The sequence below is a fragment of the Scatophagus argus genome, chromosome 19, assembly GCF_020382885.2.
Source record: "Scatophagus argus isolate fScaArg1 chromosome 19, fScaArg1.pri, whole genome shotgun sequence".
NCBI lineage: Eukaryota > Metazoa > Chordata > Actinopteri > Scatophagidae > Scatophagus > Scatophagus argus.
In genome coordinates this window covers 18,687,570-18,907,403 of record NC_058511.1, presented here as the reverse complement: position 1 = coordinate 18,907,403, position 219,834 = coordinate 18,687,570, and the positions used below count along the sequence as shown (strand labels likewise).

The 219,834-nt window shown below is 40.0% G+C and overlaps 5 protein-coding genes across 5 annotated transcripts; 3 read left to right on the top strand and 2 right to left on the bottom strand.

Moving 5' to 3' along the window:
- Positions 1-7,502: 7,502 nt before the first annotated feature.
- On the top strand, positions 7,503-18,944 carry frk (fyn-related Src family tyrosine kinase). Its single transcript, XM_046372980.1, has 8 exons — positions 7,503-8,251; positions 10,312-10,433; positions 12,701-12,864; positions 12,999-13,167; positions 14,146-14,304; positions 15,555-15,736; positions 16,745-16,910; positions 17,033-18,944. Exons 1-8 carry the CDS (start codon positions 7,857-7,859, stop codon positions 17,239-17,241), a joined length of 1,566 nt encoding a protein of 521 aa, XP_046228936.1. The 5' UTR covers positions 7,503-7,856; the 3' UTR covers positions 17,242-18,944.
- A 75,892-nt stretch (positions 18,945-94,836) lies between these two features.
- LOC124050819 (heparan sulfate glucosamine 3-O-sulfotransferase 5) lies at positions 94,837-163,705 on the top strand. The gene is made up of 4 exons (XM_046373696.1): positions 94,837-95,325; positions 134,843-134,918; positions 161,287-161,428; positions 161,812-163,705. Exons 3-4 carry the CDS (start codon positions 161,322-161,324, stop codon positions 162,740-162,742), a joined length of 1,038 nt encoding a protein of 345 aa, XP_046229652.1. The 5' UTR covers positions 94,837-95,325; positions 134,843-134,918; positions 161,287-161,321; the 3' UTR covers positions 162,743-163,705.
- A 1,748-nt stretch (positions 163,706-165,453) lies between these two features.
- Positions 165,454-176,917, top strand: LOC124050800 (histone deacetylase 2). The gene is made up of 14 exons (XM_046373646.1): positions 165,454-165,616; positions 167,009-167,121; positions 167,275-167,392; positions 167,947-168,021; positions 169,370-169,508; positions 171,342-171,483; positions 171,750-171,842; positions 172,628-172,736; positions 172,822-172,962; positions 174,408-174,516; positions 174,930-175,060; positions 175,253-175,408; positions 175,512-175,569; positions 176,514-176,917. The coding sequence occupies exons 1-14, from the start codon at positions 165,562-165,564 to the stop codon at positions 176,542-176,544; spliced, it is 1,470 nt and encodes a 489-aa protein (XP_046229602.1). The 5' UTR covers positions 165,454-165,561; the 3' UTR covers positions 176,545-176,917.
- A 9,197-nt stretch (positions 176,918-186,114) lies between these two features.
- marcksa (myristoylated alanine-rich protein kinase C substrate a) lies at positions 186,115-189,641 on the bottom strand. Its single transcript, XM_046373739.1, has 2 exons — positions 189,232-189,641; positions 186,115-188,057 (listed from the first exon to the last, which is right to left on the bottom strand). The coding sequence occupies exons 1-2, from the start codon at positions 189,325-189,327 to the stop codon at positions 187,350-187,352; spliced, it is 804 nt and encodes a 267-aa protein (XP_046229695.1). The 5' UTR covers positions 189,328-189,641; the 3' UTR covers positions 186,115-187,349.
- A 28,634-nt stretch (positions 189,642-218,275) lies between these two features.
- LOC124050542 (gamma-crystallin M2-like) lies at positions 218,276-219,338 on the bottom strand. The gene has a single exon (XM_046373210.1). The coding sequence runs from the start codon at positions 218,834-218,836 to the stop codon at positions 218,282-218,284; it is 555 nt and encodes a 184-aa protein (XP_046229166.1). The 5' UTR covers positions 218,837-219,338; the 3' UTR covers positions 218,276-218,281.
- Between the last annotated feature and the right edge of the window lie 496 nt (positions 219,339-219,834).

The following is a 219,834-nucleotide window of genomic DNA, read 5'->3' as shown; positions in this document are numbered from 1 at the left end:
GTCAATAGAAGGTGAATGCCTGTAACTCAGCTTGATTTGCTTTGGATAGGGATTTGATTTTTGATCAAAAAAGATAAAGTCCTGATGTGAACTAAAAGGAGGCTGACTTACAGAGACCCACTGCGGTCCCAGTGGTTTTATTTGAGACTTTTTTTATTTTGCAGAGGCACAGCAGGCACAAAGCTCTGTGAATACTCCAGAGAATTATAGCCTGACCTCTTGCATTTCACTTTGTGCTGATCCCAGGAAAAAAAATTTGTTTGCTCCAGCCTGTTCCTGCCCGTGTTATGTGCGGAAAGGATTGTGCTCAGCCCCTGTTGTGGTGCTTTATGGCAGATTTTATTTGGTAAAAGTGTGCTTTATGGTAGACCTCTTGTGGAGATGGTAGTTTCATACCCAGCAGAGGTGAGAAAATAGCCTCTTAAAAGATTACTAATACATGACATGTGCAATGATTCAAAACACAAATCTCTCATTTTAGCATTTTAGCTTCTTCCATTCAGCCTCTGGTGTCACGTGAGACACTATGCAGAAACCTTGTATATACATAATTCATTTTCAGTAATGGAAAGGGGACAAAGGGATGACATTAAGTCCAAATATTATTCCATCGAGATGGGTGTGAATAAATGGGAAGTTTCCAGTTGGCGCTGCCAGAAATGAAGGACAAACTCTGACGTCTTCTTCAGTGGATATCTGACACAAGCTTTAAGCCCGTTGCTAACATTTCAGATGACAGTGACAAAAAATATTGAACTTTTTCATGATATTCTAATTTTTTGAGACGTATGTTGACGATGCCTTGCAGCTGTGTGGATTTTGCACAATTCATCGTGAGTGAAACCTGTCACATACCTATTACATGCCACACACACACTGTATTGTCTGCCAGAGTGACATGACGTATTAGAAATGTCATATACGGTCTCGGGTACTTATCATGAAATGAAACAGCTTGGCATCCTGTCAAGAAATTTGGAATGTAATGATACTGTCATGTCAAGCCACATTTCTAATCGAATTGGAGAGTTATACTATCTTTGAATTGCTACGTCTACGACTTAAAACCTTATACTCAGGGCTGGTCTAGTCATGCTATAGGTTTTTAGCTGGGGGATATCCCATGATGCACTGAGCTTCTCTCTCCTCTTTTATTTCTTCTTTTCTACACACAATTGTGTAGCTCTGGAAACTGTGGCTCAAATTTATTGCTGATGGAAATTGTGCAAAATAATTCTGTGCCATATTCAAGAGCATGCAGTGTTTATTGTGAGTATATGTATGTGTATGTACTTTTCATTTTATTTACCTTTTTTCTTTCTTTCTTCCCCCTTCCCCAAAGAGAGAGACAGATGAATTTGTCCTGTGGGGTAATTTGTACTCATCATTGTATTATTTAACTGTTTGTTTGGTGTGAAATAGTTTCAGAATGTTATACTACTACCTTTCCTGTGTAGTTTGTAATGGAGCCTCTGCTTGAAACAAAATTGACGTGTTTTGCTTTAGCTAAACTCCTTCCAATGAGTAATTTCACTGGCTACAGTTTCAGCACTGCTTCCCCACCACTGCTGACTCAGTACTAGTTCTTCTGTTACTTCTTTTCATTTGGAAAGAGACAATGAATCTTTTAAAATAAAATTTTATTTCTAATTTTTGCTTACAAATAAAAATAGATATTGCCACAGAAGGGACATTCCTAACATATTTTATGACTGATTTCAGTCTCCCTTTAGGACTCCTTTATATTATCCTATAATTGCCACTTGAGACCACAGTGGCCTCTGGAAAGTCACGCTAGCAGGACAGACAATAATAAAAGAAGGACATAGGGAAAATGTACTTGGCAATTTGGTAGTGGAAGATTTGATAATAGTGTGTCTGGGTATCGAACAGTTTTTTGGCGAACCTTATACCACATCACATTAATGCACCTTCCCTAGAGCAGAGCTGTCAGCCTGTGTCAAACACTGTATTTTATCACCTAGTCATCCCAGGCTTTGTCCACTGTGTGTGATGTGTAATTATGTGGTTACTTGTTCTTGTAGCAACTCTATGTGTGTGATCCAGTGTGAATGAGACATAGAATATGATGTAGTGTGTCATAGTGGTGTCCTGTTTCTGTAGTTCCAGATAAACATTGTGTGAGGAAGTTTATTTAGGTAATTTAAAAGGTATTGTTTGATGTAATTCATTCCATTAGTAACATAACACATACACTCATATACCCCTAAACAGTGTTTTATAATGCATGTTCTTTCATCTTTCAGCTTCTGGTGTGAAAATAATCTCCATAAGCCCAGCACTTTCATAGCTCTTGCTGACAGAGAAGACTAAATGATGAACTGATTAGATCTCGGGGATCAAATTTCACTCTCTCTTTGGTTTATCTCGATTTTGGACTCCTGCCTCGCTGCCTTTCCTTGTGACTCTGCATCGGGGTTCAGCCCTCTGCATCGGGGTTCAGCCCTCTGCATCGGGGTTCAGCCCTCTGCATCTGGGTTCAGCCCTCTGCATCAGCGACACTTCCGTGACACTTAGAGGATGAGGTAGACCTTCTTTATTTTTCTTTTTGTCAGCACATCCCATGAAGAGACTCAAACTGACAATGAGTTAATCTGTCTCTTAATTCTGTTCCTTCTGTCTTGTCTCAGCCCCAAGGCCATTTATCGATACCGAACATGTAAATCTTTCAGAACTATTTGCAAATCCAGCCTCCGATCCAAAAAGTGTTTGGATGCTATGTATAAATGAACAGAATATAATCATTTCAAGCAAACTGCTGTTTACCAAAAAACATTTTTACAAAGTGTTCCTAAACACCTGTAGTAGTATTCTTTATACAATATGTATAATGTTCCAAACAGGTGTTTTTTGACCAGTATACAACCATCCCAGTCTTTTGTTGGCCCTGTCACAACTTGTTCACAACCTGTTGCTGGCATCAATTAATCATATATTTACAAAATCAATGAACTTAATGAGATTAAACTTTAAATAAATGATTGTGTTTTTTCCAACTGAGTATAGTTGTTTTGTTTTATTTCTTTAACACAGCTTTTATCTCCTCAAATTAGAGAAAATAATGCTTGTGAGTCTGAATAAACAACAGCATGCGTGTCATGAAAACGTCACTCAATGCAATAGTGAAGCTCACTGATGTGTTTTTATTAGTTTTGGGACAATGCTGGAGCTGTACGGCACAGAGGAAGAGTATGTATCAGGTTTTAATGCATACAGTACTTGTTAGCAGAGTACATTCATTGTTGGTTATTGGAAAAGGTAGAATCCTTTGCACTGCACTGAGCTCTCTCCAACCCACAGTATAAATTCTCAAGGTATAGTATCCTAATATGTTTAAGACGGACATTTCAGCAGTCTTTTAGCAGCCAAAAAGGCTTAGATGTAATGTGTAAATGTAATCTATAAGCAAACCTTTAGACGTATTGATTAAACACTTAAACAACAGTGCTGCATTGTAAAACATATGCTGTCCAAAGGTACAAAATTTGTTTCTAAACAGATTATTTTATGAGTATGTTCACTAAACCTGTATAAGCACTGAATCTTGAACAGTGAAATGTTTTATTTATTTATGGCAATGTAAATGCACATCTGTTCCAGCTGTAGCAGTAAGTCAAAGCAGTCTCGACATTTGACTTCTCCTCACCCTTCCAGCCTCACATGCATCGACATGCCTTAGAGCCGTCTTATCATAGTGTTGCTCTACACAGTAAATAGGATTGAAATGATAGACAGTAATCAGATACAATTCAAAGCACAGAACCAATCAGAGATCAGCATTGTATTTTATCACCCATGGAATAAATTAATTTTCACAGCACTTTGGTCTTTTCCTTTCTTGGATTCTGAAAGGAAAAAAATAACACTGTTTTGTCTTACACTTTGAGTGAAGGAGCCCTTCTGTGTGCAGAGCTGTAACTGAGAAGCATTATTGGCTGAGAGCCTGTGGCCTTTGGTTGACTTTGTGATTTTCAGCAACTCCTAATTCAGGTGTCATACACCACTGAGTGAAATGAATATCTTTCCATTCCTCTCCTTACAAAAATGTTGTGGGTTGTCTTGTTAAGACTGGACAGATAATGAGCTCCAGATGTGCTCCGTATGGCTTCCCTGATATAAAAAGTGTCTATTGTCATCTGGCCTGATCAGAATGCTCGGCAATGGATGGAAGTGAAAACTGATTAATTTATTTTGTCTCTCTAACAGATGAAACCTCACTGAGACAAACAGGCGGCGACTCGCATGTGTAACCAGCACTGATAAAAGAGAAACTCAGGAAGAAGCCACAATGAGGCCTGTGGGAATATGATACAAAATGCTGCCATCTGCTGGCTGTGCAACAACTCACCTTGTTTTAAACTGTAGACCACTGACTGTATTAAAAAATGGGCAACCTGGCAGCTTCCCAAAGGTGAAGCCAAAACATCTCAATAAAAACATCACTTTTGAGTAAATTCTGTTCTGTCAACTGCTGTCATCAGTAATATCTCATCATTATTAATCAAAAGGAGTAGATTCTATTAGATTTGGTTATTTAATGGCACTGACTGATCCATTCATTATAGACATTTGTTTTCTGCTTGTTGTTGGCAGTTTGTTGGTACAATGTGTATACCCTCTTAAAAACTTTTTCTTTTGTTCAGAAGCTATTGGTGTTTTTCTGTTTTATGAAGATTTTTGAAATAAATCTTTAAATTTGATAACTTTTGTTATCATCATCAGAGCCTAATACAGGTGAAAACCTGGCTCCAGTGCTTTCCTTCATCCTCCTCTTCCTCCTGTATCACCTGTGGATATTGCCCAAGTCTTTGGTGCAGTTCCCTCTGGAGTCTGCATGCTATTTAGAACTCAAGCAAGGGGTGACCTCCAACAGCTGTCCTTATTATCTCCACCGGACACTCCAACAGGTAAAATCTGTTTTCCCAGTAACTCTGCTGATCAGAGCTCTGTTTCAAAGGGATGTTATTACTGTTCCATATTTGATCTCATACTGCAAAACAACTGTGCACAGTAAAGAAGAACATCTGGAAGAAGGTCTGGCTTCTACTCAATTGAAACTTACTAATCCTTCCCTCCATCCATTTTCTATACCGCTTATCCGTCAGGGTCACGGGGAGCTGGAGCCTATCCCAGCTGACGACGGGTGAGAGGCGGGGTTCACTCTGGACTGGTCGCCAGTCAGTCGCAGGACTGATCCACAAAGACTTACTAACCATTAAAGTTAAAAAAAAAAAAAAAAAACTTTGATAAGTGTATGATAAGTGAAATCCACACTGATAGCTCAGACCTCAGACCACCCATATGCTTCATTCTGTCATGCCTTGGGGTTTGTGTTTTGATCCATGTGTCATTCATGTGTGTCTTGTTATGTGTTTCCATGTATTAGGTTCTAAATTTTTGTCATGTCCTGTTTTATTTTGAAAGCGTCACTTCCGCTGTGTTTCTCTTTTTCATGTAGCTTTGCTTTGGTTATCCTGATTGCTTTCTCCTCCCTTCATGTGTTTCACCTGTCTCTCGTTATGTTGTCTATTTAGTCCTCGTCTTCCCCATCACTGTTTGCTGGATTGTTTTTTGGTCTTCATGCCATGATTTTCTTGTCTTGTCACACTGTTATTTTTGCCTCAGCTTTTTGTTGATCCTTGTGCCACAGTGTGTGCCAGTTTGAGTTCTTTTGTTTAAAAATAAAAGAATATTATTTTGGACCTCTGCCTGCCTGCCCTTTTTGGACTCTGAATTGGGGTTCAGCCCTCTGCGCACCATTGTGACACATTCTGATTTGGAGTGAAGATATAGTTTCACAGAGCAAATAAAAAAAGGCTGAAGAAGGGAATCTTGGAATAAGAAGTCTCATTTAATTTGAGAATTAATTTACATTTCATTAATAATCCCTCTTCCCACATCATACATCGATGTCAAAGAACCCAAAACACTTTCTCTGTCTATCTGTGCTTCTGATTTCATGTTCTGAATGTAATTCTGGAGCCATTGTGTTCCATTCTTTTCAAAAACTTTTATATATTGACATCTGTTCTTGGGTGGCATGGTGGTGCAATGGTTAGCACTGTCGCCTCACAAGAGGGTTCCAGGGTCCCTGTGTCTGCGTCGGTTTTCTCCAGGTACTCCGGCTTCCTCCCACAATCCCAAAAACATGCACTGTTCCTAGGTGTGAGTGTGTGCGTGTGTGGTTGTCTGTCTTTGTGTGTCAGCCCTGCAACTGACTGACAGCCAGTCCAGGGTGTACCCCAATTCTACGCCTGTTCTACAAAACAGGGAAAACAGTCCCATAAAATGCATTCCAACACTATTTTTACTACCCACTAACAAATCTTCCAGTGGGGAGTCTGCTAATTTAGTTAGCAGGTGAAAATTGTCCATCGAAATGGTTTAGGTTAAAACACGCCATCCATTTTTCGCCAGAGAAAACGAGAAAACTTAACTGCCTGTCTCTACAGCAAAACTTGAATTAGTGTGGGTTTCTTTAACATAAAGAGGTATGATTATGACCAAAACTTACCAATCTATTATCCCAAAGACATGACACCACAGGCAATCTAATGTGTAGCTAATATCCTTTTGTGTTATGTTGGAAGCAAACATTCTATAGTAACATGATCTGCCCCAGTCTTTAGTTGGAAGTGAAACACCAGTTGTTATATGTTTTATAATGATGAAGATATTTCCTGCACCCTTAATTGTGTGGACTGAGGCTTGCATGACCCAAGAGGACTTCAGAGCTGGGTTTCACCAGAAGGTCTTGGTGATACTGAACCGGATAGACTCGATTCCATATGAGGACCCAGATTTGACATGATTAATCATGACTTCAGTGTCTTATAATTAGAGGTATTTCATAATTATAAGAAAAGTATTATTAATAATAACATAGGAGCCAGTTTCTACAAGTGAAAGATAATTAAATATAAATGAAAAGACTGGAATGATTAAAAAAAACGAGAAAAATTCAAGAAGTCAAGTCACAATGTCAACTTATTTAGCATCTATAATTATAAACAGAACTTGTTGTTGGGCAAAATGGGCAACTATGACAGGGCCCCGGGCACGTAGGGTTCCAAAAAGCCCTCGGGTTCACTGAGTGCCCTTTAGTTTTTTGTAATTTGATTAATTGCCAGTATTTACACAATGCAAGAACAACATCCAGGCATAAACATCCTGCACCGTCACGTTAGGTCGTTTCTGCCCATCATTTTGACTTTCTATTGCAGTATTTATTTGTAACTTACTTTAACTTTATTTACTGTCACATCATTTTCTCTTATTAGGCTACACCATGTTTACTGTCGCGTGTAATTGTGATGCCCCCTGATTATCTGAATTTTTCTCATTCCCTATTTGATCACATGTTTTCCTGGCACGAATCGGCTTCCACACTGAATCATTCAGAACGCACGATGAGGGTAAACAGTGCCACATGTCATCGAGTCCTGTTCCCTATGTGCGATCAGCCCATTTAGCTCACAGGTGCAGGACCTCAGTGTGGCCGCCTCAGGGCACGTGACGTAAGGTATCGCGAGCCGCTCCTCGTTCCTGAACAGGTGCAGGTGATTGTCACACCGGAGCGTGAACCTTAAACTCCCTGCCAAGTGCCGAGAAGGAAACTTCACATTGAAGAGTTACTTCCCTCAGTGTGTTTTATTAGCTGGGTGTGAGCTGAGGTTGAAGACCGCTGCTGTCCGCTCCTGGGATATTTTCTTCTTTTATAAAAATGCTTCTTTATTTCACGGAACGCAGATCATGAGCGAGGAGGAAGCCTTCCTCACGTTATTTCCGTATTCATTCCTGACACAGAATGACTGGCTGTGATTGACGACTGTACCATGGAGATCCAAAAGAGATTTTCTTTGTGTTGGCAGAGTTTTTCGGCCTGTTTTAAAAAAACGAACCAATCTGGAGGTGAGAACAGGCGCGCCGGGAAAGACATAGTCATCGAAAACAAGGGCGCTGTTAAAAACGCACAGTCGGACGTGAATCCCAGAAGGGCCTTACCATCGCTCCCTGAGGAGAAGAAGGAGGTTTATTACATCGCCCAGTATGATTACTCGGCTCGCACTGAGAACGACTTGAGCTTTAATGCTGGAGACACTTTAGAGGCTCTGGACAAAAGTTTTGGTGATTGGTGGCTGGCGAGAGCCGTGACTGGAGTCTCGGCGACCAAACGGGGGTACATCCCCTCCAACTACGTGGCGCCCGTGGAGAGCATTGACGCAGAACCGTACGTATCAGTCCATTAGCATCCCTGCAAATCCCAATTCCAGTCTGTGATTTGATGTTAACACTTAGGGCTCAGCTTTAGGAATAAAATGTTCTGGCATGCCATGTTTTTCCACTCAGTAGGTGGATAATGTCCACAGAGTGAGGTATTGGTTTACACCGGTTAATGATTGCCTGTGACCAGGAAATGTGGACCTACAGGTTAATAATTCCCATGGAAGACGGGTTTAAAAACAAAACTGTACATTATAAAAACTAAACTGCCTTTGTTGGCTTTTTGTTGAACAATATGAGTTTACTGTTTACATCACTGTAGATGGCTCCAGAAATATTTTCTTTTCAACAGCATTGCAGGGAGCCACTTCAATATCCTAAACCATGAAAGGCCTCAATATGTGCATATGCTATAGCATGTGGAACGTGTCCAGGGACTGTTTTCAATAACAAAACTATGAAAAAGGAGGATAATTTGTTTTCTTTAGTGCTGTTTGTAGCAGAATGTTTGAAAGAAGTAATGTCGGAGGAATGTCCAGTCCCTGTTGATGATGCATTCTCAGCCCGCTTGGCATCTCAGCTAAACCAGTTTCAGCTGTACTCTGGTTTTTCCCGTTTTATTTACATGGCTAAGAATAGCTTTGATTCCACTGATGAGATCATCTGTGTCATAGTTTCACTAAATCACAAACTGGAAGGACGTGATGTGAGACTGCAAAGAGTAATGTGATGAAGTCGGGTTAAACCTTTCAGAGTTTTAACATTAGGATTAACTCTTTAATTTGGCCTCTAGTGATAAATGTAACATTGATCATTGCCCCTCATTGACCTCTGAGAGATCTGATTAATTACCGTTCTCGGCCTCAGAAGCTTCTGTTTAATCAGGACCAGATTAACCTGCTATAGAGAGACTTTGGGGAAGAAAATAATTGTGGGCCCTGATTTAGCTATTTATGTATGTATTGCTTGTTTTATTAAACAGGGACATTTTTACAAAGTCACACTAAATAAGAGAGCATCAGATTAAAATAAAACTGTGGACATCATTTATGCAGAACAATAGTAAGAAGAAAATAGGCCTGTTAATGTAAGTAAAAAATGTTATTCAGGACAGCATTATAGAACATTGACGGGTACCTTTTAAAACATACAACTCAGACCTGTAAAACAGTGATAATAATGTTAATCAGGACATGTGGACTAGATAAACAATGTCGTGTTGTTCTCAAGCTTAAATAAATTCTTTAAAACCGTCTTGGGTTAGCTCGAAAATGCATCGTCACGAGGCTGGAAACAGGGCTGTGTTTTTCTGAGCTCAGGAAAGGCTGGCTTTTGAGAGTAAGCGGCTCTCACGGAACAGCCACACTACAATCATGTGATGATTTTATGAAATAAAATACCTGCAGCATATAAAATAGTTCAAACGAGCTCAATCGTTAACATCTACAGCTGCATTAAGCTGTAATAACATTGATTTATTGTCGATATAATGGTATGCTCTTGTCCAAAATAAGTACTTTTTACTTTTAACATTTGAAGTACATTTAGCTGATGATAGTTAGATACTTTTGGTTAAGTAATTGTTGAATGCAGGATTTTTGCTTGTAGTGTTGCTACTGTACTTAAGTAGGAAGTACTTCTTCCACCATAGGTTAGTAGTTTATGGTAAGCTGATTGGACATAATTTAGGATAATATATCATGTAAGATCACTAAAATAATAAAGACTTTAATGTATAGCACTGGTGTTAATTCTGTATCTTTCCAACTTCCATAGCCTGTGTGTTGCTCTCAGCCCCAAGCCCATTGGTCCCTATGTGAATATGTGAACATAAACACCTATGTACTGTAGTTTCTGACTATTGTTGCCTAAGCAAGAGAACACACTGGATTTGATGGAGAATACTTATTTGTATTTGTTTTTATTTGTGGCAGGATCGAAATTAATGACCAAAAATGTAAACGGTAAAAAATGACAGTGTCAATCTTTTCTGGCTCCTGACGGTTTCATTTAGATTATTATTTGTATTCCGGCAACTCAGATTCCTTGATTAAATTCTGATTTCAGATGGTATTTTCCTGAGACCAAGAGGCAGGAAGCAGAGAAGATGCTGTTGGCTGGAGGGAACCAAAATGGTGCCTTCCTCGTCAGAAACTGTGAGAGTCAGAAAGGGGATCTCTCCCTCTCAGGTAAGCCGACATTAGAACTTTGTTTGTTTTTTGTTTTTTTGTTATTTTTAGAAAAAGTGCATTTTGGCATTAAAGAAATATTTTTTAAATATATATATATATATATATATTTTAAATTAAAATGTCAAACCATCTGGATCATTATTATAAGGTGTGTTATATGGTCCAGCATTGTGTTTCATCTGGTCACCTGTCACTGTAACTTACCGATAAACCGCTAGAGCAGTTTATTGTGGTTATATAACAATCAGTTTGCTGACAGGAGGGGAATCGGATGGGGTATTCCTCCTATGATACATGTGGCACATTATGCAACAAAAAATGAATGTGAATCAGACAAACTATCTCAAATGGAGTCAAGTTTTAACTAAGCAATCAAGGAATGATCCAGACAAACCTCCACGTTTACCTTTAAAACATGTAGAAGTAACTTGTAACAAATGACGTGTACTTTTTCACGTTTCTTATTTTTCTTTCTGGCATTGCTGACTCTGTTCTTTTACATCATAACTCCTGTCTCTTTGCAATATTGTTTGACTATATTTTAGTGCTACAATTATCTCATAATTGTCATAGCTGTGGCTATTGGCCACTAGCAAAGGTCACCTGCATAAGCCTGTTCAAACATTAATACCAATTGAAAGATTATAAATAATCCAGTGTCAGTTTATTACCGTCTTATTTTTTTGTACAGCTAAAACAGAGCCATAGACAAACGTAGTATCAACCAACAGCATTTGTTTTACTTGCCAGATTAACTCTAAACCTCTTACTGAAGAACCTGTGTGGTGTAGTAATGTCTTAATAATATGTCATTAAAATTATTACAGGTATTATTTCACTTAGTCAGTATTACTATCTCTGGATAAAGCAGCGCTGGTTAGTTTGTTAGTTAGATGGTTGGCATTCTGCTCTCGGTGTACAAAGCACACATTGCCAAACAACCTGGGTATTATTTAGTGACAAGGTCTCTCTATCGACTCTGATTAATGTTTCAAGGTCTTCAAGTTAAATAAGTTAAGCTTTCTGCTCTCATAGAAACAGTGAGATAACTTTATCTCTCGCTGTTCTTATCATTCTTTCCACCCTGTTCAAGCTCTTTCCATTACGACTGAATTCTTTTCATTGTCATTCATTAAACTCAGTTGGTGAGATAATTTATTGCACAGTCACTATCCACAGGTTAATTCACTGATTTATACCCAAGTTAAAATATATTAAGGCCCTGTTAATTTTATTGATTTAATTAAACTCAATCAAAGGAAAAATGACATCGATATCCTTATTGATCTTACAGACTTCTCTATAGAATCTAAATAAGAACTTGGCAAAATTCTTCTAATTATTTTGATATTATATTTTTGTATATGTATTAACATCTGTAATGAACATTCATAGTCAGCTCCTTAACCAAAAATTTGTACAAATTAATATTTTCATATCAACATGGGATCAAATGACTTAAGCGTAACCTGAAATACAGTTAGGTCCATATATATATTGGGACAAGTTTAAGTTTTTTGGCATTTGGCTTCTGTATACCACCATACTGAATTTGAAATGAAACGCTCAAGATGTGACTAAAGTGAAGATTTCCAGCTTTAATTAAGAAGGTTTGACAAGTGTGGCATTAAGCATCTAAGAAGTATAGCCATTTTTATACAGCCACCCTCATTTTTGGTGAAATCTGGAACCCATTGACATGACCAAATGCTGAGTTTCTTCCTTTGAGATGTTTTGCCAGGCCTTTACTGCAGCTGCCTGTTGCTTGTTTGTTGTTCATTCTGCCTTCAGTCTTGTCTTCAGTAAGTGAACAGCCTCTTTCACTTGCATAGACATTTCTTTGGACCTCATGTTAAGTGTTCCAGTGAACAGCTATCAAGTGCAAATGTAACACTCAGAACCAGCTCCAGATCTTTATCTGCATGAACTAATGAGGGAACAGGTCATACCTGGCCATGAAACTGCATGTCAGCTATTTGTCCCATCATTTATAAGCCACCAAAAATGAGAGTGGCTGTATAAAAATGGCTGGAATTCCTAAATGGTTAATGCCACACTTTTGTCAAATCCCTTGTATTAAAATGAAAACATTTTTGTACTTTAGACCTTTTGGAATAGCTGATGCTGGTCATCTAAGCATGACATGAGAAACATGATGGCTTATTTTAGTTAAAGACTTACAAGGCCTACTGTACCATCAAAAAATGTTACTGACACAGTTCTTTCCCCCTGAGCATGTCATTGCATGTTGGTTTGTCTTTCAGTGCTGGATGATGGGAAGGTGAAGCATTACAAGCTGAAAAAAACAGATTATGGTCACTACTTTGTGACGAGGAGCAGAACATTTCAGACACTGAAAGAGTTAGTGGAATATTACTCTGAACAATCTGAAGGTCTCTGCGTGCGTCTGGGTGAACCATGCAAAAAGGTACGGCACTGTTAACTATGACATGAACTAAACATTTTATTGTTGCCTTGTTTCTAGTCGCTATGTTCACTCTACTATACAGCATAAGCTCACATTGTCATATCGGTAAACGGTGACTATTCCTGCCACTGTAGATGGAGGCTCCACAGACTCATGGTCTGTCATACAACACAGTGGACCAATGGGAGATTGACCGCAAATCCATCAAGTTGCTGAGGAAGCTGGGAGCCGGACAGTTTGGAGAAGTGTTCGAGGGTCTGTGGAATGACACCACACCGGTCGCAGTGAAGACCCTCAAACCCGGTACAATGATGTCTTCTTTGCTCTAACTAAAGGCACAGTTCACCCCAAAGTCAAAAATACATATGTTTCCTCTTCCCTGTGTTGCCGTTCATCCGTCTTTTGGTGTCAGTCACAGAGTTTTAGAGATTGCAGCATATCTTGAATATAATGGAACTAGATGGCAGGGTGCCAAAAATGCATCTAAGAAATGTTCAGCAGCCGTGTCTTTCTCCAGAAGCCATAGCCCAGTTACTCAAAGTAATTCACAGACTTGTGAGCAGTTTCACATAGGAACTTATTTTCTTTCTCACAAACTACACTGAGAAAAGGAAATGTGCATCTATTTATGGACGAGAGCCTTGTGCTTGTGACAGCGTAGAATCCTCGGCTGAACGTAACCTTAGCTGGCTTAGCGAGCCTCTCTGTCACGAGTAGATACATGATTACTATTGCGCAGTGGTAGACAAAGAAAATAGTTCCTGTGTGAAAACACAAACAGTTTAGACTTGAGTAAAACTGATTTTACTGGTCATGTCAACAGTAAATGTGATCAGTAATTCAGTATCTATTGTTGTATTGTATCTCTGCTGGCTATAGTTCAATTGCTGCAACATTCTAAACAATCTGCAGATGTGGGAGAAAGATGTTGAATTGTACTTTTCTGAACTGGAAATAACAGAATCAGACTCCTCTTTAAAGGAGATAACAAACTTTATTTTAAAAAATATTTCTGAGCTTCATAAAGCTGCATTGTAGAATTATCTTAATCTAAACCTAAACCTAAAGTCTTTGTTTCATGCAAGTTTTTATTCCATGTGGCTATCATTGGCACTTTATAATTAAGTAAAATTCCGTATAAAGAATGTTAAGCAGTTGCAATGGTAAGCTAACGTGTAACAACAAAAAATTTAATACATATTCATCAACAGAAAATCACTACAAAACAATTACATATCAAAGTGTCCCTCGTAATATTCCATCACTGAACACCTGTCACAGGTTCCATGGACCCTGAGGACTTCCTGAGAGAGGCTCAAATCATGAAGAGGCTGCGGCATACTAAGCTGATCCAGCTGTATGCCGTGTGCACCATGGAGGATCCCATCTACATCATCACAGAACTAATGAGTAATGGCAGCCTGCTGGATTACCTTCAGAGTAAGATGACCGCACTACACATGTGATTATGAGCTATTGCTACTTGAGAGAGGGTAGTTCAAAGGTCCAGTGGCTTATAAATCAATTCCCTCGTGTGCAAAATCCATATCAAGTTCAATGTCTGCTCACCTCACCTTTGAATTTGATTGTTTTTTTTTTGGGTTTTTTTTTTGGTGACTATTGTAATGGCTTCTGTCAGACTTCAGTTGGACATTCAGCACTAATGTCTTGAGGATAATCCAATATGTATCCGGGGGATATATATATCCCGTGTTAGTTGCAAGTAAACAAGGATATTTTTCAAAACAAATATTTTCTTCTGAACTTTAATGGGGACATTTCAAAACAGGAATCGATAAACCTTCCAAGCTCCACCTTCTCATCCACTTATGTTCACTTCGGAGGCATGTAACACAAAGCGAGAGTAATATGTTAGGAGGTATGTTGAGCCTAAAACCAGGGTTTCCCATATGGTCATGAACGTGGCCTTCTTTAACCTGGTCAGCATCACCATGGTGACTTATGCTGCACACCTGAACTGGTCGGTTATGTTCAGAGTTTCAGAGTAAAATGGCTGAACAGTGCTGCCCTTTCATTGTCTCTTTTCCTGATGATACTCCTAATGAGTGGTTCAGATTCTTAGCTGAAGGAATACCTTAAATATTGCAATCTTTCTTCAGTCTGTTAGCGATACCATCAAACAAAGTCATCCAATTACAGCAGGTCAGTAAACACTGTTGTACAATGGGACTGTGTTGACCCATCACAAGACAAGCAAACAACCAAACTTTAGATCACTCGGGGGCACTGTGAGTGAGACGGGGAGAGTAACAGTGTGACTACAGCTTTAACATTTTCTCACTTTTCTATATGGCCAAATATATTATATAGGTAGGTAGTTAAAATGAGACATTTCACTAGTCGTGTAGGCTGTATATATTATGTGCTATACATTGAGAGTCTACACAGGATATTACTCAGGATCGTAACTTTTCTACCTGGGTATGAGTGCGGTCTTCTGGCTGTTTACTGTGTCAAAAAGAATTGCCAACACAATACCACAAAACACTACACATGAAATAAGATTCAAAGCATTTATCACAATGTAATTTGTGATTATATATATTGGAATACAATTCTTCCAGATCAATAGGCAGTATATATACATCCCCTGTCTTTGTCTTCTACCTATGAGATGCCTCAAACACGATAGGACTGTAACTGAACGCGCCTCTTTCCCTTGACTGCAGATGACAAGGGCAACACCCTGCGTATTTCTGACCAGACTGAGATGGCTGCCCAGGTGGCAGCAGGCATGGCTTTTCTGGAGTTGCAAAACTACATCCACAGAGACCTGGCAGCCCGGAATGTCCTGGTGGGCGAGAACAACACCTGCAAGGTGGCAGACTTTGGCCTTGCCAGGGTTTTCATGGTGGGTTTGACATTTAAAACGGTACTGTATACTGTATGTAGCAGGTGTCGCTGCTTCTCACTGATCGTAAAGATATAACTGTATATACAAAAGAAACTTTGGCAAATGAACAGCTTTCTTGAAGTGAAACTAAAGCAAGCCCATATTCTTCACTAATTATACATGCTACTGTTGTTCGTGAGAATGAATCTGGACAGGATGACCTGGGACCTGTTCAATAAAGTTACAGTTTACCAACTAAGGCAGGCTTATTTTGGACTAATTTTCCACTTGATTCAGTTCCATAAAGCAAACTGAATTTTTTTCAAGACCAGTTACCATGGCAACTTATGTGGAGACTGTCGAGAGTAGGCTAACTGTCATGCTAAGCCTCAATTGTTGCTTAATCAGACACACTTAACTACTTCAACCTGTGTTGAATTAGTCGGATTGCTTGACCTTAAACTGACTTTAATAAAGCTGCTTTAACCGGACTGATTTGTAAGGTGCATTTCAGCAAGTTAAAGTGGCGGAATCCCCACTTTTCTCAGCTGGCTTTATGGAAGAGGCCCTTGGTCCTGGTGTTAGTAGCTTATAAAATGTCTGTGTCCCTCCCTGCAGGCTCCCCTCTGGTTATGTGGGAGCATTAATTCCTTCTCTTGTCCCTTTTATTTATTTTATGTTCCTTACAACATACCGTTTTTTTCCCTGATGCACACAACACACTACTGATGTCACTGATGGACACGTCCCATGTCTTTTTGTACTCCGTCATGAGCATCATTCAGTTACTTGTGTTTTAAGTGTTTTAACTTATCTTTGAAATGGTTTATGTTCCATTTTGTCATGCCTTTAACAGGCATGTTGTGACACTTTATCCAGCCTAACAAATACTGTTGACAACAGTGATGCCCCAATATACCAAATACTCCAACAAATTCCTGTTTTGTTGCCATAGTTTGGATCTTTACACCAAAGCTGACTGACTGAAAGTAAAGATTTGTGTTATGTGCCTCGTTTTGTTTCTAGAAAGAGAATGAAAATGTGTATGAGGCCAAAGAGGGAACTAAATTCCCAGTGAAGTGGACTGCTCCAGAGGCCATCCATGACAGCAGGTTCAGCATCAAATCTGACATCTGGTCCTTTGGAATTTTGCTGTATGAGATCATAACATTTGGACAGACACCTTACCCGGGTGAGCCTTTCATCAACCTTGTCATAAACCTCTTAGAAATGATATAGAGATTTACATAAAGTGATGTATTCAGAAAGTGTCATTGTCCTATGATAGTTCTGATGTTCTCGTGATTCTTTCAGGTATGTCGAACAACCAAGTGGTCCAGAAGATTCTCCAGGGGTACAGGATGCCATGCCCCCCTAACTGCCCCAAAGTCATGTATAACATTATGTTGGACTGCTGGAGGGAGAACGAACAGGAGCGGCCCACGTTTGAGACTCTGCAGTGGAAGCTGGAGGACTTCTTTGACCTGGACGTAACCTCTTATGACGATGCCGCGCGTTATTAGTGCACCAGCCAGACAAGTGGAAAGAAAGGGACAAAAAAATATTTTCTCTGCAGTGACTCAAGATCAGAATCACCTGATTCCAAATATGAGCGTTCACTGATGTTTTGATGAAGTAATTTAAAATTCCACCCATAATGACCAAATGAGAAATCTGAAGTGTTTAATCTGCATGTGATAGAAAACTGCTTGTAACTGACATGCAGTAAAGAAACTTTTATTACAGCAACAGTCGGTTGCAACAGTCCCAGCCTTGCTTTGTTTGACAACTAAATGCACTTTCAGACAGGCTCCATTACACATCTAGCTGACCTCATAGAAGAGACGGAAAACTGTTAAAGCTGACATCTCGATGAACCGGTTCTTCTTGCGCTCAGCATAGCACACATTCCTTCCTTTGGCTACCTGCCCAGCTATTACCAGGATGTACCTGAGACGATTTTTCTAGTCATGTTCACTTGCAAGTTGCAATCTGTTTTGAGACTGAGTGAGTGGTAGGTACTACCATCTGAACTCATTCGTGACTGGAACATATCGCAGTCTGAAGTAATACATGATTTAAAGGTAGGTGACAGTCTGACTCCCAACAGCCAGAAGGGCCCACTAAATGAAAACACAATAAGGTCATATCCTTGTTAAGAAACTACTGCTTCTCTTCCAACAAAACTATTTCACTGTAGAGTCAAGTCCATGCCTTCCATGACATAATCAAATTGTTTCACTTCAGGGTAGTTGCTTCTGCTGCAAATCTGCTACTAGAGAGCTAAAAACAAAAGAGCACAGTCAGGTTTGTGCAGAGGCCTGCAGGTGTCACAGAAGGAAAAAAAAAAGAAAAAACAGCAACTGTGTTCACGGATAACCCAGTTTGTCTCTGAACACTGACGATGTGATATCAACATGTATCAGATACTTGAAGTGGCGGTCATTGCTTGCTGTCAGTTAGGTGCACATAGACCACTGTGTAGCCAAGTGATAATATAGTGCAAAAGTAAACCGTGGAAGCTGTTGGGTTGTATTTGACTGTAAATGAGCCATTTGTTTAATGTAGTTTAGTTTTTATTTTTGGATGGAGGTACGTGTACATATGTGAGAACCATATAGTAGAGATAGTTTATTATGTTAAGTTGGGCTCACAAATGAAGCAATTTGAAAGCACAAATGATTATTTTGAACAAGTTTTTTCTCCTTTATACTTGCTGGGCCACACAGTTCTGGCTGTCCATGTGTTTTTTGTTTTTTTTGTTTTTTTTTTCTGAGACTCATATATACATATCATATATCTGGTCTACATCTGGTAGCCTCATTGTATCACTTTACCTACAGATCTCCACTGTACTGCTCTAGATGAATGCATCATTTTGTTAGTCTTCCCCTGTGGGACTTGCAGCATAATGGCTCACTGACTGAATAGTGTGACACTGGACTTAATCCCTCCATTTTTTAAATGTTTTTATTATAAGCTGCAGAGCTGTTCTTCTGTGGCCACAACACTTAAAAGGTGGCCTGATATACGCCTTACAGATATACTTAAGTTGTTGGACCTGCTGCATTTTCTCATACTCTGATGATTTTTGTATATTTTTAATGTGAACAAATCTTGTTAAATGTACATTTATAACCATGGCAGTGTTTATATTATCATTGCTGTATTTTGACATGATTATCATTTAAGCACAACCTAATTAAATGACTTTTATTTACCGTGATCTCGGTTGGAATATAGTTTTGGTTTGGAAGTAAACTGCTGCTGTAAAAGTCTTTAAACCAAGATCAGCATTATCAAGCAAGAAATCCATAAGACAAGTAAACGAGTGTGAGGAGTACATTAGATGAGGAGGACACAATCACATAAACTCATCCTTTCACCTTTGGGTTTCAATAGGTTGCCTATTTTCGAGACTACTCTGCACTTACACCTCTTACCATTATCCTTTCACTGGCCTGGTGTTTTGCTCTCAATGTGTAAAGCCTTGCTAACTGAAGTTCATGTCTGTCTGGCTGACGAGAAGCTCAATAACGTCCTGAAAAACACTGGAGCGCTGTGTTTGTTTGAGTCACCGAAGTTTGGCTCTCGTCAGTTCATTCCTGTTATCACATCATGTGATGTTTCATTCTCTTGTCTTTTCTTATTCTGTTTAGGTTTCCCTGTGTGTTTGTGTGTGTGTGTGTGTGTGTTTGTATGTATGTAATCTGTCTGTGTTTCCAGGTTCTGGGGTTGGTTTTGAGGTCTAGGGTGATACCAGTCCTTAGAGTCATTTGGAAGTTGTTCAGTGTCTTCTCTGATTCCCATTTTTTGTGAATGTTTGCACTTTATTCACCTAATATTAACAATAATTTACCTGTCTATTCTGTGTATACTGCATGGCTGTCCCTACAAATATGTATATATACATATATATGTATAACTTCTGTTTTTAAATTTCAACTTTCATCAAATTTATGTGAAACTTATGAGTTCTACCTTATAAATCCAAAGTTTAGCAAAACACTATAAAATGAGTGAATAAATGGATGGGAAACCTGGTATATTTGTATTTTTACAACATTTGATATTGCATTATAGCCTAAAATTAATATACGCTGCCATTAGTTTTATTTGAATTGCATTACAGTTATTTCTAAACAGCTTATATGTAATTTCCCAGGTTAGCCACACAGTGATGCTCATACCCTTCTGGTTGCACTCATCCCTCATGTCCTTTAATATTTCACTGAAGCCTACAGATTCACTTAATTTTCTCTAAAGCAAAGCCTCAAGTGACAACATAACTGTTATGTGTCTGCATTAAAACCCTGTGATTTGTTTCCCCGAGTGTGAGCAGAATGAGATCAGTTGGTAGTCTCAGGAAGCTGTGATTCTGGTGACCTCAGGGATTCTTACTATAAATATCTTGGTTGATAAATTCCAGCTGGAACCAAACTCTGAGGAACTGATGGAAGAGTTACCTAGATGTTTTACTTAAGTCAAAGTGGTAATACCACAGTGCAGAAATACTCTCGTACTTACTTCCATACTTACATGTAAAAGCCGTGCATTTAAAACTGAGCTTCAGTAACTGTACACAAGTAGGCTATTTGCATCAACATATACTTTAAGTACTGAAGCTAAAAGTATTCATTATGCAGATAAGCTAATTTTAGAATAATTGACTTGTATTGTTTTATTGGAATTATTGATGCATTAATGTGTCCATCACTTCAGAGTTGAAGCTGGTAAAGTTGGTTCAACTATTTTATATGGTTGATCTTTGGGTGTATTTTCCCTGAGGGTGAGATAATTTTTTATCTTATTAATATTAATCATCATTTGATCTATGTGTTGATTATATTTTGCATTAAATCTGAACTAAATCTGCAAAGTAATTACCATTGACAAATAAAAGTGATGGAGTAATAAGTACAATATTTGCTGCTGAATAGTAGTGAGGTCAGTATACAGTATCAGAAAATGGAAATACTCAAGTAAAGTACCATGTAAAGTATTTTGTCTTCAATTTGCAGGTAATTTCATATTGTACTGATTAATGAGAGATGCAGTATTTGTATTTGTCGTAACATTAGCCATTACAGTGCACACTTTTAAAGGGGTAAGACTGACGTGATGACAATAATTTCCACTTTAAGACAGGTACATACAATATTTACTAGGGATTTTTTACAGCTTGATTGGCCAAATTATATATCTTAAGTTACTGCTGCACTTCCCTCTTTAACATTTGTCCAGTAACACAGTAGGTCATAACTAGAGCTGCACTGTGCAATTGTAAAAGCTTATCTGAGGAGTAAAGGCCACATATGATGTTCTTGGTCCCCAGATTGGATGTTGGAAAGGCTCTGTTGTGCTGACATATGTTTGCATGTTAATAGGCAAACCTATTACTTTGTACTTTGTGCAACGTCAGCCACGGCTATCTCTCTCTTCAGAGCCAGAAGCTCTGCCTACTATTATATTGTCTATGACTGTAGCACATATCATAAAAAGAAAAACAGCATATCATTTAAGATTGTATTTAATTACATCCAATACTGAACATTACATCAACAGTTACAAAACATTACATCTACAAAACTTTAGTTGATGTGAGGCAACTCTGTTCATTTGTTTTTTGGAAACTTTTCAGGAACTTTGGTATTTGGGTAAGTACCAAGTCAGATATTTAGAGTCATAATCATAACTAGAATGTTGATATAAACGAAGTTGGAATTTAAATTACTATAACTTTGACATGACATCAGAGTTTAAGGAGATCTTGGAACTGGTCCCATCACTGGCTCATTCATCAGCTTCTTGGCTACTAGCTGACTAGTAATGTCCAATTATAATAATGCAGGTGTACAGTGTAGCCAACCTGATAACCGGACACATCTTGCTATTAGTTGCTTAACTTTTATTTATTGATTAGATCATCTTTCATGAGAAAGATTTAAGAACGAACAGATACAGCATCCTAACAGACAATAGACAATTAGTCATACAAAATAGTCTTCAAACTAACATACACAAATTAAAACAGTCACAAGCATTATTGAAACTATCAACAAGTAGAACTTCCTTCAAAGTTCTTCAGATGGATACTGTGGGTGTATGGGCACTGGAGGGTTGCTATCAGCTGCCAATCTTTACATAAGTAGTGGGTGCTGGGCTCCATTATGGTTATCCCTGATTCTGGTTGTTATTTTCATGCATAAGAACTCAAGGTGCAGCTGGGTGGAAGAGAGTGTCAAGTTTGAGGACTTCATTATTGCTTCTCTGATATTTGCAGATGATGCTATCTTGTTTGGCTTCATCAGAATGTAACCTCCAGCATGCACTGGGACCGTTTGGAGTCAATCTGCAAGTCTGAGGTGGTAGACTGCTACCTCTGGGTGTGAGCTGCTGCCCAAAGTGTAGGAGTTTGAGTTTAGTTGAGCTTAGTATTTCAGTCTGGTTCTTGAGTTAGGGTTTAACTGCATGAGCAACAAAACTGGCGTTGTACTGGACCATTGTGATGAAAAGGGGAAGAGGGCAGAAATGGAAGGTAAATCCAAGGTTTGTCGTCGGTGATGACATCTCTGACCGACACACCGTTTTCTAAAAAGTTTTCTCAAAGATACACCTGCAGAATTAAAACATGGAAACAAACCCGTATGAAAGCGATTGTGGTTGTTGCTATAGGCCTTATTATATCACAAGGACAAATACATGCAACACTGTAAGCTCACTAAATGGATAATAAAGTTGTTCAGAGAGTAGTTCAACAAACATGAGTCTTGGTGCATCTTAATTCAGTGGTGAGGCTGGGCTGGAATGTTCAAAAGCCTTTTAAAAACATTTCACAGTGATAAACCATTTGCATAATTTGGATAATGAATAAGAAGCAATGCAAAAATAATCCATCTTCCTTTTAGTGTCAAACACAGAAGGCTGTGGCCGCCTTGGAAAGCACCTGTCTGTTTCCATTAAAAAGTGTATTTTTCCCCATTTACCATAATGCTCCACAATAACAAGAATGTGCTCCAATATAGCCCAGTAAAAGCACAGCAGATCTGCCCGTGGTCATAAATTACAAGCAGACAACGGGTGATTGCTTCTCAAAGGGAAAACAAGTGGATGAGACAGGTTTAGTGAGAATTATTCAAATGAATTGCTCTTGTTTGCATAGAGAAAAAGGGATTTTGAAAAGATGGGCTGCCTAGAATGGGATGGGTAATTCCTTTTGCAGCCAACATATTTACGAGCACAGAGTTAATTCCCTCATTCACAGAGACATGTCAAAATTCTGGATGTGCTTCTCATCCTTTTCTCATGTCTGCAGGCATCTAAGTATGATTGACTATGACTAAATTCCAGTATGGAAAATGTAGTCTTATTTATTTATTTATTAACCTGGTGAATGCACTGTTTAATGCAAACAAGTGTGATTTACATGTTGCAGGTCAGTATTATGATGCCTTCATATCATAAAAGCTATGTGAGAGACAATTAAAATGTATTGAGGTTTAGATTACCTGTCATGGGGCTTTTATCCACATGACAATTTGCTTCTTTTTTGTTTGGAGATTTTAAAAGATCTGCTCTCCATTTGAACTTACACTATTTACTACTCAGTTTAGCCCTACCAAGCCTAAAACTGAGAAATGGGTCTGAGGCTTGACTCAGAAATTAAACTGTAATTATTATATTAAACTACATTTATAATATTATTTAAAAAAAAAAAATATATATATTATACTTTAACTGTTGACCAGTTGGTGGGAGGGTGGATTCAGTGGATTTGTTCATGTCTAATGTTTGGGTTGTGTGTTGGCACGTATTAAAGGACATCCACATGATTGTTGATGTGTCCTTGCAGAATATTACATTGTAAACATGGTTAATGCTATTCACTTCACCTGTCAGTGTTTTTGATGTTGTGGTGTACCCATATTGGTGTACACATATATAGAGGTTATATACACATGTATTATATATGTTTTTTTTTTTTACAGTTTTTTTAATTTACTTTTTTCAGCAATAGCAGTTTAACATTCTGTAAATACCGCTCTATCTATCTGTCTATCTATCTATTTCCAGTGGTGGAGGTGGTGGAGTCCACTAGTATCCAGTTTTATTGTTGTGATCTAATTGGAATCAGTTTCACTCTTCACCTTTCCTTCCCTGACAGACATGCTCCATACATTCCCTGCTACTGCTGTCGCATGCTAAAAGCATTTAACTGGAGAAACGCAAGGCTTTTATTGTGACACAGTCATAGGAAACACAATGCATTTGTCACCAAGGTTGTTATTGGCTTTGACCATTTATCTACAATGACGATCAGAGTTAATTATTCGTCAATGGATGAGCTGTAAATAAGTCACAGAGTAATGGAAGATCGACAGCAGCCACAGTGAGCAGTTACATAAAAAGCAGATGTCAAGCTGCACACCTCCAACCAGAGACTTGCAGAGGATGTTACACAACAATCCCCTGCTAGCACGTTGAGGAGACATCAGTGACTGGCACCCTGTAGACGAAGTGTTCTACTTCTGACACCAAATGTAGTATCTCTCAGTAAGAAGGCTTTGAGAAGTTAACCACTTACCTTAGTAAAACATCAAAACGTGTCTGCTTTAATTGTGAGTTCTTTGCACACAAACCCCCTTGCTTCCCAGCTCAAATGGAAATGCCCTGACGGTACAGGCTCAGTTCTCAGCATCTGCTGTGACGATGGAGTATTGCAGGTATTTGTGCTCATGCGCCTCCACTTCAGCTTCTTCTCACGGAACTACTAGATTGACAAGGAAGGCACATCGCTGTGACTCCTTATAATAACTTCCATTCTTCTGGGAAGGCTTTCCTCAAGAGTGTGAAGTGTTTCTGTAGAAAGTTTTTGCCCATTCATGCAGTAGAGCATTTATGAGGTTGGGCACTGATGTTGGACGAAAAGGTTTGGCTCACAATCTTCGATCTAGTTCATCCCAAATGTGTTCGATGGGGTTGAGTAGAAACAGAATTAAATTATTATTATTATTAAATTCAATTATGACTAGTAATCGCAGTAGGTTTCAGGCAGGACTCCAGCAGGAGGTCAAACCATTATCCATGGAAACCTGCAAGACGAGAAAGCACAAGAACTCCAGGGAGGAAGTTGGGCTAGTGATATGCATTAATGGGACATAAATGTGTGCAGAAGGAGAGGGAGAGGAAGAGAGAGCTCAGTGGGAGATCACCCAGCAGTATAAGCCTATAGCAGCATAACTAGGGACCAGCCTAAGCCAGCCCTAATTATAAGCTTTATCAAAAGGAAAGTTTTAAGTCTACTCCTAAACGTAGAGAGGGTGTCCGCCTCCCGGACAGAAACCAGAAGATGATTTCACAGCAGAGCAGCAGATATTTTGATCTGTTTGTCAGGGCAGGGTGTGCACAATCACAAATTTATTTATTTATTTATTAAAAAAAAAAAAAAAAAAAAAAAAAAAAGACCCAACCCAGGAAAAGGGAATTTTCTCTCTACAAGGCCAACCTGCAGCTGCTCAAGCCCCCTTTGAGCCATCTATGCATGTGCATGCCTTCATCTCCTCAGCAAAATCTTTGGATTGCAAATACAAGTCACTGTTCACCTTTTCAATATCAAAGATCACAGTATCTCCCTAACCCAAGTGTGTGGCTAACCTGTATCGCTCGAGCGTGAGTGATATTGCAGAAATACAAATGAAATATGATGACGGTAAACATGTCCATTGTGAATATTTAGCAAATTTAAGAGAGTCAGTAGAAATTGGTCCTCATTCTGTTGAGTTGTTAATTTGACACATGAACCTGAACAGGGACTTGAAGCTGTGTTTTTGCTTTATTCCCTCCATCTTCATTAGTTGTTAGCTTGCAATTCAAACTGTGCACTAAAGAGTTGTGAAAAGAGTTGGAGAGGGTGCTTGTTCTACAGAACTATTTTACCTTTTTCAGTGTTTACCTTTAAAGATATTTTCTTTTGTTCTCATCAGACTGTCACAAGGGGTCCCAGTATAAAACAAAGATACTATAGGACCTATAGTATAGGTTTCATGCTATGGCCATCAATTTCACACAGTCCAACTTCTTTTCTTAGAGAAAACAGTCCAAATTTGAACCCAGATTGCAAAAGTGACATCATTTAAACTGTAGACTGAATTCTCAGTTTTCTAAGAAGCACAGTCTTTAGCGTATGAGCTCCATGAGAGCTGCAACATAATTTTAAGCTCTGTGACTGGACGCTTGGAGCAAACTTTGGAGTTTGCATTTCAGGCTGAGACTCCATGCAACAAAATCTTGAAACGCAATACTCAATTGCAACCTGTCAGATACTGGAAGAGCACCGGGAGTCTTCCACCACTCAATTCTAAAGCAGATCTTTCACGTGAAAATCACAATCATTGTTCACAGCTGGACCAAGCTTTGAGGAAGCAAAACTTGCCCAAACACAGTGATTTACTGTTGTCAGCCAATACAGTCTCTGAAATCACTCTTCCCTATAGAACAATCAGTCACAGGCAGACAAGCAGATTTTCTTTATTGTTAAGCAAAAAGGCAGATAGGCTGGTTCTTCAAGCTCACTGTCAAAGATGTAAATTTGAACGTAAGTGCATCCTAGAAAAAAAAAAATAGATGAATCTCAAGTAATGTAATAATCCCTTTCTGACACTGTGCTCTATAGCTCTAATGCACTGAATGATGTGCTGCTTACACACAGTAACAACGTGCGTATAAATGTAGTTTGTGTTCCCTTGTTCCATCATGTTTTCCTTTCTGATAGAAGTCACAGGTGATGTTGACAGACAGCGGAAATCTATCATAATAACGTGTCACAGTCCTCAGCTGTCCTGCTGAGAGTGCTCAACAAATGTGCAGGTCAATACCTAATCTGCTGCACATGTACAGGTCCACCATTTGATTGAGTTGGAAATGGCTTTGAAAAGCCAGATGTTGATTCTCCCTGCCTTGGGAACAATTGATCAAAGAGGACCAAGCTGTTGGATGATTGCAACTGTTTTGTTTATATCAATTCAAAGCAGTGATTCCCACTGATACCACCTGTACTCAGGGGGATACTTTTGCAGTTGCGGTGAATACTTAGACAGATTGAAGAGCCAACAAATTTAATAAATACAAATTACAATTTCATTAAAATAATTCACAGTCAGTTGCAACACCTGGACCCTAGCCTATATATAAAACAATGAATATGGTTGAAATCGATAGCTACAGTAAAAGTAATGCAAAAACCTCATCAGATGGTGAACTGAAAGTCTGGATAATGGTTGAAAAAGCTAGACAAAAATAATGTATTATTATCTGAAATATTTAGCTGAACATAATAGATAAATGGTTGATGTAGAAAGAGAAAGGTATGGAAGAAACAATATAACGTTAGGTAAAAGTAGTGGATAAACCACTGACATACTTAAGCTACCTGAAAGTAATACACAAATGTTGAAATATTTAGCTAAAAATAGGTAAGTGGGTGATATAGAGAGCAGAGAGGAGCTAATTGGAAGAATGGTTAAAGCACCCAGTTTCTGCCACTACAGACAATATCAGAATGAATGTAAGAGTGACCAAACTGACCTCAACATAAAAAACATACTCTAAATGCTCTCAGTATTGACTTCTTTTTAATTAATCGTGTTGAACAGAATCCATTCATATGAACACATATGACTGATGAAGAAGTACTTTCATCTGACAGGAATGTGAGAGCACATCAGACACAAAGCTGAGGAGCCACATATAGTACAGCCAACTGTATGCAGAACATGTCAAGTGCTCAGTTCACCATCATTTGATCATGTAAAGGCAACCTGTGAACATACTCAAAGCCCTGATGACAAAGAGATGGTTTTGTTCTTCAGGTCAGTTATATTTATGGTGTGGGGTTAGGAGGTCGAGGCTGACATTGAGGTAGCCTGCTCCACTGGGGTTGCAGCGTGCTGTTGTGTGGGTGTCATGATGGATGGAGTCCTCCCCAACCGCTTTCACTGATCCCTAAAACTCTAATGGTCCACGGAAAAGAGCCAGTGTGGGAGCATCTTCTCAGAGATGAATGATCCATACCTGGTGTCCTGAGCCCTTTCTTTCCAGTCTGGACCATCACATCTTCATTGACCGGTGGTGGCGAGAAATGCCTCACTGCAGCTGATGCTACATGAGCATGGAAAACAGGGAGGGCTCCTTTGTGGCTGAATCCTGGAATTCATTAGCAAAACCACAGTAGCTTTGACCTGACATACACACCCCTTTATTTAATTATCTCCACTCTTGTAGGGGTGCAGATCATGTTTACATGGCCAGATCATGTTGCTGCATTTTGTCAAGATAAAACCAGGAACACAGGAGCAGGCAGGGCCTGGTATGATCTAAAGTACAAATGAAGACTGCTGGGTATCTGGATTCTGACATTCTGGAGTGCCTGGAAGCTCACAGAAAACACGTCATATTAAGGCAATAGAGGATCAAGCACTCTGCATTATTAGCTTTAGCTTTATCAGATTGGCCCCTTTCTGAATATTATATAATTTTATACCTATACAGTATTATATTATTATTGTGATGTGGATATGACAGATATCACAGTTCAAACACAAGGAACACAGAAACATTTTTTTGTGTTTCAGAATTAAAGGTGCAGTAGGCAATGCTGGAAATATATTTTGTTGTTGAGTCATATCCTCAAGTCATCAAATACAGAACTGATTCCAATAATAATAATAATGCTAAAAAAATGTAAAAGTATCAGTACCTCAACATTGTATTTACATGTAGAACACCAATGAAATGGACTTATGTAGTTATTTTCCGCTTCTGAACACGTGAATCCACTCCCTCTGCACTTTCATTGAACAGCTGTGGCTTTAGAGATTCATGCTGTGATTGATGAATGTAGATACTAATAAGCCTAAAATCTAATTTTGTTTTATCCACATTTACTCCCCCTCACACAGTCCTTCTCTATTTAAACATTTAGAGCATCCATTCCTTCCTCTCACATCCTCAACTGCAGATCAAAATCTTTGCATTTTAATTGGAATTAGCCCATTGTGTCATTAAAGGTTTATCTTTAATTTCAAAAAGAGGTTTCATCTTGGTGAAAATGTCCCCGGATGACACTCTGGTTGAAGGAGGGTACTCGGGGTGCTCAGAGACTGTGCTCATCAGCTCACAGAGGTTTTCACCAACATCTTCAACGTCTCCCAGGTACAGGCCACTATATAAGCATGTCTGAAAACCATCACTATCATCCTGGTGCCCGAGCAGTTAAACAGACCAGTCACACTCACATCTATCATAGCCAAGCGCTTTGAAAGACTAGTCCTGAGACATATAAGAACTACTGTCTCCCCAGCCTTAGACCAACACCAGTATGCATCCAGGGCAAACAGATCTGTGGATTAAGAACCTCCTCAGCCACCGCCCACAAACAGTGAGACTGGGTCCCCACACATCCTCAAGCCTGACCCTCAGCACCAGAGCACTACAAGACTACACATACAACTGCACAGCTTTCAGTTTTTGGGCACCCACATCAGTGAGGACCTCAGGTGGATTGTGAACTCTGCCACTTTGGTAAAAAAGGCACAACAACACACAACTCCACTTACTTAGAACCCTGAGGAAGGTCAAACTCTCTGCCAAGATGCTGGAGTCATTCTATCACTGCTCAGTTGAGAGCTCATTGATGTACTGCATCACGGCCTGGTATGGGAACTGCACAGCAGCAGACAGGGCAGTTCTTCAAAGGGTGATCAACATAGTACAAAAAAAATCACTGGACTTCCACTGCCCCCCTTGAGAACATCAGTAGGGAGCTGAAGAAACTTTCTCCAGCAAGGCAGCATGCCTTGCCAGCCCAGACCAGGTGTGCATGAGAATGCTTAAGGCCTGTGCTATGGAGCTGGGGAAGCCCCTCCAGCAGATCTTCAGCATGAGCATTCACCAGGGGAAGGTTCCAACCCTGTGGAAGACATCCTGTCTTGTCCCAGTCCCCAAGAAGCCACACCTGAGACAGTCCGACAACTTCAGACCGGTGGCCCTAAAGTCATACGTGATGAAGACACTGGAACAGCTGATGCTTCACCACGCCCACCACGCCCAGGACCCCCTGCAGTTTGCCTATCAGACAAAGGTAGGGGTGGACGACACCATCCTGTACCTACTGCACAAGGCCCACTCTTACCTCGACAATGGAAGCGGTGCTGTGAGGATCATGTTCTTTGACTTCTCCAGTGCTTTCAACACCATCCAGCCCATCCTCCTGAGAGACAAGCTGCACAACATGAGAGTGGACCCACACCTGAGTGACTGCACATCTGACACCCTGCTGAGCAGCACCGGAGCACCTCAGGGCACAGTGCTCTCCCCAGTCCTGTTCACACTCTATACATCTGATTTCCAGTACCAGTCGGAGCTCTGCCACAAGCAGAAGTACTCATACGATAATGTGATAATGGGATGCATTGAAAAGAACAGGAGGGGGAGTACAGGAGCCTGGTGTGGGACTTTGCTGAATGGTGCAGGGCTAACAAGCTGCAGCTCAACACATCCAAAACCAAGGAGCTGGTGGTTGACTTCAGGAGGAACAGACCCCATCCCACACCGGTCTCCATCGATGGCACAGAGGTGGAGGTGGTCAAGACGTACAAGTACCTGGGTCTGCAGTTGGGTGACAGACTGGACTGGTCAGTGAACATGGACACCATCCACAGGAAAACACAGAGTCGTCTATATTTCCTGAGGAGGCTGGGGTCCTTTAACATCTGCAAAAAACTGCTGCTGATGTTGTACCAGACTGTGGTGGTCAGTGTCCTCTTCTATGCTGTGGTGTGCTGGGGAGGCAGCATCAAGAAGAGGGACCCAACACGGCTGGACAGACTGGTGCGGAGGGCAGGATCTGTGGTGGGCACAGAGCTGGACTCTAGTGTCAGTAGCAGAAAAACGGGCCCTGGACAAGATCCTGTCCATACTAGACAACACCTCCCACCCTCTGCACAGGACTCTGATCAGTCAGAGGAGTGTGTTCAGCACCAGACTGCTGTCTCTGACCTGATCCACAAACAGACTCAGGAAGTTGTTTGTTCCCCTGGCCATTAGACTCTACAACACATCTCTGGGTACTCAGGGGTCACGATCCCAGTGACAGTCTGTGCCTGTCACATCAGGTGTAAAATCACATTTATTTATTGGACATTTATTCCACTATGCACCTTAAGTTATATAGTTTTGCACAGTTAGCCTGCACTTTATAACTCATTTCGAGTAGTAGTAGTAGTAATGGGATTTCTCATAACTTGGCAACCCAAGATTTGTTCTTATAGAGGCTTATAACTAATATCAAGTATCAAGTATTAATAAATGATTAAACATAAATAAAGCATTCATAAAGGATTCATGGGTTGTGAATTTATAAATGGTTTGTGATTGTTTTTTTCATTAAAGGAGCTTTATCAGAAAGTGTTACCCATCCAGAAAACATTGATCTTAATAACACAGGGTAAAGACAGACACGCTGGCATGCTGACAGATGTCCACAGTATTGTAAGACTCTGCTGGCTTTGCTGGAGGCCACAGTGCTCATCCTTGACAGCCATGTTTGTAGTGCAAGTTTGAGTTGAGCCCAGTTCTCTCACCTCTTCTGTCAAGGCTTCATTCTCATGCAGAGCGATCGTTGTGAAGGGGGCTAAATTACCCAGAATCCCACTGTGTTACCATATGCTTCACCCGCTTTGTCAGAGGCTCATGGTGAGGAGGAATCTGCTTCTAACTGTCTGAGATCAAAGGCAAAAGTCCCGCAGATAAAAGTCGATTAGTGCAGAGAGAGACAGACGATAGCTGAGCTTTGTTTTGTCAGAAGCCCAGATTGTACATTATGGAGAAAAAAATGGAGTGAAATAATTCTATTTCCTGCCCACCTTCTATTTCAAAGTCTGATTTGTCTCTCTTCCATGTGATTATTATCAAAGTAATTATTAACTTTGCTGAAACAAATGTTGGCTGAAATCTCAGAACCTGACAGAGCATTCCCACAGAGCTCTGACTGCTCCAGCTCTCTATAAAGTGCTAATGAGCTTCAACCAATTTGAAAAATGAACTTGACAACAGATGCTTGTGTTTCTCCAAGAAATTAAATGCCTGAACAACAGCCAGAAATGTCCCTTTTCACCTTTGGACAATAAACTATCTGCCTTGCCAAGTACTCTTTGACATTGGTCCAGATGTCCAAGTCTATCAAATGGCGTTCGAGGACTGCCATGACCATTGGCAGAGCTGGCCAAGAAAGCACTCGGATCTTCTAATCCGCCACGTGTCCTAGTGACTTTGAATATAAAAAGCTTGCCCTTCAGCTTGTATAGCCTCTTCTGTTTTCCTTCTGTTCGAATGAGCAGAACATGTCAGAAGCCCAGGTGATAATAATCCGTCCAACTGTTTATATCATCTTTTTGTTCTTTGATGTAAAATGAATAAACCAGTCTGTTTGTTATAAACAGTGGAGCTTTTTGCATCATGCATTCACTGTAGGGACATGAGCTGACCTGATCAAAGATAAAATCAAATCAAATATTGTGGCTTTGTTACATGCTGGGTCTTGAGTGAGATATAATACAGAATTGCCAAACTGAAAACTTGTTTATGGCAACATCCCAGGCTATATTTCTCTGTCTGCATATGAAAAGAACAACTCAGTTTAATGTAAAGTATGATTTTAAGCATAAACTATTCAACAATCTGTATTCATACTTTGTCAGAGGCTCTGCCTTGTCCTGAGAGTAGAGAGGGAAATGATTGATTATGTTATGCAGGGGACCTTTGTCTTTCTAGCTCCTAGAAATGAAGACAGGCAATCGTCCATCAGACCAGCGCCAGTGACTGCATCCCAGGGCTTGAATATATGATTACATTGCTTTGACTCCATTTATCTGCACAGCTCCTATTCAACAGTGAGGACTGGAGTATGTTACTCCACCCCAAAAAAACTAGAGTCCAGAAAATTCCTCACAAGCTGTCCCAAATCCTCTTAATGCTATCAATCCTGCTTTTGCTCATTCCACTTCATTGTCTCTTTATTTCGGCACTTTCCTGCATGGGGAAGCTTGATTGATTTGGCTTTCAAGGATGGGAGACAGGAAAGTTGGGGGGCTAGGCAAAGTGTTTGGGAGCATCGCATAAACTCTGACACAGACAAATGGTTCGGGCTGGATCGGATGAATTATTTGACTTTCGGAATATTGCATCGGTTTCCTTTCAGATGAGGGGCCTCGTCGTGCCTTTTCTCCTGCTTCATAATATGGTGACAAGCACATCTGTTTTTCTCTGGCCTGTATCACTTAGCTGGAGCGAATGATGAGTAAACCTGCAAGCATATTTTAAAATGAGTAGTGCTAATGCAAGCTCCTTGGACATCAACTAGTCAATACATTCTGCCTTTTAATAACAGATTAGTTATAATATAAATCGGTAGGAAATTTGCACTTTATTTCTTTATTGTTTATTGCATGTGTGTTTTCTTTAACAATTTACTCAATGATTCGAAAGGCAACTTTCATTAATTTTAAATGTTTTCATGGGCACAGTAATGTTGAAGCAAATATTGTGGATCACAGCTGCAACCCATCTGCAAATAATCAGAATGATTTTTATGAACCGGCCCACCTGATACATGAATTAATTGTGATTTACATATCCCTAATGCAAATATAGGTCCATGTTGTTTATATCTAAGCTTTGCACAAGGCCTGCAAGCAGGGAACAGCTTGTTGTATCTTGTTTATCTTTCTAACCGTGAGCAGCTAGCCATTAGCACAGGAGCAAATTGTCAGTGCAGTACAGAATTAGATCCATGTTGTTAGCATTAAAAAAGCATTAAGTGTTACAGCTTTTAAGTCATCCAGTCTTTCAGTACAGAGATGGGTCCATGTTGCTTTAGCTTAGCAGAGCATACAGAAAGTAAGTCAACTGCTGGATACCTCCATCAAATGTAGTGCAATATGTCCACCAAGAAAGCTAAGGCTGTCAACCATTTTTTTGTCTAATATATGCAAAATAAGATGTGATTTTAGAAGCAGTTAATTTGACCAGTAGTGATTTGCACGCTGCAACACTGTAGCTACAGGAGCTACATTTTTCTTCTTGACTGTTTGTGACCGAATAAACAAGTTTCAGGTGCTTTCATTGCTAGCTGCCTACAGCAACAATCTGTAAATTGTCTGTTTTGAGATAATAAACATGGATTTTAAAAATCCTGGACAACTGTATTGTATTGAAATGAAATTGCTATAAATCTATCTATATATAAAGAAATAGGCTACATTTCTCTACCCTTCTAAAACATGTTTTTCAGAATCTTCATTGACTTACAGACCTGTTTTTTACTTTGCAAGAGTATATTTTCTCTAACTGTGGTCCCAGAACAACACTGGATTTACTTGATTTAGCTTCCTTACTGACAAGACAACAGCTCCTTTAAGGCCACAGCAAATATGCACCAGCAGACATTCAGCCAGTGAATGAAAGAATGGAGTGAATGTAAAATCCTCTTTGCAAACAGTTACAGAGTTTGCCTTGTTATGGAAATCGCAGTGGCATTGATTAACACCATGTACAGATTAGTCAGACAGAGCTGAGAGGCAGCTGAGAGCCACACTGTGGGACAGGAACTCGAGGGCAATTAACAGCATTGACACCATTTTGTGTGTTGATCCTGAGCAGCAGGGTTTTCATAGAGAAGTCCCACCAGCGACAAGCAGCTCTCCCTCACTAATCCTCTGCAAGATTTCCATTTTTAATGAACTTCATTTATTTTTGTTACAACCGTTTAAGCATTTCAACAGGGGTTTTTTTTGTCGCCTATTGGAAGCCGCTTAACTTGATGTATTTCAAATAATTGATGGAATAGGGGCTTAGCCAAAATAAGCATTAAATCATTTCTAACCCCATCCAGAAATGAGGCAGAGAATGAATGCAGAGGCAGACAGGACTATAATGAAGACATTGCCAGCTGTACACTTTATACATAACAATGTCTGTTTCTATGGCCATACTTTTCAATGCCACCTAACCCTGCTAACCATAATAGCTGAAATGTTCAGCTTCTCCCTGATCGCATTTTAATTAAATGACCCAAGCTACATGGGGACAGGAACAGGAAGTGTGGAATGGGAGATAGAACCAGTTGCTTGAACTCATAGTGTATTGACTACTGCAAGTAAAAAGAATCTTTTCCCCACTTTCTGTTTGCTCCCCACAAATTTTGCTAAAAAACTTCCACATCCCTCTATTTTATGGTGGTACATGTTGATTGTCGCAGGTGGTGGGACTGTGGTTCACATGGGTCACATCATTAATGCTAATTGTTAGAAATATGCCTCAAGTAGAGTGGGAGGAACACTGATCACCTAAGGTGATGCTAATGGCTTTGGAAGCAATAATTGTCTAACCTCTGAATCTTGATTAACTTGGTACTTCTGCTCTTTGAGACCTTACTGACACTCTTTGAATGACTAATTGCCTGTAGTTAAATGTATACCAGTTTATTTTAAGGTAAGGTGGTGCTCATTTTTACTATATGCAAATGCACCTTTATGCAGCAGCATGTGATTGTTTTAAGACTGTACAGCCAGCCAGACTTAGTGGGGTTTCAAAAGGGATAGTACAACATTTTGAGAAGAATGGTTATTTGCTGACATTAGGATGAAAAGAGAAAATCTGTATGGTAAATAAGCAGCTGGAGCCAGCAGCCAGGCAGCTCAGCATAGTAAAAAAACCCACCAGCGAGACTGGCTCTGTTTAATATTAACAAAATGCACCTAACAGTACCTCTAAATTCCACAAATTGACACTAATAAACTGTATCTCTTTTAGTTTGTCTGCAGAAAAACTGAAGTGCAAGAGTGCCCTGGATTCTCCACTGTTTGCCTGGCCCATAGCTAGCTTTTTCTCTCTGTTTACAGTATTTATGCTAAAGTGCCCTAAAAGGTCCAACTATTCCTTTAATTAGCAGGCTCAGATGTTTTATTCTGGCTTATTCTGGCCCCTAAAGTGAAGATTGTGCCAGTATCATGTTTGCCATTACATTCCCTGTCTTTGTCTCATTTCCACCTGATTAGTTTCACCTGTCCCTGATTATCCTCCTCTGTATTTAGTCCACTAGTGCTGAATGGGCTCATTGTTGCATGTGCTGTTCATGTCTTACTTCAGCTTTCTTGCCTGTATTCCCTGTTCAGTGTTTATTTCTCCATAGTTTGTTTTGATTTGCTTCAGCCTGCTTTTCCTGATTTTGTTTCCTGGCAGTTTTTGGTGTGTGTACCAGAGTTACTCAAGTCAGAAATGTTCATATTGAGTAGCTTGTCAGCAGGGAATACACACTCATCAAAAATGAAACACTTTCATGCTTTTGAGAAATACTCATTTCTCTCATATTTTAAGCACAAATCTGTTCAAATGTGCGAGTGAGCACTTCTCTTTTGTCGAGATAATCCATCCATATGACAGGTGTGATGTATCAACATGCTGATTAAACACCAGGCATACCTTGGGCTGCTCAAAATAAAAGGACACTTAAAAATGTGCAGGTTTATGTTGGAAAAAAAAAGACAGTTAGGCACTGAACATGATGGTCGTCATCAGCTTTGTTAACTCAGACCTTCTGTCTCAGGCTCTGTGTGCGTTCCCATGAAAGAGGGCATCATGTGTTTCTTTTTCCACACATGAAAGACAGATTGAGTGCCACCCACTTCAGGCTGGAACAGCTGGTTATAACAGACAGCTATGATGAATATTAAAAAAAATATATTAGCAAAAAAAGCAACACTGTTGCTGCAAATAAGACAAGAGAGGGATACTGTCAGAAAACTACTTATCAGCTAAATTTCTACACAAACGTATACACTGCTCCATAATGATGGATACATGAAAATGGTTTCTTTTGCATAAAGTCATCAAATGCACCCTAACACAAATAAATGAAGTAAGATTCATTCTTGTTTAAAATGTCTGAAGTACAGTTTTTAAGATGTACTAACATCTGTTAACCGCCACCAGTGCTTGCAACTAAATATGTTTCTCTTTTAAGGTAGGCCTACAGTGCAATGCAATATTTATTGAACCTTATGCTCTCCGTGTCTCACCTTCCTCAAGGACATAAACAGTGTTTTGATGTGTACAGGCAGGAAGTCAGGCTGATAGGGGCCTCAGGGTACTGTCTGCTTGCAGACTGTAGAAGCAAAACACAAATTAGGGGGGTCACCAGTTAACTAATGAGGCCATATTGTCCAGGGACGATGGAAGGAAACAAAAAGGAGACTATGGATGAAGATGAGCAAGGAGAAGAATAACAAGATATAAGACGGAGAATGTTGGGTGATTCAAAAAGTTAGAGGGCTAGATATCACAGGTAGGCAATCCATCACAATGGCCCTTTGTTTGTGGGTGGAGCTTCCTGGACTGAAAAGTGAAGGCAATGCAGAGATGCCTTATACCTTAATCTCTAATGAAAATAATTAGTTGTAGTAGTTTTCTGAATTTCAAGAAGCCATATTCTAGAGAAACAACCCTTCCAAACATCTCTAGGTACATTAGTCATTGGTTTTCTTGGGCAGAAGAAAAAGTTTTGGGTAGGATGAATCCATAGAACCTTAAATGTTGTTTATCTTTCCATTGTATGTGGTTGTCCAGCATCCCGACACTGAAGATTATCCAGTCGGAAACCTGCTGCAGGGGGACAATGCTGCATCACTGTCAGTCTCAAACGAGAGCAAAAGTAATTGAGCTTGATTAACCTGGCCCTTTGCCACATCATTAGATTGATAGATGGAAGCGGCAGATCAGACAGGAGAAGGCGGGAAGCACTTAAGTCATAAAGCAAGGTCGTCCTTATCACGTGACTGACTCGTTTGCAGTGTTTGTTTCCACTTGCCTTGGTGCAGCTTTCGCAATGTCAGTTGCATGAAACGAGGGGCAGATATTTCACTTTCCTCGGGTGACCATCTACTTGACGACTGCATTGTAAATGCAAATTGAAAAAACAGGAGACCATGAATCAGTATGCATATATATACACAGTGTATTCATGGTCGCTGTCTGTTTGAGCACCGGGAAAGCTGCGGTGTCAGTCCTTTATCACATTTATTCTGTGCTAGCTCATGAGCCGAACCTTCAAAGCAAGTCAGGTTTATTTTTATCCACTTACGTTACTTGTTCTGGATAAGACATCTAAGAAAGGAGTAGGCTCTGCCAGTGAAGCCACTGTCATTGTCATTTTATCCCTACAATACTACTGTTAATATTAGTGCCATTACTATTCTTTAAATGTTCAGTGTCTCATGAGTTTCTTCTCTGAGCTAGCAGGACTATTTTTTGTGCCATAACATTGTTTTAATGCACACTATTTACATGGACTTTCAGTACATGCTGCAGTGGTGGAATGTAGCTAAGTACATTTACTCAAACACTGTACTTAAATAGAATTTATACAGTATGTTTATATCCTTCGACTCCACTACATTTCTGAAAAAAATGTGCTTTCTACATGCATTTTTCTGACAGCTTTGATTACTTTTGCAATAATTTTGCAGTACATAGCATTATTAAAAAGTAAACTAGTCTTTCAAAGATCAGTATGTAGTCAGGGTTACATTTCTGTTGCCTGTGAGTTTTTACCAAATATTGATTTTTCTCTCTAAACTTCTCAATGGCTTAATATGAGATCAAATGACCAGTACATTTTGCTGCTAATACTCATGGACTTTTGTTTTAACGGGATCTTTCATGCTTGTAATGGGTAAAGGGGTATTTGTTACATTCATCTATTGCTACTACTTGCATTTGAGTAAAGGGTGTTAGTATTTTTTTCTACCACAGACGCTCTGTACCCTGTAAATAGAATAATAAGTTAATTGTAAATGTCACCTTGTGTGCAATATGAACTTATCTCATTAAACATTAAACATTATCTCTGCACAGGCAAAGCAGAGTCTACAGCTCTGCATGTATACTTGGGCACGGTGATGTTTTAAGGTGAATGCTAACATCATCACGCTGACATGCTCACACAAACCCTGTCAATACGCTGATGTTTTGCAGGTATAATGTTTACCATGACTTAATACAAAGCAAAGCTGAGGCTCAGGAGAGTGTCATTAGTTTTGCAGGCATTTGACTGTAAACCAAAATACTGGATGATTTAAAATTTGGCCCTTAAAATCATGGATTACCAAAACAGGGTTTGTCTTCTGAATGTCTGCCAAAATTTCAAAGCAAGCCATCTATTAGAGATATTTCAGTCTGGACCAAATTGGTGGATCAATTGACACCCATGCAGCTGTAGCTGATGACACTTTTTTGAATGGAGGTGTACTGCCAATTAAGGAGGTGAGGCTTCACACACTCACCCACTGACACACATTAAGTTTGTTTGGTTTAGAGTTTGTTCATTGGCACTTTCTAGATAAAGCTAGTTAGTTTACGCTGGTAAACCCAACATGTGAACTTTAAAAGCTTCCTTGTGCCTTGACTGCTTGGTCCATGACAGAAAGATAAATAATAAATCATTATATGCAACAGAGAAAGTTATTGGTTGTAAGAACACTGAATGGGCATTCCTTATTGGATGAAAAATAAAAGTAGGACTGATAATAATAAAAATAAGAATAATGTAGGACTTAATCACTGAGAATCTTTGTCTAGTTAGGACAGATTTCCTATCAAGAAGTACATCATACATTTGGGCTTACAATCCTTTGACAACAAATATCCTTTAAGTCAACAACTGGTTTCTTTCTCATTGCTCTCTGTTCATTCTTTCATTGATTCAAATTCCTGTCCTGTGATGTTTTGGATGTCAATATGAAGCTTCAGTAAAAACTTGATGGGACCTCATTTGAATGTGGATTTGAGTGTTGAAACTCAAGAGGCGCTTTGGGATAAAGTAAGCAGGCAGAGAATGGAGCTCTGAGTAGAGAATTAAAATGTGCATGGAGACTTCAGGTAATTGGTCTGTGAATATCTCCAGCAGCTGAGAACTCCCTGCGTCTGCTCTGCCTCCATGTAGAGAGAGAACTTCATCCAGGGAGTATGCCATTAATGCTGTTTATGATGTGCTGGGGTGCTGTGTTGTTCAGTGCTTATGGTTTTTCGTGTGGGGAGATTTTTTTGGGAGAAGGAGATTACACTGATCTAATTAATTACCATCGTAAAAACAGCAAACATCATTAAAGTGTAATTCCATTAGAGATCCTCATTCCACCGGTATTCATTAGCAGACAAGAGTGGGAAACAGGCACGCGTTCTCGCCCACACACACTCATGCCCGCACCTACGCACACACACACACACACACACACACTCTAAAATGAGGCTGGGAGCGTTGTGCAGAATTCAAATCAGTGTTCTGCTATTATAATCAGACATGGAGACAAAGGGAGCAGCGAGAGTCAAATTCACAGGTTGTAGAAGTCTTTATAAAGGATACATATCAGTACTATAGGATTCTGTGGGAACTCTGCAGAAGCTATCCCAGCATGCAATAGATGAAAGGCAGGCAAACTGTGCAAGTTCACTGGTGGGTGGATACTGATATTCTAGTTTTTCATGAGCCTCAGCTTGTTGGGCATTCAACACTTATGATGATATGCACCAGTGTCAATGGCCAAAACAGATTATAAATGCTCAGATATGTCAAAAGAAAACTGTACACTGCACAGAAAGTATAGCTGCTGCTTTGCTGCTGACAGATTCAAATTTACTGGTAAGATAGAACCGGTTGATTCAAGTGTGACACCGACATGACGCTGGCTAAAGACAAATGATAAAAGTGTTACTGGGATAAGTAACTGTTTTTTGGTAACTGAAAATTACAAAAATCACAACACAACACCCTATTTGGAGCTAAAACTGAAAGTGAATGAACCTGAAATGCTGCTCAGGAAAAGTCTGAACAGATTAAGATAAAGCAGGAAATTGCTCTGCAAACTGTGATGAGAGTTTTGGGTAATATGTTTAGCCACCCACCTTTGCTTTCCATCCCAAATAAATTTGTCTAACCTGGGAGTGTCCCTGTACGAAAGGTCAGTCACAATCTGCTCAACCCCAAGTTGATGGAAGGTTGAGTGAATTTTCTTAGTTCACAAAACAGCCCGCAGTCCAAAACTGAAGAAGCTGAACAAAACATAAAATGTCTCCACGTCTCAGAAGTGCCAAACATTGTCTCAGTATGAAACTCCAGAAATGTTTTGTCAAATAAGAAAGTTCACCTTACTTTCCATCGCCATGAGGGGTATTTCAGTCATTAGTAGACAATGACTGAATTTTCATTTTTGGGTGAACTGTTCCTTTAACTTTATGAGTAAAAAAAAAAACTATCATTCCTGATAGAAATGATAGCCAAAACTTTAGAATTATCATTTAGTGTTGGTGAAGAAGTTGGTCTTTCTGCCTCTAGGATTAATTTCGTTCAATCTGTTTGCTGACATCAAAATTTGTGGTTAGACAGCTCAGGATTCATCCCTGCAACCAAATAATAAAAAGCAGTTTGTACCACATTTTGGAGTAGCAAAACCCATTTTGAACCAAAATAAAAATAAACGTTCCATCATGTAAAGCGCTCTAATTGGCAACAGTATGTTTCAGCTCCTTACCTGCTGTCTTCCACTGAGGCAGCTCAGAGATGCGGATGAAGCCGAATGTTATTTGTAGCTCTCAACCCCCCTCACAGAATCAAACGTCTTATCAGCTGACCTATGAGATTATCTAGTTTGCCGCTGATAAGCTCAGAGTAGCAGAATGCTTAGGTTAAGGTCACACTGGCTTGCGCTCATTTGGTCGCCTGTCTGTCCTCTTGAGGGGCTCAGAAAAGGTTGCGAGGAGACAGGGCCTCCACCCCAGGTATATTGCTTTTGTGTAGTTGTCTTCTATCTCATCAGACTTTTATCACTTAATCCATCTACTTGACCTTTGGCGGAGTCTCCAAAACTATTTCTTTTAACAGATTTTGCATTGAGCCCTGTCGGATCCCTGAGGACAGTGTGAGCCGTTTCTGAATGATTAGTGCCCTGCTTTGTTCTGCCTGAATGGGGCTTGTAAGAAAAGCTTTTTCAGTTGGAGATCGGTGGAGGGGAAAGACACTGACAATGCCACAGGAATAAATAACATTCTCACACCCCATAGTCATATCTCACCAGCTACTGACAATAAAAAAGAAAATCTTTCAGGGTATGATTTATTACTGGAAGTGCTGAATGCAGATTGTCTACAAGGTACTCTGATTTACTTCAATACAATGAATTGCAAAGAAAGTGGAGCTGGATTCTTTCCACCTTTGTCTTTCTTTACACAGCAGTAAGACTAATGATCACAAGCTGCACAAGGTCACAGATCTTTAAGTCTCACACAAAGCTAAATCACAGAAGTGGTATATAAAAATGCAGCCATGTCTGAATACAAAAACCACCATAACTTGACCACGCCTTCCTTAATTCTACCCTTTGCCGTGGTCCTTTATGTATCCAATATGTAGTGATGGAGCAGAGTGCCCACTCATCACATCCATCTGGTCAAGTGTTGATTGTCTGAGGAATGAGATTGCCCAAGTGGCAGCGGACACCCTGCAGTTAACACCACTAGAGCAGGGGAGGAGGAGGGGGAGGAGGCATCTCAAACACTGATGCTGTGTCTAAGGGGTGGCAAAAAGAAAGGGATCCAAATGTGACGATTTCAATTCTTCACAAGTGTTTCTGCAGCATTCATGCCAATACAACACTTCAGTTGAGAGAGAGAGGGAGAATCGAATGAAGAAGCCTGGCTCCAATGCGACTTCATGGAGTGACAAGAGCTTAGGGAACTGAGCCTGGATTTGGTTTGTGCGGATGTTTATCTTCCATGTTAGGACATCAGTGTGCTTCATATGAAATACTGGGTTCATCAAAGAGTCTCAAACCCCTCCTCCACAGGTTTCTGAAGTCAGAATTGAAGGTCTGCCTCAGACCATGTCTGGACACTGCCAGAACTGACTATCCAGGAGATTCGCCAACTTCACAAAACAATTAGCCAGGTTTACAGAGGTGAGAGGGTAGGGAGGGTTTGAACAGATAATTCCGACATATTCATGTTCATGTTCAGACAACTACTTTAGGCACTTTTTGTGAAAATGTGTATCATTTGTTTTTTTTATAATGGTATTTTCTTGTTTTTATTTTTATTTATTTTCTTGTGTTTTCCTTCAATCACTCCTTGTGTAGAGTATACCAACTATGGAAATAATATTAAAGTTGACTTATCCATCTTTGGCCACTATGGGGCAATTGGTCATATGTGCTATGCATATCTATTCATGCAGTAGAGCATTTGTGAGATCATGCACTGATATTTGACAAAAAGTTCTGGCTCACAATCTTCATTGTAGTTCATCCCAAAGGTGTTGGATGGGGTTGAGGTCAGGGCTCTGTGTGGGCCAGTCAAGTTCTTCCACACCAAACTCATCCAATCATCCATGTCTTCATGGACCTTGCTTTGTGCACTGGGGCACAGTCATGCTGGATTCCCCAAACTGTTGCTGCAAAGTTGGAAGCATAGCACTGTCCAAAATGTCTTCCTATGCTGCAGCGTTAAGACTTCCCATCACTGGAGAAAGGGGCCAAGTCTAACCACTGAAAACAGCCCCATAAAGAGGTGTGTCTGGATACTTTTGTCAATATAGTGTATTAGTACCACAAAAGTTAAGGCTATTGTGTTAGCAAACAACAGCTTTCATATTGCTTAACATTGCACATGTGGTAGACGCAGAGCACTGGTGAAAACATCACGTGCTACTAAAGAACAAATTTGCTTGCAGGCCCAATGTCTTTGGCTGGAAGTACTATTACAAATTCTTCAAATATCAGAGCTCCTCCTGTCTCGCACTCCTCACATCTCTGCTGACAAGCTGGTCAAGTGTTCTCTCTCTCTCTGAGGTGCACAGTATCGTTAGCAGGACGCATGTGACGGCGAACAGGCAGGAGTGTCTGAGCACGCTGGGCCACTGCCACTGCAGCTGATGGTCCGTTTGGCACAGGCCTTAAGCATGGACAAGGCATGCTGACTTCACTTCTTCAAAAGCTGAAATAAAATTTTCTGTGGTTAAAAGTAGAGTGATTTCATACAAAAGTGTCATTTTTGGATGTGTTACAACACTGAATTGAGAATGCAGAAAGAGTAGCATCCCATTCAATCTGACACTCAGCTGTCAGAAAACAAACATGGCACAGTTTCAAGGTGTCTGAAAAACTAAATATGAATCAAGTGTTTATTTTATTTATTTCTTTGTTGTTGTTTTTTTTTTAACCTGATCCTGCACATGTACTACTTTTTGGGTTGAAATGTTCAGTACTCAGGATGGATAATGTTGAATTTGAGGACAGTTTTCTAATCAAAGCCACTTCCCCTATGTCATCAAATGACAGGTCAAAATGATATCCCATTATTCAGTCTCCCTAAGAAAGAATCTTAGCAAAGCTTTCTAATGTCTGTCAGAATTCAAAAGTCTGTGATGTGTAATTAGATAAAGGCACTAACTGTACCTAAATTGTAATATTTCTGGTTCGAAACCACATGTTTGCCTGAGCTGTGCAAAAGCATGTATAGTTCCACCACCAGAAAGGATTGTACCCTTTTAAACAAAGGTCATTTGTTATCTAATAGCTCTGTCAGTATCCGATAATACCTCTAAATCCTGCTTCAAGTCAGCCTACCTTGTGTGAACTTCAATCCTGTTGAGTTTAGACATATGTACAAAGCTGTCATTTATTTTGTGGTTATATATCTATTTAGTATTTTTTTTGTTCTCTGTTTGAACTTGAATTGCATACAGTTATAATGTCCAAGGTATCTATGAATTCTACATGGAAGAGTAATGTGTAGTGATTCTCTGGAAAACCCACTGGCTCACCTAAATAGAATATAGCCATTGTGACTTTTTTTTGCTGTCACAGTTCAAAACTTATAGGGTGAAAAGCTTTGTACTCTTGGTTGAAGAGTGAAAGAGTGGGATTTTGTGGTACAAGTCAGCATTCACTTTTCAGCCACTGTTAGGTGAATATTCTTGCCCGTAGTCAGCTGGGATAGGCTCCAGCTCCCCCCCGACCCTGACGGATAAGCGGTATAGAAAATGGATGGATGGATGGATGGATGTTAGGTGAATATCAGAAAATGTTGTACTTATACATATATTTGTGGTCCTTAGAGTCTACTGACTTAGATTATCAAAAGTATCACTAAAAGATTTGTATTTCTGGCATTAAATAAAAAGTCTACAGCCAATTGGCCTTCCATAAAATTTGTTGAGTATAAATCTGAGAATCCTGAGTTTTGTTCCTATTCTTCTTTGTTCAATATTTAAATTCTTCCAAAACTATTCTCAAATACAATAAAATGATAAAAATGGCAAACATTAGCCTGTACCGGCTGAACAGGTATGTTAAAAGTGCCCTGTTACATTTTCATGGAAACAAAATTACCCATTTTCATTCAGCATTTTTCATCAAAACACATTGTTAGCATGTCTCTGAGACCTGACGGGTGTGCTGAATGCATTTCATTTCTCATAAAACATTTGCAAATTTGTTTTTAGTGCATTGTTCCCATCCATGTTAACAAGCTTGTGATCTTCAGTCACCAATAAAGGATATTTAAAGTTAAAGATGTGAATTGGACATCCATGTGCGTCATTGTGAGAATGCAGGAAGCAGGTACTAACAGCAACTGTGGAACTTCCTGTGCTGACAGTATGGCTGTAGACATTTAGGCTGAGCCCAGAACCACTCTCACACAATCCAGCTGGCATCAAACATGTTTGGTACTTCAAATTGATAAAATGTAGGAGAAAGGGCTGCTGACAATTAAAATGGTTCTAACAAGCTAACCGCATCTTGTACACATCAGCTGCTCAACAAGTGACCCACCTGACCACCCTCAAAAGACTTTCCATGAAATCAACGAAAGGCACTGGTGTTTCTTCACTTGAGTGTTCGTCTAAATTAAACCTACATAAAGATGCAATATGGGCTTCTGATATAGCAGAGAAACACTGTAATTTACTACACATGGAGAACAGATGTGTGGAAAATTCATCCTGACAGAGCCATATGTTAGTGGAAACTGTTGTAATTGGGCATCTGGGGGGCAGGGTGGGATTTGTCAGTATACTGAAAGCAAGGTTCTTTGCCTCCATATTTGGGTTTGATTGACACACTGAAACCAGTGGGGAGGTACTGCCGGCCTGTGCAAGTGGAAGTGGCATATGGGTGGAGGGTGTATTCACTGGTATGTTTCTGTCCGGTTCATTGTGGACTGATTATAAAACAGTCCATACGTGACAAAGCAGCCTGATCGTACTTCTCTTTTTCTTCTCCCTCGTACCTCATGCTGGCAAAAGGGGTGCGTGATCAGCCATGCTCAGACCCCGATGAAGATTTTCCATGCACAATTAATCTCATCTCATGAACAGATTATGAGACAGTGGACCCCTGGGCACAGATATGTAAAAGGACCCCAAACCCTCCAACATAGAAGCAAGACTCTTAGACTTAGTAGTTATAGGTGTCTCTATGGTTGTTTGGTCTCGTTATAGTATTTTTGCATCTCCTTGTAGTCCTTTTGAGTGTCTTTTGTAATTGTTATGACTTTCGGGAGAAGTGTTGAGTCTCTATGAGGTCATTTTTTGTCATTTAGCATCTCTGGCGGTTGTGCTTGTTTGTTGTAAGTTTGCATTTCTTTGTGGCTGCATCGTCTCTTTGTAGTACCCCTTTTGCTTTTCTTTGTTGCATCTTTAACTCTAATCTTGGTTATTTTATATGTCCTTGCGGTTGTATTGAGTCTCTATGTGGTAATTTTGCATTTATTTTTGACCATTTTGCATCCGTTTGCAATCATTTTGAGTCTCTTAATACTGTTTTCTGTCTATTTATGATAGTCCCATTGTGCTTGTTTGTTTCTTTGTAGTAATGCATCTTTTTGTGGTCATTTTGTTTCTTTGTTACAAAGAGAGAAAATGATTCCTTCTAGTCAAATGGATACATTTGGAATCATTTGGTTGTTTTGTATTTTTTTGTGGTCAGTTCTTCTTGGTAAAGGCATTCTTAATTTTAACTAAGAAATGTTAAGTCACTGTAAAAAGGTGGCCTGACCCCACTAAACCTTAGTGGGCCCCTGCAGTAGGCCAGTCAATGGTTAATCCATTTTATCTGCTCCATTCGGTCTACATGCCCTGATAAGTCAAACGCCAGGGAAGGAGAAGTGTAAGACGAATACTGTCACTGTACTTAAACAGTAACCTATTAGTCTTCCCTTGCTCAAGAGAGAGTTTTTGAGCCCACCATGTGAAAAGGACACTCCAGCCATTCCAGACATGTTGTAAACTCTGCCAGACAAGATGAAGGACGGCATTTGACCTTGACAGTGCTCTCCCTCACTTTCAGGGAAATTGCCCTCCTTTTCTTCTGAGAGTTTATGCCACTGGACTGTGCATCTTTGAAATGACACATGAGTCAAGCTGGTAAAGAAATAAATTCAGCTCATTTACACAGGAAGGCAGGATGGGTTCCACTCCTCAATCATAGCAGCTGGCAGGACCATGCATCTCGGCGACATTTCGGAGATTTATAAAAAAAAAAACAAACTTCTGCCCCTTCCAGAACAGCAGGGTCATGTCTGTCAACTCCATCTTCTCATCTCCAACCTTGGGGGAGACCTCGATCTGCTGTCCCAGAGGGCAGACACAGACTGACAGACTAACAGGAGACAGGCAGCCAGGCAGACCCAGAGAGGAACCTGTCGCTATGCTAATGCAGCACCAACTATCAGGCGCCACAGTGACACTACCCTCCCCGCCTGGCTCAGCACACTCAGGGGACAGCCAGCGAATTTTTCTCACTTCCACAGGCAGCCTTCATTTTCCACACTAGTGGAAACTGGACACTGTCATCTGTTATTGAGTTTCTGGGCTGCAGAGCCTATCTTTGTATGGAAAATTGAATGCAGTGCTTTCTGTTATGAGCAGGATTACAGTAGTCTGTGATGGGCCAGGGAGTCGCACCTGAAGATGGGCTGTTAGAAAATGAATGCCCTCATTCAACCGATTTTATTTCATGTGCTGTTTAAGTTGAAAATAGTCTTCAAAGGTCTGCAGCAACCAACTCCACCCCCTTTGAGAGTTTCATTTTATATTATACACATAATGTATATTACAGATATCTAAAAAGTGATCCATATTAATCACAAAAACTAAAATAATTCTTGGTGTTAGTACTGGCACCCTTAAAGTCAGTATTTAATAGATGCACACTTGGCAGCAGTTATGACCGTGAGCCTACCTGTATAAGTCCATCACCTTTGTTGAATTATACCCATTCTTCTTTGCAGAAGTGCTGAAACTCTGTCAGGTTGCACAGGGCTTAGACTCCTGTGTAGCTTTATCTTGATGGAAAACATGCTGCTCATTAGAGATGTTTATGATGATGTGCATTATAACATGGCATTTAGTGAAAATGCTCAGTGTTGGTCTTGGACCATAGAAACTTCCTTTAGCTTACATATTGCATTTGTTTATGCATGTATGTATAAACAGTTTATTTATTTATACAAAATATTTTACGCATAATGGTTGAATTAACAAGAGACCGACAAAAACATCTCTTCCTGGCAAGAGGGAATGACCCAGGGCAGGCTAATACATGAAGGGAAATGGGATACTCACCTACGGCAAGCAGCATCTGTTGAAGAGAGAACAAAAACACAAAAATATATAAAATCAGGAACAGACAAATGTTACATATTTTCAATATCAACCAGATTGTGTTCCTTTGAAAATATCATAAGTATATTTAAATATATGTTTAATAATTGGGTTGATTAAGAAACTGCTGACTTTGCCACATTTTGTGTGCCTTTTGTGTGTTTAGCCTAAGTAGCAATTCAATTCAATTTCAATTTATTTATTTATATAGCACCTTATACGATCAAAATTGTCTCTAGATGCTTTACAGAAACCCAGAGCCTGAACCCCCGAGCAAGCAGACAGTGGCAAGGAAAAACTCCCTTTTAACAGGAAGAAACCTTGAGCAGGACCCTGCTCACAAGGGAGAACCATCCTGCTGATAGTTGGCCGGGTGAAGGAGAAGAGGCAGACAGGACAGAGAGGATGAAAGAGAGAGAGAGAGAGAAACATACATGTAATAAATCACGTAATAATCATAAATTAAAGGACAAAGCCAAATCAAACAACATCTGACTATGAAGACATGACATTTCAATGTAATTCACATTGGTATGTAATTTAAATGTGTATTCTAGCCTTTGATGGAATATTTATTTTTCACTGTTAATGTTCATCAGTGTATTACATGCAGGAATCCATAACCATTTTCCATAAATCTCCATACAACTAAACATTTCAGTAATACAACAATGCAGTGTTCATCAGTGTTTGTGCGCTGTCTAGCAACACCTGTGCTGAGTGACAGTTCCTACCTGTATTGTAAGTGACAAAGGTGACACCTACTGTCACCCTCCTACATATGCATAGTTATAGAAACAGCTCCTACATGTACATTAGTAGAATAATAATAATTACTTTAATGGTCCACTAGTATTTCTGCTGCCGAATACCGAGGGTATCAGTATTTAAACAGTTTGTCAACTGTGTGTGTGTGTGTGTGTGTGTGTGTGTGTGTGTGTGTGTGAGAGAGACTACTACAAGAACACTAAGGATGTGAATGGTGAAGCACAAGTGAGTATAAAAATAGAAAAAATAAAAATACATAGCAAAATACACCCATTTAAACATGAGGTGTAAACACAGATGACTGACAAGACAGTGCAAGTACAAAGAGTGTAGTAACAGTACAGATAATAAATACAGCGTAGTACAATACAATGCAATACAATACGGACAATAAACAGTGCAGAGTGGACCATATGACATTAAAGTGACAGTATGGCTATATATATATATATATATATATATATATAATGTATATTTAACTAATGATGAGCTCCAACAAGTATTTTGTAATTAATTTATCTCTTTGTACAAATCTGCTTTGACGTGAACAATAATTTTGATCAGTGTGGGGGAAAAAAAAACCCACATCAAATCTGCTTTGATCCAATGTGCAACATACACCACGCGACAAGCAGAGGAACAAAATTTGTGAAACTTCAACAGCTTCTCAGTTCTTCCAGTGGCAAGATGTCCAGAGGGTCTGCATATCAGAACCTAAATAACCCTTCCTGTGACAGCCTTCACAACCTGCCAGGGAATAAATATGCCATGCTAACCAGGGCCTTTTTAATAATACTCAATGGATTGCATCTTGGCAAACAGTGGTTGTGTTCTGCATAAATAGTAAATGTCACACTATATACATGTGTGCTAAATCAACAGGAAACCTTTGCTTGCCAGGAATATGACACAGCACACCTGTTTTAGCCCCATGATTAGTGTTACATGTGCATTAGTTTACATAGTTTACATTAGTTTTACATAATTTCACTCTGCAAGCCTGCTCTAATAAAGTGTCAAATACCACCTTTTTGGTGTCCGTAGCTTTGTAAACTATGTCATATTGGGCAGTTACTCTAACTTCCAAGAAGGGTGGAGGTTGGGGTTGATTGGTGGGTCACACACACAACCATCACAGAGGATCACTACCATCACTTGTTTTCTACTTAGTTTGCTGACTATCACAATACCAGTATATATTTAAGAAAAACCTTAACATGATCAAATACAAACATTAAGTCCAAACAATATTCCAAGCCAACCTACCAACAACGTGTCCACTTTCTAGCATTTATGTTACACTTTCTCCTCAGTGTGGTTTCATTTAACTTCTCATTTACAACAATGTGATATTCACCACAACTTCATTTTTCTCTCAGTGCTGCCAAAACATGAAAACACAGACGCTCACACACACAAACAAACAAAAAAGCCACCGCTGATGTTTTCAAAGTTGTCTCAGAGAAAGATAATTTGTAAATGACGTTTAAGTCTCCGTGTGGATAAATAATATCTGACAACTGTTAAATGAACTCCGCATCAATACCAGCTACAACATGAAAGCCATGCAGCAGAAATACTGATCCAATCTTAAAATATAAAAACCAACATGGGACTAATTCAGAAAACTTTGCTTCTGATACTTAGAGGACATTTTGTTGCCAATTCTTTCTGTACTACGTAGGAGTTTGAATTTGGGATTTTGATTGATAATGGACCATTTTCTCACTGGTATTGCTGCTTTTACTGAAGTGAATGATCCGATTCCTTCTTTCACCTCTGGGCTGTGTCTGGCTGTGCATGTCTTTGCTGTTTTGCCATGCAACACAAGCATCATTCTTGTCAGTCAGCTGTGTTTTTAGTATTTGATTGGGCACTTGCTTTGTATTGGGCCGTCACTTTTGCAAAAAGACATGTTGACATTCTTACATGTCTGTACGAATTCAAATGCATCCCATGTAGCATAATGTGTGAGGCGGAGATACAATAAGCCGCGGCATGGCCACATTATCCATTTAGACTATATGATTATATGAACTAAACCCATTTGTTCAATAAGCCAAATCCCAGATTTAGTCTTTTAGATGTAATTTTGACACATATTTGCACATATAAACCTTTAAATATTATTAAATATTAAAAAAAAACTGGCTCAGAAGTGGAAAAAGCTCATTTTGGGTAACAAAAAGAAACCTTCATTTGAGCTTCTGTGTTTCCTCATCATTAATAAACTATACGCTGTGTGCATGTGTGAGACTCTTAATAATACAACTTCATAAATCACACATTTCTTGTGCTTCTTGCCCCCTGCTTGCTGTGCACAATATATGGAGAGGGGAGGGCTGAGGAGCAGGTAGGGGAGTCAAGTGGAGGAGGCTGGCCGGGAGCAAAGCAGACAGATGGCAAAAAGTCAGGGGAGGGTGAGACAAGGGAAGGAAGAAAAAGAAGAAAAGAAGGCATTTTGGGGAATCTCAGCCAGGTGGTATCATGCTGTGAGACAAAAGAGGCTGAATGCCATAGTTTCCTTCTCCTAAACATCATTTTCTCTGAACAGGAGGCTTAGAAAACTGGAAATTAAAGTGGCTCTCAGTCTGTTTTAGGAAAGCTATCGTGCACAGAGAACTGAAATTACAACCAATGCTTGTTTTATATAGAAAAGAAACTGGAAAAAATGCAGTCAAACAATCGCCTAAAATCTGCGTCAGTGCAGGCAATCTTGTTATTCAAGTGTACACTTGCACACACACAACCACTCACCACAATCCAACCATAGGCTGAGGAAACAAGACTGAGTTTTTGAGATTGCTTTTTGTATTGTTGTCTTTATGTTACGCACATATGCATATGTTGTACTGTATGCATGTATTTGTATGTGCATGGATATATTATCACTGTGTTAATGAAAAGGCTGCATTTATATTTAGAAGAGTAATTAGAAATTATTATAAATCAGCATGACCTTTCAGAGAAACTGAGACATTTTGAATATCATGAACTTAAAGTAATTTACTTAGTTATGTCCTGGAGCTAGCATCTAGTGGCCAGTATTTTTAAAGCTGCACCTATCATATGATACTTTTATATGAGCAATAGGACAACAACACTGTTTCCAACAGTGGCAGGCAGCTATTCAGTGAAGAAGCTCTGATAAACCCAACTACCTGCTTAGCACCAAACAGCTGACAGACAAGGTTAGCAACTGGCTGGTGAACAAAATGGAACATTAAGCAGCTTAAGATCCGGATGTATTTTTCTCTGGAGTTTATTGAGGCAAAAACAAGGCTAATAATAGGATCACTTTACATTTATACACCTATCCAAATTAAACTCCACTCTGGGTCTGCTGGATGTGAAACTAGGCAGCTGTTTGCATTTATCAGCTAACAACCAACTGATTATCTAATTTGCATTACCTGATATGTGGTTGGAGGAACTTATTAATCAGTTGCTTTCTTGATTATATTTGTTGGCAGAGTTTTATTGTGAAGCAGCCAATGTGTGACATTACCACAGCGGTGAAGAAGAGGCTGATGTCAGGGTGTAGCTTCCACAGAGAAAAGCTTGTTTTCTTTCAGTGGCAGATAAAGATGTATTTTCTCCCGCATAAAACAAAGGTAGTTATTTGCAGTAAGTAAGTATCACCTGGTGAGGGGAAAGAAGAAATGGTATGTCAGTCATGGAGATGGAGATTAATTGCTGTTTCAAATGTTTCTGAAGAATGTCAGCTGAGTGAGAGGGGAGGACATCTGGGCTATGATTTGATCATGGCATCTAGCCCTGTGAGTGCATTCCCATGTCCAACACCTTGGATTACAGCCCTCTGGGTCATTAGCAGAGCTACTGCGGGAGTGTTTGAATTGGAAATCTATTCATCTGCTTCTCTCATATTGATTTGTGGTGTCTGTCTACTCATCCTCTCTTTCAGCAGCAGAATAATGTTACTGATCAGGAACAGTACAGGAAGCAACCTGGCAAGTCTCTACAGTGCTTTTTAAGTCTCTTTAGTTCTCATAAACTCCCTCTATTTCTCTACTTGTGTGGCAACCAAAGTTCAGTCGCGGAGGGAACAAAGCGTCGTCATTCGTCTGCGTCAACACATCTCGGCGCTGGCAGTTGGCGGCTCCGCCATGCTTCAGTGCACAATGAGTGTAGAGTGGCTGGGAGCCATTTCCAACCATCTCCGAGAGTGTAACTGAGACTCACTCTCGGTAATGAGACCATAAATGGAGCTGCCTTGCTTCTATCCCGCTCTCCTAAACACAGTTCTTCTGTAATATCTCAGGATGATGGTAGGAGCACTTTCTGATATCTGCCAGCTCTACAGTATTAAAGGCTTTATCAAGGGCTGACGCAGTACCTTTGCTCCTATGTGACCTGTTGTATTTAATATAGGTAAGGTGTGATCACATTGTCTTCTTGAACAATACTGGTTAGACCTACTACTTCTAGTTCAAATGTAAATAAATAAATTATGCTAATAATAATAATAATAATTCTAATTAGTGTTATTAATATTAGTGGTAGTAGTAGTAGTATTAATAATAATATTCTGTAACATAGTTTGTAAGCTACAAAGTCAGCATAACCCATAGAACCAGGCTCTAGAGTTTTCCTCTAATACAGTATTTCCATTTTACTTGTGTACTTTTAATTCCTCATTTCCTGGTTTACAGTATCTACCTGTAGATGATGTCTAGACTTATATTCCTGTCTCTTCAAATGTCATTTCAGAAATGTTGGTTATTGGACAACATCAAATACAGTAGTTTTGGTCATGTTGGGTGGTGTTTCCCTCTGTTAATGAATGTTGTGAAGCAGTCTCAGGTTGTTAAGTCTATGCACCAAAGGAAAGGATCATTCTTTTGGTTAAAACAATTATTTTAATTACAAATCAACACTTTGTCTTACACTGGATTAAGATCCCACAGTGAATTACACATTTTCTTCGATCGTCACTGAAAACACATTGACGCATCTGTGAGAGAGCTGTAGCCATAGCCCTGCTGTTTGTCACTGTGTCTGTCAGCCATAAACATCTCGTTAAGCTCCAAATAGGAATATGATGTTGTGTTTGCTGCTACCGAAGGGGGATAAATCTCATTCGTGTATAATATTTCACTGGTGTTTCTCAGCCTTGCTAATGCTACCAGTATGTATCAGAGGCATAAACTGGGCCTGCAGTCAGCCAGTGTGCTGCTACAGCAAACTTACACAATAGACATCAGAGTCCAGGCTTTAAAATACAAACAGACAGATATACAAGCTACAGACACAAAGTGGTGTTTGGTTGGAAAAAGTATCTGCGTCATCATTATATGCCAACAATAATCTATGTAATGATGTGTACAGTGCAAATAAAAGAGCTCCTCTTTTAAGGGTAAGTTGAATTAAAATGACCAAAAAAGCATACACACACACACACAGTAGAAGAGAGGTCAGTTGTATTATTAAACAACTTAACAGCAACATCTCCATCTAGACACAGTGTACAGTGTTCAGTTCTCCAGCTAAACACAGAGAGATAGGATCAGTGGAGTGCTTCTCATTATGCTTACTGGAGCCGAATAATCTCCCTCCTCTCCATCATTTTGTTGTTTATTCTTAATTTAGTTTCATTTTTGTGTTGGACTATTGCTGCCTTTGTAGCTCATGACAAATTCTGCTTTTGTCATTATGGTGCTTTTAAACTCCCTTGTCTCTGCCCATTATTATCAAACTGCTCATGACACATCACCACTCAGGGAGGAATTAATTGCAAATTTATGCTGCTGTATTTTGTTGCTAATTGCTGTTCCTTGCTCCTGATTTCACTGACAAATAAAATAGCCCAGATATGATTATGTTCCTGGTATATTTATCAGTGCTGTAAAAGGAAGCTTTGAGATCATCGGTAGGTGAAATAACTGCCAGCTGCACGGCAGCTTCACCTCAGCTTGCAGCAGGTCAAACTCAAGTGGACCTGAGTATGATTCTGTGCAGACATCCCGCTGCGATGTGTCCTGCTGCTGATGATAATGGGACGTCGGGCCCTTATTGGCCTGTCAGCTGTTACAGATGTGTTATTCCCTCCTGTAGGTCACCCCTAGGCTGCAGCAGCTGCCTCTGTCTGCTCATTGCTCCTTGTCCAGCCTCCCTCTCTGCCCACGATGATGGCACTGAACAGCAGCCAAGCTAGCTCTGCCCTCCCGGCCAATTTCCCCCACATCCGCCCTTCGCCTTGGGCAGGATATGGGCTCTCATTTGCAACTGTCACACACCATGGGGAAGCACTGCCACTGCAAAGCATTTGCTAATCAAAACCCCATTACTGGTTTTTTTGCCTTTGATTTCCCCAAATTTTCTCTTAGACTCAAGGTTTTCAGTAGCCAAGACTGATAGGGTGTGGCAGGAAGCTGCTGGCGGCAGGTGATGAATCAAGGGGATGTATGAGTCAGTGTGAGCTGTAATTTTATTAACTTCATCCCATGATGGATCATCCTCCTTTCGTGCTACTCCCCAAAATAAATGTCTGCTGCATAAACAAGTTTTAAAAAACACAGGAGCAAGGTGATGTGGGTGTTAACATTGTGCTGAATTCCCCTCTGTCTAATGAGCAAACAGTGATGTGATCCATCTCCACGAGCCCTGGCCTTGATTTTCAGGGGAATTATGGGCCTGGGAAGGACCGTGGGGAGAGTATGAACTGATACTACAACTTGAGCTTCCTCTATATTCCACTCTCACTCTCCTCTCCTAATATTCCTTCTCACGCATTCTCCTTGTCGGCATATGCAGCCTTGTCCATTTCTCTCTCCAAAATATAGAGCATTATTCCATCATCTCGACGTTCCCTCGGATCAACGGCAAGATTACAACCATAAGTATTACACGAGGGGACAGGGCTTATACATCAGCTGCAGGAATCTTTCAGCTGCCTTTTCTTTCTTTATTTTACAAGAGTTAACTTCCTTTTCATGCATTTAAATGTCTATATGCTTTCTTCTCCTGTGTACTAAAATATGTCTTCCTGACAGGTGTAAATGTCATAAACACACAAATGCTTGGGGTGTACTCTTACTAGCATCAGGTATCATTGCCTTTCCCAGGAGTATTTTTCTCTGAAATCCCACAGAAATGAGAGTGAAAGTATTAACTTTGGCTGCCACAGCAACTCACAGGACAATATTCTTGGACAAGCAATATCTTAAAATGTATTCTATGGATGACTGAAAAAGCTCTTGTGCAAACAAAGCCGGAAAAAAAACAACTATGTATATCTGAACTTCTGGCCTGCTCCTGCTTTCCGTACAAGTACAACAATGCACACGGCAAGGCCACTGTTATTTTTCTCCGCATCTATCAGATACTGTATGCACTGCCCTGATTTTTTTTTTTTTTGCCAGATTTAGCAGCCAAAGTTAATCTAAATTGAATTTAGATACTGAGCTGACATTCTGGCACTGATGAGCTGCAATTATCACATGGAAAATATTATTGTACAAAATAATTGGAGCAGGAGGGATAGACACTTAAACTGACTAATATGAGGATCACTAGTGATAAACCATTGTTGTGGTTTTCCACAACAATGAGTATTTACTGTTTCACTTCACTCTCATCACTCATGTTTCTATCAGTAGTAGACAGCTGTTTGTGGTGCAAAAGCCCCTTTAATTGGCTGGTGAACTGAGAGCTATAAGGAGAGTGAATACTGGACTTAAACGCCTCACGTAACTAGAAAAAAACTCAAAATGAATGCTAACATCGCTGTGTGTCTGCTGGACGTAGAAAGGCAATTTTATGTGTCTAATTTCTTTTCAAGAGCTAAAAACAAATTTTGTGGTTGTTTTAAGTGATTAAGGTTAAGTAAAGATCATGTCTTGGCTAAATACTGACAAAGTCAGCGCTGACTTGAAACTGGCTTACTGTCTTAAAATAGTTAAATATTCAGGGAAATATGCTGGCTTGCTTTCCGAGAGTGAGGTGAAAGAGCAGCATCAATCATCCACATCTGTATGGAATGTCATTTGCCAGTTTAGCGTAATAACTGGAAGCAGGGAGGAAAGGCCTAGCTTTGTCCAAAGTGAAAAATAAAACAAACAAAAAAACAATTACCAGCACCACAATCTGCAAGTTGTATCACCAATGAAGATTATTGAAGCAGCTCTTATGTCTCCTCCACAGTGTCTCAGGGGCTTTCCCAGCCCTATCATACCTCCCATACCAGTACATATCCAATATCCAAAGCTTACATATCATATGCTGCATGACATCATATACATATTGTATCATATAGCAGACTGGAATCAGCTCCTCAGTCCAGTTGTAGGGCAGTAATGATGTGTAGGCCTGATTACTGGACTGGGCAGCAGATGAACAGATGATAAATGGCTTACTGGCCTCCATGAGACAATTGCAGTTCATGTTGATCAACATTTACAGAACTGCATTTCAATTATTGACAAGCCTTTACAGGTATGCATTAATCAAAGCATTACTACAAGCACAGTAAATCCTCCAGTGATAGGGATTTGAGGGTGCAAGCCTTTTGCATATCCTGTACAAGTCTAACAAATGACACTAAATTATCTTGTGCTAAGTGCTATAGTTTTTTCCCTTTTCTTCATCTGCAAGTAATCCATTTCATCAGCAATTCTGTCATTCATGTCTGTATTCTCTTCAGTGCAGCTCTATACTGCAGTCAATACAAAAGCTCTACTTCCTTGTTTTTTTTTTTTCTCTTCTATTATTTTCATATGCACACCTCTCCAGCCCAGTGACGGATCCAGTTGGGACACGATGCAGAGCCTGAAGGGGACTTGTTAAAAGCTTTCACCAGAGGCAGGTGAATTACAGCTGCAGCTGAGGACGTGACAATGAAGAAGAAGAGCGAGAGCCATCACTTTATCTCTCCTGGGCCGGGGTCACAGGAGTCACAGGGCTATCACGCATGTCAGGAGCTCCAGTCTTTAATCACAGAGGAGACACTTTTTCTTCTGCCGCCTCATCGTTTACCCCCAGATCAACCAGCCAATCTGCCAGCTTCCTGTCCAACCGAGTGCTGAGTCAGCTAACGAATGGGTGTCTGAAGATTTGTCCGCTGGACCCTCAGTGATTACACAAGTGCCACTGTGAGGCCTCCTGCTGCCACACTCATAGGGTATCGACCCACATATGCAGTACAGGTGGGTGACAGAGAGGTTCATGAGCTGAATTGTTCAAAGACTTGATGAAAGGAGAGTAAAAAATCAAAGGAGTTCTGTCTAAATATTCATTGTTCAAAACAGACAGGGCCAAAAATTTAGGATTTTTGAAGAAGTCAAGACATTAGTCACCTAATGTAACTACTGCATTTCTTGGCCAATAGCTTGTCAGTAGTCCCTCCAGTCTTTTAGCTGAACTTTGACTAACTTAACTTTCCATCCATTCTATACCGTTTATCCATCAGGGTCGCGGGGGTGCTGGAGCCTATCCCAGCTGTCTATGGGTGAGAGGCAGGGTTCACCCTGGACTGGTCACCTGTCAATCGCAGGACTGACACACAGAAACAGGCAATCACACACTCACACCTAGGAGCAATGTAGAGTAGCCAGTCTATAAGCAGAGTAGTGTCTATTCATAAGTACTTGCAATTAACAACACCTTCATTGAAAGTGATTTTTTTTTTAAGTGTGGTAACAAGATTTCGTTCAACATGACAAATCTCTCTCCAAACTGAAAGTGTAGTAACAAGTAACTGACAAAAGTTTCAAGTGATGAAGAAAAGCCACAACAAATTATATATTTATTTATTTATTCAGTATGATTGTGTCTGTCACAGCTCAGTGCCTGCAAAGGAACAACTGTTAGCTTGTTTGCTGTCTGAAACAGCCAGTCAGTGTGCAGGCTTATGCCAACAGTCCAGTGTGTCAAATAACTTTGGTTGCTGTTTCCCTGACTTTTCCTGAACATGACACTGACATTTTGGGTTCAAAGTCTTAACAACTACTGAATAGATTCCCATGAAATCTGGTTCAGCTCTTCATGTTCAGCATCATTTTAATCACTTTGGTTGAACTCCTTCTGTTTCATCTAGGTCAAAATTTTAAATTGTCCAACACTTTGGTTATTGTACTTATTAGCTCACACAATATATGCTACAATGATGAATGGTAAATGTACATTATACATTATAATTAATTATGTATTAATCATGTATTAGGTATACATTATACCTGTTCACCATCAGTTTATCAACATGGTCACTATGAGCATGTCACCATGTTCAAAGTCAGATCGTGCAAAATGTAGATGTTTAACTCAGATTTAGACAATTTGCTTCAAAGGGCTTAACTACTTATTAGTTTTTGTGCTCCAATTACTGCTGTGTAAAAATGACAAATGTGCACTCAAAGCAGTCAGTGTGCAAACTATTAAATACAGTTTTGAGTGTGCAGTTAATTGGTACCTTATCCCACAACGGTGAATAAAATATAATTATATACAGGTGATGGGTGAGGCAAATTCATCAAAAAGGAAAGTATAACATTTTTTGCAGTTAGTGTGTATTATGGAATAGAGTACAGTATAGTCTTGTTGTGTCATGTCTATATGTGCTGCAGCTCCTTTTGGTCTGAGATTTTGCAGCAGGTCTCATCTCATCTTAAACCATTTCATCTTAAAAGACAAAAATAAATAAATAAAAAAAAGCTAAACTTTCTGGCTACATTTACGGTACCAGCTCCCTCCATGTTTTAATTTACATTTTAATAGATTTCAGTCAAAATTGAACTGACCTCTGACCTTTATTTTTTTTAATTTGTCACATAAACATTTCAACTCTGTGTATAATAATATACGAGTCTGACACCTTCTCTGTGCGTATCCCTCTTTTTCTCTTTTAAGATGAACACGGGCAGAAGCACCAGTCGGGCTTCCTTCCAGTTTGCAGCCTTCTATGATATATTAATCATGCTTCATAAGACCCAAAAGTAGAAAAATAAAGGAGAAAATGAATAAAAGAAAGAATGCTCCAGGGTGAATTGCAGAGCCCCACCTTACCGCTGCACAGATATCACTATCGCTATGCTCTGAGTCTTGGCTGTAATTGTTTTCAGGTGTTGCTCTGCACAGTTCATTTATTTCCTGAATAAATCACACACAGAGTCTTCAAGTATTTTAATTGTATACCACTGCCTGGGGGCAACAGATTTGATGGATTTCTCTCATGCCAGGCAATGTGAACAATGAGACAGCGGAGCCTCTGAGGGAGGAGATAACGCCGTCTCACTCTTTAAGGATCCTCATTAGGAGCATTTAAATGTACAATGCAGGACATTTGAAAACCAGAGGCGGCATTTAACGATGAGCTTCTCCTTGACCAGACGTGATCCGACCATTGCCTGCCTGCTGTTAAGACTAATCTCTATCATCAACCCCATCCAAGCCATTACACCTCCGGGTCTCATTCAACACCAAAATGCCAATTTATGCATTAGTCAAAGATGAGCACTCAGGGTAAAGGTGTTTAATTTCACATTATTGCATTAACTGTGTAAGACTCACAGAGCGGTAGGAGTAAAGGCTGATGTCAAGGACAAATATAGAAGGATTTCTCTGCACTCTGTTGTTTTTGGACCAGGCTATGTCTTGATTTATTCATTGGAACATAGTGTAATGATGTGAATGTGAGTCGCTGCCCTGATGACTAGAGTGCTATTTCACTTACTTTCACTCATACGCACTTTCTGTCTCTTTCTCTCTTAGTGTTTCACTCCTCCTGTATCTCTCCAGTGTGCACTTCAGTGGGGATTACAGGTTGCATTAAATCAACCACAAGGCTAAACAGCACAATGTAGAGGTAAAAAAAAAAAAAAGATGAAAACCTTCCATCTTTGACAAAATAGCCTCTTTTAACTCAAATGAATCAGAAATTAATGAGCACTCATTGTTGGGGTGTGTTTGTTCTTTTTGCAATGACAAACGGCTCTATGGTGAGAGCCTTCATTACTGTACAGAAGTTATACATGATCATACTGTTTCATGTATCAATGCAAGAATAACCTTTCAATAAATTAAACAGATTATGCTATTTTAACCATTTTTAATGTTTATAAGAACAATGCATCTATGTGTTATGTGATCACTGTGAAAACAGAACAAAAAGGAGAGTGAATATTGGACTGATGTTCACCAACTGGCCCAAAACATGATGCTAAGTGAATGTTAATGTTGCTTCTTATCTGGTGGATGTGTAACAAGGTAACTGTGTCAACCATAACCTCAGATGGTGATAATATGTCAGTCTGCAGTACGTCAATCAGCTTTCCAATCCCTGGAAATAAGCCAAAAAGTATTTAATTCATCACCTGCTCTACAAAATCGGATTATTCATCATTTACTGCTTTCCCTTTTTTTTTTGGCAACTGTTTATGCTGATACAGGTCAATGAAATATTCATTTTGCAAAAGTGAAAATGATAAACAACAATAGACCGTAGTTTAAGACTACAAAATCGTACAGAAAGCCATTAAATTTGTCCAGTTTTTGCATGAAAAATTTTCCGAAATACACCTATACCACAAACATGACTAAGAGGTACGAGGTTATACCAAACAAACAGCTAACTACTAAAAGTTGCTCCTGAACAGCTATCATAAACAGGAAAATTAGCAATAGAAACCAAATATACTACATGCACAAAAATATTGTGACACATATCTTTATTATTGAATTCAGGTGTGGCATGGAGCTGTTCTTCAGGGGTTGGGCTTGGCCTCTTATTTCCAGTGAAGGGAAATCTTAAAGTTTTAGCATACCAAGACACTTTTGGACAATGCTATGCTTCCAACTTTGTGGCAACAGTTTGTTGAAGGTCCTTTTCTATTCCAGCATGACTGTGCCCCAGTGCACAAAGCAAAGTCCATAAAGACATGGTTGGATGAGTTTGGTGTGGAAGAACTTGACTGGCCTGCACAGAACCCTGACCTCAACTCCATCCAACACTTTTGGGGTGAACTGGAACGAAGGTTGCAAGGCAGCAGCCAAAGACTGACCTCAGCTCTGTAGTGCTCAATTATCTGTTAGCTTAGCATCTGCTACACCCAAAGACCTGAAAATAATGCAGATCAGCGGGGTGTTGTATCTATGTCTACTCTAATATACCTGCAAACTAAGCTTACAGTCAGAGCTACCTGCTCTCACATGATAAACCGTCTCCTGGGGCAGTCGTGGATCAGCGGTTAGGGTGTCGGACCCGTAACCGCTGGATCGCTGGTTCGATTCCCCGTACCGGTGTCCATGGCTGAGGCACCCTTGAGCAAGGTACCTAACCCCCACTGCTCCCCGGGCGCTGCACGCCGTCGCCCACTGCCCCGGGTTTGCTGTGTGTGTGCACGTCACTTGGGTGGGTTAAATGCAGAGCACAAATTTCGTTGGAGTGAGTTCCCTCCAATGACAAAATATGTCACTTTCATCTTCATCTTTCAAGGCAGGCCTTCAACATCCATCCAACACCAGTGACTGACCTCATTGCTGCTCTACTGTATGAGTGGTCAGAAATTCCCAGAGAAACACTCCAAAATGTTGTGGAAAGCCTTCCCAGAAGAGTGGAAGCTGTTACAGCTCCAAAGCTATCTGTGTATTTAGAATGTAGTAGCATCAGGTGTTCCAATACTTTTGTCCATATAGTATATGTTGTCTGTATGGTGGTTTATGGGGCCCTGGTGGCTGCCACATGGTTATACCAGAGCAATATGTGTAAATTAGGCTGTGTAAATATTTGACAGTCACAACTGATGTCATGAATGTTGGGATGGTTCTGTTTAATTAGCCACCAATTTGACACCCAGGGAGAGAAAGAGGGGAGAAACGCTACCATGCACCCAGTCCCTCTATAAATAACTTCAAAGCTGGTACAAAGAGGAGGAATGAATACCAATAAGTGTCTCAATGTTCATATGGACTCCGAGTGTTGTCAATAGACTCGAGAAATTCCAAACCTATCCTTTAAACCCTGATGAAGTCAGTGTGCTGACAAGCTTTGGTGCATGAACAGCAGACTCCTTCAGAACATCAGTTGGTGTTGCCAAGACATCTTTTTGTCACAGAGGTACAACGTTGACAGGTGGGTAGCAGCAGTACACTTTTTCCTAAGGTTGCATTTAAGTAATCCTTTTCAACCTGTAAAATGGTACATCTACTGAGCAAATATAGAATACAGAGGCATTATTACATGTCCTGTTCAATGGTCTGTCTCATGCTGGAACCTCAGAGACAAATTAAAAAGTAAAGTCACAGAATGAAAACAGCATGTAAAAGTCATCAGAGTGACAGCAGCTTCAGCTACAAGCACTGTTTCATTCTCATATTATCTGACAACACTCAGCATTGAGCTAAGTTTAGAACAAAAATTTTCAAAACACTTTTAGATGCCACAATCAGCGGTGCGCTCATGTTCTGTTTGAGTGGTACACAAGTGAATCAAGTCAGTTGTCTTGCGCCTATCTGGATTTCTAGCTTTCTTTTAATATCTTTGCCATGCCAAGATGGCTTTTCATGTGGGTGAGCCGTTACCAGCAGAAAGCAGGGAGCAGGCCACAGATGGCTGCTCAGCCCTCTGTAGCCCACAGTGAAGCAGGTAATAGAAGTTTTAATAAGCCACAGCAGGACATTTATACCCCAAAATACCATTATGATACATTAATGGGTCCATGCAGAGAAAGTAATTGTTAGATTAAAGAAATCTCATTTACATTAGCGCAAAGGTGCCACAAGAGAAAATGCAATAATATGTTGAACTGGTAACCCCAGATGTCTGGATGCATGTAGGGGCTGGCTTTGTTGTGTGTTGTCATGCAAATGTGGACTGGTTTGTGAATTGCCTCCTATTTATCCTTTCCATCTTCTATCAGCATATGTGGTCTAAGAAAAAAATTGATAATTCAAACGTATGAAGGTTCCTCATTCTACTGTAGCTTTCAGGGTGGTATTATTCTGTTTTTTCCCCTTCAGATTTTACTGAATATGGCTTAAAAGACAATTCAGGATATTTTGATTTTGATTTTGATTTTGTTTTGGGTGGTGCAGGTTGTTGACCCTGCAAACAATCCCCCAGAGCCCCATAGAGAATAAGACCAGCACTGATCCACTGCATAAAATCCCCCACTCTGATTATTACCTGGAAGAAAGGAGCAGATGAGAATAATACTATAACTTTTATTGAATGATAACAGTATTGTCCAGACAAGACAAATATCCCACTCAGTACATACAGTATACGATCACAATTCTTATTCACAAATCATATTTTTAACCAGGCTAATACTTACAACACTTGCTCCAGCAAAGAGCATAATGACCTATTGTTAGTAACGGCTTTGGCAGCTAGCACGCTTGCTAATGCACGCTAACACCACCATATATAACAGGCTTTCCCCCAAGACTGAGCGTGAAAAGCACCAGAATGTGATGCTGCGTTGAAACGGCTCGGTGCGAGACAGGCAGACTGCTGACTCTAGCAACCTGGACACCAGGCAAGCATCTGCGGTTTGTGGTGTGACTGCATTTATGGAAATAACACTGCATGTTTTTAGAAACGCTACAAATGTTAATATGTGCTACCTTGCACTCAAACAGCAGAGCAATCCATCACTGTGTCTGCCTGGCCCAAGACAAACTGGATTCAGGAAGTTGATTTTTTTCTTTTCTTTCTTTTTTTTTTTTTTTTTTAATCTTACCCAGCTGAGCACTGCCTTAATCATCCTGAGCCACTGTTCTATTGTGGTGTGCACAGAAGCAGACACATTACAATGAAATAATCAGGTTTCTTCACATTTGCAGCTTAAAATAAATCTATATGATGTTTGCGTAGAAAGTATTTATGTTCTGGGGCAAAACATTTGCGTTTGTGAGTGTGTGTGTGTGTTCTAATGAGCCTCATCGTCTTTTAGCCGAACTTCATTTTTTACCTGCAGCCACAAAGACAAATGGTATTTATCTTTGCAAGCATGAACTCAGATTCACGCTCTGTTTGTTTTATGATCATCTTGAAAAAAAAAATCTACATAATTTGCAGATAAAGATGAACCGGCCCACAGCCAGCAATCCCAGTCCCTCTTACACAGTTAATGATAATGATGGCAGATATATTAATCTCTCAATTGCTGGATGCAAGTGCACCCCAGGCATTCACAGATCAAAGAGAAATATTTGGCTCAGTGTTCATTTGGTGCATCTCATCTGGTCTCTGACAGAGATATTAACAACTGAGGCCAAATAAGTTTCCCTCAGGCCTGTTTCCCTTTTTTTTCATTCATCTCCTTAATAGAGGCAACAACAGCACATTCAAAGTGACAGCACAGTGCACAGGGAGATTAAAAAATGCTGGCCTTTGCTTCTGCACAAATGTGTGACATGCCACAAACAGACCTGGAGATAACACACAGTTCAAATAAAAACAGAACAGCAGGGGGAAATGACCAGAGATCCAAGTAGTGTTTAGAATTTTCATCTTAACTACTAAAAGAAACTCAAACTTATCCCAAACAAATCAAAGCAAAATCACAGAAAGTGAACAATATGTACCATCTACTTTTTGTTTTTCCTTCTGTGTAGAGCTGTAGTAAACCATGGATATTGTATATAAACCACACCCAGCTTGATGTTATGGACATTTTGATACCATGTGAGTGAAACCTACAGAAAACATTGAGCTGAGGAGTTATCAGCAGGGTTGCATTACCTACCAGGCTGTGAAACCACAGAATCTTAAGGGTCCCAGGTCAGCTTAGTGGTTGAAATATTGCTTGGTAACGGTTTCCTTAGTAGGTACCAAAGCAATACAAAGTGGAACAGTAAGGCCTTAAATTGTCTCCTCAGTTCTTACCAATTACAACCAATTGCAACCCCATGTCCAAGGAATGAAGGGTCACCAGGTGCACCCAGCGACATTTGTGCTGCCAATTGCTGCGAATTCTGGGTAAATTAAGACTTTCAAAAATGGCTCTGTAAATTTAAAAAAATTAAAAAAGTTTCCTTGGAAATTTTAGAGGCAATATTTAGCAAAAATAGTAAATGTAATATCACTGCAGGGTAAACCTGATACAATGGTAATATATTGGTACTAGTGATACCTGTGATATTTAAAAAAGGAATAATAATATCATGTTAAAAATACACATATGATAACATTGTGTTAATAATCCAGTGCAAATATAAGGCCTTGTGGATCTTTATTACTTATCACTTTTAAATAAGTGGAAATATTCTTTTTCTACATTTTAGTACAGCCACAGTTACAGACGCTCTCTCCATTTCCCTACACTTGTATTTTGAGTGTAATTCATTTGCCAAAGAAAGAAAAGACGCACACTAACACAGTTAACAATAAATTTTTTTTTAAAGATTAATAATATTGTTATTGTGAATTCTTTTGGCCATATTAACCACGTAGTGAAAAGCTGGTATCATGACAGCCCTACCAGGTACCCAAACAAAAACAATGTGTATCCCTGATCTCAATGTGTTGTATCACCTTCTACATAAAACTTTTATAAAGACGAATATGTTCAAGTTCAGGGGTTTGCATTCTTCTTCTTCCCTGCCTTTGATGGTACATTGCAGCAAATCTTGGCACATTATTGCCAGTTCCTGACTGATGGAATACTGTGAAGCCATTAGCAGGACTGTGTAACTCGTCACCCACTTGAAGGAACACATTCATAGAAAAAACGATCCACTGCACTACTGTAAGTCAAAAACTCCACAGGTAACCCTCAGTGTGGCTATGCTATTACTTCTAACTCCACATTCAGACTTAGGATAGTGTGCTTGGTCAAATAAAAATGGCTGACAATGTCCTTAATGCTGTCTGTTTCCAACAGGTTACCATCTTCTTTAAGAAATCTTGCCATGTTTTTTTCTTTTTTTGCCATTTGGTGCCACTGGTCAGCAGGTATCACCAGCCGTTACCATGCAAACTTAGTGGTAATCCTGCAACACATGAAGATTATTATTTTTTAAAAAATAAAAAATACAGCTAAAACATTTTTTAAACTGAATCATGAACTGTCATGGGCATGTGTTTCATTGCTAGAAATAAGTCAAGTTAGGCAGCAAACACAAGACTAAACCGGTTGGCCAACAGGCTAATGTATTATCCTAGAAAGGGATCACTGATGACTGGAGTTACAAGCAAAAGTGAGCACATTTCATTTGTGGTACTCCTTGCATCATGGATCTATTCAGTTAAAATCTGAATGCAGCGTTGGTGATGTTCATTCCTTTTGACAGTTGCTTAGTGTAAAAAAACAAAAAGCAACAACAACAAAACAAAAAAACAAAAAAAGCAAAAAAGACTAACTGCTGGCAGTCGAGTTACATTATGAGTGATGTAGGTACCTTGGTTTGAAAAGAAAGAAAAGTGGATGGAGTGAAAAGAGTCTCTGGTGCTGCATTGATTTTGATCTGTTTCCATCCATTGTTTGACAGTATTATAGGGGTGCAATGCTAAATCAGCAGAATACTCTAATCACATCACAAATGAACCTGGTACTTCTTCAGTGGTCTATTCTCCCATCGCCACAACAAGACCACATATTTGAGCAGCAGTGAACAGGCTACAATCGTGTCATGCTCAGAAGCTTGTGCACCAATGCTACGAGTAAAATGGCAGTGTGTCATTCACATGTGGGAGGAGGCTAGCAGCAGAAAGCTGAGATGGATCTGCATTACATTCATGTGGACAGAGAGGCCAGCAGCAGCCAGTCTCCTGGGCGGATGGTGTTTACCGAGAGCACACACAGACGGCTGCTGTGATTGGATTCAGATCAGGTATCTCAGTGAGGCTGAGCTCCATGGCAATGAGGGCTTCCTCGGAGACCGCGGTCGTGTGGATCCATCTCTTCCTGCAGCCACTGGAGTTTACACAGCGGCAGAAGAGACAGAGAGGCTGTCTCCGTGATGGGCCACTGACCCCAGAGGTTTATTTCCTGCCATCAGAGTCACCTCTTTGTTTAACAATGACATTTTAAGGAGCTGCCCAACATTTCATCCATACATCACGCTTGAATAATAATGATAATACGCTGACTGTACACACTTGCAATCAAGCAGTTACGCAGGTAAAATGGAAGAAAGATATGCAACAGATTGTGTTTATGCAGGAGACAGATGACTAACACACACTGCAAATCTAATCAAGCTGGGGGTTTTTTTGTGTTTAAAGGTGTGTTTTGATGTTTAATTTGTAGGATTTGTGCTGTTAGCTGATGAAGGCAGCAGACAGTGCTCAGTGTTAACAATGATCTAATTCCAACCTTTTTAAAATACATGTATAAAATGGTACTATATGTTGTTATGTATGGAAATAAGAACTTCTTCTGTGCATAATACTGTAGATTTACGAATGAAACTTCTTGAAAAGAGATATAAAAGAGATGCAGCAAATCTCCACAATAGATCTATAAAACTGTATGCACTGTGTTATACACCAGAGAGTGTATTCACATCTGACTAGTTTGGAGCAGTTATTTTGAAACTGGGAATGTTTCCACCAAAACATCAGTTTGTTTGACCATATGTGAACACAATCGCATTTGATAGGACAAGCAGGACAAGACCACCAAGAAAGGATTGTCATCATTTATATCACATGGGGTCGACTGCAGTCTAATAATACTCATAACACTTAGAATCAGTTATTTCTTCAAGAACTTTATGTGACTCAAAGGAGCATAAATATGCACAATTTGATTTTGTTTGGTTTTCTTCAAATAGGTTCTGGTGATGACCAGATGATGCAGAATGACAATCTCTCCAATCATCTAGTTACCTGTCAGTCTATATAACTTTAAATAATATGTTTAATGTTTTCCTTTGGTCCTTACCAAAAGAACTGAACTACAGGTATGAAAGGCCCATTGATCAACATGGAAGTGGGCACACATGCACAAGGCTGATTTCCACTCCCATAGTAAGCCATGGCTGTCGACTCATCCCTAATTAACAACTTGCATATTGATAATTCTGCAAGTCTCACCACAATCTTACCTTATATTACAACTCCACCTTATCATATCAACCTGCAGCAGGCTATATATGCAATATATGTGGTTATATGTGGTTTTTAATGCATAAATATTATTGCATAAGGCCCAGATGTTTATTCTCTAGCAGGAGTAAAAATCTCAAGTCTTCTTGTGCACCTGTATCACTCTCTGTACCAGCTGTTTACCTGCACACTCATGTCCCAAGTCTCACAATCAATCATGATTCATCTGCACTGTTTGCCTTTAAAACACACAAAGGCATGCTGTTAATTCTTGCTGTGTTGTTTGCCTACAAATGCTTGCAAATGCTTGCAAGATGTATCTGTTAAATTGGGACAGCAAGTGCTTTGTCATCTGATGACACAGAACAGAATTTGGTTTTATAAAAATGCCACATTAAAACACTATCACACTATCACTTTGGCAAGAACAGCGAGAATGCAAAGTCATAAAAAAGTAACATTCACTTATCTTGAAAGCAAGCGAGATTTTGCTGAACTTTATTTAAAATTATAAACTGCTAGCACTTAGTTAAAAGCAAGGGTGGACACAGAGGAAACTGCAGGCTGCTGTGTAACTTTCTGAAAGAGATTCCAGTTTTCAAACAGGTTTCAGTGGGTACAAATTGTGGAATAATATCCATAAGTTCAACCTAACTCAAAACAAAGAATTCACAAAACCTTTCCTAAGTCTGTGTCCATTCTTCTTGCTTTAATTTATTTCTGTAACGGAATACAAACATTTGATACAATATCCTGATCATTACCAGTCTTGTTGTCCAATTACAAAGATTTTTAGAAGGTGAATCTATAAGTCTTCTCTTCTGCCCCTTAATTAATCCAGCCTGCTGTAGATTGTACTCAATTAGCCTCTGCTGTTCTGTCATTATAATTTATTCTCAACTTCTAGGAAATCCATTCTTTCATTCTCTTGCATTCACTTGCTCTTTAATAACTGTAATGCAAGAGAAAGGAAAATAGGTGGTGCGTGGGTAGATGTGTGTTTACCCAAGATGAAGACCTCCAGTTGTGTATTGTTCCAATACTGTTCTAGAGTTTTTGTACTTTGGGTACAAATTTTACAAAGATAAAAAAAACTCCCATTCTCAGGTTTACCAGCATCATTCATTTCAGCAAGTGCCCCAAAACACATCTGTTTACGCTCAAGTGACAAAATCCTATTGCAATTATGAGCTCAGGAGAAAGTGAGTGTAGGGTGAAAGTCAGGGTTGTTGGTGGTTCTGAAGAGGTGTCTGTTGCTTGTCAGTTGTCTTGGTTAGGTCTCATCTAGATGTGGCCAGTGTGAGAAGCCTTCCCTTTAGCGTCTGTGGGAACATGCAAAAGGTTTTGGACAAGTTGGGTGAAATGTGCTTCCTGTTGAAAAGGATACAAACTCTGGTATCCTGGGCGAAAGACAACAACCTCAACCCCTCTTGCTTTACTTGCTTTGTAAGTTGTGTTGTGCAGTTGCTCTAATACTGTTTGATACTGATAGGTCGGCTGCAGATGTGTTTCCAGTGGAAGCACTGGATTTGCTCCTCTCATGTACCTTCAGTGTGTAGATGATACCCTGGATGCGAAGGTATTTGACAGGCTGGGATTGACCATCATCTAAGTCTCACACAACCACTGTCCCTCTCTAAAGAAATTACTCCATTTAACACCTAATCCAGACTGTAACCCAGAGAGGAGTTTCGTTTTATTTTAAGTGTGTCCACAAACAGAAACTACACCCTTTGGATGTCTCTTTGAACCTAACCCTAAACTGAACCCTTTTCAAGACGATAAAAATCTTCCCATACAAAGGTCCTTTGACTCTCCGATCACCACAACAAGACATTATCTGATTTGTAAAATAGTTGACGATCTGCACTTTGGTTGATTGCCGGCAGCTCACACACAGTCATAATATTTAGACCCAAGTTGGAGAACTCATCAGCATGTTTCCGGAGAGAGCAGTGCTTGTTAGGATTTATGGGCCATTTCATGCTCCCATTTCCTTTAGTAGGTAATATGTGTCACTTTTATAACACTGTGAAGTTGAAGTGTTGAGGTGAAATGTTAAGTGATGTTTCAGCGATATGCAAAAGGAAGAGATTGGCTTAGCCTTAAGTGGATATTCCAACACTCGTCCAGCCATCGGAGGGATCATAGCTATTTTCTGACTCCGACATAACAAGGCTAAACGGGGCATTTTTGTCCTTGACAAGCCCTTGCAGTGCTTTACATCCTGTGGGAGGAGGACATCCCACTGTAATGTCATGTTGTGCAGTATTGACTGAATAGTTTGGTCAAGAAGTGACATTCCTGTTAGCCCCGTTTGATTTTACTAGTACATTTCAATCAGTTTATCTGCACTTCTGTTTGACTTCTGTGTGTGGGTATGCAGGGTGTCACATCTGCCTTCATCCCTTATTTACTTTTGACCGTTATTTTTAATTACTTAATATTTATTGTGATTACCCCGCATGTTAAAGAGAGGCTGTTCTGTCTTTTGTAGTTAAAAGTTTCAATCAAAGAAAGCATGTGTTGAAAACATTTAAATACAGCAGATACATGAGAGACTGCTGTTCCATCTTTGGTTTATACAGACACTCAGTAGTGGTTTCTTTGAGCACCGATGGGCACCTTTAGCTTCATTGTGAATTTCTCTGCTATCACACAGTAAAACTGCTGTCATTAACTGTTGTCACTGTTACTTCTGCTCTCTGTGGTTTTCTAAAAAAGCAAACAAACACTGCAGCTTTTTACATTGCCTTTTCACTTCATCAAATGTTAGAAAGACTTTGGGGTTACCTTATATGTCTTGGATGAGATGCGAAGGGTGAGTGGCAAAGTGGCAGTTGAGATTTGAGATGTTTTATGCACAGAGTGAATGGAAGTCCAAGTTTTGTTTTTTTGACGGTACATGATCTTCTCATCTTTAGTTTGCTGGTATTCTTGACTGTGAGACGGCTATATGGATACTGACTAATCACTCAACAAACAAATTATATGAATTATAAAAATTCAGTACAAATTTTTACTGGATTATTTTGTCTGCGTCATGCAGATGCAAGCAAAACATGGATCATTTTTACCCTAATGAGGCACCTGTCTGCCCGGTCCTGTAAAGGCCTCTCCGGATGACACCAGCTCAAAGCAAGGCCATGCAGACATATCCTTCTTTTTGTTTTGTTGTGTCTGCTCATTGGTTGTCACACTGTCATAAGCTCTTGACTGAAGTGACCTTTCAGCCCCATTAGCAATTAAAGCCTGACATATCTCAGTCTGTTTGCCGGTTAACATGCAAATAAACTCATGAATTATGGAAATGGCTTAACTGGACTGTACTTGAAAGAAATGTTGAGCAGATGCGGAGCTGAGAGTGACTGTTAATAATAATGTGAAACATTGTCTTGAGCATTGTTGGGCAAGTTTAGCTGTATAAGTAAATGCTGAGAGATCTGTCTGTTTAACTTGAGAAACATTAACTGTATGGCAAGAATAATGTTGACAAGAGCAAATAGCATGAGCAGTTTTCAGTTGAAAGCTGTAGGAGGCTCAGCTTCAACTGAAAAGGTGAAAGTCCAGTGATATTCTATGGTTTTCATATGTCTTTCATATGATTAAAAAAAAAAAAGGGGCGGCATGGTGGTGCAGTGGTTGGCACTGTCGCCTCATAGCAAGAGGGTTCCAGGTTTGAATCCCGGTCTGGGTCCTTCTATGTGGAGTTTGCATGTTCTCCCTGTGCCTGCGTGGGTTTTCTCCGGGTACTCCGGCTTCCTCCCACAATACCAAAAACATGCACATTAGGTTAATTGGCTACTCTAAATTGCCCCTGGGTGTGAGTGTGAGAGTGTGTGGTTGTTTGTCTTTGTGTGTCAGCCCTGCGATTGACTGGCGACCAGTCCAGGGTGAACCCCGCCTCTCGCCCGCAGTCAGCTGGGATAGGCTCCAGCTCCCCCGCGACCCTGACGGATAAGCGGTATAGAAAATGGATGGATGGATGATTAAAAAAAAACATGAAACCAACAATGTTTATTCTTGGTACTTTCTGATTTCCCTACTCTGTGTTTCTCAGTCTCAAGTCTGTTGCTTTCTAAGATAAAATAGACTCAAGACAGGCTTAAAGAGCAGGTGACTATAGGTTTGACTAAACATGTAAACATGTAACACACACTCAAATTGGAGGAAATAGTGCATTTATTAGGGACTATTTTCAGTGGCGGATTAACCCACACTGGATGCTAGTGAGTGTTTGTAGCAGCAGCAGGACTGCTATGTATTGGATTAAATTACACTACAGTGTGTGTGTGTGTGTGTGTGTGTGTGTGTGTGTGTGTGTGTGTGTGTGTGTGTGTGTGGGTGTGTGGGTGTGTGTGTGTGGGTGGGTGGGTGGGTGTTCATGCTAATGAAGGATCACTCACCCAGTGCAACAGTTTTTAATAGTATTTAGCCTAACAGTGGAGTTACATAGCACAGAGGCTGAAGCTATATCAGGCTTTTTACACACACAGTGACTCAGTTTATTGTTCATTTGGTTCATTTCTTGACACTAAAGATATATATCTCCAGCATTTAACATTATTTTGTAAGTTGTATCTGTCACTCTGTCCTTCTTCTTTAGTCCTTTCAGTGCCATTTTCCATCTGCCCAACAAACGCCTTCAGACTTTCCCTTTTTTATTTTTGTCATAGTAAATCTTATTACAGTTAACAGTTTGCCTATCCTAGTTTACCTATCTGCAGCTGCTTCAGTACAGTGTCATTTTGTGCACAGTCCATCTCTTACCTGTTTGTCAGACACAGAAAACAGTTAAAAATCAGCTTTATGATTCTTTGAGCTCAGAATTTAAAGGTATGCTTTAGGCAAGTTTCAATGCTGGAGAGGCAGACAGACAGACCACAAAAGGCATGTGTTGCCATTTTTCATAAGGTTACAACTGGGTTCACCAGGCGGTGGTGTGGCTACTTGGTATACAAGGCCACAGTAAAGGGAAATGGATCTTGATTGTCATGCTCTGTTGCCCAACTACCAATTTCCTGAGTCATTTTTTATCTCTAATATTATTAGATGCCAGTAACTCTTGAGAGGAAAATGACAGGGCCTGCTGGTGTGGAACGTGATGCACCAAACATGACAGCACGCAATACTGAAGCAACTCATGCCTGTAATTAATTTTTATCCTTAATTTCTCTGTAGATAATTATCAGGTGAATTACATACTTAGCATTGCAGTGAACGGTGGCCGTCAAACAGAGCCCACAAAATGCATTCAGTTGTGCAGACAGTGGAAAGACTAACTGAGATGGTCTTATTTTGTTTCTGCCTAGTTTGAATGAAGTTTGCTTTAGGATGATCTGTGAAGTAAAACTACTGTGAACTTTGAGTGACTGTCTGGTTAAACAAAAAGGACTGTTAACAAAAAGGTCTCTCTCCGTTGGGATCCTTTACATGTCACACGCTAACCTGACGGTGGCAAAAGTGACACAAGCAGTTATGGTCGGCGTACATTTTAAGGTGCAATTGTCCACCAGCTGAGATGATCCACTGGCCCAGTTCCGATACATGTAGGTGAGTATGTATGTGTGTTCAGAGACACCATGCTGTAACCTGTTTACAGTTTTCCACAGCCCAGTAGTTACACATTCCATTGCTCTGATTGGTAGATTGTGGTCTAATAAAATTTGAAACCTCTGCGATGTCTCTGCAATGTCTCTATGTCTCTGCGAGTTGATTTTCATGTCATCATGAAAGTAACCTGAACAAACAGACTCATGACAGACACATATTGTACATACTACAATTATTTGTGCAGATTGCGTTTCCTTTGCCCCAGTCAATGTATGAGTTTTACCAATGTTAGCCATAAGCAATCTAGTTACATACAAAGACAGAATGTCCCTGTGTGGTGAGCCCAGTGTGGCGACGCCATGGTTGAAACACCAGGCATCTGACCCATCTTCAAACTTAATGTAAGTTCTTCTGTTTAATAAGATTCCTGTCAACATGTTTTATATACACTGAGTTTATGTGTAATAGTGCTAAAACCTGCTGAAATCTCAGAAAACCAATGCACTTGTACTATGACTACATGTATATGACCCACCAGACATCTGACAGCCATCTCTGAGAAGAACAGAGGCTGAAAAGTAGAAAAGGATTTCAAAATTTCAAGGATGTGATTTTAATGCGGCAGCCACATCTGTATGCAGTCTGACTGTACGTGCTTTGATCTTTGCTGAGATACACTGAAACTCCATGCTGTGGACTATCAAAGGAATACTCCTGTAGTCTCAGAATCTATCACGTTAATTGTCCGTCATGCTTACACACCACAGAAAGAGGATGATCTGGCACTAGGCCAGCCCACTTGAAAGATGACTTGTGACTTGTGCCTGCACATCATTTGGCTCTATGAACGCTGATCCAGAGTAATGAAATCAAATGAAACCCCATCAATCCCTCTGAATGTGTTTCAGCTCTATCAATCCATGTTATGACACCCTTGTTGAACACTAACAGTGTCCAATATGCTATTAAATGAACATGACAGATATGTTTCTTTTAATCCAATTGATTTATCAAGGCCTCTCACGACATTCCAGTAAAAATGATACAAGTCAGCAAGTTGAAATGGCTCGCCGATCCTCAAAGCTTCTCTGTTTTCACTCCATCTGTGTCAAAGTTCAAATGTGCTCTGCCAGGTTAGCAGTTGGCTATGCAGCAGTGAGCGAGCAGTCGGAGAGCAGGGCTGCAGACTTCATGACCGACTGAACGCTTCTGCTGCTGCTGGTCATACTGAAGGTACTGTCTGTAGATGGGAAAATGGGACTCCATTTCATTAGCTTTAAGTTTTATGGTAGTGATGTGTGAAGGAATGATGCCTGAACATGTTAGGAAGTATTTCACCACTGGAACCACTTTTCATAAAATCAGGCTGTCTGTGCAAAAGAAAGAAACAAATATTTTTGACCAGAGAGAACAGAGGAAAGGGCTGTGGTATGCACTGGAATACACTGCACCCACACGGACCAATGAACACTCTGGCTGCTGGGTGATGAGCTGTGTTGTTGGCTCGTCCCTTTTCAAGTGGCACAAAATGGTGGCCTTGTCACAAACTGTGGTTTCACTGTTAAAGCTAAACAGTACACTGAAATATGTGTCTGAAAACATTTCAGGGGAGACACAGGCAGCTCAGTGACAGAATCTTGATTTCTATTTGATCGACGCTGCTTCATTTTGACAGTTTGATCTACGTTTGTTCGGATGCATTATATTTTCTGGTTGTGGTTCTCAGGAACGCCTCGAGGGAATTTCTTTTGGCAGAAATGTTCTTTTAAAGTTAAGGATGAACTGATTAGATTTAGAAACACCTTTCTAGTCATAACTCAGGTTTTTCCAAAAAGGTCAAAGGTCAACTTCACTGTGACATGGTAATGTTTTCCATCTATTATTCAACACAATAACTCAGGAACAGAAGGGCAAAGGGATGCTGAATGTGAGACACTAAACTTGAGGGTCCACCTTGAAGCTGTGCTGATCGTATAGATCCACTGTGCTGCTGGGTTGAGCAAGTGAGCAAAGCACCCATGTTTTAGAATGTATTGCTTCTCTGCAGCATCATCCACACGGGATCATCGTAGTCCACCACAAGCTCTTCTCAAGAAATATGGCTGTACTTGTTTAGTTAATCTATTTATTTCTTCTCTGTATTGTGGTATGTATGTGCAGGTGTTTATGTATGTCTATAAATATACATTTATATGTGTGTGTGTATCTGTGTATGTATGCATATGCTTATAAATTATACATTATTGTATGATGAACGTATGTGTATCAATGTGTATATATATATATATATATATATATATATATATATATATATATATATATATATATATATATCACTATTTTATAACTTATTATATTATATATTGAAGTAATTAGGAAGAAAGGGTGAGATTGAATAAGTTTTGGCTTCTTCCCACTCCTTTTGAACATAAATAAGTGTTAAGTCCTGCTGTTTTATTGTTTTTCTTCTTCTGTCCCTTCTTTTTTTGTTTATCTATGTTAAAAAAAAATAACAAAATCTAAAAAAATGTCGAGCTTCAGGTGATTGTCGTTGCACATTGTGATGAAGCGTGAACACTACACGCTTATCTCTTGGAAATTATTCACTGAATGTCTGCGTGATATACTTTTAAAAGAAGCTTGGCCATCTGAAGTTAATTGGAAAAGATTTCTATTAAAAACAGCCCTGCGGGAAAGAGAAGTTCAGGTGACAGATCCATTAGTTTAAAGGTTTATCTGACACCAAAACACTGCACAGTGGTCTGTTACACTCTCGGAGAGCACGACACAACTCTGGAGGCTTATCACAGCAGAAAATTGTTTTATCCTCATCTCCATGATGATGGTGTAAATAGGAAAATTACATTATGTATGACACCTACCACAGTTCAGGTAATCTACTGCAAATGCCCACTTGCACATTTGATTGACAGAGCGTGTTGTTTGTGTTTCAGTCTCATTTGAGGTCTCTATTGAGGCACCAAAACGAGCATAATCACAGAACGCCTGTAGCTATAACACACACCTCCTCAAATATGTAACTTTACTTTTGAGGACACCCCAGCCATGCATAACATGAAGTGAAGTTCACATATTCACATTTAAACCAAAAAAAAAAAATCTTTTTTATATATTTAGGCTTCTTATTTTATTTAAATTTAATTAGAATATACAGAAGGGGTAGCAAATTTCTCCACTGAAACGTGATACACTATATAAGCAAAAGTACTGGGATGGAACTGTTCTTCACGGTTTGGGCTTGGCCTCTTACTTCCAGTGAAGGTAAATCTTAATGTTTCAGCATACCAAGACATTTTGGACAATGCTATGCTTCCAACCAGTGCACAAAGCAAAGTCCATAAAGACATGGTTGGATGAGTTTGGTGTGGAAGAACTTGACTGGCCCACACAGAACCCTGACCTCAACCCCATCCAACACCTTTGGGATGAACTGGAATGTAACTGGGAGCCAAGCCTTTTGGTCCAACATCAGTGCCTGACCGAACTATTCCTAAACTGTCATAGCTGCAAAGCTCTTTAGAAATGTGATATCATTAAAGGACATCTTGGTGTAACGTTAAGGTGTCCCAATACTTTTGTCTACAGTGTATATGTGCAATGTGGAGATGGCTTTGCAAGAAAGAGAAATCTCTTTCATACATTCCTTCAGGTGGTGTGGTGGTACAGGGGCACTTTGGAGTTTGTTGCATGGCTGCTTTGATTGTTCAGCTTCAACTGCTTATATTTTCTCCAGCAAGATTCAGATGCTGGAAGAGTTTGTTGATAGCAAAGACTAAAATATCTAACAAACTGTGTGTACTAAAAAGGAGATCTCTGAGTTATTTCCAATGCCCCACAGGAGACATTACTTACAACAGTGACTGCATCACTTAAAATCTACTTTATTCAGTTCAGGGCAATTCATTACTACAATGTAATTCTTGTAATTAGAAAAATGAATCCATTCTTTATTCTCTTTATCGCATTTGTAGATATTGTTTTAATGGATTTCTTTGCTTTGCAGTAAAGCAAGTAAAGTACATCGAGTCCACTTTGAGTTTCCTCTATTTTGTGTGGGTTTTCTCCGGGTACTCTGACTTCCTCCCACAATCCCAAAAATGTACTCATTAGGTTAATTAGGTACTCTACATTGCCCCTAGGTGTGCGTGTGTGTGATTGTCTGTCTTTGTGTGTCAGCCCTGTGATTGACTGGCGGCCAGTCCAGAGTGTACCCCGCCTCTCGCCTGTAATCAGCTGGGATAGGCTCCAGTCCTCCCCGCGACCCTGACGGATAAGCTGTATAGAGAATGGATGGATGGAAGTCACATTTTCCCTCCCGTGACTTCAGCAGACAGTATCTTCAGTGTGACCAATAGCAGCAGAGGGACAGTGTTCTGTTGGTCATTAAGTCTGCTGGTGCAGCCTTGCTGTCCAAGTGCTTTTTTTTTTTTACTGGATTAAATAAATCAGTTGGACAAAAAGAGGCATATCTGGCATGTTCATTTAGTAGCGTACTGGACACTCTTATTGTTTGCCAAGGATGTCATAACATGGACTGACATTTTACAGGTAAAACTCTAAAGTTCTGTCCATGTTCTTTTAACACACTATGTTCTCTTGATTGACACATATTCAGCCACATACCCTGAAATACCCACCTATCACATACCTATCATATCCTGAAAATATTCAAAATTAGAATGAGACTTAGCAACAAGAACTGGTGTTCAGGTAAAAATGTATAATGAACAGATGATGACCTGACACAGACCAAGAGATGAATAAGTAGAATTTAAATAAATAAAATAATGAAAATATCAATCCCCTCAATCCCCCCAATCCTGGAACCTGTTCCATCATCTTACCTCACTGCTCCATTTTTGGCTCTGGATCAGTCTTACCAGAATTCATCGAGTGGTTTGATGTCAACATCAGAATTTCTAAGACAAGAACAAGTGGAAGACTCGAGAACAGAAAGGGACTGCTCTCAAGTGTTTCCACATTCTGCAGAAAGCAGCCCAGCACACTGAGGAGTGATGAGTTTCAGAGGCTCTGTGTAGTGTTCCATATGTAATCACAACCTCCTGCGTGTTGAGAGCTGAGGATGAACACCCACCATCATCCTCTGTGCTGAGATCCCTCCCCACCTCTGCCACCTCTCCTACTATTGATCCACCAGACTAAGCGTTAGCGGAAAGCTCTCGTCGTACATCAATGCTTTTCCTCAGTGCAGCTGATGAAAAACACTGGATGTCTGTCTCCTCCTTCCCTCTCCTCCCTGAAGACTCAGGGCTGGAGTCGCCCCAGCGGCCAAGGACATCAGCCTGTCCACCCCAACGGTCTTCTGACCTGCGTCCACTTGAGGGATGGCACAGAGCGTCCCCCAAATCAGCCCACGTTAGAGCTCATCTGTCTTCATTGGACTTGCAGTAGAGTCCCCCACTGTGCCAAGATAAGACAAAGATTTCAACCATCCATCTTGATCTGTCAAGAGAGATGACTTTGAGGGTCCGGCTGTAACAGCTGGTAACCAAGGACATAGCCTCCTCTGTGGCCTTCATGCCTCTCAGAGTGAGTGTGAGGGATGACGCCATCAAGCCTTGTTCAGTCTCTCAGATTAGCCTTCATGTCCAGGATCTGGACTCCAACTTAACCATAAGGATTTCTGTTCTTCTGTTCTGGCTACTTATTAGGCAGCCAGACAGACTTTAGTGGAGGTTGTTGGCTTTTTATTATTTAATTTAAAAAATGTGTTATTAAAATTAAAGCTGCTGGTGTGGTGTAGATAAGACTTGTATAGCTCACTGCTTCAATTTTAACAAAGAATAGAAGAGTAAATATTCAAATATTCAAAGTGTATGACCATGACAAGAGTGATAAGTAAACATCAACTTGAGTCGAAACTTTTTGGCTTCTTTAAGGGATGTTTTTCAAACCTACCACAATAGTTTTAATAACACAACATATCTCAACATTCTGGGTCTTAAAGCAACCTTTCCACCTGCTGAAAATGAAATGGTGTCACAAAACTACAGTACAGGTGGATCACTTTTACCATGGAACTTTAACTCAAATGACTAAACCTATAAAAACAATAAACCAGTAACTCATTATTCAAAAGATTTAGAAAAAATCAAATACATGTCAGACACCAACAACATGGTGGGGAGTTGTGGCTTGTGCTGTTTATTTTTACAGTGTTTACTTCACTGCTGTACTGAGACCAGAGATATATGAACACCATCTCTCCTCCATCTGCTGCGCTTGGAGCTGCTGGACCCTTCCATGTGTCGGGATGGCTTGTGTATATTTTGCTTCTCTCTGAGTGAATAACTGTATGTGAGCACAGTGTGATTTTCAAGAGAGATTTGGAGAGGTTTATGGAGGGGTTAAATCCATATATGAGTGTAATATGAGTTCAACATATGCACCAATCATGTGGATGCTCAGGTGCGTGGGTATGCTCCACTGCCTTTAGACTATTAACAACCTGTAAGCCTGAACAAGGCTAGATGAACAGGAAAACCTAATAACTTTATCATACCAAATGTAATCAGCATTTGCCACAGCCACTTCCTTTCCTTAACCTTCATTGGTTGCAATGGTTTCCCAGATATTTAAGGAACAATTTTAAAAACAAAGGCAGAGTCCTTTAAAAATGTGGTCATTGATCCTAATCTACTGTGTAAAATTCTGCCAGGTGATAGAGTTGCCTCTGCCTCATCCAGCACTTTTGGGATGAACTTAAATGCCAAATGAGAGCTTGTGGCTGAAAGTGGGGAAAATCCTTGCAGCCAGGTGGAGGTTGTTATAGCAGCAGACTGATGCCCGTGGCTGTGGAATAACAGCTGTCACATATGGGTACATTGCTGTTGGGTTTTTTGTGTGCAGTAAAACCTGCTGGTTGTGATGAACTGGTCACGAGCGGGTCAGTCAGTAAAAAAAAGTGCAACTTGTTTATTGCAAGCAAATGCACAGAATCAACACTGTAAAAGCAAACAGAAACAATGCTGGATTTTTTTTTTCTTTATCTTTGCCTCTAAATTGATTTTCCAGCAGCCAGTGACACAAGTGGTGTGTGTGATATTGAATTAATGGCTGATAGATGGAGAGAATTTCATTTCCAAGTTCCTTTCATCCCAATGAAGGCCAAAGAGGGTCACATTTCTGGCACAAAAGGGCCTCACCAAATGATGCTCTCTTCCTATTAGTGGAGAAGACAGAGAGGGTAATTTCATACTTGTTTATGCCGCACATTCCCAGGCTCTTTTCACATCAGAGTAAATTGATTTCACTCTTCATATTGCAGCAATCCTCCAGTTTCCTCCACTCCATGCTGAAATTAATCATGGTAATGTCCCCTCTAACTGAAAAGAAAATTAATTTTCACTGCCATACCGATCTAACTAATAACTGGGTACAAGTAAGGAGAAAATGGGAAATCATTACTCAGCGAACATTATCTTTATTATTTGTGCCCACTTCTGAGCAGAAATGAAGGGGCAGCCGTGGAGGAAGTTAAAGCAGATACCTTGAAGTGTGTCTGACTTTCACCAAGATTCTGCTGAAAGCATTAAATAGGCAATTGGCCATTGATTGCTTGCTAATAGCAGAGAGAGGAGGGTTAGAAAAAAAAAATCAGTCTTAAAAAAAAGGCCTATCCATTCATGCATGTTATTAAAGCCATTGAGCTGAAATCCCCCCGTTGAAAGGCACAGGATGTGGAAGATGGGATCTTTGCAACCTGAACTCACCAACGATGTAACTTATTAACGTGCATTTGACATCCATAAATCAAACTGACACCCCGCTTAAATCCTTATTGGTAATCTCAAGCAAATATCCCACTCACGCTGAACTTCTCCATTTCACTGTTATTTCATTACGGACAAAAAAAAAAAAAATCCTTGTTTTCCTCTCCAGGTGACTGCATCACAATCGTTTTAGCCATTAGAGCGCCACACACTTACCGTTGTTTCCATTTAATCCGCATTAACAAATGCAGAAGATGTTACGCAGGGGAAGTTTTATCAGCTCTAATAAAGACAGTTTTGCAGCAACAAATTCGAACAGCAAACAAAAAAGTGGAGCAACGTAAGGAGTGTGCGGTTTAAATTATGAGGGCGTGTACAAGGCACAGAGAAGAGGCTTTTCCATTCCGTCACGTCTGTGCAGGAGACAGACATTTTTAAAAGTCTCTGTGTGTTACTGTTGTTGAAAACCCTGCATTTCCTTATTTTGATGCTTTATTATAAAAGACTGTAAATAAAAACAGGAACTTTCACTATGAATGACTTTGAAGAAATGAAATGCGCTTAACACTGAATTAGTGGAGCTTTAGTTGAACGCACACATGCAACACCTGGCAAATTACATGCAGTGAAACACACACAGGAGCAGTGGGCAGCAACAAGCGCCCGGGGAGCATATTGGGGGGTTAAGTGCCTTGCTCAAGGGCACATCAGCTGGCTAATGAAGGGGGGGGGGGCATTTTTTTTCACATTAATCACTCCACCACACCCAAATTTTTCCTGCCCGTCCGGTGGCGGAATCGAACCGGTGACCCTCCGATCACAAGCCGCTTCTCCAACATCTAGGCCACGGCTGCCCCCAAAACTAAATTTTGTGCAGGTTCTCGGCTTAAAAGCACACTTATGAATAGCAGCAGAAAATTAAAAATGCACACTTAAGAAAAATATAAAATATAAAATACAAGTAAGGTAAATAAAGTGCACTTAGTGCCAGTCTATGCTGTGTGTGTGTATGTGGCTAGACAGGGGAGGGTGTATGTGTGAAGTCCTGTAGGGGGGTGGGATATGAGACTCATACTCTGATAGAACATAATAATACAACTTTTCTAAAATCAATATGCGAAATAATTGCAAATTACCTATACCATTTATTTGCTATATAAATGAGTAAAATTATTTCCTTGGCTTTCCTGCTCACTTATCCTTTGATTTGGGACAAACCCAGCATACTACTCTGACTCTGCTGTTGACCCAAGACGCCTCAGAATTTTACACCCAGCCAATCCATCCATACTGTGAGTCTGTAAGCTCAGCAAAGTGGCTACACAATCCACTGAACTAAAGATGGCATTACAGCTGCAGGATTATCAGCTGTGTTCTCAAATCTACAGACAGTCTCTGCTCAGACTTCTCTCCTCTAAAACCCGTCTGCTTCAAAATGTTTCTCTTAATCTTTTCGCCTGGAGGGACAAACCTGCTGATGACTTTTACTTTGTGACCGACTAAACATGCAGTAGAGTTTATAGGGATGGATTCACACAACACATTCACAAGAATTCAGTTTGTCTCTACTTGAGTGTAAAGTTTCTTTGTGTAACCATGAAGCACGATTACAATTACCAGGCTTTCCAAATTATGCAATAATGTATGAAAATGACAACCTTGATCATACACCCTCAAACTGTAAAGAACAAGTAAAACTAACTGACCAACATCTGCACTCCATATTCATAAGTTTCTGACTCTTTACTCTTACGTCTTCAACTTCCGACCTGATTTCACTCAGAGAAGGCTTTGTGGATCTTTGCTGTTTCCGTCTGCGAATGGATTTGGTGCACAGCCATCTTTCTTTTCCCTGATGGAGCTGACCTAATCCATGAAGTTCTTTCCTGCCCAGATCTGAGCCTTCCTGACTTTGATGCACCTGCACTAAAAGAGCCTTTTTTTCCCCCTGTGTGCTGATGTTCAGTTCTGAAACACTTTGGTTTGAATCGAAAACAATTTTGAAAGTCTGGGTATGAAAGCCTGATTCCTTATTCGTCTGGGTGACAGAGCTCCACTGCTGTCCAAACACTATCAATATGCCACACTGTGGCTTCATTACCACACACACACACACACACACACGCACGCACACAGACACACTCAATCGAACATATTTGTTATGGTTTGGCATAGGATGTTTTCTGTTGTGCTTTTCTTTTTGTGCTCTCTCTGTTTCCTTTTCCATTTCCTGTTCCTTTTGCAGAGCCTGTGTGGCAGGGGGTGTGGCTGGCTCCTCCTGTTGGCTGCTGAGGCACACCTGAGTTCTATCAGCCTATTCACTCCACTTTATAAGCCTGGCCTTCTTTCCTGCTTGCTGCTGCATTATTCTATGCTCTACCTCTGCATGCTGTTCACCTGTCACCTGAATCGAGATTCTCCTGCTGAAGATTTCTTCCTGCCAGCCAGCTCCCTGCCTCCTCAGCCTGCTTTTGTTTCTGTATTTAGTTTGTGGAGTGATTAAAAGAACCTTTTGTTCCCACTCACCAGGGTATACGTCTCTGCTTTGGGGTCATAGTCTTAAACGAATTTAACAATATTGTCTTGATGCCACATTTAACAGAATAAAGCACCGAACTGTGGATTAATCCACACCCGAAAATAGTCCCCAGCAAATGAGCTATTCAAATGTTAGTGTCCAGCTTTTGAAGAACATTTTTAATTCTTTTTTTTCCTTATCCTTATCCTTTAAAACACAGAATTGGAACTTGCTGTTATAACATGCAAGTTATTCAAAAACACTGTATTTTCAGCTTGATCTGCTGAAAAACAGAAATTAGTTCATTCATTCATTCATTAAAACACTCTAAACTCAAAAATTATAACAGGGTCTTAATTAGTGATTATTGATTTTTATTGATCTAATTATTGATTTTAACTTCCAATCACAGCCTGTCACGTTTCTCCTCCAGCCAATCGCTCGCAGTTGGCTGCACCTCATTCGTCAGAGAGTTTCCCGTGGTGCGCCAAAAGTTCATCTTAGTAGTAGTAGTAGTTTAGTACATTTTCGAATTATCCCATTCACTTTCTTTCTCTTTATCGAACTAACATTACATTGGAAATAATTCTTCAGCAGGTTTTGCCTTTATTTTATAGTGGACAGTTAGGATTGTTGACAGGAAATGAGGGGAGAAAAAGAGGGGAAATGACACGCAGCAGAGGTCTCCTGCCAGAATAGAATCAAGGAAGCTGCCATCATGCACTCATGATGTGATGATGCTTGTAAGCTGTGAGGTTGACAACAGGACATGCAAAAGTTCTCTCACACACACACACACACACACTCTGCAGGCTTTTGCATTCATAACACATTCACATCATCGTTCAGCAACATGTTCTCCCTCCCAGCTTGTCAAATATGGCAGCTTGGTCAGTGGTCCTAACCTTCAATATTACATGCTATAATGCCATTGATATTTTGTTAAAGGAGCAACTACAGCATCACACTTCAAAGTGTGGGGCCACTGACCAGGCTTCAGACCATAATCTGCATCAATTTCAAAGTCTGACTTTTCAGGATTTTTTTAACAGCTATGACATCTCACAATTATCTCAAAGAAATACTGAAGAAATATTGCAAAGCCCCCCATCACTGACAGTTACAGCTAAAGAATTTTAGCAAATTTAACACTTACTTTTAACTCTTAAAGTTCCAGTGAGTCTAATTTACTTATGTCTAGCAGTGTGCCTGTAGATTGTAATGTAGTTAAGACCTCATGTCTCACACTGCCCTTTAATGGCTACTAAAAATGCAGAAGACTCTCTCGAGCCAAGAATGCAGCGATATGAATGAAAATGGAATGTCATGGAAACAGGTTAGCTTCGAGTTACAACACACCTGTTTTATATAACATGCTGACAGTTAGTGTGGCCTGCACTGTGGCCAGCAATTGGATACTGCAGGATACAAGAATAATAGAATTATCGCGTAGTATAACACCTTCTTGAAAATAACAACACCTAGTGGGAAATCATGCTTAAATATTTGTTTAATAAAGAAGCTTCTCTCTAAGCCTTGAGAAAGCTGGTTGACACTGATGGCTCCGTCAGAGATGTTGCTTCTCAGTCTCTGTTTGGTCGAATTCTCGGGATAATTAGCAGCCATGTCCCAGGCAGCGTGAGAGGAATGGCTTGCAGAGGATAATGACAGATTTCTTCATCCTCTCAGCAAACAGGCCATGGCCCCTGCCTGCCTAGCCTCCCATCTCTGAGATCCACCTGTACATCAGCCAGGGTTCATGAAGCATGACCAGAACAGAAGCCAGAGGCGAGAGGAAGAGGAACATCAACATGAACAAAGTGTCTCAGGCTCTGCCGCTGCAAAGTGAATGCAAAAGTAAATACAGGTTCTCTTCTACTGATGTATTGATTGTTCTGCTGAAAACACAGTGCATAAAGGTCTTATCAAAGCTGTTACATTGGCCTGGTGACTCAGTGTGAATAGATAATTATTACCTGAGAAAAGCACCACTGCACACAGGAAATCAATAATCATAAGCACTAAAATGTAGTTATATGTTGTGTAGATATTGTAGTCTAAGCTGTGTCTTATTAAAGTATAAATCAGCAAGAACTCACAATCACAGAGGATCTGCTTCCCTGCAGGAGAGAATGCTGAGAAGTAACTTGAGGACTGTAAAAACAGGCATGAAACAGGGACAACCTGACGAGGTTTTAGACCACAGCTTGATCAGATTCCCCGGTTTTCCCCCTCAGGAGCAGTACATTCATCTTTCTATTCACAGTACAAGATTGAACAGATAATATAAACAGTGCATGACAAACTGAAATTAGACATAAGAAGTGATTTCATCAGCTCAGGTTATCCTACAGTCATATCGTATAAAGGCAGGGTTGTGAAAATTGTGAGGACACAACCAACAAAACTACATTATGTACCAACTCATATGCCATCTAAAGGAAAACTACAGTTTATTTCAACTTGAGTCTGAAGAGTTATACTATCATATAATCTATATCATCAAAACAAACTCGCATAAAGGAGCTTTTAATTTTTCATTCAGGTGCTTTTCTCTGTCTTATGCACTATTAATGTAAATTCACCACATACATCCTTGTACACTACTTGTATATACCTGTACAATACTTGGTATGTACTTGCACACAAACTTTGCTTTTATGTCCTGGAAATACTCTTATTTCTATTTTTATTATTACTCCTTTGCCTTTAGACTTCTAATCTTGGCTGGAGCAACTGTGACAACCCAATGTCCCCCAGGGATTAATAAAGTATTTCTGACTGATTCTGATTTATCTTGGTTTATATTTACTTATTTTACATTTGATCTATTTGTTTTATTCATTGTATTGTTTTTATATTCATATTTGTGTGATATTTGTTGTTCACTGAGCTCTTTTGTTGGTTTGTAGTTTTATGCTTGCACAGCACTTTTTATGCACGCATCATTATCATTTTATTTATTTATTTATGTGTTTTTGTAGTAGTAGCAGTAGAAGTAGTAGCTTTGACATCACTGATTGTATGAAAAGACAGTTATCCACTTTAGGCACATTAGCTAATGCATTATCTGGAAGTCAAACTGAACGTAAGCACACCCAACGGAACACACACACAAAAGTGTGTTCACACAATTAAATCAAGTACAGTGTGTCTGTAACTTGGGATGGATGTTTACAGCTGAGGGTTTGGGTAGTGATTGGTTTCAATTTACAACCTGTCTGATCATCTAAGTGCTTGTGTTTCTTGCCCCATGTGACCTATTCTTAGCAAAGCTGCAGTAAGATCTCACTACTTTACTGAGTACGAAGGCAGCATAACTGATAACTGATGGCCCAGGATACGAAAAGAAAATCAAAACAGGTATTCTATACATTGCTGAAAAGAAGTTATTTATACCCTTTTAAAGCCAAAATGTTCACTGTAGCCACTAAGCCAAAAGCGTACATCCCGTCTGAAGCGGCTGCACAAGCTAAAATGCTAGCATGTTCACCATTAGATGTATTTTCAAATCAGTTTGGGATTTCTGGTTCTCAGGAGACTTGTATTACAGCTAACTGTATTGTGTGTTGTGTCATTGATTTACAGTATGTTCTACAAGGAGTTACCAGCTACTTCAGTTGCTGTGAAGCCACAGAAATGTAATGTGTACTAAGAAAACTTCTACAGGCAAGTTGACAATGACGGAATTTTCATTTATAGGTGAACTGTTCCTTTCGGGTTGGAGCCGCATACTGTGCTTTTAGAACATATTATGGAATACCTTTTTTAGGTACTGAAAAAAGGAAGACCCAACATATAGAGTTGGACAACATGACAGATCTCCAAAAGGGAAGCTGAATCATTTTGATCACCCTCCTGGTAGCTGGCTTCGCCTCCATGTTAGATGAAACCAAACTAAAAACTCAAAGTACATGTCAAATAAATTTGAAAGATGGTTTCTGTCATTTTAGGTAGTTTTTTTTTCCACGCTACACGCTGATGTTTGTTCAAGTGTTCATTTTTCTGAGAAGTTTGGTTTTAATTAGTTATTTAGTGATGTTATAGTACTTCTACAAAATCCTTATTGCATGCCAAAATTTTGCTCCCTGACAAAATTTTGCCCCCTGACGATCACTGTTAGATGCCCCCTCATTTGCATATTAGACATGGAAATAAATACGTGTAATAAATGTGGCATAATGAACTAAAAATACCATGAATCCTTTTGAAATAAATAAATGTGTTTATTTATTTACTGAGTTCATTTCATAGCCATCTTTATTCAGTTTGAATAAAGATAGCAAAGATGACAGCATTTGTATCCTGGATATTCAGGCTTCACTTTTGTACAGTGGGACGAAGTGGAGACAAGGCGTCTATCTTTATATATGTCAAGGGACCCAACCAACATCTCATCCCGATTATTTGATCACTGACATTTTTTTTTTTCAATTAATAATGTTTGTTTGTTCTGTATATCTGCAGCATGCTGTGTTCTGTGAGTGGGAGAGAGCAGCTGCACTTTCAGTCAGCCATTGGAGCAGCCAGTTCAGAAACCTGAATGTGCTGTGGACACGCATCCAAGTGTCCCTAAAACTGATCCCTGGACTCTGTCTACCTGGAACCTCCTTTTATTTTTTCTAAATGATCACTTGATTCATTTGTTTGCAAGTGTTTACAAGGTTTTGTAACAGGGTAGACCTGTGTGGTAGACCTTCACAAAGGGTCTCCTCCATTACAGTGCATCTGTGATCTTTTGCCCGTTCCTGAGACTGACTGAATCTGTATTCTCACTGCAATGCACCACAGTGTGTATGTGTGTGTGTGTGTTACAGTTTAAATGCAAATTTAGGAGCTGCACTTGATTTCACCTCTTTCCTGCAAAAATTACACAATATTTTTCTTTAAAGCTGCAGAAATTCACTTTGATTTCAGTTTTGCCGTCGGTTCGTCAAAACAACTGTGATGCGTGGGAGAGCAGCTAGCATTGCTGCAGCATTGTGGGTAACTTGTGCTGTTCTAATGACAGACACACTCTAATTCTCTCAGCCATTTGTATTTATGCAAAAATTGCAAATCAGCCCTTCTTCAAAAGCTTAAATTTCAGTACTTGTTCAGTACTTGTGTACAAAGCAACTCCTGAATATCACAGGCTGAAGAGACATAAGGTGTGCAGGAGGGTTCTTGAGAGGATTTTACATCCTCCAACATGCATATAATGATGCGAAAAAGCCCAGGATGTAGGGGGAGATCAGTATGCACCCTTCTCCTGGAGGAACTTACATCAAGCAGGCGGGAGAAAGGGCACCTCTTCCCCCATGATTGAGGTGAGGGAGGGCGGTCATTGGATGTGAATGTCATGTATGAGAGATCAATGGAGTGACAGGAGCCAGCAGAGAGGCACAGCACGCTGACAGCTCCGCCATGAATATTTACAGCCTTTCTGTACATCTGCAGGAGCCCAGCACAGCCTCTCCTCTTTGAGACTGACACATACAGCCTCTTATGTGTGCTGGTGTCAGAATGTGTGTGTTTAAGGGGTAGATTTAAACAACAGACTTGTAGCCGAAAGTTTGGGTTCTCTGAATTAGAAATTATTTTCAGAATTTTCTGAAAATGAGCCATAAACAAAACCATAAAAAGCTGACATGTTTGCGCTTCAAGTCTCCACGTTTTTTATTTCAGTCTGATTTTAGCCATCTACAAATGTCATGTTCTTTATTTTTTAACAGTGTATGAAAATGAGAAGAATTTAAGTTCTTACTTTCTGTTGCAACCTCACCGTTAGATGCCACTAAATCCTGCCGTTAAAGATGTAATATATAGCATTTCAGCATCAAAAGGACAGTTCATCCCAGGTTCAAAAATAAAATTATTTTCCTCTTACCTGTAGTGCTGTTTATCCATCTAGATTGTTTTGGTGTGGATTGCAGAGTTTTGGAGCTATCAGCTGTAGAGATGTTGCTTTCGCTCCAATAAAATGGAACTAGGAGACATTTTAATTGTGTTGCTCAAAGTGACTAAAAAATACATTTGAAAAACTCAGGGCGAGATCTAAATATTAATGATGTCCTCTTCTAATTAGCTAGCGTCTTGTCCTTCAGTAGATTTGCTTCCATCTGCTTGGTGATATGGAAAGAAAATAGAACAGAAAGAACCACTAGAACTTTGTTATGTTGCTTTGCTGTGTTGTGTGCTTATATTATCCCAGAAGAAGTCGGAGAATGTGACGTAACAGAATGTGAACCAAACTTGAAAACCTCATCTGTGAACATTTCTGTCTGAGTCACGTCAGATCTGTTTTCATCGTCAGTGATGGCTGTTTAACAATGAAGATAGCGACTCCCATAATCCAACACTACTTCACTATGTCCTCAAACTTTCATTGGTTTGAAGAAAAGATCACTAGCAGCAGAAATTAACCAAGCCAGACTAATAATTAAGCATTTATAACAATGGACCAAGTGTAATGTGAATAGTGATGCTTGTGATGATGAACCCACAAAGCATAATAACATATGCATTGTTTTGTTGAGTGAATGAAGCTTTACATTAGTGAAACACACAGGGGTCGAGATGTGTTTGTGGTGAATGGAGGCTGCAGAAAGCACAGTACTTCACATCCTGACTTCTGCTTGTGCTTAGATTTAAGCAACAAAAACACTTTGGTTAATGTAGGGAAAGATTGCAGTTCGGTTAAATGTTAACTATTATGTCTTTCTCGTGATAATGCACCAGTTGTAATTATCAGGTATAATTAGCAGGCACTTGCAGTAAAGACCTTACACAATTACAATGTCAGAGTCTCAAGTTTTTTTGGTTTTTAAACAGGTTGTTTTGTAGAGCACATAACTGCTTTGCTCCCCTCTTGTGAAGAGACCCTCATCTGAAATTGGACCACTCGTATGAAATGAGCCTCGCGTCTAAGCAGCGTGTGTGAGCGGGACAGGAGGCCTCTTGACTGAAGACTCCCTATTAACCCACTTCACATTAGAAGTCTCTTTTCTAATTCTGAGTGATTCTTAGCAGAGGAGGTGAGCTCAAGAGCTTTGCTGTAGAGCCACTCAGCCGGAGATCAAAGCTCCAACTCCCAACTGGATTAATGGGCCGCTCTCAGGGTGATTACACCACACACACTCAGGTATACACACGGCGCCCTAAATGTGAAGTGGATTTCTTCATCTTGTTTTGAAGGGATTACACACACACACACACACACACACACACACACTACCCCCACCCACACTTTGACGACAAACAAAAATAGGGACGAGACCACATCAGTGTCGTTCGGTTCAGATCATTTCAACCTTGAGAGGCTGGTTTTATTTGGAGGCAAATGAGCTAGGTATGATGGGGGGGAAAGTAAAATATGGAACATGTATCATCCCTAATGTGGTGATATATTATACAGCAGTATTTGGTAATGGCGTGTATTCATAGTGTCAATGGCTCTGTTAAAGTGACAGGAGTTATCCTGCTAAATTATGGCTCTAATCATGATCCTTGCCATCAGTAAAGCTTCACTCTAATATCACTAATGGCCAGTATGGTAATTGTAGCACATTAAATGTCTGAGGACCCACATGATGTCTTTCAGAAAATTTATGACAGTGTTTTGGTTTATGGCTTTTCACACATTCTTGTCCAACTTTAGTCATTTTCATAATTGTGTTTGACACACTCTGACTTAATGTGTTGCATTAGAGAATCGCACAAACAGACTCTATGTATCTATTAAAATGCTTAACTGCTTGTTTCTAGAAGTGCCAGCGCTGCTGTAAGCTCAGCATTCACACATAAAAGCCGGATCAGGTGAATAATTTATGATTCTCATCTGTCTCTGTGAAAGCATAACGCACTCTGATCTGAAAAGAAAAAAAAAAAAGTCATTCCCTCTCTGCTGCAGTAAATTGTAAGCCAGGCCTAAATTGTGCATTAGTTAAATTTGAAGTTGCATAAGCTGGTATGTTCTCAGCAGCAGCAGTGTGTCCACTGGTGTTTCCCAGCACACGAAGAGGCCAGCCAAGTTGTCTTACGCATGACAGCTTCAATCTGCTATGGGATGGCTGAATAATTCAAAGTTCTTACGCAGGACCATCTGGCAGCCCAATGCAGGCGCGCGAGACACCAGCCTTCCTCAAATAGCTTTTGTAAAGCAAGTGTGGAATGAAGCAGCAGGACCCCATGCACAGGCAGACTGAGCTGCTTACCAGCAAACTGAAATGTGCTGTGTCAGACTGATGGCTTATTTGGGAGGATGTAGGCAATCAGAAAGGAGCTCAAATATTGTTGATATGACATAAAATCATTCCACACTCAGGCTTTATATCAGCCGGAATGCCAAATTGCTTCCTTTTTACACTCACGCGCATCTGTTAGGTCAGGAGTTTGCTGACTAACAAAAACAAAAATTTTCACAATTTCCACATCTCAAAGCTGCTTCAGTCATTCTATTATTTCTCTTAATTCTTAATTATCTTTTCCAGAAAAAAACAAACAAGTAAATGGATACTGCAATGTGGCTGCACAACAGTTTATTAAGTGTTGCTGAATGAACCATTAAACAAATATTAATGCTTTCACTCCCCAAAAGCCCTATCACAATCCAGTCAACTTCAGAATACAGGAAACAGTAAATGTAAATGAGGAAGAAAAAAACTCAAACAAACACAAGCGTCCACAACAACTTGAACAACATGAGTGCACATGCATTCATATCTTCTCATCACTGGCACATCAAGGAAATCCCTGTCCGATTTCATAAAGAACAAATTAAAGCTTCTTTAATCAGTGTTTTTTTTATATTAGCAATGGATCAAATGACTATGTGGAATATACAAGATGTCATTCACTATGAGAAACCAACAGAGAATTAACACCTGACACCTCATACCCCCTTTAGCCCTGAGTGTTTTTGTATCTTTCAGCTCATTGATTTTAGTTTTTCAGGTCTTCAGCTGTTTTGGTTCACTCTCACAGTTCTCATCAATCTTGTTTCCAGCAGCAGCAGCAGGAAGCAGCTGTCAGTGAAAATGTTCTGAAATGCCCACTCATACAAAACCAGACAGACAGTTAGCGACTAGCTAGTGAACGTAGTGGAGCAGCACTTAGCACTGAACAAAAGCCAGATATTTTTCTCAGGAGTTGGTGGTGACCAAAACAGAACTAAAAAGAGAGAAAATGGTGAACTTGTATTCATCAGGTTAAATCCAAATGAATGCTGGATGTTTAAATTGACAGCTGTTAATATATTGCATATCTGCCATGTTGATGTTGATCTTGTGTTCAAACAAACAAACAAACAACAACAAAAAAGCAAAGCACAACTTTTCAGCCTGGTATTAAGTTACTCTTTGTGAAAATGTTTAAGAGAAAAGTAGAAAATAAATTTCTGTCACACAAAATCATATTTCTTTATTCTGGCTTTTGACTAGTTGCCTTTCTTTTAAATGTCACTGTTAATTACAGGATCATTTTAGCTCTTCAAAAATAATTCTGTTAACAGGAATGAACTGGTCATGTTTCTTTCATGCAGGTAAGACCAGAAGACTCCAAAGAAATCCATTCCTTCATTTCTCAATGAAATTTTCTTTTCAGCTGTAGAATTGATCCATCTTTCAATTCTCTTCAGTCTTTCAGTCAACCAGGCTTTTACCCCAGACTCCCTGTTTGAAATTCGTTTTAAGATTCTTTTCATAAGGTAAAACATACGGCATAAAAATCAACCAAAAGATGTCATTTGTCAAAATTTAAAAGCTATTATTATCATCTGACCTCTTGACTGTGTGATAAGTCAGTCTATACTGTGGGAAATCTGAACACTCTGATGTAGGCTACTTTGGAAACTTTTTGAACGCTCTCACACTGAGCCGATCGCCTTTGCGCATCCGCCCTTCCTCCCTCCTCCGTGAGGAACACGCCCCAGCCCTCCTCTTGCACTCGGTGCTCCTGCCTATCTGTCTCCACACTGATCCGTGGGGTGCTGAAGGAGGGCGCTCCGGACTACTTCAGCAAGGCTTACTGAGAGAAAAGCAATGATGTCGCCTCCTAAGGACGCCTACTGACTGTTTCTTTTCGCATGCTCTTTGCGCACCTGGCTGTCAGAGCGGATCGTCCGGGTCGGAGCCCTCCTCGCTTCTACATCCGCCTCCGAGGGAGATGAGGAGAGGCTTTCTGATCTCCGCTGCATCCCGGCTCTTCCTCCTGAGCGCCTGGCTGGAAGGGTAGCCGCTGTGTCCCGAGGAGCATGCCGAACAGGTAACCTGAACCACAGTCATCTCTTGTGTTTAGTTATGTGTTTCAAAAATAGTGTTTGCGCGCGGAACGCAGAGGATTAGACGTAATAAAGATACTCATGAAGAGTTTATGGTCACCTTATGGCACTTTGAGGAGTGCTTTATTGGTGCCCAGCTGAAAATTCTTGCAATTTACAAGCCTTATCAGCATGGGTAAATAAATTCTTACTCTTACACATGAATTATCAAGTTGCATTAAACTTGAGTCCTCCCCAGAAGCACAGCTGTACTGGGGCTCAGTAATCACACAACATGTATTTTTCAGAAAATCTTTACAGTGCAGAATTCTTTCTTTGGATCATGAACTTGTCTCCACGTTCAGAGTTTGAATTTGATTTCAGCACAGTGTCTTCCTGTTCCAACACTTGTCACTGGCACTGCCCTTCTGGGAAACAGTGAAGAAGATAAGCCCAGTATTAACACATTCAGTGTCCCAGCTTTCAACATTTCATACTTTTTTTTTGTTTGTGTTTGTGTCGGTGCACCATCAGTCCTGTCTCAAGAGATTTATTATTGTCTCAGGCGACAGGCGCTATTTTCAGTGCTGCTGCATGTCATCATTACTCCGCATTAAACTCTCTAATAGGGCTTTTGTTATTAGTTAAGTGCCCAAAGCTCTGTGACAATCTGCAGAATAAGGATGAAAAGACAGAGTGCAGAAGTGCAGGGTAATGAATGACATTAGGTGTGTTGGGCATTTCAGTGCTTTGGTTTTATAGTGACAGCATGAGACTGGGGTTTGTGTCAGCTCCTCATGATACTTGGTTATCCATGTTGTTCACTGTATCTGCCATATTTCAGGCTTGAACATGAACTCTGAGAGTGCCGTGAATTAATAGAATCAGTAGGGAATATAGACTTGTCACAACCGTTTCTGTCAGTGCAATAGTTTCCCTTCCACCTACGGTTACATTGTATTCTTTAAAAGATCATGATCACACTCTAACCTCCATCAAATATTTTCAGTTTCCAAGTTGTAAACAAACCTTAATGTAGTGTTAGGAGATCAGAAACCCTCGTGAATAATTTTTGGGACGTGTGTTCTTAATAAAGGCTCTGAACAGCACTGTGGCTGAAATTCCACAAATACAGAACTCATGAGTTGTTTCAGAAAACTGAAAAGAAGATATAATCTAGGAAATGATGGCTCTGTAATATAGGGGATCAGGGGATTGTATCCTCACTGACCAGTGCATGAAGGAGCAGCGTGCATGTTGATGCGTGGTTGCTATGGTACTGCAAATGGTAAATATAATGAACAAACAGTTATGTTGTTCTCTTTTTCTTCACGGCTAGAAATGTAAGGAAGCCTCTCAACAAGTAAAGATGAGTGGACATATATTATGATCACTTTAAATAGCCCAGTCCTCCGTATTCACAGAAAAAAAAATGCAGAGGTCATAATCTTAACGCTCAGTTTAGTCATTTAGGTCAGAGGTACAGGACGATCATATTTAGTTACATTACCTCACAATGCATCACAGTGTGGAGATTGAGATTGGAGAACAGTGGCTGAAGGTCTAATTTGAGTTAGCAGCAGCCAGGGCGGCATATTGTGCTATTCATCTTAATGACTCCTGTGGACAGGGTGGCAGTGGACATTGAGGAAAGGCCTGCAAATGTTCTCTGGTGACCTTCTTGGAGTAACAAATGGAGTGCAGACAAAACAACTGAGCCCAGCTCGCGAAGCTGCCAGCTCCAGTAAAACTGTGAAAGGAGAGCAGGAGAGTGTTAAGTCTATCAGTCTGATTTTACAGCAGTCTGTCCAGTGCGTCAATCTGGCCGCTCCCTTATGCTTGAGCCAGTTATTACATTTCACTCACGTTCGTAGCGCTAATTGAATGCATCCAATATTCAGGCAGAGACCTACCTACTGTACCAACATGACCTTGGTTACCAAATCCCGATAACTTTAGCAAGCAAGACTCTTGAGTGGAGGTGAGGCCCAGCGGTGTGCTGTGTCATCACTCCAGATTCATGATGGTCCACCTGCTACGTCCAATTTACAAAGACATGTTTGGGTAGCTACAACATGGATTAATTTCTGGTTTAGCAAGCAATTACGGAGGCAGGAGGAAGCAGACGCAGAGAGGAGGAGGAGGACGGTAACCCTGTGGGATTGAAATCTGAGCAGGGTGCAGAAATTTGTCAGCCCTCTGTGCTGACACCCTTATCCAAGTCATCTTCTCACAGGATGGTGATATATGACTAAGGTGACCGTCATCATTATTCACACACTGGTCGTCTTCTTCTTTTCCCTGGCATGCCTTCCTCTCGGGTCTGATCAAGTGTGTTCTATTATCTTGCGGTAATGATTTGTAGAGGTCTGTGGTGCCGTAGCATCTGAAGGGCGCGTTGCGGTGCCTTCCAAAACAATATCATAACACACATCCATTAGCCATATGGGTTCCATTCTGCAGATTTGCTTGATGTAATTTCAGTGTCCTCCCACAGCGGAGCCCCATCGCAAGTCTGGATTCATTTAATTGGATTGTTTTTGGTTTTTCTACACTCTTCTCAAAAGACTTGTTTCCATTTAATATTTAACTTGTGGTTAGAATAAAGGCTGCAACTAAGAAGATTACTTTTACATTGATAATTTTGCTGGTACAATATTTCTGAGCAACAGTCCAAAATGGTACCTTATTCACTTTAGAATGATATAAAACAACAAAACAATAGCCAAAACCAGAAAATCTTCACATTGTAGATGATGGTACTGTGGAATATTTGGAGCTTTAGTGTGATTTAATTGATCATTTATGATCAAAATCTACAGTTTTCTGGCGATCCACTAGTCGATTAATTGACAGTTAAAACTGAAAATTCATCCTTTACAGTCGAAATAGTAATTCAACAAAAAAGTATTTACAGATGGACATGTATTCAATCATATGCATAGAACATGGGAAAACATTAGTTTTAGAGGGAAGAAAAACCTTTTCCACAAGGTGCAGTGACTAGATTTCTTTCAGAGCTTTGAATCACATCTTCCTCCTCAGTCATCCCCAGGCTTTATCACTGGATGGAGTTTAAAGATGTAATTGAAAGCTCTGGACTAAATCTAGTAGGTGGATTTCTTGTCATCTGACGACAATACACTTGTTCACTGGTTCGTATCACTTTAAAAAAAATGTTACCCGTGTCTTAAAGGTACCCCCTGGATTCATTCAGACGAGAAACAATTCTGTTTCCATTCACTGTTACTCACCAAAACTCATCAATTTTCCTTGAGGAATAACAGTGTGTTCATTTCCTTCCTGTTGCAGCATTTGCAAAGCTTTCTGGCTCCATGTTAGCTACAGTAGCAGTGCTATATTCTCTGGCATGTTGTGTGGCTGGCTGTCCATCAGTGGAACTGCAGTATTATTAGGGTGAGTCAGTGGTCACATCCTGCTCAGGGTACCTTTAATCTTTTACAAATGCTCACAAGTGTGAAATTTTCAAGGAAGGTTTTTATCTTTAAAACTAAGTCCTAGAAGTCAGTGGAAATCGAATAAAGTCTGTCTTCATAAAACTGAGTGCAGATTTGTTCAGCTAACATCGTTTTAAATTTTTCCCAGTTTTAAGTGTAGTAAGATGTGAAGCTACTAGATTTGTATTATCAATAAACAACTGTGACTAGAGATGTTCACAAACTAAAAGCAGGTCAGGAATATAAATCTGAAAAAGTAATGGGCCATAAATAGATCCGTGTGGCGTTTAAGGACAACATCTTTATGCTTCAGCATAAAGAACTGAGCTAACATTATATAGTAACGTGTCAAAATGGTTGCAGATATTATGTCCGATGTACCTGAGCTTTAGACAGACTGTGTTGTTGATGTCGTCAACTTTAACATCCAAATCTCGGTATGTAAAGTTGACGACGTGTTTTATATTTTTTCTCAATGCGAACGATGAAATGCGGTAACTGTCCCTCCCACCTGTGGTTGAAGTTGTGCTGGTGTTTTGCATGGATCCACGTTTATCACCGCTGCTGTGTTTACTGTGTAATTGTGAACACATAAATAATGGCAGCTGTTATGATGTCTCTCCCTGTGCTGGATTTCTTATTGACTCTCCACCCTCTCCTCCATCTCACCTCTACCTCCTACCACAGCAGCCACAGCCTGACAAAGAGCAATAAGTGTGAAACATAGAGCAAACAAAGCTGTAGTCCAGGTGGATGTGGTGTCTGGAAATAAAACATGATCTTCCATCTAACCGTGAAGATTGTTCATGGGCCTGGGTTGCTCAGTGGATTGAGGGTAGTGCAAACAGTGAGGGCTTTCCCATGGGGGTCACTCATGCTTAATAAGCACTCAGGGTATCAGAAGGTACTTGTGTTCAGTTAGCACTGTTATATCAGCTGTACCACGATACAACTGAAGAAGTGTTAATAAAACTGTGCAACTGGAATTTTGAGGCTGAAGATTTAACATATATCTTTCAGCGGTTTTTAAATCTTAAATGTATTACTAAAAGGAAACATTTTAATAGATCCTTTTAAATGTGATTATTAAAGTCTGGACTATGATATATACCCAGCAGAAAGTCTCCGCAGGATCTTAAAAAGCGTTGAAAGTTGATAATTAAATGTAGATACAGTTAAGGCGCTTAATGAAGTTGTATATTATAAGTTGTATATTAAAGTTTGCATTAATTTTATCATTGCACAGGTGAGTAGTGGAAATATGTGTAGTTTATTCAAATCCTGCTTACTCACTGCTGCCTGATGATGTCTTGTAAAGGTACCTTCACACCCAGGTGTTAAAGCACCCATGGGAAATACACGGTTTTCAGACAAATGATAAGGAATTTGTTTTGAGTATGCTGCTCTTTGTATGAGACGGTGAGCTTTGACGGGGATCAATGCTCCCACAGGTCCTCTAATCAAACAGCGGCAGTGGGATGCTGCATAAAACTTTGCATAGAGCTGCTGCTAAAGCTGTGTGTACACACCAACACAGAAATATGCATCCTGTTTATTCGTTTCAGAAAGCTGTACTAAAGGCTGATTGTACTGTATAAATCTCTGTTGATGTGAAGAATGGCAAAGAAGGAATATTGCAATATTATTGATTTTGTTGCATTAGAGATGTTCACCAACTTGAACAGCTGTCATTACATGCAACCCGTTCCAAACTGCTGTGGCTATTTAAAGCACCTGTACCACGAATTCATCAGTTTCACCTTTAAACCATCACTGCTGTAAAATGGTCAGACTTCAAGGTGGTGATGAGGTCTTGAAATGCATGGAAAGGGCCTTGAAAGTGATCTTAAAGAGTGTCAAATTTAACTTCAGGATTCCTGCATATACTGTGAGAGCGTTCTATTGTCAAGGTTTCAAGTGTTTGCTGGTAAGTTTCCTGCTTTATTTTGTAGTTTTTCTGCCCGTGTGTTTGTTTTAGCTTCTCATTTCCCGTCTTTGTTTGTTTTCGCTCCGTTTTTGATTGCTTGCCCCACACAGATTGTTTTCACCTGTCCAGTCCCCTTTTGCCTATGAATAGCTGTGCCTCTTCGTTTTGATCTATTACAAGCTGGACTCCCGGCTTCTTTTAGTCTGCTTCTATTCATCAAAGCCTTTTGTTCACCTATTTCTCGTGTCAGTGTGTGCATATTAGGCAGTCCATTTTGTAACATCTATATCGAGCAGGAAAATTCATTCTTGACCTTGAAAAAAAATTCTCAAGGAGATTTTTTCCAGCACAGCTATCAACCATGTCATGGTTAACACATCTTGACTTAAAATCTAGTATGTCAAATTTTATTTGAAATTTTAAATAATAAGAAGAAATTAATTAATTTGTATATATATATATATATAAAAAATAGGCTACAACTATAGACGGCACTATTACCACAAAATATACTCAAAAAAAGATTCAAATCAAAGTGTATCCTAAAGAATCAAAAGTATAATAAAGTATTCAGAAGCAGAATAACCTTTGAATTAAGTAATGTTTGGTGTTCCTGTACAGAAAAGCTGTTATGCTGAGGCCTTGTTCACACGTACACAATTATTTCTTAATTCAGTGTTTTATCTGATGTATAATACAGATCAGTAATGTCAGTATGTAGTGGCTTTATTCTGGATTTCTGTTAACTCTGTGTTCAGGCCTGCGTCAAGTCCAGCGGATTCAAGTTGACAACTTCATTGTATCCTGAACTATTTCATCACCACTATAGGTTTTGACTAACATTTTGACTCTTTCAGCTGTGCTGGTGTGTCTCAGCTGTAAGCCCAGTATAGATATCTAATTTGAAAGCAAGCAAGCATCCAGAACACAGAGGCACAGACAAAAACTGAAACCCTGCAGTTCTGTGTGTGTGTCTGTGAGCTTTTTCATCCAGCCCACTGTGTTGACAAAAAAGCTGATGTCTGTCTGCTCCAGCTGTCTGCAGACAGAGGGAGAGGCAGCATTAGTGTGTTTTCCCCAAACTTTGGCTTTTGTCGAATCATGGCTCAATACCTCCTCTCTCAGCAGTAGCACTGCTGCTGCTGAAATACAGCCATAAAAAAGACAATCCACTCAAGCTTTATTGACATGCATGGACATAATGCTGCTATACTGAATGCAGAAATCACTTATAATTATACTTGTAGCAGAGAGCTGATTTACTCGGAGTCATTTTAGCAGAGTAATGGCATCTCAAACTAAATGAGAGGTAGGTTCATCAAATTTTGCTGTCTCTTGGGGCAATTCAGAACTAGCAGAAAAAAAAAGACAGAATGAGAACTTTCTCTTTTTTTGCCTGAAATGTTGTTTTTTTTTCTTCTATTCTGAAAAAGGGAGGATAATTAGACGTGATGTTCTCTGACATTATCATACAAATGAAAAAAGTGATGGTGGGGGGTTATTTATGGATTGTCTCAGGAATCAGATTTGTCCCAGCAGAGCACCCTTACATCTGAAGCCTGCATTTCAAACCCTTGGGTGTGCACACGGGTTTTGTCTGGCTGTCAGTGCCTTTGTCTGCACGTTGCTTAATTCTCTGCAGCTATCTGCCGCTATCAATTAGAGCATTTATGGGGAGGTGCTGTGAGAGTTACCATGGCAACCAATGTCTTTTGCAGTGCGTTGCATCCCCCGCAGGGCTGTGGATGGAGCGCTTGCAAGTATTACTGCGCAGTACATTTTAAAGATTCAAAATCTTCAGCTCCCAGGGACAGAAACAATGAGCATGAAATACTTAGCAGTGTTGGCAGACTTGTACTGTTCGTGGACACAGATTTTCCTCAGCTTCTTGGCTCTCTCTCAGTTATTTTGAATGATAGCTAATAGTTTTGACAATATAAGGAAGTAGCAAAAGTGTTTTGCAGGCAGAAGTTGTAATTTACTGGAGGTAAGCCCAGAGTTATATAGCATATACTTTCATATTACCTGCTCACACACTTTTACATGCTGCTTTAAGATTCTGTCAAATGAAAATGTCAGAGTTAACGACTTACTGTTGTCCTGAAATACACTTTATGACCAGTCATGCCCTGGTTTCTTAAAATATTAGGATTTAGTGGTGAGTATTACATTGAAATGTCTTTCGGGGATCGGAGCCAGAGGAAATGCAGGTCATGTCCTCTGTATTTAGTTTCAGATTTTTAGGAGTTTTAGAGACTAAAGGGACTTAGTGTTCTGCAATTAAAAATGATACGCAGTGGCTGTTTCACAGGAGGGTTCTTGTATCTGTGAGCACAATATGTTTGAATTTCATGAACCAGACTAACAGTAAAATAAATAAAAGTATTTTGTCACAATCAGGAGGAAGCTTTGAAACAGCATTAGCCAGGGCAGTGTGACTCCCTCTCACTCTGTGTACAGCAGACATGGTCCATGGTCCATGATCTGAAATTAGGCGGGCACATTTGTAACGCCAACTCAGAGTTTATTTTGGCTGTGATTGGATATTATTTTAGCTCAAATAGGATTTGATATTTTATTTATATATATATTTATTTATATTTGTATTTATATTTATATATATATTTATAATTCATTCATTTTGTGTATTGAGTCAAATACCCAAGAAAATGGCACACAAATAGTGAACATGGGCAGTGATACTATTTACTATTTAAGGAGGTTGAATTGCTCACTGACATGTTTGCAACTTGTTGCTATAAATTAAACATTGATTGGTTATCCGCTTTCATCTGAAAGCCAGGTCATGATTCATTCAAGTGATTAATCTCTACACAATTTATTTTTTATATATTCTATATTTTGTCATACTTTATCATTCAGTACTTTATACTTTAAATACTTCATTGCATTTATTTTTTATTTATTTATTTTTTTACTCTTTGTACTGATGCTACTCAATAGTGAATTTCCCTTGGGATCAATAAAGCATCTATCTATCTATCAAATGACCGATCAGACAGATATTCAGTCTCAAAAATTTACAGAGTGTCCAGTTGATCTTAATTTGGACAGTGTCTCCTTGGGTTAATTTAGACATATGCTGTATAAAATAAAAAACCTGTATTTGTATGTTTTTTTCTTTGTGTTGTTTTCTGAGAGAGGGTTGTATTGCAAAGGGGCTGTGGTATTCCTAAATCCTGACTGAAGCCCTGATGATAGACTCTGACAGTTAATTCAGTCATCTTTAAATTTGTTTTTCAAGGAAAAAACTATTCAAATAAGCCAACTCCAAAATTGTACTGTAAATTGTGCAGGATTGTACTCTGGCAGTAGGGAGAAACTTTGGAACAGAATATAGATTTCCATGTACAGAATTCAAATTTTCAGAAAATGGCTGTGGCTCTGTCTGGGATCAGCAGACTAAGAGTGGTCCACCTCAACCATCCTGCGAGAAGAAGGAAGTATTTAGAGGGTGTGGAGAATGACGCTGATGAGCAGTAATCTGAACTGTCTTTGGAGTGAGAAAAACACCAGCAGCCTCCTTCTGTCCCAGCTGTGAGTTATGGCCCTCCTTTATCTGATGGAGCACTTAGTCTCCAGCCCAGCCTTGTTTTCAAGTATTCTTTTCACTTACGCCCGATCGATCGCTGTTGCCAAGTGTTAATGATGAGTCATACTATTAAATGTGATGACCTGCGGCCGTATTCTATTACCTTGCTTTCTTGCACAGGCAGACCCTTGTAATTAAGGTTAAGTAGATGCAGTAGGAGAAGCAGGTTGGAGCCAAAACTCAATTAAAAATAGCCTTCGCATGCATGCCACCGAAGAAGAAATGTTGAACACAGTTTAAAAGTTTTAATGCTTTATTGGTTTCTGTCACCTGAGGAGATGAATGTTTTCGTTAAAACTGATGCAGAGATAAAATACTGCTGTACAAGTGGCAGGATAATCATTTACTGAAAGTAATGGCCAGTGCCAGCTTTTTAAATTCATACTGTTTTCATTTTTTTTGTTGTTGAGTCTGTTAGGAATGTGTGGTGGAAGATGTAATGCAGAGGTCTCTGGTCAGACCGAGGGGTTTTTATGCTCATTAATAATGGAATGTGACAAAGTAGGATGTGACAGTGTTGCCTAATTAAAAAGGATATTAGTGTTCCTTCTTTAAATTGAAACAGATGTGTAAAAAAAAAAAAGCGGAGTAGATAAGTGATCTTTTTCCACTTTTATCAGCTTGATGTCAAAACTCACTGATTCCCATAAGACTGGCTGCCACGGGGGACAATAAAACCACATGTGGGTCATCTCATATAGTGCCTGGATGACTTTCATTTGATGCCAAGCTGATGTATTCACACAGTAAGATCAGTTAAAACCCTTTCATTAGATTTATCTGTATCTGGCTGTTATCAGTTTTCTATTGTAAACTGCTGAGATTCTCCTTGATATCATTGATATAGTTATGTTACAGTGGAGACAGAGAGATAGGAAAAGTGCTAGTGCAGCTAGTTTACAAAGAAATGGTCCCTTACCCTGAACATGACTCTTGTAGTTTTACTCTTGTAGTTTTTATTTGTTTTATATGCTTACAATGGGATTATTATCTTTTACATCATTTCAAAGTGTTCATTTGTCATAGGTTTGTACACTGACTCTTGTGGATGAAAAGTTTAAGAAGGTTGATATCAAAGGTTTTGAATCAAAATTTATTCATTTGTTTATGTATTTTAAATCTGCATATGGATGTGAGAATCATAACTCTGGGTAATCCTTGGGTAGCTTCTCTTATCTGGATTACAGTAGCTGCACAGACTCTTATTTTGAAAAAACAGGATTGAGAGAGTGGAATATGATATGCACCAGATGTCCCAGGACTGTACAGAACCTGTTCCACAGTAACAGTAAACAGTATCAGAGTATTTTCCTCAACCGTCATGCACTGTTCATAGTGTGCTGTTTTGGTCCTTAATGTATGAAAGATTGATGTCTTTTTCAGGTTTTACTAAGGGGAAACAATACAAGGTGCCCACCTACAAACACCACTGTCAATTTTATTTTTTTCCAAGGTTGTATGAGTTAAATTTTTATGAGATTCAGTATCACTGAGCCAACGCTGCACACTGTTCCACTGGGCATCGCATTTTGTGACATTTTGTGTTACCATCAGAGGTTCAGTCAAAAATTGGAATATTTTAGTGGCTGTGTGATGGCATTTTTAAGGTATACTTTTAAATTTTTCCACCCTCACAATGTGAACAGGGTTCCGAAAGCACAGTAGTACAGTAGTACAGTATGAGTTCTGCAGTTCTGGGACTGGGAGGCGGGAACTGGTGCACATTGGCGCCCAATTTGAGAGGAAAAGAAATATTTCAGACTTTAGTCGTGGATTCATTTCCGAACATGCAGTCTTTCGCAGACAGCAGCAGCCCTCACAAGTTTATTGCAGTCTCATGTCAGTGCTGCAACTCTGCATTCACATCAGCTTTAAAGTGCTCAAAGGGATTTAATAAAGGACGTGTCAAAGGCCATAAAGGCTGGAAAGCTGAAAATATTCTGCAGTCAAAATAGGGAAATCCTATTAATATTTAATGTGTTCCACTGGGACAGAGCTGCAGACAGTTTTTCCTTTTTTGTCGCTTAGCTGTGTCATGTGTAATCACGAGCCAGACCTACCTGCTCTGGCAGGGAAGCAGCGAATTTCAGAGGCCACAGCAGCACTTTGAGGATTGGTTTTGGTTTTCAGAGATGTTGACGAGATAAAAAGGCGTTACTTCAGTGAGGTAATAGAATTTTGCTGTACAGTGATGCAGCATGTTGCTGCGTGGCTGAATGAAGAAGTAGTGGTTGTGGAATGAAAGTTTAAAAACATCAGCTTATCAGTGTCTTCTGATGCTCATGTTGTAGACTGGTGACCTTGTTGTGTTGGGGGAGGGATAAACCTTATTTAGAACTTTGCAACAGCTCAGATATTGAATAAACTGGTCTTGGTTTGGACATGAGATGACTTCAAGTAGTAGAAAAATGTAAAGGTAATCGGAAACTTGGAAACAAAAGCTATACCCTCTACTGATATTGTCACACCTTAGTCTGTGAAAACGAAAGCTAGTGATTGTTGGACCTGTGGAGAGACAGGCCAAGCTAGTTGAGTTAGTTTATTTTGTTTCAGACTATTTCGAATGAAATATGTTTTACCATGATATACAAGGTAAAAGTACTGTAAATGGAGTCTGGTGTTTTTGAGGAGAGTGCTTGAATGGATGTTACTGAAAAAGGCTCTTACTCTTTAACAAAAGGTCTCCTCAGGGATCCTTTCTATAATGCTATCACACACTTAAAATAACATTCTGAGCCTGTCAGCGGCAAAAACAAGACGCACTTTGATGGGCGCCTTCGCCTGCTGCTGTAGCCATTGCAATTCGGACCAGTTTCAAAACTTGTTGTACCTTTTAGTCTTTTAGACAACTAAAAATGGAGCCCAGGATTAAAAATTCCAAAATTAACCTTTCACAGAGTGTCCCTTTACCCTCCCTCAATATTACGACTTTCATCCAACATCACCCAGAGGCCACACATCTTTCTAATGCTGAGCAAGCTAACGCACCAAAACAAACAGTAAGACAACACTAAACATAAAAATTACAGCTTCCAAGTTTGAGGGTGGGTAAAACACACCCATTAATCGGAATTAATGGGTGTGTTTGTTCTTTACTCCTAATTTGGATGTTCACAGAGGTCTTCAGTATTTCTTATTTTCCTGAGGGTTCTTTGGAAAAAAAGTTATCAGCATTACAATAATCCACTTTTCAAAACCATAGCCAACTATAGCTGAATTCCAGTTCACTGAAATATAGAAAATCTAAAGCCAAATAAACACAATGAAGACTTCGGCTGTCTGTTTCCACCGTAACAAGCTGTCAGTTTTCCCCCCACAAAGCCATGAAACCTTCAGAAGTGAAAAACATTATGCAATCTGTTACAATTCAGAAAAGAAAAACAGGTGGGAAATGCTTCTGTGTCCCCTCAGGACAAGACTTTCTCCTCACAATCACATCCAATACATCAAGAGTTTTTGTCACAGGATAGAATGAGGTGGAAATGTGCTTCAAGTCAGGGTACAGAACATCCACTGGGATGTAACCTAGATGTTTTATCTGCTCAGATCTGCTGCCATCCCTGCCATATCTCTGACTCAGTACTGTTGCTCTTGTGACCTTGGGGGGAACAGAGAAAGATGACACACACATATATATATTATCCTGCAAAAAGAAATCCAGTAAGCTCAGAGCCAGTTTGTTTCAGGCTGTAGTTGTATTTGTTCACATATGGGGGGAACATTTACACAAACACCTGGAGACTGTCTGCTTGGGTGATGCTCCTCTTGGGGAAGCTGCAGTTGTATGTTAGATAGTATAAAATCTCTGAGGCTGCAATTATAAGTGCTGAAGGAAACACAGCAAAGTGTTCAGCCTTCAGTGCTGTTCTGCTGATTCTCCCCTTTCACGTTCCTCTCACCTGCACAGAGCACAGCAATGAGCTTTCTCCTCAGCTGCGCTCCTTCAGCACACATATCACACTTGATCGTTTATTTTTTAATTTACTGGTAAATATAAGGTATGTTAACACTCATATATTAATATGATTATTCATGTGATATGTCATAATTGCCCATGTGATTCAGAACAAGCAAGCAAAAATTAAAAACTAAAGAAAAGCATCTCTGAGCTATAGTTTTAGTGTATAGCGTGCAGGTCAGGGAAATACATTATGTTCTGAGATATCTTCACTTCTAGTGCTTTCCTGAACGTACCTGGCCTGCACTTGGATATAGGGTGGGAAAAGAAAGAACACATTCTCTAGCATTAATAATGAGTGCATAAGTGGTTGTGAGAGGCATTCACATGTTTCATCCACTTTAAACACAGGGCTCTCTCCACCATGATGATCTGAGAGGTTTGATCACAGGACGTGCAAAGTTTTACATGTCAATACAGCATCTCAAAGACTCCAGCCAAGAGCAGATGATGTCAACCCTGATTGCACAGAAACTGGGTAAAAGGAAAAAAAACAAAACAAAACAAAAAAAAAACAGAATGCAATGATTTGCAAATCCTTTTCTGCCTCCATTTAAGTAAATACAATTGATATGATAGCTGCAACACATGCCAATAAAGTAGTTGCAGGGGCATGTTTACCACTGTGTTGCTTCACCTCTTCCTTTAACAACACTCAGTAAGTGTTTTGCAACCGAGGACAGCAATTGCCAAAGATTCAAAAGTGAAATTCTTTGCCATTCTCATTGTTTTGTTTGTAAAAGTCTGCTGACAGATCGGGGAGGAATTTTCCATTACTGTTTCATACATCACCTCTTTCTTCACTCTTGCGGCTCACAGAATGCCCTCTCTGTTTTTTGTAATTCAGACATTTCACAAAAACTAGTTTATTATTCAGTGAGCTGTCTCCAGAACAGGAGAAACTGTATTCAGGTTATCAGTGGTTGATTTCTCCGTGACGGAGCAGGAGTCAGAAGGCCCAGTACATGCACATTATTGTGCTGGCTGCTGCACTCTTAGTCTTCCACCTTGTTGATAAGAAGTTTGGTCTCCTCAGTAGTTTTTCCGCAGTACGTTGCAGTGTGTTAATCCCGTCTTCATCTGTAGATACTGTAAATGTCAGACTGAACAGCCTTTATTTTTGCCAGTATACCATCCATCTCGGAAAATCTTGTTAGAATGGCTCTATAGCCTTCATGGTTTCAAGTTTTCCATGTTTTCACTTTTGTCTGTATTATCTGCCTGTGCAAGTCATACAAAGTCAGTCCACGACATGTTTTCTTCATTAGTGAGCCCTCCAGCTGTCTGTTGTTGTTCTCAGCTTCTTCTTTCAGCGTATTTACTTGTGATACATTTATACTTTCAAACTGTTACACTATTTATGAAATCGTTTAAGGACTAGAGCAGGAAAAACCACGACTGCTTATAACGAGAAGCCATTCTTACTTGATATACAGGCTGCACTTGCTGACTGTGGGCACCTGCAAGAAATGGGCCCGGGGTTGCTATCCTATTCAGCCTGGCTAGATGAATGAAGGACAAACTAAAAAAGAAGAGTGAAAGTATGAATGCAAACTTTATAGGAAGTGTAAAAAGTGTGTGAATGATGTTTGGGTCATGGTTTGTGGGTATAACTGGAGGTGAAAATAGAGAGTGAGGCCAGCTATTTAAAATACCTGTTTGTTTGAAGCAACTGACCTCAGGGTTAACAAATACATTCACAGGTCATAAGTGTTCGCCATCTCCACCGCTACCTCCATCAAGCTGACGGCACACTGGCATTTTCCATGATTAGGTGCTGCTTTTGCCTCACAAGCACAATGGAGATGAGGGAGACAGTGGGGGGTGAGAATGGGGAGGAGTGTCGAGCAGGGATTGGATTGAAGATGAGTGCAGCAGGGTCATCCATTCTATAATGCCAACCATTGCCTGCATTAGTACATCTAATATGTGGATGAATGTCTCGACCTTCAGTGGTTATCTTCGGTAAAGACCACTGACCCGCACATCGCTCTCTTTGACAAGTTTGCTTAAAGCTGCGCCAGACTTTTAAGGAAAAACCAGAGATACAAAGCTATATCACAAACCGAGGCACAAGTAGAGATGACTGTCACAGCCCCTCCAATAGAACTGCTCTATGTTTGCCCTAATTTCCCAAATTAAACTCTGGTTGCAGGCATTATCAGTCACGGGAAAACTTTTCCACCCACAGGAAGTGATTGTATCCTAACAGAAGTGAGTGGGCGGTTTGCCTAGAGAAAGCAGCACTCACCAGCATTATCTGGTGTAAAGCATTACTGATGGTGTGCTGCATGACTCTTTGATAGTTTTGGAAGTTGAGATTTTAATGAGATTTTCACTTTTAATGAGCACGCTAAACATAACAGCATGCCTGTCATTTGTACATGTGTCAACATCAGCAGCACCTAGAGCTAGCAGTACTACTCAACACAAAATTGTTTGGCAGAATAAACATAATGATAATTTTGCAATTTTCAGAGCCTAAGTGTGATAGAATAAAAAGATGATAAGTTCAATGAATCAGGTCTGTTGGCAGGTCAGTAGAAATATTGGGATTTATCCTCCGGGGATCATGAATGTCCACATCAAACTTAATGCAAATAAGGGGTTTTAGATGTTAATGTACCTTGTCAAGTAGTGCTGTTGGAACATATTTCAGGGGTTGTATATGATTTGAATAGTAAAATTAAAAAAGAAAACATTAATGAATGTTTATCCCTGGCCCCATTGTTCCATATGATGTCTTGCTTTTTTGTTTTGTTTATTTGCTTATTTGTTTTTTTTTTATTTTTTTCTGGGTGTGCGGTGTGAGAAAAAATGCGTAACATGAGTTTTAGCATTACCTGCTTAACATCAACATGTTAACTTTGCCACTGTGAGGTACAGCTATAATTTACTAAATGCTAAACTCAGCATGCAAGGTACAGCAATTAGAGATTTTAGAACTTATGGTGGTATCGAGAAAAAATCATCCTAGATCTTGATTTCTATAATAAAATCCATGCCAGGAGTCATATTTAGCAGTGTACCATAGTGTTGGACTGACAAAGCGACTGTCTGTAATTCAGTAATCACAGTCTTTCTTCATTTATTGTGCAAGGATAACACATAGAACGACAACAGCAACACATAGATATCTGACTTACATGCATTGTACATGTATGATAATGTCTATTACTGAGAGAACAGGCAGTCACAGTCAACAGCAAATTAATTTCTACTTTGTTTTTTTATTATTTTACCCTTGTATTTCCTTGTGGAAGGCAGGTCAACCCTCTTTGTAGATTATATTCCTCTAAAGCTGAGCAGGATCTTTCTTTATTTGGCACCATGATAAATATGTTGCACAGTGAACACCTACAGTCCCAGTGGTATGATCTGACTTCTGCTTAATGAGGCTGACACCTTCACACATAATGAACCCACCTGTGGCAACTTGTGCAGACTCAGTCTTTACATGTAGGCGGGTGTGTTGCATCATTTACATTGATTGCACCATACTCGCTATGCATTTGAGGATCTGATTTCAACTTTGTCACATTTACACAGCCGTTAGAGGAGAGATGCTTAGCTTCAGAAGGACAGATCCTCAAGGTTGGCTCGATAAGTCTGACTATCCGACTCTGACCTCTCTGCTTTGATTGTATATGAAAAACATCCAACTAGGTGAGTTATCTGCCTTAGGCCCACAGTAAGGTTTATAAGGAAGCAGCTGATATGTCTTTGAATAATATATTTCCTGCTATATTTCCCCTTTACTGACATAGGTCTAATAATCTGTGACATTTTCATATAAGCAAATGATAATACACAGAAGTGACTCAAACTATCATCAGATCATAAAACCTTTCACATTTAAGACAACAATGCTACTAGCATTCAACCAAAAAAAATAGAGAAAAAAATCTTAAAACTGACTGTATAGTTGTGTGTTTGAAGTGAACTGCAAAGTCCACTTAGTTAAAGGGATATTTTTAGTCTATTCCTAATTGGGTCTTATTTTCATGACTTTGTTCATCAATCTTCTTCTCAAAAGCCTATTTATAGCCACACCCACATCTACAATTTCAGTTTGATTTTTAGTTTTAATTAAGCAGGTTGTATTATATTGCATAACCTCAGCACAAATGAGGGCTTAGTCAGGAAAATATTTGACCAAAAGAGAACTTTTTGGAAGACGAGATCATAGCGATGTTACAGGAGATTAAAGCCAGGCAACACATATAAACCCACCAATAAATAGTGCGCTGATAAACGAAGCCAAACACACAGCTGTGTGTTACTGCTTGGTTAAACAAGGTGGGGCAGAAAGACAGAACCAGCAGAAAAATCTCTTGCATCAAGTCTGGACTTTGCTGAAAGAGTAACTAAACCCCTAAACCACTTTTTTTCTGCTGAAAACCAATTTAAATAGATATTTAGTGGTGTTACTGATTGATTCAGGTCCAATTCTTCACATTTTAGTGGAGTATTTGAATTTTCCGTTTTGTGTTATAGATATGCACAGTGACTGCCCTCTACAGGTTGAAACGAGCAACTGATTTCTGTGAGTGGCTGAGCTGGAGGCAGGTGACGTTTTGGAGGCAGGTTAGCTAGCGATTCTAGGCAGTTGTTAGGTTGCATGCTAGCTAACTTTGTGTGTTTTAGAGAGCTGTTTGATTTATTATCAGTTAGTTTTAATTTTAGTATTCATCAGCTAGTGGCAAGATTAGTCAAGTCTGTTGCTTTCTCAACTGCAAAAATACCACTAGATTGCGCAGCTTTCAGCCACCTATCTATCTATCTATCTATCTATCTATCTATCTATCTATCTATCTATTTCTGATTTCATTTTTCACTTGTAAAGCAAAACCATGTCCAGTAATATTGTACTTTTATAACATGAAAAAGGTAATGCAAAACAGTGGCAGCAAATGAATTCCTATATGACCTGGGCTAAGATTATTATTGTAATGAAAAATGAATTTGAGTAATATATATAAAGTTTAATTCTGTGTTCATTCAATATACAAAATGTACATGTTCCAGAAGGTTTTCTTATTATGGAAGTGAAATATGCATCACAGTATAAAAGAGTTATCTATTTTTCTTTAGATATTGAACCGTTTTTTTTTTACTGTGTTCTTTTTCTTATATAAAAATTCTTATGCGTGTCTGTTATTTTTCTCACCCTATTCTATCAATTTTAATCAGGATTGCATTGGGGTACCTTTTGTTCTCTCTCTATACATGAATCCTGTAGAAGTTTGCATATCATTTCCTTTCATTTTTATGAAAAAGTCTATTTTTAATATTTTCTTTTTTGTTAATTCCTCACTGAATTGATTTGTAAATTTCCTAATTGTTTTTAAGCAATTCCAAAAGCTCCCATATTTATTGTTGGAAAATTTCCAGTACTGTCTAAATTTATTATAGTTGCAGTAAATTGGAGGTGACATATTTGGGAAGTTTTACAGTTCTAATGATTTTGTTAAGATGAAAGATGTAGTTTAAGTAAGATTGTTTTATGATCAGTTATTCTTGACTGTTCCTGATTCCTGATTCCTGATTCTTGATTAAAAGGGACAATTTCAGACAACCTTTTTGGCCCTTTGAATAAAACTTTAAATTAAAAAAAAATGTGAACAATATAAACTGGCCAGAATTAGACAAAGAAAGAAAACTTGCTGTAAACTGTGTACGAGTTTAAAAGTGGCTGCAGCGCACACCACCTGCAGAGGAAAATGTTTTTGTGGAAGCAGAAGAATCTTGTTAGGCCGTAGTTGCTGCATCAGCCACTTCCTCAGGATTACACTGCCTACTGACACACAATGAGAGGATAAGAGCTGAGGGCACAGTGCTCATCAGCCTTTTGTCACAATAATGGATTTTGCCATTTAAGAAAATTAATGCAATGATTCCTCACTTATCTCAGTTGACAGGAAGGTACTTGTACATTGAATGAAAATATTCTTAACACTGCCACTCATTAGCATGGGTAATCATCTGATCTAATAGCTCTGTTAAAGCGGCATCATTTTATTTGGTTTAAGGCAGACAGCATGTCAGTGAAAGATCAGTGTAATTCTTGAAGATATGTACTATGTCATGGGTGGGATTGGGCTACATTTCTTATCCTGTGAGACCAGGATACCTTGGCCAAGGTGTATATTCCATACTGTGTGTTGCATCCTTTTGTCCGTTCAACACCAAGCGAGAGGAAGTTGTAAATAAATGTGGTTGGATGTGACATGGGCTGCACATAAAACACACGGCTGTAATATCATTGTACGTGTGGCACAGAGCAAACAGATGAAGATCAAGGCCTGGGTTATGGGCCAGAGCTCATATGCGCTCTGTGATCACTGAAATGCATTTCTGTACCCTGCTGTAAATAAACCAGTGGCAAGCGGGGCCATGGGCAGATGAGCTTCTGTAAAATAGCAGACCACCATTATCGTTTTTTCCTTTTTTAGCAAAAGTGCCAATGTTTTATGAAGGCAACTTGATGCTATAATTTTTATGGTCCATGGGATGGGATGTTGGCACAGTTGAATGCTGTTACAGTGTGTGGAACTGACCTGTACAGTAAACTACAGATCACAGACTGCTCAACATGTAAGCTAATGTTCTGCTGTCCTCTGTCGAATCTGAAATGAAATCTCTCCATCTCCCCCTCTCGTGTTTCTCCTCTCCCCCCTCTCCCTCCCAGACGGTCACAGCAGAAGGCCGTCGACACTGAGTCTGGTTCTGCTCGAGGTTTCTGCCTGTTAAAAGGAAAATTTTCCTCACCACTGTTGCCATATGCTTACTAAGTGTGGGGTTTTGCCCTGGGACCCATTTCTCTCTGATTCTCTTCTTTTTTGTTGTTGTTGTTTACACCTGTAAAGTGTCTTGAGATAACTGTGTTATGAATTGGCACTTTAAATAAAATTGAATTGAATTGAATAATTTCTGCAACCCTTGCCATTGTGGTCCTGCAGTGACAGAACTGGAATTGTGAAAGTAGTGTCCACAAGTAATAGTGAGCAAGTCATTGTTTTTCAGTTATTAATCGTGGCCAGTTGGCACCCTCTGAGCCCTCAGGTATCACCATGACTAGCAATAATGCATGCATACCGCACTCAGTTTTGGCAACAGCTAAATTTATTTGGTACACTGTCACACAATCCCCATACAATACACAGCTGAGATAATGACATAAGTGAAACTGAATTATAGTTCAAGCAGCTATTGATGTGGCAACCCCTCATCCATACTGATAAGAGTTCAACTTTCTCCCACACAGTGACCCCCATCTGTTTCTGAATCAGCTAACACGAGTAGCGTTATGGTAAACACGCATCCTGCTTGTATATGGATAAATTGACTAAAAGGTCAAACACACTGCTCAGAATAGTTCCACTTGAATAAGTATGGTTGCATGAAAAATACAAATTGACAAATTGGTCTTTTTTCACAAAAGACAAATTGAAAAAAAGTTCATAGCTGAGCTCCCAGCTGACTACAGGCAAAAGGCGGGATACACCCTGCACTGGTGCACTGGTCGCCAGTCAACCGCAGGGCTGACATACAAAGACAAACAACCACACACTCACACTTATGGAGAATGTAGACTAGCCAATTAACCTAATGTGTATGTCTTTGGGATTGTGGGAAGCAGAAGTACATGGAGAAAACCCATGTAGGCGCAGGGAGAACATGCAAACTCCACACAGAAGGGCCCAGACCGGGATTCAGTTCAATTCAGTTTATTTATATAACTCCAATTCAGAACAAAAGTTATCTCATGACACTTTCCAGTTAGAGCAGGTCTAGACCAAACTCTTTAATTAAATTGTAATATAGAGAACCAAACATTCCCCCTTGAGGAATCACTTGACAACAGTGGTGAGGAAAAACCGCCTTTTAGAAGGCAGAAACCTTGGAGCAGACCCCGGCTCAAGATGGGCGGCCAGCTGCCTTGATCGGTTGGGTTGACAGAGAGAGAGAGAAAGAGAGAGAGCAGGAGAGAGAGAGAGAGAGAGAGAGAGAGAGAGAGAGAGAGAGAGAACAAGCTGCCGCAGAGTAGTAATAGAATTAAAATAGATTATAGATTAGATATAGATTATTAAACAGTAGTAATCGCAGCAAGTTTTGAGCAGGACCTCAGCAGGAGGTCCAACCACGATCCATGGGAACCTGTGAGACTAGAAAGCACAAGGACTCCAAGGAAGAAGGTAAGTTAGTGATATGAATTAATGGGACAGTCTAAGGGGCAGTCTATAGCAGCATAACTAGGGGGCCGGCCTAGGCCAGCTCTAACTATAGGCTTTATCAAAAAGGAAAGTTGTTTTTAGCTGATTGGCGATTGTGCTTTCAAGGATCTTGGAAAGAAATGAAAGGTTAGATATCGGTCTATAGTTGCTTAAAATCTCTGGGTCAAGTGTGTGTTTTTTAAGGAGAGGCTTGACTACAGCTACTGTAAAGGACTGGGGTACATAGCCTGTTGTCAGGGACAGATTGATCATGTCTAATAGACAGGTGCTAAGTAAAGGTAAAACTTCTTTGAGTAGCTTAGTAGGGATGGGGTCTAAGAGGCATGTTGTTGGTTGGCTGATGAGGGTCAATGGGAGAAAAGCAGTCAAGATGATTATCTGGTTCTGCTATTGTTTCTAAGATTCCAGTGTTTGGATGTCAATTGGTACCAGCTGAGGTCAATAGGTGTTGAATTTTGTCTCTAATGTTTAAAATCTTGTCATTAAAAAAGGTTATAAAGTCATTGCTGCTAAGGGTCACAGGGATACAAGGCTCGATAGCACTATGGCTCTCTGTCAGCCTGGCTACAGTGCTGAAGAGAAACCCGGAATTATGCTTGTTATCCTCAATTAATTTCGAGTAACAGGCTGCTCTGGCTGTCCGTAGGGCCTAAGACTGTCTTGTGCGATTGAGCGAGATTCAATAAGTTTGGAGGAACGCCATTTCCTTTCAAGTTTTTGCGCATTTTGCTTTAATTTGCGAACTTCTGTATTATACCAGGGTGCAAGTCTCTTTTGTTTTATGTGTTTCTTTTTTAGCGGGGCAATAGAGTCTATCGTTGTCCTTAATGAGCTTGCAGCACTGTCCACAAAATGGTCAATTTGAGAGGGACTACAATTGGAGACAGTTGGATAAGACTTTTGCTCAGTGTTGTAATGTTCACTAGTATTGGGACATGATACTGAAGTAAAGGACAGTAGAACATTCAATTCAATCCAATTCAAACCTGGAACCTTCTTGCTGTGAGATGACAGCATTAACCACCGCATCACCATGTCACCCAAGGTCACCATTTTGATTACTGCAAACCCTCATCACAGCAGTTTTGTTTGTGATGAGGGTTGGGCTGCACAAAATGGAGGGGTTTTCTCTTTAGAAGGAATGTTTAGTTTGGTTTATATGAAGCATTGCTTCATATTGTAAGTAATGTGTTGAGATTACTTGTATACCTGTATACATCCATTTAGTCATGAGCTTGTAAATGAGATTGACAATGCTATATGATTTTCCTGGTATTATGACACTGCTATTATGACATCTAGCTGTGACTTGAAAACTATATAAGCATTTTTGCTTCTTAAGGGGAGATGAGGCTATGCTCCCATTTCTTTAATGTTCTGAATTGTGTTCTGAGTTGTATGTTCTGTCACTGGTACACGTCTAACATAGAGCACTGCCAATAAATTTTCATCACTGGGTCAGGTCAAGATGTCTAATGAGTCTGCCTACCTACCACCTTAACTTTTAAGCCAGTCTACTCTACAATAGGACACAGTGAGGTAATTAGTGAGCTTTAGATGCATTTTTATTTATTTGTTTATTTTTGTTACTGTTCACGGAGCCAGATGTCCTGGCTCCAACTTACATTTTCATAAGCTGTGTTAGATATCATGGCATTACATTTATACACTGGTGGAACAGATCTGTCTGCACTCAGGATTGTGTGAGCCTTCCTCTGCTTGTGCTGAATTGCTGTTCACAGTGCTCAGGCTTCGCTCTCCTCGCTCTGACCTCCTGCTCTGGCTTCAGTGACTTGATGTTTGACTGCTCTTGTTGACGTGATTTGATGCGGAACCCCAGCCGACGCTCTTCACATTATTTGTCAACACAGCATTACTTATTAATGAGTTCTTCATGCTTTAATAAACTTACTGTCATAACACCTCATCAGGGACCGCGGAGTGAGTTCACTTCTCCTCCTCCCACTGATGAAAAACAACTCTCTAAAGCTGAAAACATAAAGTTGTTTATTTCTTATATTAACTGCATTTTGCTCCCAGGATGTGACACACAAGCATTTACAGGACCAGGAGGAAGTTAGATCTCACTTGAAGGGATGGAGCTGCTTGCCAACACCCTGTCTGATGTATGCTGGGCATTTAAACGAAAACTGTGTTACTTAAAAGGTGTGTTTGCATCCGTCAGGCAGGCAGGGCATCGGCTTTAGCCCGCTTATTCATCACCATTTATCTTTCCTGTTGATGTCCATTAACAGAGCTTCACGCCTGATGATTTCGGCAATCTAAAGTTATCACCACCTCAACAGCAAGTGCAGTTATGCCAAATGGGCCCGGTGCCTGCCAACAGGACCGCGGCTACCCCTGCCACTTCTTATCAGTAGGCGCTGCTGTCAACCCCAAACAGCTTGGTTATTTTAGGGCAGTCCTCTCTTCCTGTGTCCCCTCCAGCATCTCCTGCAGGGCTGTTGTCATCTTTATGGATGTCACTCACAGCAGGAGGGTACGAACCTGGTCGCCTCGGCCTGGAAGTCTCTGGAGGGGGCGCAGCTCCAGGGCCAACTTATTTGAAACCCCTCCTAAAGAACCAATCATGGGCAGCTCTGCACAGTCTCTCTGTCTTGTCTTGTGAGACTTTTCAAATACACTCTCCCCTCTAATCCACTTCAAAGCGCAGTGGGTTGATAAAGATATCCTCAAAAGCGTGTGCTTGTTATTTTCACTGCTGAATCTGTCATGCCCGCGATTCGTCAACTGGACATGCTATACTGACAGAACAGATGTGATCTGTTCTCAATGTCTGCTTTTAAATGCAGACAAAAGAGATAATCTCATCATCACCTGAGTGTGGCATGATGTTGTACCATTTCAGCTTGAGTGATGAAAGACAAGAAAAACAACCTAATTGGCACTCTCTGGAGACTCTGAGCTGGAGGATAGATCCAGACTGTCTCAGAACAGTAAAAATATTCTCTTTGAAATTATGCAGTGCTTAAGTTTGCAATGCTGTACACAGTATGTCATTTAAACTGGCAATTTAAAAATGAAACCAGACAGAAGATTCTGAAATACTCCCTTAACTCCCCCTAAGTTTTCACTGAACTTGCAAAAAAATGCCAGCATTACAGAATTAAAGCTGCACTCAGCAAGATTTCTGTACATAAAAATCCAGCTGTCTCATTATCTGAAATTACAAAATAAGGCAAAACGAAAGTCCCGTCTAGCCATTGCTTCTTCTTGTGTCCCCAGAAGAAACTTCCACATCTTAGACACTGATTGACTGCTGATCCCAAACCAACTGGATCATACTGGTGTCTTTGTATGTTTTCTCACTAGCTATACATTGTGAACTCACATTTTTCCAGTCATTTCACTACATTGACGTTAAAAAAACAAAAACAAAAAAAGCGGCAGGCTGCAAAAATTTGACTGACACTTAACCAGATTATACTGCTAAGGGACCCTGTGGCACAAATGAGCTGCTGAGCCCCTTGTTAGGCTACTGCTTTCCCCCCACAGTATTCTCATGCTGGAAGATTACATGGCCTCGGGTTCCTGTGTAACTTCACTAAATACAAATGCTTTCAGGAAAATGCAGCTTATTATCTGAAATACAAGATATTGAGACAGGGCTCCTTGATATATATCCGTGATATTGTGCTTCAGTAGTGTCTAGACTGAAAAATCTTACTTGAATGTTGCAATACCTGAAATTTCATATACATCTGCAAAACAATAAACTCTAAAATTTCACTTCCCAGTACTATTTTACAGAAAATGTGGTATAATCACTGTAAGCCTGAAAAGAACATTTTATTGTAATCTTACATAAAACATCCATCCATCCATTTTCTATACCGCTTATCCGTCAGGGTCGCGGGGGAGCTGGAGCCTATCCCAGCTGACTACGGGCGAGAGGCGGGGTTCACCCTGGACTGGTCGCCAGTCAATCGCAGGGCCAACACACAAAGACAAACAACCACACACTCTCACACTCACACCTAGGGGCAATTTAGAGTAGCCAATTAACCTAATGTGCATGTTTTTGGGATCGTGGGGGGAAGCCGGAGTACCCGGAGAAAACCACATAGAAGGGCCCAGACCGGGATTTGAACCTGGAACCCTCTTGCTATGAGGCGACAGTGCTAACCACTGCACCACTACATAAAACAATTAGTTTTAAAAAATATTATACAAAGAGGCCCAGAAATAATGGTGTCTGAGGCCAACAGTAACTTAGGCTAAAACTGGAAGCAGGCCAGGGGGAGAGAAATATTGGTGTAAACTGTGTTTAAGAAGTAATTAAAAAATAAATAAATGGAAAACCCCTGAAACAGCCAAGGAATAGACAAGCAGGTGCAAGATAAATCAAAAATGAGGACTGTGGAAAGTCCCCAACAGACCCAGGGCAACAAGATTCTAATGGTGTAAAAATAAAGATGGTAAAGACCCTAAGGTATAAAAGGTGAAGCCTCCAGCCATTTTATTCAGAGCCCTTCATGTGTACTCAGCGTATATTGTGAACGCTTCTCCGTTTTTGTCGACTTTAAAGTCTTTGCTGCTCAGAATCCTGTCTCCTGTTGATGATTCTACTGGACTTTGAGAGAAGATTTTTTTGTCTGAACAATTAGACACGGCTAAAACTTAGAGTGTAATGTTTTTGCGGTCCTGAGCCTCGGCTCTGAGTCCACACAACAAAAACTGTCACATCATGCGTGTTGTTTCTGTCAGCCTTGTCTTTGTTTTAGGATGTAATGGCTAATCTACACAGCCATCATTTGCTGTGTGTTTTTGATGTCCATCACATTTCTTGTAACAATCCACTATCAGAGACTCACATCACACAGGGCATAACACTACATTTTTATGCCTCTGTGTAGGCAATAGCAGTGGTCGAAATCATGATGGTTTTGGGTTAATAAAAATAAAACTAAAATTAACGTAAAAAAAAAAAATAAAATTTGACATAAATGTCTTACAGGGGGAAAAAAATGATAAAGTGATGACATTTTTATATCTAAAAAGTCAAAAGGCAACTTCACTGTGACATCATAATGGTGTCTGTCCAGTATTCAACACCATAACTCAGGAACAGAAGAGCAGATTGTGACCATATTTCACATTTTGTCAGATACTGAATTGATGACACTGATCCTGGGTGTCCACCTTGAAACTGTGCTGACTGTGTAGATCTTCTGTGCTGCTGGGTTGAAGATGTGTGTGAACCATCCATGTTTTAGAAATTGTAGCTTCTTTGCACCTTCATGTGATTGTTGTTGTACCATGTGATCATCAATCCTCTCTTCTACTCTGTAAAAATAATCCAAGTGAAGACGGCATGTTTCTCATTGGAAGTTATTTCTAGGAATTAATATAGTGATGACTCTTATTGACCAATAACTACTTTTGTTACCTTTTAAGAAATTCCCCTGAAGCCTTCACTGCATACACAGTATTATATATTTTTTCACCTGTGACCAGTGAAATGTATATGCACATGCATATTCACATGGGACAGGTGTCTTTCATCCCACTCCAGAGTTGTTGAATCATATAGGGACAAGGACAAGTTCAAAAAGCACTTTAAGTCGCCACTCACTTATCTTCTGTGTGAGCAAAACAGGCAAACACAAAAGGCCCTGCTGGCTTCTTAGTTCTAATGAGCCTAAATGGATCTAAATGTCAGAGAACAAGAGCACCTGCAGTAGTCTGGCAGGCCGCTGTCATACAGGTAATAGTTGACTGGCACATACAGTCTGCCTCCCATGCCGGGCAATTATGTGGGCAGACAAACTCCCTTATCTCTAATGAGCACTTGCAGTTGCGTTAAAAGCCTTCACATCTGTCCTGGCAGGTGGGATTTGGTGGTGGTGGTGGTGGTGTTGCAGACTCCTCTGAACTGCTTTAGCACTTTGTATCTTTTTCAGACAATGTGGGCAAACAGTTGATTGGTACTGCGGAGGGTTCTGAACGGTGAAAAACAACATTTGTTCACCAAGCTGTCCTCTAAATGACGCGTTTTCAGTGGGATAACCTTGGATTGTTTAAAGGCGCCATTTTAAAGCCCAGGACGTCTCTTTGCAACATTAAAGGTCTCTCTTCTCCAATTAGATCAGTCTGTTTGAAAGATATAGCAGTTACTCCTCTTGACGCAGACAACAGGCTAATAGTAACAACAAAAAATGTATTCTCCCCTTGTGTTTTGTCTTTTGGTTTTGGAGTCCATGTGCCATGTTTCATGTCACATTGTCTTGTGTTTCCATGTATTAGGTTGTAAGTTTTTGTCATGTCCTGTTTTATTTTGAAAGCATCACTTCCCCTATGTGTCTGTTTCTTGTAACTTTGCTTTGGTTATCCTGATTGCTTTCTCCTCCCTTCATGTGTTTCACCTGTCTCTCGTTATGTTGTCTATTTATTCCTCGTCTTCCCCGTCACTCTTTGTCAGGTTGTTGTTCTGTCTTCATGTCCATGAAATTCTTGTTTCGTCTCTCTGTGTTTTGCCACAGCTTTTTGTTCTTTTTTGTTGGTCCTAGAGCCACAGTAATAGTGTGCCATTTTGAGTTCTGTTGATTCAAATTAAAAACTATTTTGGACCTCCGCCTGCCTGCCCTTTTTGATTCTGCGTCGGGGTTCAGCTCACCATTTTGACATCCCCTACCTTATTGACAGTTGTCAGTAGTTTTCACAGATGAAAATCACTTCTTCAGGTGAAATCATACAGCGTTGGCTTGGGCATTTGATATAGATATTAACATATTTACAGTATGAGACTAGATGTCCTTTTAGGTTTTGGATGTAGTTGTAACTTGGCATACTACTACTACAGTCGTACAGTCATACAGTCGTATGCAGGTTTTGAATTAAAAGAAAGGGGGAACAATATTTTATTTGCCGAGGATCTTTTATTTTTAAAGTGGTATCAAAAGACGTATCAAATATCATTTTATGACACTAGTACTGAAGATTAAAATATTGTGGCTGTCACACTGCGGTGAGATATTGTCTTGTTTTGGGTTTTATGTCTCGTCGTTTCCTGTTTTATTTTGAAAAGTAACTCTCCTCTTATTTCAGGTCACTTGCCCTTCCTCATGTATCTCCAGTCTGATTGTCTCCCCGATTACCTGATTGTATCCACCTGTTTCCCATTACCCTCATGTGTTTTAAATAGCCTGCGTTCCCCTTGTCTTGTGCCAGTGTGTTTCGTCCTTTGTATGCTCACACCAGCGTTCTTTGCTCACAGCCATTACCACAGTTTCTTGTCTTGAAAGCTCTTTGTAGCGTCCTCTGATAAGAGTGGTTTTTCGTTGTACCTATAGCCTGTCTTTGTTTGCTTTTCCCTTCTATTTCTTTGTTAATGTTTCATAGCCCTGCGTTCTCCCCTAAGAAAGAACGCACTTTAAGAAATTTTCATAACCTCATTGTTTTCCACTCTGGCAAGAGGATTGTCTCAGACTTCGTCAATAAAGTCTTTTTTTATTGAAATTGAGTCCTGAGTCCTGCTCCGAGCCCCAGTCTGACAGTGGAAAACTAACTATGTACTTGTGATTATTTATCAGAAATCTCATTGTTTTGTTTTTTGTTTTTGTGAAAGCGCCACTGCTCATTCTTCCAATATTGATTAGAGGTGTTTGGTCCAAAATATTTTGGTACTGAATATGTCCATATGGGTGAGCCCAATAACAGCATGAACACGTTTTTGAAGAAGAACACCATCTAATATGTTAAAAGCTCACTTATCTCTGTCTCTTCCTGCTAGCCTAACAGCAGTGGACAGCAGGTTTTCCCTCAAAACAGTGGTTTAAAAAGGAATAAAGCCCATCTATGACACTGCTTCTGTTGGATGCTCCATGTTTGTCGACAACTTAGTCCAGTCTTGCAGGTTTGAAAAACAAACTTGTAATTAATGCATATTCATTGTGTTATCAGACGGTCTTATGTGTTGCATCATATATGAGGTATTGATTTCTAACAAAAGTGCCTTTGTGTCATTTTTTCTTCCACCATATGCTGATTATGCTTGACCTTGCATGCACAGTAGCTAACAATGCCTCTTTTCTCTTTAGACCACAAAACAAGATACAAGACACTTGAGAATAGAGACTCAACAAACTAACAGAGAGAAAGGAGAAAACATATTTGCATAGCTCTGCGTTGCTGGTCGCATCTGTGTGCCTTTCAGATTGCATCAGTAAAGATCATGAATTAGTGTGGAAGCCTGACACAGCAAGGCTGTGTTTGGGTGATTATATGGAATCTCAGAGCGAGCCTATCTCTTGCACACACACACACCCACCGCTCTACGCCACGCTGCCACAAGACAAGCTGTTGCAAGTCAGCAGAGGAGCGTGTAGACGGCAAGGAGACAGAGAACGGGTAGTGTTTATTCTCCATGAAGGTGATGCAGTGCAACTGAAGGCCGGGGCTGCTGCTGGTGACAGGGCAGCACAGCATGATTGACTGCACGGCGTGTTGAAATTATCACTGGGGGCTGAGGAATAAAGCAGAATAAGCCTGGTGCTATCACATGTCACCGTCCCCTGTGTGGAGGAATATGCATGTCACCCTAAGTCTGACGGACTGTCTGGGCAAATGTAACGGTGCCGTCTGAGATAGCGAGGGATTACATTTTTCATTAAAGCTGCACGAGGCAGCCTGGAACGGTAGCAGCTCTGCACATCAGCAAGAGGTCACATCATGTAGTGTCATGTCAGTAAACTGCACATAGCTTGCTCACGTTCACCCAGCCAGCTGTACGCCCAAGACAGCAAAAGGACATGAGAGGTGAAAGGTATGTTTCAGCTATGTTCAGTGGGTGTCAGTGTTGTACAGATGCAGTGGAAGTGCAGTCCAACATGTCCTTGACATAGTTTAATTTCATTTAAGAAGATATTTATTAACGAAACAGACTGTTTCAGGATTTTCCATGTTTGATGCACAGAGGCCTATTAGCATCTTATGTTAAAACATATGTGTTATAACAGATATGTTATCCAAATGCAGCAAAACATAATTAAGCCAATTCAATACAGCTTCAGTATAGTTTGCATTCCTATAGCATATTTATTTTAAAGCATGCAGTAGCTGCTTTAGGTAGCCTCTGTATTCACTTTATTTCAATAAAAAATAAATGCAGAGACTTTTATATGGTCTCATAGAGCTAACCCATTAAAGTGCACAGCAGCTGACTGCTACAATTTTAAATTAATGTTACATTTGCATTATGTGGTGTCTTCAGTTTGCATTAAGCAGGGACTGTGATACATTATGGCACACTTTAAGGAAACATTGGGTCATTGAAAGATGGATGTCAGTTCAGCCATTTTTTTTTTTCGTTAAGGGCCTGTCTGTGCTATCTCGGATGTCACAGTGTCCTTGAACGCACCAACAGGAAGAGTTTCAAAAGCTGCTTACATTTGGTTTAGAACTATCACAAAAAACATTTGGAGGATTGTCTATATTTTAAGAAATGTCAAACTTGTCAAACTAATTTTCAAAAACTGAAAACCTTGAAAAGTACCTTGGTGGTAGGAAAACTGATTGAAAAACATTGTTATTGATGGGGGTCAGTTTAGCAGCATCAAACATGCTGAACAGCTGAAGGCTCTTGACCTGCAGTAAGAATGCTCCTTGACATGAATGTTATGTGAATACATAAATAAAATCTTGAACCATTTTATGTTACAGCGTCAGTGTTGTTCAGCAGCAGCACATGAAAATCCTGCTAGAGCAACAGCCAGCTTTGTTAACAACTGCTCGTAATTTCTGCTCCATAAATTAGACTGAAGAATCTGAGGTGACTAATCCCTTGAAGACCAGTTTGCGCTGATTACTTGGGTCATATACCTGATACTACAACTTGTAATAAAGATGCCAAACACTGGCCTCAGTTACAGGGCACTTATAAAACTTAAGTGGATCTTTTCTGATTGGACTGGCACCCTTTTATCAATGCCTCTGAGGTAATAAATTAGAATAATGGTGATAATAAGTGTTTGTCAATCCAACAGTCACTGATATTTTTCATGATTCCACCAGTTTCAGCAAATGTTTTTTACAAATCCTTTCCAATAAGAATCTACATTAACATACTATCCATACAGTAGTTCGACTTTGAGTTCCCAACCCTCTACCAGGCGCCACATAAGACCAAATCAATCCTACAGTTCAACCTTCATAGACTTTATGGAAGCTGCCAAGTAATTGGCTATCCACAGTTATGGGTCCTCTACAAGTCTGCCTGGAGACTGACCATCTTTTATTGGTCCAACTTTAAAAGGCCTTCAGCCGGGACTGGGTCATGCTCCCAGTTGTGGGGTAGACACTGGGACAGGCTGATAAAGTTGGAGGGTGCTTTCCTGATGAAGCTTTGGCTGATGATGGTGAGCTGGACCAGGCGTTGCTCGAAGGCTGTCACTTTTACAGCTGACCTTGAGTAGAGATCCTCTTGGAAATTTATGGCAAATAATGTTCTAAGGAGTTCCATTTCCAAGATTCACTGTCACTTTGCACTACGCCATCACTCTGCCTCAAAAGACAATCTGCACTCCTGACAGGGCAGTCCCATCAAATATATTGCCACCTTGGTGTCCTATCCAATTATGTGAAGAGGGAATTAATACTTAAAAAAGCTGCTAGTTTTTAACAGTTATTGCAATTTATGCTTCTGTTTCATAGACACATTAAGACTGATTGGCTTGACACATCATTGCTTTCTGTGTGGTACCAGGGTGGCAGTGTATCAGTTAGTGAAAATTCTTTTTCTTACCCAACCTGAGTCCTACTTGTGGAACTGTATTTCAGTTTTGTCTCAGCTGAGATTTTTTTTTTTTTTTTATGAGATTCTTTAGTACCGTTGCCAGTGTTTGTTAGAAATAGAATATGTCACATTTCTGTATTGAAAGTCCTTTGATATACACTTTGTTGAGTTGTGTACTTATATCCCAAATGTTACAAAATGCTCCAACCTAGAGAAATCTGTAATTTTATCCAAGATCATGCTATAACTTTCAGGAGAGAATTAGAGAGTGAGGAAGGAAGTCAGCCAATGTGACTAAATGTAATGTGAACAAAAATCTAAAACATTACTTTGTATGTTAACATTTCTACCTGAGTCACATCAGACAGATTTAAAAGGAAGACAACAACTCCCATGCTGCTTCAATGATTCCTCAAACTAAGACTTTTGGTTACAGTATTTTGACTGAGATTGAAATTGAGAGACCTTGGTGACTCAAGACAATATTTGTGTGCGGGATTACATAGAAAATAATGAGTACAGGAGGCTTTAGGATCATAGAGTGCAGCCGCGTTGCCCATTAGATGTAAGGTGAAGAGCTGAGACGTACAGAACGACCTCAGTCCAGAACATCTCTTGCAGTGGTCAGTTACATTAAAGGTGCCAGCTGTGTTGGTTCATAAAAATGCCTTTTGAATACCCCCTTTGATATGTTTTGGCACTGATAGGAACCCTTGGGAGCATCAAGAATATGCTCAAGGGAGTATAATCCCATCTGACCCATCTTGTGATGCCCCAGGAGGGGAATGGCATGGCCTGCTGCCACTTCCACCCAGGCTAGAGAGCTTTCAACCTGTCATGTTCATTTTCTTTCATCAGAGTTGTAAGTTTTAGGTTTCTGTGGGAGTTTGAGGTGCTGGTGTATCCATGTAAAGATGCAGAATGTAGCTTTTCACCTAGAGGCAGGATTTGTATTGTTCTCCCTTCCTTAACCTCACTTTGTTAAGCTGCACCCCTGACACTTGTCGCTCATCTTGATGAGCTATCTACCGTAAAATGGCTTCTGGCCTGAGGCTGAGGGAAGAGGCATCTGTAAAGACACAGCAGGTGCTTACTAAAAAGTCTACACAGTGGTGATCCCCTGTGTTTTGTTTGTTTCACATTTAGCTTTGCTTTTCAGACATTTCTTACTTTTTCTTGTTCTTCTTGTTCTTTCTTTTCTGAAAGAACAGTGAAACACAGTGCTGGCTGTGACGGGATATATCCTAACAACTCTCAAAACATCACTGTAAAACACCTGACACACTCAGTGTGTCAGATGCAGTTTAATGTGACCAATGCAGGGAATATTTATTTTTGGTTTTATTTTAGGATGTTCTTTAAGCATTGTGGGGTGTTATTTTGGACTTGAAAGTCAAGGCAATTGGTAAGGCTGATTAAGGCTGAGACGTGATTTTCATAAACAAAACATATTTAATTTCCCATTCACCTCAAAAAATTATCAGTGTAATGACACTTTTCCCAGTGAGTCAGTATATGTCATTTCTCATATTAACTTTGCGTTGTCCAGGTCCAACGCTGACACACATAAGTCGAGCCACAGCACGCAGACATTGTTGTCCTTTGTCAGGATGACACTGTAACATTCCCTGGACTGGTTTACCTGAAACGCACACTGAATTTCTTTAGCTCTCTAACTATGCAGGCAGCTAGTTGTACTAGTTGTTAGCTGTGTAGCAGTTATAACTGCTGTTCCTGCTATGAGACACCTCTTTGTAAACTTGTGAGTTAAACTACAAGTTAGGTAAGATATAAACAACCCCAAAATCTTTATTACTATCACTGCAACTACTTCTGCTACTAATGATAATAACTACTTCTGCTCACATCACAGTCCTGTTCTTTTGTTCGTATTGATGCGTATGGTCCTGTGGTCTGTCACGAGAGCTCAAGCCTTCACATGGCGCCACACAGCTCAGGCTCTGGTGAAACCAGCAAGTTTCCCCCATTAATAATTACAGTCCAGCACACAAGGACATCTGTTTCCTGGGGCTGTATCAGCTCATACACAGTAACCTGATGCAAGAGGACTAAAAGTGGACTTGTGGTGACACTGCAGTTTTTCTTCCTAACAACCTGTCCCTCCCTCCCCCTCTCTCTCTCTGAGAGGCTGTCTCAGCCTGATGTCAGGTCACGTTATAAATTAACGCATTAGCAGGTTTGGTTTGGCTCCTGTGGCCTGATAAAAACAGGTTGCATAAGAGCAAGATCCCCACAGCTGTAGAGGTGGGATAAGCGCTAGTGGACACGAAAGCTATTTGTCACCGTTAATTATTTGACTGCCATTACCCCACAAAAGACATACAAACTAATTAACAAATACAACAAGGGGAGCAGCAGGGGACATTGTGGATTCATTAACGCAAGGGATTGTTTTGCTGTTATTGGGAAAGAGTTTGACTCCAGAAAACTGAATGACTTTAAAAACTTTCAAGTACTTTGAGAACGGAATTAGTCAATTTATAATCCTGTTATTTTAATCCCTGTACATATATTTATATATAGTAGTAGTAGTATGAAGAAACCGCACCTCAAGGGAAATCTTTGGAGCTGGTTGCGAGCGTCTTCGTCGATCTTTCACTAGCTGTCCACTGACTCCTGTTGGCCAATCTGTAACTTCCTCTCAGGAGATGCTGTGACTGGTTTTGGTCTGGTGTTACCTAATGCTGTTTCACTGATGACGTACTTTTCCACACAACCTTCACATGTGATGTCAGGATAACGTCCTGCACCACTCCATTCTGTCTTTGAGGTGTACCCGCAAAGATGTTACTGTACTGTTCTAAATTAGGCTGTAGTGTGTGCTGTGTCTTTCTAGATGTTGTGAAAGTCAGGGCACGTAAAGGAAGATACAGTTACCCTTCTAGCTGCTGTCTTCTGGGCATGCCCTCGAGACTTTTCTCTGTCTTTCTGTTTTCTTCTGCATGAAGCTGTTCAGCACTGTGTAGGAGGGCACTTACAACTGATTTTGTATCTTGTGGTTGAAATTAAACTTATGGTGTTGGTCTGTATTGGTGTGCTTCATATGAATTATGATCCTTATACTCCTGTCACATTTTCCATGAATGCAGATCTCCAGAAATGCCAGCTCCCTTCGCTGAATGACAACTGTGAATATCCATAAAAATTCAGAATCACTGGTAAGCAGACCTCTGAGCTTAGGTTCTTTGCAACATACTCTGAAAAGTGGGAAAAGTTTGTCTTACCGGTATTAGATTGTTGATATGTCTTGACTGAAGTGCTTGATTGAAGCATTTGTACTTGTTGAGAATGACCACACTCAAACAGGGCAACAGGTCTGCTATCATAGACAGGGGTAAGACACGATAAATCGCACACATGGGCTTAACGTGGTGCGCTTTCTGACAAGTCTCTCCTCAGAAGCATTCCTAGTGTTGCCCTTGCTTGTTTTGACAACCAAGAAGTTAAAATGTACTTAACCGACTCCGTTCACCTGGCCAAACACCATGTGAAGTGGGTGTGCTCATCAGATTGCTGCTTTCAGAGACCCTGTGGAGTTAAATTGTGAACGAACAAAACTGGCTGTGACTCACTGGTAAAAACATAGCATTCTTCACAGGGTACCTTTTTAAAGATTACAGACACAGTCCCCCAACAGTCAGAAGGTTGAAAGAGGAGTGGGTTTATTACAATTGGATTGAATTTGAAACTCTTCTAAATGAAGTGCTGTTGTTCAGCTCGGAAAAGTGTTTTTCAGATTAATCTTGCTAATGCTACTTGAAGAAACAGCAGATATGGATTTATTTTACTTTTACATTGTAAAACTACGCATGATGTCTGACAAGCATTGGGAGAAAGGAGGAGTCATTCACCTGTAATGTGGTGATGAAACTATTCCTCACTCTCGCTTTCTCACTCTCGCTTTCTCACTCCCTCTTCCACTGTGCTTCGGTGTCAGTGATACGAACAGTCGTTCAGTCGTGGGAGAAAGATTCTCAGTGCCACTAATGATATCAGTGATCACACTCAGATGAAAAGATAAAAATGACAAATGCAGATTGACGTACAGTCTGTATTACTGAAAGGATAATTCCATTTTTTTACAACCTTGTTTTTATTTTTGTAGCTTTGGTGGCAAGGTCCAGCGCACTCACCAAGTAATTACTGACATGTGGGAAGATAAATCCTCCAAACTAAACAACAAAATATTTCTATTTATTTATTTGGGACTGGAAAGATGGAGACAGAGGGGCAAATACATGAAGCAAAGGGATTCTAGTGTGAATTGGGCTGCTGCTGAGGACTTAGTCGACATACATGAGATGCTACTAAGGCACTACACAAAATATGTAATATATACAATTATCCACATTAACATTTTTAATATAAGCATCTGGCACCTACATATTCACAGCACATGTTTTTGCTTGGAAAATTATAGTTGTTGCTAATAGGAATGGCTTTGTTCTTTAGTGAGCCAGGACAATGGTGACTGCTCCAACCCATAACCATGCACTGCAGACCTCATGTCCCCAGATCCTGTCTCAAATGTCCTGTTTTACTCCAGCTTACATACCTATAGTTTTGGTAGAAAGCAGGAAGTGAACATTCTCATAAGTCAAAGTCACATGAGTTGTTGACCTTTCCAATTAGCCCCACATTGTCCTTAAAGTGTTGCAAGTCATCATTGCAGAAGAGACGCACAAGCTTAAGCAAGTTTACGTTTCAGTTTTGAAACATAAGTTTTGCCTGCTTATCTTTACGATTTAATTTTGAAGAAAAAACAAAATTAAATCTTCAAACTGTTGGGCAATAATTTTAACATTCAGATTCGTTTTTCTCTTGAGAATGAGCTTGACTAGCTTTCGTTAGTGTTTGTTAACTGCTTGTCTTAGCATTGAATTTGGTGCTATTGATATCATCACCAAAAGAAATAATGACTTGGAAAGTAAGAAAAAAGTTGTATGAAGTCCCAGCTTACCTGTGCACTAAGGGGAGTTAAAGATGGAGAGAGACTGACAGTGTGAGTGAAGATGAGAGACAGAGTGGCAGGGAGAAATAAAGACCCAGAAATCAACACTGCATCAGAGAGTGTGAAAAAATGTGTTATCTCCCTTTGACTCACATTGTGCACCAGCTACAGGGAATTCTGCTCGCTTCCTCTTCTGTTCCGTTTCATCCAAGTACAACGTTGCTGTTAATAATTAGAGAGGAGGTGTAAGACGCTGCAGATTCACCAGCAGAACAATCTGTTGCACACAGAGCTGTCTCATTTTAATAATTAAAATGAATCTACTCTGGTGCATGTTTGCATAAATTAAATTAATATTTGTTCTGCAAGGCTTGGCGAATACATTCCCATCACCACTATGTGTAAGTGTGGTCATGACTGGAGGAGTCTGTTGTCCTACAGGAGCAGTAATCTCCACACTGCGGCGGCAATACCAGGGACTAGCACAGGTCCATTGCATTACGTATGGCCCTACCATGTGTGATTTACTGGATTTCCCGCAGTGCATTCATTCTTTCACATGATTTAAGTGCTCCACGGTGCTCCTGGGCACCTGAGCCAGTGGGATTTGACCCTGTAGCCCCTGACCTTCTGGGTTAGCTTTCAGTGATGTAATCACAACATACCCTGGATGCCAACTCTAGGTATCCCTCTGGCCCCCTTTCGAGGAGAGAGGAAATGAAATGAAGCGGAACATAATTCTTAATGATTGCTGTGTGCTTTGACTTCAAAATTGATCCATTGAATATACAGTAATCTTCTCATAGAGAGGTATTGCTGCACTGAATATTTTGAAGGCTGATTTATAGGAGAAAATCAGAAAAAAATCTTTTATTGTGTATCTTAGTGTGGATCTTGAAACCACAGTTCCTCACAATATTCAGCTCTAATACTGAGACACTATGCCTATTAGAACCCAAAGAGCATTGGATTTTGAGGTTAACATGATATCAGTATTTGACAGTTTAAAAAGGTGAGTCCCTGATTAAACAGAAAACAAACGGTCACCATTATAAAACTAAACAATATTAAAGGTAAAGTTCTCTTTTTGGTTTCTGTTTTTCATTACACCACATATTGCAGAGCAATTTTAATATCAGTATTACTAAAGAATTGTGACAAATCTTTGAGGTAGATATTTAGACAAAACTAAGGGTCTGCAGGCATGCTAGCACTCTCTGAGGCTGTATTTGCTGTGGACACAGCATGTTGACAACAGCCAAATGCTGTTGCCAACATGCTAACATGCATGTTGATGTTTAGCAGATATGTTAACCGTGTTTACTCAAGCCCCCAGAAAGTGTGCCAGGCTTTGAAGTCATAGACACTGTGGATAAACCGTGTAATTCCAACATCACTTTATGCTTATTATATAAGCTTATTGTGAAAGAAGTCGCAGTATAATGTTGAATATATTTTTTTGAATGTCACAACCTCCACAAAATGACGTGTTTCAAGGGCCTAACGATTAAATCGTTTTATCCCCATTCACATTGTCGGTTAGGGTAAACCGAAGGTTAGTCAGCATGATCAACATAAGTAACTGATATCCATTTTCCATGGATTCGACAGGGTATTTTTTATAGCAGGAAATGGCTCTTTCTGCTTTTTGTGCCACTGAATCAGTATGAATGTTGCTCTACCTCTGATTCTGTATTCAGTTCTCTTTCATATATTCATTAGTTCACCATCTTAGTTTTTTGTATGCTAACATTATGGTGAGTGTGACATTTTATAGTGTAAAAATGAAGACACTCTTTCTATATAACCTCAAACATATTTGCATTCCTGTACTGCAATGTGTTACTCACTTCTTGATTTATATGCTAATTAACACATTTCTATGATAAGGTAATACCTGTCAATAATCACTCATCCATTTATCAGCCATTCTTCCTCTATAGCATGTCTTTTTGGTGTATTCTTTGCTCCAAAGTGCAGAGTGTTTGCAGTACCATCATGCCACTCATTTTTAGCATCACTGACCTCAGTAGGAATTGACCTCCTAATCTTTGCAGTGGCTTTCTCCTCCTTGCAGTAAAGTAAAGGTGCACTCAGCACTCAGAACACAAGGCCATCTACTACCATTTTCCAAACCCAGAAGAAAACTTGTTCTGGCAGACAGTTACTTGAGGACAGGGTTTTTCATGTGAAGTTTTTTCCACAGTGGTGGTTTGTGTTGGCTTCTGACTTTCAAATTTAGAGCTCCTCTTTTCCTCCAGTGTCCACACAGCGCGCTGCTTTTAATTAACTGAGTAGAGGAAGAATGAGTTGTGTTTTATTTGCATGTGTGGATATATTTTAACTGAGAACACACTCTCCCAACTGGATAGCAGGCTCTGCATTTCATTTGTCATGTAAACTAGAAACTAGATGAACCTTTACCAAGCCAGAATCTGAGAGTCAATCAGAGGGTTTGTTCAGTCATTTCTATGGTGTGATGGTTTGGATGTGATGGACTCTTTTTTTATATTTAGGTGCTCTGTGCACTATTGCCTTTCTATTTAAATTTAAAAATAGTGATGTCCATTTGCTTTATTGTGAATATTACTCTCTCTGTTCTAGATACTGGATCTCTGTGTGCACATAAAGACGTATCCAGGTGCAAATCATCACCTCTGGCAGTCATGAGGAATAGAGGGTATGTACTGAAATCTTATTCACATATCACAACCCTAACTACTGCTGGACAGCTAAATAAACTCACTTTCACACATATGAGACATGAAGAGAGGTAAATAAATCTTCAAAAAATAAAAACCATAGAGTCCAGTATTGTCTGTATAATATATTGAATAGTCAGCCCACAAGCGTGGGCAGATATTACGTTTGTAACTCGACTCTGTAGTAGGCCTCTAACATGTGTACAGTGTATAAATTTACAAGTTAATTCCATGTTTTCTTTATATTTAAATTTAACAAGATATGACACCCAAACAACCCATGCATAACCTATAATTAATCAGGAAGACCTCCAGCATTTTTCTTTTTTATTTGCAGTATAGCATGAATCACCGTCTCAGGCCATATTATTATAGTTCCATGTTATGTTGAATTATAATACAACAATTACAAAATACAATAAAATTTATTCTCATTTAATTTAATACTATAATTTGTGCCAAATTTGAAGGAGAAATCCAATGATTTGGCACTGCATTTTCTAACACAGGACTTCTGTTGTACATTTCTCCAAGCCCAAGTTGGGCTAGGCCGTGAGCACAGTCACACCAACTATAAACTATGACTGATGCTTGAAACACACAGTTCAAATAATAATTTTATAGTTTGCCTTCGTTTCTCTCTTCAAATTAAATTTGACTAACCTTTCTGATCAAACAACTGATTTTGCGTCAGACTTGTGTTTTGCATTATGTTTAAGGTTCATTTATTTATCTTTCTACAGCACAGGGTTATACAACAAACTGCAAGCTGTACAATCCTTAATGCTTCGCACAAAACAAGAAAAACTATTCTATTGTACACAAATATTTTGGAGGATGTGTTCAGGAGTCTCACAGCCTGGGGAAAGAAACCACTCTGTACTCTGGTGGTAGGGTAGCAGATACTTCTGTATCTCTTGCCAGTCAGCAGCAGGGTGAACACGCTGTGGCTGGAGTGGATGTTCTGTTTGGCTTTGTGCAGACACCTCACCTCATCACTGATGCTCGGAACATGGGTACTAGTGATGTTCTGGGTATTTTGAATCACCCGCTGGAGAGCTTTCCTGTCTCGGGCCATGCATAAACCATGCCAGTTTGTGATATTTCCAGTCAGGAAGTTTTTTATTGTTTCTCTGTAAAACTGAGTTTTCTTTACCAGAGTAGAGATGTGTGAAGCTATTCACCTGCTCCAAATCAGCTCTTCTGTTTTTATGTTGAGCAGTAGGTTATTCTCACCAGTCTTCAGCGCTAGAGTGGAGATGGTATGACTGCCAATCTGAACTGTCTTTGTTGTGCGTTCAACCGTGGTGCTCAGAATATCTGGAATTGTACTGAATACTTACTAAAGAACCTTGAACAGCATTCTGATATAGGTGAAGGTGTGTGATGACATAGTGGGGGTCAGCTGGCCTTCCTCTGTCGAGCTTTTAGCTTCTTCTTTTTTAAAATGTGCTCGAAAACCAGTTTCCAAAGCACATCAGAATGACTTGCACGTATGTCACAGAATTGAAGGGTTCTCAATTTCAGTTATCAGATTTTGTGAGTACAATTTTACCACTTATTCCTGGTTAAAATGGTCAACATTGATTCATTGGACAGTACTGTGCACTAAATTACATTCCATTTCAAATCTTTTGTCTAGAGCTTTCAGCCATATCACACAGTCTTTATCAGCAGATGAAGCTTGTGGATCTGTCATGAACATTTTGACCTGATCACCTGAATGCCAGCTTAAAAATTAAGCTTGACAGTTCTTCTTCACCTTGGAAAAATCTGTGGAAAAAAATCCACTTTCTGTTTCACTTACTGATTCTAGTCGTATCAGATTTCATCAGGTGACATGGAAGTGGAGGTGTTCAAACTTTTCAATTTTTCTGAGTACTTAATGTTTTTTGTCAGTGTTAGCTAAAAGATGTCGCTGCTTTTTCTTTTCTTTTGTCAAGATTGCCTTTAACTTTCTTTTTGTCACAGGCTTCTTGGAGCAGCTGAGCAATTTGGGAAATAATAAATATTTGCACAAAAGCTTAACAAAATACCTCTATTCACGAACAGTACAGTACTAGAGACATCATATTGAACATGGACAACTCAGACTAATACACTGGTCTGTTTTTCTCACTGGCTGGTACACAGTAGGTGACTGTACTTCCCTACCTGACCTTGGCTTTTTACTTTGCCCTGTTTACGTGTCCTGCTTGGATGGCTGATGAGACCTTCTGCTGCCTTGCCTGGCACGTGTTCTTAGTTTAGTACCAACCTCAGCTAGATGGGGGTGGATTTGAGTGTAGGTAGACAGAGCGGTAAATCTACAACATTCTCATCCATCAACGTGCCCATGTCGTGGCTCTCTCCCTCCCTCTCTCTGCCTCTTTCCCTCCAGCTTAGCTGAGCTACGTCCCTCCTTATACACGTTCTGTGGCACATGATTAATCCTGCTTCTCATATCTCTTCTCATATGTCAGCACCTTCGCTGCTTTATAGGCTTACACTGAAATGAAGTGACAATTCCGGTCTGAAATATCATCAAATTAAGACTGCTGGCATGTGTAAACAATGCAAATATACACCAAAAACCATTAATCAAATGCAGGGCGATGCCTGACTCTCCTGTTAAAAGTTGGTTGACCCTGTCATAGTGAAAGTTTGTTTTGTGTGGTTGAGCCTTTTTAGCTGATTTTTCATTAGCCACCTGTCAGCTTTGCTCGGCTGACTACTCATTATTGATGATAATTTGTGATGCAGAAGTTCTTGAAAAATTGTAATTCATAAATCACACATGGATTTATCGTAGTGTAGGTCACAAATAAAAATAGGCATTTTGTAGATACTAACAGGCTGTTTCAGTGATATGATAGCATTTATGTACAGGATGTCCAAAAGCAGCAGGTGATTGATATCTGAGCGGGAGCATAGCTGGAAGTCAGTCAGCTAGTCAGTCAGTCAGTAGCTTGAAGTCCCAGAAAGTGTTCCTGGTTTATAGAGGAAGCAAGACCCTTGAATGGAAAAGAAAAGCAGGAAAAATATTTCTGGAGTTTTGGAGATGTGTGTGTGCAGGCTGTTGGGGACAAGACAGCCAGAGAGCTCTCTGAAAAGCCATAACAGGCTCCTGGCTTCTCAGGCTGACTCACCTGTATATGCATGAAGTCAAATGTTGTGAGCAGATGGAATTGACGGTAAGAAAATAAGACAAGCTTCATTGCACAACTGTGCACATACGGGCTCAGGATAACGTACATTTACACACACAGACACACATCTACTCAAATGTAAGGTGCAGTTCTGAAACCAGCTGTTCCACTGTGTTTAAATTATCGCCTGTCAGCACAAATTTAGCCTGCTCCTGAAGGGGCTGGAATTTAAATTTTCAGATCTGCCATAGAAATCACCCACCACCCCTCCTTCTGCTGTCATCCATCATAAAGTACAGGGAATGGAAGCCTAGCTATCAGTTTTCCTCATTTCCTTTTAAGATCACAGGGATTTAGTTCAGTCTTACTCAGGCAGCTTTTCACAATGGCTGAAGATGGAGAATTTCTAGCTACATAAAGGTTCTGTCAGCCAGCTAAAATACGACAAATCAATCAACACACTACTATGTCACAGCATATTTTATTTTATTGTACTTATTTTCGACTAATATATCAAGATATTCTATACTTTCTCATAGAGTCCATTCTGATTTCACTTCAAGCAAATTTTCAACTCAATCTATTCATACAAATTTGACCGTTGTCAAATGGTGTCTTGAGGTGACAAGCTAAATAGCCTTCCAAACCAAAGTATGGACTGCAGAAGTTAGCTGTTGCTGTCAACAGTGTGCATGCCGCACAGCCATAAATGCACAGGTGAGTCATTGTGTGACAAATCAAATAACAGGTAAAGAGGATCTTTGGTAACAGGTGATAGTATCATGATTGTGTATGAAAAGATAGTTTCTTTGTAAAAGACTGTATCCTGTTTTAATGTATATTTTATATTTTCACCATCCACACAAGTACATTAAACAAAAATGAGGCTTGACCATGACAGAAGAGATGACAAAGTTTCATAAATATATTGATGCATATAGAGGCCTATAGCGTCTGCAGGCTGCAACACTCATACTGAAGCTTGTGTTGCATTTTTCAGGTGACACACTTCACAACGCAGCAGTACATGCTTGATTTTCATTTCAAGATTGATGTTTGGAAAGCTGTCCACATGATTATTAAGTAAAGATATAGATGTGAGTGAAAGAGGACACTATCTATCCATTATATATTATATTATATTCCATATGGCTCCAGAGATGTAAAATAATGGGATGTGTGGTATGAGAAATATATTTGTAAGAAATAGAAGTCATTTACTTTGCCTTTTACTTTCATTCATATTAATATTTCTAATTAGCTGATCAAGCTTACAAGAGTACTGAGGCCATTTGTTTTTGGCCATGTGGTTAGTGACATTTCCATCTCTCTCCCAGCAGGCACAGAGCTGAAAGCACATCAATAGCACACATCCTCAGAGGAATCATCATTTTGACCCTGGTTGTGACTCCTGCCTGTCCTCACTCAAGTCTCTGCCTTTTGTGTAGGCCACTGGCAATGAACAAGTGGTAATAACTATAATGACACAATTACCTCTATTTCAATGCAAATGTTGCTCCGTGACAAACTTTTAGACCCACGTACTCCATCAGCCCCAAGGCAAACAAAGATGGCTGTCCTGTTATGACTTGAATGTTCCTGAGTAACTTTAAAAGGCTGAGCATTTAGTTTTCCCATACCTCCAGGCGTCTAGATATTTCACCTGAACACAATAGAAGATATTGTGTAGTCGGCTTATTTATGGATTGACGCGGTTCCCTTTTAGCTTGCAGGGCAAAGCTCCGCCACGGTCTAATGAGGCAGAAGACAACCTGAAATCAATAGCTGCTCCCAGCGCAATGCAATGGGAATAGCCCCAGCAGACGACTCCAGTAATTAAACGTATTTCACCATGTGTAACGGCCGGCTGGTTAGAGATTGAAGAGTTGTGTTGCAGAGTTTGCTGAATGTGGGTTAGGTCTATTTTTTTTCTCCAAACCTTATCTTCTCCCTACTTTTGCCAACTGAGGTGTTTTTAGTCTGCAGGGTAATGTGTCTCCTGGCCTTCTTAGTCTGAATGGATAGAGGCTTAATGCATTACCTGTTGTCTACTTTGGCTCCAATGTAAATGCTTGATGTAGTGCAAATGACTGCAGCTCTGCAGCGATGTGTTTATGTGAGTATTTCTTGACAAATCCACAATGGACATGAAATGGCCTTATCACTCTCACAAATCTACAGATAATAGCATTGCAGAATGGGAGGTTTTGGATGTTCCTCAATATTCCTTTTTACAATATCCACATATTACAGTTTTTCACAATTGTTAAAACACATTATTTGAATCCTCCTGTCCTTTTCTCAGAATTCTAAACACAAAACTTTTTGCTCAAACTACAATCACAAAACCTCTGATTTTTTTTGCAAAATCATACCATCACCTCAAAATAGTTTTACATGTGTTCAAAACTGAACAATGTTGTCATCAAGATGTTGTCATTGGTCTTTTCAACCAGCAGCTAGCTGTTATGTTTATTACCCTAGCTGGGTAGTAAAACGAATTAAGTGGACAGTTAATTCAGTTCAATTCAGTTCAATTCAATTTATTTATATAGCACCTTATACAATCAAAATTGTCTCTAGATGCTTTACAGAGACCCAGAGCCTGAACCCCCGAGCAAGCAGACAGTGGCAAGGAAAAACTCCCTTTTAACAGGAAGAAACCTTGAGCAGGACCCGGCTCACAAGGGAGAACTATCCTGCTGATAGTCGGCTGAGTAAAGGAGAAGAGGTAGACAGGACAGAGAGGATGAAAAAGTTATATTTAGTTCCTTGCCAATAGAGCAAAATTTAGAGATCAAACGTTTGGGACACACACCAGCCGGAGCAATTTAACATCATTCAGCCAGGAAAAGACAAAAACTGCTCATTCACTTGGCTCATTCACGTGGTTCTTTGGACAGGACACCACTTGGACCGTCACATGATTCTAGAATCTGAGGCATCTTTCGCAATATCTGGCCAAACACGAAAGCAGCATTTTGCATATGGAAAATGCTGTTAGGTTAAACTTGCTTGGTAGAACTGATATAGCGGCTCATATCGCTGCTGCTCACAAACGAGCCATTGACTTTCACAAACAGAGGAGAACAGGTGTGTTCTTGGTAGAAATAACATGTTTATACCTTTGCGGCAAATGTGAAATTGCTCTCCTTGATGAATCGTCCGCTTCACTAAACGCAACAAGAAAATGTTACTTTGGATGTCTTACAACAGTGATTGTTTACTGCTTCATAAGTTTGGATTTGTAATTTGATGCTGTATAACAGGGTAATAAACCAGTTCTTTGAGCTCAAATGCTGTTATTGATAAATGCCACTCATACCTCTGTCTCCGCATCCCCTTACTCCTGTCCCATGTTAGATTAATGCATGCTTGTGATTTAATTAATGAGGTGCAATTGGATTTGGATTCATTGAGCTATTTCATTTTCGTGTTTATTGTGCCCCACCAGGCTTTCCGTGCCACTGATAATTAATTATCAGAAAAAATGAACACATAGACCTACCTGAACTGACAGAAACCAACAAACGGGCACAGAGCAACATTATCATTATTTGCAGTCTTGTGTCTGACCACCAAATGTGGTCCAACATTCACTATGGTTCCAGGTTTGCTTTGGTCTCCATCAGCTCCTGAGAAAAATATCTGACAGTTTTGCTGCTAAATACTTATTATCATAACTTTCTCACTGAAAACAGCTGCCTGGTTGGGTGGTTATTCCCTGTGAGTTTGTTAACACCAGCAAGACCTTTACTTTTCACATAATCATATGATGTATTGTTAATATACAGATTAGTGCTGCTTTAAACTGTTATATGGCCAGACCTGCCTTTGACTTTTTATCAAAATCCAGGTATTTCTTTTAACTGAAAGTTTTATGCCAGTCCAAGCCTTGAGCTATATTCTGTCATCAGCCAATTATTTTGAGTTATTCCGGGCACTTTCTGTTTTTGTTGGTTAGTTGTCATTTATTGATATAGGTTTCTCTACAGTGCTATGGAGGACAACTTCTGGTCAATGTTAAACAGTGTAGGTTTAACCAACACAAGGGGGATATTAGACAGATCCAGCACAAACTTCCAGGTTCACTAAGCTAATATTATCTAATCTCATATAATCAAATATTTATTTTTATTTCTTTCAAATTATTTATTTATATTGATTTTACAAGCAAACTGTTACTGGGGAGATGCTTCACTTTCTGTTGTGAAATGAATGGCAGAAATTAGGTGATGCAAGCCACAAAAAAGCAATATCCAGGGCTGTTGCCTGAGGCTTTGTGGCTTTTTATTGTTGCATATTGCTGCTGGGCAGCTCAGACAAGCTGCTGGTATTGAGCCATAATTGAAGTTGATATTAAAAGACAGGTGCAATGCGCTAGTCGTGAGAGCAGGTCATCTCAGCCAGATGACACACTGGTATAACTGCAGTCACCTTCCCTGTATACTTGACAAACTGCTGCCACCAGGCTACACAGGGAACAAAACAGATACATAAACCACTGCCCTTCACACAAGCCCTTGACTTCAGCGCTTTGGCATAATTGCATTGTCATCACTGAAGATGTACTCACAGGACAGTAACTTGAAGGAGAAAGTAAAATGTGAAATGACACCAAACTCACCTCAAGCTGTTTGTATGCATTATGAAGGGTAACTACTGTATTACTTGAAACACCTGTCCGGCATGGGACACATAAGAGCACTTAGCCACCACTTTCCAGCAGCATTAATTTTTGGATATGCTGATTTCAGCCTGCATTGTGCTGAGGACATGAAACCTGCAGAAAATAGGAAACGGTTGAGAAAAGGCTGTTCCTAAACAACAGGTGAGCAACAACGGTAAAACATAATATTTTTGCACTCCTATATGAATAGTTTGCTTTGTGAACCACTGCCCAGCCTGCATTCTGGACAAATGAACAAATTGTCTTTACATCTTTACAGCACTTAACTGGCAGAAAGAGAAAAAAATGAGATTTTAGTATTCCACACAAAAAACAATGATCTGCTATGATCAGGTTTTTTTTTTTTTTTTTTTGGTGTTGTTTTTGCAGTATGAGAGATCTGTCATCACCTGCAACTTGTGGCAATACTTTGGAGATTAAAAACGGTCTATATGTAGCTTAACCATGTTCTGTGAGGGCCATGTTCATACACAAAGCAACTTATCATTCAACATCAACATGTACCATGTATTATTCATGGATCATGTACTTGCTGCAGTCTTCATTGGCTGTAACAAGGCTTTCGTTTCCCTCAGCTCTGACGGTTGTGGTTGTGCCCCCGCACACACACATACGCTCCACTCCTGCCATGTGAAAATGTGGTTTTCGCCTAGTTAATGCAGTCATATGAATTATTAATTGTAATAAGTGGAGCTTCCAGGCTCTGTGTTTTATTACGTCCTCCCTCACTGCTCTGTGACATTACAGAAATGGCAAATGTGTCCAAGCCAGCCTGAGCACATTAATAACAGAGCTAAGCTTTGTTTCCTCTGTGACTTTGGACCTCTCTCCAGTTGAATAAGACTTCCAGTGTCTAGCTGCGTGGGATCTAAAACATTTTAATGGATTCCCCTCCAACCCCTGCATTATAATCTCATCAAGTGTTTATTTAAGGGCAAATAGAAAGCTTCAAGAATACAAAGGTTATTTGCACCAAATGAAGTGGCAGTGTGTGCAGGTTCAGCCAGTACAAATTCTTTAAATATGACACTATGATGCCTGCACCTCTGAGTCTCTTAAAATAGAGGCATCATCATCTGTGGTGTCCTTCTCTGAAGGTCAGATTTTTTTATATTTATTTGTCCCCTTATAGTCAATTAGATACATGCTTTCTCATCAGAAATTATAGTTAAGACAGGGACCTACACCCCATGTCCTGTCTAATTAGGGATCAGAGCACAGGCAGGGCAGAAGCAAACTCTTTTTAATGGTATATTTACACACACAGTGTCTTTCCCCTGCCTGTCTAAGTCTGCATCCAGATGTGCTCCACCCTGTGTGAGAAACTTAGCACCAGTTTTCCCATCATATGGAGGGAAGGATTCCAGTGGAAAGGATCAGCAGCGTTCAGTCACATCCAGACAGGATCCTGTACACACAGCAGTGCATCAGAATCTTTTGCTTTTGAACATTTGATCACTAATGCGCCATAATGTGGGGCATCGGTGCCGTAAAACACACAAACAAGAAGCGGAGACATTTTTCAAATTCTATAAATTCTAGCTTCATGTATCAAAAGTTGGCATCAGTAGTTTGATGAGATTTAAGTCATGACTTAATGTGATACTAAAGTGAACTAGTATCAATACAGATATACTGTACACGAACAACAGAAAGGTCTGATTTGATTCCTGCAACTGACAGCGCATCTATCACCAGCTGTGTGAGCTGTCAAAGTGTCCTTGAGTAAGACGCTGCCTCCTGTTCACTCCTCTTTACGTCTCTTAAGATCAGTCTCACTTGAATGTAAATGTAATTCCAAGCAATGGTGATAAGCCTAAGCATTCTGTGACAGACATCAGACGATGATTTGGCTTGACAGACTGTGATAAAGATGGACTAGTTCTGGTCTGGAAACTCATGTAGCCAACATTAGTCTCAGTATCAACACTATTAAGCCCAATATGGATATAGTGATCCAGACAGTCACTAGATATTGAATATGAGCATGACAGTTACCTGAGAGATGGATGGATATGGGGGATATGATCTGCATCCTTAAAGAGAGCTCATAATCAGAATAAAAGTATTTGGTGTTCATTGTGGTGTGTTCACAGCAAGCATTTGGAATGTTTTTATTGGTTTAGTGTCTTCAGTTTCGTCTTTGTACTTCTTGTGAGCAAACAGAAAACAACAGATGCTGACATTCAATTATGTCCTTGTGTGTTCTTAACAGATACGAAAGCCAGAGAACACAGATTTCAGCAAGTAGCACCGACACTTCTTCTGTATAATTTCTGCTGTTTTGGCTGCCATTTTTCCCAGATACTCTTCTGACTAAAGTAGTTGCTGAGGTGTAGGAACACAGTGATATTGCTACAACAAAGAAGAAACCTGAGCAGTCTGATGATCAGACAGATTGTAACCAAACCGGTTTAACCAGACTCAAAGTTATTTTATTTGGAGTTAAATTCGAAGTAGGCACATTCAAAATGTTATAATGTCTCACTGCACAGGAAAATTTGTGTTTACCCACAAATTTGGTGATCTTTGTCATTATATGCCAATGATATCCAAGGGTGCTCTGATCAGGATGTTTGGGGCCAACTACAAAAATTAAAAGTTATCTGTAAACTGTGGAAAAAAGAAGAAGAAATAAAAAGATAAATAGGACACAGCATTTTGTAAGAAGGAGTTTGTTAAAAATCCTGTGTTTCATTCTGTTTACCTCTTCATGTTCCTTTGAACAGAAACCCTCAGTCCTTCTGTAAACTATTACAGCACAGCTAAGCTTAGCCAAAAACCCTACAAAACTTTTATAGCTCGCTTTTGTTTTTTCCTCCAAATTGGTTTGACTAACCTGGATTTTGTTTAGATCACAGTTTTTGCCTTGCCCTATTTTAGTTCTAGTTAGCAGTATTTCTGCATTAGGCTTACTACATCTGTGCAATCAACTTTATAGATATACAGAGTCAGCCAAAATAATGTATACACACATCAGGAAAAGAAAGACATGCATATTTAATACATAATTATTTAATTTGTATAAGGACTTCTATACATATAGATACCTCTTTCGAAGTTTGATCAAGTTACAATAACACTGTGTACTTTTGTATGATGTTTTCCCAACAGATGGCCTTTTTTCCTGATGTGTGTATACATTATTTTGGCTGACTCTGTATTATTGTTATTGCTAACAGGGATGATGGACAAATCCACAACAATACCCATATTTTGAGGATATGTCAAAACTACTTAGTCTACTGTGGCATAGACCAACAAATGAGCTGGTATCATCAGACAAGGTCTGCAGCTAATGATTATTTTCATTATTAATTAGTTTATCAATTGTTTAGACTGTAAATAGAGGAAAATTATGTATGGCTGTAGTTTTCATCTGAAACCCAGATGTATTCAGTTTATTGTGATATAACAGAGGAAAGCAGCAAATCCTCACATTTGAGAACTTGGAACCATAGAGCATTTGTCATTTGTGCTTGATAAATATCTTGAAACATTAATTATCAAAAGGTTATTAGTCTCTTTTTTTTGTTAAGCAGCTTGTTGTTTCAACACCACAACATCGTGACTTATTTGGGCGTTAAATTGGACTGTTGAATACTTTAAATCTTCATCTCTCCTTTGTCAGACATGTCACCATGCCCAGCAGCAAACTGGGAAAGCAGGTGGTTGGTCATGAGATCACTGGGGACTAACACACCCTCTCTGGTCAATATATCAGGTTACATGATGATTCAGATATGTGATGAGAGATGTGACACAAATTTTCATTTTTGTGTGAAATTTAATCTAAGTGCAATCTTGACATTGATTTGAGCGGTATCCCTCGAGTTAGGTGTCGGACCATCTGAACTAAGAAAGGTTTAATGAAACAGATGAGAGGCATGTCCTGCTATGTCACTTGCCAACAGCTTAATGGAGAAATGATTGCAGGCAGTGATAGGCTTCTGCTGAGGGAGGCGGATGAAATTTTAAACACCCACACTGGTGTCTTTATGCAAAGCAGAGCAGAGGGCCTGTCAGGGGGAATCACAAGGTGCCTGATTGCTGGAAACAGTTAAAAGGTTTTTGCATAAGCATTGCACGGCTAATTAGCTCCACACATATGTTGACTCCTGCTTTGCGGTTGCCAGTACATCTCAAGCCACCTCTGGTTCCCCTTCCCCCAGTTCTTCAACATTGGCCTGGACATTCACACAGGGTGTCAAACCACCTCTAACTTCCTATCTGTTTCAGCGTCACTAACAGTTGAGCATGGTGGAAAGACGTGCCTCGGCTCTTGATGTGGTTTTCGAAGGACGTGCACATAAAACATCCTCAGCTGAGTCTTTGATTGAAGCTACACAGCAAGGATGGCCCAAGGTCAAAGAGGAGTTGATCAGAGGCTGAGCTGATGAATGAGGAGGTGAATGGCATGAGCTGGTTGTTCAGCAGGGAGCTATCTCAGCGATCTTTGCAATGTTTTCATGACTCGGAGTCTCATCACTTACACATTACTCAGCTGTAACTTCAGCTAATGCCCCCCCAGGGCTTCTGCCAGTCCAGCTATGAAATGAGATAACAAGGATTTTCCTGCGTGGACAGGCTGTCCCTGTCTCAGCCTTAAAGGCATGTTGGTGTTGCTTACTCTGGTGTGAGTATGTGTGTGCATAAAGTTCTGATAAAATCTTGGCTCCTTATTACTCTTTCAACTGTGTGAACAAAAGAAAAGCAGCGAGCTTGTTTGTCTATCTCCTGTTGGATCTTGGGAACGAGGTGGTTGTTGCTCCACTGGATGATCAGGTGTTTTTGTGCTTACTGAAACAGATTCATATCCAGATATTAAGACAAGGATTGTTTTATGTGGTTTCTGAGTTAATAAAGGAGGACCTGACCTCTGCAGCAAGCTATGTCCTCTTACCAATTTTAAAGGAATAAACTGACATTTTGAAAGAATTCTTTCGAAGATGTGAGGGTCAATATCAATCTATCTATTAAGTACAATGACTGAGTCAGGGTGTGATTAGCCTAGCTTGGCTTAAAGACTTAAATGAAGGTGGGGAGGTGTTCAAAGTTAATAACAGCAACACTAAAGGCCACTAATTCAAACATCTTTGTTTAAATCATACGCAAGCAGAAATATAACAAGTACATTTTTACTTACTTCAAATGGGTCCCTCAAGAATTTATTCATCCACTAGCACTTCAATACAGGGTTACTAGCTATCAGACTGCACAGATTGCATGACTATTAAACACAGATTTTAGTAAAAGTCTCTGCACGGATGACAAAGATGATGACCACAGCACTCTATGCATAGAATCACTGCGCCCAGTTTTTCTGACTGCTAAAAAATAGTTCCAGCACATAATTCTCTGGTAACTTCCCAAACAAATTGTTCTTTTTATATTTCTGTTTCTGCTCTGATTACACAAATTGAACATGCACATAAGATTTAGAGGTGCTGGCAGGGATTTCTTCACTTTGGACAATTTTGTGTTGGGCCACCATGTGCCACCAGAATAGCTTCAGCACACCACTGCTGTGATTCTAATCTGGAGCTCTGCTGGAGGGACGTTCACCATTCTTTCAAATGATTCTCCCTCTTTTGGCGTTTTGATGATGTTGGTTGAAAACTAAAACATCACTTTTGTTCGCCATAAGAATTAATTTCGGCTGAGATCACATCATTTTTAAAATAATACTAATTGTAATAAAGCACATTTCAAAAATAAAGCCAGAAAGTGGTTTACAATTAAAACATATAGTAAAAGCTAATAAGATAATGAACTTAAGATATATCCATCCATTTTCTTCCACTTTATCCGGGACCGGGTCGCGGGGCCAGCTGAGTGACTTAATCTCTCCAGCGTGTCCTGGGTCTTCCTCTGGGCCTGCTCCTGGTGGGACATGCCCAAAACACCTTTCCAGGGAGGCGTCCAGGAGGCATCTGAAACAGATGCCCGAGTCACCTCAACTGGCTCCTCTCAATGTGGAGGAGCAGCAGCTCTACTCCGAGCTCCTCCCGGGAGAAAGAGCTCCTCACCCTATCCCTAAGGGAGCACCCCGCCACCCTGTGGAGGGAGCTCATTTTGGTCGCTTGTATCTGAGATCTCGTTCTTTCGGTCGTGACCCAAAGTTCATGGCCATAGGTGAGGGTAGGAACGTAAATTGACTGGTAAATCGAGATCATTGCCTTTCGGCTCAGCTCCTTCTTCACCACGACATACTCGACCATATGACATACTAGCAATAAATAGCATCAATGAAGAAAAAAAGGAGTTTTTAGAAGTTTTAAGAAGAGATTAGGAAGAGTAAGCCTGTCTGAGACTCCTAGGCAGGAAGTTCCACGTCTGAGAAGACTGGACAGTGATTGCCTGATCAGCTCTGAGGATGAACTAAGATGTTTTAGCTGTATGCATGGCATGCCAAAGGATCTGAAGCTATGATCAGGTTCATGGGGAGTTATAAAAGCACAGATATAGGCAAGAGCTGTTAAAAAAACAAGCAAACAAGCAGTTCAATCAATTCCAAAACTCTCAGGTAACCTGTGAGGGGCAGCAAAGGTTGGTTTAATGTTGTTGCTATTCTTAGCATGCGTGAAAAGCGTGACAGCAGCATACTCATCAAACCATTCAGTGACCCCTTGTGCCCTGTAGGAACTGTCATCCTGGAAGAGAGCACTTACATCAGGATAGAAATGTCTCAACATAGAATAAAAGCGATCTTCCTGACAATCTGATCATATCCTGCACTGACCTTCTCAGACACCTGAAGAAGAGTTCTTCTGTTTTTCCTTATATATTGCACCAATGCACAAGCATCACGGTCATCAAATATGCACAAGTGACCACAATTTCTGATTTTGTTTACTGGTATTTTTCCCATAGATGTAAATTGTTCCTATTGGAATAATATCCAGTCGTCTCTGTGACTGAAGCTGCTACCATCTGTTCCAACAATGAACCCTCATTCAAAGTCACATCTTTATACTACAGTCATTTGAGACACATTCACTGCACTCAGGTGATCTCTGTTTCACTAATTGTGAGACTACTAGCACCAACTGGCTGGGCCTATGCTGAATTGTGTCCATCATGTTAAAGGGGGTGAGCATTTATGCAACCACTTATTTTACAGTATATATTTTTAATTGACATCATTTTGTTTTCATTTTGACATTAAAAAGTTTTGTTTTTGTTTTTTTTTAAAAAAAAAAAAGCCAAATTATATTGATCATAATTCCATTTACAAAAGCAATAAAAGGGGAAAACATCCAAGGGGGTGGATACCTTTTAGGCCCTTCCTCCTGCTATCGGGATACAAAATCAGCCCATCCTCTTTTATTTCAATTCAGGAATAATGTTGGGTTTATAATCTTGTGTAGTGTAAGTTTTTATTATTATTTTTCCATTGAAAACAATAAACACAAATCAAGACATCCCACAAATTACAGTTTTGGTTATAGGATCTCTTTAAAATAAGAAGCTAGTTTTGCAGAAAAAAATGTGCTGAAACTGTTACCTGTGTTAGTGGCGAAATTTACAGTCTGAATGATAGCAATGCAAAGGTAACAAAGGTCTATCAAAACAAATTCAAGAGGTGTGCTGTTTCTGAACTTGTCGGACATCGGGATATAGATGTTTTTAGCTGACAAGTGAGCGTTTGGAAGGATGCCTGTTCTTGTAGCCTCCTCTGCCTGCGTCTGGTGAGGAGAGGCAGCAGTGCACAGCGTGGGGAACAACACGTCAGGGCAACAGAGGAAAATCAGATGAGCTCAAACTGCAGAGGCCAGCATGAACTGTTGGGAATTGAGCACAGACACAAGATGCAGCGCTCGGAGGCCCGGCATCACCAGTCTGTCAGTTTGCCTGTAGGGCCAGAGCCAGGCACCAACAGCTCCCTGCTCCACCCAGAGTTGCAGGAAACAGAGAAGAACGGGGGGCGTCATCAGTGTCTCCTGTGGGAAGAGGCAGTCCGTGTTGGCGCAGCAGCTGTTAGAGGCATACAGCTGCTCTGGAGACCTCTCGGCTAGCAGGTGTTTGTAGCTGATGCGGTTCAGGATTATCCCAGAGGTGAAGAGAGCAGCCCCTTCCATCAGACACACACACACACACACACACACACATTCTCTCCAGCACCTCCCTTTTCACCATAACACATGCCCTCTGCTAACAAATCCCATTAGTGCACTTAACTCAAAAGCTAAAAACAGGACTTCGTACTTAATCTTGTTAGTTGTCACCATGTTGCAAGCAAACACGATCACATCAGCCTCAGAATAGCTGGTACTGAGCCTGCTGGAGATGATGTTAAAGGATGAAATCTGACACTTGTTAGTTAGGCTTGAGCAGGGTTAATAGATTGCTTTCAAATCCAAGCTCAGATATGATTTTCAGAGACGTATCACACCTAAATACATACCTGAATACCTGTCTGATTTTACTGTAAAAACACAGACTTTATGGTGGATACCAAACAGAAAAAGTACCGCGGTGGAATCATTTAAAATCACAATGCTGTCATTGCAACACAAGATGCTCTTTCAAGTGTTTCAAGTGTGTTTTTGCTTACAACCCAACCCTGACCTATTTTGGGAATGTTTTTATTCCCTTCTGGCATGTGCTCAAAAGCAGAGAGTAAAGAGGAGAGAAGATCATGATGACAGTATAATGCTTGAAGTGATGTGTACTCAGCTTTATGCTCTCACAGCTCTTAAATATCTTCAATCTTCTGAAGCTCTCAAAGGAGTTTCTTTGCGCAGGGTGTCTGCACGTGTGTGTATTCGTATATGAGTCGCGCATTAAAATTGGAGTAAATCCATGCTACACACAAGACCATGAGACCAAGAAAAGCATAAACCTTGCTGGGAATTTCTCATCCTGTTTGTCTCCTGTCTCAGCGTTTATGATTGCTGTCTTATTTTGTCAGGAACACTACAGTCTACGCTCCACAGTCAACACTCAGTCTAACGGACTTTGCGAGACACTTGTCCCACACAGAAACAAAATATATGAACATATGCTTTTTATCTATGCCACATTTATTTTCCAACATATATGCACATATTCGAAATTGACCCCCTACATATATGTCTTTCAACTATATGTGTGCATATATGGATCTTGATGCAACATGGTGAACAGGCTACAATAGCTTTCTCCATTCTGGACTGGTTCTCCATTCCATGACAAATTAGCACAATCAAGTTTGCCAATGGTCAATGGCAAAAATTTAGATGAATTTACATGAAGGATTCACAAAGATTTAAACCCCCATGAGTCCTTTTACTGAAATGAGCTGATTTTCCTCAGAAGCTTCACTCTTAAAAGGCTGGTGTGAACAGTCCGAGAAGGTTTTGAAACTTACATTTCTTTTGACCCCAGTGGACTACATTTGTTCTCCTAAAATGTGTGAATAATATCTTTTTGACGGAAGTGCACTTGCTTGATTTCTTTAAGTGATCTTAGCCATATATCATTGCCCTCATCAGCAGAGTTCGTGTTCAAAAATGCTTTGGTTTTATGATATTTCTGTGACCATCCACTGACTGCTTTATAGCTTTGACATGTTTCTAGTCCCAGTCAGACTTCCCAGACCTTTCATTTATTTGTGATTTATTTATATTTTGTTTTAAAAAAAATTGTATAAAGTATTTTATAAAATATATTTATTTTGCGCAGGCATGTTGTGGAAATAGAGCACGGCACAACAATTTCCTGCGGGATCAATAAAGTTCTTATCTCTTATCTTATTTTGGAGAGGAGTTGTGTGACTTCTTCGATTGACAGGTATTGAAACTCAAGACTGGTGTGTACTTACCTATGTGAGTGTTCTCAAAGTTTAAAACAGTGAAGTTTGGATAAAATTATTTAGATTCAGGTATGGACAGTCGGCTGGAGTGAAGGTGCAGAGTGCAGATGTTATCAGAAGTACGTAGGCATATAGGAGGTGTATATGCAAATGCCTGTATATGTCTTTGTATGCCTAGATGCTTCTTGTGAAATACACCGTGACAGGGGATGCTGGAGTAGAGCTGAACACAAAGGGATCTGCAGAGATGGGTGATAAATAATGGAGGTGTAATATCACAAAATGGACGCCTGGTTTAGTGGAGTGGAGTGGAGGTCAGCAGAGGGCGGAGCTCTAAGCTGAACAGCGGAATCATTCCCCTGTGCATAAGCACAGATCAATAACAATAATAAAGCACATAGTGGTGAATTATTCAGCAGTGCTCTGCCATCTCTCTGTCTGCCTTTCTTTCTTCTCCTTCCACAATGTCCCTGACTCCAGCAGAAAGCTACAGTCCACTGCCGCTGCTGCTGTCTTTCTCCATCCAACTTCGGGAAAGTTATTTTCACTAACAAAGAACCAAATGCATATTATTAACTTTAGTCTTTCTTACATGTAATTGCCTTTGATTGCAAACAGACTTTGGAGAATGCACCAGTTCTGTCAGAGGATGTAATATATGAGGCTGTGTGAAGCAGACTGTGCTGACAGAGTCGATCAGTTAGCTGAATGCACCGTCCCCAAAAATATCAAGAATTAAAGGAAAATTTGCATATTTTCAAGTTGGGCATTATTCAGTTGGTCAGCTTTTTTTCTAGCTTTTTGGAGTCCTTGAGAGAGGCGCTGGAAGATGCCCCTACTGGGGACTCCATCGTTATGCTGGGGGACTTCAATGCTCCCGTGGGCAATGACAGTGTGACCTGGAGGGGTGTGATTGGGAGGAATGGCCTGCCTGATCTGAACCCGAGAGGTGTTCGGTTATTGGACTTCTGTGCTGCACACAGTTTGTCCATAATGAACGCCGTGTTTGAACATAAGGGTGTCTACAAGTGCACTTGGCAACAAGACACCGTAGGTCAAGGGCAACCATGCAACTTGACTCAGGTGAGGCATGAATCATTGTCCTTAACTTTATCCTTTGTGTAATTAGAAATGCCAAACAATGCTGTCTGTAGCAATGTTTTAATGTTTAGACTGTTTTGGTGTTGAGTGCTGGAGACACTGACTGTAGAGGTGCTGAAATGTCAGCCTTTTTTTAACTCATTTTAGGTAGGGTTAACTTATGGGCTTAATTTATCACGTATCAAAACTGTGACAGAGACAAGTGTGGGAAAGAGGCACAAAAATGATGGTAAAATTGATAAAAATGATAAAATTTAAATAAAAGAAGTTTTATGCTTTCCGTGTGGCCCGATACAAAATGAAAGACATAATAATGGATCATATTTAAATAGGATAATTATATCCTATGTGGGAAATTCTTAATTTGTAAACTAATAACTAGAACAGTCAGCTAAATGTAGTGGTGTAATTTCCCAAATGTACTTAAATGAGTAGAAATATAGAAGGGCATGAAATGGAAGTACTAGTAAAGTAAAAGTACACACAGAAAGTGGCGCTAATCATAGAGGAACCTCTTTTCCTCTCTTACATCCATACAAAAACTATAGCCAATCACCATGTCTTACCTCAGCCACCACACAGAACCACTAAAGAACCACTATATTCCCTTATGTACCTCAGATTCATGCTTAAATTCAGTATATGTGCACTAGTTATAGTTCCACCACTGAAATGGGACTTACTTCTGGATGTGACAATCCAGATTTATTTAACCCCATTTGCACACCAGTTGTGCAGCACAGGAGAATATTTAACATTCTCCATGAAGGTATGAAGGCTAAGAAGTGAGAACACATGAAGTCTTCTGCTTTGAGACTTGTTTGGGGTTGCCTTGTTTGGATTTATATTGATTCCAGAACACAGCTCGGTGAAGTCAATAGAGGTGGGGAAGACAGCTAGCCTCTTGTAATTTTGTGATGGTTAAAATGTTGTCCATAATCATGATACAAATTACAGGGCAACACTGAATATTTTATTCTTCACTTTCTCCTTTAACTTAATTCCCATCCAAATGGGCCTTAAATGTACACAATCAGGAAACCAGCTGTTGATGATCAGCACTTGCAAAATGTAATGCCAGACTGGCTGCTTTTAAAATCCCAATTTCTCTCTGTCCCTACATCTACAAATACAGAAGACTTCAGTGGGGGGCTTTGGAATAATTGGAAGGTAACAAGAAGTACTGTAATGTATCCAACTACTTCTACAGCAAGTAAAGAGTAATCAGTTGCGTTTTGTCAGTAACTTGCCCAAATGCAGTCCATGAAAGAGAGTGATCCAAGCAATCTAACTGTAGCACCCAATACTGTAGCTGTTCTTTGATAGCTGTATCTAGTAAATATGAATACAAGAAAAAATAGGTCAGTGTAGCTCGTAGAAATGTTTTCATGGACTGGACATGAAAATAGTCACTCAGAAGCTTTTCAGTTTTCGTGTGTCCCTTTCCATCTGTCTTTATAGTTCAGATTCCATTGAACATTAAATAAAGTCATAGTTCACTGATAAGATTAAAAGCATCAGCAAAGCTTCAGTGAATTATGTGTAGAAAATGGCATTGATCTGATTTGCTAGATCTGGACCAAATATGACATGAGTCCCGGTTGAAGGTTTTCTTGTCACACCATCTCGCTGTTGCCTTGATGATGATGGTGATGGAGTACCCATACTTTATTGTGTATGGGTGTGAATATGTGTGCAATAGTAGAGACCTTTTTTATTCTAATATTGAAATCTAATGAGAACTCAGCTGCAGTTGTTTATTTTTCCCAGTACCCTTGTGTACTCCCCTAAAAATGAGAACAGAGCAGCCCAGATTATTAGCACAGCACAAGTGCCTTAATAACTGAACAGCTTTTTGTGCTGTGTCACTGCAAATAGCAACTTTTTGTCAAGCTGATATATTCCACGTTCCAGTATTTGGAAACTAATTATAGTTGCTATCAGGCCTGTAAACAGCAATGTGTTTCATTGTTTTAATTACATACAAAAAGGCCAGTCAGCATTTTTCTAATCCCTTAGTGTTTCATTCTAAGCATTTCTGCTTTGCTTGTTGCCACCCTCATAGCCCAGGGTGCGCTCATTTATGGTTGATCACTCATGACACATGGGTGGGAAAAGACAAGTTTACCTGCTTTTCATTTTTATCCCTGTTTAAAAAGTAGAGGAAGGCAGTGACAGAGACATGTAGAGGTCAGGGGCTGAGATGAGAGAAAATGAAAAAAATGTTGTGGACTAGAATATTAAAGCGTTAGGACAGGATATTTTTGCATTCTACCCTGAAATGCTCTAAGTCACTAAGACTCTTCTTAACACAAATCTAGTAAGTAAAGGGAGTATAATATTAGAAGCTATTGCTTTGAATTATTCAATCAAGGCCTCTCAATTCACCTTTGTGTCTGTTTATTTTCAGTCCATTGGTGGCAGGGATAAAGATGATGTATGTTTTCCAAGATTTGGTTGACAGCGACACAACAGATTGCAATAAAACTTCATGGTCCTCAGAAGATGATTCTTAATCATTTTGTGATCCTCCGAAATCGTGTTTAATTTCATTATATGGTCAAAATTTCTAATATATGTTCAAGGTATTCTGGAAAATGGTGACATATTGCTATTAAATATATTAATGATAACCAGCTCAAACGATAAATTATTGTGTGTTTAGGGACCTCCTGTGGCAGTACTAAAAGTTGGAGTGAGCGTACTGCAGACTACTGATTGATCATCGACACAATCTACAACCTGTGTTTGTGTCTCATTGAAAATTATGCTATGGAAGTTTCACATGGATACGCTGTGACGATCAGCTAAGAATCTCTGCCTACATTAACAGGGTGTTATCTGGAGTTGAAAACTAAATTACCTGGTACCAAGAGTACCAAATGTGGTACCAAAGGTGAGCTGATTGGAGCCAAGCCATGCCGTGCAGTAAGGCTGAGTGAGGAGATAGAAAAAAAATTCACCTTCAAAACGCGACTTTCTGCTGTGATAATGACTGTGCCACTGACAAATCGCCCTGAAATCGGTCAACCGGTTCAGTAATGAGACAGTAATGGCAGGTATACAACCACATCCAGCGAAAGTTTGCCAACATTAGCCACAATTAGCTACTGGTAATACCAATAAAACTAGCAGCAACACCCCTGAGTGTAAAGAAGAAGAAGTAAAGAACTGAGCTAGTTTTTTAGCTTATGAATTCGACTTTACATTTGTAAGAGGATAAATGTGTCACACAAATGTACACAAGTCAGACATTTAGATTTCAGGAACCTTGTGACCTTTCCATTATTTCCATTAGCATGTTGTTTATTTCTTGCAAAATTGAATTTACAGAGCAATAAATATAGCATGTTTTTCTTGCTTAAAGTTCAGTTACTAATCTGTATCTTCTTAGCGTGTAAGCTCTGTGGCTGAACACAGCTCATTGCACCTACTAAACTGAATCTTAGGCTCCACACGACACAAGTCGACTACACTCATTCTTTATTCTTTTAACCGGAAGAACAAAAATGTATCCACACAATGAGGCACTTTTCGGGTGCTTTTTGATATTTCTGCTTAGACCTCGTGCCTGTCAGCCACATGGGGATTTTCCATCAAGTTTATGACTGACAGTGTGCTTTAATCTAAAGCATCTCCAGCCAAATTATCTTTACCCCACTGAGAATATTTGGTCTCACCGTATTATTCCTGACATTTCTGTCACCATTTTGATTTTTCTGTCATAGCAATGGCACTACCAGTGGTTCAATCAAAACATTCCTGTCTTGAAGCCCCACAAACAGAAAACAGTAGAGTGTTTTTTTAGGTCATGCTGCATGAGAATCTGCTTTATTGACAAGATCAATAACTTTTATTTAACTTTTCTACACTCTACTTTTATGACTGATCTCACCTGACAGCAGCAGAGGTGTCTTTTTGGAAGTGAGCATCATGAGAAATTTAACTAGCACTGTACATTAGAAGGATCCTGTCATAGAGGAAACGTGAATTTGTATTTTCTTTGAAGATAAAACTCTATGATTCCCTTAACTGTGTGGTAACTCGGTCAGAGAGCCAGAGCCACTGTAAATCTTTTTGGCTCCTTAGAATAAATCTTAGGCTTTGGACCAGTGCACAATTTATGAAAATAAGTACTCCATAATTGATAATTCTGTACGAGCCCCCTCTTGTGCATATGGCCTGGCACAGCTGTTCTGTTTGTAGATGCTTGACAGGACAAACTGTTAATTTCTGTGTATGCTTAAAAATAAATCATAAAAAATGTTCCCCAAGTGGTACTGTCTACTCATTAGTCCAACAGAGTAGTATCTGGTGAGAGTTGAATCTCCGCAGTTCATAGAAGTCAGTGGAAACTCTCCAAAACAGTTTTATGAGTTTGACTGTTTAGTATTCAGTACAAGACCATGTACCCCTGAACAGTATCCACTGGGGCTTTAAGAGACAATACCTTTTCTGAAGCCCCTCTATCAAACAGCAATTGTCCAACTACAGGTTATATTATATTTATCATCTGTATTGAATCTGTATTCCATATCGCATACTTTGTGTTGTATCATTACATGGCACTCAGTTATCATTATGTTTGTCATATAATATGCATATTTAACATCCTTTTACATAGTTTTGCATAAAAGTCCATTCATCCATTTTCTATGCCGCTTATCCGTCAGGGTCGCGGGGGAGCTGGAGCCTATCCCAGCTGACTACAGGCGAGAGGCGGGGTTCACCCTGGAACCAGTCAATCGCAGACAAACAACCACACACTCTCACCTAGAGGCAATGTAGAGTAGCCAATTAACCTAATGTGCATGTTTTTGGTATTGTGGGAGGAAGGAGTACCCGGAGAAAACCCACGCAGGCACAGGGAGAACATGCAAACTCCACATAGAAGGGCCCAGACCGGGATTCGAACCTGGAACCCTCTTGCTATGAGGCGACAGCGCTAACCACTGCACCATTGTGCCGCCCTGCATAAAAGTCAACTTGAGTCATTTTTTTAACCAACTACAGCTGTCTGGCCATGACAGGTGTCATTCCAGACTGCAAAATTGATGGTTGTAATCAAGGAGCCAAAACTATAATCTCACAGTAGAAAATTGTTTTCATTTCATAAATGGTATGCTTACAGTGCTGGGCTGGTAACCGAGGTGACAGGCAGGGGGCCATTCATATCATACTGGAGTAACTGTAATGCGCTGTAATGCATTTCTGACTGAAATAAGATTCATGTCACATCAACAGTCAAGTTTTTCTGAGGCCCCTTAAAGAGGCAGCATTCCCCAGTATAGATGAAAACCAAAACATCTGGATGCTGGGGGCAGCCGTGGCCTAGAGGTTGGAGAATCGGCGTGTGATTGGAGGGTCGCCGGTTCAAAGTTTCATGTCAGCTATAGTGTGTTGTGCAAGGTAATACCTTGAGTGAATATAATGTCAGAATGTCAGTGCAGTGTTAAAGGGCACCGACAAATGAATCTGCATCTTTTAAAAATATTTTCTGGATGCTGTCTGATTTCTGAGGTATATGATTTTCAGCTTTCTACTCTTTCGTTTTTGTTTGTTTCCAGGTTAAACTTATCTATCAGCAATGGGAAATGAGTCAATCACTTCTTTTTAGAAGGTTTATCTTTGTTTACAAATGTGAATATATGCACTTATTTCGGTGTAAAAATTGAGTGAGAGTAACACAAATAGAGCAGAGTCAAACATCTGTAAAATGACACAGCAATGTCTGTTGTATAGTAACAGCTATGCTTGCAAACTTCAGCTAACACAAGCCACCATAAGCTGCAGTCGTACCAGATCAAATAAGGCTGTAGCAGTAAGAATAAAACTTAAAATATAATCTATGCAATTTACAGTGTTATAGTTTAGTAAGATTTTCTTGAAGCAAATGACGCTCTTGGAGAAGGTGGATCACCTCATAATCAAGTGGCCAGGTTATAAACTCTATGCTGCTGCTACAAAATATTGAATAGACAGTATTTCCATTTGAAACAATTGAATTTATACCTCCCACTTCTTATACAAATTGATACAGGTTGTATTGAAAAACATTTCTTTTCTAAATGGGACTCCACAGATGTAGGGCTGGCCCCCGGCTAACTGGTTTTATTCTCCTGCTCTGTCTTATTGATGAAATTGCAATTGCTCTGCTGGTCTCCCTTTGGAAGTCACCACCAGGCAATATGAGTTGAATGTTTTCCAGTCATACTGGGGTCAGAAGCTCTCTCTACTTGTTTATGAGATACTCTTGAGGATCTGCTCTGTTGGTAATGGTAGGCAGTTGTAAAAACTGCATTAGAGTGCAGTTGGCCTTTCTGGAATGTTGCTACGACTTCTGTATGGATCCGTTATTCCATAATGTGATTTATCCAGTCGCACAGTTATAGATACAGAAAGGCCTAGCTATTGAGAAACTCTTTTCTTTAAGTACAGTGAGACAAACATTTCTGTGCTCCATCTGTATGAAATGTTGTGGTGCCCTCTCTTGGATACACAGATGAATTATTTCATTTTCTTTGAAGGTCAAAAGTGAGGCTAAAGAGTGAAACTAAAATCAAATGCATATGGATATGTTTCTTTTCATCCAGGTTTTCCTGTCCAATGTGCATTAGGCCAACCAGATGTTACAGTTTTCATATTACAGTGGTGCAATGTCAACACATCTTTCTCCCCTTCTGCCGTAGCTGACCGTGAAGTCATTGTGTGGCTGACTTGGAGGGCACTCAGCTTGCTGTCCTACATGTTACTCATGGTCTAAAGCCAGGCTGTGACCCCAATCCATGACCGTTTGCCACAAACACATGAAGCGTTACAGCCCTGCTATACTATTTTGTTTCTTCTCCCTGCACACTAAAGTCCATTTTATTTGAACATCCATTTTGTCCATTTTTATTTTTACCTGCGTTAAACTTGCCTTAAACACACCATCTGACATATTATTGCCTCATAACCTCGTTCTGAATGTGTCAGTAAATATTTGCCTATTCACACATCCAGTAGACACTTGGAAACATTCATTCATTTGGAATTGCATTTATGTTTCATGTTGAGTTTTGTGTTTCACTCTCCTGTTGTTGAGTTTTGTTTTTGAAAAAATGTTCATGAACACGGTGACACTGAACTAAACAATAAAGTTACAGGCATAAAAAAATCAAAACAATTTGTCTTAAAATGAAAGAAAGACAATCAAGCAGAAATGCAGAGATGAGTAATAATTCTCTGTGGGTTTGCACATTTGATCCATTCTTAATGTAAAAATATTGATTAGTGCAGCTCTAACTTCAAACTGTTGACAACTGTTTTCTCAGACCCAAAGACTATTTTATGAACATATTTCATATTACACATCCCCATCTCAAATCTGAGCACTCAGAGCATGTCTGTATATTACATTAAATCTGATTCTCAGTTTGGCAGACATAAATAAATAAATATATATAAATAGATAAATGTAACGAGGTGGTGTTTGGTGGTTGAACATTTTCTCTAATGGCACTGCTGCTCTATTCAGGCGTGTGTGAGTGTGGCTTAATCACTTGTAAGACTTGATTAAGTGCATGTTAATAAACATTAGGCCATCTCTGTTCCCCTGGTGGTTAGTGGTTTATGTGCTCTGCTCTCTGCAGGCTGAAGACGCAGTCCTGAAGATTGATGGAGGGCCATGCTATTCAAACAGCAGGCATTGCTGAGACAGAAGCTCTTCGTTCTGGGCAGCCTTGCTATCGGAAGTGTCCTCTATCTCGTAGCCAGGGTTGGGACCTTGGATAGGTAAGCCATCACTGTCATAATACATTATTCCATGTAACGTAACTTAAATAATGATGGGGCGTATCTTATTGTTTAAAATTTACACTACATAACTGATTACTATAACACAACATTAGTGATTTTGTTAATCAGTCCTCCACTGTTTGATGTACATACAAGAAGCTGACATAAAGTTTTGGCAGCCACAAGAGTATGTTTTTCTCTCTCTTTAGCCTCAATTTAGAACATTTACTTTTCTTTATGAGATGGAGATTTTTTTGCAGTGTCTTTGTTCTTTAGTAGTTTAATTCACCAGAGAGTTCATTTAAAATGAAGGTTTAGGGTTAAGTTGTAACAGTGCTGAGACTGAGGCCAGTGTCTCTGTTTACTTTTGTCTCTTTCAGGCTACAACCCATTTGCCCCATTGAGAGCAGACTGCCCCCTCCTGAGCCAGAGCAAATCCCACTCCGCACACTGCAGTTTAAGCGTGGCCTGCTCCACGAACTACGCAAGGGCAATGCCACCAAAGAGCAAATCCGCCTGCACAACTTGGTCCAACAGCTGCCTCGGGCCATCATCATCGGGGTGCGCAAGGGGGGCACCCGCGCCCTGCTGGAGATGCTCAACCTGCATCCGGCAGTGGTCAAGGCCTCGCAGGAGATCCACTTCTTTGACAATGACCAAAACTATGCCAGGGGCATCGACTGGTACAGAGAGAAAATGCCCTTCTCCTTCCCTCACCAGATTACCATTGAGAAAAGCCCTGCCTACTTCATCACAGAGGAGGTCCCTGAACGCATCTTCAAGATGAACTCTTCTATCAAGCTGCTGATCATCGTGCGCGAGCCCACTACCAGGGCTGTGTCCGACTACACGCAAGTGCTGGAGGGCAAGGAGCGCAAAAACAAGACCTACCACAAGTTTGAGAAACTGGCCATCGACTCCAATACCTGCGAGGTAAACACCAAGTACAAAGCAGTGCGAACAAGCATCTACACCAAACACCTGGAGCGCTGGCTGAAGTACTTTCCAGTGGAGCAGTTCCACATCGTGGACGGAGACCGCCTCATCACGGACCCGCTGCCGGAGCTGCAGCTCGTTGAACGTTTCCTCAACCTGCCGTCAAGAATCAGCCAGTATAACTTGTACTTCAATGCCACCAGGGGATTTTACTGTCTGCGATTTAACATTGTCTTCAACAAGTGCCTGGCAGGCAGCAAGGGCCGCATCCATCCAGAAGTGGACCCATCAGTGGTAACTAAACTGCAGAAGTTCTTTCACCCCTTCAATCAGAAGTTTTACCAGATCACTGGTAGGACATTCAACTGGCCGTGATGAGTTTTGGACTCCTATGAGATCCCTTGGATTGGTGTTTTTTTTTTTTGTTTGTTTATTGTTTTTTTTGTTTGTTGTTTTTTATGCCAAGCTACAAGATCTCAAAAGATAATAACAGCACTTTGACTGAATTTAATACCTGACAGTGTGACCAAATATAAAAGAAACTTGATGTTTTTATGTGCGTGATAATAAAAAATAGTTTGATGGTTTAACAAAAAGATTCAGTTTAAAGCACTTGATCTTACAAATTAATTCACCTGTCACTGTTGCCCATAAAGAGAAAAAAAGAGGTACTTAACTGTGTGATTAACTGAAGAGATTATTTTTGTCGCTCTGTAAAAGACTATCAAACACTGACATTCATGCTGTTAAGATAAGCTTTAAGTGTGGTGCATTTACTATAATTAAACTCCTTAAAAGATGATAAAGTGACATTTGGTAAACAACAAATTTGTTCATTCATTCCCCATCATGTTATTTATTTGACCAAGACTGCATGTGCAATCAAGATGCCATTATAAAATTTTAAAGATTTTGGTATTAGTTGTCTTCTGTTGTCAGTTCATATTAGTTTTTATCGCATTTATTTTTAATTCATGTTGTGATTACTCTATTAGAAGTTGATCTCCTTTAACTTTTAACATAGTATCTAGTCTGAGGATCAAAACAGGTTCATCTGAACATAAGCTGGTGTTTTTGAACTTCACTCAAATCATTTACAAAACTTCAAGGCATTTAAGATTCCAGCTTGTGTCTTTCATGTAAGTATGTTGTTTCCTCCCTCTACAGCTTCGGTTTGTGAAATACCTGACAGAAGAGTCATTTTGAAAAATACTGTCCTCTGATTCCTGTCAAACCAAAAGCGTACTCTATGATGATTAGCAAAATTTGTCTGTTTCTGTCCAAATATTCATTCTGTATCATATGTGTGTTGTTAAAAAGGTGAAATTAAAAGAACATGTGAACATTTCTCTGTTTTATTTTTTTACTTTTGTTTTACTTTTGCTACTAAAAGGAATAGTGCAATATTTTTCAAAATACAAGTCAAGGTCCATAATACTCTGGAGTCTGGAAGTGATTACCTTAGCTTAGCTTACAGACTGAAAGTAGAGAGGAACAACTATCCCTCTAAAATTCAAAAAGACACCTATCAACACCTCTAAAGGTCATTAATTATTGGTGAGTCTTTTGTTTATTCTAACAAAAACAGAAATGTTAAAATGTTTGTGGTTTAAGAGCACACATGGGCAAAATATGGCCCCAGGGCGGGAGTCAACCATGAACCATTTCAAGTGAAACAGTCCCCACAAAAATCAGTTAAAGCAGCTTTATGTTAATGAATCTTGAGGCAAATGACCACAATGACTCTGTATTGCCATCTAACTGGATTCCAAAAGAGGGTGCTGTCTACCATTAGTCTTGACTAGCTAAGACAAATTGACTCGTGTTTACTCTCCTCAAGTGACAAATTGCATTAGCAGTTCTGAAGACAGAAGCAGGATGAATGCTTCAAAAAGGATAGGCTTACTTACAATGTTGAGTTTTTAACCAAAAGTGGACATCTAAATATTTTGTTAAAATTCATACTAAAAGCTGTCCTCACTGACCATATGTGCTGCACTGTAGCAAGGGGGTGTAGTACATGAGGGAGACGGACAGGCCTATATTCTTTGTTTGTCACAAAATAGTTTTAGCATTTAACACCCCACAAAACCACTGACTGACAAATTTTACATTTTTGTTTCTGTATGGTTTAAACAAATGAGACACAGGGTGTGAGTGACCTTCAGAGGTGTAGCTAGGAATATTTTTGAACTGAGCCAGGTTAGCTTTTCCCCTGCTTCAAGTCTGTATGATAAGCTAGGCTATTTACCCTGGTCCAACTCTATACTTAAGTAGTGGTATTAATCTTCAAATCTAACTCTTATAAAGAAAGTAAATACACATATTTATCTAAATTAATTTACATTATGCTCACATTGTTTATAATACATTTACATAAGCAAAGCTGACACAGGGTACAATTGTGGTGTGAAATTGGGGGGGGGGGGGGGGGGTACTAAGTGTCAGGGGGGCTCACTAGTTAATTTCACCCTGATGCCTCCTAGCAGGTTAATGTGGCCCTGTCCCTGCCACAGAGCAAATCTCTGCTAGGTTTGGAATCTTTGCTTGAAAGCAAACCCTCACCTCTGACCTCTGAGAAGGGAATTCAAAGAAGAATCAGTGAAAAATATTTTTCACATGAGGCAAGTCCCAATACCAATGGCTGCCTACTTGCAAGAAAACTCAGCAATATACAATTTAAACATGCTGGCCATTGTGTTTTATAGTTTCACCTGTGGAGACCACCGTGTAACAAAGATTATGCTGACACCCAGTGCTGTGTAAGGACAGTAAATAAAATGCTGTGGATTCGTTCCTTGTGTTGCAGCTACTTGGAATTAACTATTACCTTCTTCAAAATGAATTATTACTTTCTACAAAATCTAAAATACTCTATGCAGCTTATCTGTCATCCCCTCGTGTGTTTCCCTCGGAATTCCTCCATCATATATTCAAATGTCGTCATGTTAAAAAAAAATAATATTAATGATCTTTATGATTTTTCAGCAGATTACATTTTTCTCATCCTCTTCGCTGACGGTGACGCGGGTTACTTTCTAAAACAACTGGCCGCCCCGCCCCCGCAGTTGCGCCTCCCATTTTCCCATTCAACAACCCTCTGCTCCGTCGTGTGTTCTGTGTTGATACCGTTCATCCTCATCTTTATCTGTTAAAGCCAGTTCAGACCAACTTTTTGAAAAAGTGTTCCAAACATGGCTTACACGACTGCGGGTGGGACAAAGAAGAAGGTCTGCTACTACTATGACGGTATGAAACATCCCGAGTGTCTGAATGAGGAACCCAAATTGAGGCGTCTGGCAGGCTAACGCTAGCCGTGTAGCTAGTCCGGTTAGCTGGTGCTGCCGGTGAACGTATGGTGTTTAACGCAAGCTAGCTAGCTAGCTCTTTGCTAACGTTAATGGAAACGCTTGAATGGCCTCCATGGTGCTAACTAGTGTTAACCTGCCAGTTATCTGGTTAAAAAAGTATGTTGCTAATCTTAAATACGTCTTGCTCCTCACATATTACGAACAAGAGTATAGAAAGAAGGATGTGTTAATATTGAAGATGTATTAATTAGCTAGACTTGATGGTGCTGAACATTGATGCCAGCACTCACTATTATCATTGTTTGAGCCATAATTAAATGCGTGCCTCTGGCTTTGTGCACTATATTATTCATATCGATCCAGAATAATAAATATAAAAGAAATGCAAACTTCAGGCTCGGAGAGTCAAATGTACATTTTCGAAGCAACAAAGCTCTTTGGATCCAGATGAGCAGAATTTCATGGTTGAGGAAACAGTCCTGACCCACAGGGTACCCATCCTCCCGCTCATGGGAATCCCTTACTTTAAACTCAGCAGTTCCAGTCAGTGCTGAGCTGTCTTTCATTTCAATTTACATTGGAGCAGTGTCACAAAGTGTCACTTGTTGGCCTAGCTTTCTGTTCTGTTCTGATCATTTTTTCTATAGAGTTGTTTATATACACCATTATTACCCTCACTGTCAGTGTAACCATAGGCCTGTGAAAACTTAAATTACTTGTTTTGAAGTTGTCTAACTACACCTTTGCGCATGTGCTGAAAATAATCCATAACTGGTGTATTATATTCTCCTGTTCAGGTAAAGTGCTTAACACACGGAACAAACATGAAAGAACTGGTGGCGACGAAGGCTGTCTGTTGCTTTGCCTCATGTTGCCTGTATCTGGGTCAAAAAGTTGCACTTGACCACATTGCAAAGATACAACAGAATGCCAGCCAGGATGCATTCTGTGTGACAGTAAATAACTGTACCAGCAGGTGGCGGTAGTCTGTATTGGTCATTCAAAAAGGGAAACCAGTCGAGCAAGGATTTCTGACATTCAAACTACTGTTCGGAGAAATCAGTGACAGTGACAGAGTAATAACATTTTAAGAAGCAGCAGTGAAGGGACTTGTGGTAAATGACAATAAGAGTAGATGATAATAATAAGTAGAACATCATCAGTAATGGTAGATTGTGGTCACAGTGATTAATGGACATGCTGACAAAGCAGTCACTATAATAATAAATTGATTTTTACCAGCTTCAGGCAGCCGTCTTTATGAGAGTGGACATGACACATGCTGTTGCTTGTCAGTGTGCACTTTAACCTGTTATGTTTCCCTTTGCAGGTGACATAGGAAATTATTACTATGGACAAGGGCATCCCATGAAACCACATCGTATCCGGATGACTCACAACCTGCTTCTGAATTATGGACTGTACAGAAAAATGGAGATTTATGTATGTTTCTACCCACTAAATGATTCAGTAACATCATTTATTTTAAGCTGCACAGAATGTGAGATATTTATCAAGCCTGAATGCATGACTGTTGCTGTAGTCTTCGTGTTTTCTGCCGCAGTTTTCATCCATCTACTTTGTTTTGCGTTTCAGCGACCACACAAAGCCACCGCAGAGGAGATGACAAAATATCACAGTGATGATTACATTAAGTTTCTCCGGTCCATACGGCCTGACAACATGTCCGAGTTCAGCAAGCAGATGCAGCGCTGTGAGTAGTGTGCAGGCTTTTCACTTAGAGTACAAATACCAGTTATTTTCCCCATCAGTTCATTTGTTGATTATTTCTTCAGTTAATTGTACCGGTTAAAGAGTGTGACCTAACCCGGATAAAACCTGAAAACTTTACCTCTTTTGTGAACATTGTGTTTGTGATTTCATAGATTTTTATCAGCAGTGGTTGTTGTTAAACAGTGAAGACAACAACTCCACGATTCAGTGCTACTTACATGTTTTGTTTTTGTTTAGAGACCTCTAGCAGCAGAAACTACATAATGTGCATTTGTCATGTATGATAGTAAATGAAGAATGGTTGATTGAACAGAAGTAGTAACCTGAAGACAACACTGTCGGCTTTGTGAAATTGTGACGAGCATTTTTACATTTCATAGACTAAACTATGAATTGGTTATCTTGAAAGCAATCGGAATAATCAATTTGTTTTTACCAGTTGTTTACCAGTTTACCACACACAAGAGGTTGCTGTTTTTGTTGTGTTGATGTGTTCACATTAGTAATTAATGAACCATTGTTTTAAACTTGCAGTCAACGTCGGAGAGGACTGTCCTGTGTTTGATGGCTTGTTTGAGTTTTGCCAGCTCTCCGCTGGTGGCTCTGCAGGTAAGTTGGAACAATAAAGATATATTGGAAACTTGATTAACTGAAAGTTATTGAAACAAAATGTTAAGTACACACAAACAGGTAATGTTTTTGTACCAATAGCTATATGGCTTGAAGAGAGTGTCTGTCTGCCTCTTCAACTCTTTGGTCCATACAAGATAACGACACTAATATTTTCTACATTGGCTTGGGCATGCTAAGTTGAGATGCTCAGTATATCCTAACCCATCCATCCACAAACTTAACACATACAAAACAACACATTCACCCTCACAATCACCCATAAGGGCTATTTAGAGTCAGTTCAGCTGATTTACTTGTGTTTAGACTGCAGGAGAAACCCAATATATTACGTTACACCCTGTGCACGGTGAAGATGTCAAATCTATGACCATATCAGACATACTGGTATTTTCAGCAAAGACGGCACACTACAGTTCAGATTGTTGAACCGCTTTTTTACTACTGGACTTTATTTTCTAATATAATGTAACATTTCAGTGATGCATTAGTTATACCAGTGAGTTTAACACCATTACAACAGGTCTGTCTGTCTGTAGCTATCACTAAGAGCGTTTCATTACTCTGCTTTGCAATTTGAAATCTGAATCTTTTAGAAATTAATTTCACTGTAAGCAATGATAAATTTGCCAGCAGACTAATATCTGGCATTTAACAGCCCTTAAAAAAAATCTCAGTTTCAGATCCAGAGTATTTTTAAACTGTCTGGCAGCTGTCATCAGATTGTGTTTCAGATCATTCTTGATTGGTGCATGGATGTACATTTTGTTGGCCAACTGCGGCCAGCATCAAAGTAGGAAGCAGAAAGCAGACAGAAATCTACCAGTTACGTTGTTATAACTCTGGAAAGAAAATGTAAAAACTGTTCATAAAGGACCCTGTTGCTCATAGTATGAGGCTGGGTTTTACGGGGCTTTTAATTATTGCATCATTGATTGGTTAGCTGATTGCCCTTACTCCGTATGGAGTTGTAGTTTGATGGAACTGCTGTGGACTGATTATGAAAGAAGTCAACCTTTCCTGAATTACCTGCCAGTTGCAGTGGTCAGAAGGCTTTAGTGTAAATACTCAGTCAGCTGTGTTTGACTACCGCAGGGCATGGTGGTTTCAAGACAACAAGTTTGTAGAATTGTAGGTTTTTGGACACAATTGTCTTAATCATTCATGTATTAGAATCAGTTAAGAATGCTTCAGCCTGTTTTGTGTGTCTCTTAATACGAGCTGTATGATCCTGTTAGATCTGATTTAGTGTCAGTTATATGCATTCATGTTTTGTAAAACCAGTCGAATTTCACAAAAGCAAACGTGTGTTTTTCGTTGTCCGCAGCTGGCTCAGTGAAATTAAACCGACAGCAGACTGACATTGCTGTGAACTGGGCTGGAGGACTTCACCACGCAAAGAAGTCGGAAGCCTCTGGATTCTGTTATGTCAATGACATTGTGTTGGCCATCTTGGAGCTGCTCAAGTGAGTTTCACCAACCACTTACGAAGATTGCATTTTACGTGATGATCGTCTTCATGTTTAAAAATGCGGTAAATAAAAGCAAGCACAGGAACATTGTACATCAGAGCAGAATTAGACTCCCAGAGGCCTTGTTTGCAGGCTGTGTTTTTGAAAAAAAATGTTTAACCCCTTTCTGCAAATAGGAATTCAGCAAAATTTGGAGACGTTTTGTAGACATAGCCTTCAGCATTCATTATCTCATGCTATACATGTAGCACATGGCTAAATGGGGGCTTAAATTAAAGAAGACACATGGGCCAAGACATGTATTGATGTCTAGCTGTTTATTTTACTCATTAAGTGTCCATTTCAGAAGATCATACATAGCATAAAATGTCAAAAAAGTAAAAATCGCCTAACTTTTTTTTAGTTTTCAGTGAGTTCAAGGCTGATAAGAAAAGATCAAACTGTCAAACTGTACATGCCCTGATTCTACATGGTCTTGGAAAGTAAAATCCAAAATTTGAAGTAGATACATAAAAGTACATAGGTGCTACACAACCATTTCCATAGGGTACAAATAGGCGTCTCCAACCTCTCCAAAAACCTCTCCAAAACCTCTCCAAGCTCTCCAAAAAAAAAATTGCACCATACAAAAGGGGGTGATTGTAATATTTTTTTTCCTTCATTTTGAAATAGTACAAATACATTTTACTGCATTCCAGACTAAAATTCACAAGAACTTCAGTACCTATAAATACTATAAATACCTATAAATACCTATATAGTACCTACTAAATAATATGTTTTGGAGTGATTGTGAGTATATAAGTGAAAACAGTCCATACCAGAGCCCCGTTTGCCAGCACAAACAACAACACGGTGACACTTGCTAATTCGCCAGGTTACACATGCGTAATGACGTCGGTCAATGACTCCCGATGAGTTCAGCTGCGGCGCAGGGCTTTACACAAGCCTCCTGTCCACAGACATCATTGGCGCAGGGCTTTACGCACGCCTCCTGTCCACAGACATCATTGGCGCAGGGCTTTACGCACGCCTCCTGTCCACAGACATCATTGGGGAAATCATGACACCCTAACCCCTAAATGTTCATTTGTCGGTTTACTATTCGTTGAAAGAGGTGTCAATCACTTCAGATGAGCCTGACACCGGCAACAAGGAAGAAAGTTGGACGATGCTTTTGTGTTTACAACTCGGGTGCACGGCGCACACATGAAACAGCGTCTGCTTCGGAAATTACTCAGCGGATTACAAATAAATACCTTTTGGTTTTGTAGAGGACATCTTCAAGTTTCTATTCATGTATAACATTACGAGTAAATTTGCGATTGCTGGTCAGAACGAGTTAGAGAAGACTGCGGTGGATTTTTATGGGGAAATACGACTATTTTACACGATGGAATGACTAAGGATATAAAGCATTGTTTTGACCTTTCCCATGCAATGAAGACCAGTTTCCACACGACTAAAAGGTAAATAATGACATTATGCCTTCATTTGCGCTCACTCGAAATGTTAAAACTTTATAAATATGAATGTTTTAGAAGGATGTTACTTCCTGTGTTCGTCAATGGGAATTGCTATGCTAAGCTAATGTGGCTATTTCTGAATAACGTATTTATAACATAAGCCAATTTTCCTTTAGCACAAAGCTCTGACATGACAGAAGATAGATATATGGGTATTTTGTTTGTATTTCGAAAATGGGAGACGTATATGAGCAGTAAATCCCCGAATTTGATCTGGACCCGCCGGCGGGTCCGTTTTAACCCTATCTGCACAAACAGGTTAAGCATTCAGTGCGAACTGTACATTGTTCCTTTCTCCCAGGTACCACCAGAGGGTGCTATACATTGATATTGACATCCACCATGGGGACGGCGTGGAGGAGGCCTTCTACACCACAGACAGGGTCATGACTGTGTCCTTCCATAAATACGGGGAGTACTTCCCTGGAACTGGAGACCTCAGGGTGAGTCTCTGCCTCTGCTGTCTTGTAAATTATGTCAAGCTCAAGTTTTTGCATGAAATCTTTGAATTGTTTGTGTGGGGAGTTCATGCATTCAACTAGACAGCAATGAAATGTCAGAAAGGACGAGAAATACTTTAATAAGAAAAGATTAGTTTTAATATGTCGTGATTTTTGTAGTCTTGTTGGTTGGTTGCCCATAATCTTTCATCTGCCACACTGATAGTATATGATTGTTCTTCTGCTCCATTGCCCCTCTCTGTATTTAGGATATCGGAGCCGGAAAAGGCAAATACTATGCTGTCAACTTCCCCCTGCGTGATGGCATTGATGATGAGTCATACGAGCAAATCTTCAAGCCTGTGAGTATGACACTGGAGTCATGAACAGGGCCGATCTTGTTTTTTTCATATGATGCTGTCATATTTTTTGACATTTTTAAAATCCCCAATATCTGATGTAGTCATCCGACATGAAGCATAATGGAAGATCTCCTTTATAGATCGTAGAAGATCACCTTTATGCCAGGAAAGCTGAACAACTGACTTTTTTCCTCACACTCATTGAAGGTTTTGAGACTTAGAGCTGCACTAAACAAAATCTTTAACATTTAGAAGCCGAAGACCCAGATATCTTTCTCTGGACTTGGTAGAATCCAAATCAGAGAACTTACGGTCTCTAACTTTAAGTTACTAGGGGTTCATGACTGAATCACAGTTTGAATAGCAGTCCAAGCTCCAAGATATAATTACCTTGATTGTTAACAATTAAGCCCTCTGTAAAATGTTCTAATGGGAACCAGAGTAGTTTGAAAAGCGATTAGAAAGCACACCACTTGATTACGTTTTTCTCTTCTGAATGCATTTGAATTCACCACAACATGATAATTGTTCAGTTTATGCCTCTGTGACCTTAAGCGTTATGGTGTCTGGTTACATTCAGCAACTTGACTGTTGACTACATGGAGGTAATTCTAGTTTTTTTGAATGAAATGACATGAAAAGACAGCTTTCCTTTGCTCCTCTGTTACTTGTAAATGTTACATTACAAGTAAATAAATACTGTGGGATGTCGGGTGGTTAACTGGGGCAGTTGCACACTGTATTGTAACACTTAATGAGTGTTAGTTTCTGCTGCGGCCCTGCAGGTGATGGCCAAGGTGATGGAGATGTACCAGCCCAGTGCTGTGGTTCTTCAGTGTGGTGCAGACTCACTCTCAGGCGACCGCCTCGGCTGCTTTAACCTCACTATTCGCGGTACAGGCAAATTGTAGATAATTTAAATAAATGATGAATGGTAGTTGCACACCAAGCTGGAACTGTTGTATCTTGTTTTTACCAGGCCATGCCAAGTGCGTGGAGTACATGAAGTCCTTCAATCTCCCGCTGCTCATGCTTGGCGGAGGAGGATACACCATCCGCAACGTGGCCCGCTGCTGGACCTATGAGACGGCTGTGGCTCTGGACACAGACATCCCTGATGGTCTGTCACAGATTTCTTGCTTGACGTCATTGAATGTGAGGGATGTGTTCTGATAAACAGTAAATTATAGTGATAGATCAGAGCAGCAAATCTCAACTCTTACTGGCTCATGAGTGTTTGAGCACACTTCAGCCTTCCTTCACAGCAGGGCAGGGATTTCACTGGCACCCATGAAAATCTGTATGCCCATCGGCCACTGTGGCCTTGGTTTCCCGCTCTCTGCCCTCCGCCTAACAATGACTCGTCAACAGTAACATAATTAGCAAATAAAAATACAGGCATGAAAGAGCTGAGCTCCTGTTTTAAAGTTTCTGATTTCTACACCCTGCCAGATCAGTGTTGTGCATGGGCATCCAGGGAAACAAGATGGTCTGCTTCCATCATCAGCTGTGCTTAAGGGCTCTTAAATAATGCATGTATTGAACATGCTCATGTTTTTGGTAAACATTGAGCTCAATGTATCCTATTTCAACTAATGAACACGAATGTGAGGTGCAGTTTTATGGCACCTGGCTTTAAATGTGTTAGAGGTCCTGCTGTGACAATCTCACTTTAGTGTGGCTGTAGCCGTTCTAGTATCCAAAGGTCTAATATGTCATGATGAGTACAGAGGCTCCAATGATTGTAATGATAGTATGTGTGGAAAGGACGAGGACAAATGTGGTACCTTTTCAGACCTAATATGAAAGAATACATGTATTAGGAAGCCTCTGATTACCACAACACAGCTGCCAGTCACACTGCCCCCCACAGAGACAGAGGAGTACTGAGGTGCTGTAGCAAAGGGCCACTAAGACAAAATTCATTTTTAAGCTCAAAAACAAAACAAAAAAACCCCAAAAAGTTTCTTAATGTTTGGCATATATTCAGTCATCCATGTCCTCATTAAGAGAAGCACAGCACATGATCTGATTAGATCTCATTTAACAGTGAGAGCCATGAAGATGAGCACCAGCGTAAATTTGAACCAGAGTTGAGACATCTGCAGCACCTCTCTGGTCTGGTTCCCCCCCCCCCCCCCCTTTGTTGGGGAATGGAGGGTGGGGTTGAGGCAATCTTGTAGCTCACCTCACTTTTGCAACAGCACAGCCTGAGTGTTACCTTTCAGTGGAGGGAGCTGAGTCAGCAGACTGTCTGTTCCACTGAGTGTAACGCAAAGTGAGGGGATGTAATCACAGCCTGTCGAATGGGCCAGCAGTTCTCTTAATGGAATTTCAAGACATTAACTCACCTCCCTCTCGGTCCAATCCATCCTCCCCTCAGTGACAATCCGTGTAGGTTAGAAAGCCTCACTAAATCATAATAACGGCTGTGTTATCACTGCTTTTTCATTCCTAACGATTCATAATTCGACACTTTGTTTTATCTGCGGCCTGTAAATCTCTTCCACTTGTGTTCATTTGGGCTTGGCTTGCTTACTTGTATCGATGATGTTTCTGTTGCAGAACTGCCATACAATGACTACTTCGAGTACTTTGGGCCTGACTTTAAGCTACATATCAGCCCGTCCAACATGACCAATCAGAACACACAGGAGTACATGGACAAGATCAAGTAAGTGCAGTCATTTCATAGGACTGTTGCTGAGTCGAGCTGCAGTGCATTTTAAGAATTTAAAGATGAGTTGAGATGATTATTATAATTACTTATGATTATGGAAACATGTTTTGATTGTAATGTTAAGTTTTAACTGTATTTCTTGCTCAATATTATAATAGTACTTTTTGACCATCATGAAGATGTCAGTTTCTCAATCAGCAGTAAATTCATTCTTGACTTTGGAGGACGTTTGGCAGAAAGAATTGAGCATAAACTTCACTCACTAGCTTTGCGAAGAAAACTCTTTCTCACCAGATGGCGTTTGCTTCGTCTGAGAAAACATGCTCATTACTGATCACTTTGTGTTAGTTCTTGAAACCAGTCTGAACTGACCCGAATCCATCTTCTGTGTGTATGTGACTGTTCAGGCAGCGACTGTTTGAGAACCTGCGGATGCTGCCTCATGCCCCTGGGGTGCAGATGCAGGCCATCCCGGAGGACGCTGTCCCAGACGACAATGTGGACGAGGACACGGAGGATCCTGACAAACGCTTGTCCAGTAATGCTGCTGTTCATTTTCGCACAGCATCCCTTCTCTCACATACTTAAGGAACGAGTTCATTTCCTGTCATGCACAACTCACAATAATGATTTTGTGACAAATTAGTTCGTATTGAGTAGTTAGTGTCTGTCTCCAGGTCTTCCATCTGTCACGTCATTAAATAAGAGTCCACGTGTTGTGTACTTGCAGTCCGTGCAACAGATAAGAGGATAGCCTGTGATGAAGAGTTCTCTGACTCCGAGGACGAGGGGGAGGGAGGCAGGAAAAACGTGGCCAATCACAAGAAGGGAGTAAAAAGGGCCAGAGTCGACGAAGACAAGAAGGAGGGAGAGGAGAAGAAAACTGGTGGGTGTTTTCAGCGTAGTCACTGAGGAATTACTCCTGAGGCATGACTGATGTTGATTGTTATTTTTAATCGATGTTATTTTTGTTCTCCATCCTATTGCAGAGTTAAAAGAAGAAGAGAAAACAAAGGACAGCAGCGCAGAGAAGACCGAGTCAAAAAGGTGACCAACCATTTGTCCACCAAATGGTCTTTCCTGTTTCCATTTTTAAATCACATTCACTCACTTTATCTTCAGGTCAAGTTCACAGCAACTGAATGCTGTTTTCAGTTCACTTGAGGTGTGTATTCACAACGGACTGCAGCGCTTTAACGTGTTCTCGTTTCTATCTTGGCCATTTGGACATTTCTAATGTGCTTTTTATATGCCTTCATGTGCGTGACAAAGACGTCGCTATGACGACAGTGCAGCAGGTTGAAAGAAAAGGTCATAACTTGTAGCATTCATCCTTGTATGAAATATGAGTTTAAATCGAAGTCTGTCGTGACATACTCAGACGCTTTCACACTCAATCACGATAATTACATCGTTGACTTAATATATGGACATGACCGTGATCATTTTTGCATTATTTTTTGCTAACCTCAGTATTTCCTTGTGTTGAAATTTGTTTTTAAATTTGTGTTTCTTCACATAAGAATGTCACCAGTATTTTAGCCAGCATGATTCCAGTGTTTTCCTCACCATTACAAGATGAAGCCAGATGAACAACTATGCCGAGACGCATTTGGGAGCTTTGTTTCATTAAAGCCAAATGTTAGAGAAGAGCCCATTTGTGTCTGTTAAGGAATTCATGCATAGAATGATCTTAAAAGGACAATAATATCATTTGTCTAGCAAAAACTACTTACTGTGACAGGCCTACAAACTGCACTCTTACTACAGAGCCTGTCCTCTCTGTCAGTCCAAATGGTCGGAAAAAACAGTATTTGGTATACAGTATACACTTCTTTTATAGTATACAGTAAAAAGAAGTAAACCGTAGTTCAATGTAATTTGGCCAATTTAAATTATCTCTGTCTCTGCGTGTTCCACATAATGTGGTGGATCTTTTCCCCTAAAGCTCAGAAGAAACCTCCTGCTGACTCTCTCATTCTGTTTGGCAGTGTGAAGACTGAGCAGACCAGCAGTGCCTGAATGGCTTCGTCTCATTCATACACACAACTCGACGGTGCTGTCCTCCCTCAAGGAATCTAACTCTTCACTGAATCCCAGCCAGAAGCATTATATTTATTATGACTCCATTTTCTACTTGTAAATCTCTTGTGAATTGTCTTTGTGTAGTGTATCCGTGGATTTCTTCAGTCCACCGTTTGAATTTTCTATTCTACGTCCTTTGATACCCTTTAAATCATTTTATTCCAATGTGCTTGACCTTCTGAAGGAAACCTGGACTTTGTTGGGTTTTTTTTTTAGGAAACTGTGGGTAAAGTTGTAGATGAACTTATAATGGTTTCATGTTTAAATTTTAATATTTTGCATTTGTCAATAAAACTTTGTATACTATGTCCTCAGAAGTTGCATTACTTGAAATATGCAATTTGCTACTTTGAGCTGTGTGTAATGAAACTGTACAGCCACACGGGGGAGTTCTAATCGAAGAGATGACATTTCAAGCTGGATACAAGGTGGAATATGTGGTTAAATTTAGTGATGCTTTAATTTTTTTTATTTATCTATCTTTTCCTTAGTCCGTATATTGTGAAGTTTAATATAAGATGCCTGCAAAATGAATGCTTTTTTTCTGTTGAATTCAGAAAGCCCAAGGAGAATGATTGTAACAACATACCGCTCCACATGCTCCTCTCTTTAGGCGTACACCATCCTCAGGGAATGCTAGGCGACTCGAGTTAATGTTGTCTTGCGAGTTCTGTCTTCATAAGTTTGAGCTATGCTGAATGGAAAAGTATGTCCTAACTATTTATCAGCAGCCTCACCTTTAGCCTTCATCCATAATGTCTCCTTTGTAGCTGTTAAATGAATGTTTGGGTTAAGAGCTTTGAATTTGATTCCACTTGCAGAAATCCTTCTTAAAGATAAGTAAAGTAAGTATGCTCAGTATGCTTTTAACAGAGCCAGTTTTTCATTTCCTTCCTCCCACATTTCAGTTCAGATCTCAGTTTATATCGTAGTTTACATGGATTAACCGGTTATGTCTGCTGTGTATAGTATTCAGTGGGACCATTTCCAGTTTTCATCATCAGTACTTCTCAACATGAAGTAAGTAAATATGCCAAATTGAGGCTGAAAACAGATGATAGTAAAGTCTTATCAGGATTTGTCTTAACTCCTCCTGAAACGATGAGTCATGGTTAAGTGTCAGAGGATGAGATACAGTCCATTTGGAAGTTAATCACACTTCATTTTTTCATTTTTTTCACATTTTGTTATGTTACAGTCTCATTCCAAAGTGTATTAAATTAAATTTCTCCCTCAAAATTCTACACCAAATACCTCATATTGACAAAGTGAATCAAGTTTGCTTGAATTTTTACCAAATTTATTAAAAATGAAAAACAAGAAATGTAACTTGTACATAAGTATTCACACTCTTTGCCCTGACACTCAGAATTGATCTCAGGTGCATCCTGTTTCCATTGATCATCCTTCAGAGGTTGAGTCCACCTGTGGTAAGTTGAGCTGATTGGACATGATTTGGAAAGGCACACACCAGTCTATATAAGCCCTCACAGTTGACAGTGCATGTCAGAGCACAAACCAAGCCATGAAGTCAAAGGAATTGTCTGTAGACCTCTGAGACAGGATTGTTGAGGCACAGATCTGGGGGAAGGGTACACATTAAAGGTCCCAAAGAGCACAGTGGAGCTGGCTGCCCAACTAAACTGAGTGATCGGGGTAGAAGGGCCTCAGTCAGGGAGGTGACCAACAACCCAATGGTCACTCTGACAGAGCTCCAGTGTTGCTCTGTGGAGAGGGGAGAGCCTTCAAGAAGGGCAACCATTTCTGCAGCCCTCCACCAATCAGGCCTGTATGGCAGAGTGGCCAGACAGAAGCCAGTCCTCAGTTAAATGCATATGAAAGCCCGTCTGGAGTTAGCCAAAAGGCACCTGAAGGAGAAGCAAAATTCTCTGGTGTGATGAAACAAAGATTGAACTCATTTGCATGAATGACAAGCGTCATGTCTGGAGGAAACCAGGCACTGCTCATCACCTGGCCAATACCATTCCTCCTGTGAAGCATGGTGGTGGGAGCATCATGCTGTGGGGATGTTCTGTGGCAGCAGGAGCTGGGAGACTAGTAAGGGTTGAGGGAAAGATAACTGCTGTACAGAAGTACAGAGACATCCTTGCTGACAACCTGCTCCAAAAAGCGAAGCGGTGTGAATACTTTCTGTATGTGCTGGTATTGCAATAAGCTAAAATCTAACTGAATGTGTTAAAATGTACACAGATTATCACCCTTACTTCAAGTAAAGCCTGTAAGAGGGAAGGATTCTAGCATGCATCTCCTTTTTCAGTGTATTACCCATCTGATCTCAGTGGGCTCACAGGATGAACTTTGTGCAGATGTGCTCTGTCAGCCTATAGAAACGCTGATTGGGAAGACATAGTTGTACATCCAGACTGCAAACTGCACCGCCAGGCTCACACTCTGCCCTGAGGTTGGCAAATTTACACATGTTATAATAACACATCTACTTGATAATTTATAAGAAAAATCTGCCAAAAAAAGCTATTCTAAAAATAGCATCTATATTTTTTGTTCTCTCTCAAAAATTGTAGGCTTAGTAGACTTGTAGACTTTCATGGGTGCTGCTCTGTTGCTGTCCCTGACCTTTGACCTTTCTGTGAAGACAAAGCAGATGTGTGATCAATGGATATTTTACTTTCATTAGATTTATTTTTTAACACAAGGCCAAACATTTTTTGTTCTTCCATATAAAAATAAATGTTGTCTATCATACCCTGTTATTTCTTTTGAAAAGTATCACAAATCAATATGAAAGATGCAGTTTAAAAATGGAACATGTGCAACAGCCTCAGTGGCCCTTTGCCCTTTGCCCCGTGTCCTCTAAACACATGGGCTCCTGTTGGACAGGACGAATTCCTGCAGCATTCTGATACACACAGAGAAGATAAAGCATCTTTTTATTCACAGATCTTTGGCACCACCTAGTGTTTATTTTGCAGTTGCTGAATGTGTAAGGCGCACAGTAGAAGCACACACTGTGTGCTAACACTTGTGTCCATATTCCATGGGAAATACATGACCTCTTTAATGCTAAAAGAGACTAAAGCTGCTTTGTGTAGCTTCACATCCCGTGGTATAAGTCAGTGTCAGTAACATGTAGATCAGCTCATATGAGCATCATGTGCAGCTCCTGCAATGTCTGAGAGACAAGGAAATAGTTTATCTTCAGTACTTCCCCTCCAGAAAGGTCAGGGGTCACAGTCAGATACTGATTTAGTGCTGCTCAAAGAAACCTCTTGGAGTGAAACGCTGCAGACACAAGGCTTGAACCTCCCTCTGGCTGAAAAAGGGACTCTGCAGAAATGTTCATGTGCACAGGAGAAACCACAGTAGTGGGGGGAAACAGAGTTATGCAGGAAACTCATGACAGTTTGCAGGCCCTGCAGTAACCTGCTTACTGAAAAATCCACGTTTACATGCAGCAGTTCAATAATCCGCTGTGGAAACCAAGTGCAAAAGTCTTAAGGCTTTGAATTTATAGGGTATTGAAATCAGGTCTACCGATCTTAACTTACGTGCTGTTGACACTGTCTTGCGTTCATGCACATGCTGGTGTGTAAACAGCCAATCAGAAGCCTGGTTAGACCTTTCTACAGGAGATTTAGGTTTCTCAAAGTCTCCACCTCAATTATAACAACTGCGGCTAAAAGGAGGGTTTTCCTTTACGTGCTGTTTTCTGAAGCCAGCTGGAATCCTAATGACACTCTCTCCCTGTCTCTGGTCACAGGTTACCTGAGGGACAGACTAGGTGACTACAATGTGGCCTTCTACCTGGCAGGCATTCCACCAATCTTCGGAGGAGCCCTGCTGTGTCTGATACCGTGGGTGGAGGCCAGACGCAAGAGGAGGGAGAAGGAGGAGGCCCTGAGCAAGGACCAAGACGTGAGCAAGAGGATGTTAGAGCACGAAAAGGCTCAGGGAGATGCACAATCCAAAACTGGAGAGTCCGTCCTCTAAGGGCCCCCCCAGACTGAAAGACAGACATAAACACGGGGTCAGACTGAGACTGCTGAGTCCTGAGCTTCAGTGTATGTTTTAACCAAGATTTGACTCTGTGGGAGTGTTAGAAAATGCCAAAGTGATGAAACATATCAGACACAGTGTGAAGTGCAGTTTAACATGAATGTGATCCCGAAGAACGTTTCAATTAGACTAAACTCATCTAACAGCAGGCAAACTTGAAGATCTAAATGAAAATGGAGAAAACGGCACATTTCTGTCACAAGGGAACGAAGGCCTGCTGTGCTTACTACAAGTTCAGCATGAAAGCTTCTAATTCACTCTTTAGCCAGTGTCTCTACAGAAAGCAACACTTTCCAAAGGTGCACATCATCCTTCACAATCACTTTTCATCAGTATCTTATGTTGGTGTTTTAGATACAGAAATATACACCATAGAAAGGAAACCAGTCGTAAGTGGGAACCTGATTTAAGCTCAGTCTGTGAAAGATTTGTCCTTAAAGCTGGCATCTTTATTGTCCCCCCCGTTTTTCCCGTCAGACAGGATTCTTGTGGTAAAGTCCTTAAAGTATGGCAGAATTATAAATACTGCAGTACTCTCTTCATAGTATTTTAAAGGGCCCGTAACTGTCTCCTTGCAGAAGTGATCATTAGTATTAATCATGCAGCTCTGGGAGCAGTAAAGAGGCTCAGACAGTTCAGGGAAAGCAGCTGTAAGCACAACGATTTTACTTCTTACACATTTTGATAACATTATTATTATAACAAGCCCCAGTAGAGCACAGTACAAACTGAAAGGATGTGAATCTGAAGGAGGCACCTGCATTATTACATAATCTTGAGGTTTTAAAATTTAAGATTTAAGTTTATATTACACTTAAGCTAATTATTACACTAAAGCTAGTTATCAGGATGTCCAAAGTGAATGTATATTAGAAGTTCTAAAAAGGTTAATACATGTACAACACAACTCAGTGAAACATTTAAAGATAGATGAGGACAACAACATAAAGTGGAATAATATATTAATAGCCATGTCAAATGTAACTTAATTGGGCATTTAATTATTTAATTCAACATTTATTTATCCTTTTATTTCTCTGTTCGCTTATATATTAAGTTAGTTTATATTATTATTTTGTTTATTTAATTTTTACTTGTTTATTTTTTCTTCTATGTATGTATTTACTTATCCAATTATTTATTTATTCATGTTTAAGTCATTTTTTCTGCCACGTCGAATGAATGAGTGTAGGTTTAACGGTAAAAACTCTCTGTACAGCTCAGGGCAGTTCAACATTGGGTCATTAAAGTTCAGTCTCAGTAAACCAGCTTCACTGCAAACTGAGCATCATAGTCATCATGAAGGGAGGGTTTCATGATTTCACGCAGGACTGCTGAATCAGCCTTTAAGTTAAAAGACAGTGACCCATTTTTGTTGTGTTGGTCCTGCAATGCAGCACGTTAAACGGTAGAAAACACCGTAACTGTGAAGTCAAAGTGCCTTATTTAGTTTTGAGTTGAGCCGGTAGATTTACATTTGAACAGCATTGTCTCTCAGTGCAAGAGAGCTTTCATGATGACCTGAACAAGTCGACCACAGAGGACCAATAACTGGAATATTACAGAAAATACCTTAACTGTCCTGCTCTTCTGTGGGGTGTTCATTTTATTTTTGGTAATCTCAGCTTTTATTTTTGCATGCAGTCCTGCTGACACGATTAAATTATGTCCCTGTCTGCCATTAAATAAGTAATATAATATAAATTAGATGTCTGTCCACAGCTGTAGGCAAATATTTAGGATTTTATTATTTATTTTCTAGATCTCAGAGGTTAACTTAAATGTTACAGATGTAAAGTTATGTTAAACTGTACTGAAATTCATGATATCAGTAGCTGAGGTGATTGTAGTTGCTGCAGTTGTTTCTTTGTATATTAATAATTTTTTCACTATAGATTTAGATAAAGCTGACTAAGGTCATTGGATATGAGCAATATCTAAATACAAACACTTTATTTATTTAGTTATTTAGCACTGAACAGTTAGGGAGTAGTGAACCACCTGTCAATAGATGAACTACAGTACAGTGTGATTCAAATAGCTAAATGACCTTTTCTTGCCATGGCTTGTGTTCAGCACAGCCCGACACACGGTGGCGCTGTGGCTCAGCGCTGTCCGCAGTGCTGAACTGGACGACAGCCAAGACCCTGAGAGCCAGTTTTCATGTTTTGTCTGTTTCAGTGCATGTGATGAAACCAACAGCATTGCTGAATTTGAAGAAATCCATTTGGGAAGTTTTTACTTTTCTTTTTTTTTTATTAGGGTCCCTGATTTATACATGAAACCTGATTTCTGTTGGTTTAATTAATGAAAAACTACAAGTGAATGCAGTGTGCTCATTACCAGAGTTTGTACTGGATCCCATAAACTCATCATGTCCCAATAAAATGTCCAATATGCAGGTCAGAAGTAACATTTAAATTATGGTTCAACTTAAAGTTGTACCGTAATTAGAATTTGCCAGAGATGGAAAATTAGTAGAGTACTTTGATGAAATTTTACAGGTAAAATTAACAAAACATGAACTCCAAACATGTCAGGTGAACTGCATGGCAAATGCTATAAAAACTTTTTAAAACTGCCCTGCCCTACTGTATATCTAGATTACAGTTCCTTTATTTGGGAGCCCATATTTCAAGCACTAGTAGTAGAGTTCATCCATGCTCGCTGTGCAGTGAACAGCAGTCCAACACAGCTGAAGAGAAGCCCACAGGCAGCTGAGGCAGGCAGGCCAGAGTTCAGTTCGAGAGGAAGGTGTTGTCTCACATGGACAACAACACATACAGAATATTTCTGACAGCTGCAAATACTTTGATCAGTGTGGCAGTAAGAGTTCATCATGATGCAATTACAATAACTACAACTTGTGCAGAAAGACTCGTGTTATTGCACTTATGGCATTTTGTTGTGTAGGAGCAGACAAAACTGGGATTAATAATTAACAACTTATTACAGAATGATATTAAATAATGAAATAATGCTATGATATCAGCCCTCTCAGTCCAGGTGGTCTTGAACTTTGGTGGGATGAAGGAGGACCCTGAACTGACTGCTCTAGCAGTCCTTCTGCCAAAGTGCTTTCTGACACCATCCTGAATGGCTCTGATGAGTGGCTGACACATCTTGGAGGATAGGTTGTATAGGTTATTAATTACAAAAGCTGTTTGAAATGAAAAGTTTGCCTCATCCAAAATTGACAAAAGAAAATTCAGAATATCACCCAAAGCAAAACTTCAACAAAACTAAGGCTTAAGCAGAAGATGATTAGCGCTGTTTTCCATTTGTGTCATTCACATTTCATGCTTTAGAAATGAGAATTAAAACTCACATTTTCACTTTGAATTCTTCACAGACATTCCTGATTGTGTCCTCCCCCTTCTCTTGTATGATTTGCATGATTATCTCCACAACCATGTATGTCGAGCTCGGCCTGGTTTGATTTGGCCGGGTGAACTGGAGCTTGAATTCATCTTCCACTATTTCTGCTGCCATGTATGATTGACCTGTCTTGGCATTTCCCAAAGGCTGCAACATGGTAGCCATTTGTATGTGTCATTCTTCTCTTCTGCCATGGCAGCATCTTTTGTGGCAACTAAGTTTAACAAGTGGCATGCACACCTTTGATGTTGGGGAAGCTGGTACTCAAGACCACTATCTTGTTCCAGGAGGCTGAATGTGTCCAGGTTGTTGGCTTTGGGCTTTTCAGAAGAGGTTTAGCCTGACTCTGCTTCTTCAGACTGGCTTTGCTCACCAGACAGACTGAATGCTTTAATGAATGTCTGTTGTGGTTCTTACCACTTTTCTCCTTTTTCTGTAGTGACAATGAATGCTATCAAGGCTGCCTGCCAGGACATCAAAGGTGTGGAAACGTTTCAACCTCTAGCAACAAAGTACAGCGGATTTCCTCTCCAAGGTTTCCTCATCTATCCAATGAGTTCTGACCCCTATGTAACTTCACTGGTGTGCTGTCCTTCAGTCCATACCGGTGGCAACATAGCTTTACTCAGCTGCAACATCAAAGTCTTCGTCATCTGATTGGCAGCTTCCTCTATTCTGATCTGGAAAGTGGGTCTGGAAATGACCTTGTACTGAGGATTCTGTATGAATAAAAGTTCTTTAAAAGCAGGTTGTTCTACCACAGAAAATGGGTGAGGACCCTCACAAATAAAGTCCATCATGAGCTTGTCCACATTCACGTATGGCACACATCTGGTGGCACTCAATACAATACATCATAGTTGTATGCACAGGCCTGTATTAACTGGACTGGTTAAATTTTAAAGTAATGTAAATTGATAAATTTGTGGTAAGTAAGTAAGTGCAAGACAATATTACATTATTGATTATCTGTCAGATATCCATCCATCCATTCTCTATACCGCTTATCTGTCAGGGTTGTGGGGAGCCTATCCCAGCTGACTACGGGCGAGAGGCGGGGTTCACCCTGGACTGGTCGCCAGTCAATCGCAGGGCCAACACACAAAGACAGACAACCACACACTCTCACACTCACACCTAGGGGCAATGAAGAGTAGCCAGTTAACCTAATGTGCATGTTTTTGGTATGGTGGGAGGAAGCCGGAGTACCCGGAGAAAACCTACACAGGCACAGGGAGAACATGCAAACTCTGCACAGAAGAACCTAGATCGGGATTCAAACCTGGACCCTTCTTGCTGTGAGGCGACAGTGCTAACCACCGCCAATGTAAGATATTTAGTGTTTTTAATTATTTATTTAATTTGAGAATAGTGTCTGCTCACCTGATTTACATACTGAAGTAATCTGATTCTGATTTATAGAAATTTATGTAAAATATAGTTTCAACAACAGCTGCAGATGAACTATATAGTATTTTAGTAGGCTAGGGACTGCGTACAAACTGATATATGGGTAAATCAGAATCACATCTAACAGGATGTTAGTATTTGTGTAACTTCCAGGGCTAGTTCGATGACTGTACCTTCACACCTTTCTTACTGTGATTTTTTTCCAAGTTGACATCAAATGTAGCTCAGGCTGGTGTGTGGAAGGGGAGATACACACAAATGTTGACTTCACTCATAAACATTTGAAGCTTTAACTGGCTACAAGTCTGTGGGAGAGAGGCATGTCATTCATGGGAGCAATGCTCCATCCTTGAGGCCTTGAGGCATCAGCTTGCTTTGGAAGCACCTCATTGGACTGGACATAGACCTGACCTCAGCCCCATCCAGCACCTTTGGGATAATCCGGAATTTGTATTGGAAGCAAATCCCAGCAGCCAGTCCACATACTTTTGGCCATATATAGTAGGTCACAATTAAGCTTATGAAACAACCCGTTAGAGCCATCACTGTCATATTTGAGAATAAATGTACCTGCCCTGGATTTTGTCTTGAAGGCACAGAGCTGCTGCAGGACATGCGTCATTAACCCGCATAAGGCCTTGCAGTCGATGTGTCAGTTTCCACACAAATAATGACAGATGCAGCTCAAATTTTATTCACATTTATTTTTGCTTTTAGTGTGCTCACAGAAAATTAGAACACCTTAAGCAGAGGAGTTTAATAGCAATTTTTTTTTTGTAAGCAAAGTTACATTCCATCTCTAAGTCAAACTGGGCAAAGCTTCTCCAGTATTTACAAAAGGAAAAGAAAAGAGAGAGAGAAAGAGAGAGAGAGAGAGAGAGAGAGAGAGACAAGATGCTACACAAACATTTGCATCTGATAGATTCCTTAAATTTTTGTCAAAGTCCACTGAAAAGGCATTGCCTGCTGTAATCAAAAAAGAAAAAAAAAAAAGAAAGAACATACCACAGTATATAAACAGTTACCCATTCCACTTATCACAGCTTGGTTTTTTTGTGTTCAGAATTGCTTAAGAAGGTCTTTCGGGATGACATTTTGCATGTCGTTATCTTACAAAAATGAGTAGGTGGAAAAAGAGCTGCAAACTTCATGTGCTTCTTGAGATCAAGATTTTATTTTGTACAATAATCACAGTTAAAAACACCCCGCCTATACATACTTACATTTTTATTAAGGTCATAAAACCAACAATAAACAATAAAGCCTATACAACTTGTATTTCTACTGAATCACTGACTGGTACAGCTAATGAGAAGTGAAAAGCTATGAGTTTATATGTCTTCCTAAAAACCTAACTCTGGGATGTCTGCTCGTCGTATTTCAAAAAGGACTTAGTGTTGTAAACTGCGTGGTGGATATAGATGTTGGTCTTTGAGTTTTTTGTTTTTTTTTTTTTAGACTACTCTTTTTATAATAGTCTGTGGCACATTTTCCAGACCCTTCCTCCCCTCCCCTCCCCCTTCATTTACAGCTCATCCCCCTTCTCCCTCATACCATGGGCATGTCCATACCGTTTTGTTTACATTTTGTATAAAAATTCAAAAGGAAAAAAAAAAAAAAAAAATTTAATACTGACGAACAAAAATATATGGTAGAGTGTGGATGTATTTAATCTGTTATACATATTGAAGCCACCCACCTCCTTAGTCCGTTGGTAAGGAAGTAACAACGGACCGAGATGAGTTTTGTGTAAGGGGGAATGGAAACCAAAAATGTAAAAAAAAAAAAAAAGCTTTAAAATATCCCTGGTTGTAGACAAGTTCTTCAAAGCCAGGACCTGGCATCACTCCAACAACAAACAGGGAAATGTTCTTTGATTATCTTGTTTCTCCTTTTTTTTTCCCTCAGATTTCTTCAATTTATTCAGCGGCCTCTGCAGCTGCAGCCGGAGCCTCCGCCGATGCTGCTTCCTGTGAGGCTGGAGGCGCAGGGGCGGCCTCCTCTGTTTTGGGCGCCTCCTCAGCCACCTTCTCCTCTGCCTTTGGCTCCTCTGTGGGCGTGGCCTCCTTGGCCTCCTCAGCAGGTTTCTCTGCTGGTGCTGCCTCCGCTGCCGCCTCTGGCTGGGCCTCTACCTCTGTCTTGGCGTTCTCCGCAGCAGGTGCAGCTTCTCCGTCAGCGGGCTTGGCCTCCTCGCTAGCGGCCGCTGCTTCCTCTGTGCCCTCAGCCTTGGCCTCCTCCGTGGATGCTGCTGCTGCTGCAGCCACCTCCTCGTTCTCTGCTCCTTCCCCTGTCTCCTTTTTGGTCTTTTTGAAAGAAAAGCCACTGAGCTTGAACGACTTCTTGAAGGAGAACCGCTTCTTCTTCTTCTTCGGGGTTTCGTTGCTGGTGGAAGGTGTGGCGCCATCTTCTGCCTTTGCTGCCGCCTCTCCTTCAGCAGGAGCAGGAGACGCTTCCTCTACTTTCTCCCCATCTGCAGCCTCTTTCTCGGTGGGGGCAGCTTCTTTCTTCTCGGCCTCCTCCTTGGGGCTCTCCTCAGCGGTGGCGCTGCCGTTGGCCTGCAGCTCCTCCTTGCCGTTCTCAGCTGCTGCAGGAGAGGCATCCCCGTTTGCTTTAACATGGCCGTTTTCCTAATAAGAGAAATAGTGGCTGTTAATGTCATGTAAAGAGCTGGAATGGTTTCAAGCCGGACAGTGCCGCTGATGGACAGCAGGGGCAGCAGACACCATCAAATGAGAACTGACAAAAGCAAACCTCTGTCTGGACTGGTTTTCTGCTTTCAGTAACTTTACATGGAAATGGTCAAACACAAAATAACAGTCCTGCGTTAGACGAAAAAAAAAAGCAACACATTTCCAGATCTTTTATCCTGGATTTCAAATCCTGAGCCACAGTGAGCCGCAGTGCCTCAAACGGATCGCAAGAGGTCGGTGCGTGCTCGCTCCAACAGCGGAGCGCCAAAGCAAAGCAGCTGCTCATTAAAACAGCAGATGCTCATTAGTCAAGCAGATCACGGAGAGGAGAGTTCACATACATTTCCTGAAAATGGATAAAATCCGAGCGGGGTTCTGAATTATATTTTTTCCAAATACACAAATCAGAAAAGGAGCGACTAAGAGCAGCACAAGTCATTCTCTCTCTCTCTCTCTCTCTCTCCCTCCCTCCCTCTCTCTCTTTCTCTCTCTCCGGGGCGCACCACTGGCTCCCAGCCTCTCCCCTTCTGTGTGATAGCAGACTGCCATCTCCACTTTCTACTCGAGCATCTGTAACAAAAGGATTGGTGCTCCGAGCGTGCACAGCCATTGTTGGCGTCGAGCATCTTGTCTTATTCAGCAAATTCCAAATTACGATCATGAGGCGACTTCATTCAAACCCAAAGCGGTTCATTATTGTCCTAAAATTATTTTTTGGAGTAAATTTACCAGTAAACAATCCAACACACGACTTCATTCAAATCGTAGTACGATTCGGAGTGATTTTATTAACAAAAGAACCAGCCAAAATGTACTTCCTCCTCCAAAATAACACCTTAAATTGTCAGGTTTCATTGGAATATCCGATCAAGAGAGCGCTCCAGTTTCCAAGAAATACCTAAAATCTCAGATGATCAACTGTTGCTCCCAAACTATTATCTATTCAGAATTACAAACAAGTCTTTCCATTTAGTTTAAACTCCCACAGCGGATCTCCATTCAATCTATCCACAATTACGCACAGATTGCGCCCTCAGAGCGCAGCCCCCTCTAGAACGAGCAGATTCTGCCCTGATGGATGTGCAGAGCTGCATGTTAAAATAACATTTACCTGTCCGTTGGTCTTGGTGGGTGAAGCTGCAGCCTCCCCGGGCTTTTCAGCCGCGGTTTCAGCCTTTCCAGTTGTCTTGGACAATTGCGCTCCCATGCTTTTCGCTCCAACAAAGAAACTCAACCGATCCAAAAAACGAACAAAGACCCCACAAGCCTCTTTGTTGAAACTCAAAGCTCTTCGCTGCAGTCTCCCTCTGTGTGCACAGACAAAAAAGTTCACAGGGAAAATGCAAAGCAAAGTCCAGTTAGAGTGAGGAGGATTTTTATAAATAGCTGGAAAAAGCTGGCAGGTAAGGAGAAGTAATAAAATCCCAGACTGGTGGCCGTGTCGCTGTAGACAGGCTGCAAAATGGAGAAATTTCCCTTGTTGCTAATAAGATGCAGAGTCCAACGCCCAAGTGGAGAGATGAATGGGCGCTCCGAGCGATGACGGCACCGCACTCAGATTGAGCCAATCACAGCCTCCGCTCCGAGCGTGGGCGGGGTTTGAGAAAGGGAGTGAACAATAGATTGTAGCGCCGCGTTTATGGTACGTAGGAATAATGAAATTTTGAAGAATTGGCAACAATTACTCAAATGACATCTTCAGAACCAAGTGATAATTAATATAAATCAATAAAAAAGTTCTTATTAACCAACCAAAATGAACAAATATTAAAGTTTTTAAAAGATACTGATATTTTCCCTTGTTTTTGCACTATTGATTTATGCTATCATAGCTAATAAGCTAATGAAGGGACATTTACTTGTTTACTCAAATTATCAACGATAATGGTAGCACACAAGGTATGGATATGTGCTACAAGCTAATAATCAACATTTTTTTTATATATTTTTGCTGACTCTGAACTTAATTTACTTCAGTTACTTAATACATGATGTGTCAGAGCTGATTTGTTTTGGTAGCACTGTCATCTAAACTCATTTGTCCAGACAAAATGTCAACACCTGTGTTGATTTTAAAAAGTTAGAATTTTTTCTTTGGCTATTAGCTACACTTAATTTGCATGATGTAAGACATTCATCTTGTTATATCAGTTTAAGATCATGTCAGAAATTAAGCACCCAATTCCAAACCTGACCAGTATGGAAGTTACACCTGAACTGTAACATGCATGAACTGGATTCAACTTGAGGAGAAGTAGACCAGATCCAAAATGCAGTGGACTCAGTCAGACTTGTGGTGCATCACACGACAAGACCTGATAGTAAGCTTTGACCTGAGGCAATAGATTGGGGCCCTACCTGATGCTGACTAACTGAATCAGTAATGTCATTTTTGATGTAATTTAAGTCTCAGGTCTGGAGATGGTAAACAGAATTCTGAATCCATGGAGACCTCTAAATACACAACAGTTGATATTTTACAGACGATCGACCCATGCACTGTTGACACGGCAAATTTGTTGTTTTATATCACACTTTCTTCAGGCATCACAAATGGTGTGGGTGATGAACTCATTTATGATGTGATCTGACAATGTAAACAGCAGCACAATGACTCATTCTGAAGTCATGCAGCCCCTGAAAATGAACATGATCCTTATCCACATTAGGATACGTGTGTCTATACACGTGATAAGTGCATTTTTTCGATTGTGTCTTGTCATATTTTCTGCTTTTTAAACCATATGTTTAAATAAAACAGCTTACCAGGATTATTCAGTATACTGTATTTTGATGCTTTCTTTAGGCCAGATGGAACAGATTTATCCAGGATCACCATGATCAGCTCATGATGACATAATCACTTGTCACTCACTGCTCTAATCGTTCACCTGTGCATGCTTTGAATATTTAGTGTGTACCATCTGTCATCACATGCATTAAAATGTGATCATTAAAACTTAAAAGAAACACACGGAAACACAGAGTGATATCAGCTAAAACTTTGGAAAGAGTTAGCTTCAGTTAAAAGATAATGATCAAGTTGTGTATGTGCACAACTCTGTGTGTGTGTGTGTGTGTCTGTATGGCGGTCTTGTGAATGACCAGGCGAGTTAGTGTTCAAACAGGTCCCTCAGGCAACATTTGCAATGCAAATGCTTCCCCAGGCAGAGTCAACTGTCCTCTGCAGCACAGAGACACAGAGGTAACACAGCAGCACATCAGGACATCACAAGCAGGGTGGGCTTCCTGGAGTAGCTTCACTCTGCTGCTTTGAAATGTTATCAGGTGCAATGCAAAACAGCAAACTACAAAGCTTGCTCCAGTTTCTGTTAGTGACTGCTGCCCTACCACAGGATGGACAAATAACTCCAAGTTGTGATAATATAATATGTCAATTGTGGATGAGCAAAGAGTGTATAGTGTGTGCAAAAAATGGAACAAAAACATCATAAATTTGATGGAAACTAAAAATGTGCTTCACAGCTGTTTTTCATATAGCTGTTGTATTTGATTGTTTTTTATGCTTCTCTCCCAGTGACAGACGTTTTGTTTTGTTTTGTTTTGGGATTGTTGTCTGTTCGTCCATCCGTGATATCTCAGGGATGTCTTGAAGGAATTTTGTCAAATTTGGCACAAACTTCCACTTGGACTCAAAGGTGAAATGATAAGAATAATTTGGTGGTCAAAGGAACTCACAGAACAGTCAATGTGACATCATAATATTTTCTGTCCATTATCCCTGTCAGTCACAGGGACAACAGGGACATGACAATAACACTGAAGCTCCAGACATTGCACCTTATTGAATCATAAATGTTTTGAATGCCCCTGTGTTTTGAAAGAGAACTTTTCCTCAAAGAGAACATGTGGGTAGTGATTTATTGTTGGCTAATTACAGGATATTCAGTTTGAGGTGGACTTTTCTGCCACCGAGCTGCTTATGTGGCTCTGGGACACCTGGCTGACACTGATGACAATGAAATGCCAAGCACCAATTACTGAGAGGAAGACAGGTGATATTTCCACTGCAGACATTTCACTCATTGACAGACTGATATCGTGTGTTATAGTGTGACGGAAGATTTTATTGAGAAGGAAGCATCAGAAAATCCAAGCGGATTTTGTGTAAATATTTTTGTCATTTTGTAATTAGTTTTTACTCCTTTGAACTCAATTGAATACTATAGTTACGACTTACTTTGCAGGTTAAGATTTTGCACATCAAATGTGTGATGTGCAAATATGTTACATTTCCATCGATTGAACCACAAAATTATTCTCTCAAGTATTGTTAAAATTATGGCATTAAAATGTGCTTTATTCTGTGTATCATTAATCATAAATACTAAATCACTTTTGTAATCTTAAAAGTGAATGTTACTTATAACGCATCTGCACTGCCTCCTCCTTCCTCATCAACTAACAAGTAAACAAACAGTTGTGGTTGTTATCAACAGGTCCTGCTGTCATTGGCATAATACCAGTGATGTGCTGACAAAACACACTTTGTTAATGTTCCAGCTGGCAGCAGTAAACAGTAGTAAACACACCTTGGAGTCAGTGAAGGTGGAGGTGACTGTCAAACGACTCCCGGGAGGAGGAACCATCCTCTAATCAGAGTGTTGACTGTCAGTTTTGTTTACGAGGACGAACACACACAAAGCAGGTTGGGTTTTACAGGGAACATCTGATATTTAGGCAAAACTACATGTAAGGAAGGTGTTATACTAGAGCTGGGTATCACCTGAAATCTTTCCATACTACTGCCAACACAATACACGATTTACTTTTGTTTAGTTGTTTTCAACTAAGGATACACACACACACACACAAAAAAAAGCTTATTGTATTCCCTCCCTGACTATAAACAGCATTGCACCGATGTCATGCAAACTGATGTAATAACAAAACTCAACTGACACAAGATATGTTGACAAAACTCAGCTTGTTTAATGAGACACAAGCTCCAGGCGGTGTTCACGACTGAAATCTGATCTCACTGATATCATCAAATTGAAGCAAACAGGAGGCCAACATGTCCTGTGTCTTTAGTTAACATTAACATGACACTGGTGTGACTGTGTATTATAAAGATAGCTGTGTTAGCCACCACCAAGAACAGCATGTTTTTAGTCTAAGCTGCTAGTCCCAGTCCCTTTGTTACAAGATTTATTTCAGGCAAAACCTCCCTGCTGCTTATTTACATTTAGTGAATCATACCTTCATGCTATGGCTCATTGTGTTACACCTGGAACATCAGTCTCATACAAAATAAGGATGTTTAACCTGATAAGACAATAGAACCTAAACAGGCATTCATGTCTAATACAAAACATCTTTAGATTCTACTAAACTGTTTTGCCAGATATATTTTGGAGGAAACTTTCTAACTTCTGCCTGTAGCTCACTGACAGTAATTTTTATTTTCAAATCCAGGAAGTGTCCTTATACTGCATTCCATTTATAGTGAGGTCAGAGAGATTGGATGGGCATTTAATACACGGGATGGCTCAGATCCTGCATCCTATAGGTTTGATTTAGCTTACGAAAACAATTAAAGAAAACTAAGATTTACTTTTACAGAGTTGGAATAATGGAAAGGTAAGCCAAAGTGCTTTTGGTGAGTTTTATTTTCTTTCTGTCAAGTTTGAATGGTGTGATTTACAGTATGAGTTAATGAGGCAGTTGAGCTAGTCTTGGTTTGATGAAAAGTACAGCTGTATTGAAAAGCAAAGCAAACTTATAAGAAAACACAGTGAGTAAAATTATGATTTCAAATAGTCAGAGTTTACAGACCAATTCGGACAGACTAATTTTAATCTGCTGATGTACTTTTATTTGCTGCACAAATAATCCACACAGTTTTACTGTCCAACAAAGGATTATTTGTTTAAGGATTATTTATAACTTCTCCTTTACCTTCAAATAAAGTGGTTTAAATAATCTAATTTGTTTGGCTTATTTACAGCCTATCTGATTGGCCAACTATTCATTTTGTTGCGTCGTCACACCTATTTTTAGTGATATCACAACCTTAAATCTCACCAGTTGCTTTCTTGAGTACAGCAGACAATTTATTGCAAATGGTTATATAGGGCCGAGTAAGTACTTGACCAAAATGAGTATCCATTACATATACAGTTCGATTGATATACATACATTGGGACATACATTTTTGGCAACTGGCTTCTTTATACCACCACACCATATTTGAAATTAAATGTGAGCGAAGTGAAGACTTTCAGCTTTAATTCAAGGGGTTCAACAAAAATGCAGCATTAACCATTTGGGAATTACAGCCATTTTTATACACCCACCCCCATTTTTGTTCGCTTATAAATGATGGGACAAACTAACATAATTACCAATACAAGGACTGTTTTTAAATACTTGGATGAAAATCCTTTGCAGTCATTGACTGCCTTTGGAACCCATGGACATGAGCAAATGCTGAGTGTCCTGCTTTGTTTTGCCAGGCCTTTACTGCAGCTGCCTTCAGCTGTTGCTTGTTGTCGTTCTTTCTGCCTTCAGTGTTGTCTTCAGTAAGTGAACAGCATACTCTGTTGGGCTTAGATCAGGTGACTGACTTGACCAGTGAAGAATGTCCCATTTCTTTGCTTTGGGAAAGTCTTGGGTTGTCTTTGCTATGTGCTTTGGGTCCATCTGCAATATGAAGCGGGCACCAGTTTTCACCATTTGGCAGGATCTGAGCAGAGCATAAAGCCCTAAACACTTCAGAATTCATGCTGCTACTTTTATCAACAGTCAGGTCATCAATAAACACCAGTAACTCGGTTCCATTGGCAGCCATACACGCCCATGCCATAATGTTGCCTCCACCATGTGTGACAGATGATGTGGTTATGCTTCAGATCATCAGAGCTGATCCCTTTCTTCTCCACACTTTCTCTTCCCATCATTCTGGTACAAGTTAATCTTGTGTCATCAGTTCAAAGAATCTTATTCCAGAACTTTGCAGACTTGTTTTGTTCAGGTCTTTTCTGGCAAAGTCTAATCTGGTCTTTCTGTTCTTAGTTGTTAACAGTGGTTTGCACCTTGTTGTGAAGCCTCTGTATTTACATTCATGAAACCATCTCTTGACTGCAGACTTTGATGATGACATGTCTGCTTCCTCAAGAGTGTTCTTGACTTAGCTAGATGTTGTGAATCCTGCAGTCATCCACTTTAGTTGTGTCCCATGGTCTTTTGGTGTTGCTGAGCCTGACAGTTAATTCCTTCTTTTTAAGAATGTACCAAACTGTTGTTTTGGCCACTCCCAATATGTTTGCTATCTCTCTGATGGGTTTATTTTGTTGATGGTCTCTTTCACTTGCATAGACACTTCTTTGGACCTCATGTTGAGTGTTCCACTGAACACTCACCAATTGCAAATGTAACACTCAGAACCAACTCCAGACCATGAACTAATGAGGGAACAGGCCATACTTGGCCATGAAACTGCTTATCAGCCATTTGTCCCATCATGCTCCCATTTATGAGCAACCAAAAATGGGAGCATTTGTTTTAGCATTGACTTGTCCAATATTTAGCCAGGACCAACATCTTTGAACAGTATTTTAACCAAGTACTTTAGCTTGTATAAACCTAATAAAAAAAAAAAAATAATAATAATCAGGTTGCAGATGCAGTGAGCTGATATTTTAGGAAAATAAATTAAATATGCCAACAATGAATATTTTGGAAATATATTAATTATAAACATCGGTAATACAAATTAGCAGAACATGCTTTATGGTTGACAAGGTTTTGATGAAGCTGTGGTCAGATTTTCTCGTTTTCCATATAAAAGTTTAATACTCCTTTTCTACATTGGAGTGTTTGATTGTTTTATTTCTTGCTGCTAATTTTGACATTTGCCCTTACAACATCAAAGCCTCACTCTGAATACTTTTCCTTGCTGAGGAACGCCAGAGTTCATTTGCCCAGGGTCAGTGCTGCCCAAATGAGTGAGCAGAGCACAGGGGGACGGAGTTGGAGGCAACAGAGTGATGGAGCACTGTGAATGGCATTGTACAAAACACCAGGGAGGAGCCCACTGACCTGTCTGAATGGGACCAGGACAGGAGGAGAAAAGAGACTCTTTAAAACTCAATCTGGCCAACCGTAAATGTTTGTCCACAGCTTTTCTGCTGCCATTACAGGAATGCTATTAGAGGGGTCTATTGTGCCTTGTGGGAATAGCCTGACTCAACCTGGCTGCTAAGACTGGAGATTTGTCTTCGTGCCTCCTATACAAAAGGTATAGGAACCGAACACTCAGGCCTGCACAAAAGCTGCGGAAACGTGATCTTCTTTTTCATAAGGCTGAGTTTTGTGTGACGGGGAGAGGTAGTTGCTTCCGCTGGCTTGTATAATTGCAGGTCTCCACTCCCCACTGTGGATCTGGCCCTGGATCCTGCTCCTGTGGCTTTGTTTCTTCCTCGGCTCAGGTCCCCCACCCTGGCTGGGAGCATTCAGGGAATATCTCCTTCTGTTTTGGGTGTGCCTTCGTACCCACACAGATGGTGATTCAGGCACCCCGCATGTCAAACATCACGCTGGGTTTATCGCTAGCAGTGACTTCATGCTCCACACGGCGGGCTTTTATTTGCATATACCACGTGTTTGAACAAAACAGCGGCTGTTTTGCCGGTGGGGGAGAACCTGATAAGGAACTGGAAGGTTTGTGTTCCTGCTCTGCCTCTCTGCTGTAGCCACTCACTCATGATTGAAACCGGTTAACAAGCAACATCTGAAACCATGTCAGCTTAACCCACAATTGTCAGTGCAAGCAGCCACATCTGTACTCAGTTTAATTCAGTCAGCTCAACTTTCTTATGAGCTAACTGGATAAATTTGGAGTTTCATGTCAGGTCAACTTAAATTGTTTTTCTAACATTTTTGTTGTTGTTTGTTTGTTTTGTTTGGATCAAGGACTCAGTGCCTCAGTTTCTTTCTCATTTTCTGTATTGAGTCAGTTGTGAGGTTTATGCTCCTTCCTGCCAATCAAAGTCCAAAAAATCTGCAGTTGGTGGAAACAGCCTTCATGTGTGGTTTGTCCAGTCTGTGGAGCTTTCAACTTGCCTTCAGCTTTGTCCCATTCAAATGACAATATGAATAAATGTTCAATATAATCATCATTGTGGATTGTTGTTCTAATCATAAACTGAATATCTGGGTTTTGGACTGTTGGTCGAACAAAAGAAGTTACGGTAATCAAGTCATTAATCAGCAAAATGATCAGCAGATTAATTTTAAGAGTAGCTTTTACTTGTGTCGCTACTTCCTGGTATTCTTTATATGTGGATAATTTTCCACAAATGCTTTCTTTTTCAAATTTATACACACATTTTTCATCAGCTGTTTGTATCACACAATCATTCACATAGAAGTCTGCATGCTGCCCATCAATCACATGCAGGCTGCAAGTCCACCTCCTGTAGAACATAACACGTGGGTACGCCGACATCTACTGTTGTCTGCATCCATTTTGGAATATATATCAAACTATCAAAGGTGTGTTATGTGTCTTTCCATACATGAGTCACACTGACCTCTACCCCCTACTGTTCTTTTGAGTCACTTGAATAACTTCTGAATCTGCACTGACCCTGGTTTTGGTGTTGCTGCCATCAGCGTAACAAAGGCTGTAATGACCAGCCAGTGTGGTGCAGGAAGGATTGGATTTGGAACTGGCTCATTATTCATAAAGTGAATGAATAAAAGTTACATTACTCAAAGTCAAGCCTAGCTACTAACTCTTGTCAGTGTAACTTGGCAGTTGTTAGTTGCCTGGACAGATAATTTGTCAGTTTGCTGTCTGGTGGAGAGCTCGATGAGAACACTGATACCAGCGTCATATCTGTCATATTTATCTGTAAAAAAAACAACAACAATATGCCGTTTTACACGGGTTCATGTCTCTAATTTTGGGCTTTCTCGTTTAAATTATGGCAAGCCTTGAAGTTATGCGTTTTTAAGATGAGCGAGTGCTAGCTGTCTGCTAGGCATCACCTCAGCTTGTTCAAGCCCCTGAACTTGACCTGTGTTTATGGAAGGGAACTTGATGTCACTACAGTAAATTCTCATGGGATGGAAACAGTCAGATATGCTGACAGATAATCTAAACCACTGAAAATTGGTGGTTACGATGAGTAGATGACAGAGGAATCAAAGTCGAATGCAAAAATGACAAAAATTGGTTTAAGTTTAAATAAATCACAGTTTTCCTTTGACAAGCCTCATCATACAAAGGCATGCACCAACTGCATTCACTGTATTTACTCCAGATGTAGATCTTAAAAATCTGCTGTGTGAATGTGTGTGTGTGAACTTGTATATCAGTCACCTGGAAGTAATAGTAGCCCTGCATTCCAGCACTAAGTTAAGTGTTCCTCATTAGTGAAGGGAAAAGTCCCTCATGTTCACAGAGCAGGCATGGCTGCAGCCCATCCTCAAGTTCAACGCCTACGCCATTCAGATCTACAGAGCTCGGCCTTCCCAGTCTCCACCTGACAGTGATATCATCCAAACAGCAGGTCACAGAGTGTTTGAATGTGATCTGTCAAAACCTGGGTGTTGTTGTTCAGTGATTCATCATGTTTCCGTTTTTAAGAACTGATTAGAAGCAGGTGTACAATTAGACGGAGTGAACCCGAGGCAGATCAGAAAGATGGAGAAACTGTGTTTATAGAAATTAGTCTGATTTAATCGTTCTCCTTTTAAAGATTTGATTTAGATCAGGCCCAGAGGGAGAGATGGAGAATGAAAGGCATTGTGTGTGTGATGTGTTAGGTTGCAGGGGGGTCAGACTGTTGTCTGTGTGTGTTGATAAGACTTTTGTCTGTGCAGATTGCTGCCTCAGCACACAGGGATGCCACTAACTGACAGATGCAGCAGAAGCAGCGTGTGTCTCCAGTGTATGTTTAATCTGCCACTGAGTCACATGCCGAGCTCACACACACTGTGAAAATCATTCCAAAACAACATTCTGTCAATCCTGTATGTTGTCAGAATCTTGTTTTATTTTATATAAAGGAAATGACTCTGATAAAAAATGAGCACCTATTGTCTGTGGGTTTCAAATCACTCTGTGATTATCATATAGCCTCAGTGGTATGTAGGAAAGAAAAAGGGAAAGATGCCTTATAGAATGAGCACTTTCTGTCAGCTTTAGAGGGTGTGAGACCCAGATTTAAAAGTTCTTGACTGGATGTGAGGTCCTTGAGTTGTCAGTGAGTGCTATTCCAGCCTCACACAGCACCTCTCCTCAAAGGCTCGGACAGTGTTTACATGTCTGCAGCCTCTCCTTTGATCGTCCTTTCACTCAGTTGCTCCCAATTAATGGCAAACGCATAGCGAGAATCTCTGACCCCCGGCTTTAGTAAAGAGGACTTCCACTGTGTGTGCTGCGTCAGACCAGCAGCATTTAAAGCAGGAATTTAAGGGGCGACAGGAACTGGACCAAAATCACAAATTTGAAGTCCCCTGACCCATTTCAACTACAAGGCATTCTTACAGTGTCAGACCTCAGTTAGAGCTGTTATTGCATGCCTTAAAGGTCTGCCCTCCCATTAATAGCTCATTTGACTGATACCTGAATATACCTCATCCATTACTGTTAACGACTGCATTAGTTATCCTGAAGTATTACATTCATCTACGCTGTCAGGAAATCATATATATATGTAATAATATTATACATATATACATATAATATAATAATATTCATGTAAGGCTGGATCCCCTTGTAACTGCTATAGGTCTCAGGTATGTCAGTAGGTCTACTAACCAGATGGAACCAATATGACCAACAATTATTGTTGCGAAAAGTGTGAACTAAGAGCTACATGGTGAAGGACTTTTATTTCAAAGTTGGAAGGTTTCAAACATTTTGGACCTATAAGGTTCTCTACTGCAAGCTCCTTTCATACGTCCGTGCTCCACAGTCTGCCCCCAAGGCCAGACTAGTGACAGACAGTGACTGTAAGCACAGCAAAGAAAAAGGCTGGCGGTAAGTTGTTAGTCGGGCAGTACATGAACAGAATATGACATACTGTATGTATGTCATATATGTCAGTTAAATTTGAATAATGATAGAAAATATGAGATTACTAGTATCATAGTTGATTAATTGACATAGAGATATTTGTTTTGTAGTCGCCATCCCAACACTTTACCTGAAAGTTCTGACAAACAGAAAATTGCCTGTCCCTACCATCATTGTTGCCTGTTGAATGCTGTTGTTAGATTAGCTATGTCTGCAGCTGTTTACAGTGAAAGCACAGCTGGGGTGAGCAATGGTCCACTTCTAAGCTTCAAAAACTGTCAAAATTATTCTTGGAAACAGCCGCTTTCTTGTTAAAATTCATTGGAAGCAATGATGCATAGATACGTAATTAGAACTGAAAAGTGAATGTAATTTTTCCCTCATGGCAGAGAACAGCAAAGTCTCTAATACTCTTAATATCAATATGGATGGCCTGGTGATGATGAAGGGAGAAGCAATCAGCTGTGAATCTGGCATTGTCACTGAGTTGTTGTCTTTGTGCAGTCACAGCAATAATCACGACAGAAAGCAGATGATTTTTTTTAATGTAAAAGGAAGTGACATTAGGTTTTTATTTCAATACAAACATGAACATTTTCACAGATAGTTCAGTCTTTCAAATTCTTCCACACAGACGAGCACCATCTCTAAAAACTATTGAGGCCATGTGATTTTTCCATTTCCAGCTCTGAAAAGGCACATTTAAGGAAGCAAATAGCACATATTTAGTGGTTGCTTCTTTCATTGGCTTGAGAACCTCCTTCACATCTTTTCTGCCAGAGATAATTTTTATTAACATCCAGATCTTGTTTTCAGATTTTTCTCACCTGGGGAAAGAGGAGAGTGGTTAAAATGACAAGTAGATGTTCAAGGAATTTACCCACCACACAGAAGTTACTGCTCCATCTGATGCCTCCATCAGGCCTAAATGCCAGAGTTGCCTTTGCTGTTCAGCAGGGAAAGAATCCAGTATTTTTCCTTATTAACATGACAATACTGCCTCATCTGCAACAGCAGGTGATTACCTGACATTTTTACCTGTGTAGCATTGACATACTACTGTGGGTTGTGGATCACAAAGCTCAAACTGCCAGTCATCTGCTAGAGATGGAGTGTGATAGCATTCCATCGGGTCTGAGCCCAATTCCGGATCCATTTATCAAATCTGGATCCTTTCAAATTCTTTCAGTTGTTCGTTGTTTGGTGGGGACTAAAGACATCTCTTAAAAAATAACGTGCTTTGATTTCATTCAGTGATTTAATGTGCTGAAAGAGCACGCTGTGATCTTACTGTGATTGAAAGCAATGTTTGCTCCTCACTGGTGGTCTGTGCTCAGGATGCAGAAGCCAGAGTAGGTAAAAAAACCCAAAACAAAACCAAGTGGAAATAATCTAAATTCAAGTTTATCATTTAACAAATACCACCTATAGAAATGGAAGCTTTTCTGCATATGCAATGCACTTGACATTACCTGAAGGTGCCACAGTACATCAGTTAGAGGCTGAGCACTCATATTTCTTACATCATCAGAGGTCATACAAAGTTCTTCCATATATTCATACTATGAAACACTTAGGTTAAGCTGAGATTTGGAAATCAGGCTGCGTCACACACATAAGGATTTTCTTCTTTCTAAACTCAAACATGCACACTGCAAAATTTCAAAATATTGGCGCATCACAAACTAGACAGGATATTTATTAGGTTTAATTATGTCATAGGGAGCAAAGAACTACTTCATGTGATTTCTGTAAACACCTCACATTACCTAGATAATTTTTGCAATATTGGTACTGACCAAGGTATTACACTAGATCCTCAGATTGTCAAGAAGGGCAAATCTGAATTAAAATGCATCAAAGGTCCTGTAGTCTGAGCCTGCCCTTAAGGTGGTCTCCCATATGCAATCAATCAGTCTTGTGAACAACTGTCTGCAAATAAGCATGCTTATATGTCACTAGCTTTTGCTGCAGATGTCTGTAGTGTCAGAAGGAGGAAAAGAGGTTCAGAAATTAAAGATTCAACAAGGTATTTGTTGCCTGCAGAGCTTATTAATTTCAGATATTTTACCTCCTTGAAAGTGGATCCAAAATTGACTCAGTTGTTGGGACCCATTCCTAAATGCAGCTCTCATGTAAATCGACCATCCCCCCTCACTTACAATTTAGTTTACAAAGAATACAGTGAGATTTTGTTGATATTGCACAGAATCATTAATATATCCTCTGCTTTTTCCCTCAGTTAATTCAGCTTCTCTGTGGCTTTTGGGGTATATACAGTGACCTGGACTACAGGAGAGACGAGAACTGAGTGGGTTGATCTGATCCAGGTAGGTCAGAGCGGAAGGTGTTAGAGCTCCTGAGCAGGTCTGCAAACTATATTTTTTTATCACTTGCTGATAACAGATATACAGAGGCCAGCTGGGGGGATCTGAGAGGGAAGGAGAGGCTCTGTGGCTGCTGGCCAGCTGGCAGCGTTCTAACCTTGGAAGGGTTGTAGTAGGTGTTGGAGGCAGCAGTTCTGGGATATCTGCTCAAGACCACAGTATTGCCCTGCTGCAACTGGTATTTTTATACCAACGGTGATTGTGGCAGTAATACACCTCGGAACACATCACATTCACAGCACAAAATTTTAGTCTCTTTGTAGTAATGTCGTCACCACTACTCTTTAAGAGATTTTCAAGGAGATTCTTCACAGATCTCACCATGTTCACTCTTATATATATATATATATAGAACGCAGATACAGAGGGAAAACTGTTTTGTACTAATGGGCTGTAATGTGGGATATAATCATAGGGAAAGGTTAAAGAAAATTAAGACAGCTCCTCTTTTTGTCCCTTTGTCCTTTGTAAATTCTTTTTATAGATTTACATTACCAGTCAAAAGTTTGGACACACCTTCTCATTCAGTGTTTTTTCTTTATTTTTACTACTTTCTACATTGTAGATACATACTGAAGACATCAAATATATGAAGCAGGATATATGGAATTATGTAGCAAAGAAAATTTTTTAAAATAACTCTAAATATGTTTTATATTTTAGATCACTCAAAGTAACCACCATTTACTTTGTTGACAGCGCTACAAACCCTTGGCCTTCCCTTAATGAGCTTCATGATGCAGTCACCTGAAATGGTTTTCACTTCACAGGTGTGCCTTGTCAGGGTTAATTTGTGGAATATCCTGCCTTCTTAATGGGGCTGGGACCATCAGTTGTATTGTGCAGAAGTCAGGTTGGTACACAGCTGACAGCTCTATTTGACAACTGTTAGAATTCATATTATAGCAAGAACCAATCAGCTAATTAAAGAGAAATGACAGTCCATCATTATTTTAAGAACTGAAGGCCAGTCAGTTCGCAAAATTGCAAAAACTTATCAGTTCTTGAGTTGTTAACTTGAATAAATCTTATCCCAGTGAGATGAACACATTTAGTAGTAAGGAGGTTCTGGAATCTGAACTGATATCAGATGTAGTGATGTAGATTTAGGGATGTAGCGAATTCACCATAAACAGTCACATTGATGTGTCCATCCAAAAAGCATTCACAATGGGAATGCCCAGCTCAGCTCCAGATTGGTGGACACCCAAACAACAACACACACATACAGAAACAGGGGAAAGGGGAGGAAGAGTGGATAATACCAGAAAGGCATCCAGCTGGTGGTGCACCGTGAATGCAGGGCAATCATCAATGAGCCGGGCAGGTGGAGGGGACTTGAAAGGAGGGCACAGCTCGCTGGAAGAGACTGATTTGATTTGAGAGACATTGAAAGTGGGCTGAATTTTGAGAGAAGCAGGTAGTTTAAGTTTAATGACAGATGGATTGAATATTTTATCAATGGGAAAAGGACCCCAGGAACCAGGGTGAAAGCTTCTTGGACTTCTTGGAGTCTTAAGAGGAACGTCTTTAGCTGATAACCTTCCTTCCAGACCTTCCTGCAGCAGCTCAAGTGATGTTGTACAGAGGAAACTGCCAGGTCAACCTCCTGAGAGGCAAAAAGTGAAGGTAAATAACCCAGGGAAGCCTCAAACAGGGATAAGCCTGTGGTGACGCTGGTTGGGGAGTTGTGGGCATACTCCACCCAGGGCAAGTGCTGGATTTGTGGCTGCCACACAAAACTGATCCACTATGGTCAGAATAACAGAGTTACCTTTGGAAGGAGGGAGTCCAGTGACAAAGTCCAACGTGGCATGGAAGCCTAGGAAGCGCTGCAGCTGTTTCTGGGTCTGAGGGGCAGGCCAGTTAGCCACAGCTTGCACCTTAGCAGGATTAGTTTACACTTTGTTGTCTGAAATGATGTACCCCAAGAGGCTGGCTCACGTGGAATGGAACTCACATTTCTCGGTCTTGACAAACAACTTATTTCCCAGCAACCTCAGCTGGGAAAAACACAAAGCAATTAATGAAATCTCTAACAACATCGTTGAGAAGGGCTTGGAAGGCTGTGAGGACATTATCAAACCAAACTGCGTTACAAGGTATTCAAAATGTCCTAAGGGTGTGTTAAATGCAGTCGTCCATTCGTCATCTGGTCAATGCGGACTAAATGATAAGCTTTGTAGAGGTCTAACTTGGAGAAGATTTTGGCACCACACAAGGCTTCAAAGATAGAGCTTATCAAGGGCAGTGGGTACTTATTCTTAATAGTGATATTACTGAGACCTCTATAATCTATGCAAGAGTGGAGGGATCCATCTTTTTTGGCTACAAAGAAAAACATTTCTCTTAAAGGAGATGATAAGGGCTGGATTATACCTGCCCCTAAAGAGTGTTTAATGTAACTTTCCATGGTTGCCCGCTCATCCCTGGAGAGATTGTATAGCCTACTGGAGAGAAGAAGAGTACCCTGGAGCAGTGAAGAGGCAGACTCAGGGCTTTACTTTTACTAAAAACCTTTCAGATTATGACACTCAGCAGGTACTCTGGAAAGATCTAGTTGATCAGTTCCTGATCAAGAAAATTACCTTTGGCACCAGAATCCACTAAAGGTAAAAGTGGGAGCTGTACATGGCAATTAGTTAAAGTAACAGGGACTTGTAAATGTGTAACGGGGGGCATATTAGGAGACCTCCTAAAAAGCCATGTTCAACCAAGCAGGTTAAAGGAATTAATTGGAGCAGATTCAGGACACGTGTGCAGGCAGACAGCAGCCAATGGTAAAGCCCAGCTCAGCTCCAGACACACAAACAACAACAACAACAACAACACACACACACAGACACCTTCACCCATGGTCTCTGCTTGCACACACACCTGGCATTTTCTCTTTCCCCTACAGGTATTACATAAAACACAACTCATGTTTTGGATTTTTTCACCTGTAATTCTATTTTTAAAACAGCTGAGTGGTATGCTGCTACAATTTTTAATCGCCTGTTAATCTATTTATTTTATTTTTTAATTTAGTTTAATAGAGAGACAGAAAGTAGTGAAAAATATCCATGACAGTTTCCTGGAGTCTAAATTTCAAACTTAATCACAGTAATTTACACTATGGACATCTGAACTGAAAAGATAATTGTAAGTTCACCAGGTATTGTCCAAAATGTTTGTTTTATGACCTGAGATATCACATTTGATGGATCTATAGTGACAACTCAATCCATATTCTTGCCTCCTTTCCTCACACTGGGAATAGTTTCTTTGTGTTGACTGAGAATGTTAATAAGGATGCATCAGTGCACTGTACCAATTCTTGGTGTGTTCAGCTCAAAGAACTGTAAATCTGTGGTAACTCCCTAAACCCCTCTCTGGTGTTCCTCTTGCTGAAGATAAGAAGTGATGCTGTAGCACACAATGGGAACACTATGTCCTGTCATGCTTGCAATTCTTTTTGATGGACAGAAGGAAATTCTTTGCTACGTGACACACATGCAGCCATGTCTGGATGTAATCCCACGTCTGGAGTGACTTTTTCTGTCTCGGTTTTATGGGAAACAGGTTGAGCATGTGCCCTATGTTCTACAGATCATCAGAACTCAGTGAATTGACTGGAATTAAACAGTTAATCTCAATTGGGCTTTTTCATCCCTGACAAGACCTTTTTGACCTCTTTCTATTGTACTCCATCAGGGGCTAATTGTGAGTCCTGTACGACTGGGAATGTGAGCTCTCCCCCTTTTTGCTCTAGGGTATATGTACATATTCTCTGTGGAATGCCGGAAGGGCATTGTTGTCTTCTTTTGAAAGGTCTTCCGAGGTCTATGAATGTTATGTTCCCAAGCCCTCTTCATAGTGTAATTCGCAGTCCACTAATTGCTGTAGCTGGAGTTTTCATGAAAATAATGGCGAGGATGTGGTCACAGTTGCTTGGGATTTGTCTGGAGGGATAAAGGCATCAGCGGGCATGTGAACAATGTCGAAGAGGGATACAAAGGGAGTAGTTCTGAATTAAGAACCATTACTAAATACCGTGCTGAGCTGAGAGTCATTCAGTTTGCTCAGGGAAGTCCTCACAGTCACTCACACAGACAGAATTGTGAAAGTTTTTGCCATGATAATGGTCGTGATAATAATAATTTATTATACTTTGTGCTAATTGTGTAATATTGCCGTTTTAATGTGCAAAACACCAGACCAAACACAACCAAACCAAATCGTCTTATAATACCCAAAAATCATGTCACATGGCATCAGTAAATGTTATATTTTCTGGTTTAATCATGCCACCAAACCATCTAAGAGATAGCAAAGCAGGGGACACATTGCAGTTGAACTAATTGACATTTTTAAGGGTAGGTTGTTTGGGTTGTTTTTGAATTAATAATGTTATATATGTGTAAGTGGTGGGCGGCACGGTGGTGCAGTGGTTAGCACTGTCGCCTCATAGCAAGAGGGTTCCAGGTTCGAATCCCGGTCTGGGCCCTTCTATGTGGAGTTTGCATGTTCTATGTGGAGTTTGCATGTTCTCCCTGTGCCTGCGTGGGTTTTCTCCGGCTTCCTCCCACAATACCAAAAACATGCACATTAGGTTAATTGGCTACTCTAAATTGCCCCTAAGTGTGAATGTGAGAGTGTGTGGTTGTCTGTCTTTGTGTGTTGGCCCTGCGATTGGCTGGCGACCAGTCCAGGGTGAACCCCGCCTTTCGCCCGTAGTCAGCTGGGATAGGCTAGATCCAGCTCCCCTGCGACCCTGACAGATAAGCGGTATAGGATGGATGGATGTGTAAGTGGCATAATGAATACTATTTAAAGGGTGCTGCAGTTTCACACAATGAATAAAGGTGCAATCAGTCTTGATCTCAATAGTTACCTGCCCATTGGTTCAGTGGCCCATTAGTCCAAAACGCCAATAGTTTGAAAAATATCCCACTGGAATGAAGGCCTGATTTGAATGACAGCCTATCGTTTCAAAATCAAAAGTCTACTGCTCCAAAAACCTGTTGTTCCTCGGATACTCACGCTCATTGGCATTTTCCTTGGCTCCCGGAGTATTGGCATTGAACCTCCAACCTTATCTACACCCAAGACTACTTCACTTCATTCACTGCTTTAAAGAACATATTCTTTTGGCTTTTAGTATAACAACTTATCAAGTTATCTAACAAGCTTGTGCTTGTAAAAGAAACAAGGCTGCAAACAAAGCTGCCTTTGAATCTAGGTTCTTCTACTCTTGGTCAACAAAGAGACAATTATACAGCAAGCTGGGAGAGCTGATGTGTGCGGAGGTGGCTAGCTTTTAACTGATTACAGTTTTCAAATGACACTGGTTGAGCTCACAAACAGCTAAGGTTCATCAAGTAACCTCGTTCAAAGTCACTGTGTCTCCTAGCTTCAAGCATCTTCTAGTTTGTGAGGAAACATGGGTTTAGACAAATTAGAAATTTATTTTGGTTTATTTAAAGTATGACAGGATGGCACACAAATTTGGGAGAGAGGGGGAGTAGGGATGCTGCAAGGTTCACACTGAACTAAAATGCAGGCTCTTATAGTTAGTTGGTATGTGACAAAATGAGCTGAGCATCACGTGTGTTCAGGACCTTCAGTGGATTGCTTCAGCAGAAGCACAGCAGTACTGAAATTTGAAGATTTTTCTTTTCATATTTAGCTTGTTTTCACCATTTCTGTGGCAATTTTATAAAATTAATATTTTAATGAAAGGCATTTACATTATCTTCTGTAATCTGTGATGCTGCTTTTGAGATATTTACAGCTCTTGGAAGCTTGTTTCAGTAAGAGCACCATGGTGGGCTATGCCTTTTGAAAATACCATAATGGCTCTCTCCCCATATTCAAACATCCCCCCATTATTTCGCTTATCCAAGCTCTCACACACTCCTGCCTTAAATAGCTAACTACTCATTAGTTACATCATACCCAGGGTATCCTGAGAAATCATCTAGGACACTTTCATGTCAACTAATCAGGCTGTGTGTGAGGAGAAAAGAAGCTTTATCTCAGCTAATTCTGTTTTGCCACTCTATTCTTGTTGAGAATAAAAGGTCTCCATGTTTCCCCAGTGATAGAGCCTTCACTGGTTACACAGTTATCCTGTGTAAATGGGGAATTCAGTTGCAGGTGTCTGGCTCGTGCGTCAGCACCGTCTTCTGAAGATAAAAGTCAAATTGAAACAGTAGAAACAGCTTGAAGCTATCGCAGCTGCTCACCCATGCCCACAGAACAAAATCTGTCCTACAGCTTCTCATTTTGGACCTTCTCATTTCTGACAAGTCTACAGCATGAGATGCTGCTGTGTCACCATTGTTCTTTAATGCTATTTGGTTTAGACAAAGTGTTTATTGTAACCATGGCAACATTATTCAGCCTTTTTACATGGGCTTGAAATATGCAAATGTTGAACTTTCTCACCTGTTGCATGGTACAATGCTATGCAAATCACACAGCTGGAGTGAGTGACACATAGGTGGTTTTGCATGTTTAGTCTATTTACTGCAAATCACACACACTTAAAATCATGATTTTTTTCTGAGCATGTGTAGCATTCAGTGTTGTATGTATTACTTGCAGCAATAATGTCAACTTTGATGAAAAAAATAAACACAGACATGATGTTCACATGGTGATACAGTTTTTTGGTTTTTTATCTAGGCTTGTGTGCAGTGGACTAGAGATTGTAAACAACTATGTGATTCTTCTATTTGAGGTCAATTAACTCATTTTGTCTTAAACTACAGCTAATTTCCCGGTGGTTATACCTATTAACTGTCTTTTTGTATCTTTTCTGGGTGTTCCTGAATGCTTGAAAACCCCAACATTAGGATGTTGACTTAAGGCTGTGAACACTGATGGAGAGATCTGACTGAGACACATCAGTGAGATCATTTAACAGGAAGCAAAGTTTACCTCGAGCCTTATCCTCATCTTTGATGAAAACAAAGACATTAAGACTTATTGAGAGTAGCAGCACTGATGTTAGCGACTCACTTTAAATCTTGCTTGCCACAAAAGAAGTTTGTCATGTATCTCTCCTGTCAAGGTTGTGAATGAGAATGACAACTGCTACAGAAGGCTGGTTCTAGTGCTTCTCCATTTTCTTTCCACCATCTCATTACCATTTTCCTTTGAACTGGTGATACTCAAAAGAAAGGGATAGCCATCCATCTCTCCTCTGAGACTTTTGTCTCGGTGATGCTGCAGAAAGATTGGGAAGAACTAGAAACTCTTGAATTACGTTTTGATGATGCAAGAGATGAAGATCTGTGTTGTGACAACAACCTCAGAGTCTATATCTTCAGAAAGATACCTGATTTACAACCAGTCTATATTGTACAGTATGTGAACATACAACAACTTCAGTCTTTGAACATGATGCTCACTTTGATTGTGTCGCCAGAAAAAAGACTTGTTTTTCAGTCATTTGTTATCATGTAGAATATATTTTTAAATGCCTTCGAATGAACCATTTGAAATCCTTGTGTCTTCTTGATGACCTTTCACCAATTTGTTGTAGATGATGATTCATAGATACTTTTTGTTAAATAATGTATGTTTATATGATGATGAGGATGAAACGCATTTGAATATAGACTTCTGAGAGAAGCACGGAGTGTAAGATTACGCTTGGAATGGTGGTTGTGCTCATTTGACACTTGGTTGTCTCTCTCTCTGTCTCTCTCTCTCTCTCTCTCTCTCACACACACACACACACACACACACACACACACACACATGCAACAAGACTAAGAGTCTCAGGATTCCTAGCAGCTCTGCAAGGCTGAACTTAGACAAACAAAATACTAAGATCAGCATGCTAACATGCTCACTATGACAATGTTTGATTCCTATGGGAAGCCAGAAAGATCCACTAGTTTATCTTGGAATTGTCCTTTCTGGAGTAACTTGTACCGAGGTGGAGAAGACCAGGAAGTAAATAAAAGAAACAACATGAGTTCCGGAGAAGTTAAACAGTAACCAGTATGAGTTGTCTCACAGACATCCACAGAGTCCACACAGGTAAACACAGACTATGGTCCTTTTCACACAGCATTAAGCCAGACAAAAATAGCTTTCCATCTTGTTTAAATGTATCATTGGAGGATAAGGTAAAAACAAAAATAACCAGGTTTGCAAACCACAAAGTGGAAAGTCTTGATTCTGATTTCTCAGTAACTGCATTGCAATGCATTGGATTTGTCAGAGCCACCCATTTATGTGTGAACTGGTATTCTCCAGCTCTGGCCCCCCACCGCTTTGTACCCCTTCTGCAGTAGCTTGTGCCTCAGTCTGCCTCTGCTCTGGAGAATCCCGCTGACCTAGATTCAGCTGGAGTTTACTGCCGGTTCCAGCCTGGGCTGTTTGCTGCCAGCATCAAATCCACGCTGCGCTTGCACATCAGTGCTCTGACCCACATCTCCATGGCAACAGCTCCACAATGCCCTGACGATGCAGCAGTGGCTGGTGAAGGGGAGAGAAGTGCAGAACTCCCTGACCTGAAGACTAACAAATGGTGGGGCCGTACCCCCTTTCATATTGGTCTTACCTCCCCTCACCCTCCACCCCCTTCACTCTCACTCTCCATTCACTGCATATTGATGAGGGGATTACCAAATACAGATATGATGTAATGTCTCCATGCTGATTGTTCTCCCCCTCTTTGAGGTAGACTTATTGTCTTATCATTTTAACACGAGTGATAGATTTATCTTTTCTGTGTCTCCTTTAAGCCACACTGGTGACTCCTGTTGCTCCTCACTTCCGTACCATATGCTCCCATAATTCACTACCATTTGCTGTTTTCACCTCATGTGTTGAGTTTCCTCTGTCAGTGTTCTGCTCCCTTTCATAATTATCCTATTGTATACAATCAGGATTTTTTTCTTTTTTTTTTTACATTTTAAAAAAAGTCTGAGGTTTTTGTTTGATAGTTCACGGGAATTGATTCGTGTATTTATTCTCAAGAAGGTATTGGAAATGAAGAGCAACAAGAACAGGTTTTGCTGCTAGCTACAGCAGTTTTTCACAGGGCACACAAAGGGAAATGGGCAGTTGGGGTTCAGCTCGCATTACAAAGTTGGCCCATATCTTTGTCCCTGTCCCTTGCCAACAGAACTCCCTGGAAGAAGACTGGCTTCGCTTGATTTTATCACAATAACACACTGTCACTTCACATTTACGCTGGGCGATACCTACCCTGCCAACTGCTCCCACCCGGCTCAGATAACACCGGTGACAATCAACACTCTGTCTGTCTGTCTCTGGGTACCTGCTGGGGCAGTTTGTAACATGGCTAATAGCCATGTGGTGGCTGCCAGGCAGACTCCCAGGGCAGGCAGATCCCACCCTAATGCCCAGTAAACTATCAAAACTGTTATCTTAGTGTAAGTATTGTACTTACAAGGATATGCTTGACAGTCATGCCTACAGGCTATGAGTATCCAGCACAGGACAGAGAACTCTGGATATGTGATGGTGTCATCACTTATGTGGCAAGCTGAAACAGGATCACAGAAGAACCCATATTTCATATCAGAGTAAACGAGTCTAAATCCTGATCCATTCGAACTGGCTGACCTTGCCCCTAACCTGACCTAACCTGAGTTTAACACGCATGTCCACCTGTTCAGATAATAATTATATGATCTTTAAATAGCATTCATTACATATCAATGGTGATTTCCAGCCCTCCCAGTGAAAAAATCCATAATTCCAGATCTCAGAGCCCCTACTTACACTTCATTTAAAGTTTCTCCAGATGAAGTCCAGACGTGATTTAATACATTTTTGTTTACATTTATGGGCCTGCAAACTGAAAGTAGCCTGTTTTACAACAGTGCAGCAGGTACATTAGTGGGGGCATGTTGTTTAAGATACAGGTGATACAATGAAATCTGGAGCAGTCAAATGAAATGACACATTTATGCATTTAAAGGCTTGTCAGAGGCCAAAACACTGAACAATGGTTTATAAAAGAAATCTGGAATTTTTTTTTTTTTTTTAATGCAAAGTAAACAACAGAAATATGTCATTAGCAGTACAAAGTAATCTTCTGCTTGCATCAATTTGATTGGCCAATGCGGTGATTTGCACAATGATGTTGCATTGTGGGTAAGCAGATCCCACAGAGTTACTTATCCATTACATAAACCATGTTGAATTTCCATTGTAAGTAAAGCAATGAAAGGGCTTGATCTTGAAACTGATTAGATGTGTACAAATGTGAACCAAAGTCTTGTGCTAACAATGACGATTAGTTGTGTCACGTCTTGTGTTCAAGTTGTGTTCTGTCTTTTGATTTTTGTTTCATGTTTGTCTTGTCATGTGTTTCCATGTATTATGTTCCATGTTTTTGTCCTGTTTTATTTTGAAAGTGTCACTTCCGCTGTATTTCTCTTTTTCATGTAGCTTTGCTTTGGTTATCCTGATTGCTTTCTCCTCCCTTCATGTGTTTCACCTGTCTCTCGTTATGTTGTCTATTTAGTCCTCGTCTTCCCCGTCACTCTTTGTCAGGTTGTTGTTCTGTCTTCATTTTCAGCAATCACTTGCCATGCCATGATTTCTTACCACAGTTTTTTGTTGATCCTCGAGCCACAGATTTCAGAGAATACATTTTGGTGAAGTTTCCAGTCAAAAAGCTATTGGCAGTATTTATAAATAATTTTGATAGCTTGAAAGTACACTTATCATTTTGTGCATGTGGAAAAGGAAAGAGTTTTGACTGGACATGAATAAAATTGAGAGTCTATTTAAATCCTAGGAGCACGATACACTAAAACTGCAACTAAATCATATTTCTCAGAAGCATCCTTTGGTGTGTTAAGAAAGTTCCAAAAAATAGTAATTTACCATACAGATCATCCCTAAATGCTAATCTGAATTTTATGGTCAGATGAATTCCCAATTGTGTCCTTAAAAGAAATTAAGTGGCCCTAGGCAGAATGGTCAAAAATATGTACCCACAGATTGCAGCAATAAGGAGCTGTTAATGTGATTCTTAATGTGATACAGTCTGCTTGTACCGGCTGACAACACAAGTGCAGCTGTTTGCTTCAGTCAGTGTGTGAAATAAGATTCTTTTCACTCTTGTATTACTGAATTCTTCCAGGCCTCTACCAGTTCACACCTGTTTTTTTCCCATGTTCATTTATTGAGGAAATCACAATGAGCCAATATGAACTCTCTGAGACGCTCTCACGCACATACCCTATATTTTGCCTTAGGGTCATTGGTCTAATATTCCATCTCAACCACCTTCCTCTGCCCAAAACAAGCTTTTCCAGTCTGTCAGCCTTATTCAATGGCAACCAGTGAAATAAAGGTCTGCAGTACAAAGACAACAACAAGAAGAAAACATAATGTATTGACTGACACCCCTCACCCAGGTGAATGCAACTAAAAGCCTTTGGTTGTGAGAGAAACCCTACTGACAGGTGTTACCAATTTCAGCACAGCCTCTGAAACTGATCCTAAAGACTGACTTTTGGCCCAAGACACAAAACAAGGCTTTGTAGATTTTTTTGTTTTAAACATCTATTTTGTAGTTTTAGCTTTTGCTCTTAGTTATGCTAACAGTGTCCAAAGTTCACAAGTCCAGGTTAACCTTATTTTACATTCTGTCTGATTTGTGTTCATATTGACTAATTTTCAGAAAGGTGAAGGGTTCCATGTTTCTTCAACAGTCCAACAAGCTCTCATCATTGAAGCAGTGCTCTCCTTTTTCTTTTCTACTTACTTACTCTTCTACTGATCCCACAGCCCCCCAGGCTCCTGTTCCCAGCACCCCTAAGCCTTATAAAAAATCCAGACTCACAATTGTAGTCCAGCTGTTGGATACTAGTTGCGCCATGGTCACATGTCATGGACTGATGTGTGATGTGAGCACAGGCCCACCACGCACAATGAACCACCCAGAAGCCCCTGAAGTGTCTAATCCTTTCCCACCATTGTCAACATATTCAATTGACTACGATCATTTGTATCATTCCAATTTTCGTTGCTACTGCAGTAGTTGAGAGTTCTGTTGACCACTCCAGTTTTGTTTCCCTAGCAGTGCTGTTTGTGCCTTAGAAAATGCTGGCCTCCTTCACCCCGTGCTGTTTTTCAAACGGCTAGAGCCTTGTCTTGGTCTCACTTGTCTTGACTCACAAAAGCAGCCTTGATAGCGGTCATACCCTGCCAGACTCTGTTCTCTTTTAAACAGGTTTTTGACTAACCTTAGTGCCACTGTTGCCATTGCCCAAACATCCAAACAGTCTATAATGCAGCCTGCTGTCTTCTTAAACCTACTCAGTAACTCTCAGCTGTCCTTGTTTTGCTGAATTGTACCCTTTTACAGGAAGTCTCATGTATTTGTTGACATGTGTCACTGTTCAAATTTACATCTATAAATAGACAGTAGATCTATATAGATGAGCTCACTGTTTGTTTTGGGATTAACTTACTTATCTTAACTTATCTTTTTTCCAAAACAATGATTTTAACCACGTAGGAGCTTGTCACATTGGATCAACATCCAAGATCACAGAAGGCTGTACTAAAACACTGAACAATGAAGTTATTTTCAGTACAATCTATGAATTATTTCTGCAGCTGTCTGACTTTTTCCTTTATTCATTTCAGTCAAAACTTTGGCTGTTGTCTGGTTGTAGCCAACCCTGAACGCAGTCTTTTCCTAACAGGCAGACGTGTCAAAGAGGGTCAGCCTCTGTTGAAATACATGGAGAAAAAGTGAGAGGGGGGATTAAATCAGTGCCATCAATAGTGTTAATGTGGAGAGGCATTTGGCAGGTGGCAACTTTGTTTTTATAAAAAGATCTGAGTAGTGCTATTTCTCCTTTTCCTTTCCCCTCTTTTGATCTCTCCTCAAGACGCCAGAGGCACAAGAGGAAGCAAGAATACACAAGACAGAAACACTATAAACTCAACTAAACTTGTGTTCTGGTTGATGAATTCCTATTTGTACCTCCACTCATGCTGTGGGCCTTAAATAGGACTGCCTTATCAGCCACTGAAGGTATTTCAGCTATAAAAAGTACATTTGTTCAGTATTGTGCAACATATTGAAGAGGAAATAAATTTGTAACATGGGCTATCATACAACTTCTTTTTAATCCTTTAAAACCAGCAGAAATGGGCATCTATGGGCCTTGACGCACCCCAGTCCAGTGTCAAATAACCACAGCCAACAAAGGCTTATGCCATACGTTGCTTCTTTTATTATTGTTAAAAGTTTTACAAGATATGTTTGAATGCACCAAGACCAGAGCTGTCTGACCACCATTGTAAATGTAAATGTGCCTGTGTGAGAGGAAGTGCTGTATAGTTTGTGCTAATCACAAATTCTTTTTGATTTTGTGTGCATCTCTGTCTAAGGATTCACCACATGCTCAGAACACAAACAGTGAACATAGTAAAAGGTTGCTACTGACACTGTTAAAGCTGTTTTAATCATTTTCTTGGCCGATGTCTGACAATTTATCTTCTAAATAAGTTTGGTATGACTCAAGTGTAAAACCACTGTGACATCAGCCATTGGTTTGTGAACTACCTTTATGAAACCTAAATGTGGCCTTACAGCTATCTCCATCTTGTTGTTTGGAGCCAGAAGTAGATCTGACTGAGGACACGCTTTGATAGTGACTTGTCAATCACATGGTAATAATGTTCTAAAGTATGCCTTGCCTCATTGTCAATTTTGCTCTAAATGGGACCATCATTTACAAAATGAACATCAAGCTGGATTGAAGAATCATCAAGAAACAATATAATGTAATATTTACCCTTGATTTAGCTATATGGCTGTTCACAAGCTAAATGCCCCAATGTGTTTGCCAGCAATTTGCAAACTTTGGTGCAGGGCAGGTAGTGTGCAGTAGGTTCATCAATTTTTTTTTTTTGTAAATAGGGTTATGAGGGGTACAACACCATATCACACTACACATAATGCTTATATAAAAATGTTGATTTGTGCTTTTAATTGATTAAGTATTAAGTTTTGTATGCCTTTGCACTGTAAACTACACAAAAGGAAAATAAGGAGAAACTACAAACAGACAGGTCTGTTGTACAACATACTGACTGAACCACTGATGTAGTCTGACTAGAAGAGTACAAAACTGCAGGTGACCACATAACACACATGGCCAAACAGTAGGCCTACCCAATGTCTGACCGGTCCAAAGGATGGTGATGTCAGAAGTCTGCATGACACCTTTTTATCATCTACCACCACTGCTCAGAAAAGCTACTTCTAACAGGGCTCTTTTGCTTTACTATTTTAAGGTCTCAATAAGCTTTTTGTGAACAGCATCCTATCTTGCAGTCAGTTGGTTAATGGGACACAGACTTGGGCTTTTAGGGTTAAATTCCCTTATTCACAGCTACTCATGTAAATCTAGATTAGCCTTATAGTGCTGCTATGAAAAAGCGGGTAGTACCTCAGAGGAGCCACTGGCTTTATTGTATCCCAGCTCTCAGCCTGTATGAGGCTGCCTGTGTAATGACTGCTATTTGTTCAGATCTAATTGGCCTGACAGGGAGGGATGGGAGCTCTTACACCTGGTAATATGAGAACAAGAGCAAAGGTCAAATAGAACTGACACACCTTGATCTGCAACATGGGAGCCTGATTTTCACACATAAACGGGAGTATTATTAGGAATAATGCAGAGAGATGCGTAGCCAGTGAACTTTCCAGTGAAGATCCCCTTGACCTTGGTGTGAGGAAATTAATCATCTTATATTTGTGTAGGTAGGTATTTGTGTAGGTATTTGAACTTCCCAACAGATACATTTAAAACTGCTTTCCTGTTTTATTTTATATTGTCATATAAAATCAGTCCTGTTTTGAATAACCCAGGGGACATTTGTCTTTTTAGCTAAAGTTATTCATATGATTTTGTCCATATAGATACTCTTATCAATACCTCTTATTTGTCTGATGATCGCTGATGCTACTTTTTGGTTCCTTCTGGCTACTGTGCATAAAAGGAAAAAAAACATGATCAAAATAAAAATAATATGGGATTCTGATGCATCATGACAATGAGCATTGTCTTTTACTCAAATAAAAACTGCGCTTCTGTTCTGTCTGCCATGAGCTCTTGTTCTGCTGCATGCTGTCAGTATTTGTGTGTGTGTCACACAGATTTACTTAAACCCATGTTTTGGCAGGACATCAGTGTCCCTCCCTGACTCTGAAGTGACTGTCCCTCCCTGTGAAGTGATTTTACAAATGTAAGAATCAATCACACAATGAGAAGTTTGAGGGGGGGTCCATATGCTGATGTAAGATTACTGATGTAAGTATGGGTACATAAGGTGTTGGATTTTGTTGTCTTGCCCTAGATAAATGATATTTATGAGAGAGTTATTATAACTTGCCTACAAAGTGTGGTCAAAGAGTTTGGAAGGTTGATGAAGTGCCTTTAGATTGTAGGAGGAGGTAAGAAAATCACTAGAAGAAAAAGAACAAAGAATAGATTCAATTCCCAAAATGATTTTTATAACAAAGCAGACTTTATTTGTGTTTCCTTTTGGTGGCTTTTTTTCTCGTCATCAGCCAGTCCTCAAAGATATATGTATGTGCAGGTCAGTCTTTTTCATCCAGAAAAAAGTACTGCTGCAGGTAAGTTGCTTAGTTACTAATTGTCAATAATTTGATTTGTTAGTAATTAATTTGTTGCACTGTAAGGAGTCATTATCTAGTAGCAGGAATCCATAATGCGCCTCATGCTCATGAACCTCATGCCGCTCCAGCCCATGCTCATGAAGTTCCTGTACTCTCCGGGCCTCATGTACATCATCCTTCCTCTGAAGTGGGGCTGTTCGTACATCAGCCAGTGGCCCTCCATCACATTGCAGGACATGAAGTTGGACATACTGTAGCGGTCCATGATGTTCTCGCAGTCCTCCATTAGCTCGTACATCTGTCCCTGGAAGTTCTCCCTCTCGTAGATCCTCATCCTGTAGGAGCCTCTGTGCATAGGGATCATGCGGCAGGACCTGATGCAGTCGTTCATGCCCATCATGCTCATGTAGTCAGCGTACTCGCCCCTCCTCATGAAGTACTGGTTTCCCATGAAGTTGGTGCGGTCATAGACCATGAAGCAGCCCCTCTCCACCCTGCAGGAGTGGCAGCGGTTCAGGTAGGAGGACATGTCGGGACAGTCGCTCATGCACTCGTAGGAGCGGCCCTGGAAGTTCCTGTCCTCGTAGAAGATGATCTTGCTCATCATGTTCATGTTGCTGGAGGTCATCTTTGCCGGGTGTTGTAACCAGAGGCGGTGCTACTGCTGCTGTTGGTGCTGGTGCTGCTCTTGGAGCTGAACTGCTTGTCTACATGTTGGAAACCTTCCTTTTTATACCTGGCAAGCAAATGGCCCCTTTGTGAAAACAGCCTGACCCAGCAACATACCATAGAAGCCCATAGAGCATTGAGGGTTGTCCACATTTACCGCTGTTCCCCCGAAAAGACCTTAGAGAGGCTGTTTTACTTCAAACACTGTTGGACAAAACCTTTTCAAAAGGTTAACAAAGAACAGTAGCACTTATTGTACATAACTGCAGTGAACAAACCATACTTAGCTTTAGAATTTTGTTTTGTCATCTCATTCTTTGCAGTTTGCCAGAACATCCAGTAATATCATCAGTCAAGGTTCATTATACAAAAGAGATAGATGTCAAACAAACGTATATTGTTTCTAATCATTTATTGAAAAGATATTCATCCTGTATCTTTTTAAAAAGTCAGGACTTTGACATTTGTTGGGGCTTTTGATTAACCAAGTGAGAGTTTCCATCAGTGATTTAATTACATACTGACATATAATTTCATAGATAGATAGATAGATACTTTATTGATCCCAAGGGAAATTAAATCATCCAGTAACCCATTACAGCAGTGTAGATTAGTCAAAAAGTAAGCAAACAAACAACCAAACAAGGCCTAACCATTAGCAGGAAAAGTACACTAAATATTAACAACTAACATTACATGTTAGTTAACTCATTAACATTAACTCAACCTTTATATACCCATGTTCTCCTTGTGTATTTTGACAGTTTGTCTGTGTTTCCTTGGGTCTCTGCATCTGCTGTGCTTCTTTAATCAGCTGTATCTTCTGTGTTTTCTGGATTTTGATGTGGCCTTCTCCGTACTCTGTGTTCCTTCACTCCAAGTGATTCCTGTGTATCCTGTGTTTCCTTGTGGTCCCTGTGTTCCCTGTTCTGGATTAATTTCTTTGTTTGGACTATA

Bases quoted from the DNA above. Each gene is read 5' to 3' on its own strand.
- frk (XM_046372980.1), top strand. From the start codon at position 7,857: ATGGAGATCCAAAAGAGATTTTCTTTGTGTTGGCAGAGTTTTTCGGCC. The intron at 14,305-15,554 runs GTAAGATGACCG...CCTTGACTGCAG, and splicing joins CCTGCTGGATTACCTTCAGA to ATGACAAGGGCAACACCCTG. The intron at 16,911-17,032 runs GTGAGCCTTTCA...TGATTCTTTCAG, and splicing joins TGGACAGACACCTTACCCGG to GTATGTCGAACAACCAAGTG.
- LOC124050819 (XM_046373696.1), top strand. From the start codon at position 161,322: ATGCTATTCAAACAGCAGGCATTGCTGAGACAGAAGCTCTTCGTTCTG. The intron at 161,429-161,811 runs GTAAGCCATCAC...TGTCTCTTTCAG, and splicing joins AGGGTTGGGACCTTGGATAG to GCTACAACCCATTTGCCCCA.
- LOC124050800 (XM_046373646.1), top strand. From the start codon at position 165,562: ATGGCTTACACGACTGCGGGTGGGACAAAGAAGAAGGTCTGCTACTAC. The intron at 167,393-167,946 runs GTGAGTAGTGTG...TTAAACTTGCAG, and splicing joins CAGCAAGCAGATGCAGCGCT to TCAACGTCGGAGAGGACTGT. The intron at 171,843-172,627 runs GTGAGTATGACA...GCGGCCCTGCAG, and splicing joins ACGAGCAAATCTTCAAGCCT to GTGATGGCCAAGGTGATGGA.
- marcksa (XM_046373739.1), bottom strand. From the start codon at position 189,327: ATGGGAGCGCAATTGTCCAAGACAACTGGAAAGGCTGAAACCGCGGCT. The intron at 188,058-189,231 runs GTAAATGTTATT...TTCTCTTATTAG, and splicing joins CCACCAAGACCAACGGACAG to GAAAACGGCCATGTTAAAGC.
- LOC124050542 (XM_046373210.1), bottom strand. From the start codon at position 218,836: ATGACCTCCAGCAACATGAACATGATGAGCAAGATCATCTTCTACGAG.